General features: G+C 43.9%; 6 protein-coding genes and 1 long non-coding RNA gene across 35 annotated transcripts; 3 read left to right on the forward strand and 4 right to left on the reverse strand.

The window, feature by feature from the left end:
• The first annotated feature begins 17121 nt into the window (after positions 1-17121).
• HMGCS1 (3-hydroxy-3-methylglutaryl-CoA synthase 1) lies at positions 17122-43648 on the forward strand. 9 transcript variants are annotated; one of them, XM_083703575.1, is made up of 12 exons: positions 17528-17644; positions 20935-21055; positions 30642-31099; positions 32011-32136; positions 32825-32989; positions 34445-34613; positions 36285-36455; positions 37374-37480; positions 38844-38969; positions 39716-39879; positions 40568-40607; positions 41703-43648. In XM_083703575.1, the coding sequence occupies exons 3-11, from the start codon at positions 30652-30654 to the stop codon at positions 40583-40585; spliced, it is 1494 nt and encodes a 497-aa protein (XP_083559701.1). In that variant the 5' UTR covers positions 17528-17644; positions 20935-21055; positions 30642-30651; the 3' UTR covers positions 40586-40607; positions 41703-43648. The 9 variants fall into 9 exon arrangements, with proteins under 9 accessions (XP_083559696.1, XP_083559700.1, XP_083559697.1 ...); XM_083703574.1 differs by lacking the exon at positions 20935-21055 and having other exon boundaries at positions 17448-17644; XM_083703571.1 differs by lacking the exon at positions 40568-40607 and having other exon boundaries at positions 17523-17644.
• On the forward strand, positions 40614-41640 carry LOC310827568. Its single transcript, XR_014556421.1, has 2 exons — positions 40614-41356; positions 41390-41640. It is a non-coding gene; the product is annotated as an uncharacterized lncRNA (long non-coding RNA).
• Positions 43649-44513: 865 nt separating the features above from the next.
• On the reverse strand, positions 44514-79077 carry NIM1K (NIM1 serine/threonine protein kinase). 7 transcript variants are annotated; one of them, XM_083703626.1, is made up of 4 exons: positions 79054-79077; positions 52677-53780; positions 46199-46467; positions 44514-45406 (listed from the first exon to the last, which is right to left on the reverse strand). In XM_083703626.1, exons 2-4 carry the CDS (start codon positions 52963-52965, stop codon positions 44657-44659), a joined length of 1308 nt encoding a protein of 435 aa, XP_083559752.1. In that variant the 5' UTR covers positions 52966-53780; positions 79054-79077; the 3' UTR covers positions 44514-44656. The 7 variants fall into 7 exon arrangements, with proteins under 7 accessions (XP_083559752.1, XP_083559751.1, XP_083559750.1 ...); XM_083703625.1 differs by lacking the exon at positions 79054-79077 and adding an exon at positions 74253-74385; XM_083703624.1 differs by lacking the exon at positions 79054-79077 and adding an exon at positions 74103-74233.
• A 1521-nt stretch (positions 79078-80598) lies between these two features.
• Positions 80599-95457, reverse strand: ZNF131 (zinc finger protein 131). 2 transcript variants are annotated; one of them, XM_083703563.1, is made up of 7 exons: positions 95297-95457; positions 92636-92883; positions 90702-90803; positions 90070-90214; positions 88833-89521; positions 84931-85061; positions 80599-82573 (listed from the first exon to the last, which is right to left on the reverse strand). In XM_083703563.1, exons 2-7 carry the CDS (start codon positions 92757-92759, stop codon positions 81914-81916), a joined length of 1851 nt encoding a protein of 616 aa, XP_083559689.1. In that variant the 5' UTR covers positions 92760-92883; positions 95297-95457; the 3' UTR covers positions 80599-81913. The 2 variants fall into 2 exon arrangements, with proteins under 2 accessions (XP_083559689.1, XP_083559690.1); XM_083703564.1 differs by having other exon boundaries at positions 92636-92774; positions 95297-95440.
• Positions 95458-108519: 13062 nt separating this feature from the next.
• CCDC152 (coiled-coil domain containing 152) lies at positions 108520-137437 on the reverse strand. 11 transcript variants are annotated; one of them, XR_014556381.1, is made up of 12 exons: positions 136779-136939; positions 134309-134404; positions 133247-133352; positions 128542-128610; positions 127686-127750; positions 125770-125872; positions 125242-125369; positions 118194-118280; positions 117374-117461; positions 110017-110111; positions 108873-108958; positions 108520-108832 (listed from the first exon to the last, which is right to left on the reverse strand). XR_014556381.1 is itself a non-coding variant. In XM_083703697.1 (10 exons), the coding sequence occupies exons 2-10, from the start codon at positions 134369-134371 to the stop codon at positions 109993-109995; spliced, it is 828 nt and encodes a 275-aa protein (XP_083559823.1). In that variant the 5' UTR covers positions 134372-134397; positions 136779-136940; the 3' UTR covers positions 109938-109992. The 11 variants fall into 11 exon arrangements, 10 of the variants coding, with proteins under 10 accessions (XP_083559815.1, XP_083559823.1, XP_083559822.1 ...); XM_083703697.1 differs by lacking the exons at positions 108520-108832; positions 108873-108958 and having other exon boundaries at positions 109938-110111; positions 134309-134397; positions 136779-136940; XM_083703696.1 differs by lacking the exons at positions 108520-108832; positions 108873-108958; positions 136779-136939 and adding an exon at positions 137358-137437 and having other exon boundaries at positions 109939-110111.
• Positions 110450-117277, forward strand: SELENOP (selenoprotein P). Its single transcript, XM_083703735.1, has 5 exons — positions 110450-111088; positions 112005-112214; positions 113515-113727; positions 114482-114599; positions 115417-117277. The coding sequence occupies exons 2-5, from the start codon at positions 112192-112194 to the stop codon at positions 115678-115680; spliced, it is 618 nt and encodes a 205-aa protein (XP_083559861.1). The 5' UTR covers positions 110450-111088; positions 112005-112191; the 3' UTR covers positions 115681-117277.
• A 3320-nt stretch (positions 137438-140757) lies between the features above and the next one.
• Positions 140758-242625, reverse strand: GHR (growth hormone receptor). Of its 4 annotated transcripts, none has more exons than XM_083703560.1 (10): positions 242157-242625; positions 194284-194370; positions 155714-155855; positions 155034-155191; positions 153142-153320; positions 151171-151336; positions 150394-150484; positions 146458-146527; positions 142512-145617; positions 140758-142097 (listed from the first exon to the last, which is right to left on the reverse strand). In XM_083703560.1, the coding sequence occupies exons 2-9, from the start codon at positions 194351-194353 to the stop codon at positions 144643-144645; spliced, it is 1851 nt and encodes a 616-aa protein (XP_083559686.1). In that variant the 5' UTR covers positions 194354-194370; positions 242157-242625; the 3' UTR covers positions 140758-142097; positions 142512-144642. The 4 variants fall into 4 exon arrangements, with proteins under 4 accessions (XP_083559686.1, XP_083559684.1, XP_083559687.1 ...); XM_083703558.1 differs by having other exon boundaries at positions 242153-242570; XM_083703561.1 differs by having other exon boundaries at positions 241893-242165.
• Between the last annotated feature and the right edge of the window lie 33855 nt (positions 242626-276480).

Below are 276480 nucleotides of genomic sequence, written 5' to 3' on the forward strand. Positions count from 1 at the left end.
GGACAAGTGAGGGGGGGGCGAGTGATTGGAGCATTACTACATCAGGGATGATGGGAATTGTAGTCTCAAAACATCTGGAGGGGCGAGTTTGAGGAAGCCTGCTCTAAGGGGAGGGGAAAGGAACAATATAGATGTAAGCAATGTGCAGAAACACAAGATGAGGAGAGCCCATCAAACACAGCACTATGGGATTGCCTAGCTACTTTTCTTCCAGTTACAGAATTAGAAGTGCTTGTCCCCTCTCAAGTTTGGCCACCTTATAACAGGGTAGGTGTATCTGTGGACTCAGCTACATGAGTAAAGAAACAGCATTTTGAATGTGCTCTAAACATGAAGCGCCAGACAGCACAATTTTTAATACACGTTTTTCCATAGGGTTTTTTAAATATTTTGTTAAAACGATATAATTTCTGACTTATTTATAGCGTATTTTCCCCTGTGTGTAGATCCACCCTGTGTCTACCAAAACTGTCCCAAGGCATGATCAATCCTCTGTTGCCTAATTAAAACTGCTATACTGAATATGTATATATGTTCATAGAATCATAGAATCATAGAGTTGGAAGAGACCACAAGGGCCATCGAGTCCAACCCCCTGCCAAGCAGGAAACACCATCAGAGCACTCCTGACATATGGTTGTCAAGCCTCTGCTTAAAGACCTCCAAAGAAGGAGACTCCACCACACTCCTTGGCAGCAAATTCCACTGTCTCTTACTGTCAGGAAGTTCTTCCTAATGTTTAGGTGGAATCTTCTTTCTTGTAGTTTGGAACCATTGCTCCGTGTCCGCTTCTCTGGAGCAGCAGAAAACAACCTTTCTCCCTCCTCTATGTGACATCCTTTTATATATTTGAACATGGCTATCATATCACCCCTTAACCTCCTCTTCTCCAGGGTAAACATGCCCAGCTCCCTTAGCCGTTCCTCATAAGGCATCGTTTCCAGGCCTTTGACCATTTTGGTTGCCCTCCTCTGGACACGTTCCAGTTTGTCAGTGTCCTTCTTGAACTGTGGTGCCCAGAACTGGAAACAGTACTCCAGGTGAGGTCTGACCAGAGCAGAATACAGTGGCACTATTACTTCCCTTGATCTAGATGCTATACTCCTATTGATGCAGCCCAGAATTGCATTGGCTTTTTTAGCTGCCGCGTCACACTGTTGGCTCATGTCAAGTTTGTGTCAACCAAGACTCCTAGATCCTTTTCACATGTACTGCTCTCAAGCCAGGTGTCACCCATCTTGTATTTGTGCCTCTCATTTTTTTTTTGCCCAAGTGCAATACTTTACACTTCTCCCTGTTAAAATTCATCTTGTTTGTTTTGGCCCAGTTCTCTAATCTGTCAAGGTCGTTTTGAAGTTTGATCCTGTCCTCTGGGGTGTTAGCCACCCCTCCCAGTTTGGTGTCATCAGCAAATTTGATCAGGATGCCCTTGAGTCCATCACCCAAGTCGTTGATAAAGATGTTGAATAAGACCGGGCCCAAGACAGAACCCTGTGGCACCCCACTAGTCACTCTTCTCCAGGATGAAGAGGAACCATTGATGAACACCCTTTGGGTTCGGTCAGTCAGCCAGTTACAAATCCACTGAGTGGTAGCATAGTCAAGACCGCATTTTACCAGCTTCTTTACAAGAATATCATGGGGCACCTTGTCAAATGCCTTGCTGAGATCAAGGTAGGCTACATCCACTGCGTTCCCTTCATCTACCAGGCTTGTAATACTGTCAAAAAACGAGATCAGGTTAGTCTGACATGACTTATTTTTCTGAAATCCATGCTGACTATTGGTGATCACAGCATTCCTTTCTAGGTGCTCACAGACTGTTTGCTTAATGATCTGCTCCAGAGTCTTCCCTGGTATTGATGTCAGACTGACTGGGCGGTAATTATTTGGGTCCTCTCTTTCCCCCCTTTTGAAAATAGGGACAACATTTGCCCTCCTCCAGTCTGCCGGGACTTCGCCTGTTCTCCAGGAATTCTCAAAGATGACTGCCAGTGGTTCTGAGATCACATCTGCCAGTTCTTTTAATACTCTTGGATGCAGTTCATCTGGCCCTGGAGACTTGAATACATCTAAACTAGCCACGTATTCTTGTACTATCTCCTTAGTTATTCTGGGCTGTGTTTCCTCTGCTGAATCATTAGCTCCAAATTCTTAAACTACCAAGATAGAGCAAAAGAAATAAGCAACTAGACTAAAGGAGCTCTATGAAAAGTATTTGCAATCCATTAGTTACAAGTTTAAAGCCACAGGAACATGTAACGATCCATTTATTGAGAATAACTGCTTCATTATAAAAGCATTTATAACTTGGCGAATTTCCAGCAGGAGTAGTTAAGAAAAAAACAACAACAATGCGAAGATTCTTAAGAGTTTAATTTTATTCGAAGCCTGGGAAAAAGCATGGTGTCTCTTAAGGCAGAATGTGACCAGAAATAGCCACAAATGAGGACTTTTTATGTATCACTTTGCATTATAGAATCATAACAAGGGTTGGTTTCCTCATCTCTGAATTTTGGATGTTTTATTTTTAAGCTTACACAGGTCTGTCTTCTCCTTTAGGTGAAAAACACTGGTTCCTTGATGGGTATAAAATGGGGGGGAGAGAGAGAGATAAATTATATAGCCTCGCCAAAGCAAATGTTTTCTGGTTGACTTACAGATATATAGATATGTGTATATATTTTACAATACAGCAAAAAAAATTAAAAGCCACAAGCAATTAATTTGTTAAAAGCTGAAACACAGTGTAAAATCCAACCTAGGGCAAACAGCTCAATACATGAGAATATGGGAACAAATTCACATTTGTACAAATATGTTACAGAGCTCTGCTGGATCAAATCAATAACTTTATCAATTATTTTAGTATTTATTATAATATAATAATGTTACCAAATACACTATTAAAATATTGTAATAAATATTACAATAAATATTACTGGGTTTAAAAAAATATTTCTCCCCTGACTTTCACCATGAGGTGAGTTAGAACAATTTACCCATAAAACATTCAAATCGGTTAAAACAAGCCATAGTGAAGAGGTGGGTCCTAAAATACAATATATCTCTCAGTTGTCAGAGGCCATGATAAAGAGGTACAGTATGTCTTCATAAAACTACATAATGGAGGGACCAGTTGCACCTCTGTGGGGATAGAATTCTACAACTTGCAGACAACTACAGAGAATGTCTTCTACTAAGCCACCACACCCTGAACCTCTGAGGATGGGGGAACTACCAAAGTCCTAACACCCAAGAGGGTCTGTAGGGAAGGCGGCAAGTCATCTGAATATTTGAGGCCTTAGACTTGCCAATCAGAAGGTTGGCGGTTCGAATCCCCGCGACAGGGTGAGCTCCCGTTGCTCGGTCCCTGCTCCTGCCAACCTAGCACTTAGAAAGCATGCCATTGCACGTAGATAAGTAGGTACCGCTGCGACAGGAAGGTAAACAGCGTTTCCGTGCGCTGCTCTGGTTTGCCAGAACCGCGGCTTAGTCATGCTGGCCACATGACCCGGAAGCTGTACGCCGGCTCCCTCGGCCAATAAAGTGAGATGAGCGCCACAACTCCAGAGTCGGCCACGACTGGACCTAATGGTCAGGGATCCCTTTACCTTTAAAAACATTTGGAGGGGCACGGGTTTCCCATCTCAGATCTAGAGCTTTCCACAAAGAATCACTTCTGATGAACTGATGGGCGTTTTGTGTGCTTTGAGGTCCCTTGAAGTCAATTAAGTTTGCTTTTCCATCAGTGTATTTAGGACACCAGCCAAAGTCTGTCCAAATCCCAGCTGTTCCCTCTCCACCCTCAATATCTAATGACTTTTCCCTTTGAAATCACTGGCTCGGAATTGGATTTTGACATAATACATACAGAAACAACAGCATGCAACTTCTTGACGTAAATTCCTAGAAGAAGTAAGCACACGGGGAACTCTCTGTGATGAACTACGTTAACCTTGGGCAATCCAACCTGACTAAACCATCAGTTAATCAGTTTTCCAGAGCAAAGAGCAGGTTTCCCTTTTCTCCCCAAATGCATTGCACAAAGTGACTAAGTATTAGAGCGGTTATATTCATCCCTTTTTCACCCACTGTCTTTGGGTTGTATCAATGCTCCATGAATGGAACTCTGCTCACACAACAGAACTTCCCCTTCCTCTCCTCCCCCATTCCTGTGCGCCCCATAATCTGATCTGGAAGATCCCACCAAAGAGAACAGGGGAATATATATATAATTTTCCATTTAGTAATATGCAATCATTTATTAACCACTTTACCTCTCTGGCTCTTCCCACCCACCTCATGGCTTTCAAAATTAACCTTTATATCATTGCATTTTCTGCATTTTCCAATTCTAATTACATTCCTTACAAAACACCTTAAAATTTAAATAAATATAGAAAGGGAGAAAAATTATCATTACAAGTCTTCAGACAACCCTGCTAGAGATGTTAATTGCTTACAGTAATCTTTCAAATATCGTATAAATTTACTCCAGTCCTTTTAGAATACTTGATCTCGCTGGCTTCGGATTTTTCCTGTCAGCTTCACCAATTCCGCAGAGTCCATCATTTTCATCTGCCACTCTTTTTTCATTGGTACTTCTTGTTGTTTCCATTTTTGGGGAAGTTCCAGTTTAGCAAGGAGATGTTTCTTCAGCTAGTGGAACGAGAATGTCAGCTACTGCTCCCTTGAGTCAACTAAATTGGTCATTCAATTATCTCTCTACTGTAGTCACATATTCCTCTTTCGAGGATCTGGAGAGGCATTTCTCAGTCCGGATTTGCATGAATCCAGGGTAGGGTAGGGAAGCAAAAGAGATGGCAGCTTGCACAACAGCGGTGGCCATGGCATGGGAGTGAGAACGGAATGGCAAAACAATGGCAGAAGTTTGAGTAAAGAAAGGATGGAGGAAACTGAGAGGGAAATGGCTGCTTCCAAGAGCAGCAATGGAAGGACACTGAAAGGTTGTTTTTAAAACAAACAAACCTAGATACCTCACATTGCTGGTGGGGCTGTGCATCTCCTTTCCTACCCCCTATCCCACTGTAATTAAATTCAAGAATCAATCTGCTAAGTGGCAAAGTTATAAATCATTTAAAAATGTAGAGCTTAGAAGAAACAGAGGGAGAGTGCTATGCCAGTGTTATCATAAACTCTGCAATTTTCTTCTCCCTTGCTGGGAAGTAAGCCCCCACTGAACTCCCTGGAAGTTAAGTAAAGGTAAAGGTACCCCTGACCATTAGGTCCAGTCATGGATGACTCTGGGGTTGCGGCGCTCATTTTGTTTGTCCACAGACAGCTTCCGGATCATGTGGCCAGCATGAGTAAGCCGCTTCTGGCTAACCAGAGCAGCGCACGGAAACGCCGTTTACCTTCCCGCCGGAGCAGTACCTATTTATCTACTTGCACTTTGATGTGCTTTTGAACTGCTAGGTTGGCAGGAGCAGGGACTGAGCAACGGGAGCTCACCCCGTCATAGCAGAGCAACGCACGGAAACGCTGTTTACCTCCCCGCCGGAGAGGTACCTATTTATCTACTTGCACTTTAATGTGCTTTTGAACTGCTAGGTTGGCACGAGCAGGAACTGAGCAACGGGAGCTGGGGATTTGAACCGCCTACCTTCTGATCGGCAAGCCCTAGGCTTAGTGGTTTAGATCATAGTGCCACCCGTATCCCTAAGGATATTTAAGTATCCTTGTCCTAATCCATAGGAATTTATACTGGGTCAGACTACTGGCCCATCTGACTCAATGTTGTCTATGGTGACTGGCATTGACACTCAAGGATTTCAGACAGTGGTCTCCCTCAGTCCTACCAGCAGATGCCCTGGCCTTCTGCATGCAGGGCAGATTCGTGGTCCTCCTCCAAAGTAAGAGCCAATGTTGCTGAATGGGTTTTCAGAGCCAGGGCCAATTCAACGTTTGAGGGACACAGCGTACTCTGGCAGTGCCCCCTTCTGTCAATGGGCCCTGGTGGGCTTAGTTGGTGGCACTGCACTGCTGTGGGCAGCAGCATCCAATATTCTAAGCATTGTCAGATGACCAGATCTAGTTTTAATTTCCCACAATGCTCTGGGAAAGAATACTATGTTGAGGGCATTTCATGGAAAAATTTAAAATGGGTAGGGAAACTAAGGCCCGGGGGCTGGATCCGGCCCAATCGCCTTCTAAATCTGGCCCATGGACAGTCCGGGAATCAGCGTGTTTTTACATGAGTAGAATGTGTGATTTTATTTAAAATGCATCTCTGGGTTGTTTGTGGGGCATAGGAATTCGTTGGTTTTCCTCCCAAAAAACCATAGTCCGGCCCCCCACAAGGTCTGAGGGACAGTGGACTGGCCCCCTGCTGAAAAGGTTTGCTGACCCCTGGGCTAAACCCATCTTAAAGCACTGGGGCAGGGGTTTATTTTAATTTATTAAGGGAGCGCTTGTCTTGCCCCCCCCCCCACATTAAAGACACAGAACTTTGACTTGGCTTCAGTATTCTCGAAGTCAGCACATGATTTAAACATGGATCGAGATACAGGTTACAAAGTCAACATTTCAGAAGCAGGACTGACATGCCCTGACAGAAATGCCTGACATGGCCCCTTGGATCTCCTGTTGAAGAGCAGGTCGAGCACAATCGTTTGCACAGTTCTCATCAAATGCAATGGGATGGAGTAAGCAAATGGCAGAGGAGGATTTAGGTAAGGCAGCATAATTGGTTCCACTGGACACAGAGCCCTGGGGGCACTGCAGGGCATCACAACTATGACATAGCGAATTGAGCAGAACAGAAGGCGGGGGGAGGGTCACCAAATTTTGCCCTTGCATAGGGTTCTGCTGAAATTTGATGGACTAATGTCCATCCCTGCAAGTGGATGCTCCTGTCCATCACTGTTCTGCTGTTCTTCCTTCTGACTCACCCTTTATCTGCCCCTCTGCTCCCTCATGTTGCAGCATAGCTGTGCGCACCCTTCTTTTCTGTTGCTCTTTCTCGGGGGGGGGGGGTTCCTGTGGTCCACTGTGTCCCTGCACACATGCACACAATATTGGTGTGCAACAGTGCATTATCTGTGCAAGCTCGCAAGAGAGGCATGCCAACCAGTGGGGCCTGACTTATTATTGGTGGGGATTCCTGCAAGGACTTATGGAGGTCTACCAGCCTGCTTCTTGGGAGAAAAGCAATGGCAAACCTAGACAGCATCTTAAAAAGCAGAGACATCACCTTGCCAACAAAGGCCCATATAGTCAAAGCTATGGTTTTCCCAGTAGTGATGTATGGAAGTGAGAGCTGGACCATAAAGAAGGCTGATCGCCGATGAATTGATGCTTTTCAATTATGGTGCTGGAAGAGACTCTTGAGAGTCCCATGGACTGCAAGAAGATCAAACCTATCCATTCTGAAGGAAATCAGCCCTGAGTGCTCACTGGAAGGACAGATCCTGAAGCTGAGGCTCCAAAACTTTGGCCACCTCATGAGAAGAGAAGACTCCCTGGAAAAGACCCTGATGTTGAGAAAGATGGAGGGCACAAGGAGAAGGGGACGATAGAGGACGAGATGGTTGGACAGTGTTCTCGAAGCTGCCAGTATGAGTTTGACCAAACTGCGGGAGGCAGTGGAAGACAGGAGTGCCTGGCGTGCTCTGGTCCATGGGGTCACGAAGAGTCAGACACGATTAAACGACTAAACAACAACAACCACCACCTCTGATTCTTCCTGCCAGAAGGATATAAGTTTGATAAATAAATGGAAAAGGGGCTCTACACACGAGCATTTCTCTCCCTCCAGAAACAGCAGGTGCATGATGGAGAAGAAGAGGGTCACGCTCACAGCTTCTCCCTTTGATACTGGCCTTGGTGTGTCAGCATCAAAAAATGTGCAACCCCTGAGGTCATAAGACCTGAACAACTATATGCATGGAGGGTGTAAATGCAGCCATAGGGGGCCCTGAGTCAGATCAGGATCATGGCGCTGGGGGAGGAATTTTAACATTTCCTATCGTTCCCCCCCCCCCCCCGCAATCCAAATCTCCACCACCACCTCTTACACATCACCCTTTCCCGAAGTTCTCAGGACAGCAGTGGGGGCTGGAGAACCTCTCAGTGGATCAGAATGCAAACTGCAGGAGGAGGCAGAAAGCAAATGGAGAGGGAATGGAGGATGCAATGGCTCATCCTGAAAGAGGAATGTTGCTGGTTGGCTGGAATCCTGAACAGGAGAACTCCATGCTGCAGCACTGTACTTTCCTTAAGTTTTTGTAATCCGTTCAGTTTGTGACTGGCACCTGCAGCATTTTCTCCATATTCAACATGTGCCTCCTTATCCAACCACTTAAGTTCTAACCAACATCTAGCAGCAAATCATATAAATAAGCATGCCAGCGAAGGAAACCAACACAGTGATGCAACAATCAGACTAATAACACAGAGTGTACCCTGTCATTAGACAAATTGGCCTCCAATCTTTCATTAGATTTGTGCCCACAGATACATTGCACCACCAGTATTGGATGAGGACTTTTATAACCCCTTTGTGGGAGGCAAATTTATAGTGTCTCAACTGCGGAGCACATTTCTAATGGGAAGAAGAGAACACCCAGGGAGGTTTTATGGATGATTTATCACTATCAAATCTACGAAATAAAGCAGAGACTGCACAGAAAGGCAGAATCCAGCTCTGCAGCCATCTAGGATTCGGAGATTCTGACCTTTATTTCTGAAACTGGCCAGTTGGTACTAGGAATTCTCTTGTCTTCATGGGGAATGCTAGAGCAGCTATTTTGTTTACCCTTAAAAGTCCAGCTGTGGAATATGATGTGAGGAGCGGAGAGGTAACCGCCACAGCTTCAGTGACTTGCCAGTTAGAGACAACTACATATTGTGGAGAAGCATTTATATTGGGACCAGTGCTATCGAACTTGTTCATAATTTATCAGTATTTGAGGAGAGCAGCGAAAGAGTTAAGTTTGCAGATGATCAGGATGGTAAACCCCCAAACAGACTGCAAAGAGCTCCAAAGAAGACCTCTTCAAATTTGGTGAATGGGCAACAAAACGGAAAAATGAGATTAATTGTTCTTAATTTTTATTATTATTTATTAAATTTATATACTGCCCTTCATCTGAATATCTTAGGGCAGTTCACAGTATAAAAATACAGGATGAAAGCGCAAAATAAAAAAACAATTAAACAAAAACCAAACAAACACATATAAAATGCCATAGATATTATTATTATTATTATTATTATTAAAATTTATTGTAACTAAGCGAAAAACTGATGCACAGTGGGGCAAAAAATGTAAATAAATAAAAGAGCATATGCACTGATATGGTCTAAGTTTACAGAGACTTATCCAGAAAGAGGGACACAGGTGGCGCTGTGGGTTAAAGCCTCAGCACCTAGGACTTGCCGATCGAAAGGTCGGCGGTTCGAATCCCTGCGGCGGGGTGCGCTCCCGCTGCTCGGTCCCAGCGCCTGCCAACCTAGCAGTTCGAAAGCACCTCCAGGTGCAAGTAGATAAATAGGGACCGCTTACCAGCGGGAAGGTAAACGGCGTTTCCGTGTGCGGCTCTGGCTCGCCAGATGCAGCTTTGTCACGCTGGCCATGTTACCCGGAAGTGTCTCCGGACAGCGCTGGCCCCTGGCCTCTTAAGTGAGATGGGCGCACAACCCCAGAGTCTGTCAAGACTGGCCCGTACGGGCAGGGGTACCTTTACCTTTACCTTATCCAGAAAGAGATCATGGGGTGGGGTGAATAGCTCAAAGCAAATGCTAAAACAAGAATGAGCCAGCTATGAAAAGGAGCCGCTTGTTCTTTATAGGTTCATGCACCTCTTGCAATAGCATCACCAAAACCACCAGCTGAAGCAATTAACTCCAACTGCAACTTTGCCAAATGGCACAGTAGTAACAAATACAAATTAGACACCTACTCCACAAATGCTTTCATCCTGCAGCTTGTAAAATTACCAGGCTTACTGGTCTTTTATCATACTGGAAAGGGCCTAGCCCAGCAATGTTCAGTGTTGATCACAGGCAAGTCCTGTATAAATTAGTCCTAATTGTAACAGAAATTCCTACCCCAGGTCTGCAAAGACTATGGGCTGTTACACACTTCTGTTTCCCCCATCACTTTCCCCTGGGGAAGCCTGGTCTTTGCTTCTGATTTGTAAAAAAGAGCAACTGGGTTTTCCACATATTGCTGTTGGTTCCAATTGAGTGGTAAAGAGCAGGTTTTCCTGGGGGCAAACGAGAAACTGCTCAGACCCGTGCTTTCTAGGCGCAGCACAAGTAGAATTGTGGATTAGCCCTATTTGTGAGTGTGTGAAAGGACCTAAAACAGGCTTCTTTTTTTGTCTGCTTCAAAGCAGAAATTTTTAGATGAGTCTTGGTTATGTTTTTAGGCTGCTGCAGTTCATACGGTTTTTTTTTATGATACTGCTTTACAGGTGAGCTAATTAAGTCAACTTTAAATACATGCATATGTAATCTCCTTCTTTGCAGGTGAATAATAATAATAATAATAATAATATAATAACAATAATTTATTATTTATACCCCGCCCATCAGGCTGGGCTTCCCTAGCCACTCTGGGCGGCTTCCAAAAAAATATTAAAATACTGTAATACATCAAACATTAAAAGCTTCCGTAAACAGGGCTGCCTTCAGATGTCTTCTAAAAGTCTGGTAGTTGTTGTTCTCTTTGACATCTGGTGGGAGGGCGTTCCACAGGGAGGGCGCCACTACCGAGAAGGCCCTCTGCCTGGTTCCCTGTAACTTGGCTTCTTGCAGTGAGGGAACCGCCAGAAGGCCCTTGGCGCTGGACCTCAGTGTCCGGGCAGAACAATGGAGGTGGAGACGCTCCTTCAGGTATACTAGACCGAGGCCATTTAGGGCTTTAAAGGTCAGCACCAACACTTTGAATGTGCTCGGAAACGTACTGGGAGCCAATGTAGATCAGCCTGCACCCCACGAATGGCCACACACAGAAGGCACAGAAGAGGGAGGATGACAGCAAAGGCAGGGGAGATGGAGGACGTTGGCAGTGAGGGCAAGGAAGTGGCTCACTCGGGGGAAAGTGACAGCGAGGGTGAAGAGTGTCCTAAACTGAGTTGTCAGGATGACCCAGAAGAGAGCAGGGACAGGGAAGGGAGCATGGAACAAGTGGAAGAATTGCTAGTGGGGCCTGCTCAAAGCAAGAAGGGAGCCCAAGCACCCCGCTTCCCACTGCCCCGTCACCTTGAAGCCCGTAGGCAGGCAAGGAGAGAAGAACAACATTGTTTGCCCAGCAGTGCACATTGTCATGGACCTGGAGGGAATGACAGCTACGCTCACAGCTGTGCCTCACTAGGCTAAGATGGGGCTGGGAGCACAGAGCATATGATCCCTGCACCTGTAGCTGACTCAGATTGGAACCAGCCCTAATTAAGGAAAGAAGAGTCAAGCTGCAAGCATTGGCACAACTACCCAAGGCAGGGGTGAGGAGGAGGAGAAGTATTGTGAAGACCAAGAGGGTGATGTTGGAGTGCAGAGGGTAGAATGATATTTTCTGGACAAAGGTACAGCAGAGACAGCAGGAGCAAGGTGTGCTGAGGGGCCATCGCACACTAAGAGGAAGCAAAGGCAAAGAGGAAGAAAGTACCGCTAAGAGCAGCCAGATTCGGGACAGGCTGGAACTTTATTGGACTTGGCGCTAGACCACTGCCATCTCAACTCTGCACCAAACGCGACAGGGAAGATATTGATGACTGTTTTTTTGATGTGCCCCACTCCAGTGATATGACTCATAGAAAGGCAAGGAATGAACGCCATAAAATAAAGAAGTTAACTAATACAGCATGCTACAACATAAAAAGAGAAAGGAAACAAACAGAGGAGGACAGAGGTAAATAATAGTTGCTGTTGTTGTTGTTTAGTCGTTTAGTTGTGTCCGACTCTTCATGACCCCATGGACCAGAGCACGCCAGGCACTCCTGTCTTCCACTGCCTCCCGCAATTTGGTCAAACTCATGTTTGTAGCTTCAAGAACACTGTCCAACCATCTCCTCCTTTGTCGTCCCCTTCTCCTTGTGCCCTCCATCTTTCCAAACATCAGCGTCTTTTCCAGGGAGTCTTTGCTTCTCATGAGGTGGCCAAAGTATTGGAGCCTCAGCTTCAGGATCTGTCCTTCCAGTGAGCACTCAGGGCTGATTTCCTTCAGAATGGATAGGTTTGATCTTCTTGCAGTCCATGGGACTCTCAAGAGTCTCCTCCAGCACCATAATTGAAAAGCATCAATTCTTCGGTGATCAGCCTTCTTTATGGTCCAGCTCTCACTTCCATACATCACAACTGGGAAAGTCATAGCTTTAACTATACGGACCTTTGTTGGCAAAGTGATGTCTCTGCTTTTTAAGATGCTGTCTAGGTTTGTCATTGCTTTTCTCCCAAGAAAGTGGCGTCTTTTAATTTCGTGACTGCTGTCACCATCTGCAGTGATCATGGAGCCCAAGAAAGTAAAATTTCTCACTGCCTCCATTTCTTCCCCTTCAATTTGCCAGGAGGTGATGGGCCCAGTGGCCATGATCTTCGTTTTTTTGATCTTGAGCTTCAGACCATAATAATAATAATAATAATAATAATAATAATAATAATAATAATAATAATTTTATTATTTATACCCCGCCCATCTGGCTGGGCCGCCCCAGTCACCCTGGGCGGCTTCCAGAAAAATATTAAAATACTATAATACATCGAACATTAAAAGCTTCCCTAAACAGGGCTGCCTTCAGATGTCTTCCATATTTTGCGCTCTCCTCTTTCACCCTCATTAAAAGGTTCTTTAATTCCTCCTCACTTTCTGCCATCAAGGTTGTGTCACCAGCATATCTGAGGCTGTTGATATTTCTTCCGGCAATCTTGATTCTGGCTTGGGATTCATCCAGCCCAGCCTTTCGCATAATGAATTCTGCATATAAGTTAAATAAGCAGGGAGACAATATATAGCCTTGTCGTACGCCTTTCCCAATTAGTGTATGGCAATTAATGTATGGCAATTAGTGTATGGTAATAATTAGTGTATGGCAAAAAAATGCACCATTTCTAAAATATCTTACATATCCATAAAAAGGCACTAACTGAGAAAAAACAGAGGTAAGCAAAGGTCTCAATGTATGTAATCACTTGACTTCATCTTACATATATTATGGATTCTTGTATTGACCAGTCTGAAAGTTCTTTTGTCTACTTCTATCCCATCTCTTGACCGCTAAGGTAGGTTTAGTCTTTATGGTGCCACAAGGCTGTTTTCTTCTCCTACATGAACATTTAATCTCCAGTTTCTTGGTAGATGGATGGTAGCACTGTCATCCTCTACACTGACTGAACACTGCTCATTTATCTTCTTGGATAGAATAATAATAATAATTTATTATTTGTACCCCACCCATCTGGCTGGGTCTCCCAGCCACCCTGGGCGGCCTCCAACAAAGATTAAAAATACATTAAAATGTCACACATTAAAAACTTCCCTGAACAGGACTGCCTTCAGATGTCTTCTAAATGTCAGGTAGTTGTTTATCTCTTTGACATCTGATGGCAGGAGGTTCCACAGGGCAGGCACCACTACTGAGAAGGCAGGAATGAGCATGAATATGGTTACCCACTCTTGCAATGCCCCGCATAACTACCTACTAGTAAAAGAAACAGGTCAGAGTTGTTTGTTCCTAGAACTATTGGATAATCTGGTGGCAGGCAGCCTCTTGAACCCAATAGGCCTTGTTGTGGAACTCAACAAAAGTCTCTGGCTGAAAGCTGCAGCACTCATGCCACATATTCCAGGGGCCAGAATGAGCACCATAGTTTGGGGCAGTTATGACTACTTTCCTAACCAGTCACACACACTGTCTACCTGATATTGGGGTCTCACATTCACATGTATCTGCAATGTGCTTCCTGGTGCTTTTTTGATGTCACACAGGCACAACACCTTAATATGTATGGCATTGACAAAGCTGTGCCTATGTCATTCTGTGTCGACAAACTTCAATTGACAACTTAATTAAGAGTCTCATGCTCTACTGACTGAGCTAGATGTTGTTGGATTCAATTCCCAGAAGCCATGGCCAATATAAGGGTGGCGGGGGGGGGGGGGAATCATAGTCTAGCAATGTCTGAAGGGCACCATGTTGGCTATCCGTAGACTAGACTATAAAATGAACTAATATGTTCATTACTGAGGCGGAAAGAAAAGGACACATTTTCACAATGTCAAGGAAAATGTGACATTACTTGTTGACAAGATTGATTACTGAAAAGCGAGTTTAAGTCATGTATGAGGAACTAGATTTAAATACCACCTGCATCCTGCTGTTCTTGTTCTGGAGTGTCAGTTTTCATCATTGGTGTGACTGAATATTGATTAAGAAACACAACATTTTCAAATGACAACATACAAACTCTGCAAGCACTGAGCTGCTAAATAAAAGTGGAACTTTCACCTTCTCTATAGGTTAAGGTAAATGAGAGAAGGTTTGCCAGGGCTGAACTGCCAGGTCAAATTGCAGATCCCCTTTAGGAAGTTGGGTCTTTTGCTTTCAGATAACGCAAAGCCTCCAGTAAGTTGAGGTTTGAATTTAAAAAGCAGAAGAGAATTAAGAAAAATAGCAGCAGCAACAAAAGACTCTTAAAACTTATTTACTGTATTTTTCTGTCTAGAAGATGCCCCCATGTCTAACACGCCCCCTATTTTGGGGGACTCCGATTTAAGAAAATGTGGAGGGGGAGATCTATCTGTGTATAAGACACCCCCAAATTTTGGACATCATTTTTTAGGAAAAAAACCTAGTCTTATATATGGGAAAATATGGTATTTATTTATTAAATTTATATACCACTCATCATCAAAAGATCTCAGGCAGTTTGCAGAATAAAATACAAGAAAACCTACACTTCAAGACAAATGCAGCTTTGTGAATAAGTTCATAAAAGGACTGGCAAATGTCTGGCTCTGTAGCACATAAATGGCCTGGTGCACAAAGGGCTCATCTACACTTATGTTTGCTCCACGCTTTCTAGGCACAGGTCTGAGCTTTCCAGGTCTGTATCTGAGCGGTTTTTTTTTGGGGGGGGGTTGTCCCAGAGCTTTCCCTGGGAAAACTCATGTTTTTCTGCTGAATCGGAGCAAACAGTGATCCACAGAAAACCCAATTGCCATTTGCTCTGATTCAGTGACAATACAACTTTTCAGGGAAAGCGCTGGGACAAAAAACAAACAAAAAAAAAACCCACTTGGATGTGGACCCGGGAAGCCTTAACCTGTGCCAAGAAACGCAGCACAAAAGGAAGTGTAGATGAGTCCAAATTGAAACAATTTTCTTCCAGTTAAAAGTACTTCTTTGCCCGGTCTCCTTACCAGTGCCTTTTTTTAGGGGTTCTCAATAGTACAAAGTCAAAAAAGAGGTGGCACCTCTTTTTTGACGTTAAAAAGTGTGGCACTTACTGTAACAACTTCCTGGTGAGTACTGACACCCAACTATTTATCTAGGAAAAAAGCACTTATTATTACTCATCTCTGGCGGACACACAAGCAAATACTATTAAATAAGGGGATAGTAACACTGATCTACTTTACAAGGCTATTGGCATAATTACTGAGAACAGGTATGCAAAGGATTTTGATCACTCTAAACCTCACTATGTAGATGCTAATTATTGTTACTTCCTGGCTGGAAACTTAGGTTAAAAATGTATAGGAGACCAACTTAATCTAACCAAGGATCATCTAGTCTAGGTGAGTGGAGGGCATTTTTGTTGTTGTTGCTGCTGCTGGCATTGATGGCTCAACCAGACTTCCGTTTGTACTTTTGCTTTCCCCAATGGAAAACCCGATCTTTACTGTTGAATTGGAGCAAATTGTCAAGTGGATTTTCTGCCAATTGCTCTGATTAGCGCTGTTGTAGAAAAATTGGGGGTTGGCTTTTGCTGCCCAACTCCCCAAGGGACTCTGAGTCCCCTAAGTCCATGACTGGTCAAAGAAGAATGGATGGAGGCAGGATCCAGTGAAAGAAAGGCAGATTTTTATTTTTCTGTTGCAACAGAGCCCCACCCCCATCTCAAGGAAGTGAGACCAAAAGCACAAAGTGTGCAGGAACCTTTGAAGACTTTTGACATTGCCCAACCCCTTAGCCAAAGACCACCCTAAAATCATAATACATACATCACAGAGGTGGTCTCCCAAATAAATTTGAGTGTGTGGCTTATCTCCTGTCTGCCAGGATATCTGATGTTTTACTGGTTGCATTACCTGGGCAGTGTAGTCATTCTTTTGAGATGGTAAATACTTTAGTTCTTGAATCCAGGTCACAGGCCCACCCTATCCACACACAAAATATGACCTTAAGACAGGATTTGTAAGTGAAAAGAACTACGGTACTGGGAAAGGTTTCTCCAAGATATCTCCTTCTGTAGAGGAAATATTTTGAGTAATTAGGAGAGCCAAGATGGCTTTTGGGGGCATTGTTATGTGTGCTAAAATAATATGGAATTTTCTCAGGGAATAGTTCATAAATTTTGTAGGATGGAGGATTGGTTTTCTGTGGAGTGTGTGTCTGCTACGTGTGTGTACCCTAATATTTTATAATATTTTATAACAGCCCTAAAGAGCAGCTTTTCCAGGGGAAAGCGGTAGGGCAGATGGGGAAGAGCATTCCACAAGCAGAAAGCCACTGCAGAAAAAGTCTTTTCTCATGTTACCGCCCTCCAGACCTCTCACGGAAGGGGCCCCAAGAAGAAGGGCCTCAAATGATGATCACAGGTTTATGAAGAAAAAGAAAGACATAAAGAAAAACGTTAAAAGAAACTTGTACAAAACAGGCAAAATTAGCAGCATTACAAGCCATAAAGGCATATCAGAAGCCTCATTTAACCAATGAAAGCACCATACAACATTGGATTTGGATAGCATTTGTAATCCGTGTGTGTTGTTAAATAAAGTATGAAAAACCACCACTCTTTCCCTGAGAACCTGGAGCTGGTGGGCCATTTTCCTTGATGTGGCTATCAATAAGGCTTTAAAAAACCCAAACAGTTCATAATATAATATGCAAGAGCCTCCTTCCACCCTATATGAAGTTCGTATATAGTTTGCAGCCAGCGCAGACACCAGGGCTCTCCTTAGCTCCCTTCTTCGGGTAACACGATGCTGCCTCGCTGAGATGCGCGCCTTCCTCCCGTTGCTAAGCGACCATCTCCTCTTTCTCACCAGAGGACCTGCAGCAGCGACTGCCCTCACCGCGCAGTCGGCAGCGGGGCTCCCATTGGCCGCCGGGCACTCGCGTCACGCGCTTCATTCGCCGGTCCGGGCCTCAGCGGCGCGCCCATTGGGCGCCCTCCCTCTGGCCACGCGGCGTCATTTTCTCACACCACTCCTCTCGCCCTCCCCTCGCCTCCTTTCCCCGCCTCGCCTCGTTCATTGGCCAGGAATGGGAAGAGGGGCAGGCTCTGGCGCGCCGGCCTCCGATTGGGCAGCGAGAGCTGCCGCTCACCGGTTTCAAGCGGTAGCTTGGGCGGCGGGGCTGGTTTAAAGGCGCATCTCCAGCCGCGGCTGCGTCCCATTCAAGAGCTGAGAGACAGCGCGTGGACCCTGCAGAGAACGAGCCATCGCCGCACACAGGTGGGTGGGATCTTATTTCCGTCCGGTGCATAGGGAGCACCTGCCTGGTTTTGGTGTTAAATTGAAGCTCTCCCGCCCCGCCTCCTCTAGGACCAGGTGTGCTAACCCAGAAATCGCACCCGTGTCTACTCAGAAGTAAGCCCCGCAGAAGTCACCAGGTAAATTGTGCTTAGGGTTGCAGGCGAAGGCTGAAATCCTGCACGAGCTTAGCTTGGGTGTAAGCCCCATCGCATTCAGAGGATCTTACTTCTGAGTAGACCTGAATAGGATTGCCACCTAAACTAGGTCCTTGATTTTTCCAAAGACCATTAGGTTTTTTTAAGGTGGTCAGATCAAAGTTTTGGGGTACTTGCAATTCTAGAGCTGACTCTTTTCTGTGATGGTGGTGGTAGTAATATGTGGCCCCCTGGTTACATTTAAAAGGAATATAATTGTTTTGGGGCAAGGGTGGGGAACGTTTAGCTTTCCAGATATTCGTGAACAGCCCTAGCAGCTGTGGCAGCTGGGCAGGGATGATGGGAGTAGCAGATCAGCAACACCTGGTGGGCCAAAGGTCCCCCACACCTGTTTTCTAGTACTAAATAGGACCCAGGATGTCATCATGCCCAGTGCTTCTGCTAAAGAGAATAATTTTCTACTCAGCAGGCTTGTTTGGGCAGGGAGGCTGGGCAACATGTCTCTGGTGGAACCTCCTTATCATGCCACTGTTCCTCAAGAGAAAGAGCAGTTAAGTTGCCAGGGGTGGCGGTGGTGGTAGAATTGAGCAAGTGGTGATTGCAAGGAGCAGCTACCTCTGATTCCTCACCTCCCCATTCCCTTAAGGAGGCTCTTCTATCAGGTAAGAGACTACTTACCTGGATTTAATCCAGCAAGCTTGCCCAGAGAGAGGCAGTAAGCAAGAGAGAGCAGCTCTGCCAGTTTGAACGCCTTATCGTCACTTTAGGTGGGGCAGGGGCTGCCCTGCTGGGAGCAGCTGCTTCTGGCTTGCTTGCTCACCCACTCTCTCTGGGTGGCCTCTCTCTACTGAACCCTGTCCACCCTGCCTAATGGGAGAGCATAGGTGTGGAAGCCTCTTGCTAGGGTTCTTTGGGGCTGTCCCTCAGATCTCTCTCTCTGTGTTTATGGGGTGGGGCTGAGCCATTTTTTTCCACTGCTCCACCCAGAGAGAAAGGGGGTGAGCAAAAGGGAACAGGAGTCTCTCCCTCCCTCACTTGCATCCTTCCTCTGAAGAAGTACAGATATGGCACCTTATGGCACCTAGATAGGGAGGCTGAACTAACGGAAAAAACTGATTGAATGTGTTTATTGCCCTTAACTCTCCCTCTCCCCTACTGTGTTGCCCAGAGAGGGAGGTAAGGTGGCAGAGGCAGAATAATCTACTCACTGCTCTTCCCCTGGATGTTATGACAAATCCAAGCCCTGATCCAAAGGGAGGGGGCAGGCAGGTACCCCTCAAAACCTGTTGTTCAGTTTGCCCATTTTTGCAGACAAACCAGTGGCAGCTGTTCTCTGGGCAGGAAAGATGGGGCATTGGTGTTGCATGTGGCACAGAGCAAGGAGGCAAGTCTCTACTGAAAATGGTGGCTGTTGCACTTCAACAGCTTTGGGGGTGGGGGTCTGTACTAATGTGAGAGCGAGGCTTGGGCCAGTTCCCCCCCCCCCATACTAGCCCAAAGTGATCCAGTACAACAGCACACCCCCCCCCCCAAAGTACAGAAGTCAGTAAGACATGGCAAGTCAAAGAATTGCTTGCTGTTGAACAGTGCAGCCCTATGGAATATATTTACTCAGTTATTATTTTTATTTCCACTAAGTTCAGTGGGGTTTGCCTCTCCAAAAGTGAGTATCTGGGAATGGCAGCTGCAGTTAACTTCTGCAAGGAAGCCATGGGAAACAAAAAATTGCGAGGAAATCCTTTTCCCGATCATCCAGATAGGCTGCCTTGTTAGATCTGGAGATCTTCTGAGAAGGGTTTTTTTTTTGTTTGTTTTTTTTTTTGCTATTAACTGAACACCAGTTCATCTCGCAGCCCTCCACCCACCAATGTCTTTGTTGGGTGGTGGGGAACTTGTGTCTCACTAGAGTTTGTGAGCTCTGGAATAAAAACTAGAGCCTCTCAGCTTTTTAAAATCCGTGTTTGGAAGCTTATAATGTCCCACCCAACCAGAATTATTTCTACTTTAGGAACCCTGCTTTCTTTCATTACAAGCCAGCTGCTGCCTCTGGTCAACCAGACATTTAAATCCAGAGTAATTTTAATTGTAAAATATAAATCTGCCCAGCTGACTTGCTAATTACTGTAGAGTACATCTATCAAGTGAGATTTAGTGATTGGCTTTCATTCTAGGATAGACAGGAGAACTCTAAAGCTGATAGATCTTGCTGTCTTAAGAAGTACGGTAAATGGTTTCTGTGAACCTAGTGGGCATTTCTTGCTTCTGGTCAGACATATAACCCTAGAGCAATTAAGGGCTCATCCACACTTAATTTTTGACTCACATTTTCTGGGCACAGGTTTCTGGTTCCCTGGTTTGTGCTAAATCGTTTTCTTTTTTGCCCAAAGCTTTCTCCAAGAAAACCCAGTCTTTACCGCTGAATTGGAGCAAGATTCCTATTTGCTCTGATTCAGTAGTAAAGCACAGGTTTCTGTGGGGAAAGGGGGAGGGGGCAAAAAAACAACAAACAAACCCCACTTGAACCAGACCTGGAAAGCCCAGACCTTTACATAGAAATGTGGAGCAAAGGTGGATGAGCTCTCTGTTGCTAGAGCTTTGTGGTGACTGTCGTTGAAATCTACCTTGGCAACCCTACTCTGGGGGTGTAGCCTCGGGACTAGCAGTTCCATAGGGAAGTCCCTGAACTCTAGCAGAGAGAGAAGTTCAGTTTTAGTGGCTGGATCACGTCCTTCTACAGTACTGGTCATAAACATTGTACTTTCCACACGTTTTGGACTCCAACTCCAGCTGAGTCATCATGACATCATCATCAGGGATGATGGGAATTGTAGTTCATAGGATCTGGCAGGTGCCACACTGAATGCCTCTCTTTTAGAGCATTAAAAACGGCCATGTGTGCTTTCATCAATGTGCATATTGACCAAGGACCAGAACTGGATTAGGAGTTGGCAGGTATGCCTGCTGGTGTTAAATTGCCCACTTCTGTCTGCAGTTATCTTCCCTAGGATTTTTTTTTTTAATCCCTGCATATGGTGTGGGGAGGAATTGATCTTGGGGAAAATACTTCTAGCAGAGAGTCCTCTTTCAGACATGTCAGGGGTTTTTTGCTTCTAGGCATTTTCCATCTCACAAGTCCCCTGCAAGTCTAAAGTGGTATAGTCAAACACAGAATACCCCCTCTACTGTTTGTAAGGACTAAGTATAAGGCTAAAATCCTCTACACACAACCCAAAAAGTAAGTCCCATTGAACTTGCTGAGCTTTAAACTAAAAGAGCTTGCTTAAGGATTCCACGGTCCATCTTAACAGATCTTTCCGAGGGATCTCCATGGAGACTGGTGCGCAAGGATATGCAAATTTGTGAAGTGTTCCACTTTTGTGTTGGATTGTGACCTCCTGTTTCCACAGACTGCCATAGGGAGGCCAACATGATGCCTGCTGTTAAATTTCTAGGATCACTACTATGCTGAGTTTTAAAATAAGGGCAGAGTATTTATCAAGTGCGGCTTGTCTGTTTTTTTAAAAAAAAGATTGATTGGCTTCATCTAGTTACAGCAAAGTCTCTGATCACAGTGGAAAGAGTTCTATCGCTACCAATTAAATCCGTGGGACTGCGTAGTTGTGGTTGCGTCGTGCACCCTGTTGCTCTTCTTCTGTGGACCCTGATCTTTATTAGACAGAGTAGGTGATATCATTGTCATTTCTTTAATGGATTTAGTGCTTAGTGTACCTCCAATTTTCAGGAGGTACCTGCCCATTTAATCTTTCTGTACCATGCAGTCTGTTTTTCAACTGATCATATAGCATGCCTTAGTATTTCATCATGATTTCATTGCATTGTTTGGTTATGAAAGGCCGAGGCATTCTTGTATCAGCCTCTGAAGTACATTGGTACAGCAAGTGCCTCTTGAGATTTCCCCCCTGAGGGTAGCCTGTCAGTAGGACAAGAAGGAAAATGGATGCTGTGTTGTGCCTAGTAGATTTATTCTGGCATAAACCTGAAACTTCAAGAGGCTTTCTAGATTTAAGGATGATGCTTTTTTTCTTTGTCTTTCCATGTAATTTTTTTCTTTCCATGTAATTTTTTTCTTTCTGAGCTGCAGCTGGCAGCTCAGAAATTGAAAGCTTCTCTTCTGAAAACTCTTATTTTATATTAATCTTAATGTGTCCTCATTCTCTTCTTCTCCCCCCCCCCCCTTTCCCTGAGATGACTAGAGAAATTGGACTGCATACAGTTCTTCCTTGTTTGGCTCAGAAGTATTCTGCTGCTGCCTAAAAACGTGATCTGCAAGTAGATGAAAATGCCTCTCTGAATTGTTTCAGGTCTGGCAGCAGGGAGGTTTTGTAAGAGCCTCACTTTCATAGGGTTGGATTTCCCGGTGTGGGCTCCTGACGCCTCTGGGTGAAGAAATGGGGGAAACCAGTAAAAAATAAGCTGCAGGACATGTCCACTCGCCTGAGGCTGCCATTGCTGCGGTAAGCCAGGCCCAAACTATGAGCAATGTAGTCTGACAACATAGCAATGCAGGTTGTGGACAGTGAGTACCCCAGGCTGGGGTGGAGCGTTCCCGACTCTCATGAAGAAAAGGAAATGAAGGCTGCTTAGGCTTTCAGATTCTACATCTGGTGGAGAGAAGGTCTTGCCAGGTTTGCTCATAGATATATAGTGACCCTTGTAGTTGTGAGACAGTGACGCCTTGTGGCTGTTTTTAGTGCTAGATTTTGAGATGTACAAAATCTTTGAACACCAAGTACTTCTGGAGCAGCAGAACTTACAGTAAGTTAGCAAATGATGACTAATGGCCCCTCGCAGTTGTTATGATTTTTATGGTTATGTGAACAGAAGTGGACTTGTCTGCTGTCCCTTGTCCAGGCCTTTAGCATACTTGAAAGATGCATGTGAGCATTTTCTGGACACTTGGTAGCTACGTCAACAGCTTGTGCATACTGTTTACCAACTTGTGGCAATCTCAAGTCATGTGCTGGTTTCGCTTTGGGCACACTATTCTATTTCCATTCCTTTTATTTATTTTAAACATTTCCTTTCTTAACTATGTTCCCTGGTGTAACTGATGCTTGAAGTGGCTCTACAATGCATTCTGAGCATTTATGGGATAAGTAGAAAAGCAAAATGCCGCATGCGACGGTGGAGGGACAGGGCTTTCCCATATGTCTGATGGGTATATGAATTGGATATCATTAGAACAAGCCTGTAGAAGAAACTCCTGGCGGATGAGGGGCGGGGGAAGAGATGCAAGCTGGGAGTTGGAGACAAAAGAAATATTCACAGCCCAAAGCTCAACCTGCCCCTGTTGTGTTGCCTGGGATTGTTGGGTTGTAGTCCAAAGCATATATGGAACGCACCAGGCTGGGGGAGGATAAACTTTAGCCACTCGCTAAAAGCTCTTCCATAGTATCTTGGTGAGGATGTCGCTAGAGCACTGCTTCCTATCGCAGTGGATTCACTGCCTGAGCCACACTCAACCTTTTTTTTAAAAAAAATTTTTATTAGGGTTTCAACAGATTTTATCATAACAAACAAAACAAAACAGCACAATAACAGACAATAAACAATGTAACACATAAAAAGCAAACAAAAATATATAAGTTCGGTTCTTAATTTCATATACCTTACTTTCCCAATTTCCTCACACCTCCCTTTTCTGTATTCCAATTTCCAAATTAGTTTCAGCAAACTCTTCCATTATTTTGACTGATTTTAATGTTACTTAATTTCTTTTAAATTAACCATTGCCGCTACTAACCACTTATCTTCTAATCCCCCATCATTGATTAATTTTGCTATGTTTCTTTACTTGTTACTTATAAAACATCTTTGCACATTCCTTTCAACTTTGTCACTAATGCCGCACTATCTCTATATCCTGCATCATTTTAACATTCAAATAGTTTACAATGTTTTTGCAGATAATCTTTAAATTTCTTCCAATCTTCTTCTGTTTGTTCTTCTCCCATGTCTCGGATTCTGCCAGTCATTTCTGCCAGTTCCATGTAGTCTATCAGTTGCATCTGCCATTCTTCCAAGGTGGGCAAATCTTGTGTCTTCCAGTACTTTGCGATGAGTATTCTTGCTGCTGTTGTTGCATACATGAAAAAGGTTCTATCCTTCTTTAACACCATCTGGCCAACAATGCCCAAAAGAAAGGCCTCTGGTTTCTTAAGAAAGGTATACTTAAATACCTTTTTCAGTTCATTATAGATCATTTCCCAGAAAGCCTTAACCTTTGGGCACGTCCACCAGAGGTAAAAGAATGTTCCCTCAGTTTCCTTACATTTCCAACACTTAGTGTCAGGCACATGATATATCTTTGCAAGCTTGACTGGTGTCATGTACCACCTCAACTTTTAATATAAGTTGCTGTGATTGGAAGTCAAAGTGAATACAAGGTTGGTGGCCCATAGCCCCAAACCTTTTTGTGGAAAAGACAATTTTCCATACAGGTGTTTTAAAATTGCTGTAACATGCCCTGAGACCATATGATTAAAGGCAAGTAATAATAAAATTTATCAATTAAATTATTAACAGGATTACTGTGCTTACTGAATCATCAAAAACCTCTAGGCTATTTACATGAAACAGTGCATTAAGCTTCTACAATGATGTTTGGTTCTTGCCAAAGATGGGAAGGGGAAAATGTATAATTCTTTTACACATACATATCCCTTTCCTTAAAACCCCAACCACAGAATATGTACTAGATGTACTGATTGGCATAGTATAAGTAGATTAAGTCAATTGCTTAATGATTTCCTGGAAAGGAAATTTGCAGAATTCAGGCTGTTGCTCATATATCAGTTTTAATCTTCTAATTGCTCATGGTAATACATTTTTTAAAAGGTGTTCTAAAGTGACCCTTCTACAAATAGGATCTTTCACAGTCATCTCATCTTATTACTGCAAAGCAGCAAGCTTACAATACAAAGCTCTGCACATCAGTAACCTCTATTGAAATACATCCCTCTTTAGCCAACTACTGGTATGTAGCTTGAAAGAATCCCCATTTATTTCATAAAGTGACCTCTCAGGAATCAGAATTTTAGCCACAGCTCAAGTAATAAACCTGTAGGGCTGCGAAACGGAAATGAGATTTTAAAAAATATTTTAATATTTCTCATATAAATTTACAGGGAGAAACCTGTGCCCCTAGTTGTGGGACTTTCAGCTCCCAACATCCAGGGCTCATGGATGATGGAAGCGGCAATAGTCCTCTTGCAATCCTCCCTAGGGCCTTTTGATGAAAGGCCAATAAGACATATTCTAGATAAATAGTGGAGTCGCAGGTTCCCCATCCCTGCTCTGATGCCATGCTCCTACTTAATACTGAGGTCAGGAAACTTGAGCAGCAGCGGCAGAGGTGTGTTTGTGATGCGTCTAATATGGCAAACATAGTGGCAGGGGGTTGTGTGCTTGCTTGTTTGTTTTAATACACAGGAGGAGTTCTAGCTCAGCTCAAGGCAAAGAAACTAAAGGCGACACCATTTCTTTATGTACGGTACACGCGGAGGAGGCGTTGCCTACATTTTGAGGTGCCGATCCGGGTTTGCCCTGCGTCACGTGTGAAAGGTCCCCGTGCGTGACCTCGGAGGCAGGGACTTCCCCTCCCTCCTTTCCACGCGTTCCCTGTGTGCTAGTTTCGCATCGTCCTCGGCAGCAGCCGCCGCCCGCCTACACATCCGTGCGCCGCTTCTCAGAAGCGAACGCGTAGTAGTAGCCCCAGGAAAAGGCGGCGGCGGCTCGGGCTCCTCCGTTGCCTTCGCGCGGCGGAGTGAGGGGGCGCGCGAGCGCAGAACGCCCTCGAGCCAGGGAGGGGCGTGGCTTGCCCTGCCGCGTCAGAATGAAGGGGGAAGTGGGCGCGGCCGAGGGAGGCAGCGAGCGGGCGGCCGCGCGCCGCGTTTTCAAGGTGACGGCGGCGGGCTGGAGCCAGAGGGCCCGCCATGAGGAGCGCATGCGCGCTGGGCCGACCCGGTGCCGTCCGGAGCCGGTGATGGGGTTTCACTGCGTGTGAGTGAAGCGCGGCTGGGGGTGGGCAGGGGCGGGGGCAACCGCGCTGGCCTTGACCTCGGTGAGGACGCGGAAGCTTCTGCCCCGGTGTTTCCTGAGGGATGTAGCGGTGGTGGGGACTTTCATCTGACGTGGGGCCGCCCTGCCTGACAGGGAAACTGAGGCAAAGGCCTCAGTTGCGAATGGAAGCCATTTTCTGGCTACTTGAGGCCTAGGGGTGAGGTGGAGTGGGGGTCATAAGGAAAATGGGACCTGCCACCGCCCTTTCAATTATATGGGTGGGAGGGTGCTCTGACTGCCTGACAGGGAAACTAGGCAAAGGGTCTCTTACCACGGAAGTGAAGTTGCAGAGCTCTCTGGGATAATTCAGGGTGGGTGTGGAGAGGCTTCTTTCCTTCGCAATTCCCCTTTCTCTTCTACTTTCCCTCACAAGAGCAAAGGGAGCTGCCTTGTCTAGTTGGGCCATTAATCCTTCCAGTTCAGTGTTTTCTTGCACCGACTGGCAACAGCGCTCTAGGGGTTCAGCTGGGTGCAGCGGGTTGGACTAGATGCTCCTTGCGGTCCCTTGCAACTCTGCACTGGGGACCTTAAGCATGTGACATGCTGCCAAGCTATTTGCTCCCCATCCCGCCCCCCACAAAAAAAGCCTCACGGCGTGCTTGTGTGTGTGTGTGTTTACTTTGAAGCAGTCCCCACTGTGTTCATGTTTTCTTTGTGCCTATTACCTGCTCTTCTCTGGTTTTAGCAGCCAACTGACATTTGACTGGAGGAGATTTCCTTAGCAGTGGAAGAAGGGTTCACCGGTTGTATTTCTGTCATGTATGCACTGGTATCCTTCCAATAACATAACATACGTGGCAAATGACTGCCACACTTCTGTGCTTTCGGCCAGAATTGAGTTGCCAGGGCTTGTTATATCTGGATATGAAACTTGATGATCCAGGCAGGCTTCTGGTATTTAGGGCTATGATTGGTGTATAGAACATTAGTCCAGTTGTGGATAGTTGAATGATCTGCTGCTTGTGTGGGCTTTACATTTTATTTTTATATTTGTTTGTTTCGTAACAAAATGTTTTCTGAAGTGACTCAGGATAGCAGAGATAATTGATATAAACAGTTGTTTTCCAATTCGATTTTCAGTTTGTGAAGGGATTTGTTTCATCATTTGCCAACATAGTCGTTTGCCCCCTAAGAAACCCAAACCATTGATAAAGGGATTCTTGTGTATACATATTGAAGCAGGCAGTGAGTGCAACTCACTGTTTTTTTCCTGAAGAACACACCAGTGAAGCAGATTTGCTGTGACACTAACAGGCTGAAACTCAGACACACTTTTTCAGTGACCATATAGCACTGAGGAACATGTAGTGTTAACTTTGGCAGTGTGATATTTGGCAGTTGCCCATTGTCAATCCTCATTCCTGGAGAGGCTGTCAAACTGTTGTTTTGGGTCCTTAGTCAGCAAAGCATTGTATAAACTTTCTAAGAGTGAGTAGATAAATTGTTTTGTCTGATAGTTGCTATTTTCTCTGGGTTGGAGGTAAGCAGCACAAAAAGAATGGAGAGCTGGTAAGATTAAGGCCATGTCAAACCAGGACAAGCACAAATCAGGTAAATTTAAGTAGGCATCATTCTGCCTTTTGCCCAATGGAGACTCGCTTGGGAGGAGCATACACCTCCCTAGCAAGGGCTGTATTTAAAAGCCATCACCAATTTTCTCAGAGATTGGTGCCAGTGGAGGGCTGTAGCAAAGGGCTGTCTTGGAGTACTGATGGTTGTAGGTGAGCAACTGATTGGATGGCTGAGATGGTTTCTGTGTTGTGTTTTTGTTCTGCAGGATGTTGGGCATTCTCAAATTACTAGTTTTTAGTTAAAGAATGCATGAGTCAGGAAGGGTTTCAATCTTCTTTTCAGATGGAGAAAGAAACCAGGTCTTACTGCATTATTGGGCATTTTTATTACCGGTGGTGTGATTTGATGACATTAATTTCAACCATTCTACAATGGTACATTTTCATAATGGATATGAGGAATGGTTTGGCGAACTACTGGCCAAGAAGAAGCTGATACTGCAGGCAAATGACTGCTGTCTTTATGGATGTTCAGAGTCATGACTCCATATTACTTTGTTTTCTTCTTAAGTTGTCATTGATTATGAAGGTTGTTTTTTCAACAACTCCGTTTTCCACAACTAGGGCTTGACTTAACTCAGCTGGTTAGAGTGTGGTGCTGACGTGTAGGTAGCAGGCCCTGCCCTGCTCTTGTTTCCCAGCAATTAATTTTCAGAGAGATACTGCCTTTGAATCTGGAGGTTCCACTTAGCTTTGTCAGTTGATCTGTTAAACTCATTTTCTAAAAACTATTAAACACAAAAATTCAAACAGCTAGGCTGAGCTTCATTGTAGGATAAGTGGTCCCCAGCACACGGGACCCAGTGCAAGAAAATTTTGTATAAACTATTGGGCTGTGAAAGCAAACATAGAAACCTTGTATGTTTATCCCCATGATCCATCAGCAAGTAACAAGCTGTTTGGGCCAATAATTATTGATTAGACTGACCTCTGTAAAATTTGTCTAATCTCTGAATTTAAACCATAGAATTGTAGAGTTGGAAGGGATCCTGGGAATCATCTAGTCCAGCCCCCTGCAATGCAGGAATATGCAGGTGGCCTGTATGGGGATTGAACCTGCAACCTTGGCATTATCAGCACCATGCTCTAACCATGATTCTTTTTTAGAAGACTCATGGCCATTTCTTGTTGCAGCAAATTCTGTAAGTTATGTACAGTGTGGATCAGTTCTTCCTTCTGCCAGTCTTGAATTAACAGTAGGAATTTACAGTTATTAAGTTCCAGATAGTATTTAAAAAGTTGTAATGACAAAAAAGTTATTACCCTAATATTCAGTATTTTAAAAAAACATACTTAAAAATGTGAAAACTAGTCAAAACAACAATATAATACAAGACTATTAAATCTGAAAGAATTAATTCAATAACACAGATTTTTCCATCTGGCCTTCCTATTCCCAAGTCTCCATACTTCATTTGCACAGTGGTGAGAGCTGTGTGTGGTGGTCCCATACAACTAAGGAGCGCATCTGAATGTTCCAAGCACGCGCTACAAATTTCTGCCCCATTGTATGCATGTTGAATGAGGCCGATGGGCACTAGGACAGAGTTGGTGTTCCTCTTGTGGGTTCCAGTCTGCAGAACGATCAATGTCCACAGAAGGGGAGCCCCAGAAGTCATGCAGAGTAAAGAGTTCTACCCATCACTTTCAGCTGCCTACCTGCCTCTTTGCTTTATCTTGATTAGGATTTCTATTGCCCTAAGGAATTTACATGATCTATCCACTTGAAATAAAGTTCTCTTCATTCCAATACCACATTGGATGAAATGCCTTTTATTTCCTATCCATTTGGCAGTTCTTTGAAGTTTGCATTTCAGAAGAATGTTCCATGTTCGTAGATAAAGATCATGTCTGGATTTGCCATTCAAAATAATTATGCAAGATTGCTGGTACATGTTGCTTTACTCCTTCAGAATCTCTTTGGTGTCCAGTAAAAAGAGCTGCACATGCTGAATGTCCCCAATTCACCCCCAGTCTGTGAATGAATGACTTTCTTCAGTGGTTGGACAGGGGGGTGGGGGTAGGGAAAGCCTGTTTGAGACCTTGGAAAGCCTCTGTCAGTTGGAGTGGCCCAGGGATAGGGAAGCTCTGGTTCACTAACTGAAGTTGGATTACAACTCCCATGGATGGTCATGGGTTCCCTATTCCTGGAGTATACTTTTCTAGGTTAATGGAACAGTGGTCTCACTCAGTTTAGGGCAACTTCATATGGCATATTCTTGGCATTTTTCCTCTGCCTCCAAGCTTCGCAGTTGGGAAAGAACGAAATACATGCTCATGCAGATACCATATGATTTTCAGTTGCTCTTCACATCTGAAAGGCTGCTCCACAGTTCATTACAAAGGGATGGCTTTATATTACTTTTAGGGAGCAGCTGCAAGCCTTTATTCCCCTCCCCTTTCTGCAACAGTTAGATTGTTGTTTTTTCTTCATTTGGGGGGTTAACTGCCAGTAGATGGTATAATGAGGTTAACCAAGATTCTATTCTATGTAACACAGAGACAAGAGGACCCTGGTAGTGCAGTGTTTTTAAAACGCTGACTAGAAAGGCACGGCCTCTTTGCTGCAGGTTGGAATGTCTGTGGTTACTTGTCTAAATTGGTTTGGGAGTGTCTGACGTAAGAGATCTTCTCAATCTGAATAGTACAGTTGCAAGTACAGACTTGTAGTGTGAGCTAATAATGGCCTATATATCAGCTGGACAGCAGAGGTTGGGATAAAATAGCTCTGCTCCAGTTCTACATACATGGCAATTTGTTAAAATGTGCTTGGGATAGCAGCTGTAGCCCTGGTCTCTTTAAAATCAGTGATTAGTGTGGGCAGAATTACAGCTGTGCAGACTATAGTGTAACTGTCAGATTCCTCTCCTGCTCCCAAGTAGCTTTTCCTACTTTGAACGCTGCCAGGTGTCTTTCCTGCTTTGAGGGGTTGGACTAAATGACCTTTGGATTCACTTCTGTTATTCTGCGTACCTGGTTTTATGATCATTGCCCTATTAGTTGGACTGCTTGTGAGTCAAAATATTTTATCAAAACTTTTAATCTCCAGCCCTTGTGCTTTCAGTAAGCCTCACTGAATGCATTGGTACTTGAATCTAAGTAAGCATGCACAGGATCAAGCTTTGCTCACTCTATTCAAATAAGCACTATTAACTTCTCTTCTTTCAGCTGCACCACCATGCCTGGATCTCTTCCTGTGAATGCTGAAGCCTGCTGGCCAAAAGATGTGGGAATAGTTGCTTTGGAGATCTACTTCCCTTCCCAATATGTTGACCAGGCAGAGTTAGAGAAGTTTGATGGCGTGGATGCAGGGAAATACACCATTGGCTTGGGTCAGTCCAAGATGGGCTTCTGCTCGGATAGGGAGGATATCAATTCGCTTTGCCTCACTGCAGTCCAGAAGCTTATGGAAAGGAACAGTCTCTCCTACAACTGCATTGGGAGACTTGAAGTTGGAACGGAGACGATCATCGACAAGTCCAAATCGGTAAAGACTGTCCTGATGCAGCTTTTTGAAGAATCTGGCAACACAGACGTGGAAGGCATTGACACAACCAATGCATGCTATGGTGGCACTGCTGCACTCTTCAATGCTATCAACTGGGTTGAATCCAGTTCCTGGGATGGTAAGTTTGACATCTCAAGCAAGCAGTATTTCTTAGAATTTTACAAAAAAAGAAAAGGAAAGAAAGAAAGACAAGGCATGCAGAGATAAGGAATTTAAATGTTATTAAATGTAATCCTGTAAATAATAGTCACTTCAGGACTATGAAGTCCTGGCTGTCACGTTCTTGTGATTTCAGGAAGGCTTGATAAAAGCTAATTCCTAGTTCACTATGCTCATTCATGCTTAGTGGATATTACAAGAGGAAACCATATTAGTGTTCAGAAGTTAAAAAAAGGGGGGGGGGGCAGAGGGCAGCGATCCTTTGCAAATACCAAGCAGGGAAGTAAGATTTTGCAGGAATACAATTGGCTTTTGAAAATGAGCTTATATCCCACTAAACCTGTTAATAGTTTCTTGTACTGAGCCAGCACTTCACTTATCTGTACTGATCATACTATTGGTTGCAATGCAAACTAGCTGGTGGAATCAGGTTGGATAACATATTTTGAATCAGCGACTGTAGCATTCAATGCTTATGCTAATTGGAACCTTCCCCCCCCCCCTTTCCACACTTTCTGGTGACTCCTAAGCTGCCCATCTGCAATTGCCCTCAATTTTGTTCCTTGCTCAAAAATGATCTTAACAGGATGTTTGTATAGAATTGTGTGAGAAGAACTTAGTACGCATTAAATATTGTGCATGTTAATTGGTGGCTGTGGGAGTTTAAGATTAACTTCTTGTAATATTTTCCCCAGTGACCACGCAGCCCAGTTATTTGCATATTTACTTAGAATTCTGTAGGGCTTACTGTTAAAGGATTTGCTTCCAAGTACATGTGTATATAGTATTGCAGTCAATGTGGCCAGCAGTTGCCTCAACTAAAAATGACTTTTATGCAGCTTTTTTACAGCATTTGTTTGTGTTTTTCAGGGCGTTATGCACTTGTTGTTGCTGGAGACATAGCAGTGTATGCCACTGGAAATGCTAGGCCAACTGGAGGAGCCGGTGCTGTTGCTATGCTTGTGGGACCAAATGCACCTCTTATTTTTGAGAGAGGTTAGTTTTCTCTGGCAGGCTAAATATTATTCATAGAGCAGATTCCAGCAGTATTTTAGTTCAAATGAACAGCTTGTGCAAGCATTCTTCACTTGTGAAATGCCACAAGAGCAAGCTAGTGCTAGATTGCCTTTTCCTAGATTGCAAACTATGCTGGTTTGCCCTTATGAGGAAAATTAAGCAATTTTCCAGTTCACAGAATGAAAGCCATAAACCTGCATGTGTTCACTCCTCTGCAGCTCATATGAGTAGACTGCTTATGTGAGCAGTAATCTCTGCAAGTGAGCTGCCTGGAACATCAGCCTGTTAAAATGTTAACAACTAGCTATCTGTACTGCTCGGCATTTAGTATTCTAGTATTCTTTTTCCTGATCACATTGGGAAGTGGTGTAACTTTTCTGTTCACCACCACCTCCCACATCCACCAGATTAATCTTTGGTTGTACAATGTATCTTATTTTTATTATTATTATGATTTATTGAATTTATATACTGCCCTATGCCTGGAGGTCTCAGGGTGGTTCACAGAATAAAATAATAATAATAATAAACCCAATATACCCTCCCCCCCAAAAAACCCCACATTTTAAAAGGGAATAGGATGTCAGTCATGTTTTGAGGTAAGAAGAGTACCTTATTAATGGACTTCACTGCGGCATTTCTTTCAAGTCTGGCTTCTTTTCCCTAGGATTGCGAGGGACCCACATGCAGCATGCCTATGATTTCTATAAGCCTGATATGGTATCTGAGTATCCTGTGGTTGATGGGAAACTGTCCATACAATGCTACCTCAGTGCATTAGATCGCTGCTACACTGTCTATCGCAAGAAAATCCATGCTCAGTGGCAGAAAGGTATGTCTTGCTAGAAAGTACCATTGCAGAATCAAGGTGTTTCTTTTTTCCCCATCTTCTCGGATCCTGTCCTCTTCCACAGAATTTGGAAAACTGTCACAGACTTAAAACCATTCTGCCAGTTATGGCAAACGACTGCACAGAATTCTGCTGCTGGTTCAGGAGAGCAGAGTATCTTGTGTTTGAATGCCTACCACAAGCACACTTTAGACTGTTGTTCACACAGCTGCCCCTGCAGCGTGGAGTTACTGCTGAACATGCCCTATATTAGATTTCATTTTGAAAAGTATTTTTACCCTGTTCTTCAGCTGCAAAAGGCTTCCGGGGTGGCCTGTGATGATCAGTAATAAGAAGGTCCCTGCTCTAGGCTTACAATCTAAAATAGAGAAGACAAAAGGAAAAGAGACTGGCTTTAAGGAGGAGGAAAAACGGAAACCTAGGCAGGCATTCATTGCTATAATATTTCTAGCAGGGAAGCTCCTTGTTTGGTTGAGCCACAGTGGTCTCTTGCCCTTTGTCATGATATTCTTAAGGTAGTCAAACAGCCTTTTCTGGCTGGGGTGGATTTTTAAAGGAATTGACAATGAGTGGTGAGAATGGGATAGATGAGTAGTGCAGTAGTGGAGCAATCGATAAGAAACAGCTAGGTTGATTAGGAGGAAATCTTTTTGTTTCAAGAGGGGGGTGTGGGCAGGAAGATCTAGGCTCGGGCTATCCATGGTTACTAGCCACACTGACATCCGTTCTGCCTTTACTGTTGGAGGCACCATGCTGCTTAGTGGTAGTTGCTGGGACTCACAAATGGGGACAGTACTTGGGTTGTGCTTGCAAGCTTCCCACAGGCATCTAGTGGGCCTCTGTGAGAGCACAGGATGCTAGGCTTGGTGGGTTGTAGTCTGATACACCAGGGCTCTTCTGAGGCCAGGTTGACAGACACAAGAGTTGGTTGCAAGCATATCCAACAGCATGGGAGTAGGAGGTAGACAAGGATGCCATAAGCAAACGAGTTGTGTCACACAGTAGAAATGCAAAGGTGATTAAGATGTGAGAAGTTGTTGGAGCAGAGGATTAAAATGTACTTAATCTCCAATACCAGAATGGGAAACCTGTGACCTGTTCAACTGCAACTCACATCAGCCCCACCCAGCATAGCTTCTGGTCAGGAATGATGGAACGTGTAGTCCAAGTTTTGGAGAGCCATAAATTCCCCATCCCTGCTCTAAGCAAAGATCTGAGCCGATCCCAATTTTAGTTGGGATTTTAAATAAAAGGTAGTATAAAACGAATTTCATATTGCAGAAGTAAGAATACACAAATGTTAAAACTTGTAGCCTGATCTTTTGCTTGTTTACTTGGAAATAAGCTTTGCTGCGTTCAGTAGTTCTTTCTCCCAAGTAAGTGTACATAAGACTTAGGCAGAATAGCATCCATGTCCTGTTTCTTTTTTTATTTCAGAGGGAGTTGACAAAGACTTCACCCTGAATGACTTTGGTTTCATGATCTTTCACTCTCCATACTGCAAACTTGTACAGAAATCTGTAGCTCGTCTGTTGCTGAATGACTTTCTGAATGATCAGACACCCACAAAAGAAAATGGCATCTATAGTGGCCTGGAAGCTTTTAGGTAAATAAGAAAATTCTTCAGTACAAGAGACATTACGAAGCATCAGGAAGTAGTTCTATAACTGACATTGATCTATTTTATGTATGATCTTTTTTATACAGCTCTTAAAATTTAAGGGAGTGGATCTGGAATGCCCTTTCATAGCTGCCTAAAACTTTGTCTTGATAAGGTTCATCTTATGCAAAGATTTCTTGGAAAAAAATAGGTGGAAAAGAACGTATCACTAGGTTGATTTTTTAACAATAGTCGACAAACTGGGAGTTTGATTAAAATCAAGTTAGCTTGATTTTAATATGTGAAGATAGCCTGGGGAACCCAAAGAGGAAAAGGTTATTCTCCGGTGTAGCTTAATCCTAATCACCATTACTTGGAAGTAAGTCCATGTGTGGAATTTACTTTTTAGTGACTTTCTTTTGCTATCTTATTCTCTTGCAGCAAATGCACCAACAAGGCTAACACATTTCTTGGCCTTGTTTGGATGATTGTATAATAAGCTGATAGGCGAACGAGGCTTTCATTTACACACACAACTATTTCTCTCTCCCCTTCTCCATATGACTGAATGCATTGTGGAAAGTCTGCAAAACCAGTGTTTCCATTTTGGACCAAACATGGGGAATCCCTGGATACTGGCTTCAAGACAAGCTAGCATTTTAAAAACCTGGTTTAAAGTTTAAGATCCCAGCTTCTTCTCAAAGGATATTGAAGAGCTAGAAAAGGTGTTAGAAAGGGTCAACCAAACTGAACAAGGGACTGAAACATTTCTTCTATGAAGAAAAGATGCAACCTTTGAAGCTTCTTAGTTTAGGGAAAAGGTCAGTAAGGGTGGGGCAAACATGAAAGAGGTGTGTAGAGTTATGTATGGTATGGAGAAAGCAAATACTGCTTTCATAACACACAGTGATCCTGAAGTTTGTAAGATACAAGGCAAGCAGAAGGAAGAACTCTTCACATAGCACATAGTTAAATTATAGAAGATTTAGTGATGGCTCCCAACTTGGAAGTCTTTAAAGGGGATTAGACAAACTGATGATAGGACAAGGCTGTCAGCGACTACGTTACCTTCAGGATCTGAAGCGATATGCCTCTGAACACCAATTGCTGGGGATTGTGAACAGAAGAGGGCTATTGCACTCATGCCCTGTTTTGTAGGCTTCCCAAAGGTATCTGGCAAGGCCATTTGAGAACAGAATACGGGATCAGATGGGCCATCAGCCTGATCCAGTAGGTGTCTCTTAATGTTCAAAGGTTGTAACCAAAGTTTCTGGTTTAGAAAAAAAATTGGAAACAATGGTTTTATAGACTTTTACATTGCATTGAGGCACATTGAGAACAGAAGGAGAGAAGCAGCTTCTTCACTATTGCCTGAACACGGCCAATGTGAAAGTGAGTATTGGAACTAAATATTGCAGTGCGTGACTTCAAGTTAAAATTGTGCATGTTCTTCAGTATAATAAATTGGCTATATCAAATTGAAATAGGCATGACTGAAGGAAAAGTGATCTCTTGTGTAGCACAATCTGGGTGCCTTAAAAAAAAAAACCCAACCTGGGATAACTTTAGAAATCAAAGAGAGCAGATGAGGCATGTTTATAGGTTTCATAGCCTTCTGCTCTAGTAGTCTTTCAAGTTCTTAGTTTTTCTTCTAAATGCTCCCCTTGCTATCTTCAGAGATGTAAAACTGGAAGACACCTACTTTGACCGTGATGTGGAAAAAGCTTTTATGAAGGCCAGTGCTGAGATTTTCAATCAGAAAACCAAAGCTTCCTTGCTTGTATCAAATCAGAATGGAAATATGTACACGCCTTCTGTCTATGGCTGCCTTGCTTCTATCCTAGCACAGTAAGTATGAATGAAGGATCTGAAGCTGGGTTTGAGGTGTTTGTATAATGATCTGACTGACGTTGGGTATCAGATTCCTAAAGGACAGGCTTGCTTTAGGCAATGGCTCAGCCCCACATTCTTCTTGTGAATTAGTGAAAAGCAGAGTGCCTTTGAGCATGCACAGGGTGCCTTCCTTTCTTCACTGAGTGACCAGCTTTAACACCACACTTCAGAAGGAAATAATTCCCAGATATGAGTGCAACTACCAAGCAGTGCTGAACCTTGCTGCTTCTTGCCTTTTGAAACTAATTAAACGCTATCTAAAGGTGATGTACAAAGTTGTTGAAAAGTCTGTGACAATTGGAACCATATATTTGAGCTGAATGACAAAATTTAAAGCACGAAGGTGACTTAATTGTAGATTAAAACTTCAACAATATAGGTGGCAACTACCTATATTGGGCGGACAGCAGTAGGAACTGTGGCTACTAAGCTGCTCCATGAACAATCTTAAGTTCGCAGAATATCTGTGTGCTTTTGATAAGACACACTCCACGCTGCTGTTGCTGCTTCAAACAAAGACTAGCACACCTGTTTTATCAACATCTGTGTATCTTTGTAGCCAGATTCTGCATTTCCTTAGTATTCACATGTCCCAGAAGTTATTTGGCATAACTTACTTGTGCAAGTCCAGACTTGGCAGCTGAAGAAAGAGGGAAGAGTCTGAACACTGGTAATCTTTGACTTGAGGCAGAACCAAGAGCCTTCAGCTAAACTCCTACATGTTTGAAGATAATTACATGGCCAGTGGTTTCGCTTTAGCAGAAAGAGAGGAAATGATTTGAAGGCAGTACAGGATGGAGACAGCTTATTAATATTTGTGTATTAATCTTCTCTAATGTGCTTTTCACTAACACCTTGTTCTCTGGCGTGCAGGTATTCTCCTCAGCAATTGGCAGGACAGAGGATTGGAGTCTTCTCTTATGGCTCTGGGTTTGCTGCTACCCTCTACTCCATCAAAGTTAGCCAAGATGCAACCCCTGGTGAGTAAAATCACCAAGGTTTCCTATACCCAACCACTTCTAAAGTTAGTGTGTCACTGACAGTATCCAGCCAGTATTTTAATTCTTGTAGGGAGTTCATACAAGCAACATGCTGAAGAACCCATTAGCAGTAATTTATGACAAGAATGGCTTGTTGTGCACAATTATGAGTGTGCAACAAAAAGCACTGAGTCTATATAGCTTTGGGTTATAGCACAGTGGGGATGATTTATATGCTCAGTGATGATTGCAGAAATACTGTTATAAGGGAATGCTATAATACATATTATTTTATACTTCTTGAATAATCTCTGGTATTAATCTACATAGACAGATGATCCAGTTTAGGAAATGCTAGCTTTAACAGGTTTTTTTGGTACGATTTTGTGTTTTTATTCTTATAAACCACTTCTGGATACAGCAGTATATAAATATTTTTTTAAATAAATAAATATCTATCCATTTCTGGGCAATTTTTAAGAATAGAGGAAGTTGCCACTAAAACCTAAATAGCTGGGTTAAGAAAGGTGCCTTGCTATGTAACATCTTGCATAAATTTGAATGCATTGCTTATGGTAATACAGTCACACCTCTTGTTACGTTCAGTTCAGGTTACGTCTTTTCAGGTTGCATCCCGCGGCGACCCGGAAGTAACGGAATGGGTTACTTCCGGGTTTTGCTGCTTGCGCATGCGCAGACGCTCAGAATGATGTCACACGCATGCACAGAAGCAGCGAATCATGACCCGCAGATGCGGGTTGCGTTCTGCTCATGATGCGAACGGGGCTCCGGAACGGATCCCGATTGCAACCAGATGTACCACTGTAATGGTGAATCTAATTGCAGTGTTAAAGTGTAGCATTGTTTAGTGTGATGTTGGCAGGCTGGTTTTGGGCAGGCTGTAGCTTGTGAGCCATTTTGGCAGGAACCTAACTCCTGCTTCTGAACAGAGTCTAGCCCAGGGTTGTGGAACCTGTAGCCTGTTCCAGCAGGCTCTTCTTAAGTTCTTATCCCTCCACAGGTTATTGGGTGCCAGTGGTTAAGGATTTGATGCCCAGGTGTTGCTGGGCTACAACAGATCTGGCCTCATCTCTGGCCTCTTATGAGGTTTTGAGAACTTAGGAAAGGGTGTGCTATGTTTTGATATAACAATCAATGAACTTTTACTACGGTACTACTACAGCTAGCTATATTACAAGAGGGTTATGTTGGAAAAATAGCCCCCGCTTTTTCACAGTATAGTAAGAAATCAAGATGCTGCTGTTTCTGACTTGTATTCTTCATTGTCAGATCATGGAATTGTCGAGTTGGAAGGGACTAATAATTCTTTTTAGAAAACGTAAGTTACTGCTTTCTACTGCAGGCTCTTCTCTGGATAAAATAACAGCAAGCCTCTCTGATCTGAAGGCAAGGCTCGATTCAAGGAAATGCATCTCGCCAGAGGTGTTTGCAGAAAACATGATGCTTAGACAAGATACTCATCACTTAGGTAAGTGATGGTGGGATTAAGTTCAGCAAATGTCTGCCATAAATCCAGTGATGGCCTCTATTAGGCAACCATTGATGATAAAGCACACCCCAAAAGCTTATTTCCTTTTTTAAAATAATGAGGTTGGCTTCCAAGCCTTCTGGTTGTTGTAAGAGATGTTAACGAACTTGATGGTTACAGCTTTGACTTGAAATATTTGGGTAATTCTGTCCATATTGAACTGGCAAAAGGCTTTTCTTTTCATGCCAAACATGGGCTTAAAAATTTACCATGAATTAAAACTGCAATCAAGAGGACAGCAGGACCTGGTTCTCAGCTTCTCAGGTCTTCAGATTAACAACTTCATGGTGGATCTGAAAATCTAATTGTGCTGTAAGCGCTGAAGTAATTGAGAAAAGTGTCTTGTGTGCCCCATTTCCACAGCTCCACCAGAGTGTGATAATGGAGGGGTGGAGGCATTTCATATTCTTCTTTGGGAGCGTTGCAAGCCTCCTGTGTATCTTCTTACAGAGAAGCGCTTGCCTTCCCAATACCCTTGAATCATCTGAAGATGAAGCACAGCTTGCTTCAGTTCTCTGCACTTCCATGTGATGTAGCACTAATCCCTTCATGGTGTGTCTCTCTCACACAAGATAAGAGAAATCAGAACTTTTCCAGCATGACTCTGTATGTAGTGAGGTCAAAGATTAAGCTAACACCAGGAGCAAACTGTCTATTTAGAGATTCTGCGTTCTGTCTTTTTATAGCCAACTATATTCCACAATGCTCAGTGGATGATCTGTATGAGGGAACATGGTATTTGGTGCGAGTGGATGAAAAACACAGAAGAACCTATGCTCGTCGCCCCGTGCTGGGTGATGGGCCCTTGGAAGCAGGAGTGGAAGTTGTTCATATGGGCCTTGCTCATGAGGTAAGTGTAAAAAGTCTCTTTAATTCATCCTTTTAACATCCAAGGGCTAGTACACTCCTAATGGTGTTGATCCCTTTTTGTGGGTTAAAGACATCAGGAGCAGACCGCAGAATTGAACACTACCCCCACCCCAATCTGCTTTTAATGTGATTCATAGATATTTTGGCACTGATATGAACAGTTGTTTAGGCTTACCAGTTAACTTGCTTGAGCGGAATAATATGGGCAGCTTCCAACAGATATAAAAGTATAATAAAACATCAAGCTTTAAAAACTTGCCCATGCAGGCCTGCCTTCAGAGGTCTTCTAAAAGTTGTATAGTTATATATCACATTGACATCTGATGGGAAGGCGTTCCACAGGGCGGATACCACTACCTGGAATGCCCTCTGCCTGTTTCCCTGCCTGCCCTCTTCAGTTTCTGGTTAAGCAGGGAAACCAGTAACCCTTAACTATTGTTTGAAGTTGGTGCTGGCATACCTATGGACTGAAGCTAAGGTGCACATGGGCCTGGGAAGGAGGAGGGGAACATGCTTTCCAGGAGGGAATGTTCAAAGATGTGGTCTGCTTCCAATCTCTTTAAAAATGATTGCCTGTTCCATTATGGGTGGAGCAGCCACAGCAAAGGGTGGCTCTTTGCTAACCTTTCCTTTTTTTATTTCTTTTTGTTACCAAAACTAAATTACAGACTATTAAGCACATGTAGCGGATGTGTAACTGCTCTTCCAGTAAGTTACAATCTTCAGTAATTTATAAACCCTGTCCGATCACACATCCCCTCCCTTTCCCTGCTCTTACATTATATGGTGGTTCTCCCACTTACCTCCGCAGTCTGTCAGTCTCTTTCTTTCTCTCCCCCTACCCCTTGTGCAGTCTGCCCAACTTCCATTGTCGGGCATACAAATATTTTGCTGTCATTGATAAAATAACAGGTATTTCCCTTACACTAACATATTTTATCAGTTCCAGCAAGGTATTTTTTTAATCCTTTCTTAAGCCTGTAATATGAAATTTCACAAGTAACCTCAGCAGTCCTGTCCCAATATCTAGAAACTTTAGGGAAACCACACCAAAAATGTAAAAAGAAAAATACTTGGCACTAAGCAAGACACAATTCCTCTGCTTATAGTATTTACTTTGTAAATTCTGCCTTAGTTTTTGTAGCCTCATATTCCATCTCTCTTCGTAGATTGGGTTTTCATTACATTTAGACATGGATAATGGCAGAATTTTACCCTGTTCTAAAACATGCCCAACTATTTCATGATACTGCTGTTGAAAGTTACCAAAATCATTGCAATTGATGGATACGCTATAAATCTGGGATATGATATTCTTTGGATTTTCTTCTGTCAGTGATTCCTCCATTTCAGATACTTGTCCATTTTATTGTAATCAACCCCATTACAGAATACCAAATTTGATAATATTGACACAAATCTTCAACCCAGCGTTCTCCAGCTCATGCCTTCCAGGTGTTTGGAACTACAATTTCCAATAGCCCTGACAGGTTGGAGAAGGCTGCTGTGTAACCTGACATTCTTTGAACAACTTCTAAGACGGGAATTCTGCTGTTCTCAAATTGGATCTAGAAATCTAAATATAACCTATGTTGTGTCCAACTCTGAAAACTTCTTATTGTGCAGGATAGATTCCAATGGAGAATTGTCTGGACAAAGTATTTGGAACTAAGTTACTGTTGCCTAATACCTGGGCTTTCTCAATGAGTCTTGAAACAAAATTAAAGTAAGATAATTGGCAGCTGTGCTTTTTAATAATGTGTTCTAATCTGTGGCTTTTCTCCCCCTCCCCACCCCTTGCAGCATATCCCTAGCCCTGCCAAGAAAGTACCAAGAATTCCTGCAAAAACAGACTCAGAAGCCGTTGCTGTTTCCCTTTCCAATGGGGAGCATTAAGAGACCTCTGTGAGGTGGGAGTTGGAAAAGTTGGGGAGGGCAGGGGATGTACACGGGAGTAACTGTTAATACCCATGTTTTGCTGTACAGTACTGCTTAGTTGGGAGCATGAAAAACTGTTAATCTTGAGGCTCTGTCTTTTGATGCAGTTTGTTGATACGTAGTTAAATAACACTAAAAAAAGTTTGCTAGCTTCTTGGAACAGAAATGACCAAGGGCTCTTTCTAAGAAACAACTGTTTTAAAACAACAGCAAATGGTTCAAGAATAGGTACTTAAATTTACAGAGGGGTAGCCATGTTAGTTTGTTGCAGCAAAAAAGACAGCAGAGCCTTTTGGCATCTTAAGTTTAGGTCTACAGTTGCTTATTCTGTAAAAATATGTCACTTAATCTTTAAGGTGCCACAAGAATCTTTGTGTTTAGTTTAAGCTTGGGAAGACTTCAGTTGTGTTTGCCCTACTCTATTTTAATGAATTAATATCCAGAGTGGAGGTGAGACTTTTTAAAGCCATTATGGAGAAAAATTAATGTGACCTAAAGCTATTTGTGAGTCATTTTATCTTAAATGTTAGGGTCCTATGTGCCTTAACAGTATAAGCACCCGGTCTTTTAAATACAAGCCTTGTTCCATCCCCTCAAAACATGCTATGCATTTGAAAGGGGATAATTGGCTTGTTTTTCAAGGTGCTATTAATTGGTTCAAACCCATCTTGAAAGTTGGAGGTCTGTGACATGGTTTCCAGTTGTATGCTTATAATATTAAAAGCTCCTCTCACCTCCCAGAAATCATTTTGCAAAGCTAAGAAGTGCATGCATTTGGGGAGAGAACACTCTCTTGCCCCAAAGTGCTCTTGGTGGCTACTTAGAAATAGTTGGAAAGTTAATTCCTTTTGAACCTCTTGTATGTAATCTTTTATAAAGGTTGCTTAAGAGCAGGCTTTGCCATACTCTGCTTCTACAAAAATGCAAAAGCTCAGCCCAAGAGCCGTGATTTGATCCTGAACTTTTTGCTCCTCACGATTGTTTTAGCTGTGTGGTGTGGGGTTCTGCAAGCTGTAGCTCTGAGGTCATGTATAAATAGCTTCATATCTCAAACATATTTAAAACTCCATTTCACTTCTGCAAGGAGTACTCAAAAGGCTGCAATCCTCAAAGCACTTACCTTAGAATAGGCATGAACAACTTGTGACCCATTGAGTTGAACACTGCTCACCAGCTATGTGTGATGGCTTGTCGGGTGCTTGCTAAAATTGACCTGTGTTGGCCGCCTGCCAGAGACTTGGCAAAAAAATGGTATGTGTTGAGAACCTGGCTGGGCATATACAGGGCTTTGTGAGGGGTGCCTTTGGCCTGCAAGTTGTTCTGCTCTAGAACGGTCCTGTTTATTATCATACACTTGCTGAAGTGTAAGTGCTTTGGCCATTGCAAGTATATTGGGTGGGCCTGGATGAACTGGAAGCAAAGGGAAAGACAGCTCCTGGCTTGTAAAATACATTGTGTTTACACTAAACTTACACAATTTGTCCTGTTTTTATTTTGCTTTGAAATACTTCTTAACTAATGCATACTGTGCTAAGTTACAAGATGCGGTGTTTGGGGCTCTGTAGTTTGTTTTTTGAAGCAAATTACTTAGGTTTGATTTACACCACTTTTTTGTCCATTTGTGCCAAGTGCTGTGGCTATATAAAACAAAGGGATCCCAAGCTTGGTTTTGTTCACAGGGTGGCGATGTATAAAGTCCATTGCAGGCAATGGACAGGCTAAAAACAGCAGCACCAAATCTAAGATTTATAAACCTCAAAAGCAATGAAACAGATGCCTTGCAAAATAAACACTGAGCTATCTGAACTGCCCATGTTGGTGTAGTTATGCTTTGTATCCAAACCAAGGAGGATGAATTGTGGCTGCCTAGAGGGCAGATCTGATCAAGCAGATGAGTTGTCAGTGGCCTCCACGTTCAAGACTTACCCTGCTGGAATTAGAAGGGAACAGGGTGAACCTCAATATTTCCTGCATTGCAGGGGGGGGGGAGGGTTGGCCTTAGATGACAGTCCCTTCGCTGAACCTTAAAAAAAGCAAAATCACAGATCATAATGTTACAGGCATGGGAGGAGGAGAAAAACAGTGGGTAAAATATTATTTATGGGTGTTATTCAGTAGGTGCCTGCAGATGTGTATTTTCAAGACCTGCCTTCTTCCTGTGACAGAAAATTCCTTTAACTGTTTTTAATGCTGAAATTTAAATAGTTGTAACTTATCCTGGGACCTACTAGTGAAGGGCAGGTAATAAATTTAATAATAGTGTTAACTATTATCATTACTTATAATGCAAACATAACCAGGAAGACCTTCTAAAGGATTCCCACACTACTCAATGCATGTGAGGCAAGAGTTCACCTATATTAACAGACCTTAACATGCTGTCTAAACTAACCCAAGTGAAATGCACTGTGTTAGTTCCAGACAGCAGCCTGAGCCAAAATTCTAAGCATGTTTACTCTGAAGTCCCACTGGGACTTGCTGCATGATAACTATACTTAAAATTGTTCATCTACTTGAGAGTGGGACTAAACCCCAACTAAACACAGTATGACTTTAAACATATAATGGAATTGCACTGCACATTTATCGTTTATCCTGATTTTACAGACCAATTCCTTGCAGCAGAACTTAAAAACTCAACAGCCCTCAAATGATACACTTTACTAGTCTACTCTAGAATGTGCATCTTACATGAGGAATTTTAAGGCATCTTTTTTTTATTTAATTCAAAATTACAAAAATGCTAAGAACAAGAGCTGACTGGTAGCAGACAAAGAGGTCTTGGCAAAGTTTGCCCAACACCAAGACAGCTGCATTTTTTATAAAATCAAACAGAGCTTAGATGAGTGTTTGAGGCCGCGATAGGTAGACTGCTCTTTCTTTGACTCTTGCTCCCTGAATTCCAGTTGGCTGATTATATGAACCGCTTCCACGGCCCTTTTCTTTTGCACCCTGTGCAAAATAATTCGGTAGATCCCAGTTACTGAGCTGTGGGAAGCTCTCCCGCGGTTGTTCTGAATGTGCTCCTCCGTGATCCCCAAACTGTTCAAGATTTTTTTCACTTCGGCGTCTTCCTCTCCGAGTGTTCCACTCCCCGACAAGTACTTTGGATCCAGTTTGAAAGGTTCCAGGGGCTTCGGATACTCCACTCCTTTCATCCATTCGCTGTTCATAATGTACTCAATGGAATAGCGTTCCGACGGTACTGGCTGCAGGATTCCCCGAATCAGCTTCTGGCAAGGTTCCGAGAGGAACGGCGGCAGGACATACATGCCCTCGAGGATAGTCTTCTTCAGTTTGCCCACTGTGTCCGCTCGAAAAGGCATCATCCCCGTCGTCATAAAATACAGAAGAATTCCGAGTGCCCAGATATCCACATATGCCCCAACGTAGCTTTCGTCCCTGAAGAGCTCTGGGGCAGCATAAGGAGGGGATCCGCAAAAAGTGTTCAGTGTTTCCTCTTTCTTACTTATCGTGCTGAATCCAAAATCCCCCACTTTCACACAGGTGTTACTGGTGTAAAATACGTTTTCAGCTTTTAGGTCCCGGTGAATTATGTTGCTCTCATGCTGCAGAACAAAGAATAAAAATTTATGTTTAGCTTTCATAAATGTTTTCCACTGTGCTGCAAATGGAAACGTGGAAGTCTTTTAAAATAAGAACGGTTAGTCTTTTAAAAGCAAAGTATATTTTAGCTAGTCTTTTGTACAAAACCACCAGCAGGGCTGTAGCCGCAGATGAGGAGAAGGAAGGTATGGACCACTGAAAGCTATTCCAAGCCTCTACCTTGAATGTTTAGCTTTCATTTAACCCTTCTTCCCCTGCCTCCCACATCCCAATAATTTTATAGCCATTTTGTTTGTGGAGACATGCAGAAAAGGACAAAGGCAGCATTATGCCCAGTTGCCCTCTAAATATTAATACAATTAAGCGGTTATGAGCTCTTTATCAAGCTACTTGTATGTTCTTCCTATTCTGTAATGAATCCCCACCCACATAGGATCCTCATCACATCATTTCTGGCTATAGGCCTGAAAAATCAGAGCAGTTAAATAGCCCCTGAACACATTACAGCAGAGCTTACACAGACACACAAACTGCTTGCACTCCCATGGTGGTCACGTGTTTCCAGCAAAAGATATTCCACACAAAACATACCTCAAGCTGCAGAAAAGCACCCTAAGCAAATGTTTGTTCATACGCAGGCACACTAAGCTGGAGCCACTTGCCATGTGGACATAATACTCTTTTATGGCTCCTAACAGACTGGTGGATATCTCAAACTAATCCTGCTTCTCTTTAAAGCGGGACACACACAGGGAAATGCAGAGCTGCTGAAGGGACCAAAATAATGAACTTACCATGTGCTTAAGAGCAGACACAATCTGGGAGAAGATGTGCTTACTCTCCACTTCCAATAATTTCCCCTCTGTCGTGATTTTCGCAAATAGCTCCCCTCCACTGGCATATTCCATCACCAGGTGCAGCTTGGAGTGTGTCTCCATGACCTCATAAAGCCTGATGATGTTTGGGTGGTGCAGCTTCTCCATGCTGGAAATCTCACGGGAGAGTAATCTCTGCGTCTTCTGGTCTAATTTCGTCTTGTCCAAAATCTTAATGGCTACCTTTTCTGGAATGACAGTGGTTTGATTTCATAGGGTTAGCAAGGGCAGCTGATAACATGCTTAAGAAAGGAAGTCATATGAACAGCCTTGATCCAGCAAGCTCAAGACGATCAGTTGCAACTTGCAGGAGATCGTCAGAGCCTCAGGCAGATGGCCTTCCCATCGAGCTACCTAAGATCCTTTTAACTGGAAATCGCACCAGCTAAATCTGGGACTGGTTCTGCTCTGCCACTGAGCTATGTCCCCTCCTTCTGCTCCATCTTGTATAATTACATCTTAAAACAAAATTCCCATAACAGTTGGCATCGATGTAACGTACTCACCTATTAAAAGAGAAGGAACATAGGCAGCTGTTTTGTTATTGCACAGCACCCTGGGTTCTGTTTGGATGAAGAGTGCTTTAGAAATGTTGATAATAAATAGAAGTATACTCGGTCAGCACAGTTGTTCATCTAGACCCGTAAATTAACTGGCAGAACGTCTTCAATGCCCAAGGGGATGTTCACATTACCACATTACAATGCAGTGAATTGGTTTGTGCTGGCAGATACAGTGGTACCTCAGGTTACATACGCTTCAGGTTACAGACTCCGCTAACCCAGAAATATTACCTCGGGTTAAGAACTTTGCTTCAGGATGAGAACAGAAATCGTGCGGCACCAGCGCAAGATCCCATTAGCTGAAGTGGTGCTTCAGGTTAAGAACAGTTTCAGGTTAAGAACGGACCTCCGGAACGAATTACCGTATTTTTCGCCCTATAGGACGCACCGTCCCATAAGGCGCACCTAGTTTTTTGGGGGGGAAATAAAGGGGAAAAAAATTTTTCCCCCCCAGGCACGGGGTTGGGGCGGGGGAGGCCCGAGCTTCCCCCGACCCCAGCCCCCAAACAGGCAGCTCTCTGCAAGCCATGGGAGCCCAGCGCTGGCTCCTGCTGCTTGCTGAGAGGTCCGTGAAGCCTGGACGCGCTGAGCTCAGCGCGTGCAGGCTTCTGCATGCAGGCGACTCTCCGCAAGCAGCGGGAGTGCTCCCGCTGCTTGCGGAGAGGTCCACGAAGCCTGGAGAGCGAGAGGGGTCGGTGCTACCATTCCTATCTGTGCAATTATGCTGGCTGCAGCTGAAGGCTGTTACAGCCCCAAATATCTGGAGGGCGCTAGGTTGGCGAAGGCTGTATTCAACTCTACTGTTGCTGCAACCCAACACACACTTACTGGCGAGCAGGACCCACTGAGCACAGTGGTGCTCACTTTCAAGTAAATATGTATAGGATTGCATTGCGAACCAGGTTTCCACTGCAACAAACATGATCACTGTTGCAAATGAAACAGACTACAGCCCGTTTCCGAGAGACCGTATCTTCACCCCACAAGAGAGACTGAGCTACACTCACACCTTTCCCAAGAAGCTCAGGATAGCACATATGGGCATTATTCCCCCTCCAATAAACAATAAAACAGCAACACAAAATTATTAAATATTCCCCAAGTGCAACTGCTGTTAAGAAAGCTTCAAAGGCACTGCAAGATGTTTCTTGTGTTTTGTAAATTTAAAACACTATTGCGTGGCGAGTTCCCGCCCCCCACCAGGATAAATAAAGACACGAGACACCATAATTTAAGGTTAATTGGGCGAATTAGGCCACAACTTTATTGAATTCAGGAATGAGAGGCATTGGCTTAGGCATTGGTCCTAACGACTATCCGGCTCCAGCCCATTTGCTGGAGACACGGGGAAGGGTTAACACTTTATCGGGGGAGTCTCCTGCCAAGGCACGTCGACTAGGAGCTCCCCTGGGTCACTGCTCTGGGGCGTGCCTTTGGCCCACACCTCCATAGGCTTCGGACAGGGCCACGCCCCCCGGAGTCCTTTAACGGACCACCCTTCGCTCGCTGGGGGGAGGTGATGGCGTTCCTCCCCCCCCACACATCCTCTTAACCCCTTCTTACCAATGCCTACCGCCAATGCCGAGAAGTTGTGACGAGTTGCTACGAGGTAGGCGAAAAACCAAAAGGCCAAAAATTGCCAATTGGGAAAAATTCCTACCATGCCCCTTGCGGCGACAGACCGAAGTCCATAGCAAAGTGAAAGACCTACCTAAGCCTACTTAAAGGGAGGGAGGGTGGGAAAACGTTAGGGTGAGCCGGCGAAAAGAGGGCGAGCCCCCTCCGCGCCGGCCCTAAATAGGGCAGTCCACGCCCCCCCAGCCAGCCAGCTGATTGGCTGGCTGGGGGGGCAGACCCTGCCGGGATTCCCCTGCTCTCGCGGGGGCTGGGACCAGCCCCTGCTCACGTGGGGTGGGCGTGAAGCCCGCAACCCCACCTGGGCAGGCCGGAAGTGGCTTTCTCACCACAAACTACAGAAGAGAAAGAACAAAGGCCAAGCAACACAGTGGGAAACAAAAGGCCTTTTCTCATTCAGGGTTCTTTTCAAGCACAATATTTACAGAAAAAAGAGGGTAGAAGGAAAAAAGGTTCCAAGGCTAGGCAAGACCAAAAGAAGTAACAAATCAGATTTTGCACTTCATCCATGGCCCAGATTTCACCTCGCCACATTTTGCTTCTGCAGCCTTGGTTCTGCACTTTGTTTTAAGAAGTTTAGGAAGGAGAGATCAGGTCGTCCTGAGAATCCAGCTAGCCAGACACTTTTAGAAGGAAAGGTTGCTATAACCTTGTCTGTGCCATCAGTGACAAGAGTCTCTCTAATCCTAGCTGCTGATGCAACCGTTTGAAACACAGCTTGTAATTGGCACGCCAGGTATCATCTGGAAAAGGAGACAAATACTAGGATGTTCTTTTGTTGCACATGCAGGAACACAGAATTCAGGCACGCGCATGGGTGGAGCTTCAGCTATTGATACGTCTTTTTTAGCAGAGAGATACAGGATTCCCTCTTATTACTATTATTTGTTAAATTAGCATGCCACTTTTCATCCAAAGATCACAGGGCAGTTTACTACATAAAAATACAAACGAGAACAAAAGCAAACCAATAACTCCTTCCCTCCCACAAACATTTAAAAAGCCATAGAGTGTTAATCAGCCAAAGCCTTAGTTACAGAGAAACGTTTTTGCCTGGCGCCTAAAGATATGTAACAAAAAGCGTCAGGCAAGCCTCCCCGGGGAGAGCATTCCACAAATGGGGAGCCACTGCAGAAAAGGCCTGTTCTCATGTTGCCACCCTCCAAAACACACATGGAGGAGGCACACAAAGAAGGGCCTCAGGTGATAATTGCAGGTTCTGGGTCAGTTCATATGGGGAGAGGTGGTCTTTGAGGTACAGTGGTACCTCGAATGAAGTACTTAATTCGTTCCGAAGGTCTGTTCTTAACCTGAAGCACCACTTTAGCTAATGGGGCCTCCCACTGCCACTGCGCCGTTGCCGTGTGATTTCTGTTCTCATCCTAAAGCAAAGTTCTTAACCTGAGGTACTATTTCTGGGTTAGCAGAGTGTGTAACCTGAAGTGTGTGTAACCGGAAGTGTATGTAACCCGAGGTACCACTGTACTGCAGTCCCGAGATTTATAGATCAAAACCAGCACTTTGAACTGGGCCCAGAAACTTATTGGCAGCCAGTGTAATACCCTCAAACCAACCACACCAGCTGAAGTTTCCAAACTATCTTCAGAAGCAGCCCTACATATAACACATTGCGGTAATCTCACACAGAGGTTACTAGAGCACAGACAAGGTAGGTTAGTCTATCCCTGTCCAGACAGGGGCACAGCTGGGCCACCAGCCGAAACTGATGGAAGGCACTCCTTGCCACTGAGGCCACCCGACCCTCAAGCAACAGCAAAAGATTCAGAAGTACCCCCAAGCTGCATACCCCCTCCTTCAGAAGGAGTGTAACCCCAACCAGATCAGGCAACCTCCCATCCATATGGGTCTAGGGAACCATTCACTAACAGTGTCTCAGTCTAATCTGGATTGAGCTTCAGTTTGTTGGCTCTCAGTCCATTACCAAGGCAAGACAGCGGTCCAGCACATCCACTGCTACACCTTCAGATGTAAAGAAGAAGCAGAGCTGTGTGTCATCAGCATATTACTCCAAATCTCTGGATGACCCCACTTGGTGGTTTCATGCACCATATTTATCTTGGAAGGATAACGAGTCATGTGAAACCCCAAGAAACCAGATCTGAAAGACACACTCTCTGGAGTAGCCCGTTGGAAGTCATTAACTGCATTACTTACAGGACTGAAGTCTATACAGTCATACCTTGGATCTTGAATGCCCTGGAACGCGGACGTTTTGGCTCCCAAACTCCACAAACTCAGAAGTGATTGTTCCAGTTTGCAAGCGTTCTTTTGGAACCAGAACATCCGATGGGGCTTCTGCGGCTTCTGATCGGCTGCAGGAGCTTCCTGCAGCCGATCAGAAGCCGTGATTTGGTTTTCGAACGTTTTGGAAGTCGAACGGACTTCCGGAATGGATTCCGTTTGACTTCCAAAGCACGGCTGTACCAGCAAATAATTTATCATATTTCCAGCAGGACAACAGGCTGCAAACCTCAGTGTTCCTTTCACCAGGTAGATTTCCTCTGTATATCCTACTGTTGTAACTGCTAACACTGCAAAGTTAGTACACACACACGCCCCGCTCTGCTCCTAAGAAATAACACTGCAATAATTACAAGTTCATTTAATTATAATTAAGCAATTGAGCTGGAATTTCCATCGCTACATTCTTCTGCAGGCAACACCTCGGCTTCCGTTTTGAAATGCTCAAGTGCTCTCTTTAATCCTTGCTGTATAAAGCACACCCGCACTCTTCCTTCTGTTGCCATTGCCCCATGAATCCGGCCCCCAGGAGGTGAACGTCTGGGTTCACAGGATGGGATGGGGGAGGGGGGTTTCAATTAATCTGATGTGAGCAAGGAGAGACTTTCTACAGGCACACAAACATGGTATCAGCAGGAATTGCAAATACAGAGAAAGTGACACACACACATGGGCAAAAATATAAACACTAAAGCGCTTCAGTGTGATTTAAACTCAGCAAGGGAGATAACAAATACAGCAGAGTCAGAAGACCCCCCCCCCACCCGGCACGTTTTGGATAAAGAACAACTGATAATAGTGCTCGCATCCAAATTCTGGGAGCAGGAAGGCACTTATGAAGATAAAAACCGTATAAATCACAGAGATGGAAGGGACATGTGGCCTTCCTGACGCTGTTGTTGGACTCTGGCTTCCATCATCCCCAATCACCATGGCCGGTGGTCAGGGAATGATGGGAGTTGTAGTCCAACAACAGCATCAGAAAGGCCACAGGTTTCCCACCCAGATTTATAGTACCATCAGCAGATAGTACTCATTTCTATAATGCTTGGCCTGTGATCTAGAAACGGAAAGAAAGGTTAGTAGGAGCAGTGGGGATGGGATTTGTGTATGCAGGAGAGAATGAATGCATGATGAAGGGGAAGGAGAGGGGGACAGGAGGGCTGTTCTGACCCACTTCTGGCTTCAGCCCGGCTCACTTTGGGCTCTGCCCTTGTCCACCACCAGCTTAAAGCTCCTAATTTCTCCCACCCACCCACCTAGGGGAAATTGGCATAAACTTCTAAAGGGGCTGCCCAGTCCTCTTCTAAAATAACCAACGCTCCTTGGTATCATCATGAATACTGAATGGAATAGTCATTCCTGACAAAAACAACATGTCCTGGAAAACAGGTAGAGGAGGAGGGGAAGTCTCCTATCTTAGCTGTTCTCTGTCCCAAGAGGGTGTTCAGAAGTACGCTCAAAAGCGCAGCGAACTCACTTTTAACTCTCTGGTCTTGGCATGCGAGGCAGATGGTACAGGAGCCTGAACAAGGAGAGACCAGCTCAGAACATTGCCTTCAATGCTAATGCAAGGGATGGCGTATTACATTGTGCATCCACCCACTGCCCCACTTAGTTATCTGTTCTATGGGTGCTTCCAGACAGGAGCTGAATTTGCAAACCAATCATTGAGATGTTGCAAACAGGTTGCTTTTTAAAAAAAAAACAACTTGCTGGATTTTCCTCAGGAAAGGATAAATCTGGATGAAATTGGAAGGGAGGGGAAGATATATAGCCTGGCATTTGGATGCCAATGACACGTGGATGCTGTAGGAACAAAAAACCTTACATGTGTCTGATACACCAATCCCACAAACACCCATCTGGAAACACCTTGTATATATATCTCTACACAACCCCACACAACCGCTTGTTCCACACACCGCAGAGCCTACCTTTGGTCAGAGCATGGATTCCAAGCTTCACTTGGGAGAAGTTCCCACTCCCTATTTCCCCTCTGATGCGGTAAAACCCAATCCTCTTCCCCAGAGTTAACTCTTTAACCACCTTTTCATCCTGGGACATATCCAGAGTCAGTTTCTCCAAAGGCGTCAACCGGCGCTGCCTGCCCTGCTCATCCTCTGCGTAGACCTCGCTCTTTGTATAGTCCTCTGCACTGTCTTCCCGGTTCCATCTAACATACCGGTGGCTCCCTAGACCGCCATTCGCATATCCTGTGGTCATAGTCCAGGGGGCGATCACGTATCCATCGGCTTTAGCAAGCTGCTCTGCGGGAAGACCTCGGTGACACGGATGCAGACATGACAAAGCCCGTGACCATTTAAAACAGAAAGCTCCAAAACATCGGGCTTGGCACTAAGTCTTATTCGCGGCGTTATCTTCCAGCAAATGCATCACTCTGTCTCCTCCAAATAAAACTTAGGAAGCGAAGACCCAACTTGTATCCACATTTAAGCAGCCACTTCAACAAGGGTCACGATCTGCAGGCTTAATGGAAGATTTGCAATTAAAGGTGTAAACTCTACATCACAAAAGCAAGGAGGGCTGTGCAAAATACAAGGGCATCCTTTCCTCACACTCTCTCTCCAGGCATACAAACAAAGTGCTTGACTCAGCGTCTGCTGCTGCTGCTGCTTTGAATATGTCCAGGTCCCTTTGAACAGCTGACCTCATCAGGCAGGAGATGATCAGATCCTCCCTCCTTGATTCAGGTCCCAGTTCAAGAGCCGAAAGCTGCGATTCTTTCATCGCTATGTTCTTTAGCCGGCAACACTTCTGCTCCGGCTTTGAAGTGTCGGGGTGCTTCCTCGGATCCCTGCTGCAAATAACACACCTGTGCTCTTTGGCACTGCCATTGTTGGTAGAAGGCTGGCACTGGAGGGTGAAGGCAAAGGCTGTATGCTGACAGAAGAGGAAGACGGGCGATGAAAACACCACCCTTTCTTCAGTAGCACGGAAGTCACAGCGAAGGATTAACTGCAGTTACTTCACCCCTCCTTCTTTGAAGGCTTGAGCCTTCTCATAGATGTAATGTGTTCCTAAGAGGAGAAATAAAAATCAGTTAAAGCCTTTGCTTTAAGCGTTCCCACTGCACAGTCGCTTTTTCTCCCTCTGCTGTTTTAGAAATCATCACCAGTTGCATCCTGCACTTTAACACTACTCCAAGTAATCAGGGAACTTGCTCACTCTCTCCTGTTTCCTCCTCTTAACCAGGCATCAAGAGGTTGCAAGGATATCTGTGGATCACCAGCATCCCTCAGCCCATATCAGCAAGCCTCTGCTGGAGGAAAAGAGCTGCTGTGCTCTCTTCCCTTTCACAAGGGCAGCAGGGAGATAGCTTTACATAACCCATTAAATAATCCTTTCAGCAGCTCAGTCACTTCTTCGTGAGATCCAGAGGTGTACAGAGCCTGGCCCTGGAAATCTTTCAGCTGTGCTTGCTTAACTTCTTAACTACAGTGGTACCCCGCAAGACGAACGCCTCGGAAGACGAAAAACTTGCTAGACGAAGGAGTTTTTCGTTTTCTTAGCCGCTTCGCAAGACGCATTTCCTATGGGCTTGCTTCGCAAAATAAAGCTTGCCCCGCAAGCTCCGGGGATAGCGGGGAAGCGCAGCGCGTCTTCCCCGCTGTCCCCGGACCTCTTTTGAAGCAATCTCCGGGGCAGGCAACGGGGAGAAGCAATCTTCTCCCCGCTGCCCCTTACTTTAAAACAGGTCCGGGGACAGAGGGGAAGGCGCACGGCGCTTCCCCTCTGTCCCCGGACGGTCTCCATAGGAACGCATTGATTGATTTTCAATGCATTCCTATGGGAAACCGTGCTTCGCAAGACGAAAAACTTGCAAGAAAAAACTTGCGGAACGAATTAATTTCGTCTTGCGAGGCACCACTGTATCTTAGTATTCCTATTTCCCCGACACTTACCTACCGAGTTACAATCTCTGTGGCCTTGCGCCATGGCATCTTTCAAGCCTCGTTTCCAAAATAGGCTCCTATTCCAGGGGTGGCTATAATCTGTGTCCCTCCAGTTGTTGTAGACCACAACACCCACCAGCCACAGGCAGCATGGCCATGGATGATTAGAGTTGTAGTCCAGGAACATCTAGGGACGTGGGTGGCGCTGTGGGTTAAACCACAGAGCCTAGGACTTGCCAATCAGAAGGTTGGTGGTTCAAATCCCCGCCACGGGGTGAGCTCCTGTTGCTCGGTCCCTGCTCCTGCCAACCTAGCATTTTGAAAGCACGTCAAGGTGCAAGTAGATAAATAGGTACCACTCCAGTGGGAAGGTAAACGGCGTTTCCGTGTGCTGCTCTGGTTCGCCAGATACGGCTTAGTCATGCTGGCCACATGACCTGGAAGCTGTACGCTGAATCCCTCGGCCAGTAAAGCGAGATGAGCGCCGCAACACCAGAGTCGGTCATGACTGGACCTAAAGGTCAGGGGTCCCTTTACCTTTACCAGCAACATCCGGAGGACCACAGATCATAACCAGTTCCTGCACTAGACCCAGGGTGAGGAATCTTTGGCCTGCCAGATGTTCCTGAACATCAACTCCCAGCAGCCCCAGGAAGTAATGGCCAATGGCTAAGGGGGATGGGAGTTGGGAGTTCAGCAACATCTGGATGGCCACAGGTCCCGTCTCCCCACTCTTGAGCATGACCTTCGCTCTTCCAGAACTGCTCATTTTTACTTGTTTGTTTTGTCTGTGAATGAGCACCAAACCCTCTGCTTACTTGAAGAACTTCAACCACTCTCTCTGCCGACTCTCAGGTCTAGAATGTGTTCCCAGAACACTTATGGGGTGCCACCCATCTCTTTCCCTCTTTCTCTTCTTTCCAGCCTCTCCCTTTTTAGTGCGGTTTTAGTTTGGGGTTTATTTGTAAAAATGTGTCACCCTTAGGCATGGGCAGACCTTGGCAGTTTAACCCTTAGCCATGGATGCTAACGTAGCTTGCTTAGCTCATTTGGTGGGTTTTTCTGAGCAAAGCTAATATATATTTGACTATAGTAAATAGCACACCAAGAGACAATGATATGAGCCCAGATCAATCCTACACTTACAGTTAGCAAAGGTAACAGCAATGCAAAGATCTAAACAAAGCATCTTAAAGATTCCACTTCAAAGACCAAGTAGCTCATCTAATGTTTACCAAGAAGCTCAGATGCAGAGCGTCTTGCTTTTGCATGCACAAGGCCCCAGGATCAATCCCTGGCATCTCCAGGCAAAACTGGGCAGCTCCCCTACCTGAAACCCTGGAGAGCAGCTGCCAGTCAGTGTGGATAATGCTGAACCAAACAGCGCCAACTTCATATAAGGCAGCTTCCACATTTCTCAAGGTTAATGAAATATTTATGTTGGCTTTGTTCTGAGCAATGAGAGTGGTTCCACTGCAAGGAATCAGGAGAAAGTCACAGTGGGTGAAACGAAGCATCTCTCCAACAGTGGAAACTCCTGTGATTCTTGTTAAATATCCTCTCCACAGTAGCTGTTTTACTGGGAATTGTCCTGCTGCTCAAGAACCGATTAACAGAATAAACCTTTGGATTACCCTAAGTGCAAAGAGCTAAATTAACTCCATAGAACCCTTACCCTACCAAATGCAAGTAGAGGTCCTTAGTTAAATCTGGGAGAGTAACAAATGAGGCATTTTCTAGAAAGTTTCTCCCACTGATAACTGGAATACCTCCACTGTGGCGGTTGCCCTAGGATGTGTCAAGGAAAGGGTTAAAATGGGTGTGAGGTGATTGGCCAGTGAGAATGCGAGGGGGGAGTAAAAGATAGAGTGGGAGGTTTTGAAAAGTCAGTTGAGGTTTGGGAGTTGGGAGTTGAGGTTTGTCAGTTGGGAGTGGAGGCTTGGGTGTTGGAGAAGGAAGAGGGTGGAATAGGCAGTGGGTTGCTTGAGTTGTATTGTGAAAGAGTGAGAGGAATTGTTAGGGAGTTAGATAGATAGTTGGGAATAATTCAGTTTGAAATTGTAGGAACTAAGATTTAAGAAACGGACAAGAGAGAAATAAACCGAAACCATACGCTTATTCCTGCACTTAAAAATAAACTTGATATTTGTTTATGTTAACAACTGTCTGGACTCCGTGTGTCCCCGTGAGAAGCGGGGTGGTGGCAGCGAAGAAAGCAACCGCAGTGGTGGCACAGGGTCAATAGACCGTGAAAGGTCCGGGGGTCCTGTGTGATCACCACATCCACCTTGCTTCACAAGACACCTCAGCCACCAGCCTGAGAGTTTGGATTGGAAGACCCCTCCCAACCCCCCTGTTACTCTTTGGTGTATCCAACACTTCTACTGTGACATGGGTCTCCAGACAACCTGTTTATTCACCATTCATCCTGAATTGTTCACACAAAGCTTACACAGTGGTTCAAATAGATCCAGTCTTCACTGAGCATTCGTTCTTAATTGTGTACAGGGCAGTCATATGACCAATGAGCAGACGTCCTCATTTGCTTTCGGGTGCTTGCATGCCTTCTGGTTAATATTTTTACCTACCCCCACTTTTCAGTGCATCTCCTTGTCACTTTCCTAACCACAAAAGGTCTGGGGTTTTTTTTAAAGAGGATTTGTTGCACTAGGGCAACAGAGCGCTTTAATCCACTTTCATCGTGCATAGATCTCTCCCGCAAAAATAATGGCAAGTCTGGAAGGCTCCTCGACTCCTTCATAGGAAGCAATACTTCTTCTGTGAACACACATGGAAGGTTCATGTATATAGCTGTGTACAGATCATAGGAGCCAATTCCTAGGGCTGAGGCCCTCCCATAAAATATTTGGGCACTGCCATTCAAATGGTAGGGGGTGAGCCCCATCATGTGATTGATTATGTGGGACAGGGCTTACCTGCCCTCCCCAATATTTTATTCACGAACAGATGCACAAACAGATCTGGAAACACTAGCAGATTTACCCTTGTGGAGTTTTGCACAGAGACACACACTCTCTCTTCAAATTGGGGACCATTTTCAGAACAGCAGCATTCAGACAGAAAATCCCCTGACTCAATCTCAACAGAATAGCCACTGCATGCAGACAAATACAATCAGTCTAAGTAAGGGCTTTATCAGCGATCTGCTTCTCCCCCCCCCCCCCATCCCTGCTCCACCCCCAGGCTATGTAAGGCCTGCTATGACGGCATCATGTGTCCTGCCAATCCTACTATTGCTGCCTTTTATTTATGAAATTTGCCACATCACTGTTAAGACTCAGAAACGCTCGGGACTCTAAGGTTTCTGACAAAGCAAAACCAGACACTCAGTGCCGGCTTTTCTATATATGTGGCGAAGGGGACAGAAATAGCAGAACCAGCTTAGAGGCAGTGCAGCTTAGGACAAGAGTGGCAGATGGATATAGCAGAGGAGGAGACGGTTCTGTCCTCCGGCACATTCATTATTCAGATTCTATTTTTGTGTTTCTGCTTCACCACTGATGTTAATCCCGCTGCACACGCCATGTACAATTGTGAAAAGGGCGCATCATGGGCAGGGCAGCATTCGTTCTCACCGTTACGTAACCCAAACACACGCCTGAGCTCCTAACAAAAGATGGTGCAGCAGTTTATTTGACAATGGCAACTTCTAAAACTGCAGGCCGTGCTGTGCGACTAAGATGTCAGACACAGCTCGCCTCCTAGGGCTTTGTCTGCTGCATTGGTTTAAGATCTGAAGCAGGGAGACATGGGAAGCAGCCTCATATACAGCTCAGGATGAGGGCCTTGCCCAGCTGTGCCTGGAAGGGATTGAGCCCGATATGTTTTGCAAAAGCTATGCCACTGAGCTACAAGTAAATCCCTTAGCTGACTGCACCACAAGCTTGGCACATTATTCATGCCCTTTGACTTGTAGGGCTCCTGTTGTAGGTTGCTGCTACTGTGCTGCCAAACTTATAGGCACAGAAGTTGTGGGGTAAAAAAAAGGTAAAGGTAAAGGACCCCTGGACGGTTAAGTCCAGTCAAAGGCAACTATGGGCTTGTGGCGCTCATCTCACTTTCAGGCCGAGGGAGCCGGCGTTTGTCCACAGGCAGCTTTCCGGGTCATGTGGCCAGCATGACTAAACCGATTCTGGCACAACGGAACACCGTGACGGAAAGCAGAGCGCACTGAAACGCTGTTTACCTTCCCGCTGCAGCAGTACCTATTTATCTACTTGCACTGGCGTCCTTTCGAACTGCCAGGTTGGCAGGAGCTGGGACAGAGCAACGGGAGCTCACCCCATCGCGGGGATTCGAACCGCTGATCGGCAAGCCCAAGAGATCCAGTGGTTTAGACCACAGCGCGTGTCCCTTCTTCATGCAGCACAAAGCTAAACTATGGAAGTCATGCCCCGCAGGAGGCAGTGATGACTACCAACTTGGATGATTCTGAAACAGATTAGAGAATTTCATAGAGGATAAAGGCATCAATCAGGCCTGTGCAGACCTTGTCTGATGAATGGGGTGGGAGTGTTGTCCATGAGATGCACCACCTAATCCAGGGGTCAGCAAACTTTTTCAGCAGGGGGCCAGTCCACTGTCACTCAGACCTTGTGGGCGCCTGGACTATATTTTGGAAAAAAAATTGAACAAATTCCTATGCCCCACAAATAACCTAGAGATGCATTTTAAATAAAAGGGCACATTCTACTCATGTAAAAACATGCTGATTCCCAGACCACCCACGGGCTGGATTTAGAGGGCGATTGGGCTGAATCCAGGCCTTAGTTTGCCTACCCATGACCTAATCTGACCTGACGCGACACACTAGTAAGCAGTAACGCAGGTCCAGATTTTACTGTCGCAGCCTTGCTGTGCATATGGACAACATGGCAGTTTCACTCATTACGTGCCCAGTCAACTGAGAGGTGCAGGGTATTCTTGACATGGTACTACATCCAGCAAGCCCCTGCCAGCTCCCCCAGCCTGTTTAGCCCGCTACGGCCTGGGGCAAGTTTACCAAGCTGCCCCTACCTCTGCATGGGCCTCCCATCAATGGCTGCATGCTAGACATAATGGTTCTGTCAAAGGCAGTAATTCTTCTAAATGCCCATTGTTGGAAATTGCAGGAGGGCAGAGCGCACCTGAGTTCAGGTTCCTCACAGGCATCTGGTTGGCCACTGTGAGAACAGGATGCTCGACAAGATGGGCCTTTGGCCTGATCCAGCAGGCTTGTCTTAGCGCTCTTTTTACATCCCCTAAATAGGCTACAACAAAACTTGTTTCATTTAAGCCAATTTCTCTGGGTAACTCCAAAGTTCCACCATTATGAGGAAAAAAACCACCCTCCTCTTCACGCCATGCGCAAAACTCTTTCCTGTCCCCCCTTTTCATAACTGTTCTAATAAACCAAACAGTCACAAATGTTTTAGCCTCTCTCTGTCATAAGGAAGTTGCTCTTGCCCTTGTTCATTTTTGTTTGATATTTACAGAGTTCTCTTTTCTAGAAGCGAGTGATATTTTAGTTCGGAATATGAACCTCCACAACTTTTAATGCTCTCCTTCAGTCCAAAGAGAGTATTGACGCTCTACAATATCTTCTCCAGCTTGAAATGCAATCTTCCCCACCTGCTTCCTTCCCAGCTTCTAACCCATGGGCCCGAGGGCCGAATCCAGCCCAATCACCTTCTAAATCCAGCCTGAAGATGGTCCGGGAATCAGCGTGTTTTTACATGAGTAGAATGTGTCTTTTTATTTAAAATGCATCTCTGGGTTATTTGTGGGGCCTGCCTGGTGTTTTTACATGAGTAGAATGTGTCTTTTTATTTAAAATGCATCTCTGGGTTATTTGTGGGGAATAGGAATTCATTCATCTTTTTTTCAAAATAGTCTGGCCTCCCACAAGGTCTGAGGGACAGTGGAATGGCCCCCTGCTGAAAATGTTTGCTGATCCCTGTTCTAACCGTTCTCACTAGAAGCATCTCTCCCTCCTGGTGACTGCTGCAATTTAGTGTGCCAGGGAGCCTGGGTATGTGATTTTCTTAGGGTGCCCAAGTCCCCAATAGGAGCATTGGGCATCATGGAAATCACATTTCCCAGGCTCCCTGGCACACTAAGGCAGTGGTTGTAGCAATGTTCCAGCAGTTAGCAGGCTGGCTTCCAACAACTTCTCTGCCACTGATTCCGGGCCAGATAGGGGAAAGATGTCAAACAGGCCAGAGGGTCTCTTGGGTGCAGACTAGGGAAGTTTTCAGAACCCATCACACTTCTGGAAGCATTGGGATCCCAATGAGGTTTGATTTGGGCTCACAATAATTTTCCCTGTTTATTTCCATACAGTGGTACTTCAGGTTACATACGCTTCAGGTTACAGACTCTGCTAATCCAGAAATAGTGCTTCAGGTTAAGAACTGTCCTTCAGGATGAGAACAGAAATTGTGCTCTGGTGGCGCGGCGGCAGCAGGAGGCCCCATTAGCTAAAGTGGTGCTTTAGGTTAAGAACAGTTTCAGGTTAAGAACGGACCTCCGGAACGAATTAAGGACTTAACCCAAGATACCACTGTATTTAGAAAACAGCTTAAATTGAGCTGGTTTTCTAAATGAATAAATATACACGGAAAATTATTCGGAGCCCAGAATTGGTCCATCACTGCATACAGATAATGCAGACTACCTCAAGAAAACTGAGCTTGCCTCTCATTCATTTTTAAACTCACCCAACGATAAAAACACCGCCAAAGAAAAATAGTCAGCAGTGGGGCAATCCGCACACCAATTACCAAAGCACCAGCGACAACCCTTTGACAGGCTCTTAAATCTCTGAATGCCGTTGGCAAGACTGGCTTTTAAACAGCCTGCTACAGTAATCCCAGCTTTCACTGCTTTCAACTCAAGAAGATGCAACTGTGTGTGTTTTAACACAAAGTGAAACTGCAATTACCAGGAGTGTTTTTCTTCCTCTGCTGAAGAGGTATAAAGTTCAGAGCAGCCTTTGAAGTAGCCTTCCATGCAGTCAGCGATGGTTGCAGTCCAAAATGTGGAAGAGAGTGGGGCACCAGGTTGGGGGAGACAGGTTTGGAGGACCAGTAGCTCTGTTTGGAAGAGAACTCAGCCAAGTTGGATCCCCAAAGCAACCCTGCTTCCCCAGCTTTTTGATGTCAGGGATGATGGGAGACGTTCCAAGAGCATTTGGAGGTCACTCCATTGGCTATCCCTGCTCAAACCATACCAGCTCTAATCTACCCTAGGCTAACCTTACCCTAACTTGCAGTGTGGTGCTAAATCACTGATCCAAGCAAAATTTCCATTCATACAAAGTCCACAAAGAATATAGTTTTTTTGTTTTTTTAAAAAAGGTTAAATCCTAAGCTAGCTTTAAAAAAAGGGGGATAATTTTATTTGATTTTCAAAGCCTACAACCCAGAAAGTCTGCAAAACTATGACCTCCTTTCGTCTAAATATTTTAGCTACTCTACATGATAAAATACAACCAGGTGCGACCTACCTAGCATTTGAGCCTCTCATGACTGTATCTCATTACTTTTCCAGATTTTTGGTTTATCAAAGCCTTTGATGATATTTCTTCGATTCCTTTGAAATGCAGAGTTCACGCCCACATCAGTGTGGGTTCTAATAAAACAGAATACATCTTAACATTGCCTCCCTTCAGATCGCCTTTAGTCTTTTGAAATTACTTTTGCTAATCATCCTCATGAAATATTGCAAATGTAATTTTTCGCTCCCTCTGCTTGCCAGCCTTCCTCAGTAGTGAGAAAGCCCAGCTCTGTACAGTGGACCCTCTGGATATGAATTAAATTCATTTCGGGGGTCCGTACTTAACCTGAAAAGTCCGTAACTGGAGGTGCTGCTTCTGTGCATGCACGTGGCACAATAGAGTGCTTCTGTGCATGAGTGCGGTGCGCAGAGCGCTTCTGTGCATGGCAAAACCCAAAAGTATACACTTCCGGGTTTGCCATGTTCGCAACGCAACTCCAGAGCAGTATGTAACTCGAGGGTCCACTGTATTTACAAGGTTCATTTAGCAGAGGGAGTACTGGAGGGTTTGGCCCCATCTGCACTATGCATTTAAAGCAGCATTGCACCACTTTAGACAGTCATGGCTTCCCCCAAATTATCCTGGGAACTGTAGCTTGTTAAGAATGCTGAGAGTTGTTGTTGGAACACTCCCCCACCCCTCTTTGGAGAGCTACTCTCAAAGTGATACGTAAACTTCTCTGCCAAGCAAGTAGTATGATGAACCATTAATATATTTATGTTATTTTCACTTGCATTTCCATGGTTATGTCTTCTTATAAACTATGGCTGAAACGAATGAAAACACGTCCCTCTTCTGCAGAATTATTTAGGTTTGAAACCTAGTTGAGACATAGGTTGCATGAGACTGAGCTAACATGCAGGAAAGAAGCTCTCCATATCTGCTTTGTTCCTCCCTGGTCCTTCTCTTGCAGTGCTCTGCTGAGCTAAGCTAAGCCAAGCCTTGGCTTAGCATGTTATCTGAACTGGGTCTCACAGTTAAGCTCTTGCTGTGCTAACCACAAGATGCAGCCAACAGCCTATGTGCTTGTGCCATCTCGGTAAGCCATAGTTTGGCTTACCACATTGCTTGAATAATTGAGCTGTAGAGTTGGAAGCTGTAGAGTTGGGACGCGGGTGGCGCTGTGGGTTAAACCACAGAGCCTAGGACTTGCCGATCAGAAGGTTGGATGTTCGAATCCCCGCCACGGGGTGAGCTCCCATTGCTCGGTCCCTGCTCCTGCCAACCTAGCATTTCGAAAGCACGTCAAAGTGCAAGTAGATTAATAGGTACCGCTCCTGTGGGAAGGTAAACAGCATTTCCGTGTGCTGCTCTGTTCGCCAGAAGCGACTTAGTCATGCTGGCCACATGACCCGGAAGATGTACGCTGGCTCCCTCGGCCAATAAAGCGAGATGAGCGCCGCAACCCCAGAGTCGGCCACGACTGGACCTAATGGTCAGGGGTCCCCTTTACCTAGAGTTGGAAGGGACCACAAGGGTGATCTAGTCCAACCCCCTGCAATGTAGGAGTCTTGTGCCCAACATGGGGCTCAAACCCATGATCCTGAGATTAAGAGTCTCATGCTCTACCGACTGAGCTAGTGTTTAACAATAACACTCTCTGAAGTAGTTCGCTACCTTCCTTCTTTGCTCGTGCTCTTGCAAATGCAACCATTAAACCTATCAAAATGCTTTTTCAGAGATTTCAGCTCTGCTGGGGCCTATTGTCTGTTGATGTGTCACTGTCACTCTATGTGGCTCCCATCGACTCAACTGCTCTGATGTCACACCAATGTCATAATAGGGAGCCTAATAAGCCCTGGACAACCCATATGATGATGATGATTTACACCCAGCCATTCTGGGTGGCTGGAGATAGCTGGAAGCGGGGCATTGGGAAACCTCAGCACTCCAAAGTCTATGGGATGTTTAGTTCAGCCAAAGATCACAGGAGAAAACAGCTGGGCAAAACAAAGAAGCTCCCAACAGGTCAGAAGAAACTTTCCTGGCTGCTTACTGGTGGAAGAAATGAAAAGGAAACGGCAGCCTTTTTGATCAGCAATTCCCTCCATGGCCAGGGACGAGACAAATATGACCTCCTCCCCTTACAATCTGCTGGGTTATTTGCCATATGTAGAGGGGCATCTTTCTTCTCCACTTACCATAATATAAAAAAATATACCCCAGGTGATTTAACGGGCAAGACGATACCTTTTCTATGAGCCAAGTAAAAAGATGAAAGCTTGCAAATTGCACAGAACTTTTCATACAGTTGGGTGTTAAAGCCAAAAGAGGGATGGAAAAGAGGGGAAAAAATAGCTGACTGAGCTAATGCATGGCATTACGTTGATCTTACCCAAGGTCAGAAGGCTCTCCAGCACCACCACTTGGTCCTTATATGGGAGTGAGATGTCAACCATAGTATTTGTTTAGTATCCTATAGTCTTCCGTCTCAAATGGGATCATCTGGGTGGCTAACAAATCAAAATAAAACCAACCCAGCACTACAGCAAGTGTGTGTGTGTGGGGGCCCTCGTTTAATTTCACTACACACAGGTCGTGTAATGACAATAAAGGTTTATTACTTATTATTATTATTATTAAGATAAGATCCAAAGAAAAACCTGAGAAAATAGCCAGCAGCAGCAACAAAAACGAAGAGCAATTAAGAGACCAAATCCAAGAGCAAGCAGATCCACAAGCCTCCCATAAAAAGACTGGTGAACCATGATCTTCTGAACCTGGTGCCTAAATACGCTCAATGGGATAATGAACAAAGGTAAAAAGATCCCGTCTCCCAGTCCCACACTGTTCCACATGATGCAATGGGTGGGCCTTCTCCCCCAAAATGCAACACGTGGGCATTTGAAACATAGCCTAAAATAAGCTACTATTGCGCTACATTGGCAAATTTGGACCTCCGAGCCTTAAAAAAGGGTGGGTTGGATCTCTTCCTGGGTGTCCAATTGCAATCTCAAATGCAAGAAAGAGATAAAAGCCACTGAGGTCCATTTCTCCTGTGAAATTTTGCAGGTTTTTTATCCAATGCAAACAGTGCTTCCAGATTGTCACTATTTTGCTGGAGACATTAAAGTGCATATCAGAACTTTAGGTTTGTACATCCTAATGCAACAAAGCCACTTATTAAAAAGCAGAGCTTTTGCGGTTCGGAATGTGGTGATGAAATGTACCAAAAACTGTGGGATGGATGAATGATTAATGGGAAGCAGGCAAATTGGGATGAATGCTCATTGTTGCATAACCACTCTGAAAACAAATCTGAATGCATGCTCACTAAAAACCAGATATAATTTAACCTCCATGTGAGTTTTGCAAAAGCAAACCAGGATGAGTGCTCAAGAAACAGGTTATCCTGAGCAGACCCTAACCCTATCATGATTTAATAACAGCATTTTAAAATGTCAACATTCATTATTTAGCGTCTGAGAAACACACCACTTTTCTTTCTGCTTCTGTTCCATTGCATCCACTGCACACACAGAAATTAAAGAGATAAAAACCTCTGAAGTTAATTGCATCTGTGAAATTAAACAAGCTTTTGATATAACATAATTAAACGTACTTGTTAATGGCACTAAAACATTCACTATTAAGGTATGAGAAATTAATAGCTTCTCTGTTCATCGAATCCACTGAACACACAGGAACATACCCAAACTCTGCCCTAATCCACACCAGCTACAGCTCACTATTCCCATTCCATTTACCTGTCAATGTCCGCCAATCTGCATCCTGAGTGAAGCACTCACTATATTTCTCTGTACCCAGAAACAGATTTGATCCAAAATGAAAAATGTTTGGAGCCTCTGTAAAAAGCAAGTCAGAATCCTTTGCCCTCCCAGAGTTCCAAATTATCAGAGTGACAGGCAGCCTCTAACGTGGAACGGAGCCTGCAAGCTAATACAGAGCAACCGAAGCTCTGAAATAGCCAAAGCTATTTTTACATCCATGTTAATACAGTACTTCTGGCATTTCATTCACTGACTAATCCACCCTGGATTTGCTTAATGCTGTTCCCATATCAGCCTGCCACAAGTAATGACACCTGTTTGGTAGCCTCCAAATATTATAGGGAAGCAGCAGGAGGGCTGGATATACCAGGAGGCAGGCTAAGCAGCTGTCTAGTGGCCTCGGATATTTAGGGACCTCAAAACCTCAGAGGGGAAAACCTTGTGCGAAAACTCAGCGAAGACAATCCCGTTTAGTAAACACATTTATTCAGGTCTAATAATAAATTGCTTCCTCACTCAGTGCCTCCGAAAACATAGACACGAACCACCCCTAGCTGATTGCTGCATTACAGGAGTTTGAAGAACCTTAGGGTTCCTACCATCTCCACAATTCTGTTTCCGTGATTTTGTGGGAAAACATTAAAAACATTGCAGCGCACTTTAAATATAAGTTGAGCAGCGGGTACCACCCCTTCCTTCCCTTACAGAATGCCCAAACTGCAACCCTCCTCCCCTTACAGATATCCCAAACCATGGCATAGGTGAGCTCCAGAAGAACATGAAGAACAGAGTAGGGCAGCTCCCCAGCAGCCTTCCTGCTTTGCTGTGGCTTCCTTCCTTGGCCTCCAACACTGCTGAGGCCAAAACAGCAGCGTTGATGTGAGGCAGGCAGTGGTAGTAGAGTAGGACCATTGCTGGGGAGCTGGCCCAGCCTGCCCTGCCTATTCCTCTGCAGCTCACCTGGACCATGCTGTGCCCGCTCCCTTGCTCTGCCTGCTTGCCTGCCCAGGCTGCCTATCAGCAGCAAGACAAATTGCAGCGTGACCACGTCCTTACAATTTGTTTATATAGCTTTTTAAAAACTCAGCAGAACATCTCGAATAACAACAGCCGACAAAAAACAATTCATGAATGGAAATGTAGCTTATATTTATCATACAGTACAAGAGAGCCCTTGCTGACAGGTACATTTCATTGCTTTTAATAAAGACAACCTTATACTACCCTGGAAGGTACTTTCCACCTCTTTAAGGAAGGTGAAGGAAAACTGAGTGTGAGATAGAATGGGAATCAGTATGAAGGATGAAGAAAAATATACAAGTTGGAAAGGAGCTCCAAACAAAAACAAAATCCTGGATATCTGCTACTGGCTCCCTGCTTCCTCTTCTTTAACCAGTTACTAATCTGCCTACTCCTTGACTGCTAAATTTACTCAGGCCTGGGTTAAAACAATGGAAGGCCCTCGACTAGGAGACCTTGGGAGGTCCAAATTTAATAGCATTTGATCATGAAAACAAAACCTCGTACTTCTTTACTGTTACTAAGCAACTGGGCCCAGACAGTAAAATCTGCTTGTATTTAAAAATAAAAATTAAAAAAATGGCAGGAGGCCAAGGACTCCCTAGACTAGGAGGCCATGGGGTGCAACCCACTCAGCCTATATGTAAATCCAGCCCTGACTGGACCATTCCTACGCATGTGCTTATCAACACACCCCAAGAACAGTTAAGGTTGAGGAGGCAGGACTTTCTTTTGCAAAAGGCACGCTGATTCCTCTGCAGCAAGGCTTGTTCTTCAGTGTGCTTCATTTAGTGTTGCGTTTAATAAATGATCCCACCAATTCACCCAGAACAGATGTTTAATAAACTGGCTTGTGTTTTCCTGGATCCTCCCTGCAATACTTTTTTAAAAAAAATAAAGTTTATACACATAATGCTGTTAATTACCTTTAAAGCCCTAAACAGCTTGGGGCCAAGATACTGAAGAACCATCTTCCCCCATGTGAACCCGCCTATCTTTCAATATCAGCTTTTTAAGGTGTGTTTGCAACATGCAAAGAGTGCCTTTTATTGAACAAAGCCTCCTATTACATTCATGGAACTTATTTGCCCCCGAGAGATTAGATTATCTCCCTCTCTTTGCTTGTGTTCTGGCAGCATTGAAAAACCATGCTTTCTCATTAAGCCCTTTGAGATCTTACTGCTGTTCAAGTTACATTGTTCTGGCTCTTGTTATTTTTTAATGCTATCTTTAGAGTCAAGATGTACTGTATTGCTATTCCATCTTATCCATTTTTAAAATCATCACGTAGTATTCATACTCCAAAGGTCAACGTTTGTTAAGATTTGTAAATGCGGGATTCAGAATTGGGGCCATTTTCTTCTTCTTCACCTGCAGGCAGACATAATCAAGCCTTCTAACTTCTGGCACAGCCTTTAAAGCACATGGCTTATCATCAAGCCATAGGAACATTTAGAGAACCAATATTTTCCCACTTGGGCAGTATGCCAGAACATCTATCTGGTTACCTCTGCTGTCAAAGCCATGATGTCTTTTGTCCCAAAGCCCCACAATGTTCTACAAGACAAGAAACCCAAACAACAAGTTTTAAAGTTAAGAGCTGTAGCAGTGAGCTGGTGCAGGTGTCCTCTGTTCCACCTTAGAAACCATGAACCTGAGCGATAGCAACTTCGTGGGAGTTATAGTCCAAAACACCTGGAGCACAAAAACCACTGAAGACGGCTGCTGTGCAGAACTATTACTACAAAGACGCAATCCTTTTGGATACTTATTCTTTAAAAAACAACCAGCTTAACTTCTTCTAGTGATACTGCACTGTATTTGCGAAGTTGACAGTTCTGCATGTCGCTCCATCCTCCACTGGCTTGGATTTTAAATCCATGCACTTTCCATATCAGGCAAGCCATATTTCAGAGGGTATTAATTACTCTTACAAAGGGCATTAATTAATTAGAGGGATGCGGGTGGCGCTGCGGTCTAAACCACTGAGCCTCTTGGGCTTGCCGATCGGAATGTTGGCAGTTTGAATTCATGTGATGGGGTGAGCTCCCCATCGCTTTGTCCCAGCTCCTGCAAACCTAGCAGTTTGAAAAGCACACCAATGCTAGTAGATAAATAGGTACCACTGTGGCAGGAAGGTAAACGGCATTTTCATGCACTCTGGCTTCCGTCGTGGTATTCTTTTGCACCAGAAGCAGTTTAGTAATGCTGGCCACATGACCCAGAAAGCTGTCTGTGGACAAACACCGGCTCTCTTGGCCTGAAAGCGAGATGAGTGCCACAACCCCATAGCCGGTATAGCGCAGTGTGCAGGGGACTCACTGAGCTGGCAGCTTGGTTTGGGGGGCGGCTCGTGGGCCAGTAAAACTGTCTTCGTGGGCTGATCTAAAACATAGCAGAGGGGAAATTTGAAAAGTGGCAAATGGGGACTGCTAGGCCCATTGTGCCACACACCAGTCTTACCTGAAGACGAGGAGAATTCTTTCATCACCCAATATTTCAAAAAGTCTCAGGAACCTGAATAAAGCTTGCAGATGGCATGATCAATCAAGCCATATTTGGGCATGGTAAAAATTCGGGAGCTTCACGCAGAAAAGGAGGGGTTGCTGTGAGGCTGAGTGTGCTAAATCCAGCCCCCTTCCTCCTCCACCCCCTCCTCCTCAAGTTGGAGGGCCACTGCCTGAAGCAGAGACCCTCCTGAACGCATGGTGGTTGCACATGCAAGATAGAAGCCGTGAAAAATTAGGGTCCCTATATCATGCAAGGAGCCCAAGCAAGAAGAAGTTGGCTGCCCAGTTCACATGCTCACTACTCTTCAACCCAAGGCTAGCACACTTTCCCCATAAACTATTCCTCCTCTGCCTCCTTGTGAATGGAATTTCCCCGTTTCTATAACCCTTGAATACGGCTCCAGAACTGAGGCTAGATACAGAGGAGGGAACTGGATAAGAGAAGCCCAGGCGCTCCCACAGGACATGTTTAACATGTCACTTGGCAGCAGCTGCACCATCAGGTGCAGCGGAGGGAGTGATGGGAAGCAGGGGTGGCCTAAAATAGGGTGAATTTTATCAAACTGCGCCAGCTGCCTTGTGGCCGCAAAACAAAGCACGCCAGCTGCGTATGTTCAAACTACCCCCTTGGAATCGCACCCTGCTTTGTGACATTTCTGAAGCAAAGCAGGATTGGGTGCAGCAGCGCCGGTTCCTGAAACGAAAGGGTGCTTGGCAACCTCCAGTACGGTGTCCTGAGTTCCAGAGAGAGAAGGAGCAAGAAACGGAGGAGGAGGAGGTGGAGAAGCAGTCATTTGTAAGCTGCTGCTGAATCCACACTGTGTGTGAGAGAGAAAAGAAGCTGGGCTCTCACTGGCCTTATAGCCCCTTATTAGATTCTGCCCCATTGATCTGGAGTGCGTTGCGGGGTGGCCGTGCAGGAGAAGGAGAAAACAACTTCAAGTATAATACTACAGGCATGCACCGAGCCCATTAAGATGCAAATTGCCTAGCCCTCAGTTACGAGGTTTGGGCTCCTCCGTGAGATTACAAGCAAAGGGTCCTCGGTTTGAAAGAGCTGCTTTAGAAAGTTCCCATAACCCTTAGAGAATTCCCACAACCCGGCGCTGTTTTTTCACATGTGCGCCCAGCAGCAAAAGGCGAGCTGGAAGGCACAGTTCTGAGAGCAATTACTTAATGCTCCAGAGATTAGCTGTCTGCCTCATCCTGAGTCCATATTATTCAAGAGAGAACAAAGGGGAACGAGACACATTAATCCATCAGCCCTATAGAGCCAACTTTCCCCGTCATAGGCATTTAGGAGCCTATACAACTCCATGTTCCTCCTAGGGGCAGGGGGGATTATATCCGTAGTCTGCTGAAGTAAAGACTATGCAACGAAAGAAGTTGCCTTGCTGCCCCAAACTGGGAGGCTGCTTCAGATGCAGCAAAGTCACAAGCAGGGTCTTCATGTGCAACTGCAGGTAAGATCTGCATCCTGCACTCAGCAAAAGGGACAAAGCTAAGAACGTAAGAATATTCTACTGAATCAGGCTGAAGGCCCATCTAGCCCAGCATTCTGTTCTCACAGTGGTCAACCAGATCCTCTTGGGACGCTTGCAAGCAAAACCTGAGCACAACAGTGCCCCCTACAGCATATACACATAGTTGTGATTCCCAGCAAGCAGTTCCCAGAGGCATATTGCTTCTGATAGGAGAAGTTGACTGTCCAAAGCTACCCAACTCTGCTGTGCTTGACAGGCAAAGAAACCTCTGGTTTCTGCTGCCGTTCCCACAAACTGAGAAATTTTAGGTAGTTACAGAATGAGATTCCTTGTGTTTGGTGTGTGTGCATGTGCTCACACACACATACACAGGGAGGGCAGACTGAAGGTGCAAATATGTGAATAAATCATATTTCTTAAAGCTATGACGGTCCCTGCCGCGTCTTCAATTTATTATCATTATTATTATTAAATAATTTTTATTGATTTTACAATTTAAACTTCACCAAGTATTCTCCATAGAGATAATACAATTTTTTTTGGGGGGGGGGATAAAAGGGAAATAAAGCAAAAAATAAAACAGAGAATATAAATAAACCTTAGTCATGACACATTTTCAGTATATATAAACATACTTTGGAGGTTCTCTTTAACTTCCTGACTTCCCTCCTTCTCCTTTTCTGGTTCATTTTTCTTAATAAGTATGGTTTCTTTTTCTTATTTTTCTTATATTATCAACGTTTAACAAACTACCACCATACATTAATATTTCAAATTGCCTATGTTAAGACTCATTATTTAACACTTGCAACTGTTTAATCAAAGCCTGCCAATGTTTCTATTTGTATGCCATATTTTTGTACATATACAATAAATGTTTCCCAATCTTTTTTCAATTTCTCACTGTCATTGTCTCTGAGCTTCTCTGTAAGCTTTGCCACCTTGTCTTCAATTCTCCAAAGGAGCAGAGCCCCATGGCGGGTGCCTGGAGTCTCGGCAGAGTGTGGGGGGGGGGGTGACACCCAATTTTTGTAACATTATGTTTTTTATCCTATTTTAATGTTTCATTGTGTAGGCTGCTCTGGGATTATGGTGATTTAAAAAAGTGGTGTATCAAACAAAGAAAGTACACAAATACTGACCCTCCACCCCCTGATAAGCTTGAAAGGAATCCTATTAATACCCAAAACACAGTTTGAGGACACTGAAAGTCCATTGCTAATACTTCCCTGGATTACAGAGTGTAATAGCCCTATATGAGCGTGTTACTCCTTTTAATTAATCCCATGGCATCGATCCCAGATGTTTTCCCCACTGCGGCTTGATACTGATGAGCTAATCCTGAAATTAGATTAACCTGCGTGGATGAACAAATGGGGATGTGGAGTCATGGTTGTCAGGACAACAAATAGAAATTGCATCCTATTAATCCTCTCAGCACAGCAACAACACCCAGGACATGTTTCCAGCAAAGTCAATCCAATGAAATTTATTATTGTTCGTTTGTTGCTTTCATTGGGTACATATGTAACAAAGGGAGCCCAGGTTCATTGAGCTGTAAAAACACATGCTGTAAAATTGTAGCCATTAAAAATAATAACAACGAGAAGTTTTTTCCATGATGTTAAATTCTAGATGGGAGAGAGAGACAGGTTTGAATAAGAACTTAAGAAGAACCTACAGGATCAGGTCCAGTGGCCCATCTAGTGTGAACTCTATTCTCACAGAGGCCAACAGGATGACTATTGAAGTCCTAGAGGAGCAGGTCTGCCAGTCAAATCATAAGCAGTAGAGGAGTACAAAAAATAATAATACCATAGGTGCATCCTCCATAAAAGGGTTGTGGGTCTCTTCATCCAATGGGTTCTAATGTGTTTTTTAAACAACAACAACAACATACTGTATCCCTAAAAATATAATGTGTTGATGTGTTTTCTTTGAGGTGTTTGAAAGTAAAACAAATACACCACACAGATACAGTCCTCAATTCTATGCACAACAGGTTTCCCGCATGCACAACAGTATTGTCCAAAACAATATTGTGCTGAAGGGATGGCATAGATACCCACTCATGTATAAGTAGTGATAGTGAGCTAACCTGATTGAGCCAGGGTCCCAGGATGCATGTCCATAGCCAACCCTTAGCTGGTTCGTAACAACTACTACCCGAAGCAGATCACATTTGCCACATTAAGATGCAGAACTAACAAAAGAGATGACATATGCACCAAGGCAAAACTGAGTTTCTGTCCAGTATTAAAATTGGGATTTGGAAAACCATTATAAGGATATGCAATGAAATTCAACTAAGGGGAAACGAGGAAGTCATTTTACAAAGTAAATAACTTATTTTCAATAAGGTTATGATTTATGTTTGTTATGTTTTGTTTGTTTTATGTTTTTGTTTGTCGTTGATATTGTAAAAACTAATAAATTTTTTGCAAAAAACAAAACAACTGAGTTTCTGTCTGGGTGACATGGTCCCAGGAGCACGGCTGCATATCCACCACATATTAAAACTATGTCCCCCCTCCATCCACCTTTAACCACCAGGAGAGAGAAAGAACAGTGAGGAGTTCCTGTAGCATCCCTAGAGGTGGATTACAGCAAAGCTTTTGCAGACTAGAATCCACTTCAGTCGGCAAGTATAGATGTGCACACACACACACAAACACCCAGTTCACCACCTGTTCTTGATCCCAATGATTGCTTCCACAGTTAATTTGCGAGATGCACCACAGCTGCCCAAAGCAACTTAAATAGAACGCATTGGAGGCAGACCACAAAGTCCATTATTTCAAGTGTGCATACAATACCTCGGGGTTCCTAATTTTGGAGCCCTTCATCCCAAATATTTGCAGGTGTGTAGGACAGAGAGAGGAAGCTGCCTTATGTGCCCATTCAGTATTGCATCACAGTGTTATATCCTGCCTTTTACGTCTCCTCCAAGGAGCTCAAGGTGGCGTTTATGGTCCCCCCCTCCTCCCCTTGCTCTCCTCCCAACAGCTCTGTGAGGTAGGCGGGACTGAGGTCACCCACGGGCTTCATGGTGGCTGAGTGGGGATTTGAACCCAGGACTCAGTGCAGCTGCTCTCCATCCACAGTTGCAGGCAGGGGACACCCCCACCGCCCCCAAGTCCTACCTGGAGACGCCGGGGGTTGAACCCGGGACCTTCCACCCACGGTCCTTCCCGCTCCACTCCATCCCTCAGCATGCCGCCGGCGTCCCCTTCCTTGCAGGTAAGCCCTGCTGAGCTCTGGAGGTTTCGCGCAGAGCCCTTCCCGCCTCTTACCTGCCGGGCAGGTGGAGCCAGGAGGAGCAGGCGGGCAGCCGCGCGCCGCAGGGTGTTCATTGCAGCCGCCACTCGGGAGCCAATGAAAGGCTCTTGCTCCGCCGCCAGGAAAGCCACAGAGAGAAGTCGCGTGCGCGCATGGCCGGGAGGCGCAGGCACGAGGGGAAAGGCGGGGCGGCGGCGTGGGAGAGCGTGCAGAACGGAGGGAGCCCCAGGAAGGGGGAGGGAGAACCGCCGCGAGAACCAATCAGCGCGCAGGGAGGGCGTGGCCGGCCGCGCGCCTTGGGCTGGTTTCTATGGCAGCGCGTGCGCAATAGCGTGGCTGCGAAAAGGATTCACCTGTTGGGTTTCTGCCTGCCTCGTTATTCATCGTTATTGATATTATTGCTAACAACAACAACAACAACAACAACAATACTTTAGTTTAATTACCACGCCTGTTCACCTCTGAAGGGGCTGGAGGCAGCTTACATATAAAAACAATAAACGCCACATTGGGGGCGGGGGGAACCATTCATTTTAAAAGCAATAAGAAGTACATGAAATCTAATAATAATAATAATAATAATAATAATAATAATAATACTAGTATTGTTAAGCTGGGTGGAGGGAGAGAAGAGGCAAGCTGGAAAACTGGGAGCAGCAATGCTCTCGCCCCCCTCCCCCGCTCAAGGTGGGGCAATACAATATATATATATTATATAAGACTGGCTGAGTTAATTTGTCACCAGAGGCAGAAAATCCTAGAAATGCCTCTCCCTTGGCAGTAGTAATTCAGCAAACATATTAAATAACCACCCTTTACAATGTGGCAGCCGACAAGAACTGCCACCCTCTGCCTAATGGTAGGATAGGGCCAGGTTGGGCAACCCTAGAAATTATAAGGGTGGTTGCTTTTGATATTGGTGGTAAATCAGGCATGTCCAAACTTGGCCCTCCAGATGTTTTTGGGACTACAACTCCCATCATCCCTAGCTAACAGGACCAGTGGTCAGGGATGATGGGAATTGTAGTCCCAAAAGAGCTGGAGGGCCAAGTTTGGCCATGCCTGGTGGTAGATGCTGTGGCCAATGATGTAGTTAATAATAATAATAATAATGATAATGATAATAATAATAATACTAGCAGCAGCAAATCACTAGACCACACTGGTTATTGTTTGTTGCACTGTCTTAGAAGGGCTCTAGCTATGGGAGTTGTTATGAAGTGCGCCTACAGTTCAGAATCTACCGCTATGCCATTGGCTGTGACGAAAACATATTTCGAAGCCCAGATCCCAGATGCTTTGTATATGAGGTAGGTGAGGCTTACATAGTGGGGAAGGTTGACTTCAAGTTTTCCTGCAAGTTGCATCTCTAGTGCTGTTTTAAAAACAAAAACAAAAAACAGAGTCATTAGGTACAGACATACAATTCTAAGGGAAATGTGCTCTGCATGTACTCAGAGACTCTGGTATTATTTCATGCAAGCTTGGAACATAGGAAACTGGCTTATACCAAGTGAGACCATTGCTGCCTCTAGCATTGTCTACACTGACTGGCAGCAGATCTCCAGAGTTTCGGAGTCTCTCCCAGTCCTAGCTGGAGATGCCAGGGACATCCTGCATGATAGCAGATGCTGTACTAGTGAGCTATGACCCTTTTTTTTTTAAATAACAATTTTATTGGGTTTTTACATTTTATAAAGACACACACACACACAAAAAGACAAAGACAACACATATACAATTTCATACCCTTACTTTCTTTACCCTCTTTCCTTGACTTCCCCCCACCCCCTCTTCATACATCCCAATTCCAATAATTATTTCAGCAAGTTCTTGTCTATCATCTTAAACATATTGTTATTATTTTTAAAACTTAACTCTTTTTACTTATAAACATTTAACTTTTCCATTTCCAAATCTCTTATAAACATTAAATCCTTTTTCTAAGGTCGACCTAACTTCCCTTCCACGAATTTCTCCCTTTATTATATTAATTATAGGTCACATTGGCCAAATACAAAAGTCATAAAATTTTAAAATTCTATTCTCCCCTCCCTCCCTACCCCGATTTCCATCCCTTCCCAAGCAAATGTCCAAAAACAGTTCCTAGCCCGGATTCCTCACATCCGAGGCCTTCAATTCTCTGTCAGTCTCTCTCTGCCAATTTTGTTTGTAGTCCTTTTTGTTGGTCCTCAGGTCTCGAAGAAGTTCTGTCACAGTCAAATCAAATTTTCTTCCATCCAAAATGTTTAAAAGCAATTGCTGCAAAAGATCAACTGCTCTCCCATACTCAAAAAGGAAGTCTCGATCATATTTCTTTATTCTTTTGAATTCCAGTATTCCAAGTACTCCAGGGACTTCCTTCTTCATCTTTCTCATCTTTCGCAGATTTGTAATCCAAAGAGCTTCTTCCTTATTTTCTGACAATATAGGCTTTTGGTTGGTATTTATTTGGTTGGTATTTTCCACCTGAACTATCTCCACTCCTTCTTTCCTCTCCATCCATTCCAAAAATATCTCTTCTGGTTCAGCTGCAGATTTTTTGTCAATCGAATCCTTTGTGCACTCAGCAGAGTTGTTTGTTTTAGAGTTCAAGGTCATAAGTTCTTTGTTCATAGCCGTACTCTGCTCTTGCAGAATTCCCACGAGAAAGAACATTTTTTCTATTTCTGCCAGTAATTTTCCCTCTGCAGCCATTGTAATGTCTCTAGTTCCCCCTAGGGGGATTCCAATTGCTTAATAGTCCTTTTCCAACAATCCGTTACTTTATTATTTATTACTACTTTGTTTCCAACCACCTCAAATCAAATGTATCACCTTTAGTTCAGAGAGTTATTAAATAGCAAAATTCTTAACTTTAACCGCCCGTTTGACAGCTCCTTTGACAGCTGTCAAACTCCTTATTCTTTTTCCTCCAGCACCCGCACAGGACGCTCCCGGGTTCGGGGGGGGGGGGGATTTACACATAAAGTTCCAAAATTCCTCCCTTTCTCTCCAGCACAAAGACTTCTCCTGTCAAATTCATGGAAAGATCTTTTATCTGACAGAACAACAATCTCTCCACCTTAGTTCTCCGATCCTTGCTTTATATCGTTTGTAGATAGGGGGGGTGCGGACTTCCCTTTAGCACATCCCCCGGTCGTGCCGAATTCAAAGGTAAAAATTTTACAGTCCAAATTCCATTCTACTCACGGGTTGTTTATTTTCCAGTCCAAATTTTGGGAAGAAAGTCAGCGCTCTCCGGCCATGGCTCGCGGCTTCACTCCACTGAAGTAGCGGTCTACTCACAGCACCACGCCACTCTCCGTACCCTCTCCGTAACCTTTAAAAAGGCTCTTCGTGGGTCGGGGAGGGCGCTTAAGGTGCCCACCGAGTCACCAAGTCTGCAGGCTTCCACGCCTGCGGTTTCTAAGGGTCCCCGCGTCGCCGGCGCGGCAGGACCCGTCCTCAGCAGAGCCGATTCCCTCCGAAGCTCGGAGGGAATCCGCCATTCACCGATCGCGCTAACCCGGAAGTCACGAGCTATGACCCTTCCTGTTCTGCAAAACCCTTGCAATATTCTCTCTTCCACACAAACAGAGAATGAGAGGGGCAGGCTGAAAGCAAAGTGTTAAACCCAGGTTTCCCAAATCCACAAATGTGGCATTTTATTTCTAGGTATATTTTAGGCAGAGATGTCACTGCCTAAAAATATACAGTCCCTGGGTAGGTTCAAAACCAAGGTGGATGCAGAAGTGTCGACTCTGCTCACTCTTCAAGGAATCACTGTTCCTAGAAACCATGGACAGCTCCACACACAATATTCTTTCCTAAGAAAGAATTGCTGTACAGATGCAATACTAAACTATCAGGTAGTACAAAGTTCCTTGCACAAATCGGATGAAGATGAAGTTTTAAAAACTGAGGGTGGCTTGAAAGAGGGATCACCACTCATGTTATGTGCAGTCATTCCCGCTTCTGCCGCTGCTAAGCATGCATTGTTTCTAAACATATCTGAATGCAGGAAACAGCAGGGGGCAAAAGAATGCAACTCACATCATAGCAAGTAAACCCAGTCACTAAAAGAAAAATGCCAACAACATTTTGTACGTCGTTTCCTTGTGCTTATAGCTTGTACTCTTCTTCCCAATGAGAGCACTGAGCAGTAGCTGCCAGTACATTATCACACACAATGCACACACAATGGCATATCATTAAAACATTGTTAACTCATCCCAGGTATGGAAGAAAACTGTTGTCCTTGAATGAAGATGTGTAAACAGGCAGGAATCAGCAGCCAAGATGTACTGCAAAGCACTCCCACACACACAAAAAAAAATCTAGCCCAAATGGTAGTATGTTGGATTTGTACAACAGACAGCTACTTCTTTGCTTACATGTTGCTCCTGATCCTCCTTGAAAACACGCAGTGCTGCCCTCTAGCCTACTTAAGCGTAAACACCACCTTTCCTTATGCTGTAGATCCAACGCTTGATACAGCCTGTCATTAATTTTGCACACAGTTTGCAATGCCACCAAGTCATTGGAACTCCCCCAAGCTCACATATTTTTTAAATAGAGAATTCAGATATCATTGCCTCCCTGGTCCATTCTGGTGTCTTCGGCGTTACCCTCCCATCTTTTTCCAGAGCAGATTTCTGGTTACCTACCTCCAGCTTTGAGTATTTAGTTCTAGACATACAGCTACCACTGCAGTGATGGCATCAGGGGGGGAAATGTATTGGGAAGACTATTATGGGGACAAGGTCCCCCCCCCCCATTTTTTTAAGACTTGTTAAAATGTATTTTGCAGTAACAGCCCTATCCTTAACTTACCTGCTCTGAAGTCAGTCCTATGGAGTGTGAGAAGAGTTAAGTTCCAACCAGGAATACTTAGGACAGAAGCCTTACATGATGGAACGCTCTGTCACAAGAGACTAGGATTCTGCGGGACTTGACATTTTTCCGCAGGGCCTGCAAGACAGAGCTGTTCCGCCTGGCCTTTGGTTTGGACTCAGTCTGACCCTTATGTTTCCCTCCCTTTAGGGTTTTGATCTATGGGCTACTTTTAAAATGAGGCTCCATTTTAACCTGTATTTTAAATTGGTTCCCCCCCCATTATGTTTTTACTGTAATTTTACTGGTGTTAGCCGTGCTGAGCCCGGCTCTGGCCGGGGAGGGCAGGGTATAAATAAAATTTATTGTTATTATTACTACATTGAAACTCCCAGCAGCATATACTTCAATTTACAATTTGTATGTGAAAAGTGCCTTCCTTATAAGCACCCTCAGCAATGAGCGGCGGGTGGGGTACACTTTTACATCACCCGTGGCTCAGTGTAGGAGATAAAAGCTTTAGAAGATGGTGCGAGCAGTTTGTGGAGAAAGCACAAGCACATCTCCAATCACTCTGAACTCCAGGATGGTAGTGTCTTGACGCTGGCCACAGAAGAAAGTCAAGAACTGGAGTCTTCTTTTCCCCATTCCATTTGAATGCAGCCACTCTAACCCAAAATCTCTATGATGCCATTAGTTTATTTGCATTGCTTTTCCTGAGCATTCTGCTCGCCAGGCAACGGCTCACATTTTCAACACAATCACTGTTTGAGCCTCTCCACAGGCCTAGGCTTCCCAAGAGACATGGGTGTAGGGTAGTGTAGTGGTTGGTGTGTAATGACTAGGAATTAGGAGACCCGGGTTCAATTCCCCACTCAGGTCAGGAGACCCATTGTGTAACCTCATACCAATTAACATCTGTCACCTTAACTTGCCTGCGAGGGCAAAAACATGGATGCTTGCTTGAGCTGCTTAGAGGAAAAACAGGATAAAACTGCAGTAAAACATCTCCAAGGGGGTCAAAACCTTCACTTAAAGAAGCCCAATCCAACCCAATTGCAAGGCTTTCCCACGTGCTAAATACTTCTGGTAAGATCTAATGTGAAAAAACAACAAACAGGGCCAGCTCTGCCATGCAAACAGGTGCTTCAGGTGATAAGGGGATGGGGCACTTAGATCAGGGATGGGCCATCTGTGGTCCTTTAGATGCTGTTGGATGACAGAATCCCATGACACCCAACTACTGCTTATGCTGGGAGCTGGAGTTCAACAGCATCAGGAGGGACCCATCTGATGAAGGCAGGCATTGGTGTCTCAATGGTGAAGCAAGACTTTTTAAAGTGTTGGCCCAATGAAGGAGGGGAGGGTGGCATTTCAGGCAGCAAAGTGTCTAGTGCTGGTACTGGGAACAAGCTGAATGCACATATTGTAAGGACAGGATTGGCCACAGCTCCCTGAAAAGCTTACACTCCTGGACCAGCCCAACTTTTTTGTATAACATCCAAAACGGCCCTAAGAAGGAACAAATACTACATTAACTGAGAATTTTGTGGTTGGTACTGTTTTATTGTCCAATAATACTGTTTAAATATTTACACTCCTACTCTTATAAATCCACAGTTAAAACACTCATACCTATGGCTTTTAATCCCCCCCCAATCTTTTAAGCACAAGATCTTTCTGTAAAGGTTCAAAAAAGTTTAAATAATAAAACAGTAGCCTGATGCATTGAGCAGACACATTTACTTTGTATTTTTTTTAAACGCATTTTCTTTAAATATAAAATGTACCTTTTTTCTAAAAATAAAAATCTGGTGATAAGATGCCAGTGCAACCTTTCAGCCAACTCATTCCTTGCTACAGATGCAGCCAATTTTTTCCTATTATAATTGGCCCTTTAAATCAAAACAAAACTGCCCGTGTTGAACTAATCCCCCCCCCATCTTAAGTTTATTGTAATGCAAAAAACCCTGGTAGCTGACAATTGTAAACAAAATTACAAAGCACTGTACAGCAATATCTACACTGTCTCTTCTGCATTAGCTTTGTAAATGTCCTAAAAGCTTTGTGGAAGTTTAATTCCTTAGTTGTGAGAAGGCACAAGGGTTCTTTTTTTTTTTTAACAAAAAGAAAACCTGTAACACACACTGCTTCCATACCAATCCACTTCCAGGCTTAAAGACAAGGAGTGTATTCACATGTCACAGTAAACCATAGTTAACCAGTTCAGACATAGCATTTAACCAGGGACTGTGGTTTTTTGCTCTTGCTGGAAGCGTGAAGCAGGAGAGACTGCTGCATTTGCTGTGATGCGTGAATTGGATCTGTGGCTAACCTGAAGAAGATAAATAAAGCAAAGACTGCAGCTACTGCAAAAATTAATATTAGAGGGGGAAAGGGGATAAATTGTCTGCAGTCCTTATATAATCCATCTGAATGTTGGAACCTTGCTGTTTTAACACTAAACTCATACTCGGAAAAGAAAACAGAACTTGCTCCGGAAGTCTCTCCCAATGACAACAGTATGACCTAAATGGTACAATCTAGCAAAACTCTACTATTAAACTTCACACAAAGCTTGTTCATCTCTAGAATAGGCTTTGTTCCGTGGTTTTTTTGTTTTTTGTTTGTTTGTTAGGAAAGGGGGATTCTCCCCCATCCCCCCCCAAAAAAAAACTCAAGAAGGGCAGTTTAATCAAATATCCTAACTTTGGTCCACCTGTCCACTTCCCCAACAGCATCGATACAAGAGAGCCATCCATTGGTGGTGCAAACGTCATACAAGTAAATTAACAAAAATAGTTTGGTATTACATTTCCCACCCCACCCCCCAAATCACAGGTACTGCAGTCAACATTTCCTAGGTCTCCACCTTTTCCTCTTGCATATCCACTATTGGCTGAGTTTTTAAATCATCAGATTCTTCATGATCTGCTGTGTGTGCTTCCACCTCCTCTGCCTGAACAGGCGGGTTTGCTTCCAGCTCTCCTTGATCCACATGTCCCGATTCTACCTGCTCTATATCAGTTTCCTCTATAAGCTGCGCCTGAACCTCTTCCATTTGTAACTGGTTCACATGCTCCACGTCTAGCTCCTCCATGTGCACTTCAGCACTTTGCTCAGTCTGAATGTGCTCCACTTCTAAGTAGCTTATCTCCACCTGCTCTTGTAGCTCCGCTATTTGTTCACCTTTCACTTGATTATTCTGTATCAAATCCGGATGCACCTGCTCTACAGTCACTTGTGCTGGATCCACCTGGACCTGGATTACGGGCAGGACATGGACTTGTTCCACTTGCTCTATGATAGTCATGGAAGCCACTGGGTCGCTGTCCACTGGAAGAATGTCCTCGGTCACAAGCCGTTCTGTGATGTTATGCATTTCTTGCAGGTGCCTCCGCAGTTCACTGCCTTGCATAAACCACACGTCACATAAGGTACAGTGGTTGGGCTTGTCACCTGTGTGTATTACCAAGTGATCCTTGAATTGATCCCAGCTGTTAAATATACTGTTGCAGACCTGAAAGAACAAAACACAACAGCTGTAGGAATGCTAACCAAAGTTCATTGTATGTCTTCGGATCATTCTTTTCAATTCAGCTTATTTCTTTAAAACCCCAGGTGGCAACAAAACAATTCCACTGCTTAGGACCTAACTTTCCCTGCGTCAGCCAATTGGGCTAACTATAAATCAGTTCACAGTTACAAGCAACCCACTAACTAACTAAATAATAGTTAAGGGAACCTCCAAAGGCATTATGCAGAACTGCACAGCGGATCCTTACACTGGATTAGCTCCATAGAATGAAACAACCAATGACTGTATGCATGTGCATCTAGTCTTTTGGAAAGCTATTGCAATAAGACTTATTTAGCACCTTAAACATTTTTATCATTAGTAAAATCATTACACTTCTCTCTTCTAAAAAATGTTATAGTAATGCACCTTGCATTGAAGCACTCGCCTGGCAGCTATAGGTAACAAGGAATTGGAAGCAAGCGACTGGATGGACAAGCAGAGGAGAGAAAAACTGAATCCCTCCTCTATGGCCAGCACAGAATCTAAGTGGGCTGTCCTAGAAGGGAAGCCTTCTTCTCCACGCCCATCACAGAAATGCAGCAAGTTACTGCAGGAGGGATGGGACTCTCATCCCTTCTGGGATAGCTCCCAGCAGGCTAGCAAAAATACTGCATGCTTGTAACTTTTGTGGGCTTTTTGCAAGGCTGTTTAATAGGTTCTTCTGTCCATCTTCAAATGCGCTATCACTAAGCAACTCAGCTTCTTTTAGTCTGACAGCCATTCACTCAAAGTTTGGTTTTTTGGCCTTCCTCCGTGGCATTCCCTCCCCAAGAAGGTTTTGCCTGGTTCCAACTGTTTCTTTCAGGTGCTGTACCAGACAAAGCCCTTTCTCCCAGTATTCAAGGCATTTAATACATTGCCAGCTCCCTGTGCTTATATCTTTAATATTTGGTTTTATTGCTTTTTAAAGTTGCAAATCACTCTGAAACAAAATCTAGTATATAAATATTTTAAAGAAAATAAATATAAACTCAACATGGAAAATTGTTTATATAGAGTTTACTATAGAGATCAATGCTTAAAAACATTACATCTCTGTGGTGCAATCTGCCTGTGGTCTGAGGTGCTCCCCATGCTCAGTGAGTAGTAAAGTGGTGAACTGCAGAGTAACGACATTTTTCTAATCATGACCAGACAAACATTTTGCAAGAATCTTGCTGCAGGTGTGCTACACAAAAGGCAGGACATCCTAACAGCCATCCCCTAAGGGTGCTGTCACTGGAGCACATGCCAGAAAGAGAGGAAGCAGGATCTCTTGCCAAGCAAGTGAGGGAAAGCCAGAAGAATAACGTTGATTAGTCTTCTGCAATAGCAATAAAATAAAGGGGGGGAACTGCTTCTGTGCCCATCTTTAACAACAACAACAACAACAACAACAACAAAAATGAACATAGTGCTAAAGACAAAGTATCAGTGGGGAAAATTAAACTTAGTCTTTTCTGGAACAATCTACACTTTGAAAATAGCAGTGTTACCAAAAATCAATTTCCCATTTCAAACTCACATATCTGAATTTGCAAAATCGCAAGATATTCTACTCAAATTTATTTGTTGTAATAAAAAAAACTCCAAGAATTAAAGCAAATATACAATTCTACATGAGAAAACAAGAGGGTTTTTTCATACCAAATTTGAAAGTATACTATACAATAAGCTGTAAAGATTCTCTGGATTCTCTGTATATTAGAATCCAACTTTAATCTCACAATTTGAAGAGACGTTACTAACATCATCACTCCATAAATCATCATTGCATAAAATACTGTGGGGAGATAGAACTTAATAAAGCTACAGCAGCTAAGAATAATTTCTTACTATCTACCAAATTCTAGATATGGTATAAAAACAAGCAGATACTAGGTCCAAAAACATCCCCATTGCAATTAGTCCAAGTGGATCTTCACTCACACCCCAGCATTAAATTTTAGAGAAACAACAAACTATTATATTAAAGCACTGAGAAGAAACAATACTATTTCAGTTAAAACCAATTCAGCTATCAGCATGGGCTTTAAACAAACAACTTTAAGATAAACTCTGAAAACAGAGATAATGGCTTTGACACTTCTCTCTTCTCTTCTGACACTTTAAGGGCTCCAGGCTTCTAACTATTACTACAGGGTCCTGTGTAGCTTAGCACCACATATTGCTGCAACAACCCAGTCCTAAGTGTTCTGCAGCAAAGCCAAACTGGAGATCAGCTCCCACAACCCCGCCCCGGCCACCTTGTCGACAACACAGGCGGTCTACATGGTCAAATTCGCTAGACCAGAATCACGATGGGCAAAATTACATACCTGACATTCATAAAGTTTCTTCCGTCCCTTTTTAGCACCAGCGCTGGACTGGCATGCTGTCAGGTGGCATTTGAGTGTGCTGTTTCGAGCAAAACGTTCACGGCAGTTTGGACACTCAAATGGTTTTTCACCTATCAAGGCAAATATCAAGGCATGACCAAAAAATGAAAAGCAGGTTGCCTCAGGTTCAGCTTTTTCACTGTTACAAACTCACCTCCCCACCCCCGTAATTAGGTGGGATTTTGCCAGTTTCCCATTCCCGAACGTCAGCTATCCAAGAGGAGTAGAAGTACAAGAATAAAGAGTATAGGGACTACTAAGTAGGGTTAGATCAGTGATATTAGACTACTAAGCAGTGCCATCTTTCTATCTTGTGATATTAGCCGTCTAGGTTGCTGTGTTCATAAACGGAGCAACATCCCTGATTATCCGTCCATCTCTGAAAACAGATGATCTGCTACGGCTATTAGCCAAGAACATACCTATCCCCTCATAGATTCATCTATTCCCTTTTATAGCCCACCCTTAAGAGCACAGCAAATAAGATGGCACAGGAAACAAGCACTGACATGCCCAATGTGGCTCATTCACAGGTAAAAGCAGGTAAGGCTATAACCTGAGGGTGGAACTACATGCTACCTTGGCAAGCAGTTTTCCCCAAATACTGTTTGCGAAAGTAATACAAGTGTGGCATTTGGGAGAGGGATGTTGAATGTCTCCAATCTTCCCTAGCAAATGCTGACACGGACACACACCCCAGGCCACTCCCCACACAGTCAGGTTTATGTCAAGCTTGAGAGCCCACCAGAGATGCATTTGCAGCAGAGAACTGGCACAAGAGAGGAACAGGCTCATTCAGTGCACATCTGCATTTGGCGAATCTCTCCTGCATAATTTTCCCATTCACACTATTCACCTTATAGGGAAATCACTATTTGATAACTGTGTGCTGCTTCATGACATGCAATTCTGCCCTGATAGTCATGGATTAGTTATGCATCATTTAAATTTTTTATTGTGTGTGCAGCATGCTTGTCTCCCACTGGAGCCATTGGAGGGCTCAACATTCCTGGATATAGAAGCTGAACGCTTTCCCTTTCTAAGTGACACTGAGCAGGATTTATAACTTACATCTTACTGAAGTGTTTAATAATAATAATGATAATACCCCTTGCAAATTGTGAAGGGTTTCCCATTCATCTATTGCATTATCTCCTAAACCATTCAGCAGTGCTGTGGAGAAACAACTCACACTAATACCTAGTCTAAGGTTAAACACCAAATGAAATATAATGCACACTGCAGTCAATGAACATTGTAGATCTTGATACACAAAAAGAACAGATAGGTTAAAGCTATTTATGTAACTTTCTTAGGGGCAAAGCATACTTTCCTTAACGCAGTAAGCAGAGCATTGCACAACGTCTGACTGCTGGTAAAGAAGATTGTTAACTTCAGATTGATCTCAGCTATCATTTTTATGGAGGAAGCAAAGTTCACGTTTTCGTGGTATAGAGAGAAACCTATGCAGGCACTAAAGATCTGCAAATCAAAACGTCTCTTGAATATATAATCCAGCCATTCCCGGCAATAAGGGCACTGCAAATTGAATTACAGGCAACCCTCCATTTACACACATTCAATATGTTTGTGACCACGGGCCTGCATATCACACCGAACCCGGAAGTGACCCAAAAGTGTCACAAAAAGGGGCAGAACAGGACGGGCTGTTTGCAGGCTTTTCCAGTGGTGTTTCAAATGCACACAATTTCACTGATGTGCACAGTGCCTTGGAATGTAACTCTCACGTAAATGGGGGCTGCCTGTACTGTATTGAACAATCTACCACCTAAGCTTCTGTATTTTCCCCAATTGTGGCTCTGCGTACCGGGATGCAAGAGCAACACGCAACATGAATGGAGCTGTTTTACAAACACAGGTGGTGTTTCGAAAGCCAGTGAAAGCCTTGCTGTGCAGAGCATTGCTGTCAAAGGTGGGGGGTTGAGTTCTGCAGGCACAACCACATTCATTTATGTCAGCAAGCTCTGCTCACGTTATAAAGCATAACTGGGTGGTGATACATCTAGGGCTAGGAGCATTGACCAAGCCTGGGCAATTGGTTTTATTGCACTCCTGTTCCTCTCCGATCGGTTGCTCATGCAACTTTAACACTATATACGTAATCTTTTCAAGTGCAGCCTGAGATTATCCATCTGTAAAATGCATTTAAGAAGCACTTCACAAATAATTCCTAATATATTCTTTGCCCATTCTAACTCACTAACTAGCATTAAAGCCAAAGGAAAACCCACATTATCCTCCTAACTCTTCTTCCCAATTCAGTACACTCAAAATATCCACCTGTTCATCCTTCTCCATCTCTTCTGTCACAACAAATTCTCCCCTCTCCGCACAATCCAAGGCTATCCAACTAGTTTCCCCTTCTTTAACAAATGCTATGCTTGTGTGACTCCTGCCAACCTAGCAGTTTGAAAGCATGTCAAAGTGCAAGTAGATAAATAGGTACCGCTCCGGCGGGAAGGTAAACGGCGTTTCCGTGCGCTGCTCTGGCTCGCCAGAAGTGGCTTAGTCATTCTGGCCACATGACCCGGAAGCTGTACGCCGGCTTCCTTGGCCAATAAAGCGAGATGAGGGCTGCAACCCCAGAGTTGGTCACGACTGGACCTAATGGTCAGGGGTCCCTTTACCTTTACTACACTTGTGTGATGAATTTGTGGATACACACAGTGCTATAAAGGGGGCATTTCAATGAAAAATTAGAACTGAGTTAGCCTTCTCCAACCTAGAGCCCTCCAGAGGCTTTGGATTACAAACTCCTATCAGCCTCAACCAACATGTCTATTAGTCAAGGATAATGGAAGCTGTAGTCCAAATCTCTCTGGAGGGGGCACCAAGTTGAGGATGGCTAAACACAAACTAGTAACTAAGCCAGATATAGGCCTGGGGGAGGCAGCTCAAACTTGACAGGGCCAGAGTTTTTCCAGATCAATGTCCATTATGTGTTCCCAAATCCATAGAGACCAAGTCTGATGTCATCATGCAGTATATTGTCTATCAAAGTAGAACATTATTCTGCAAAACTGTATGACTGACCAATAAACAAATAAATTTGACAATGGGTTGAAAAAGCCACATCCCCAGTACTTCCAACACTGAAGACACAAAAAGGCACATTTCCCTTCCACCATTTTCACTTTGCCAATGTGTACTGTACCTATTGAAATTGGTTGTGGGACAGGGAGACCCTTCCAAGAGACAGTGTCATTTTGATGAAGGAGCAGTATGCAAGAGATGATTGATTCCCATCCTCTAACAACCACAGACACACAACAAAACTTAGGGTGCTATCCTGCTGCTTTCTGATTGGGAGAAACATGCTAAAATCCCAGTATCAAAAAGCACAGCTAAGTAACTAATAGTGTCCTCTAAGGCCTCGGAGCAGTCCCTGATACATGCAGCGGTTTGAGTAAAAAAAAGAAGCTAGGCTATTTTTATCCTTATCCAGATCTCTGTGCAAGCAAGGCAAGCCTCAGCCTATCTTGAAAAGTTCTCTGTGCTTGTCAGAGGCCTTGGAACAGAGACTGGGTTTCCTCTACAAAGAACTTTTAATAATAATAATAATAATAATAATAATAATAATAATAATAATAGAATCAACTGACATTTGGGTGGGTGGCAAGTTATGCAGGCCAGCCTTAAATGGTTCCTAGGTTACAATCCATTTATAAAGGCTTCAATCAACATTTACACCATTCTTATTCCACTACCAATGAAGGCTGTACAAAATGTTACGGTGAGAATCACTGTGGGGAGGCGAGAACCACAAAAAGTGGTGTGAATTGTCTGCAACTTGAAGGGGGAAGGGAACTGCAGTTACTTACCTGTGTGCTTCCGAAGGTGCTCTTTGAAATGTCCAAAGTGGTCAAACTGCTTATCGCAATACTGACAGACATGTATTTTTTTGCCAGGTCTCTGCTTCTTGTTAGCACCACCTTCATCAAGGTGGTAACAGGTAAGGTGCTGCTTCAATGCACTCTCACGCAGGTACCTTTTGTTGCATAGGTCACACTTGTAAGTTTCTGTGGAGTGCGTTTTCATGTGCTCCTTAAAGTGGTAAAACAACTTAAATGTACGGTTGCACTTTTCACAGTGGAAAAGATTGTTGACGTGCGATAACTGAAGTTCCATTATCTCAATGCCTTCCACCTGCTTGCCCGTTGGATCAGATCCGTCGTCACACTCTTCCTGAATTTCACTTTTCCTCTCCCCATGGCGGAACTTGCTGGTAATATCTGCCAGGAGAGCCAAAGCAGACTCATCTGATGTACCCGTGGTTTGTATGTACTTTATCGACTGTTCAGCAGAAGCGACCTCCTCAAGTGCTTCAACGTTATTTTCTTCCATGTCGATAGCCCCTTCTGTAATCTCCACCTCAATTTCAACAGGCTCAGATTCTGCGCAGGGCAGTGTTTCAGTAATAACATTGGAGGTCTCTGCTATCTTCCTCTTTTTGGCTATACTCTTATCTTCTGCCTGATCCGATTCGGGCGGCAATGAATTTTCTTTGTTCCTAGAAAAATTATACACAACACAGTGCATAACATCAAAAGGGCAGTTCTATTGCACTTAAGGCTAACCAGGCTTCTCATTTTAACTCAGAATCCGTAGCCAGCTTTAAATGAGAAAACTGGCTATTCCAAATACAGTTCACTGTTGCTGAAGATGTAAGTTAGACCTAGTGGCAGGAATTTATGCTCCTAAAGGGAAGGAGAGCATGATCCTGTGCCCTGGGACATAGCGGGTAAGGCGGTACTTAAATCATCCTGGGCCTAAGTTGTTCAGCATTTTGTACCCTAGTAAAAGAACCTTGAACCAGATCTTTTAACAGCAGCAACTTTTGCTTGCAGCAGTTTCTATCATGAGTCTGGCTGTAGCATTCTGCAGTGGCTGAAGCTTCCAGAACAGACCCACTTATTTATCATGAAGACCACAGGATGGTGCAGTGGTCATGATCATGGAAAGCCAACAAGAAGAGAACCTGGCCAGTGCATCGAAGATGGGTAAAGATAGTTCTAACATGCCTTCCCAAGGCACAGTCCTCTGAGAAACCACACTCACCTGATTTCGAGTGCTTTAATGGCTTCCAGCATCTGAAGATACTCCGCTGCTTTCCAGACATCACTTGCTTCCTCTTCCCCTTGCACCATCAGCTTGGCGGTGTACGTGAACTCAATTAAGTGACGAAATGCCATGTTACTTACACCTAATGATAGCAAAGAACAAAATGAAACCTAGGCTTTGCAAAGAGGCTTTGCTAGTAAATACCTAAACAACTGCCTTATTATTATTATTAATTAAATTTGTATACTGCCCTTCATCCAAAGATCTCAGGGCGGTTCACAGCATTAAAAGCATTGAAGCATCATTTTCAACTCCGTTCAATTCATACTAGGAACAATAACTAGCCGGGCTATGTTTTATGGCCACTTCCTGCTGTCTGCTTTCAGCATTTAATAATTGAACATAATGTGTACATGTATTAACCCCATTCCACTTTGTTATATGATCTAGACCTAAGAACTGGTGGGATATGACTAGAATGAAACACTTCCCAGGAAAATATCTCTTAGTCCTAAACTGAAAGTATGCCTATGAGAATGGGAAGACTAGTGAAAGAGACATAGCAGGGTTTTTGTTTTCCTAGTTCTTTTCACGCAAGAGTTCTGGATCTAACAGAATCAGCAAGTTACCTTCTATCTCTACTAGAGGTTCCTGAGTGAAGTCTTGGAAGAATTTGTAGAAAAACTGGCTACAGGCAGCAAGAACAGCTTTATGGGCTTTAAAATGGTGACCTAGGAGGAGAGAAAGAACTGGATATAAATATATGTTAGATGGTCATAGTGGAGAGGAAAGCATTGTAATATACAGCCTTCTATAGTAACAAGACCAAGAACACTGCAGTATCAAGTCTTCCCACAGAGTACGTCAAACAGTAGATCTAAACACACTAGGTATTTAGACCTCTTTAGTGGAGGTCTCATTTGGACATGGTGATTGAACAATACAGGCCCAGTCAGTAGAGGACAGGGTTGCAACTAACAGATAGCTAGGGAAAATGCACTTTGTGGTTTCCTATTAAACAGCTAAGCCTCTCCCCTTCCTTCTGCTCTCTTTCGCTCTGTCTCTCCCCTGCACTAGGCTGCCAGTCATGAAACCTCCACTCACAATTTAGACATAGAATCCCAAGCCATTCTTGTGAATATGGAGGGCATGATCTGTTATTTCAAATCACCCTTATTCAACTAAGAGGTTGCCCAGTGCTAGAGAAGGAAGAACTTTGAGATCAGGCAGCTTTCAGCTGGCCCAATATGTGTCTTCATACCTCTCAGAGAATCCAAGGTGGATGCTTTTCAGCAAAGTAACATATCCAGGAGCTGGGCCAAAGTTTCTCCATCTCTGTGCTTAAGCGACACACTTCCTTGATTCAGACTGTTTTATGCACGTCTGACTAGTGTGTGATTGTGGAGGCACACACAGTGCTGAACCTAGAAGTGACCCTAAAAGGTTGGAATGGGGGCAGGGTGCAACACTTTACGTGGGCCCACAGAAATGCGTGGGGCCCCAGAACCTAACTCCTGTGCAAAATGAGGATTGCACGTACAGTAGTACCTCTGGATGCGAAGGGGATCCGTTCCAGAGCCCCATTCACATCCTGAAGCGAACACAACCCGCATCTGCAAGTCACGATTCGCTGCTTCCACACGTGCATGACGTCATTTTGAGCGCCTGCACATGCGCGAGCGGCGAAACCCAGAAGTAACGGGCTCGGTTACTTCCGGGTCACCGCGAAAATGCTCAACCCGAAGCTACTTCAACCCGAGGTACGACTGTACTGAATGTTATGAAAAAGCACATCAGGATGGGATGTGGATGGTGGCTTAGGAAGGGGGGTGCAGTAGGCTGCTCCGGGTGTCATCACTGAGGGGGGTGACTGCGGAGCTTGGCCTCCAGTGAGCCCCAGCCACATGTCTCTCTTGGGGAGTGACATGGTGGCTCAGGCAGCTGCAGGCTCCGCGCTGCCCGAAACAGCAATGGGGGGCTTGTGGACTACATGGAGGTTCCGTGCAGCATGCTCTGCCCCACCCCCGGGTGCAGGGCATTTGTGCCGCCCCGGGTGCCCAAGCAGCTAGCTACGCCACTGGATGTGGACTCTGGATGGGTGAGAGGGAAGAGAATGCAGCATCCAGTTTCTTCACAAACTAATACAGTGCACAAATCTATTTTATCAAATGATTTAGGGAAGAATTCAGCATTTCAGTTTGCTGCATACTCTTGCAAAATAGATTCAATTATCAGAAAAATCATTTTAAATTGTGAAAGGTGATGGTAATACAAATAATAAAACAAGCAGAAAAATGTTTTGCCTTCTACAATATTTGTGGAGCCTGATCTTATGCCAGTCAATTGGGAATTTTAAGTCCTGAGTTGAATGGGACTGCAACCTAGGCAGGTGTATATGTAAATGGCCTAAAGCTGTAAACGAAACAAGCCATGGTATTCGAATTTCAGTTGACCGTCACTCAGCTTCAATGAAACTGAACTGCCTTAAGTCCAGATGCCTTGTGCCTTAATTCAAATTATGGACGATATGTTTGTGAGAGACCCAGTTTGCGTCACGACATACCATCCACAATCAAAGTGATGTCTGTGAACTGATCCTGCTCCCGCTGTTCATTCAGTCTGTCCAACATTACTTTGTAATGTTCTGGAAATTCCTGAATGCATTCCATCGTCTCTTCAGCTTCCATGGCTAATAGATTTGTCTAGGAAAGATCATCAGTCGTAATGAGAACTCCACAGTCCATAGCCATAAATGGTTACAGTAAGCAAGGATATTCATCAGCAATAGGTATCCAGACTCAGAAGCGGGTCCTATAAAACGATGAGTAAAGTTAGAAGCACACAGTATTACACCTACCACATCTGGAGAAGCTATAGCAAATACAAGACTCAGTATATAAAAACACAGTGCATAGATAGCTGAACGACATTATGAGGCCCATGGTACAAGGGGAGATGAAGAACCCCAGTCACAATAGAACCAAGGAGGCCAACAGCAGCAGAGAAACACTATCAGTTGAGGGGAAAGGAAGTGATGGCAGTAAGAAAAGGTGTGGATTATTGGAGAGAAAAACACTGTTGTATGGCGGGAGATTTTGGTTTCTAGCCATAGGAACCTGAAGCACCTGCATTTCTTAACTTTTAAGGTTTTCTTTTTAAAAACTGAACAGGCTAGGTTTTCATTACCTCCTTTAACTAAGTGTTTCATTCATCAGAATCATGGGCAACATGCATTTATATTGCCAATGCTACAGACAAGAGAGCAGAGGCATAGAAAGAAAATAAATTATGCATCTGGAGCTTGTGTGGCCACAGGAGCCCAGAGAGTAGCTAAACAGGTTTTGGGGTTGCAAGCTGTACATAATCCATTAAGACGATGGATTACTGGAAGTTAAAACTAAAATGGGATCAGATTCTGTACAAGCACACACAGTACATAGACAGTATGTACATACATACAGATAAACTATACACCCACATACAGTGGTATCTTGGGTTACATACGCTTCAGGTTACACACTCCGCTAACCCAGAAATAGTGCTTCAGGCTAAGAACTTTGCTTCAGGATAAGAACAGAAATCGGGCTCCGGCGGCGCGGCGACAGCAGGAGACCCCATTAGCTAAAGTGGTGCTTCAGGTTAAGAACAGTTTCAGGTTAAGAACGCACTGCCGGAACGAATTAAGGTACCACTGTGCATGGTGGTACGATTGCCACTTTTCTATGGCTCAATTCCATACAGCTAGGAAGTATTTAGGAATGTTCATTATGTTTATATCCCCCTGTTCCTCAGTCATGGAATTCAAGGTGCCGTATGTATACTAAGTTCTCAGTGCCATCCAGGCACGGACTCAACCCAGGTCTCTTGCTTCAGCAGGGCCTGGGATCATCCAAATGAGAGATTATTTCAAATTTGTAATAGCCAGGATAACAAACACCAATTTGAAGATCCTGAGGTAAAAATAGTATTCCAGTGCTGTTGGTGCTCAAGAGATGTTGAGCTCAAAGGAGGTATGGGGCATATCAGGGCATGTTGGGGGAATTTGATGCAGTCTCCTTTATTGACCACCCCCTGCCCCCTGCCAGCAAACGGGGGAAACAGAAGTACACCAACTCCAGGAACCAATGGAACAGAAAATGAAAAATAAGAGTGGGGAGAGGGGGCCACAGTACAGGGCAGGACTTTGGATGTGTCAGGCTTCTGCCCCATTAGGATTGCTGTGTTTTTTAAAAAATCAGAATACAGGTTTCCTGTATTTCATCACCCAGGGAATCCAACTGCCTCATGCATCATTGCGTACATTTGATTTTGCATTGAAATGTCACTGCTGGGCTGCACTTCACAGCTGTTTACCATGGATTCTCTCTGTAGTCATGTGTGTGCTGAGGTTTGCAACCACGTGCCACAGGCTTATTTCTCTCTGTCAAAAAAGTATCACATGCTACATCCACTGGACTCTAATGCAAAGTTTCTCAAACTGCACTCTGCAAGCTCCATTCAGGGGGTCGATGGGAAGGCTTTGAAAGAGCTGCGAGTTGAGATTCTCTGTTCTCAGTCCTGTTTTGAAGACAAAACTGCTTTTTGACAAGGGCCAGGTTCCTTTTTTAAAAAAGGTCATTTTGAATTTTAACCACTACTAAATTATGGTTTGATGCTGCTGTCAGCTACCTTGAGTTTCTTAAATGAAAAGGCAGCTCTTATTTCCGGCAAGAAATCATAACACCTCTTAAGCTGCAATAAAAGCCCTGCTGCTTTCCTAGCTTAGAAGCCAGGAGACCCCAGGAGCAGAACGTGCCCCTCAAACAGGCTCAGAAGCATCTCTCCTTAGGAGAGCCACACGGCACTGGAGTCCACTGGGGGCACGCACGTCAATCATCGGCTAGCCAGCCAATCGCAGCACTGGAAGGTAGAGAAGCGGGCCAATAAGCTGCTAAAGCGGGCTAAGCGGAAGGCCTAACCGTCGAGGGGCGACGAGAAGCGAAAGGGCCTCCCTGAAGGGGAAAAAAGAGAACGGAGCGGGAGGTCCCCGCACTGGTCGGCGCGGGCGGAAAGACGCCATAAGGCAGCCGGCGCACAGACCGGCGCAACCCCGGCGGCGGCCCTGTCTCCAGAGCCGTTATTACGTCATCAAATCGCGCATTAAATCGATCCCTTCTCGACGCCAGCCTCGGCCAGAGGCGAGCGCCGACCTCGAGAAAATCGGAAGGGTCCGAGAAACACTCACCTGGAGGAGCCTCCCGCCCCGCCGAGCCTCCTCAGCCGCCGCTATCGCTTCCTGCTTGCCGAAAAGCGGGGCAAGCGCCGGCCAATAGCGCTACTCGCATTCCCGTCCTGCACCGCGCGCCGGAAATGGCGAGCTCGTTGACCTCCTTTACCTGCCGGGGCGCTCTAGGGAAATTGGCGGGCCCAAGTGCATGATGGGAGTTTTGAGGTGCCTGCTTTGAGCGGCTGCCCGAGTCCCATTCGCTGTGCCGCGAGATGCATGCCGGTAGTCGTAGTAGGCGCCGCGCTGCTGTTTCTGCTGCTGCCTCTGTTGCAGGTGGCAACTTGCTTGCTTGCTTTCTGTTAGTAAAAGCACTCTGCTTAATATTTGGCATCATTTTGCTATTTATGAATACGTATTGTCTAATTCTAATGGATGCAAAACAACACCTGGACATACTGGGAGAGTTATTGGAAGAAGAAATCACATTTATTATAAAACGTTCTCTCTTCAACAGAAAATTCGACAAAGAGACGTGTCCTGTTTGCCAAACATGTCTTTACCACAATTTTATTCGGTGTGCCGCCTTTCCGTAGTTAAAACCATGCTCAAGATGGCTTACAGTATGAAAAGATTTACATAATTACAAACAACAAAAGCCATAAAACAATAAAAACACTTCAAAAAGTACACAACCAAGCATGTGCTCAAGATCTCCTTTTAATCAAGCTCCAATGTTTTTGTGATGAATATTGCTAGTTCCTAATCTCAAAAGGTTTTCTTTTCAGTAATAATAATAATAATAATAATAATTTATTTATACCCCACACATCTGGCTGGGTTTCCAAATCACTCTGGGCGGCTCCCAACAGAATATTAAACAGAATAAAACATCAAACATTAAAAACCCCTAAACAAGGCTGCTTTCAGAGGTCTTCTAAAAGTCAGATAGTTGCTTATTTCCTTGACATCTGATGGAAGGGTGTTCCACAGGGCGGGTGCCACCACCAAGAAGACCCTCTGCCTGGTTCCTTGTAACCTCACTTATCGCAGGGAGGGAACCACCAGAAGGCCTTCAGTGCTGGACTTCAGTGTCCAGGTTGAACGATGGGGGTGGAGACGCTCCTTCAGGTATACTGGGCTAAGGCCGTTTAGGGCTATTTTATGCAAGCTTTACATAATAAAGTCACAGAACGTATTTATAAGCATGTTCAATGTCTTTTTTAACTTGTCACTTTAAAAAATCATTTCTTAAAATGTCAAGAACCTTTCAACATGTCTGAAGATTACCTCTTCATGTTTTACTTTTGCCCTGATAGTGCAATCCTCAGAAAGTATTGGATATATAACCATGTTCTAAGTACAGTGGTACCTCAGGTTAAGTACTTAATTCGTTCTGGAGGTCTGTACTTAACCTGAAACTGTACTTAACCTGAAGCACCACTTTACCTAATGGGGCCTCCTACTGCTGCCGCGCCGCCGGAGCATGATTTCTGTTCTTATCCTGAAGCAAAGTTCTTAACCTGAAGTACTATTTCTGGGTTAGCGGAGTCTGTAACCTGAAGCGTATGTAACCCGAGGTACCACTGTAACCTGTTCCAAGCATAGTTTTTTGAGGGGGGTGGCTTACATTGTATGATGTGTGAGTCCCTTCTAATTCCTGGATCCGGCAAGAGTTAAAATCTAATGGAGGAGCCCATTGTTGAATTAGCCAGGCAAGGGCAATAATGGCCCCTAAGTATGGGTCAATTAGCATAAGCAAGGAAGTTGCTCTGTGACCCTCCCTCACCTGTAGTAATGAAAGTTCGGGTTTGTGGGTAGGGAGATGAATCCTTATGTACCTTCCTGTAGGTGCCAACCATCCTTACTGTCACATTTTGGGAACAAGCCACAGCACAGTGGCAGAACACCTGCTTTTCAATCCCTGGCATCTCCAGGTAGAGCAAGGACTGAAACCTTCCTGAACCTGGGAGAGACACTGTGAGTTAAGTGTGGACAGTACTGAGCTAGGTGAAGCAATGATTTAACTTATATATAACACAGCTTCCTCTGTTAATGTGTCTTATGAAGGAAGGACAGAGTTAGGTGTTTCTGCATTATTGGTGTATATTGTGGACAGTTAAACTATGGAACTCCCTGCCTCAAGAATTGATGGTTACCAAGGTAGAAAGCTTTGAAAGGGGATTGTTAGAGAAATTCATAGGGGATAAGAGTAAACAGTGGGTATTAAAAAAGGAAAAGGACCCCTGACAATTAAGTCCAGTCGCAGACGACTCTGGGGTTGCGGCGCTCATCTCACTTTACAGTCTGAGGAAGCTGGCGTTTGTCGCAGACAGTTTTTCCAGGTTGTGTGACCAGCACGACTAAGCCGCTTCTGGTGCAACGGAACACTGAAACCAGAGCAGCGCACGGAAACGCCGTTTACCTTCCCGCCGGAGTGGTACCTATTTATCTACTTGCACTGGCATGCTTTCAAACCAATTTCTGGGGAACAATAGCCATAGAGGACTGTTGTCCTCATGTCTTGTTCATAGGGTTCCCAAAGACATTTTGTGTTTGGCTCCTTTGGGAAACAGAATGCTGAGCTAGACAGGCCTTTGATCTGATCCCGCAGATCTACTCTTACGTTTCTCCCATACTGTGAAAAGGATCCCTAAGATGTAAGTCTTTCAGTTACCAAACTGTGGAATGGGAAATCTCCTTCATTACTACTTATTAACATATATCCCCCACACCCACCAAATATTCATTATGCAGCAGATAGTCTGGAAAATAGGGTTCCTCTGAAAATATTAAATCTGAGTATATTCAAAAGTGTTTTTTTTTCTATCAGCTTTTCAACCTAGGAAATATGCCAAATGATTGCAAAACTGTTTACAGGAACAAATGTATCTCCAGGCTAGGAAATAATTTGTATCTCTTTGGCTAAAACAGTTTGTCTTTTCAGTGTGCTTGGATTCATGTACTCACTTACATCTCCTTTTCCAACCACTGGGCGAGCCTCCCTGTTCTAGGTCAAGGTCCTTTGGCACTGAACAACTTATGCGAAACAGGAACACTCTTTAACTTGGTTTTGTAGTTTTGATGAAATGTGTACTTCAGCAAAATGAGTGCCTGGAATATTTTACTGTGGCTCAAGCTTTTCTCTTGGAAAGTGCTTTGGTATGCATTTCTTTTTTAAATACCTCTCAAGAGCGTACAACTTGATTTCATTCATCCCAATATATTTTGATAGCCCCTTTTTGCCATTTTAAACATAAAACAGGTAAATGGGGTTACCAGGAACGTTGGCTGTGGTTGATGGGAGTTTTAATACAGAAGCATTTGGGAAGGTTCCTCACTCCTGATTTACTCTGTATACTTAAGAAAGAAGAGCACATTTATTTAGATTTTCTCCATTTAGAACAGGTTTTCCCATAGTGATTGATATTGACCCCTTTAGGTCTATAAGACTGCAAGGGGTGAATAAAGACCTATGAGTTGAAATGAGGTTTAAATGAGCCTAGGGGCAGAAAATAAGTTTGTAGATAGAGGATATAGTGCAAAACATTTAATTAGGAACTATAAGCCTCATAAATAAATGGCTTGGGCATATACAGAGTGCACCTCCCTTGTCAGTGGGGAACCTCTGTATTTAATAAGAAGATTCCACAATACAATAATAGTATTCCTTATTTTTTACATTTGATGATTCCTAGGATGATTCCTTTATCTGCTCTGCTGCAACATAACATGTCTCTCTCGTATTCAGCCACAGCAGGCGCTGTGAGCTTCCAATGGTTTGACTTCACTCCTGAAAGTGTACTCTTCCATTGTCTCCCGAGACAGATGGATGCCAACCAAGTAATGGTGATGGATGATTAATAAACGTTGATTATGTATTGATATCGCTTGACTTTATTTCATTTGCATTCCCAAGAATTGGGGTTGGGCTCCATGACAATTTTAAAAGCTCATCAAGGGGCCAATGAACTCAGAAGTCTGGAAAAACCTGGTTTACAAGGTTCAACGGTTAGCAAGAACTGATTCCAGCCTTGTTTATGAAGCCCCGATCCAGAAATAGTCTAACTGCCCACAGTGATCCGAGAGTCCTTGTTTACTCTTTTACCACAGTGGATTTCCTAGCACAGCAAAAAAAATTTTTTATTTCTTCTAATTTACTTGACTTCCTTTTATCCTAGGAAGCATATGACAGATTAATTCCACTACTGAAGAGTCTAATTATTTTAATGAGAGTGTAGGCATTCCACTCTCTGTCCAGGCAAAGAACTGTCCAGAAGCATGCAGATCTTCTTCTTAATACATTCTGATGGTTGTATCATTATGTTAATCTCCCATGGGCAGCCAAGGTTGTTTTCAGACCATCCTGACCCTCACTGACCTGAAACCAAAGCCTTTTGGAAAACATTCACAGGCAAACTGGGCTCAATAGCCACTACTGGTTTGAAACACTCATTGTACTCTAAATATAGGTGCTTCATCAGTATGCCACAGCCTGCTTGAAGAAACATGCCAATCCCCGCTCTGGTCTTGGCACCCACAAATTGTTGGTAGACTAGTTTCTCACAGTACTAAGGTTTATTTTAACGATTTTACAAAATTTCTATACTTGCACAAATTTACGATTGCCTGTATGTGATTGAATCCATCCCACAAAAAAGTGACAGTCTGGAGGTGATCAGGCATCGCATGATTCTGCACAATGCCACAAAGCAGAGAAGAGCAAGGCTGGATCTACACTGATCTTATAGAACATTGTATTTAATAGCGTTTCAAACACTTAATGGCAGTTTTTTCCATTGCCAGTGGCTCCCTGCTCTACAGCAGCCACTGGAGTCAAATTTTAATAATGCATTTTTAACGTTATAAATTATTAGTGTAGATATGCTCCGATAATGCACTGCAATTAAAAGGGGTGTATGTAGCTCAGTGATGGAGCGTGTGCTTTCCTTGCATAAAGTCTCATGCTCTATCTCCACCTAGGGCTAGGAATGGTTTGTCAGGAGCTGGTGTCAGGCGCAGGTCAGCAATAAAATAATAAAGCACCCGATGTCAGTGAACTCTTTATCAAAGAAACAAAACAGTTCAGTCCTAGTTGATTGCAGCAACCCTTCCCAGTAGGTCTTGCCCCAGTGAGCCAGTTGCAAGGACTGAAGGTCCCTGCCTTCCTACCACTCTCTAAGGCGCTTTCCCCGGTTTCTTCCCCAGCAGCCTAAGGCTCCATTGTCTTGCCTCTCTTTGCTCCTCCTTCATTTCTCTGCATGTTCTGGGAGACCAGGGGGAGGTGAGCAGGTTGCAGCAGGAGGGGGAGACTCCCTGGATTCTTCAGCAACCTGCCTCATCTCTGTATCCTGGCCCCACTCCTCTCCTGCCTCCACGTCTGCACTGTGCTCTGCCCCAGCCTCTTCCTGCTCTCTAAACCTGGTTGCCTCTTCAGCTTCCAACACCACCTCTTCCCACTCTGCTCCCTCTTTTCCTTCTGACCACTCATCTTCAACCCACCACCAACCCCTGGCTCAGAGTCTTCTTCCCTTGGGAGTTCCCCAGCTGGTGCCTCCCACCACTCCCATGTCATGATTCTAGTCTGAAATCCAGGAGAGCTGCTGCCAGCCAGTGCCAACAACACTGAGCTAGCTAACTAATAGTCTGGCTTGATAGGACAGAGACTCATCTACAGAGCTATCAAAAGAACAGAGTCTCCTTTTATATCAGATTTATTAAAGGAAAGGACAGAGTGCCTTGTAGCGCTTCAAAGACTAACAGCACAACCCCCTGCATGCCTGCTCAGGGGGGAAATCCCACAATAAATGTGTAGAGATTGCAGTCTAATACAAGGAGAGTAAGATTTCCTGAAAGTTTGTGCCAGAATATACTTGTTCACTATTTTATCATTTAAAGCAGAGGCGTATTGTTCTCCATTGTGACCCTGGTTCAAGTCAATATGTGCTCTCCTATCCTCCACATAATGGCTGCACCACAAGGGCTCTTTGAACTGAAAAGCAACTCACTGTGATGGAGGACTTGATCTCCGGACTTGCTCCACAAACACAGCTTTATTTCCCTCCCCTACCTACCAAGTTCCAGAAATCTAAAGCAAATTTTTGGACACCCGTAGAGGAGTCCACCTAATAGAGGTAAAAATAGACCAAGCAAATAGGAGCTGTTTTTCACCTATGGAGTCCCCCCCCCCCCAATCAACTCAGTATCCTTACAATCATATTGAGATCATATTATAAAGCTGGCTTGCTGATCTGTGAAAGTTTGGTCCCAATAGATATATTGTGTGACTGGGGATTTCTGAACTTCTCTTACGGAACAAGAGAGCTTCCTTTCCTTTTGGTGTCAGGTTTAAATGTTATCTGCCTTGGACACACAGCCGATGACCCTTCTGCCCCCGACCATCCTTGCTTCTCAAGAAAACAAAGTGAAATAATGAAAAAAAATCTCAGATACATTTTGCTTCATTCTTCTATGCGCTCAGAGGAAGTTTGGCAGTGGTTCTGGGCTGCAGTGTCAGCAGAAACCTTATCCTGTTTTTCTGCTTCCAACTGGCAAAAGTTCAGAGAAGTGCAACTTTAAACTAGCTCAAAAAGCACACAGTTATGTTCTTTGGGCATTTCTTGTCAAAACCTTTAGCAACCACGCAATTAGCATTATTTAAAGACAGCTGTTTTGCTTTGTGACATGCTGGGGGGTTGCATTGTTTTGATCACATCGGGTGAGGAACACCGGATAGGATTAAAAAAATGGGCCCGATCCAAAGGGTTGCCTTCTGCACATGCATTCCCATCACTAGAACTCATACCTCCCAAGTGCCCTGCTTTAACCAGGACAGCCACACTTTCCTTGAAGGCACCCCGGGCTCTGCCTTCGTTCCAAGGTGCCCCAATTTCACACCAGCTGTGGATGAGGCTCACAGAAGCAGCTCTTGTAGCAGCAGCAGCAGCATTGTGAAGGAGCAGTTGCCGGCCTTTGTGAAGGAGGCACAAGACTGTGATGGGCTCCTGGAGCCCTCCTGCCTCCTTCCCAAAGCCAGCAAGCACTTAAGGGGCTTGGGGAAGGAGTTTGGGGTCTCTTGCGCCCTAGCAGAGCACCTGCCTCTTTCCCTATGCTGGACAGAAGCTTCCTAGACTTTGGGAAGGAGGCGTCAAGACCTCTGGTAGGATCCTGGAGCCCTCCTGCCTTCTTCCCAACATCAGGCAGAAGTTTACAGGGCTTTGGGAAAGAGGCATGAGGCCCCTGTCCTGATTTTTATAGGCAGAATGTAGAATGTTTGGAGTGTATGAGAACTTGGTTGGGACCATCCAACCCATGGTGGCTGGGGACCATTGAGACTGGCAGGGCAGAAGGTTGGGAGACCAACAAGAGTCAGAGCCAATTACAGGCACACCTAACCAATTCTAGCTTTCACTTCCTCTTCCTTTTCCCTGTTGAGTTCAATAAGGGCAACCTTATCAAGGAGGAGGAAGCTGACCCCTCCACGACTGGTTGTAATTAATAAGACAGGCAGGTGAGCAGACTGAAGTTGGTGGTGGGGCATTGTCCCATTTGCCCAAGCAGAGCAGCCTCCACTGCTTCCAATGTAAAGGCAGATTAGAAGATTCAGGACTGGCAAAAGTACTCCAAGTACATAGCATGTGGAATCCCCCCCCCCCACAAGATGCAGTGATGGCCATCAGGTTGGATGGCTTTAGAAGAGGATTAGACACATTTATGGGGGATAAGTCCATCTATTGTATCTAGCCATGATGGGGATGTTCTCCTTACAACATTGGAGGCCATATGCTTCTTAAGGAATGCTAGTTTCTGGGAGTCGCAAGTAGGTCAGGTCCTGTTTGTGGACTTCCCATAGGCATCTGGTCAATGCAACGCTTGACTAGATGGGCCTTTGACTTCATCCAGCAGGGTCCTTCTCACGTTTGTCTATTCTTGCCCAACCCACCACCAGGTTTGGTGTGCTGGGCGAGGTGCTTGGTCTCCTCCCAGTGTTGTGTGTTTGTGTGACATCACAGGTGCTGAGATCCCCCATGTTGGGTCCAAGCTGCACCTCTGTCTCAAAGTATTTCTTTTCTTTTTAAAATCAGGACTGCCCAATTTTTTAAAATTATTATTATTAGGTAATTTTCTCTAACACAGTGAAGGCACGTGAAGGAATGTTAATTGTGTGCTTCATAACTAAAGTACATAGCTATCTAAAGCTCTCCACCCTCCTGCCGTGCCCCCACCCCAAGATCCACCAACTAAAATTACCTTATGAAAACAAAAAAACAATAATTCAAAAATAACATAAAATCACCTTGTTGCAATACTGGAATCATGCTTTTGTTGTTGTTGTGGGAAGTGCAGTGTGTGTGTGTGGGGGTGCTTCTTACAGCCAATTTTCCTCTGCAAATGCCTTTGGAGGCAAAGAAATCAGCTTCATCCCTCACCATCTTTAATGTATATTTTGTCCTTTCTGTCCTTGTGGCTGATCTGAAAATATAACATCTAAATTGTAACGTTTTAAAAGTCTCAATGAAATTCAATTGCATACTCCTGAGGGATGAAGTGTGGGTGTCCAGTCAGTTAAGCAGTTATCCTTCCTAGCAGTTATCCTTCCTAACATTTAACATACACCTGCCTCCTTTCGTTGGGTATTAGTAGGCAATTGCTTACACTGAATATTAATTGTGCAAACATGTAATGTGTCTCACAGGTAAGATTCTTCATGTCCATCAAATGAACAAATAATGAGTGATGCAATAAAATGTACTCAGTACTGTCTACATCATGGTGGCCAATCTGATACCTGTGGGAAGCCTGAAAGCAGACTTACACTGCATCCAACAGTGAAGATGGAACATAGCCATTGTGGTTAATAACCACCGACAGCCTTATCCTCCATGAATTTGTGGACCTTCAGATAATGCTGGCCTTCATTATCCATCAGCCCCAGTCAGTGAGGGATGATGGAAGCTGTAGCCCAACATATTTGGAGGGCCACAGGTTGTTGACATGCAGAGGGCCTGGAGGCCAGCTGGCTAGCCCCAGCCAGGCTGTCTCCTTCCAGCAGTCCCACTGCGTAGCCCAACAGCCTCTGCCCTGACGTAACCCGGGCTTCAAAGCCAGGGCACACTATCAACAGAATAGGCGTGAGGCTTGTGGAAGCATACTACAACTACAGATTTATTAATCATAAATCAGGACAAAGAAACATGTCGTCTCTCTCTCTCGTCTTCTCAGAGATAACAGGAAAAGCAAAAGCTATACACAATGGAAGTACCCAGCAAGCTGTACTAGAATGTAAACAGACATGTGACACGCAACAGTTCCACATGTCTGCTCCTTAAGGTGGAATGGAAATCTCAACACAGGTTCCTCATCACTGGCCTACATTTATGAGCTGCAGCTCTCCGGTTTTTCCAAGCCTTACCTGCAGATGCCAGGGATTGAACCTCGAACTTTCCGCATGCAAAACTTGTGCTCTGTGACTTATAAATGTGAGCATCTACCTGCACTTTGCTCAGGTGTTTTGGTAGCTTATCTGTAATGGTGAGGATGGGGAAAGAGGGAGAATGCATACCTGCACCATTTCTCTCTGTGCTTCCTTTTCACATTCTTTGGTTGTGGATCCAGGCACGCTATCCCTTGGAAATCAATTATTAACAAGGTCTTGGTCTGGCAAATGCCATTTTAGGTCACCTGCTCCTTTACCTCTCAGAGGAAAAAAATGACCTGTTATATTTTTCCCATGCTCAGTGATCTGTAAAGGAATCGGTCTTCTACTAGATCAGACTCACTCTGGCAGGTGATATTGGGGGCTACGAATTTTCCTTTATTACCTTTCCTGTTGTATGTTGCTTTCTTCAGTAGGACTTGTTTCCAAATGTGTGCAAAGGATTGCAGCATTTACTGCCCGATTCATTTGTTTATTTGAAGCATTTTTACACACACACACACACACACACTTGAGTTGGCTTAGAACCATCAAGAAGACTGACCCTGCCCTCAGGCTTACCATCTAGAAGACAATGATGCTGGTCACTATTTTCAGGTGACTATTTTCAATCACATCCTGGCAAATTCAGGTTGTGTAATTCAAGTCAATTTGGAGCTGTTGTGTGTCAAACTTATTCCTATCCATCCCATATGCCAAAACAGTTTTTTTGTGTTAAGGGAAGTGGAATGCCCTCCCATCAGCTATTAAGGGAATAAGTAACTATACAACCTTTGGAAGATATCTGAAGGCAGCCCTCTATAGGGAAGGTTTTTTTAATGTTTCATGCCTTTGTATACAAACAACAACAACAACAACAACAACAACAACAAGTAAACCTCTATTGCCACATTTCCAAATTAAGGCCTTGTTTGGAAGTACCCACAAAAGGAGAAGAGAGTGGGTAAGATAGTTTCAGACACTGAAAGCATAAGACAGAACTTTGCTTGGGGCAAAGTCTGTGAGATCCAGAATATCATCTGATATTCCTCAGAGCCAGACTTCTCAGAATCTCAAGTCAGCAAAGGAAGCTAGTAAATTCAGATATGGACTTGGAACTGTTCCTGAAAACAACTTGTGGCCCACCAAACCAACCGTAACCCTTCAACCATTCTAGGAGGTGCTTGACAATCAGTGTTTTTTCCCCTCAAGTGGGGGTGGTGGGGAAAGGTTTATTGGGCTGCTGTACATGACTGATAGGCTAAACTCATCTTGGTGAGTCAGCTGTTAACTAGCCAGTTTTAACCTCTGTATTTCATGAAGAGTTACTCATTGCACATCCTCCAGAATGATAAGAAATTAAGATTAATACTTGCCCTGATGAATTGTCTGAACATTGTCCTATTTTATGTCTAGCAAATGCAGCTATCAAAGAGGACCATCTGGGATTATCCACCTTATCTATATCACACTGGCATAAATCTTTATTGGCTCAAGGGCTTATCTGGGGAAACCTTTGCAATGTTAAGAAATGTATCTTTCTTCCAATCTTCTATTTTGAGACTCCATTTTAAAAAGCACCTTTGTGCTTTTCGTTGTACCATAAGGCACATTTGAAAATTATTCCAAAATTCCACATTCACAGGCCACATGTGAATGCACATGCACTTTGCCCCCCCACAACTCTGGGTACTGCAGTGCTTCCAGGATCTAGGCCATGGTCTCGTTATGTCTGATCCTGGGTTCATGGTTTGTCTTCCCCAAAGAGATCTCAAGCATTAAGCCAAGAACAAACCGTGGACACAGCTCATAGTTCATTTGGAAGGAAACAAACCACAAGGCTACATTCAGAAACAACACTATTCCAAACCATGGCGTAGCAGGGAGGAGTGAAGCTATTGCAATTTCAGCAGCATGTCGTACAGTCACCTATAAAACATAATTTAAGAAGGATATTGACAAGCTGGAATGTGTGCAGAGGAGGGAAACCAAGATGATCAAGGGTCCACACCTGGAGTACTATGTCCTGTTCTGGATGCCACAGTTTAAGAAGGATATTAACAATCTGAAACATGCGCAGAGGAGGGAAACCAAGCCTTAGGAGGGACAGTTGAGGGAATTGGGTATGTTTAGCCTGGGTAAAAGAAGACTGAGAGGAGATATGATAGCCATCTTCAAATATCTTAAGGGCTGTCACATGGGAGATGGAGCAAGCTCGTTTTCTCTTTCTCCAGAGTGTAGGACCCGAATCAATGGCTTCAAGTTACAAGAAAGGAGATTTTGACTAAATATCAAGAAGAATTTTCTGACAGTAAGAGCTATTTGACAGTGGAACAGTCTCCTTCGGAAGGTGGTGCACTTTCTTTCATTGGAGGTTTTTAGGCAGAGGTTGAATGGCCAGCTGTCATGGATGCTCTAGTTGAGATTCCTGCATTGCAGGGGGTTGGACTAGAAGACAATCCAGGTCCCTTCCAACTCTACAATTCTATGATTCTATGGTTTTACCCCCAAGGAAAGATGGTTCATTCTGCCTCAATGATGGGCCTGCCCTGCCTTTTTCCCACACCCCGGCTACATGGCAAACTGTTGGGCTACCCTGGGAATCTGCTCTGTAAGTGCCACAGCTTCCTAACTGCCCCACTGGAACACAACTGGGCACACAAGGACTTGCAGCATACTTGAACTTGCTCTTTGGGTCCCAGCCATACTCTCAAGGCAGCGTAGGGATCACAGGCAGAGAAGCACGAAACAGCTGGAATAGGTTCCTGCAATTTAACAGTCTACTGATTCAGTTAAGCTTTTGTCCCCTAAACAGAGAGATGTAAAGGAGCAATTGTTGCCAATTTAATCTGAGTTCCAGCTTTTAATTTTCTCAAGGCTGTCAAGCCATTATGCTAAGCACAGCTAAGCCGAACAGCCCTGAGCCAAATCACAGCCTACGTTGTTAACATTCAGGGAGGAAAAGAGAAATAAACGATACAGGTTGGAGGCTGTTTGCTCACTTTTTGTTCATTTACCAGGAACACAAGCAGTGCCTGATTCTACAATGTGACCTTTGGGTTTTATTCCTCCCAGCAAATCACCTGTGCAAGAGAGAGAGGGGAGGATGGGAAATATTGAGCTCACCCTTGACCCTCTAGGATGAGCTGGTGGTCATAGGCTGTGTACACATTGCTGTTTACTCAGGTTCCATTGCGCTCCCACTGCTGGTGTTTGAAGCTGTGTACATGTGGTGTATGCCACAAGCCATATATGTGCTGTAGTTTCTTGAGAAACACTGTTGTTTGGTGTGCTCCCTCTCAAATCATCTTCCATCTGATTTGCAAACATAAGCCACATTCATTTCGCAGTTAAGCTGAGGTGTGTGTACTTGAGATCACCTTTGTGAATGCAGTTTCATGAATAGGAGTTGCAGGAGTGTACGCATGGGGAAACCAAACCGGCAATGTGCATTGGGTGAAGACTTCCCCACCTCTACTTTGGTGTGCACAGCAATATAAGAATGTGACTTGAAACACAGCCTTGCTGCATTTTAAGCTGCTAGTGTGTACATTGCCTTAGAACAGAAAAAGGAGTTAGGGTTTAAGATTGGAGGCATTTCCAGCCTATGTTTGTGTGGTATTAAATCACTTATTGGCAAATCCAGGCTGTGCAATTGGGAGGTCTTGTGCAACAAACCTGCTTTGCCCCCAAATATCAGACTTTGTGGTAAAAAAAGTGATGGGAAAATGCAGTGGGAAGTGCGGGATAACACTCATTTTGACTGACCTGCAATGCTCATTAAATAGCCTGCATCTAATATCCCTGCAGACAGAATCAGGATGAGTGCACAATAAACAGGATGTCTGGACGTGCCCTTGGAGAAAAGTAATGGCTTATAGTCTTTGAAACAAAAATGCACATTTTTGTCCAGGCAAATTCACCATGAGTTTACTTTCCTCTTAATTTTGGCACAAGGATGTGACGTTCCTAGAATCCCTTTAAAGAGTCAAGTTGCAACAGGACATTGTGCTCCCAACTGTGTGACCTCACAGTGTGTTGGAGCACCCAGAGAGAGGGTCACTTCCAGATGATAGACAACCAATGGAAAACGTACGTAATGAGAAATGGCTGTGAATATCGAACATCAGTGGCATTAGTTGTCTGAAGTGCTCTCTCTCTCTCTCTCTCTCTCTCTCTCTCTCTCTCTCTGAGATTTCATTTGCTTTCATTTGATGATTGTCTCTGAAAGCAAATCATGGAAGGAAGAGGATACTTTCAGTTCACATCTGACACACACACACAGATATATATATATATATATATATTAAAGCATGTTTAAACCAGCCATTTCAGTGCTCCCAGTACAGATGAGGGGCACATTCCAGATCAGGGACCTGTGGGCGCTTTGCCTTTAGACTAAAAATTGCTCATTTAAGAATCATTTTTCTCTCTCTTTCCCCTAATTATAACAATAGTTTGGCAATTTTTTTTCTGTCTGCCTGTCTATTTTATCTATAGTGGCTAAAATGTGCATTTGCTTTTAAGCTACTTTCTGGCCCATAAAAAAGGGTAGAGGGACCCCTGACCATTAGGTCCAGTCATGGCCAACTCGGGTTGCAGCGCTCATCTCGCTTTATTGGCCGAGGGAGCCGGTGTACAGCTTCTGGGTCATGTGGCCAGCATGACTAAGCTTCTTCTGGTGAACCAGAGCAGCACACAGAAACGCCGTTCACCTTCCTGCCAGAGCGGTACCTATTTATCTACTTGCACTTTGACATGCTTTTGAACTGCTAGGTTGGCAGGAGCAGGGACCGAGCAACGGGAGCTCACCCCATCGTGGGGATTCGAACCGTCGACCTTCTAGTCCTAAGCTCTGTGGTTTAACCCACAGCGCCACCCGCGTCCCCCACTTTCTGCCCCACATGCACACAAATAGCACAAGAGAGGCCCAGAGAGCCTGATTGTCATGTATGAAAAACAGTGGTGTAGTGGTACATTCAGAAGGGTAGGCACTCATCATGGCAATCGCCAGAACTATGCCCTTTCCAATACAAAAATGCACCTCTGATCAATGCAGACATTATGTCATCAGTATCAAGATGGCCTTTTTTTCTCGCCATCCCTCCTATTTCATTTAACATCCAGCCTGAAGCAGTGTTCTGGTGGACTCAAAAGCTTGCTCGCTATTTTGGGACTTTTTTTTTTTTGGTCATGAAAAAAGAAGCTTCAAAAATTTTCAGATTAAAAACTGGCCATTTGGACTGTTAGCCAGGTGTGCTAATGTACCTACCTCTTCCTCAACTTACCTTATTTGGTGGGTTTATCTGAGAAAAATGTTAGCTACCTGGAACGCAGGGGATGGCAAATTGTGCCCAGGAGATGACATCATCACTTTCTGTGAAATAAGTTGTGGTGCTTTGTCACTGCCCGCCCTTGTTCCTGATGGGAAAAAAATAAATCCCAATGCTATTATTATGAGTATTAGGACCGGCTCAATACATTTCAGCACCTGAAATAACCTTGTTTTAATGGATATGCTTGCTATGCATTTTTCTTTCTTTTTTGCATTTCAATTTCTTTGCAGTGAGTTTCCTTGGTTGTGAAAAGCAATATAATAATCAATAATAAAAACCCAGCTAACTCATTCTGTGAGTGCCTATCCTTAGGACTGAAGATGGTCAGTGCACATGAAACAGTCTCTGGGCTAGGAGAACACAAAGGTGTATCCTGGAGAAGGGATGGCAATTTCATACTGCAATATTTTGTTGCAGCTCAAACTTCAACAACAACAACGCAGCCAGTGGAGACCTCCCTAGGGAGTGTTTGGGTCTCCCTCGCCTGCACCCAAGGCTTTGTGAACCTTTGGATCAGTATTGCAAATAGATTTCAAAGTAGGCTGATACAAACAAAAGCCAGCTGTTGGGCAGGGAAATTTGCTCAGGCTCCCATGTCAGGAAAGGGTGAAGGCAAGGACACAACGAAACTTGCGGGCTCAGCAGATACTCCTTTCCTTAAAAACAAGTAATAAGTTTTTTGGAATTAATGTCCTCCCCACACACGTTTTGACTCTACCACTAGCTCGGAGTTACTGGGGGGAGTTTAGACATTGCACCACCCAAAAAAGCCACTTTTCCTGCACATAGCTTTTCCCCAGGACGGCAGGAAAAGCTCTTGTTACTTCCAGTTAGTTAACGAAAACAAACGTTTGGCTAGGTTTCGCCCCAGGGAGCTTGCAAGGACATTGCAAAAGAGTCCCCTGAACTTTGAACCACGCCTGCAAGTGATAAACAGGCGGAGTATAAATATCAGAGAACTGCAGCTGCTAACTAGATAGCTAGATTTGTTTTCTTTGCATGGTGTAGCTGGAGAGAACACAAGCGAAGTCGAGGAGCAGCCAAGCGAAGGGTGGGGCACGGGTAAGTCTGTTGTTTCCTTGTCAAATTCGCTTTTCCGATTTCTGCAAAAGTCATTTTTTGTCTTTTTGTGTGTCGAATCGGGAATCGGTTTTATATATATTGTGCGCGCGCAAAGCGATACTTTAGTCTACAAAGTGTGATTCCCCAAGTTTGCCTCTTCAGAGGCTGAGTTGTCAGGCTTTAGTTATTTGTTTCCATAAAGGGGTTTCTGGAAAAGAATACAGTATATATATATTCTTCCAGAATGTATCTGGTTCAGAGCTGCCGGAACAGAGGGGGAAAGGGGGGAAATCAGTTAAAGCCTGACATTAACAGTGCAATTCTATGCATGGTTACTCAGAAGTAAGCACAGCCGAGTCCACTTTGCTCCCACGAAAGTGCCTACAGGATTGCAGTTTAAGAAGTCTATGAAATGGGCATCCCCTCTCGTGCAGCCTTACTCACAAGTAAATATGCATAGGATCAGGCTGTTGTGTGAGTCCTATGGTTTCCAAACACTGTAGTTTTAGTGGTACTTGACATCAACTGGCTTTAAAACTAATGGTGACAGCTAACTTAGACCAGACCCACTGGAATTAATAGACCAGAGTAAAAGTTAGTTGAACACAACCTTGTACCTTTGAAATAAATACAAATGGGGAATGATTGCACGCTTTGAATTTTGACATTTGCCTCAATTAAACTGAATACAGCAAACTTAAACAGATGTTTGCTATAACTGCAGTGGTCCCCAAAGAAAGGGAAAGGCGAGGGGTGGGGTGGGGTTGGAGTCCTTTGAAAACAAGAAGTGGGACAGATTTATTGGGAGTCTGTTTATTCTGCTGCTCTGGAGGAGCTAGGGGCAGGAGGCATGTTCTGTGATCGGTGGGGTTGTGGGTGAAGCGTTCAACTTGTTTTCTTTTCTTTTCTGCCAAAGCCCTGCCATGTGGGTTGGCCTGGGACTTGCCCTGGCTCTCTGTCTCCTCCCAGGAGGAGGGACGGAGAGCCAGGGTACCAGCAGCCGTTGCAGAGAGGCTCCAGAATGGCGAATCGGGGAAGAAGATCCTATGCTGGATTCCAGGGGTACCGTCACAGTGGTAGCCCTTCTTCAAGCCAGCTGATTCATGTGCCTGTTGCAGGCTTCTAGGTAAGGACACCCCGTGTTTGCATCCGCATTTTGGTGGAGGAGATCGGATCTTGTAAAAAATAAGAGGCATGTTTATACAGGACAGGGGTGGGATTTTCTCCTTATTTTCTTTCAGATTTATGGTGTCTCTACTTTTCCATGACTCCCAAAAGTGTTTCTGTTATAAAAGTTATTTTTGGCTCGCAAACTGAAATTTCTGGCTTCACTGCTTGGATTCTGTACTGCTGTTTGTAATAACAAAACTCCTCCTATAAGCTTCATTCTTCGTTTTTGGATTTCATCCAGAGCTTGTCTCTTGCACACTGTCCCATTATAAACTTCCTTGGCTAGCTTCAGGGGGACAGCGATCCATTCCACTTCTCATACGTATTGTTTCTTTAGTAAATAAAATACAGCTGTTCAGATATTAGGAGTGTGAAAGTCCACAGTGCCCTGCATTCTTCAGATTGGGGTGAATGACCTCCAAAGCCTTATATGAGGGGGCGGTGGGAGACAGAACTGCTGATGCCTTGCAAAAGAGACCCAGATTGTTCAGGCTGCAGTGAGCAAGGAAAACCTGAGTTGCCAAATTAACTTCTGCTTTTCCAGTTTCTTGTCCTCCAAGGGCATACAATTTGCAGCTTCTGTGACAGTTACAGAAAGGAGGAGGGAAATGACTGATCCATTTGCACATTATCTCCACTTTTAAAAAAGCAGCATATTGCTACTAATTTTCAAGCATTAGTACAGTGCTTTTTGAGTAGGGGATGGATCAAAGGCTTTTTTGGCAGACATATGAAAAAGCCTTTAGAATGGCAATTGCTTTTTTTAAACTTTTAACACAACCAGTTAAACAGTTAAACAAAGCGATTTGTCAAGGATATATTTTAAAATCTTAAATTCTTTGAATAGGCAAGAACTACGTTTGTCCCACATGGCATTAAAATCTTCACATGCAATAATATTAATACCACTTGGCCAAATGTTGTTTTCTAATCACAACAAGCAAGCAAACTCCATTGCAAATATCTCCAGAGCCACATACAGTATGTGGTAATTTGAACTATCCATAAAAGGTCAGTGTCACTCATTTCTGACAACAAGATAGCATACACAACTAATATTTTACAGTTATGTTGTTGTATGCTGATCGCTTGTTTTAAATTCTAAGTTGTCCAGAAACAAATAAATCCAGTAATAACAGTGGGAGTTTATAGATTCTGAGAAGCCACCATTACATCTTAACAAACAATATAAACTGTCCTGAAGGAGGATAGTGCACTTAAAATATTGATTTCTCTCTCTGTGTGTCTCCTATTAGATTGGAAGATCTGCAACTGAAGCTTGAAAGTGATGGCTTGGTAAATGTTTCATTTATTGTGATCAATCACCAAGGACACCATTCCCAACTGAAGTATAACCATCTAAGAGAGAAGGTTTCGGAGCACATTCCTGTATACCAGCAGGATACAAAACAACCTGATGTCTGGACTACACTAAGTGGAAAGAAGGATGACTTCCTCATCTATGACAGGTCTGTATATAAAGGAAAAGCTAGGAGATCTAAATGAACCTCATGGGGCAAGGTTTTCCATAGCACTGAGGAGAATAGGGCTGAGAAAGCCCTGCTTCCCATCCATATCAACCTTATTTCCACCATAAATAGGATACTAGGTTGTAGCCAACAGGCACATAGATAGCTGTATGTTAGGGAGAAGAGTTCTAGTAGCTTAGCTGTCCCTTGCACATGCTACTTTTTAATATATAGGTATGTGTATTGATTTTGAAAATAAGGAAGCACATTCATTTATGTGAGTCCCCATCTGCAACCCAGACATGGGTTTATTGCCTCGGGACAAACTTTGCTGCTCTTGAAGGTTTTTCTTGGCAGAGAGCTCCCTGTACTCTTAAAAGAGGCTTGAGAAGTGAGAGGGTGCCTGGATTTCCAACAGAAACATGCTCACAGGGAGAAAAAGTGTCATGATTTGCTGTTGTAAGAGCCCGTGCAAATGGCATTTCCACCCCTGCAACCTAGCTATATAGGACTGAGGCAGCTGTGAAATGCTTGCAGTAGATTTTTTATGGATTATAACAGAACACAGGACATCTAGCACAACCGAAATTCATTTCTCATTTCCAAAAAGCTCCACGTAATGGGTGATAATAAACTTAAGTTTTATTCCAAGTAGATGCATTGAAATTAATGAATATGACTAATAGTTGAATACAGTACCACCCCATGAATTTATTTCACATTGATATTAAAACCCAGGTAACTTTCTTTCTAGGTGTGGCCGTCTAGTGTATCATCTTGGTTTGCCTTACTCTTTTCTGAGTTTTCCGTATGTGGAAGAAGCCATTCAGATCACATACTGTGAATCCAAGTGTGGAAACTGCTCTTATCTGGTACTTTTTTTTTTTTTTTAACAATATTCTTTTCCCATTGTGTGTGCATTTAATTGAATAAACAGAAACCTAATCAAGCATGTTTTAGCTTGTATTCTGAACGTGATTTTTGAAAATTTTGAAAGGTCCTTGGCTGCTATGGGCTTAATTTGTGGTGGAAACCTGCTATAATGCATACAGCTGAAGTACTCCCACACCACTGGATTCTAACTTACATATTCCCTACTGCTGAACCATTGTGCAGGCACGTCTTGACAAATTTTGTACCAGAAAGCACTTTGTGGCTCCTTCTCTGGAGCTAAGTATGGGAGCCCTCCTGAAACCCATTTGGAAGCTCATTGGAAAGCCAGGATAACTGAATAAATAAATAAAATGAGTGGGTTGTAGCCAATGAAATCCTACTCACAGTAGACTCACTTAAATTCATGAACCTAATTTAGTCCTGTCCATTGACTTCAGTTTGTCTACTCATACTAGGGCTAGCATGGGGTACAACCCTTTGGCTCTACAGCCATCATGCAAATAGAAAGTCTCATCTTCTTAATGCCTCCCGCATGATACCAAAGAGCTGAAACCTGCATTTTCTTAATGAGTTTCATGTTGATCGTAGTATTGTGAAATTTTACAAGTTGCTATGGAGAGAGAAAATTGTTAAATGCTTTACCACCATTCAATATAAGTGCATTAATTTGAAGGTTGTAATTTTACACAGCAGGTATGTAAGAATGGGTTAATATTTTGCATATGTTTTTAAAGAGCCACATACCTGTCTACCGAAACAGGGTGCATTTATGTTGTCTTCACTTTTTCCTTCCAGACACCAGAGATTGAAGAAATATGCAGGAACATTTCAAAAAAGCCAGATGAAAAGCCAGAAGAGGCAGAACCACCTCCCTCTCAGCACGACCAGTCACCTCCCCTTGGCCATCAAGGCCAGAAACCCCATCACCGTAGACATGGCCATCGGCATAACAACCGGCGCCATCAAAATAGAGGCGGGCAGGCAGGTAGTGAGGATGTTGTAGAAGCTGCCTCACAGCAACCAGCTGTGGAGGATTCCCCCCAGGGAAAGAGGCTTTGACGAAAGGGGAATGCTATTTGCCAGAGGCAGTTGAGCTGAAACTGGCAGGAGCTGACAAGGCCCACTACAGGTAACTGATGTTGACATTGTCGGCACTTGCTGTTTGAAGATCTAAATAGCATAGCCTCCTGACACTGTCGTGGTGAGCTCCCATCTTCCTGCAGGTGACGTGGGCAGCTGTTGGCAGAGAATGTCATTGAGTCTTGCCAGTGACGACTGCCAACGGCTGCTTGACAGCCAGCGGCAGCAGGTGAGCTTGCAACTTCAGATGCCTGACAGTGAGTAGAAAGGGCAGAAAACTGAGCCTGAAAAACAAACTAAGCATCTTAAGACACTAAGGAAGAGTCCTCAATGTAGAATGCATTCATTCATAATGCAGGCATCAGATTTTTCCAAGTTGATTGGAAGCACTTATTGGCAAGAGCCAAAGAGAGTTAAAATACATTGAGTGACTATTACATCAGTGAGCTTCCCATCTGGTACCGTTATGTGAATGTCTGAAAGAAGGCAACTTACGCAGCTTAGTCCATGAACCAATTAAGCCGGAGTGCTTGAGTTTCATGTTTTGCAACTGTAGTTGAGTGCTATTGCTTAATTGGCTTTGTACTGAGTTGTTTGGGTAAGCTGATTTGCCTTTAAAAAAACAACATAATGGTATAGATTTTTGTTTTTCAGTGCCCATTTAAAGTGTTTGCTACATTTAGTTACCTCATCTTTCTGGTTTCCTCTTCTACCATTCTGTTTGCATTTGTGAAGACAGAAGCATAAACTATAACCTAGGGGCTTCTGTTTGATGTATAGCAACCAAGAACAGGGGAGGAGAATAAAGATGTGTTAACTACTTAAAAACAACTCTGGGGTTTTTTTTTAAAAAAACCAAGTAAATATATAAAAATGTGAATTTCCCCCCACTAAAACTTTAGAGCCACTTAATGATCAAACTGTATTGTAGAAGTTGATGTAATTTTAAAGTTTGTGTGTGATGGCTGATATTCCAAACAAAGGGATTTGACAGAATTTCTAACACCTAAGTAATAGATTTTGGACAGGCACATTTAAGATCCTGTGGCAAGAAGATTAGAATAGACCATGAATCTTTTTGTGAAAATCTCACCAAAGCTAAGTATCACAGCTGTTTGGGGTGCAAGGTGAAGCTGTGATAGAATGAAACATGGAACAGGGTCAAAAACATCTGTTGATCGGATTTAAGTCTTGAAACAATCTATCTCATAGTTCCTGTTGGTTTGTCATTCTTGTACTGGTTTTGGTTACTTTTATAACAGATTAATGAAGCTTGTATGTTTCTCTAGCTAAATAGTATGTCTCATTGTTAACACCTTGTCTTTCTGAAATGAATTTTTGAGTGTTTGTGTGTGGAGGATTTAGGCATGAAAGAAAATGTTCAACACAGAAACTGCTTAGATGGTGCTTGCTGTAGTTCATGATGGTTTCATAGGGAAAGTCACTGCCCTACAAACTTGAATATTTTTTATGGTGAACACTTGTTAAGCATGAAAGTAGTTAAGAATATAACTGGAAAGCATGTTTTGTTGATGATGGATAAGAGAACTTTTAATAAACCAAAACAAGCAATTAACCTCTTGTGATACTTGTCAGTTACACTTCCTAAACAGACAACTTGTGTTTTCATGTAATTTTCAAAACTGTCAACATTTGAAATGGACACCTTCACCTTTGCCAAGCCTCTGCTCCAAGTTTCTGATGGTATTACGGAGAACTTCAATTTCCTTATTCTTCTCTTCTTGAAGATGCTGAAGCTTCTGCAAAGATTAAAGCAAATGCTTTATTTCCCATTAGAACTTGGTTCCAAGATAGTGTATATAAACAAAAGTGTCATTGCTTTTCAAAAAATCTTCAAATACTTTTCAAAAGTTTGTATGTATTATATGACATCCAGGCACTGAGTCAGCTTGGTGGTCCCACTGGAAGTTAGAGCACTTAATTAACTAACTCCATAGTTTTTGCCTAAAACATAGCACAATCAATGAGGACGAGACCTATGATAAGCACCTCCTGATGCTCAAAAGTTGCTACATTTCTTTCTGTACCTATCTTGCCACTTCTACTCTACAGCCAAAGGAATTTTAAAAGCTTCATTTAATAATTCTGCAAAGCCTGAAATTTAAAATACCACAACCCCAGGGTACATTAATTATTGCATATTTTTCAGTGTTACAGAAATGGATGGGAGTTGCAGACAATGTCTGCATGTGTACACAGTGCTTACATGTCATTAAAAATGAGGGAGTGCATATAGATCAGGTCAGTCTTAAAAATGAACAGAGAAGCCATTTTAGGTAGGGGATTTTCCCAATGGTTGGCACTCCTCAGAGGAATAGGAGAACTGGGCCAATGTGTTAACACTTTCAGGGATATTAATATATAGTGATGAGGGCAAGACACAACATTTAAAGTCAAATCTCATTGTCAGAAATACTGTGCGCCATCCAAGTATTTAATGAAACCCAGATAGAAAGTGCTGGAAAACATACCCTTCTGTAAATGTTTTGAGGCAGCGAAGTGGGATTTGGATAGGACTTGGGCATTTTGGTCTGAAGCTTTACCAATTCAGCGTTGAACTGAAATAAAAACACATGTAAGTATGTTGATAATGGAGGACGAGGAAAAACCTATACAAATATTTCTACTTTAACTATTATTGAGCCATCCCACTTAGCCATGAAGCTCAGTGGGTTACCTTGGGCCAAGCACCCCCTTGTTCCTAATCTACCTAAGAGGGTTGTTTGGAAAACTCTACAGTTTTGTTCACCATAATGCAAGGAGGATATTGCAGCTACAAAAGGGTGACCAAAATGGAGAAACTTGCATGAGAAAAGGCTACTTGGAGCTATTGGACTGGGGGGGGTGGGCTTCCAAAGGTATAAGAGTGTCAGGGAACTGCCATCGGAGGGACAGGTGGTGGACAGGCTCCAGGAGAATAGGAGAGAATCTGCAGCAGAGGAAGGAACCAGCAGGGGGAGTGCAGGAGTCACAGCGGAGGGGAGGCTCTGGGATACTTCTAGTGAGAATAGCGAAGAGGTAACAAGACCCCCGTTAGGAACTCCCACCCTTCGCCGGAAACTGTCACGCAGAGAGTCACGAAGGCGCATGTCCGTCAAACAGCTTTTATGTTGGCGTAAATTCCGTAGACGCCCACTGTCAGATTCTACCAGCGACTGACGGAGTCATGCTTTGGGGGCTCCGTTAGTGCCTCGGTTTGGATGACCAGCCAAACCCCAGAGGGATCAAGCTTTTACGCACAAGCAGCTCACTATCCCATCACAGCAATCTGACAGTCTTTGAAAGCAGCTTGTGCAAGCAGAGGGCATCATGAGCGAACCAGCCGGAACCGGAGGAGCAGGAGCTGGAGCGGGAGCAGGTCCAAGCCTGGAAGAAAGGTACAGGGCGTTGGAGGTCCAGCTGGCGCTGCAAACGGCGAGGCTCGAGGAGAGGAGGGCTCAAGATGCGGATAAAGGGAAAACCACCCCACTTGCCAGACGGGTGCCTGGATTGGTGCAGAAATTTGGGGGGGATCCCAGGAACTATCAAGCCTTTAGGACAGAGATGCAATATGCTCTCAATCTACTGTTTGATGACTTCCCCGATGAGAACTCTAGAGTGGCGTACGTGATTGGCCATCTAGAGGGAGGGGCGAAGGACTGGGTTCGGCCCCTGATGGCAGCCAATAATGAAATCTTAAAGGACACTATGAAGTTTTTTCGCGCCATGGACTTGATGTTTTCCAGCGAGATCGAGCAGGGGGTGGTGCGCAGACAGTTAATGGCGTGTAAACAGGGGAGCCGATCTGTACGTGAGTACTGGACTGAGTTCACCATGCTGATTCATAGACTAGGGTGGGACCTTGCTAGTGAACCTATTCAAATGCTGTTTGAAGAAGGTCTCTCTCCGGCAGTGAAAGATGAACTTTCCCGGGCGCCTAGGGCGGAGTCTATGGATCAGCTGACTAAATCAGCGCTGTCCATAGGAGCACGCCAGGAGGCTAGAGCTATGGAAAAGCGGGAAGGAAAGGGGGAACGTTGGAAGGACTTCCGCATTCCAGAGATTCCGGAGCAGCCTTTCCCGCCAGCAGAGCCGATGGAACTTGGAACAGCGCGCGCGCGCGCAGTTTCAAACACCAGTGAAGGGCGGAAGAAGGAGGGAAAGAGCGGCAAGAGATGCTATCTCTGCCAACAGCCAGGTCACTTTGCCAGAGTCTGTCCGCAAAGGAAGGAATGGCAAGGGATGGCGGGAACTGTTGGGGGGAAGGAGGAAGAAGAAATCACGGAGCAAGTAAAAGCCAACGCCTGGTTGCCAACATCAGGGCACAGCAGCCAGGCCAGGGAGTAGTGAATGTGCCCACGCCGGAACCTCCAAGACCAGCGCTTGTGATAGAGGTGTTGCTGGAACTGGCAAACGGACACCCACTGAAGATAAAAGCGCTATTGGATTCAGGTAGCTCATGTAATTTCATGAGTAAGGAGTTTGCAGCTGAACACCAGATACAGACTATCCCATTAAGTAAGCCTTTGCAGGTTACCACGATTGATGGGAGGGAGCTGTTGGGAGGAGAAGTGAACCAACAAACTGTACCAATGATAATGAGGGTGGCAAGACACACAGAACTGATAGCGTTTAACGTAGCCACTTTGGGAGGAGCTCCTATTATCTTGGGAATGAGCTGGCTGGCACTACACGATCCGCTAGTAGGCTGGCATCAGAGAGTGGTTTCCTTTGGATCAGCACATTGCCTAGAACACTGCAAGGAGGGAGAGGCTCAGGCAGGGGCCAGGGCCACTCTAGCAGGGATGGAAGTGATGGACAAGGGGAGGGTGCCACCACAATACGCTGACTTGATTGACGTATTCAGCGAAAAAGAAGCAGATAAACTGCCCCCGCACAGACCCTTTGACTGTCAAATTAACTTACTCCCAGGAGCACAATTGCCAGTGGGCAAGCTGTATGCAATGTCAGACAGTGAGATGCAGGAGTTAAGGGAGTTCATTGACAAGAACCTCAAGCGAGGTTTCATCAGAGAGTCACGAGCGGTGGGGGGCAGCCCAGTGTTCTTTGTGGACAAAAAAAACACGGGCAAGCCCAGGCTTGTATGTGATTTCAGGGCCCTAAATGCAGTGTCAGAACCAGTGACTTTCCCTATGCCTAGAATTGATGACATTCTAACACGGGTGAGAAAAGGGAAAATTTTTACCAAGCTGGACCTTAGGGGGGCATATAACTTGATACGTGTGAGAAAGGGGGATGAGTGGAAGACCACTATGTTCACCCCCTTGGGGGCTTTTGAGTACCGGGTTATGCCTTTCGGATTACAAGCGGGCTCCGCCTGCTTTCAATCATTCATGAATCACGTCCTGGGGCCACTGCTCTACAAGAACTGCGTAGCGTTCTTAGATGACGTCCTGGTGTACTCAGAGAATGAGGAGCAGCATGTGCGAGATGTAAGAGAGGTACTGAGCAAGCTGCGAGAAAACCGGCTGTGGGTGAAACTGGAGAAGTGTCAGTTTCATACCAGGGAGGTGGAATTCCTGGGGTACCGGTTGTCTGACAAGGGATTGGCCATGGATCCCAGCAAGGTTCAAGCGGTACTGGAATGGAAAACACCAAAGACCAAGAAGGACGTGCAAAGGTTCCTGGGCTTCGGAAACTTCTATAGGAAGTTCATCAAAAACTTTGCCCATTTAACAGCGCCCATCACGGATTGTCTTAGTAGCAAAAAGAAATTTGTTTGGACGGAAGAAGCGCAGCGGGCGTTCGAACGTTTAAAGCAGGCGTTTGCGTCGGAAGAGCAACTTTTGCACGTGGATCTACAACAACCAATGAGAGTGGAGACTGACGCGTCAGACCGAGCGGTGGGGGCCGTTCTTCTCCAGCCGGGAAAAGATACGTCTGAATGGAGACCGTGTGCATTCTTCTCGCGGAAGCTGAACAAATCCGAGAGGAACTACACAGTATACGACCGAGAACTGCTCGCCATTCATGAAGCATTCCGGAAATGGCGGCACTTGCTGATTGGGGCGCAGCACAAGGTTCAAGTCCGAACTGACCACAAAAATCTAGAATACTGGAGAACAGCCCGAGTGCTGAACCAGAGACAAGTGCGATGGGCCCAGGAGTTCTCCAAATTCCACTTTGAGATTCGTTACGTGCCCGGCTCCGAGAACGTGAGGGCGGACGCTCTTTCCAGGAAACCTGAGTACTTAGAGGGGGAGGGAGCGCCGGAGGCAAGGCATGTAATCCCTGAAGACCGCTGGGTGTGTGGGGCGGCATTGGTGGGGCAGAGGGAACTGATAGAGGGTACTGAGAACGATGAATACGCCCAAGAGAAACTCAGAGAGCTCAGGAGGACAGAGGAGAACACAGGGGGGTTTGAAGAAAAGAACGGGGCATTGTATTACAAAGGGGCACTGTACATACCCGATGGGGAACTGAGGGGCAGAGTACTCAAGCAGTTGCATGACAGCCCCACAGCGGGACATTTTGGACAGCACAAAACCATGTGGTTGGTTACCAGGGAGTTTTGGTGGCCCAAGGTGAGGGAGGACGTACGGGAATATGTCAGGGGTTGCGACAGGTGCCAGCGAGCGAAAGGAGAGAGGGTGGCGCCAGCGGGGCTATTACAACCCTTACCCACGCCAGAAAGGCCATGGGAGGCAGTATCCATAGATTTTATGACGGACCTGCCAAAATCCAAAGGCAAAACAGCTGTCATGGTGGTGGTAGATCTATTAACCAAGATGTGTCATTTTATAGCTTGTTCACATGCGGTCACAGCGGAGGAAACCGCCAAGTTGTTTGTAGAACATATTTTTAGGTTGCATGGCGCCCCCTTGAGGGTTTTGAGCGACAGAGGGAAACAATTTACTTCCAGGTTCTGGAGGAAACTTATGAGCTTACTGCACGTAGAACTCAATTTCTCAACTGCCCGGCACCCAGAAACAAATGGGCAAGCGGAAAGGGCAAACGGGATTTTACAACAATACCTGAGGTGTTATGTAAAAGACAGAGAAAATGATTGGGTGGATAAGTTACCTCTAGCAGAATTTGCCTACAACAACGCGGAGAACGTGTCCACAGGGATGAGTCCCTTTCTGGCTAATTATGGGTGTCACCCCCGGGCATTCCCAGGAGAGGGAGGGGAGAGGTGGAGCGTGCCGGCGGCGGAATATTTTTTTGAAGAGATGGAAGCGATCCACCGTCAGCTTCAACTTAACTTAGAGAAAGCCAAGGAAGAATATAAGAAGCAAGCAGACAGAAATAGGAGGGAAGGTGAAACTATAAGGGTGGGAGACCGGGTGTGGTTATCCACCCAAGGACTACCGTTCAAGGGCGGGAGTAAGAAATTGAGACCCAAAAGATTGGGACCCTTTGAGGTCATACAGCAGGTCAACCCAGTAGCATTCAAACTCAGGCTGCCCAGTCACATGAAATTACACCCAGTATTTCACAGGTCATTACTGTCGCCGTACCGAGAGGGACGTGAGTGGGGGGAGCGTGAGAGAGAGGCCACCCAAACGCCCGTGATAGAAGAGAGAGAGCGCGACATGAACGTGGCAGGAATCATTGATTCCAGGTGGAAGGGGAATCAGGTGGAATATCTGGTAGAATGGGAGGGGGAAGTAGAGTCGGAAAACACTTGGGTACCAGCAGAGGTAGTCAATGACGAGGTCTTAATAGAAACATTTCATCAGCGTTTCCCAAGAAAACCGCAACCCGTGGCACGATTTAGAAGGGAACACTTTGGGACCACCGATGAGGAAGGAGAGTTTGAAGGGTTCCCAGAGTCAGGGGTGGGTGAGGAAGCCGACTCCGACGAAGAAGAGGAAGACGGGGAGAGAGACGGTACGCCGTGGCTAGAAGTGTTTGAATCCTCGGACGACGAGGAGAGTTCCTTCAGGGGCTTTCCGCCCTCACCGCCAGTGGGAGAGGAGGCGGGAGGGGGTGAAGGGGGCCCTGGGGGGGAGGTGGATGTCAGGGAACTGCCATCGGAGGGACAGGTGGTGGACAGGCTCCAGGAGAATAGGAGAGAATCTGCAGCAGAGGAAGGAACCAGCAGGGGGAGTGCAGGAGTCACAGCGGAGGGGAGGCTCTGGGATACTTCTAGTGAGAATAGCGAAGAGGTAACAAGACCCCCGTTAGGAACTCCCACCCTTCGCCGGAAACTGTCACGCAGAGAGTCACGAAGGCGCATGTCCGTCAAACAGCTTTTATGTTGGCGTAAATTCCGTAGACGCCCACTGTCAGATTCTACCAGCGACTGACGGAGTCATGCTTTGGGGGCTCCGTTAGTGCCTCGGTTTGGATGACCAGCCAAACCCCAGAGGGATCAAGCTTTTACGCACAAGCAGCTCACTATCCCATCACAAAGAGAGAGGTGCAAAAATTATGCATGGTGTTGAGAAGATTATTACACAGTGCATAGTTAAATTCTGGACGTTGTTACCATGAGAGATAGTAAAGGCTACCAACTTGGATGGCTTTAAAGGGAATTAAACTCATGGAGGATAAAGCCAGTAATGGATACTAACCATGATGGCTGTACTACCTACGTATCAGAGATGGTGCATCTCAGCACCCCAGTTGCTAGGGGACAGGAGTGGGACAGCATTGCTATACTCCAATCCCGCTTGTGGACATCCCATAGGCATGTGGTTGACCCCTGTAGGATCAGAATGCTGGACTAGATCAGGGGTCTGCAACCTTTAAGACAAAAAGAGCCACTTGGACCCGTTTCCGAAGAAAAAAAAACTGGAAGCCGCAAAACCGGGAAGGTGACGTCGGGACGGTGCGTGACTAACGCACGCACCGCCCCCATGCGACATCACAGCCAGTACAGCGCCCGCCACAGTGGGAAGTGTCGGGGCGCACAATGCGCCTCCTCCCCTCGCTAGTATCCACCCCGGAGCCGCAGCAAAGGTGTAAAAGAGCCACATGCGGCTCCGGAGCCGCGGGTTGCAGACCCCTGGACTAGATAGACTTTTGGTCTAATTCAGCCGGGTACTTCTTATGTTGTTAAATGTAATATAAATTTATTGGCTGGGTCATGTGTGTTTTGAAGTTTATAATTAAATTCATAGGCAGCAGTGGGGAAATCTGCAACCATGTGACAAAAGAGGGTAAGGTAGATATTAAAACATTCAAAGTATGAGTACATTTTCAGTGCTGCTAGGAGAAAAACAAAAACAAACAAACCACCTCGAAATCTTTTTCTTGCTCCCTCTGCTTTTTCAGAAGTATAACAAGGAAACAAAAATTATAAGCAACATAATTCTAATAGCTCAATCTGAAACTCATTTATTTAGATTACATCTAATTAATTTCAGTGGAAATTATTCTCGGTTATGGCAGAATAACAGCCTGCTATAAGGCTCTTATCATTTATCCAGTAAAACAACAAGCTAGGCTCTTCCTAAAAAGTTATACTTCCTATTCACAAGTTACGACTTGTATTTACATATACTTCTTTATAAAACAGACCCAATCTTTTATCTTCTGGCTTCTATCTTGAGTTTCTAGTGCATACTGTACCTCTATTTGCAATTTGATTATCTCATCCTGTTTTTCTTTTTCTTGTGCTCTGAGTTGTTTAGTTAATTCTAAAATCTCCATATCTTTTTTCTCTATTAGTAGCTTGTGCTCTTTCTCCATGGCTTCAACTTGAACAAAATTAAAATAATGTAATTAAAATAATTCATTACATTTAATCAAATGGCTTTAAGGTGATGAGAAGCTGTACGTTTGAAAATGTTACTCAAAACATTTGCAAGGAAAGCTGGGATAATAAATAAGAAACTTTTTAATTTTAGATACAAAAATAATCAATATGTAAACATTATTTACATACACCTTGGAGGAGAAGATTCATCAAAGATGATGCTGGTTAATACACAACAATTTTAGGGGATCCAGATAAGCTGGAATTTATCCACCATAGTTAATTCCGAGACTACTGTTCATTAGTGAAAAAGAACTACCGTATGTAGTACCAAATATTTTTCTTTAAAGTATGAGAAATCTCAGCATCACTCACATATAGTGTACACAATTTATGCTTACATTTTTTATTCATGTCATAGTGCAGCTTCCATTGTTCAAGCTTGTGTTCCTCCTCCTTCTTTTCCATTTCTCTCATGAGTCTATCAACCATATTTTTATGTTCCTATAAATTGATTTAAGCAATCTTTTAAAACAAAACACCCAACAGCCAAATTCTCTAGGTAGTTGAAAATAACAATACTATTAAAATCACGAGACTATATAATGTAGCATAAAGCTTTCCAGCAGCAGAGATTATAAAAGAATAAGCAACTGATCTGTCTAAACAGATTTCAGTTGCCACAAAATTCACTGAATCCTCTTTTTGTCATGTATTTGAACTACCAACACTCCTTTCAAAATTAACTTTGGAAGTAATGGATTCATTCAGAGGCCAAAGAATCCAAGGTTTCAATTTATAGAACAGGAATAATGCAGCCGCTCCCATCACCTAGTTTACAGTGACAATCCTTTAAAAAAAAAACAGTCATTTTTAGCTCAATAAGTCTTACTTTAGGAGCACATAAGATCACAACTTTAGCTGCAACAACTGGATTTAACTTAATTTAACCCCCAGATTATGGGGCCAATTCACACACGACAAAGCTTGTTTGCTTTCCCATTCCTTCCGTAAAAATAACTATAGTTGCCCAACTATCTGTGGGATTGCAGAACAGGAGGAAGGCACACTATGGTCTCATTCACTATGGCTAATCCATCCATTGGCTAGAGGGCTGCTGGGAGATTGTTGGTTGGACTTGTACCTCCCAGGAACATCATGCCAAGGTGAAGACCAGCCTGGACCTATCCACTGGCCAGAGAGGAGTAGCCAAACAGGAGTTTACTCTGGGCTCTCAGCTGAAAAAAAACTTGATTCTAACTACCAGTTGCCTTCAGATTGCAGAAGTGAAGGAATCATAACAGCCTGAGGAAATGAGGCTGCTGAATCAGTTGCAGCACCTCTATCCAAGCAAGATCACCAGCAAGGGAAGATCTATGGGATAACGAGCCTCTCATAACCAGTATTCCTAAGTATAATTAATGCACAATGGTGTTAATACCATAGAGTAAGTTGTCCCACCAGGCTTAGCTATGTCACTTCCTCTTGGGAAGAATATAGGCAACCAAACCTTTGTTACCACCCAGTCTACCTGTGAACTTGATGTGTGAGGAAGTCTGAGGTGGTTGCTCCAATTCAGCTGCATGGCTTTCACAAGCCTCTCTTGTGTTCCTTTACCAACCGTTTGGGAACTTCTACCATTTTGTAACTAAGCCATGTTTTACTGCCTCTGCAACTTTTCTGACTGATTGCAGCCTTACTCCAGTTGTCAGTGGAACAAATTTACTTTGGCTGAACTTGTTCGCAGCTTACAACTTTAAATGAAACTTGAAAAAAGACTTAGAAAATGTAAAACTACTATATGCCACATCAGACTACTAGACAAACTTCTTGGTCAGGTGTCTTTCCAAGCCCTTTTAATAGGGGATGAACCTGGGTTTGCATTCAAAGCATACCATGTGACTGTGGTCCTTCCTTTCCAAAATGAAGGAGATTACACACTTGCAATTTATTGTTGCTATGCAGGATTATACGTATTGAAACTGTTGTGACTTCCACCATGATTGTATAATGCCACACGGAATGAAGCAGTTAATATATCACCCTGCTCTTTTGGATAGATACATGGGAACAAATGTTTGTGATGTCAGAAGATGAGCCAGAAACAGATTAAGACCAAGTATTTGAAACCAACACTCTAATCTGATTATTGTTAAGTAGCTCATAACAATGAAGATGACAATGCCGATATAAGAAAGAAAGAAAAATCAATATGAGAAATTGTCAAAAGACAACTCCTCTCTCTAGAAAGTAGGTTGATTCTCTATACAGTCTTCCATAGAAAGAAACCTAAGGTTTTGAAGATAGATGCTGTCACCTGTTCATGGGATTTTAGTTTCTCTTCTAAATTATATGCTGTGTTCTTCAGTCTCTCACTTTCATCTGTGTAAGGGAATTGTTGACAGTCAGACTGGAAGAGAAATTTTGTACAGATTCTGTAGAAAGAAAGAAAGAAAGAAAGAAAGAAAGAAAGAAAGAGAAAGAGGGAGGTGTATATGGACCAAATAACAGCCTTTGACATCTTGAATGCTTTCTAGAACATATATGCATGGGGCTTTAAAAAAGTTAAGATAACTTCCCCTCCTTATTCTATTGTTGGATGATCATTTTAGGAATTCTGTATGGTATATATTTTTTATTTGGCTTTTTATTGATTTTACCAGTTTGCATTTTATCTTGTTAAGTTGCTTTGAAACTTTCTTTGATATAAAGCAACTAACAGATTGAATAACTAAATAAATGTCTATGCAAGTAAGCAAAAGAGGTAAGAAGTGGGAGAGTCAGGAACTTTATAAACTCCTTGTCATTTTCCAGACCTATGCACTCACCAGCATTGTGCTGGATTATCTCCCCAACCACCCAGGTGACTATGCCAGCAAAAAAATGGATAAAGACATGGAAATAACCTTGTGCAACATCTGCCAATGACACACAAGCAGAGGTTTTCAACCAAAGCAGCATCCTATGCCAGACACACAAGACTGAGCTGTATGCAACTTGCATTGAAGAAGTTTAATAGAGATGCCTAAATACAACTACTTTTGCTGATGCATATCTATATGTAGTCAACCCTTATTGGAAGCACTATTCCAAATACTGTGTTCTAGTCCACACAAGAGCAGCCTCTAAACACATTAAGAACAACATCAACACTGCAGCTAGCTTTTTTTTACCTCTCAAATTATACTGGTTTTCTATAGTTTGTTGGAGACCTTTAATCACATTTTGGAGTGTAGCACATTCTTTTAAAAAGAAAAAGAGAGAAATTGGTACACTTGAATTACTGCAATAATTTAATAATTATTAAACTGCATCATAACATTCAAAGTTATCTTAAGGTAAAGGTAAAGGTACCCCTGACCATTAGGTCCAGTCACGGACAACTCTGGGGTTGCGGCGCTCATCTTGGTACCTATTTATCTACTTGCATTGGTGTGCTTTTGAATTGCTAGGTGGGCAGGAGGTGGGACTGAACAACAGGAGCTCACCCCGTTGTGGGGATTCAAACCGCCGACCTTCCTATCAGCAAGCCCTAGGCTCAGTGGTTTAGACCACAGCACCACCTGCATCCCACAAAGTTATCTTAGTCATCAGCAATAAATACTTCCTTGTTCTGGTGTAATGAAGAAGTATTATACAGGATGCTGTCTTTCTAAATTATGCATCTTCTTTGTAGACATCATTGAAAATTTACAAGTTTGCCCACTAGTTAAGAATCAGCAAAATAATTGCATTTAAAGAGGTGTTCTCAAGTTTCATAGGGCTTCATGCAGTTTCAAGAAGTGAACACAAGATGGACCTCTGACATCCCCATATTGTTCATGCCTTCTATAGTCTACTTATAAAAATACAAAGCATTGCTTTATATTGAGATGCATGTACAGAGGAACATCTCCACGTAGCATTATAGAGTCATTCTCTTTCCTTTCCCCTTACTTGCCACATAACAACGTATGCGACAACTCATATTAAAGTGATATCTTTTCTGTACCTCATAGGAAAAGCTCCAGATGCCCTGCTCTTCCTAATCCCACCCCCTGCAAAATTGTTTAGATGAGAACAGCCAATGCCTTTGCACCTGTTCTAGTTTCCAAACCATCTCCCAGATGGAACATATTGGAAAAACGCATCTTGGAGATTATTAACTGATTTTGATTCCTTGTTTTGACTTTTTTATTTTAAAAAAGAGCAGCCCATTGCAGGGGTGCCAACTTGCCCTCAGGATTGTGATGTCACATGCACTATGTGCAGACATGTGCATGTGACATTACCTGTCCGCATTGCAGTGGCTGATGGCAGCGGCTCCTCTTCCTCCTCCTCTCTACAGCCAGCAAGGCACTCTTTTCCAGGAGGAGGGACTCAGACACAGAGACAGAGACAGAGAGACACTGCCTCAGCATCCCAGAACCCCTCCACCTGCTAGCTTTTCTCATTGACTTTGTGGGTGCCTGGCCCCCACAATTATATTATTGTGGGCGCCCAAGCACCCATGGCCCCCTGGAGTTGGCTCCTCCTATGCCCCATTGTTTACAATTTGCCCAAAGGAAATAGAATCCTAACATTCAAAAGGTGACAGTGCGCTGTTAATAAAGGCTGCTTATACGTGTAATTATGCTGTATAATATCAAGCAGGGGTAAGGCTTCTAAGCAGGCAGATTGGACAAATAAACTGAGCAGCTAAAAGACAGTAGTATGTGGGTTTTAAGGTATTTTTAATGCATGCACTTCCAAAAAATGCAGGTAGCAGAAATTATTTTTATATGGTATTGATGTAGTGCACACATGCATTACATTAAAACCATTCTGCCTTCATTGCTATTGTTTTATTAACACAGAGACTTAATGGATAAGAAATTTTAGTTGATTTTTGAAAAGATCAATTAATCATGTGATAGCATTACTTTAGGAAGACTATCCAGCACTTTTCACCATCAAAGTCATCTTGTTAATATCTGCTCGGTCCTAGCTCCTGCCAACCTAGCAGTTCGAAAGCACGTCAAAGTGCAAGTAGATAAATAGGTACTGCTCCGGTGGGAAGGTAAACAACATTTCTATGCACTGCTCTGGTTTCGCCAGAAGCAGCTTAATCATGCTGGCCACATGACCCGGAAAAATGTTGGCTCCCACAGCCAGTAAAGTGAGATGAGCGCCACAACCCCAGAGTTGTTCGCAGCTGGACTTAACTGCCAGGTGTCCTTTACCTTTACTGCTTTTTTATTTTTTCCATAACAATACAAGTAGCAAAAACAATAAAGTCAAAGGAAAACATGTCAGCATGGCATGCCAATTCACAATACCATTTTGCAAAATAAGTCACATATTTTGGTCTTAAATCTGGAATGCATCAAATGTAGTGCAACCAAGTCAGAAAGCACTGTTCTATAATCAGATACTTATCTTATGTTAACATCCTATTGCAAACCTTTAATATTTTTTAAAATTCTAGCTAGCCCTGGAACAAGGGCAGGCAAAGCCAAGACAGAATTCGGAGGCTCATGGGCAAAGCTGGAGGATCAAGTGTATAATGGGCAGAGCTTTTTGAACTATGGAGCTTATTGCCTAGGGACCCCTCAGACCTGCAGCAGCCCTAATTTATGGAGAAGATTGCATTAATATCTGCATTGATTGCTTCCATCACATTATTTATTGGAGGACTCCAGTGACTTGCTAGTCCCTGTCTAAACCAGGAATGTAAAAAACCAGGCCTTAATAAGTCAAAAGCTGTCATTGTGTTTTTATATCATTCCCTTTCTTTGCAAGAAAAGCCTTTGTATTAGCAGAAGTTGGAATGGCTGGTCAAATATATCATTTGCCCTGTCAAAATATCTATGATTAAAGGCAGTTTTCCCCCAGTCTGCTGTAGCATTTGAAGCATACTTCATAGGCCGTAAATTGTTCCATGCCCAACCCCCCATTACAGTCCTTCTAAGCTCATCTGCAGATTTGCAGATCACTGAGATCAGACACACTAAAAGAACATTTATTTTACAAAAGATATAATCCAGACATAGCCCTTCACAGAAAAATATAATCAATTTTAAGCATTCATCCTAAAATGCTTCACACTTTTAGTACTTTTTACATTGTGAAATGAATTCTTGCAGTAAAGACAGGCGACCCATTATTCTTGTGATATATTACACAAGACCTGCTATTCTATGCACACTTAACTAGGAGGCACAAGTCCTATTTACCAGTAACTCACTGGGCTTACTTACAAGAAAACCTGCAAATGATTGGACTGAAGAGCAGAACAAGAAATAAAAGCTCCTCACAGGTTATCTACTTATCTACACCATCATGAATGCATATGTTTGAGGTCATAAACTGCTTTTCAATAGAAAGGGGGCTTTATTCTTAGAAGAAACTGTTAAGCTGTGGGTGAACATATCAGACTACACAGCGATTCTTCAAACAGCTCTTGTTTATTCACAGGCCAGAACAGAACTGAACTGAAGGGTTCAGCCAGCCTGCTTATATAGAGCTCCACTAGAACGCAACAGTAACCATTTTCTGTAACTATCCAATCACTGAACGTCACTTTTGATCCCTTATTTGCATATGTGGACCTGAACTATCTACAGTATCCCCCTGCTGGCCCAGGGTGAGAACTTCAGTACATAACAGATACATCTCCACAACTGCTAAGTTACAGTTTGACTTCTGTGGACTTTTTTTTTTTTTACCTACCATAGTATATAAATTAATTTTCACCTTTATTAATATTAAAACTTCCTAGTGTTTCACCTAAGGATGCTAGTAGACCTGGACAGCACTCAGTTTTCATATATCCAGATATGTGGAATCTATTTTTCTTCCTAGCAGACAACATGATACCTGCACAACACTTTGCAGAGTCTCATTTGAATGTCAGCTGCCTCAGACCCTCCAGGTGTTCGCATTTTCCAGGGACCTCCTTGATTTAGATATGCCATCCCGTTTTCTGATTTGATCCCGGAATGTCCCACTTTTCCTTAAGGTAAAGGGACCCCTGACCATTAGGTCCAGTCGTGGCCAACTCTGGGGTTTCGGCGCTCATCTCGCTTTATTGGCCGAGGGAGCCAGCATACAGCTTCCGGGTCATGTGGCCAGCATGACTAAGCCGCTTCTGGTGAACCAGAGCAGTGCACGGAAACGCCGTTTACCTTCCCGCCGGAGCAGTACCTATTTATCTACTTGCACTTTGACGTGCTTTTGAACTGCTAGGTTGGCAGGAGCAGGGATCGAGCAACGGGAGCCCACCCCATCGCGGGGATTCGAACTGCTGACCTTCTGATCAGCAAGTCCTAGGCTCTGTAGTTTAACCCACAGCGCCACCCCACTTTTCCTTAGGATGTCCCTATTTTCATTGGAGATATATTGGAGGGTATAGAGTTATCCAACCCCTGAGCAATCTTGTATAGGGAAGGTTTTTTTTTAAATGTTTAATGTTTTATTATGTTTTTATGTATGTTGGAAGCTGCCCAGAGTGTCTGGGGCAATCAAGTAAGATGTGTGGGGTATAAATAGTAGAATTAGCATTATGGAATGGGACGTCCTAATTTTCATCGGATAAATGTTGGAGGTTATACTGCGTTCTCCCACATTCTGTTTTAATACTTTGACCAGATGCAGACTCACAGCATTATCATCAGCCACATCCTCTGCCCACCCCTTTCTTTACTGTCTAACCTGATGAAGTGTTCTAGAGAGCCTGGTTATCTTAATACACCTAATAAACTTTGAGAGAGTTAACCAGGTTAGTCTGCGGCAGCAAACTCAACATAAAGCCATGTAGCACCGTGGAGGCTAACAAATTTATTATGGAATAAACTTTAATGGGCACAAGTCCACCTCATCAAATCTGTGGTTATAAAAACAATGCCAAGGAATGCTTACCTTCTTTAGCTGACTCTTCCTTCATTTGGCTTGCTGTCAGTAACTTGTTTGTTTCATCTAACTGAAGACTAAGAATATTATTTTTTCCATGAAGCCCTGAAATTTTCTGTAAGAAAAGTTGAGAATTCAAAATTTAACAAGTTGTCTAACATTACCCTCCCATCTTCACAGTTGCTCTAGGGGCTAGGCAATAAAGTCTAGCCATGTGCTGTTTAGGCAACAATTAATTAGAGACTTGAGAGCATTAACCACAAAAAGTTACCGGTACCTCAGACCAATTATGGAAAGGTTTCATAGAGAACATACAGCTGTGTTTTGGGTGATGTCTGAATTCATCTGCTGACTTTGTACTTTACTTTTTTTTTAAGCTGGCTTTCATTTTGCAATTATTTCTCGTATTATTTATTTATTTCATTTATAAATCACTTCCCATGAGGCATCCTAAAGCGATTCACAATACATATACATTATATGTATATGTATATGTATATGTATATGTGTGGTGTGTGTTAAATAGTGCGTAGACATAGCAGACGACGCAGTGATTTCTCCAAAGCAGCTCTTTATTTGTGAGTTGGAACACAACTGAACAGCAAACAGTTCACCCGGCCTGCTTTTATAGGCAGCCGCCTGTCAACATTGTAGCAACAACAACCCAGGGTTTCCTGCCTAAAGTAACTGACGTGGACCTGAGTGAAAACTATATACACAATACTCCTGGTGGCCAGGGTGAGGACTTCAATACATAACACCGTGTGTGTTTGTGTTTGTTTGTGTGTGTGTGTAACAACTGCATATATAAAACAATTAAACACACACACACATATACAGTGCTTTTTTTTCTAAAAAATGTTTAGGGGTACTCTCATTTTGACTCAAGAAAACCACCAGTTTATAGTTCAAATCAGGAAAAATAAATACAGTAAATGGACAAAAGTACAAAGATTCACAAAATGTTTAGGGGTATGCGTACCCCTGCGTTCCCCCAGAAAAAAAACACTCTCTCTCTCTCTGTGTGTATACACATTGGCATAACGCTTACAGGATCTATACTCTTCTTACCTTTTCTATATTTGAAAAGCCCTCTAAAAGTGCATCAAGATTCACCACACTGATTTTCTTCATGACTGCTTAGCTGCACAATTGCCCAGCTATCTCCTGTGTAATGTACAGTGTATTTAAAGAGAAGAAAACAACAACGGATAGCAAAAACTTCTGAGCAAACATTTACTGGATTGCATTTGCTGCATTGTAAGCCCTTCCCAGCTCTGAACTCACTGGATGGCACAAGAACATAGGAAGCTGTCTTAGATCAAGTCAGACCATTGGTCCACCTATCTCAGTAATGTTTACTGACTAGTTTACTGACTAGGGAGGGACATTGACAGCTCTGCCTGGAGAGGTCTGGGAAATTGAATTTATATTAAATGTTCTGCCCTCTTAACCAGCTCATGACTGACATGTGGCCCTCTGAAGATTGCCTAGATGTGAGTTCAGCCTCCACAGTGAAGAAGATTCTCCACTCCATTAATACAACAATAACGATGTGCCCTAGCTAAAAAATAGGTGATTGCTTCATGATGATTTGAGAGAAACAGTGGCGTAGCGTGGGTTGTCAGCACCCGGGGCAAGGCAAGTAATTTGCGCCCCCTAACGCATGGATTTGCGCCCCCTAACCCCCAGATGTTGCGCCCGGTGCGGCCGGCCCCCCCTGCACACCCCACGCTACGCCACTGGAGAGAAGATATGATAGCCTTCTTCCAATATCTAAAGAACTGTCACATGGAAGATAGAGCAAGCTTGTTTTCTCCTACTCTGGAGGGTAGGACGCAAACCAGTGACTTCAAGTTACAAGAAAGGAGATTCTGGCTAAACTATCTGACGATAAGAATGGAGGGAAGGGAACAAACAGCTCCTCAAGTTTGCTTTCTGCGAGGTCCGTCTCTGAGTGAGGTTGTTAGGATGCCGCAGAAGTTGATTCCCTAAATCCGGGAAATGCGTTTACTTATTAACATTTTCCTGCACCTTATAAATTATGCTCAGAGAGGCCAGAAGTACTTAACAGCCCCTTTATAACATGGTGACCCTGTAAAATGGTGGGAGCTGCCTTCTGGGGTCCCTAAACTCCGCTAAGCTCAGTGTGATTCAGAGCGCCCCCCCCAATGACCATTGATTCCCAGTTCAACCATAGGGTAAGGTTGATTTGATTCCCTGCCCCTTTTCTGGATGCAGATCTCCACTCCCTGCTTCTTGCCTGGCGGGGTGTGTGTGCCATTTTGTAGTTCACCTCAGGTGCCAAAATGTCTTGGGCCAGCCCTGACAGCAGGGTTTTCTGGAGTATGAAAAGTATAAAGTGCTATAATCTATAGTAGCAAAAACAAGGCAGAGCCCTGTGATTTGTTATTTATTGTGGTATCCAGCTTTCATGGCCAAAACTAATCTTGATACACCGCAACAAGTGTATTAGTCTTTACGGGAACCAGAGAACTGTGATTCTTTTGCAGAATCTTGTTATTCGCTATTATATTTTTCTACATGGCATTGCAGTTTACAAAACACCCTGTAATTCCCGTCTCACTTAAATGCCTTGTTATCTTCATGGCGGCAGCAAACACTTCAATACCAGCCAAAGCTGCCCCAAGGGAAGCCAGAGATATTCCCTGCCAGGCTGATCACTAGCATTTGTAGATTTTCTTCTTGAAATTTTTGTCTAGATGCATAAGGCATTTCTTTCTGGAACGAACTATCCATCCAGAGCAACAGCAAGGTTACTGGACCAGTTTTATATACTCAAAGTCCTAAATAGGAACAGAACAAATAAGCGAAACATTCCTCACTGGTCAATCACTAGGAATGCCTGTTCATCCTCCCACTAAAAGCATGGCTCAGTTTAACCAAGGAACAATAAGATGGATGCTTTATTTTTATGAGAAAGGACCATCATGCATTGTGAGTGAGGCTGACAAATTTTGAACTGGTTCTTTTAGAAACAGGTTGTTTGGACTTGCTTGTGTCAATGAGCTGGTGGTCATGTTTAGCCATAGTCAGCCAGAAAGTTCAGTGGGTGACCTTAGCCTAATCTCTATTTTCTTAACCTACCTCACAAAGTTGTGAGGTAAGAACCATGTAAGAACTTGAGTTGTGTTTTTTTTTTGGGGGGGGGTGTTGAGGAAAGGTGGTAGCTACATAAAAAAGAGAGGAAGAAATGGATGCTTTACCACCACCTTATTTCTATATATCGAAAGTATCTTAAAAGGCAGAAGAGTATGCTGGCCTGGTGTTTTCCTGCTCAGCTGGCAATATTCAAAAGGATATACTTGTTCAGAATATATTTCAGAGTCAGTGAATGTGTTAGTATTGAGTGACAAATTTTATAGGGAACAGGGAGGGTACGCATTGACTGAGAACTCAGAGACACAAGTTTGAGGGGAGGTTGGTGTTTGGGCCATGAGGAACTTCAGCATCCTGAAGTGACTTGTCAGAAATAGGAATCAGAGTTGGCTTGAAAACTAGGGCAAAACTAAGCCGCTACCTATAATTTTTATTTTTATTTTTTCTGAGACAGGTTCCCTTTTACAAAGAGAATTCCCACGAAAATGCTTCTGAGAATGTTTCCCTCAGAGTGACAGTTGCTTCCCTCTCAACAGAAAACCCACATATCTTGCTGCCCAGAAAAGGCGGGAAAGGTCTCTGCCTCAGGAACCAACGGATGGAGCATACCACTCATGGCTTAAATGGAACGAGAGGGGTGTTTCCCCTGTGCTAGCCTGATAATAGGTTCATCCACACATTCCAAGTGGTTAGGGAATGAATATGGACACCCCCTGCCTGGGTTTTGAGCTGCGCCCGAAAGAAACTTACCTGCACTTTTCTAGAAGAGAGCTGAGTGCACACCATACATTTAAAGCACATGCTGTTACTAAGAATTCTGGAAACTGTAGTTTGTCCCTCATAGAGCTATAGTTCCCAGCACCCAGTTCCCATGATAGATTTTTGTTGTTGTTCAGAACCCATTTCTTTGCATAGATCTTGCTTTTAAGACAGTACTGGTTCGGATAAAATTAATAACGTTGTTAATTTTCATACATATTTCTAGAACGGAACGCAGTACTTTGCACACATGTTTGGAAGCTAGCACTTCTCCTTGGAGAAAGCAATTTATCAAAGTTGCATTTGAAAGGAAACCCTTAAAGTAAGGTTTTGAAAAGGTCGAGGGGTGCACTGGCACTGCAAAGGATTGGATCCTCTCTCTGAACAGCTGTTAAGCAAGAGAATCTAATCTTGCGTGGCACCACTTGCTGTTCCTTTGCAAGTGGCTTCCTTACTGGCAATGGAAGCCTTGTTTTCTAAAACTGTCAATAATGTCATTTTATAATTGAGTCTGTATATGCATGTTCACAAGCGGCAAACTCCACAACCCCAACAGTTTGTTTTCTAAGCTGAGGGAACACTAATTATGCTCATTAGAACACCTGCTTGCAAGCTTAAGCAAGTGACTGCATATTTTAATGTTTGCAAATGCTAAATGGCACCTTTCAAGGTTGCTTAATTGAACAAATTGCAGGGAACCAGCTTAATTGTTGCTAGCCAGAGATTCTTGGGACAAAAAATAAGCAAACACATTTGTTATTCTGCTTGTGTTGTGGACATAACTTTATTTTGGCCTTTGTTGTCAGAAACTGTCAGCCAATGACCCTGTAAAATGGCAGGCCAAGTAATTGGGAGTTAAGTCCAGCAGTGGGAAGGCTTCCAGGATGCTGTTTAGAGCACACCATCAAACTAGTATATCACATATAAAATTAAAGGAACTTTTAACCACCCTCTTCTCACACAAAAGATCACTGACCATAGGGAGGCTCAAATGATCCTCATAGATGGGTAAGCCTGTGTGATAAGTCTTCTAGATTTAGGGTGGCCAGTTAGTCATTGTCCCCAAAGAAACTTTGCATCACCCCCTGAAATGCCATCCAATTTGTATATGGTGATTTACATGGAAAGAGACAAATCTATAGGGACGCAGGTGGCGCTGTGGGTTAAAGCCTCAGCGCCTAGGACTTGCCGATCGAAAGGTCGGCGGTTCGAATCCCTGCGGCGGGGTGCGCTCCCGCTGCTCGGTCCCAGCGCCTGCCAACCTAGCAGTTCGAAAGCACATCCCGGTGCAAGTAGATAAATAGGGACCGCTTACTAGCGGGAAGGTAAACGGCGTTTCCGTGTGCGGCTCTGGCTCGCCAGAGCAGCGATGTCACGCTGGCCACGTGACCCGGAAGTGTCTCCGGACAGCGCTGGCCCCTGGCCTCTTAAGTGAGATGGGCGCACAACCCCAGAGTCTGTCAAGACTGGCCCGTACGGGCAGGGGTACCTTTACCTTTACCTTTACCACAACTTGTGTCTTAGCTCAGTCTGCTAGCCAGGTGCCACTCAGTGCTGATGGGCATCTTGAAGACCCCTCCTGCTCATTCTTTTTACAGTTCCTTATCTTTAAACCAAGGACCCCTTCACTGACAGCCCTTCAGTATGGAATACTGTTCTCTGTAAAGCAAGGCTGTGTAATATACACATTTTATTGTAGAATCAATGTAGCCTGATTGGCTCCCTGCCCTGTACAGTCCATACACAGTCTAATTCTATTGCATATTTTTCGCTCCTTCTGGAGAAACTGGTTTCATTCCCAAAAACAACAGTTCATTGCAGATTGATTCTGCATTACTTGCAATGTGTCCATCTGAAAACAGATGCAGGCCTGTCCAATGATGTTGTGAGTGGGCATATACTTCCTTCTTCACTCAGCGTGGGCATGTGCAAGAAACGATGTGATTGATAATCTAATCAAGGCGGGGAGTTTCAAATGGTATCAAGTAACCACATCCACTCTTGTGGACGGCAGGATCTAGAACAAATCTAGATCAAAAGCTGCGTGTTGAGGACGAATGATCATGGATTGAGAAAAACTACAGTTGTGTACATTAGTCTGTACACAGCCTGAGACCCATGACCACCCTATTCAGATGACAGAAAGCACCCATATGCTTCGGGCAGGCTTCCCTGTTTGCAAACATCGCTCCAGCATGTGGGCAGCTGAGGGGCAGAGACACTGCAGATGTGACACGACCCTGCTCTATATCCCCCCCCCATATGATTGTTTATCTCCATACGATCATTTAGCGGGGATGCTTGAAGGGTTCTCTTGACTTTTAGAACAGTAAAAGTCAATGAATACCATGTACACCAGAAAGGATAGAGCCTACAACAATGTGTTACCCAGGGGTACCTGAGGGGTTTTTTTTCAGGTGACCCCTCCCCATGGGTTAAAATATTGCACTAGGAGGGTTGTGAGCCCTGTGCACTGCAGTAGCCAGTATATGAAGGTTTAAATATATGCTGGTGCATGCATGTTGACCTGTTCCATGCAAGAGGGGGAGCCGATTGTGGCAGGATTCACCACCTCCTTGCATGTAGTAGCTCTATACCCTTACATCAACACCTCTGTCTTCACACACACTGGCCAAATGTATGTCTTATGATGGTGGTGGTGCATGGCTGTTGTGCATGTTGGCAGGAGAGGCAGGAAGAGTCTGCAGAGTCCTGTGAACCCCTCACATGTTTGCTTATTGTGCGTGCTAGCGTGTGTGCTTCACCACTGTGACTCAAGGGAGATGATGTGCTCCTCAGAGGGTGGCCAGTAAGTACACTGTTGCAGTAAAAATGAAGCTTTGAGAAATGCAAGAACAAAGTGTGCTTTCAGTGTCAAGTCAGGAGGGGGAAAAACCCTCGTCCTTCTGTGCAACATTAGGAAATGTTGGCATTGCGTAGGCTGTGTCCTCCTGAACTCTACTATGTTTTTTAAGCAAAATCCTTGTTACTTGTAGACGTGTAGGCAAAGGAGCACCCAACACAGTAAGAGTGCATTGAAAGTTTCAGCTGCCTTGGGATCGCAGTGGTAAAAGGAAGCTTAACTCGTTCTCTCACTGCCAGAGTCCCAACAAAAACAAAAATCCTCCCCAAAGCTGCTATTTGCATATCAAGGGCAGCTCTCATAGGCACCAATGGAGGCTTCCCATTAAATACATGTAGCAGTTTAGGAGGGGCAATTTTTCTTGGGACGGTGGCAGAGTAAAATCCTTGCTTAGGTTTTCCCAAGACGATTTAAGTTGTTTTAAAAGTGCATACTCATTGTATCAACACAATTGGCTTGCAACTAGTTTGGCCCTGAAATGTCTCCAATGAAGTTTCACTGGCTGAGGCTGCAGTTTCCACGGGGATGAGAGTGGAGGGCTGGAGTGGGGCAGGGTTCATCTCTTCACAACTTTTCAAAGTAGGCGGAAGAGCTTGTGCCACTTGAATTTTCTCAGATCGTGGCTGTCAGTCATGCCCTCTCTAAGCCCCACTTACATATGTGAGGATTACAGGACAGGAATGACACCCGTGGCATTTTGATGGTCAAAGAATAAAATATTAAATGTGTTTTCACCCTCTGTAAAGTTTGTGCAATAAAATATGCAATGATGTCATAATGGATTGAAGAAAATAAATTTATTGAAATAAGGAACACTGACAGAAGGCAAGTTAAATATAAACAGAAGGACACAAATCTTTATACTGGGGTATAATGGCTTGTGTAACCAGCAAAGTACCAAAATGACATTCTGAGATTGATTGAGGTATTTAACTAGTTTTTGGTGATAGAAACACTCTTGTCAATAAGACTTGCTTGTCCCCAAGAGAGACTCACATAGCTTCAATGGCAACAGGGCCTAGAACTAAAGAAGGCAGCTGTTAGAAAAATTTAACAGCAAATTAGCAGAGTATCTAATAAACATCAGCTTAAAAGTACGAGCCAAATGCAGAATTTCCCAGTTTCAAACATTTGGAAGGCAACACACCCTTGCTCTTATTTGTGCCTTAAAATATTTATATTTGTTAAAATAGCAAGTACATAAAAAACTACGTTGACTTCTGAAGCAAATCATGATTTGTTTCTGAGCTACATTTTTTTCTCTCTTTAGAAATGCTTATGGCAGAGTCTTCCCCTCTAATTTGCTTTGCTTCTCAAAGCTTGCTTACATGATCCAAGATGCGTAGATTTTAAAATTCACAACTGTGGTCTATAATAAAACTCAGTATTTTGTTTTCATTTACACGTGGTTTCAGGCCACATACTGCAGCTTGCTGTGATCTGCTTTCACAGAGCTCTACTCACCTGAGACAAAGGCTGTTACTGCTGACACAGTCCTTTAGATAATGTAATGTATAATCACAGCCTAGAAGGCAACCAGATGATGTGAGAAAGGGATACTTCTGGTTTACCCCTTATGCTATCTCCAGCTAATCTCCCCTCCTCTTCCCCACCCCAACTGCTAAAGGAGACTAGTAAGAAAGCTACCAGGGATGCGGGCGGCACTGTGGGTTAAACCACAGAGTTTAGGGCTTGCCGATCAGAAGGTCGGTGGTTCGAATCCCCGCGACAGGGTGAGCTCCCGTTGCTCGGTCCCTGCTCCTGCCAACCTAGCAGTTCGAAAGCACATCAAAGTGCAAGTAGATAAATGGCTACCATTCCGGCGGGAAGGTAAATGGTGTTTCCGTGCGCTGCTCTGGATCGCCAGAAGCGGCTTAGTCATGCTGGCCACATGATCCAGAAGTTGTCTGTGGACAAACGCCGGCTCCCTCGGCCAATAAAGCGAGATGAGCACTGCAACCCCAGAGTCGTCCGCGACTGGACCTAATGGTCAGGGGTCCCTTTACCTTTACCTTTAAGAAAGCTACCAGTAACATAAGGTCCAGCAGCATCTCCTTTTTCCTGCTCAGGATGACTTCATGGCTTTCCTTGACAACTTGGGACAGAGCTTTTGATACCCTAAATCAGGGGTGTCTAACTCAAATTCATCGGGGGCCACATCAGCAGTTTGGTCACCCTCAAAGGGCCGGTTGTATCTGTAGGACTTACAGTACAGGAGAGAAGGGTTCAGACAGCCGTTGGATCTGTCACATCACCGCATGGCATGTGCTCAATATAAAAACAAGTGGAGGTTTCCTGAATGCATGTAAAGTGGAGGCTTCCTGTGTAGAACAGCTGGCGCCGCTAGAGGGCAGACATTCTCTGGCTTGTAGGCTGCCGCGCATGCGCTGAAGAGGCAGCTTTCTTGTGTCAAAAAAAAAAAAAAGCGAGAATAAAAGGTGAAGGCTGGCGGCCGGCGGCGGCTACACGGGCCACATGACGAGGTCTGGCGGGCCAGATTCGGCCCGCGGGCCTTGTATTTGACACCCGTGCCCTAAATCATCAAGGAGCCACAAATAACCATGATGTTGCTGCTTCAGTGTGATCCTAAGCAAGTTTATTCACAAGCAAGTCCCACAGAGTTCTGTGGGGCCAGTGTTGAAATCATGAAATACATTTTAACACATCAAACACAGTGGGCCATGATTCACCTATTAAGTCCTGCTTATTTCCTCCACTCGGCTGCGCATTAGTGTGGAGATAGCAATGCAACAGCCAGCAACCGTTTTATCGGTTGAATGTGCGACCTGTGGTCAAGGAACAGCAGTAGCAGGCTCTTGAGTTCTGCCTAGTTCACAGCAATGTTTCGGTATGGTACGGATTTGTACCCACAGCTCAGTGGCAGAAGGCTCCAGGTTTGATCTCTCTCATCTCCACTTTTTGAAAGAAACAATTAGGTAGTAGGTTATGCTAAAGTTCTTTGCGCAAACTCCCGGAGAGCTGCTGCTACTCAAGAGTAGGCAATATTGAACTAGATGCATCCAGGATGTGGGCTCAGTTAAGGCAGATTTGTATGATTCCCCCGGCTTGAAGTGGGCCCTGCGTCCTGCGCCCCACAGCTCAGAACACTGGACTCCAGAAATTCTGAGCTGGAGACGCTTTGGGTCTAAAAACAGCTGCATATAAGGGCAGCATGGAGAAAGTAAGCGGGGGGTGGGGGGCGTGTTTGCAGGGTCTTTGAATTTAGCCCCTGATTATGTAAACAAAATTTGAGATTGAAGTATGTTAAGGCGTACCTTGAGAGAGAAAAACACAGGTAAATTGTAAATGAGGCATAAGCAACGCGACTTCTTTAAAGCCTCTGAACAACTGACGTGCAGAATATGCCAAACACAAACACACAAACAAGCTACTCTGTTAACAATACTGTACTGAGTTCTGTAGCTTCATTTGATTTGGAGTCTGAGCTTTACAAACAGCCTGGAGCCCCCTGCTCGGCTTCCACTGAGAATATTAGCGCTGAGAGGTCCTCAACAGTTTTTTGAGGAAAGGACTTCAGGATATATTGTGAAGCATAGTGTTGTCAAGTCACTGGGCTTATTTGCCAGTGTGTATTTCTAAACGCCCCATAAAAGTGGATACTGTTCTTGAAAGGCCCTGAAAAATCCAAACCCATTGTAGTTTTTACTGCTATACAAACTGTGTTATGTCTTGTTACAACAACAGACTCTTGTGACAGATCTTGTATGGTTTGTACATGTTCTGATTTGCTACATGTAAAATACAGAAGCATGAATAGCACTTTTAAGAAACGAATAGGCCTCAACAAACTAGTGTAGCAACTAGTTCTCTATAGCTTTTGTGGAGGTATAAAAACTTTCTGTAAAAAATAATATTCTCCTTATATTCTTTTCTTCTTTTAAAGTTGCTACAATGATTGCAGCAGATACATTCCATAGACGGATCATTATAATTAAACTACAGTGTGCAGTGTAAATATAAAATATCCATGCCTGCTTGTCTAAAGTATTAAAATATGTATATTTATATAAATCAAAATAAATGTATTATTTAGCCCAACAATTCCCCCCTGTCCTTCCCAGTATTTCATTCTTCAATTCCCAGTATCAACATCTCTGCATATGGTAGAATTTTAACATGAACTTGCTCAAACTGCAGAAAACACCTGACATTAGCTTTTTGAATAAAGATGATTTACGTAACGTTACAATGCCGTCCAATGCATTAAGAATGACCCCAAATCAACACCTACAAATAACAAAAGACACTCACTGCTACTGGACCAACCCCACTGACGTTTCATAAGACAATATTTACAAGACACGACAGCAATACTGTGATTGATTCAACATCTCAGGTAAACGGAGAAGGGACTGCACTAGCCGACACCCCTCTGAAAATACTGAACGCGTTTGTTTTGGTTGAAGCATACACACTCCCCAAGCCAACTCCATGCCATTGAAATATATACACTCCCCAATTCAAAGGCTCTAGGTGAGCATGGACGGCCTCCAATGTGAACACGGAGCTCCACACCAAAGTGAGCATTGAAACCTCTGCTCACAGGGAGCTCTGCATGTTTTTTCAGAGCCTCACAGAGGCATGGACTGAGGAGTGGGGAAGGAGGGGGGATGGTGCCACTTCCTACTCAGTCCAAGGAAAACTAGGGCAGCATTTTGTTTAGTTGGTCTGTGCTCACGTAACCACAGGACGCAATGAATTCCTTGTCTGGCACTGGGAGAGCGGTGGCGTTGAGCACAAGGCCTTGCGGAGATTGCACTACATGGATGGAGGTATAGTCTGCCACAAGCACCTCGGCACTTCCTGGCTCTTCCTGAACTGCTGCCCTTGCAGGATTCACAGCTGTAGGGGTAAGGCTCTCGGCGGTGAAGTAAGCGTTTTCAGGAAAGCTCTGGTCTTGAACTTCTGGCTCGGCCTCTTTGTGAAGCGTGGCGGGGACACATTTTTTCACATCCAGCTCACAGAAATAGGCACTGTCCATGTCGAAGCTGGGTTGGCACTGGGCAACTGGTTCTTTCGGAGTCTCACTCGGATCTCTCCCCATCTTAACCTTTTGCCCTGGGGAAAGAACAACCCTCCCTCCCGGTGTAATGTCGCTGACCAGCGTGTAAAAGTCAATGTTGGCCATTGAATTCTGGTTGCTCAGCTGGGTCTTGAGAGGCGGGCTGGTCGTCTCGATAGTGTCAGCAACAGAGACATGGGCTTTGGGCTGCTCATCTTCTCCTGGGCGATCAGGCACACCCTCAAGACCTGACGCTGGCTTCTCGTTGTCTTTCTGGTCAAGGCCCAAGAGATCCTCCTCTTTGTGGTTTGCCTTCTTGGACTGGTCGATGTCTGAGGTTCCGTCGCAGGTGTCGCTAGCGCTGAAGTCGGTCTCTGGGATATCCGGCTCACAGCAGCTGGCTCTCCCAGAATCGTCATCCCTTATGCCAAGGCAGCCTTGAGACTTCAAGCGGTCGTCACTGAGGAGCCTGTCAGTATCCAATCCTTCGTTCCTCTCTTCTGCCTCGTCTATATCCAGCTCAATGAATTCCACCCAAGAGTCGTCTCCATACAGTGGTGGCATGCAGCTCCCATGACTGGCTAAGATGGAGTTGACTTCATCAAGTTTTCCTTTCTAAGGAGCCAATTAAAAAAAATAAATATGACAAATTGCAAGAGAGGAGCAACAGTGATCTGAATGATTAAATATGCCAGTATTATATGTGTTCAATAGAAAGGCCAGCTGAAGTCCCAAACTCATAGCTGTCAAATTCTCCCTTTTCTTGCGAGGAATCGTATTCGGAATAAGGGAATTTCTCTTTAAAAAAGGGAAACATTGACAGCTATGTCCGAACTTTGTGTTAGAGCACACTAGATGGCTGGGAGAGAACTGCTAGTGTGCTGTGAAAAAGAGATCAGGTTCATAATTGAAGGCTCCTGAGTGCCATTGCCCTAGACCAGGGATAGCCAAACTTGGCCCTCCAGCTGCTTTGGGACTACAACTCCCATCATCCCTAGCTAACAGGACCAGTGGTCAGGGATGATGGGAATTGTAGTCTCAAAACAGCTGGAGGGCCAAGTTTGGCCATCACTGCCCTAGACAACTGATTCCCAAACTTTTCCTCACATCAAATTGCTTAGGGTCTTGGTGGACCATTGTTCTGCCTGTTGTAGCAATTGTAATGTGCTGTGCCATATGCTGTATGATTTGTAATTGTGACTTCATTGCTTCTTTTATTTCATATATGCTAAATTTTATTGTATTGCTATTTGATTTCCATAGTATTTATAGTATTCTCCCCACAGCACTGGTGCTTGTATCAAGAGTGGAAGACATGATCTCACAATCCTCAAGAAAGCCGTCACACAGCCAAATTTCTTAGGTAGTACACCATTTTAGACTGTTTAGTGTCACTACAGTCAGTTACTCTGATCATTCTGAACACTCTTCCATAGCTTCCCCACAACAAATTACCTTAAAGAGGTCTGGATCGATTCCTTTAATTTTGGGAACTGGAACAGGAGGAAGAATCAGTATCTTTAACCTTGAAAAGAAATAGCAACTTTTAACAGAAAGAAACCTTTTGTGGCTACAGAAGAAACACAAAAAAGTATATCATGAATAATGAAAACAAAAATGTGTGTTTTGGTAACATGTTGTTGAATACTTGGGTAGCATTTGCACAAACCAGACAACATTCCAAACTGGGGTTTGAAGGACATTTTTACTTCTTTTGTAGGAGCTTTTCTGCAAGTTATATAGAATTCTGAAGTTGCAGAATTCTGGACTGCGCCACTTCGGTCTGTTGATAGGGGGCTATATTTTTGGCCTTTCCCTTGAGTAAAAAGATCCCTGCATTTGGTGGGAGTGTCTAATAGGGAAGAATTTTGGAATATGGTTGCTGATTACTGCCAGGAATTTTTCCACATTAGACCAGAATTAAGTCTCCAGAACCATGCTTCTTTATTTTATTTCTTACATTTATATTCCACTTTTCCTCTGCCTTGAGAAAAAACAAAACCAACAACCAAAGAGTGTATACATTTTACTAAATAAGCAAGCAAACAAAATGGTACTATGGTTTCCTGTGTGGAAGCCCCTTAAATTTCTGATCAAATTCCAATCAAGTAGAGATATGTGTGCACATCTGTCTGTGTATCTAGTGAGCAAGTCGTCCCATAAGCATGGTATGCTAAGAATTGTAATCAATTCATTTATTTATTCCTTTAGTGATCTTGTTGCATTTTTGTATGTGTGTGCATGCACATGTTTTGTTGTTTGCATTCTAAACTGTATTTCAAAATAAAGCACCCTTCATGTGTAAAACTAAAATAGCAAGGAGAAAGGCTCACTGTAGTCTTCTCAGTGATATACTGTTTACTAAAGGCAAGGAGCCTTAAGTGGGAAAGCATTCAAAATTATTATGGAACCCCCCACTCCCAGTTTGAAATGATACAGCCCTTTCATTTTGCATAACTTGAATGGCTGCAAGATTCTTATCTTGAAACTGGGAGACTGAAATAATAAATGTCATAACTAGCAACGTTTTAGGAAAACAATGTGCATTTGGGTATGTGGCCAGGATGGGATTACTCAATATTGTGCAGAGTGCCTTTCTTACGAAAGTCGAAAGACATGTTGGAGAGAAATGGAAGGGAGGTCATCCAGTTCTATAAATAAAGGGTTGGTTGCTGTTGAGGATATAATTCTTCTCACTAGTGACATTGGCCTTCAGCGAAAGCCAGCAAAAAAAAAAGGCATGCACAAATCATTGGGAATTAAGTCAGCATGAATTCTGGTCTTTAGCAAAGGGTGATTTGCAGCATATGAGAATTTCAAAAGCCATCTTTAGTACTTTCTGAATCAAGTAACTGATGTCAAATACAAGGATGGGTAAATTTCCTTCTCTTGTTTTTCTTCTGTTTTGAACATCTGTTTACTATATATAACCAATGGGGATAAAATCCTCACTGGGAGGTTAAATATGGAGGCCCTTGGAAGTTCCTGTTATTTCTATCCATTCAGTCACCTGGCAACATGTATGGGTAACACAGCTATCACAGATGTAACACCACAGACAGATTTATTGCCCGATAACCCTCAGATATAAATACTCTGTCATCAAGTAACAGTTCCTTTGTACAGATGAGAAACTGAGGATGAGTTGCCAGGATGACACACTAAGTTCATGGCTAAGTAGGGATTTAAAGTCTGGTCAATGTCGTCCCTTCCAGATGTTGTTGGATCCCAATTCCCATAGATCCTAGCTGGCATGGCCAATGATCAGGGATTATGGGAGTTGTAGTTCAGCAAGATCTGTAGGGCACCATGTTGGTTGCCTCTGCTCTAGGGCAAGAACCATGCCAACCCTGCAATAAACTTGACTAAAGACCAATTCACACCATCAACTAGGCACAGTTAAGTAAGCAGGTTGGATGGAGAATGTGGGTTGCATTAAGCATAGGCAGAAACTACAAGGCAATTGCCTCTACACACTACTAGCCCTGAGTGCAACCCACCTTACAAATACTTCTGGTACTTCTGCTTTTGGCAGCTTTCCAGTAGCATGGGCAATGTGTGTTGAGTTACAAACTGTAGGGTGAAGTAATAGCACGTCATCTTTGCCACTCAACCCATGAGCTGTTCAATTTCCTCCCCCAGAATTAGCTCTGTGTGCTAGCAGATCCTGCAAACAGCTTCATATCCTGCTGTTTAGGAAGCCTGTATTAACAGTGCAGACAGAACACTGCAAGCATTGATCAATTAGATGAGTGGACCAAAGCTTTAACTGATAATTCTTTCCCAACTCTTTTAAGGGATGGGATCAAATCTAAATTTGGACAGCTCATGGGCTGAGTGGTGAAGGTGATCAGTGAGGTGGTAGGATTGTCAAAGGCTCACATTTATAATTTAAGGCTGTTTTGGTACTGGTGTGTTATTGTAATAAGGAATAAGAAAGAAAGAAATCATCAGAGAGATGGCCTTCTTTCTGACACCTCGGTGGTATCTTTTGATCATGGACTAGTGTAAAAGAGGTTATCTTCCTTCACTATTTCACAGAGGTACTGATATTTAGATATGGATGCATGCAAATGGATATGAATGCAAAGCAATAAAATAATTGGAGGAAAAACATTTAATTATTAAATTACAATTCCAAAATCAGTTGATTGGCCTTGTAAAAAAAAGGAGACCTGTGCAATGGGCACATTCACTTCTTCATATAATGCCTGTGCAGTGAAAACCCAAAGCACATGTCAATGTTAAATGCATTTAGCATGCAGTTTTTAGAAATTGCAAATACCATCTAGTGTGGTGTGTGTGTGTGTGTGTGTGTGATAATCATGCAGATCAGAGCTTAATGTGCTATACTGTGTCTTATGATTTTGGTTTTCCCCACTCAATCTCAACTGGTTATTAACTGAAATAAATAAATGGGGGAGGAGGAAGGAAGAAGGAGGAATTTAACTCTTTCTCCCCTGCAGTGATCCTGGGGAAAATCCCTCCATGGAAGTTAATATCTGTATTGGAAGGGTATCTCTTCATAGTGCCATACCACGCTTCCATGCCTGCTGCAATCCGAATAACTATCAGCCTCCCAGCTGATGATATATGCAGTTTAAAAGCCCCACCCCTTACATATGAAATTCAAAGATGCCTTTAACATCATGTGTAGTTTAAGCTATGCTCTGTACTGGGATCGCTGCATCCAGAGAATTAGGCTGCAAGCTTTTTATCCCCACTAATGCTGATTTCATTGCTGAGGTCACCTCGGAGTAAAGCCAATCTGGAAGTAACTGCTCCCATTTTTAAAAAAAACATACTAATGTGAAAAGGTTCTCGCCTTCCTCATGGCTTGAGCCTTGCTTCCTCTCACTTTTCCTGGAACCACTCCTTTTTAAACTGTTGCCTTGAGGAGTTTTGTGTACATGTGTCACGGAACGTTACAGAAACTGGGAATGGATTTTCTCACTGGTCTGTCTGTATTAACAGTTTAATACAACAGCGAGGCATTGGCCAAAGCTGATGTGAGCAGGCTGTTTGCGTGATGTCAGTCATGAATTCACATGAAATGCACGAGCTATGAACTGACTTGAGGTTGTGGCTCCAACATTATAGGATGCAACATGAACAGAATGTTCACATGAGCTTTCTGTTAGTGCAAAACGGACAACTAGCATTCTAATCCAGTGGCAGGGATCCCTAAGCCTGAGTGGCTGAATGTGGTCCACAGTAGGCTCACTGGAATGAATGGACCTATGTTACTCATGTCCACTCATTTTAATGGGTCTACTATGTTGAAGAGGACCAACATTGGATCCATTTTTACTGAAGTATGGGAGAAGGTTTAGGACAACTGGTTGTTCAAAGCGTGACACATTGTCATGTGCAATCTTGCAAATAACTTACTTCTTCTGCTTAGAAAAGAGCACCACAGTTAACATCACCATTACGCCAAGCGTACCAAAGGCAAACACCATAGGCCAAGGAAATGAGAACTCTGAAACAAGAAAGAAGCAAGAACTGTGAGTTGTTTCAGTTATTTGGGTACTCTTTAGTATTCTTTGATGATCTCATGCTGATACACACACACACACACACACACACACACACACACAGAGAGAGAGAGAGAGAGAGAGAAACCCACATATACTGTATTTTCCATGTATAAGATGCCCCCTATTTTTGGGGACTCAAATTTAAGAAAATGCGGTGGTGGTGGTGGTGGCACAGAGTTGTTGAGCTTTTTTAAAGAGGGATTGCCAAAAATCAGTCATCCGCATGCGTCACTAAATGTGCCTCTGTTCTCTCTCCGGCAGAAGCTGCCAATCGCCCACCCAATGGCCGCAGTGTCAGCCAATCAACACCAGCCATTGGCGCAGCAACCGATAACTCGCCCAATAGCTGCTGACAGCAGTGGCAGCAACCAATCAAACGTCCACCCTATGCACTATCCATGTATAACATGACCCCCACTTTTTAGCGTAATTTTTAAAGAAAAAACCCCAGTCTTATACACAGAAAAGTACAGTATTTGTTTTGGGGTGTGTGGCAGACTTTGGAGTCTGAGGGGTGCTGCAGAAGCCCACCCTGGCGTGCATATCATGTCTGCAGTGAGGCCAGGGCATAGAAGTCGGGCATGAAGTGGATATATTTCAAATAAGATCTCTTTTCCACCCCACTTACCTTCGTCATTGCATGGCACCTGGCCTGCGGAGTCAAAAGATACGTAGAGGGTGTCACTGAAGTCCCCATACATTTCAGCAACCCCTTGTGCCCGGACTCGTATCTCGTAATCGCGGCACGTCTTCAAAGAATATATAGGAAACATCGTGGCGGCCTTTGGCTCTAGCTGGAAAAATAAATGGAGCGGTTTTCTGAGCAGTCTTACGAGAAAGGCTGCTCTTTGCTCATAAGCAAAACACTTATGGGGGGAGGGGGTCTTAGAATTACAGATTCACAGAACTGTAGAGTTGGAAGGGACCCCTAGGGTCATCTAGTTCAACCCCCTGCAATGCAGGAATCTCAGGTAAAGCATCCATGACAGATGGCTATCCAACCTCTGCTTGAAGCAGAGTCCACAACCTCCTGAGGGAGTTTGGCAGTCAGGTGTAAGCAGCCCTAAATTCAGGGGAGCTCATTCCAGTAATGGCTATTATTATTATTATGGACTGGGTTTGAAAAGGCATTGAATGGTACACAACTTGAATCTGATTTAAAGAATTAATAAGGGCCATAATCTTCAGTTAATATGCTGCAATTAAAAAAGGAGACAATGGACTGAAATAAATTTACATCTCAAAACAAATCGTTAATAATTTTAAAGTCAAATGTTTTCTTGAATAATGCATTAGAAACGCATTAAAGCCCAACTGAGGTTGAAGCGGCTGCAATTAAAACCACCCACGACGGTTTAAAATAAGAGGCAACGCAGGGAGTAGATGAGCAATTATTGCAACACAAAGGAGAAAATATTAACAACAACACGGAGAATCAATAATATAGGAAAGCTGTTGGGACAAAACAATTAAGGGAAACTTACCTATTTCACTGAAAGTTCAATGTAGATAAGACGTGCCAAGATTTGCAGTGCAATCTTAATCACATCTACTCAGAAGTAAGCCCTACTGAACTCAGCGAGGCTTATTCCAAGGTGTGTTAGGCCTGGATTGCAGTTTTAGGGTTTAAATAAGCTTTCCTTAACAAGTGTTGGGTTTATTTATTCTTTATGTGTGTGCCTTTCATCCTGCTCTGACAGGCAGCACCATTGTCTGCGTCCTTTGCCATAACCAAGTAAATGAACGACGTCAAATCTGCAGAAACTAGATGCTGTCGAAAACTCCAGTTAGTGCTGTGCTGTCCTTGGATCAAGGGGTGACACTGATCCACAGCTGGCTATGGTGGTTAACCTTTTTCGGTCCAGGGGCCACACTGCAATCCAAGGGCCACATGCTGGTGGCCAAAGAAGTGTTTGTGTGGCTAAAGAAATGGCCAGACCATGCTTTTGCACATAGCCCAGGGCACACATGTGGAATTCTGGGTAGGATCTGAACTTGTGGCTCCAGAGCCAATCTCAGGACAGCAGAAACATACATCATCTACTCCACTGTGCAGAGCCCAAATTTAGTCGGAAGGTTTGTGTTCCGTTTTTTTGCACCCCTGTTGCAACCCAATTCTCAAGCGCTCTTCAGGGGCCACAGGAAACCTCTTCAGGGGCTGGATCAGGGGTTAAAAGATAAAGGGACCCCTGACCATTAGGTCCAGTCGTGGCCGACTCTGGGGTTGCGGCGCTCATCTCGCTTTATTGGCCGAGGGAGCCGGTGTTTGTCCGCAGACAGCTTCTGGGTCATGTGGCCAGCATAACTAAGCTGCTTCTGGTAAACCAGAGCAGCGCACAGAAATGCCGTTTACCTTCCTGCCGGAGTGGTACCTATTTATCTACTTGCACTTTGACGTGCTTTCAAACTGCTAGCTTGGCAGGAGCTGGGACCGAGCAACGGGAGCTCACCCTGTCGCGGGCATTCGAACCGCCGACCTTCTGATCGGCAAGTCCTAGGCTCTGTGGTTTAACCCACAATGCCACCCACGTCCCTTGGATCAGGGGTTAGCCAACCCCAAAACTTGACATTCTCTGGGGCTTGCTCCTAGTACACATACCTTCTTCCACTCTGTCTCATTGACTTCTTTGTACTGCAGCTGGTAGTGGAGGGTGATCCATCCATTCTGAACGTCAGCGGAAGGTGGAGGCTTCCAGGTGACCTGGATATCAGTATAGATGCCTATTGGGCTGGTGTTCAGAACAGTCCAGTTGAGTTCGATGGGAGGGTCTGGTATGACTGTGAATTAAAACGTATTTTTACCCCAATGAGCAAAGATCATTTTTTTTTAAATTTCCCAATATCCAATGACAGAAAGGAGTGCTTTTTTAAAACACACACACACAAAGCATTCCCATTAGGTCCACAGAATGCATGTATTAGTGAGTAGGACCATTCCTGTGACTGCTAGCCCAATGCTCATGTGGCTGCTGGCCCTTTCCCCCCAATGGACACTTGTTCAGTGTTAGAAACTTAAGATATTTAAACTAGGCACCAAATGGCTCCTTAAACCAATGTTGCAGTCGCCAAAACAGAATGTCTAGTTGCCATTTGGGGGAAAGATGGCGCTAAAGTTTTATTTTTCAGATGATGGACTGACAGTGATTGATTCTCATGTTAAAAATCTGGCTAGTTCAGATGACAACCTAAGTTAAGAAATTTGAGAACCTAAAGAAGAAAAGCCACTTTATACAGGGACAGTCCACATATATATTGGCCTATTCCTACCTCTGTTTCTTAATGGTGACACGGACCATTCAATAATGTAGGAATATTTTTCACAACTGCGAGAGGGGCAGTGGGGTGGGGCAACTGAAGGCAAGCTACAACAATTAACTATAACGTCGTTCACTGCTTCTGCACAAAAGAAGCATTTTCTTTCCAGTTGTGCAGATAACTGATAGAATTCTACAGGAAGTGGTACCAGGGTGTGAAAACAGTCAAGATCCAATGATCCCCAGGCATGCACCTCCTGGTGCCCAGGCATCTTCACTTGGTCACAAGTGGTCAATATCCAGGTGCGTAATGCACCTGGGATCTGGCTAATTTCAAACACTGGACCCTATGTAAGTACAGATACCTCTACACAGGATCTCCTTCTTGCAAGTGGGATCTTCAAAAGAGACTGCCTATGCAGGTACATATTTATGGATGTGGCCAATGGACTAAACCATGGGTAGGCAAACTAAGGCCCGGGGGCTGGATGCGAGCTAATCGATTTCTATATTAGGCCAATGAACAGTCCAGGAATCAGCATGTTTTTACATGAGTAGAATGTGCCCTTTTGATTAAAATGCATCTCTGGGTTATTTGTGAGGCATAGGAATTCGTTCATTCCCCCCCAATATAATCCGCCTCCCACAAGGTCTGAGGGACAGTGGACCGGCCCCCTGCTGAAAAAGTTTGCTGACCCCTGGACTAAACCCTAACCCCTGTTTCCAGGTGTTCAATGAATGTGCAAAGGGATCATTTGAACTTCGTGGACCAGCCCGAGGAGCTCCTGGTCAGTAGAAAGACGTATCAGGGAAGTAGAGTTCAACTAGTCTTGAACCGGACTGTACAACCCCGAAAGACTCAGGTTTAGGATTTGAGAGAAGGCCTGAATCTGGATTCCCAGGTGTATTTTTGTTTAACTAAGGCCACTGTGGCAAACCGTGCTGGATCCGGCCATGGTGACGTACGCTGCAATTGTATCTCATCTGGAGTACTGTGACAAACTGGTGCCCTCTAGATGTTTTGGAGTATGACTCCCATCCCCAGATCCCAAAGTTCCAATAACTAAAATAACAAGAAATTCAATAAAACAGCTGCCCTTACGCGATGTTCAAAATCAGCTTCCTGAAGAAACGTGCCTACTTCTGCCTAATGGTAGGGCCAGGAGCTGCTTCAAACTAATATGCAAATTAACCTTTGGTTACAAGGCTGCAATGGAAGCATGTAGCGGAAACATACCTAGGTCCTCCACGCGGAAACATAATTCGTCATACATCTTGCTTCCATTAACCAGCCTGACACAATAAGGAACCCAAATGGAGGTGTAGGTTTTGTTGAAATAACAGCTGTTTTCACCGGCGGTTACATAATCAGGACATTCTTTCCATTCGCCCAGCCTAGAAGGATAGGAAGAAAGAACTGTGAAAAAATAAGGATATTATGAGCATCCTCTCCTCCCACCCCTTTTAGGGAAAAGAGTGGCTACATAGGGTTTGGAGCAGACTGATTGATTGATAAAAGGTTATAAAGCAGAAGACCACCTGTTTGCAAAAATAACAACCACAAAAAACCCAGCAACAACCCCAAACCCTTGAAACCTTATTAACACATGCAGTGGATGTATTGATAATTCAGTGTTTTCACATTACAGCTATGTGTATTAATTTGCTTACTGATGACAGGGTCCCTGTTATCAACGTGCCTGTTTTTTGTGAATGGTCACTGTTAATACTGTAATTATTGTCCTCTGTACTTTTCCATACTGACCTCATGAGATTCAGGGTCTTGGAGATCCATGAATGGCATAGGTTATGGTGTGAGGAACTGCCCCCCCCCCCCAGTTTCATAACCTTCATCCAGATACTCATTTCTGGTGCTATGACACGGAACACACATTTTAGACAGCAATTCCTCCGTACTTTTTTACGTTGCTTTTTGCATACACCAATTTCACGGCTCCAGCAGCTGTTAAATGGGAAAAGTTGCCATTCTTCCAGTAACATGAAAAGGTTTCCAGTTCAGGTGACCGGCACTTAATAAACTGTGGTTTTCCTGGCGAAGCTGTATGTAAAAAGTGGAGAGGGAGAAAGAAAAGGAAAGAGTGAGTATGTTTTCAAACAGATCAAATACAGCAATCGAGGGATTAAAATAGCAACAGAGACTCCAAACTAAAATTAATGTCCCCGTGCCATGTCATTCCCCTCACATAATGGCACCACAAACAGGCATAGCCACAAATATTCCTGCTTTGTAGCATATTGACTGTGACAATTTCAGATGCTCAAAACTAGAGTTTGGCAACCTAAGGCCCATGAGCTGGTTCCGGCCCATGAGCTTCCTGGAACCAGCCCATGGCCGTTCTGTGGATCGGTGTGGGGATTCTGTGCTTTTTTTCGCGGCATCATTTTTATTCTTGCTGCGGGGACCGACTTCCGGGTCGGAAGAGCGCTGGAAATAGCATGTGCGCATGCACACAGGCACTCCTCACCCTAGTTCCTGCGCACTTCCGGGTTGGAGGAGCGCCCGTGTGCACACACTATTTCCGGTGCTCTTCCGACCCGGAAGAGCACTGGAAATAGCTTGAGCGCACACACGGGCTTGCGTGCTCTGGCCCACCGAGAGGTCTGCCAGGGAGTGGACCAGCTGAGCCTCAAAAAACGTTGCCGACCCTTGCTCAAAACATTCCACCTCTCATACCAGCTGCCCCCATGAGGTTTCCTCCATATGCTTTGACTGTAGTTTCCATCATGCCTGACCATTGGCCATATTGGCTGAGGCTGTCGGGAGATACAGTCCAACAATATCTGGAGGCAACCAGGTTGTGGGATGATGTTCTATACAACGCCGCCCTGTGTTCCTGAGTTTCAATATTTCTAGGCTGGCTTTCAGGACAAAGCCCTCACCAGACAGCTCACATGGGAAGAACTGTAACATACAATGCTATATTTAAATAAACCAGCACCCTAAAAAAAATCACAGCCTAGTATTTGCAGTGAAGAGTTTCTCAACCTTTTATTGCCTTTCCCCATTCAGGGCTTTCTTGTCAGACCCACCCTCCAGACTTATTTTTTATTTTAGGTTTATTCTGTACTTAACACAACGATAGTACATTAGTGGTAGATTCATTATGTGATGCTTCCACAAATGCCACCACTTTATTACTGTCTGAAGGGGCTACAGCACAACAAAAGTGGGGCAACCTCCTATCCCAAAACATTTGTGGCATGAAAAGTTACAGGATTTCAGCAGAAAGTTACAGGATATGCAACAACATGTCCCCCTGGAAGCTTCTGCAGGCACAAAACAGTATTGAAAGCGGGATCATATATGCCTACTCCAGTAGCAGCATGAGCACAAATCATTGGGTGGTGACATGAGACAGGGCATCCTCACTGGTGTCACCTCACCTATGAAGCTCCCTCTCAAGTAATATTCAGTCTGCCTCTACTGTAGAGGAAGTTTAGGACTCCTGCTGTCAACTTCTGTACTGTAGAGTTGCGTTTGGCTTCCCAAGTTTCATGCTGTGCTGGCCTGGCTTCACAGAGCTGCAGTGTCACGGTTTTATAGTGTTATATTAGGGTTGGCTATGCCATAATTGCCAAGGAGTGGAAAAGAACACAGTGATGATCCCAAGATAACCTTCAGAGAGAAGGTGACACACTTGCTTTCTGAATTATGTTGGCTAAATGCACAATTATTCGGTGCTACTGAACTGGCACCAGCTGCTTTGCAGCTTGTCTAGAGTGCAGGCCGCAGCTAAAACCCATGGCCATAATAAAACAAGAACAACAACAAAGAATCAGGCTCTGATGTTTTTTGCTGGGATTCTGTCCTTGGGATCACAATGGCTACATAAGCTGCTAATCCCCCGGGGACATTCTGAGCAGCCTTAATTTGTAAGTGGCAGCACACCAGAGAGGTCCTGGAAAAAGCTGTCCTTTTGCTTTGCTTTTCCCAGACTATTTTTATTTATTCATTTACATCTTTTTAACCCTTCCCAACTGGAGTGCTGTTGCACTCTGTATGTCCTGTGATATGGTGGTGCCATTAGATGGCACTTTGCAAATACAGTAGTACCCCTGGTTACGAACACTTCTGGTTACGCACGCTTCAGGTAATGAGCTCCGCTAACCCGGAATTAGCTGCTTCTGGTTGTGAACTTTGCCCTGGGATGTGAGCGGAAATCGTATGGAGGAGGCGCACGCACAGCAGGAGGCCCCATTAGCGAAAGCGCGCCTCAGGATAAAAACGGTTTCAGCTTAAGAACGGACCTCCGGACCAAATAAGTTCATAACCAGAGGTACCACTGTAAAGCCTTATTCTACTTTTGATTTCCAATGCAGGTTGCCTCTTAAGTCTTCACATAGTGCAGTCGACCAATTAACCCTCCTGTTACCTCTAGAGCAGGTATCGTCAACTTCTCAGACCCAAACATGCATTTGGTGACGTATTTCTTAACTCTTTACCGTACATTTGCCTCATGGAAGTGCTCCTGTTGCAACCTTCCTTGGTTCAGGGGGATCCACCAGTTGAAGGCCAGTGCTCTAGGCCATTGGCAGTTAATCTGCGGACGGCCAGAATATTTGCTGGAACACAACTTCTGCCATCCCTGACCATTGCTTTTGTTGGCTGCAGGGAGATGTAAACCACTCACATCTGGAGGGCAAATGGTCCTCCGCCATTTTGTGAAAGACAGAAGAGAAATGGCAGGAAAATGGTAAAAAGAAAAGAATATGGATAGAAAAACACAGCTGTTTCCTGTAGCCCTGTTTTCCAAAGCCTTTCTTTCTGCCTCAGTTTATGCAACTGTGAATCATGGACCTCCATTAAAAAAACCACAGATGTAGTTGCTAATTATGTATTAATAATATTGTGAATAGTAGTTATAGTGTAGTTTGACCCAAAGAGGGGTAGAGAATTGGTCTGCATACTACCCTGGTCAACTCTTAATACGAGCGTTCAGCCTCCTGCTCACGAGGAAACTCTCTGGAGCCCAAAGAGGACGTTTTCTTTGGGCTCTGGGGAAGGCCTCACAAGTTGGAGGTGCAGAGGGACCCTCACCATTTAAGCACATTTCACTTATGTACGCAGGGCTCCACACAACCCCTGCGTAAATGGGGAGTCTCCTGTACTTTTGATATTCTATTGTTATTCTACTGGAGTTTAGCATGCACTAAGATGTGTGTGTGTGAATTTATCAAGGAAATTTTAATTCACTGAGGGCAGTAAAAATACCAACCAAATAACCAACCTTGGAGCGGTAGCAGGCAGGTTTGAAACTGAGGGGCCACTGCTCAGTGGTAGAGAATTTGCAATGCGTGCCAAGGGTCCCAGGTTTAGTCCGTATAGTTAAAGCTATGGTTTTACCAGTAGTGATGTATGAAAGTTAGAGCTGGACCATAAAGAAGGCTGATCGCCAAAGAATTGATGCTTTTGAATTATGGTGCTGGAGGAGACTCTTGAGAGTCCCACGGACTGCAAGAAGATCAAACCTCTCCATTCTTAAGGAAATCAGCCCTGAGTGCTTACTGGAAGGAAGGACAGATCGTGAAGCTGAGGCTCCAAGACTTTGGCAACCTCATGAGAAGAGAAGACTCCCTGGAAAAGACCCTGATGTTAGGAAAGATAGAGGGCACAAGGAGAAGGGGACAACAGAGGACGAGATGGTTGGACAGTGTTCTCGAAGCTACCAGCACGAGTTTGACCAAACTGCAGGAAGCAGTGGAAGACAGGAGTGCCTGGCGTGCTCTGGCCCAAGGGGTCACGAAGAGTCGGACACGACTAAACGACTAAACAACAACCTGCAGGTAAGGTTGGGAGAGAATTCTGCCTGAAGGAGAGCCACTGCTCTCACAGAGCCACTGTGAACTAGATGGAGAAATGCCCTGATTTTTTGGTATCAGGCAGCTTCTTATGTCCCTATGCATGTTAATAGATGCTACGGTATTATACCCAGCTACACTAGATGGCAGCAAATATTTGCAGTGGTTGCCATAAAATGGGGCAGGGGACACAAATATACTTTGTGGTGAGAGAGATGACAAGCAGAAGCAGAGGCATGCATCAGGGGATTAATAATTGTTTAGCACAGGTATGGTATGTTCACCAAACCAAGTGGCTCTTTCGTGATGCAACTGGTTTTCATCACAGTCTTTCGTAACTTCAAACCAGGCAACTGAACATTCTAGGTCAGTCAGCCAATCGGTGTCAGTGGCCTTCCTGCCACAAGGGCAGCCTTGTATAGATTAAATCACTTGCTGTGGTATGTTAGCTGGGCCATTCGCCCAAGGGCGGCTAATATATTTTGGCCTCATTTTGTCAAGGCGGATCAGGAAGTCATGGGCCAAACCCCACGGTTTTGAGCTTTGGCAAACATCTGAAATTTTTAACACGAACTCTCTCTCTCTCTCTCTCTCTCTCTCTCTCTCTCTCACACACACACACACACACACATTTAGAGACTTGGAAAATGCTTCAATGGTAATATGATGATACCAAATCTGCTTAGACTTCCTCCCCAGATCTTTGATTGCACAACTTTTCCCAACAAAGCAGTTCCAAATTTATTCTGTTTTCCCCAGCGCTCATGAAGCTAAATATTTAGGCTCACTAATTTCCAAGGTCATCACCAAAGTAGTTTCTGTGCCAAAACTGGGCCTGAACCCCAACGAAATGGATCTAGAAAATAAGTTACCTTCAAGAGTGCCTAGATCTAGTTCGTGACTACCCATTCAAGAACCTTGCCCAAGAAGGAGAGATTGGCAACTGGCTGGTAGTTACTTAGTTCCAATTTGTTCTATTTTGCCTTGCAAGATTTCAGCGTATCAACAAAACTAGTGCAGCAACTACCAACAAAACTCCTGCCTCATGTTTTGGGGACCCAGATGACAACAAATCTCACAAGTGCACGCATGAAAGAGAAACTTTAAGTCTCCCTCCCAGCCTCAAAAAGATTTAATCTAAGGTAAATATTTGTTAATGCAACTGGCTTTCTTACTGTGATTATATAGATGTATCAAGCAAACAGTCCAAAGTGACATTGTGAATTGGTTTATTTGGTTGTAATAAAATCACAAAGTGATTTGCAAAAAGATAAAACTTTAAAAGCACTTTACAAAGAGAAGGGAACCCTAAACTGCAAGCAATTTGAAACAGTGAGTAAAATGAACATTCGAGCTGGTGAGCAAAAAGGCACAAGAAACCCAGCCGTTAAAAATACAAGCAGCTATGGAGGCTACAGAAAACCCTCTGCCTTATTCCCAATGATGGGTGTGGTTATGGTAAACCAGATCTGATGTAAGTTCAAGATTTCTTGAGCCAGAACCTAGGCAGGATTGAGCTGATAAGCCAGATAAGCAGGTACCACATGATACCAGAGTTGCTGTTGTCAGGATTTCTTAAAAGATATTGACCCTAGACAAGAGACTGAGGCTGTGGTTCATTTGTTGAGGTCTGCCAGGGTTTAAATAGCACAAGGCTCAAAGGGTTTGGAAACCCCAACTTTTACATCATGGGGAAATGAAACCTCGGTGCAGAAGACAGCTTGAATCTCCAATTAAATAACTGTAGGTAGCTGGATTGGGAAGGACCTTGGAAAGCTGTCAGCAGTTTGAGAAGTTGGTATAGGTATGGATAAATCGATGACCTGACTTCGAATAAGGCAGCTTCCTCTGTTCCGTGCTGTATATGGTGTAACCAGGGTAAGGGGGAAACTGCGGACACAAACCACTTAACTTCAAGATTTCTGTGAACCAAACCTACTCATGATATTTCCAGTTATTATGAGCACATAGATATATTATTTCTTTGGCATGGATCCCCTTGTTTCTTTGTCCCTGGCACGAACTAGTTATGTGAAAGGGAAGACTGAAAACCGAAGATAAGTTTTATACACAGGAAAAGGCTGGGATTGGAATCTGTTATCACAGTCATTTAAGGGGGAGAAATCCATATATGTAATTAACTGGGTCATGCTGACCTCTTCTAGCATGATTTTGTTTATAACAATCAGAAGGATGATCAACGTTCTCAGATAATGGGACCTTTGGACAACAATGTCAGAGACAAGAGTGGAAGCCAACAGCCAAAGAACAGGCTGGCTAACTCAAACGAGTATGCAGAATTCAGGCCAGCCTCACTTCCAGCTGTTTTCCTTGAGCTTTGTTGCTCCCCTTGAGGGTCACAGTATTACAATGACTGCTGAAGCCACACAGCTGGCAGAATTTCCTTGTTTGGTTTCAGACTCGGGTTAGCAACCTTTTTGGAGCAGCAAGCACATTTCGAATGGTAAGAAAGTGCTGCAGGCACCAGTCACAAAATGGCTGCTATGGCAGTGTGGCATCACATGACATAACTGCTGGGGGGTGGGGGCATGCCATAACCCAGAATTAGAGAGAAAGAGAGAGTCATTGCTGCCTCTCCCCACCTCTCAACCAACAACCTGATGCTTACAGTGATTATTCAGGACCATGCTGGTCCTGATTATGAAGATCACCCAATAGTGATTCCTCTCTGTCTCTGTTTCTCTCTCACACACACAACAATGCAGTTACTGTCTAGTAGTGACACTGGAAAAAAGGCACAAGGTGGCCACACCATACTTATTTTCCCTTGCACACACAGCATGCTCATGTATGCCCTGCACATATATGAGACATGCATTTCTCTCTCATACATGCTCATACACTGCACTTACAGACAGCCACACATCTGTCCCCTCTCTCTCTCTGAACATGTGCATTGCTCCCTCTTTCTCACAGTCCACTTACAGAGACCACCCACCCACAAATATACTTCCTTCTCTTTTATCTTTCTCACATATATCACTGTCCTTTGCCCAAACGCATCTCCCCCTCTCTCACACAGACCACACATGCATCTCTCCCTTTCTTTCTGTCCAAGTGCATCTCTCTCCACCACACACACAGAGCGTACTTGAGCACCCCTCACAACCCCACACCAGGAGCGTATTGACCAGACCAGGAGCTGCTTATGATCCTCTCGTCAGTATCAACGCTCCGTTAACTGGTGTACGGTGAAGGCAGATATGCACGATTTGTGACTCCCCAAGCTGAATGCCGTCCACCAGCCATGCATTGTGGCTCACCAAATGATTGCCTCATACAGGGAATAAAATTAGGAGGCTTATTTGTGGCTCAAAATGTCACCTTGCACGGCTGATGGGCTTTGTTTGTCTCGATGTCTCACACAACCTGTGCAGGCCTAGGGCTGCAATTTGAAAAGGTTTGATCTCATTCAACAAATCTCTCCCCGCAGCCACCTCCGATTATTTGCACAGCTATCAATCTACCATTGCTAGATGAGATTTTAGTGGCATGAATGGAGCTTCAAAGGGGGAAATTGCTTCCAGTTCAATCAGCTTCAATCAATCAATCTCCTTTATTGGCACAGAAAAAGTGCATCATATACATGGATCAGAACACGACACGGTTAACAAAACATAGTAGGAGACACTTTAGGATAAAACTGTCCAGAAATCGTGAGGTATGAAAATGGCTCTTAGGATCTATGGGGATGTAATTTCATAGCATCGCTCAAAAATCTTGCCACATTTTCCACAATGTCATTACTACAATTGTTCAGCAGATAAGACACCCTGGAATAGTCAGTGCAATAAATCCCCTCCTTCAAGAAGGGGGCCAAATACTTATCATATATTTTTACATAAAATGGGCAATAAATTAAAATGTGTGTGATGGATTCGACCTGTTTTGTGCCACAAGGGCAGTATCTTTCAGAGTATGGGATTTCCAAGAATCAAAAACTCTTGCAAAACTGCAGACGGTAAGATGGTAAATCTTGCGTGGGAAAGAGCTCTGCGTAGTTGGCGATCATAAAGCTGGTGTAAATATGGAGTGTCCTGGCCAAACAAGGGTGGAATTCCCAATTCCAATGGGGAATAGGTTTTATTGGCTGCACTGCAAAGGGCTTGGAATTCAATCTCAAGGATTCTGCACTTGATTGTCGGGAATGCTTCCAATTCTGGGAGCATAAGCAGCGACTCGAGTGATAGGCCACAGGTTCTGATTTTGCTCTTAATGCAAGCTAGCCATTTGGAGTGGTGCGATTCTGCCAGCACGTGGAAAGTTAAAGAAGACCTATCGGACATTAAATGTAGGTGGAACCAGAATTTTACAGTGGTGAGCCACGCTTTGGTTTCCAGCAGCCCTTGACCAGTTTCCAGACACATGGCTGCATATGGCACACAATCTGGCAGCCTCAGGATTTTGCACAGAAATTTGGATTGGATGCGTTCCGACGATAGGTTAACTGCACCAATCCATAATGGGGTGTGATACAGGAGTTTTGGGGCTACTTTGGCATTAAAGACCGTTAGCGCAGCTGGGACAAACGGCTTCCCTCTGTTAAAGAAGAAATGGGTGATAGCCAGAGCTAGAGTATCCGCTCCGTTAAGTGCAAGCTTACAATGATATTTTCAAGAAGTGTTATATTGGAAATGGATGCCTAGGTATTTGAAGTTTTTAACCTGTTCCAACATGTTTCCACTGATCTCCCACCTATGAGGATTCCAAGATCTTGAGAAAACAAGCACTTTAGAGTTTGCGAAGTTCAGTTCCAGTCTGTTGGCTTCCAATTCTTTTTGGATGGCTGTCTGTACCGGGCCTTTGTCGGGATGTGTGTGTGTGCTCTTAGAACGTACTGTCAAAAGGGCAACTTCATGCCCAACAATTCCCAGGAAACAAAAAATGTCCATGGCATAATGAGCTGCATTCACTTTGTTAACCTTCCTTTGGTAAGCACCTTCAAGAGGGTATTTTGTGCTAAGGTTTGGGCTTTTTCAAACAAGGTGCCAGATGCAATCCACTTTGCACCGTTTTGCAGCCAGAAACAAATTTGTGGGAGCAGAAATGAGCTGCAATTGTAGCCTATCCTATATTGATCTTTCTAACTGCGTTGTTCTCTCCCCTGACGCACACTTCCTTGCTTTCTCTTTGCATTTTAGTTTTAAGGAACTTTTCTTGCTGCTTCTCTTGTTGGCTTGGATTCATTCTATCACTTTTTGGCCTTGAAAGACAGCCTTGAGAAGAAAACATATGATAGAGCAGCAAACCTGTTGCTCTGGAGCACAACTCCCTTCAGCCCAAGCTGTAGTCCAAAACACCCAGAGAATGCAAGGCTGGCCAAGGCTGCCCTCCTGTATGGCACCCGCCCGATGTTGCAAGTAGCATCAACAGAGAAGCGATGGTCTTATTAGCACAAAAGATTACAAAGTTTTCAGATTAAGCAGAGCATCACATTAGCCAGTGATTTAATTAACCGGAAGGAACAGCACGTACAATGTGGGATAATGAATGCTGTGAGTTAAGCCTTCATCCTGATTTGTAAACCAAGGAGTAAACAAGTGATTTATTGGTGGGAAAGGTCCATATGCAGCTCAGCAGAAGAGATCTGGCTTTGCATGCCCCAGGTTAAACCCATGGCACCTCCAGCTAGAGTTGAAAGAGTCCTCTTTTCTGAAACCCTGGAGAACCTCTGCCAGTCAGTGTAGACCATACTGACATACCTACTGTAGGCCAATGGTTTGAGTCAGGATAAGGCAGCTTCCTATGTTCTTACTGCTGGTTTTGCCTGTCTCCTACAATCTATTCCCAAACTTGAGTCTCCTGCTTTTCTGGGACTACAGTTCCCATCATCCCTGACCACTGGTCCTGCTAGCTAGGGGTGATGGGAGTTGTAGTCCAACAATAGCTGGAGACCCTAGTTTGGGAAACCCTGATCTATACAGTGCTAGGGAAACCCTGGTTTAAGAAATACCAGCCCATCAGTAATACGGGATGGTCTTTGCATATACGACCACCAGCAATACTCATTTACACTTCCACTTACTGTTCCTCTTCAATTAAGAAAGGAAAAGGCACTTGTGGATGTGAGATGCACACATTTCTTCAACATCCGAAGCTCTCACAGGCTTTTTTTATGTTGCAGTGCAGAGTTCACATGTGCAACCTCTGCCCTGCTTTGTCACGAAGTGCGTGAGGGGGTTGGACATATTCAGTTTCTCAAAAATGCATTTTCATGATGCTACTGATCAATTGCATGAATGGTTGGAGGATTGATGAATGGCTATAATACCATTCAAACAGGGACAGTTGAAAACTGTTTCCTGCCACACATACAATGCTCACCTCAAATACAAGGTGGCACGTGTATTCTTCTGCAGCTTGGATTTTAGGAACCTGGGAAGCTGTCATACTGATTCAGACAATTGGGGCCATCTGTCTCAGTATTGTCTACTCTTACAGGCAGCTGCTCTCCAAGATTCCAGACTGAGGACTGCCAAGTTTTACCGAGAGATGCTGAGGGTTGAACCTAGAACCTCCAGCATTCAAAGCAGATGTTCTACCACTGAGCTATGGGCCTTCTAATCTCAGCTGGCACACAATTCTGCACTAAACCCCTTCCCTCCTACCCATGAGCCTTCAATCTCCTCCTCTGTCGCTGACAGCGGAAGCCAGATGCTTCTCTTTCGCTTTCCTCAGGGCCTGGCACTTGGCACTTGGCACTTGGCACTTCTATGGCAGTAAGCCAGATGCCAGCATGAGACAGTATCTAAACCCAACTTGAAATTACCACATCTCGCATAGCTCTGAATCAGCTCAGGAACATTAGGCCACAATTCTAAGCAATCTGTCAAAGGAGTGAACATTATCAGTGCCTAACAGGGAACAATGGCACTACAAAAATGGCTGAAAATGGTTTAGAAATCATCTAAACAATTTTGCAGCACTTACTGCAATTGTGTTTTTCTGTGAAACTTCGCTTCCAGATATTACAAATTGCTTTTGAGTTATTTTAGATTACAAAGATGTTCAGCATTTATTTTGCTCTGGCATTTATTTCCACACGTTCTGGGATAAAGACGCCTCCTCCAACTCTATGATTCTATGAATTCTATGAATGTGTGAAGGCTGGCAAGCATGAGTAGAACACACAGGGACAAAGACATAGTGGGCAGAGAGATACAAATAATATAGTATTTTGCAGAAACCGAATTGCAGCGGAAGAGAAACGCCGCTGATTGCGTCAAACACAGGTCGGAATCAAAATTGCTGCTTTCTTACATTCCCTATGTATGGTTCAACATCTTTCTACCTTTATGGTGTAATTGTCACATGTGCTGCAGTCTGCATCTTTCTTTCTCAGAGTTTGAACTATTAAGGCTAGAAAGAGATTTTCCTCTGATGCAAAAAAATAAAATAAAAAAATCACTTCCAAAATTTTTGTCACCATACAGTTTTTATTCCTAGTGTTTATACACAGAGGGGCCGGGGTGTGGAATCACCCTTGTGACATTATTTCTATTATTACAACAGCTTATATAATGATGCTCTAGGTTACTGTAGGTCCTAGGATATTGGCAAGGCCCACACTTTGTTATATGAGCTAGGAAACCGAACCGGGGAGTAAACCTGGATGAAGTCCCAGCAGCACAGGCCGAAGGGCACACGATGTAACATTCTTAGAACAGCAGGGAAATGCTGACAGATTGATCTTCACCTGGCTGCAGAAAGCAGCCACAAGGTGTGCGCCCGATCCCAGTGCCCCGTCTTCTTTTAGATATTGCTGAGCAAGCAATTTCCAAGCACTGTCCGTATGCAAAGCATCTCCCTCCCTCCCTGACGAAGCTCAGCAAAACTCTTTAGCACTATGACCGGAATAGAAGAGGTGGCAGATGTATCTTCCACGCTGAGGCTGCAGCAAGATGCAAACGGCGCCAGTTCCACCACGTTTAAACACAGAGCTGCCCAAATCTTGGACAATGTCTGCCAACCTAAGGGCCGCATTTCTTTGTGGGGCATTTTCTGGGGGCCACATGCCAATGGCCGGTGTGGCAAGAGATGAAAAGCAGGTGGAGCAACAGATTTGATCTCCCCAACTTAAATCAGCGATTGGCTTGGGACATATGTCATGGTTTCCCTCAAATAATTTATGGAATTGTGGTTTGGTGATGGTGTTGGGAATTCTCTGCCAGAGATACACACACACACACACACACACACACACACACACAGAGAGAGAGAGAGAGAGAGAGAGAGCGAGAGCAGTGAACTATAGTTCCCAGGGGTTCCTGGTGAAAGCAAATAAAATCTGGAGAGTAAATATACTCTTAGTCACCATCTGGATACCTATACTTATAGTCCAGGTATGGCAAACAACTCCCATCGGTCCCAGACATTGGGATCAATAATCGGGGGTGATGGGAGCTGTGGTTCAACAACATCTGGAGGGTCACAGGTTGTCCAACCGTGGTCTAGTCACTCAACCTGTAAACTACCTCCAAAGCACTTGACACTCTCCTTACAATGTGCAAAGGGAACTAGTATAAAAACAAAACAGGGATGATCTTAATGTCAGGAATCTCAGTTATACCATTTTGATTTTTTTTACAACCACCTCCTTTTGGCCTGTAGCTTGTGGGGATTTTATTATATATACAATGACTATATAATAGTTCTTTAAAAAACAAAACAGAATCATAGAATTGTAGAGTTGGAAGGGACCCTGAGGATAAGTTAGTTCAACCTCCTGCAATGCAGGAATCTCAACTAGAACATCCATGGCAGATGGCCATCCAACTTCTACTTTAAAACCACCAAGGAAAGAGAGTCCACAACCGCTCGTGGGAGTTTGTCCACTGTCAAACAGCTCCTACTGTCGGTAAGTTCTTCCTGATGTTTAGTCAGAATCTCCTTTTTTCTGTTGCTTCAGGTCCTACCCTCCAGAGCAGGGGAGAAAAAAAAGCTTGCTGCATCTTCCATGGGACAGCCCTATAGATATTTGAAGAGGGATATGCTGAACTGGACGTTCTATTTTTATTTCTAATTCTAATTCTATTTTTTTTTTAAATGAGTTTATAGAAAACACCAGTTACCATGCAAAGGATTTTAAGCTGATTCCCAGGCTGTTTTCACAAGGCTGCCTCCAAACAGTACTGCTTAGTCACACAACGTAAAGGCACCAGAATCCTGTGTTATGCTTATACTTCATAAACAACGAGATATGCATGTTGGAAGCGAAACCGTGAGGATTTATGAAAGAAATTCTCTCCAGCTGGCCTGTTTCCTCTTCCTATCCCTTGCCAGTTTCAAAGCATCTAGCTTTCAGCTCATAAAACTGTAATTGGCAAAACCCCACTTGAGGGAAGGAAGGGAACAAACAGGGCCTCACATTCGCTTTCTGCAAGGTCCGTCTCCGAGTGAGGTTGTTAGGATGCCGCAGAAGTTGATTCCCCAAACCCAGGAAATGCGTTTACTTATTAACATTTCCCTGCACCTTATAAATTAAGCTCAGAGAGGCCAGAAGTAGTTAACAGCCCCTTCATAACACGGCGCCCCTGTAAAATGGAAACACGGCCAAAGTATGACCAGTCTGTTTCCTCAGTCATAGGAACACAGGAAGTTGCCGTCTACCAAGTCAGCTCAGTGCTGTCTACACGGACTGGCAGCAGCTCTCCAGGGTTTCAGACTATGCACATGCCTACCCCTTAGGATGGAGATGACAAGGCTTGAACCCGGAACCTTCTGCATACAAAGCAGATGCTCTGTTGCTCAGCTTTTCTCACTGAAAGCTCGCTTAAAGGAAAAGAAGTCTTACGTGACTTCTGGAAAAAGCCATCCTAAACATGAGGAAGGCTTTCTGCCAAGTCTACGTGAATGCAGTCCAGGGGAACACAGCCAGAAAGTATTTTGAACAGCCTTCACAACACACTGAAGCTTATACTTTTGCCTCCTTGAAAAAGAAGTCAGAAAAAGAAGCGAAGTCATTAGGGTTATTTGTCTACCCCCCTTTTTTGCACATACCGCACTCAAAGCGATTTGCAAATATGGTAGTGACGACATCACTACTATCAACATTCAACAGCAATCAAGTCAATTGCAACATACTAATAACTCAGGCTGAGCAATATATCAATATACATTGGTACCTCGGGTTACATACGCTTCAGGTTACATACGCTTCAGGTTACAGACTCTGCTAACCCAGAAATAGTACCTCGGGTTAAGAACTTTGCTTCAGGATGAGAACAGAAATCGCGCTCCAGCGGTGTGGCAGCAGCAGGAGGCCCCATTAGCTAAAGTGGTTCTTCAGGTTAAGAACAGTTTCAGGTTAAGAACGGACCTCCGGAACGAATAAAGTACTTAACCCGAGGTACCACTGTATTGTCCAAAACTGGGTTGAAGTCCATCTCGTGATATTGGTTTCATAATTTTTGACCTGGAAATATATTGTGAATCATGATGTGTGTGTGTGCGTGCGCTAAGCAAGAATAACCATGTGGGGGAAACCGTGAAACCATCCAATGCTTCTCTCGGTTCCTGCAGCCCCTGTTAACTCTGCCTGCACAGCTTTCTCCGCTGCCTCTCACAGGGGGGCAGTGAATCACAAGAGCAGACACCGGCAGAAATCACGATGCAGGGAAAACTATGAAGCCAATGTGTCAACATAGCTCAATCCTTATTTCAGACACTGTGATATATCAATTTATTGTGATATTTAGCTGGTGATATATTGCGATGTTGAAAACCAGACATTGGCCAGCCCTACTAATAACTAATCAAAGGTAGCAAAAAACCACAAACTGGCCAATTTCAGTAACAACAACAACAACAACAGGTAATAGCCAGTTTCTACCTATTCATTTTACTGAAAAAGGCAACAATATTGATAACAATATCATTAAATGACAAATCAACAGTCATTTATCCAAGCTATCAAAAAGAAGATGATGCAGTAACAGAAAACATCCCTAAAGATCCATTTTAAGAATTATATTTTGCAAGCTGTTCATGAAACAGTGGCTAAATGCATTGTCTGGTTTTTTTTAAGGTACAGTGGGACCTCTGGTTACGTACTTAATTCGTTCTGGAGGTCCGTTCTTAACCTAAAACTGTTCTTAACCTGAAGAACCACTTTAGCTAATGGGGCCTCCCGCTGCTGCCGCATGATTTCTGTTCTCATCCTGAAGCAAAGTTCTTAACCCGAGGTACTATTTCTGGGTTAGCGGAGTCTGTAACCTAAAGCGTATGTAACCTGAAGCGTATGTAACCCAAGGTACCACTGTATTACTGATGCTTCAGTGGCCAACATTCAGATACATTCCTCGGAGTTATCCATGACATGTTGACTGTTGCAAAAGGGTTCATTAAATTGTGTTTTCGTCTGGAAAACAGCCAGCAAAGTCACTGGACCCATACTTGGAGGAGTAGAATCAACTTATTGTAGTTTAAACAGCTGGGTGGTCTCAAAACTTGGCAATATAACCTGCGTAAAAAAAAACATGAGAACAGAAGATGGTATGGACTGTGAAATGCTATTCTTGAACAGTATGCATTTAAAAAAAATAAAAATATTTAACCCTGCCCTTCCACCAAATATTATTCAGGGTGGATTACAAGACTCATAAAAACAGAGTAATAAAACCAACAGCAGAAACTCTGCCAGTAACTTAATCAGGAGATAAAAGCCATTAGAACCACCAATTTTAATTATACAGAGCAGTCAGATAAGAAAAATTATGGCCCAGGTGTACAATAGTCAATCAACAAAACACAACAAGAAGTGAGCATCACTGCTGCTGACCCTTCAAAGCCTGTGAGAAAAACGCAAAAAGAGATGGTGCCTGATGAGCAGACATTCTTAGGGGGAGAGATCCATAATCAGGCCACAACCACAGGGAATTCATAAAGCCCTAAACAACTTGAGCCCTTAAGGATTGCCTGGTTTCTTACACTCCACCTCAATCACTGGGATCTTCTGATGGGGCATTTGTGGTGGTTCCTCCTCACACTCCTGAGGTTCGGTCAGCCTTTGCTTGGCTCATATGCTAAGTGTGTTTGGGGCGATGGGGAAGTGGGGAACATCAGAGCAAAAGAAGTGGCAAACGGTGGTGAAAAATATTAAAGAGCTTTAATGAACTAGTAAATTGCTCAGTGTGTTTTAGTAGAGACCTTTCCTGGGGCACCCAGAAACCAAATCACTGTGCCCCTAAATGAGGTTCCCACCAAAATGGGTTGGGTAATTTACTACTTCATTAATGATTGCTATTTTCCAAACCAAATTGTCTCTTTTGCTCCAGTGTAGAAGTGAAATAGTGGCTGCAGCCAGTTTTGCTGGACTTTCTGTACTTGCTCAATGCAACATATGGTCCCAGTTCAAAACTATTTGGAAAGCCAGGCAAGTCTTTAAAAAGGTAAAGGTAAAGGGACCCCTGACCATTAGGTCCAGTCGTGACCGACTCTGGGGTTGCGGTGCTCATCTTGCTTTATTGGCCGAGGGAGCCGGCGTACAGCTTCCGGGTCATGTGGCCAGCATGACCAAGCTGCTTCTGGAAACCAGAGCAGTGCATGGAAACGCCGTTTACTTTCCCGCCGGAGCGGTACCTATTTATCTACTTGCACTTTGACGTGCTTTTGAACTGCTAGGTTGGCAGGAGCTGGGACCGAGCAACGGGAGCTCACCCCATCACAGGGATTCGAATTCCTTATTGGGTGAGCAATGCAGCCAAGCAACACAGTTGGAGCCTCCCTCCTCCTTGACTGGCAGGGAGGGAGGGAGAGGAGCTGCTTCCTTTGAAACCCGGGAAATTTAAGGGATATCATCAATAAGGGACAGCAGCGGGACACGGCGCTGGGATAAGGGACTTTCCCACCAAATAAGGGACAGTTGACAGCTATGAGAGGTGGATGCAGAGCAAAGCGGTGGGAAAGTGCCACCTTCGCTCTTGCTGTTTGCATGAGGGGCCACATCAGGTCTGATGCAGGGAATGTTTTTTGTTTCAGTTCAACCATTCGTTTACACTGGTCAGTGCATGGTTATGTAGTTTAATTTGCTATTGATATCCAGCGACTGAAATCGGTTCAGATAAGAGCAACATGCCACCTGGGGCCATTTTGCAAAGAAGCAATTTGTCATCAGGAGAGAAATTCCTCAACGCTAGCATTATTTCATTTCACTTTTTAAATGAACATCTTCCTTAGGACTGGGGCAGCGGGAACACTCTATGAATATACAAAATTGATTATTTTTCAGGCTCGGAAAATCTTTGTCATTTATCCCCTTTATAAACATCTCTGTAACAGCACCTGAATAACTGACCACATGTTCCACTCTTCAGGATCTATACAAAACAGGCAACTGAACAGCTTGTAATTAAACTAAACATAAATGAAGCAGGTGGGCAAGGTCCATGAAAAATCATGGATTATTATGCGGTTTCCAGAGCAACGAGTCTCTTTCCCGCTCAAGAGTACGCTATTTATGAATGAACTTGAAATCCTGGCTGTGAAGACACTATGAAGACGCTACCTGAATATAACTATGAAGCGCTGAGGAATAGCATTTTGAAGGAGAGATAACTGGATATTCTGACAGGGGCTGATGGGAGTTGTAGTCCAAAACATCTGGAGAGCACCAGGTTGGGGAAGGCTGTTTTAGGGCATTGCTCTTCAGCGGGTGGCTTGACATTTGATTAGAGAAGGGCTGTAGCTCAGAGGCAGAGAACATGCTTTGCATGCAAAAGGTAACATGTTTGCCTCAGGTTTAGGCTGTTTCCTATGCACACCTCAGTTAAAGGACTGCAGTATCACCACTTCTTCCTTTTGTTATTTAGGGCTGTTTCTAATGAAGGAAAAAGAAGAAGAGGGAGAAAGTTACACGCAACGCCCTGTGGCGATCACACAGGGTCCCCAGACGCTTGACGGTCTATTGATCCCTGTGCCACCACTGTGATCGCTTCCCTGCTGCCACCGACCTATTTCTCTTGGGTACACACAGAGTCCAGACAGTTGTTAAAATTAAATCAAATAAACAAGTTTATTTTATAAGCATTAACAAGCTGATGGTTTCAGATAATTTTTCATGTCAATTTCTTATCCTTAGTTTCTTTACCGGCATATACCTTCCTAATACCTTCTAACTGATTATCCCAACTGTTTAACTGACTCCTCTTAACAGATTCTCTCACATCAAACTAGCCCAACCCACAGATTTATCCTCCCTCTCCCTTCTCTAACTCCAGACTGACTTTTTAACCACTCTAACTCTAGCTCCTCCCCTTGGGTTCCTATTGGTTAATCATTTTACACTTAGTTAACCCTTTCCTTATGACCCAATATGATGTCACACTGCTAGGGGGCAAACGCCACATCCCCGTTTTAGGGGCAACCAATATGTGCGCAATTGCGCACCTGCGCATAACGCTGAACCCAGAAGTGATCTGGAAGCGTCATAAAAGACGTCACTCAAACGGTGGAACAGGGGTGGGCAGGGCAGGGAGGTTTTGATTCCATGCAATTTCGCGCAAGAGCTCAACCCCAGTGCAAATAAGGGGTTGTCTGTATGCAGAGATGGAAAAGAAAAGAAAGAGAAGTTGTTTAAAAAGAAACAAACAAACAAAAAAGTTGCAGGTTGTGCCTAGATTCTAAATTCTGGGTCTAAAAAAAAAAGCATTGAGGATCACTCTAGTACAGTTGATACTAATTCCCCACTTGCAAATAACCTATGCTGAATGTTCAGATGTTTTGGACTACAATTCCCATCAGCCCCAGCTTGGAACAGCTATGCTGGCTGAGGCTGCTGGGAACTGCAGTCCAAAAAATAGAGAGAGGCTCATATTGGGGAATGTTGAATGGTCCCTCGCCTCTGTGGAGGTGGTGGAGAAGAAATAAAAACCAGTTTGGAGAGCCCCATGGTTTAAAAGCAAACACCGTGAAGCGAAAACCAGCAGAGTCATTCCTTCACATGGAAAAGTCTGGTCTGCAGGGCCACTTAACCACTCCTCTTTAAAATGTCTCCTCTTCACTCTCTCCCCCCTGCCTGCCTGGCATCATGTGCTCCCCCTCCAGTCTGGCACGGATCTTTCTGGTATGTTCTCTTAAATGCTTTGACACATCCTGCGGCATGTAGAGGGCATCATGTTACCAATTAATGGCAGCTACTGTCTCTTGCTTTTTCCAAATTCTGGGCTTCAGCTAATAAAACTGAAGGGGCATTTGAAGTTCTTCCTTCCTTTCTTTTATGTGTTCACGAGCAAGAGGCAAGCAGATGGGAAGCATGTAATTTCTGGCCAGGACACCAGAACACACATCTGTGCAACTCTTCCATTTCTCTTGCCAGAAGAATAAAAGCACATTCAGTCGGTGTTCTTGGAGCTGAGGCTTAGCCAAGAAAAGGCCCTTTTGTTTATTTTGGTTTGATTTGTGCACCTGTCCAGCTTATTATTTATTATTTATACCCCACCCATCTGGCTGGGTTTCCCCAGCCACTCTGGGCGGCTTCCAACAAAGTATTAAAATACAGTGGTCTGTTCAACATTAAAAGCTTCCCTAAACAGGGTCGCCTTCCGATGTCTTCTAAAAGTCTGGTAGTTGTTCTTCTCTTTGACATCTGGTGGGAGGGTGTTCCACAGGGCGGGTGCCACTACCGAGAAGGCCCTCTGACTGGTTCCCTGTAACTTGGCTTCTCGCAGTGAGGGAAACACCAGAAGGCCCTCAGCGCTGGACCTCAGTGTCTGGGCAGAACGATGGAGGTGAAGACGCTCCTTGAGGTATACTAGACCAAGGCCGGTCTTTTTTTCTATCTGCAGCATTCATTGATCTGTCAAATCTTTTTTATCTGCTGCTGCACCACCAAAAGATGAAGCATAGGAGTGTGCATGAGGACTTGGCACACCACTTAGTTTATGACGCTACGATTTATGCTCAAGGTCTCTTGGTGAAACTGACCTTTGTGCTTAGACAAATAAATTGAACTAAATTAAAACGCATAAATAAAAAAATCGCTCAAGTAAAGAGTAGGTGTTAACCTGAAAAGAAATACCAGCAAAAGAAAACAGAGAAGCAAACAAAAGACCACATGACATCGAGCTTAAAAGAAAAGAGTAGCTGCACATTTCAAAATATTTGTTCAGCCATCAGAAATATTTATGGAGGTGGGATGGGAGGGAAATGAATGTTCATAAGGAGTAGAGCTTGGTTAAGCACCAGAAAATAAGCACCCTTCATTTAGGATAGTGCTCAGTTGAATTCACCCCCCCCAACCCACCCACAATTTTGTCACCATGTTTGCAAGTGGTAAAGTTGGTAGGCTTTTTGAGAATGGAGAATGAACAGGGCTGAAGTGTGGAGCCCAAGAAAGTAAAATCTCTCACTGGCTCCATTTCTTCCCCTTCTATTTGCCAGGAGGTTATGAGACCAGTGGCCATGATCTTTTTTTTTTTGATGTTGAGCTTCAAACCATATTTTGCACTCTCCTCTTTCACTCTCATTAACAGGTTCTTTAATTCCTCCTCACTTTCTGCCATCAAGGTTGTGTCATCTGAGGTTGTTGATATTTATTCCAGCAATCTTAATTCCGGCTAGGGATTCATCCAGCCCAGCCTTTCGCATGATGAATTCTGCATATAAGTTAAATAAGCAGGGAGACAATATCCTGAAGCTGAGGCTCCAATACTTTGGCCACCTCATAAGAAGAGAAGACTCCCTGGAAAAGACCCTGATGTTGGGAAAGATGGAGGGCACAAGGAAAAGGGGACGACAGAGGACGAGATGGTTGGATACTGTTCCCAAAGCTACCAGCATGAGTTTGACCAAACTGCGGGAGGCAGTGGAAGACAGGAGGGCCTGGCGTGCTCTGGTCCATGGGGTCACGAAGAGTCAGACACGACTAAACAACAACAAGTCCGATGACTAAGCCAATCAAGAAAGCGCCAAGGCCGCTGGACCACAGCCAATTCTGAATGAGCACCTTGCTCCAACAAAGGCTGGGGGCAGACCGAAGCCTCCATCTTAAGAACTACCTCCTCCAGACTCCACTGCTCTGTAGAGAACTACAGAGCCTCCAAGGACCAGCCCTCTGAGCCAAAGGCATCCTCCTGGATCTTATAGCTTCCATTCTGGTGTGCTCCATGTGCCACCAGACTGGTGCTGTGTGGTGGGATACATCTGGTTCTTCAGAGTCAGGGGAAATAGAGGGTCCAGACTCTGACCCTATAAGTCCTGGTGGTCTGGGAGTTTCCTTTGGGAGCTCCTGTCCAACAGCCTCAGGCACAATGGTCTCCCTATGTCCAGCAGTCAGCTCTGACCACTGAACCAGACTTGGCTCCCCACTGGGTGCCTCTGCAGCCTCCAGCTCCATGTCCAGATCGATGCAAGAGATGGGAGTCATGACATGGAGGACAAAATGGTATTCATAGCAGTCCCAGGAGTGCAATTATTTCTACTGCTGCCACAATAATAAAAGAGGTAATAATGGCAAAGAAATACCAATGAAAGGACTTCCGGGTTAGCGCGATCGACTAATGGCGGATTCCCTCTGAGCTCCGGAGGGAATCGGCTCTGCAGGATCAGGTCTTGCCGCTGCGGCGACGCGGGGACCCTCAAAAATCACAGGCGGTGAAGCCTGTGAGCGTGGTGACTCGGTGGGCACCATTTGCGCCCCCCGAGCTGCGAAGGAGCCTCCTTAAAGGCTTCGGAACGGGGACGGGGTGAGCGGCGAGGTGCTGAGAATCGACTGCTTCTCCTGCGGAGTGAAGCCGCACTGCCGTTGTCGGAGAGCGCAGACTTCTTCTTGTGAGCAATTGGACTTTAAAGTAACAACCCGTGAGTAGTACGGAAATTGGAATTTTAAAGAAAATTTCTATGAATTAGGCACGATCGGGGAAGGCGTAAACAGGAAGTCCGTCTCCCCTCCTTGTAAATAATTTAAAGCAAAGGAACTGCTAACTAAGGTTGAGAGAACACCCCCTTTTTCCCCCTTTTTGGTAAAGGACTTTAATTTCACGGTTTGGCAGTATAAGAAATCTTACTGGAGGATAAAGAGCTAATTTTGGGAGCTGAAGTGCCACCCCCCCCGGAGCCGGGAGTGCTCCGCGAGAGAGCCTGTTGATGAGATACTGAAGAGTTTGACAGCAGTCAAATTAGCTGTCAAGATGGAAAAAGAGAACTTTGTTTCTGTTGCTTCTGCTGGTTATATTTGTTATAATTCTGTTACAATTTGTTGAAAACAAGGAAGAGCTGATACAAACTAACTTGATTTTTGGATTTGAACTGGAAGGAATTTCAAGGACCAAAATCCCTCTAGAGGGGGTTCTGGGACATTACAAGAATGGCTGGAGGAGGGAAAATTCAGGCTGAATTGGACAGAGTATTTGTTCTCTTGGGAAAGTTACAAGGCCAAATTGATGTTTTGGCTACAAATGTTACAACTCTGGACTTAACAGTAAACAACATCATTGAATTTGATAAGGATTTGAACCAGGAAGTCTATTCAAATGGACAAAAAGAGAAACTTGAGAGCTTTGAGAATATGGAGAAGGAGACATATGTTGTCCCTGAAGAAAAGGAAAGAGGAGCTGTAATTTTGCAGATGATAAAGGAGAGCTTGAGGCCTGACATGATGGCAACAAAGGAAAATAAAAACTTGATGTGGAAAATCCAGCCTGAACTGGAGATTGAAAAATGGAGAGATCTCATTATGTGGAGATCTGAAGACCTAAGGATTACAAATTTGCTTAAGGTGAAAGTTGGAGCTTTGGGAACATTTGGACTTGAAAGGAGTAAGAAACAAGATTCGGAATACCCCATAGGCTCCATTTTTAAGTATGGAGGCCTGGCTGGAAGAAACATGGATCCCATTGGGTCGGAGCTTTTCCGAGATTTGGTGTTCAATATTAAGGACTATCAAAAAAACTGGCAGAGAGGAACTGAGAGAGAATTAAGAGCCTCGGATGTGAGATCTCCAGGCTGATAGTAGATTAAGACTGATGGACATTTGTTGGGGACTGAAACCGGGAAAGGGAGGGGTGGAGTTTGGGAGTCCAAAGGGTATATAATTATAATTTGTTCTGTTTTTATTTTGTTTTGTTATTTGTATGAAAATTGGGAAATTCATGGAAGGGAATTTTGGTCGATCTTAGAAAAAATGTTTTAAGAATGAGTATTGATGTATAAGTATTGATGTTTAAGTTTGGATAAGGCAAAATTGGTTTTTTAAAATGAACTAAATTAAATGAAAATAAGGTTAGTAAAAATAAATTGAGGAAATGGATGAAAGAGAAAAAGCAAAATAATAATATGTTAAAATAAATTATTAAGTTAAAGTTGAGAAATAAGTAATAAGGATTTGCTGAGCTAATAATTTGAATTGGAATACAAGAAGGGAAGGTGCGAGGAGGTCTGAGAAATAAGTTAAAAGAAAATAAGCAATTGAAATTTTATGTGTTTTTAATTGTTTTTAAGTTTTGTATTTTTGTATGTTTGTTATTTTTTTGTTTACTTTTGTTTTTGTTTTATTATAGAAAATGCTAATAAATATTCATTAAAAAAGAGAAAGAAATACCAATGAAAGAACAATGGCAAGGGAAACTGATGGAACATGCAGAACTGGCAAAACTAACAGAAAAACTACATGAAAAGGACAACAAAGACTTTAAAAGAGAATGGGAACCATTTACAACATATATGAAGCAGCAACATAAAGAAATGGACTCATTGGCAGGGTATACAACAAAAAATAAGACTACATGTATTCAGAAAATTTTGGGGAAACGATACGCAGAGTGAACAATATGGAAATAAAACAAAACAGGAGTATGGGGGAAATCCAGGGGAGGAGGGTCAAAATATGAAAAATTGTTAAAGACATATTGTTAGAAGAAGTATACATGGAAAAAATCAATAAAAATTAATTTGTTTTTAAAAAGAGGTAGTAATGGTGGCAAGCAAAAATAAAACGCCGAAAGTCTTTGTGAAATTTCCCAAGTCCCCTTCTATCCTGATAAAGTTGGACACAGTGAGGCAAAGCAACAAAGCTCTGGGAGGGTTTGTGAAATTATCATCCTGTATCAAACCCTTTGCTCATGCAACACTGTATACAACTAACTCAAATTCTTCTTCTTCTTCTTCTTCTTCTTCTTCTTCTTCTTCTTCTTCTTCTTCTTCTTCTTCTTCGAAAACAAGCACTTTGAAAGGAGGACTGTAACAACCACTTCAAATCATTCAAGCGGAATGAACGTGGCTTCAGAGCGAGGGCAGAACTTAATATTTTTACAGCCACTGCATAAGGCACAGGAGAATATTCTTTAACTACTGTGGAACTGGTCCTGAACAGTTTCCTCAGCCCGTCATCCTAATGTGTTGACAAGATTGCAGAGCCTTTTAAAATTAATCTCCTTTTTGAAGCGGCTGCCACACATCTTCTGCACATGTTTGTTGACAATTTGATAAGTGCTTTTTTTGTATGGGGGCAAGTTATAATCTTTGTCTATGTTGGGCATCAAGAGACCATTTCTTCATTTAGGCCCCTGGCTTTGCTTTCTCTGGCAAAAGGCAGATTTTTGAAAGAACATAGGTGTACAACTTTTTCTGCCAGGAACATGTTTGGTCAGCTTAGCAAAGGGGCCAATGTTTCCCTCCTTTGGTTAAAGGATCTCTGTAATGGCCGGGTGACTGTCAATCCCCTTTATTTCCACACTTTATCCAAAATGCCAACCAGCTAACCTCTCTTTCCCAAATAATCTAAGCATTAAAACTGCAGCATTAATCCCAAAACAGCTTCAGGACTGATGAATGATGAATTGATGATCTCTGTTTGCTTCAGCAGGATCTTCAAGGAGGATCGCTACCCACAGAGCATTATGGTGTGGGCAACTGTCTGGGGGCCACGTGCTAGGGGCAGGTGGTGCCAGAGGCCCCTAACAGATACAAATAGATACAAATTACAGATAACTGAGCATTCAATTTTGGGTGCTGAGAGGTTATGGTAAAAGAGCAAAATATAGCCATACCTTGGATCTTAAACACCTTGGCTCCCGAACAAATTGGCTCCCGAACAATCGAAAACCAGAAGTGAGAGTTCCAGTTTCCGAATGATTTTCAAAAGCCAAATGTCCGGCGCAACTTTTGATTGGCTGCAATCAGAAGCCATGCTTTGTTTTCTGAACGTTTTTGAAGTCTAATGGACTTCCAGAATGGATTCCATTCAAGTTCCAAAGTACGACTGCGTGTCATTCATAGCTTTGGTATGGTAATAGTAAAGGTAAAGGGACCCCTGTTTATCTACTTGCACTTTTGATATGCTTTTGAACTGCTAGGTTGGCAGGAGCAGAGACCGAGCATCAGGAGCTCACCCCGTCGCGGGGATTCGAACCACCAACCTTCTGATTGGCAAGTCCTAGGCTCTGTGGTTTAACCCACAGTGCCACCCGCATCCCTTTTGGTATGGTAGGCTACGCAAAAGTCAAACAGTGGATTATCAAAGTTCAAGAAAACATTCTAGCCAAGCAAAAGCTTGCAAGGAAGGCATGACGCAAGGCCAGTGAAGGTTCTGGCTCGGAGAGGAGGTGTAGCCATTGAGAAACTGCAGTCATTTCAACCAATGCCTGTCTGACTGCTGCGTGGCCACTCACACATAAGTGATTCCCCCCACAAAAAAGAAGAAGAAATACATAATCAAAAAGGGGGACAAGAGAGGACACCAATTTTCATACTTTGTGCATACAGCAATTTATATGTATAGATGCAATTTTAGAAATAATCTGGCCATTGAAAGTTAGCACTGTTTCAGAGAGCAGGGATTTATACAGCTTGTGGGCAGGGGCACAGAAAAGGACTGACTCCGTGTCCCCACTGAACAAGATTGTCCCCACTGAAGAACATTCAAGAGAGCCTCCCCAGACAATCTCAAGCACACATAGCCTCATTTGCAAATGTTTTAATCCATACACATACAGCAACAGCAGTTGCAAATGTCTCATCCAACCAGACATCTTAAATAAAGTTTTGAGACTAAGCTAAAAAGTCTCATGGACAGAATGCAAGAGTGCATTCCAATCCGTCGACCCACCTGAGAAGTCGAATGCCCCCCCCCCAAGAGAGCTCTGTCATTATGATTTTCAAAGGCATCTCTTTATCTGGTCTAAGATGAGCACTCTAACTAGACACTGCTTGTGACACTCTTGAAATCTGGGTTATACTATTCTGACTTCAAGATAAATGTCACGATGTTCTCCATAGCCATAGCAACATCAGACATTGCCTGATGTCTTGGATCAAATTAAAGAGGTTTTCTTGAAGCTTCCAAGTATCAAACAGAGCTAAGATTGTCCACTGTTTAACAGGCATCCCTTCTAGAACTTTCTTCCCTTACACAGCCTCATACTGCCCCCCTAAAGTTAGTGTGTTCCATCATCAGGATGGAGGTGTGAGGGCTCTGACAGGGTCCTAGAGTCCTCCTTCTGGTGCTTACCAGGGCTTTGGGAAGGAGGTGTCAAATTTTGGCTTCACACAAGTTGCCACACCACCAAGGTCCGCCCCTGCTTGGGCTGAAAGGCATTGCCCAACTCTAGGCTACTGAATGCTATTCCAGTCCCTCCAGTTAACTGTACAAAAACCTAACCGCATAGGATTTTTCAGTGGATTTGTAGCCCAGGGATTTGCAGAGTTTCTTTGCTCCTCAAGCTCCACCACGTTAGCTGTTCTTATGCCCGGGAGTACTTCCTTTAACACCTATAGTACGCCATTCCCCCTTCATTTGAAACCATTCTCATAACCCTCCTTTCCCCTGTGAGTCTCTTACTTTCCACACCCCACTATCTACAAGTATCTGAAACAAATACATATACTTTCCTGTCTCCCTTCTCCTTCCTCTGTTGCCTCCCCCCCCCCCCCCCGGTAGCACACTGTAAGCTCCATGGGGCAGGGAATCAGTCCTCTTTAAGGATGGAAAAAACGTCAACTTCAGTTTCTCGTTTTTCCTACATTAGGTTTAGTTCTCTCCATTGGTTTGTGATTTATTCAGGAAGTTCTCATGAAAATTCATAAGCATATTTGCGCAAATTTCTCCCACGATACACATCTCTGCAAGGCAATTCCCCCAATGTAATGCATTTTTACTGTTAATTTACATACACACTACTCATCTATCTATCTAAACACACACACATTACATGGCTAGACAACTGCATTGAAAAATTCACCGAAGTGAGAATTTGCAAGGATAGCCGTGTTTCGGTTTGCATATTGTTTGGGAAACTGCAAATTATGTAAGCTCACCTTTGAATGTGAGCCAAATCAAATATCTCCTGGAGCCACCCCATGTCCTCTTGTAAAACACAAAACACCACGTACAAAGAACTTCTTATGTAAATACTTCATTTTGTACCCAGATCCCAAATTACCACTGATGCAAAGTGATATTGGTAAAATCCCCACCAGCAGCCTCAGCTGCCACTGCCAACAAATCTGGTAGCATTGGACTTCACCAGCTCCTGATAGCAGAAAGGCTTCACATTTTCTCTCTCCATGCCTAACAACTAATTGGGAAGCTTTTTCCTTGAAACAACAAACCTCTTCCTAATGACTAAGTGCTATGCATCTCTCTAGCAAGTTGTTTCATTCTGCATTCTGACCATATATTCTATGTGCTCAAACACTGCCATTATTTGTGCACTAGCTACAAAGGAATAATACTAACATGCATACTGACTGGACCAATTTGAAACCACCCATTATATTTCAAAAACAAATTAGAATGTCTAGACATGTTTTTGCCTGGCAGTTTTATTTTTCTGCATTAGACAAAAATAGTAATATTAAGGATGTAGATGTACAGCAGGGGAGGTGAATCAAAAGACCTTGCCTCATGTTTAATTATGGATGGAAGGAATCTGAGCCAGTGAATGAATTAATACAGGCAGCAGGTTGGGGAAAAAATTAGCCTCCTTATATTCAGCGTAAGTGAAAATTCAGCAAGAGGGACTGCTGTCTTAGCTTGTCTTTGGTAAATAAAGTAAATGAATTTAGAGCCACCAACAGGTGTTTCTTAAAAATCTATGCTTAAAACACCTTCTATACACAACATAAAAAGATCGGTTGAAAATATCCAACAGTCTACCCCTGTAAGCCACTAAGTGGAAAATCCAGGAGGTCATCATAGCAGCCTTTTGCCAAGTGATTTTGCATGCTCGAAGTTAGATGATGGAAGAGGTAGGATTCAAGAGGATTTCCTGATTCATTGCTCAGCCTCTTTCTATCATGGGATTTTGAAACAATGTCAAAAACACAAGCAACAAAAGAACAAAAGACTTTTTAATTTAAGCGAGTGAGAGGTAACAGAATTTTATAAAATCATTTATGGCATGGAAAAAGTGGACATAGTACTAGAATTTGTGGACCTTCGTTGAAACTGAATGTTGGAGGATACTCCCATACATTCTTATATAAACTGATATAGTGTTACTATCCTAATAATCCTAATGTCAATTGCCTACTACATTCTGTATAAACTCACTCCAAATGCTATCAGACAAAGTCTGTGCATAAGCAGTCCATTCATAAGTTGCAAGTGATGTCATATTGTCAATCCGCTGATTATAGGGTATCATATCTCTGTTCTTCCAGTTCATCAATATCAATCTCTTGGCCACCATTAGGGCGCATAGAAAAAACTGTAGCTAGCCTTAATTATGTTTCAGGTAGACAAACCAACTTCAAACTTTGATGATGACTCTGCCTTGTTTGTCTATAGACATAGTTAAGACTAGCCACAGTTTGGTATTTGAATGTAACAATAAACCATGGTTAACACTGACTGGAAATTGACAGGCAAGACTTCCATGAATTTGTCTCAATACCTTTTAAAGCAGGAATAGGCAAACTTGGCCCTACAGATATTTTGGGGCTACAACTCCCATCATCCCTGACCACTGGTCCTGTTAGCTAGGGATGATGGGAGTTGTAGTCACAAAACATCTGGAGGGCTGAGTTTGCCTATGCCTGCTTTAAAGCCATCTTAACCCGTGGTCGTAGTCATGCCATGGTAGCAAAATTCCAAACAATATTTTCTCCAACTATTATTGTTTTCTTCAAGAATGAACAACAAATAAAGGCTTTTAAAAAAGATTTCATGTTACTTTATTTTTTAAAAAATAATATTTATTGAAGTTTCAATTGAAAACATATAAAAACAAAACAACAACAATAAAAACAAACATAAGCAAAAACAACAAGTATAATTTCAAACCTTATTTTCTCAACCTACTTTCCCGACTCCCTCATACCTCCCCGTTCTGTATTCTATTTTCATTATCCAGTCAGTAAATCCATTCCCTTATTTACCAAAGTTTTTTTGACAATTCCATTCCTTTTCTTATTTAGCATCTCTGAACACCGTATTATTTTCCAACCCATGTCTTTCTAACCTTCATTAATTTTATAATACTTATCAAGATACTCTTTAAATTTCTTCCAATCTTCTTCCACTGTCTCTTTCTCCTGGTCTCGGATTCTGCCCAATTTCATGTTACTTTAAATCGTGATAGCTAACTTGACCTTTAAAAACACACACAAGAAACCCCCACTATAAAATATTATAGAAATCACTGTTGCAATGTTTGTTCCAGCATTTTGTTTGTGAAGCTCAATAAATAATACCCAGCTTCTGCCACAGAGTTTCACAATGTGCTGCAGGGCTTTCACTGTTTTGCACAAGTCCTACCTAACCCCACTAAAAGCGGAGCACCACCAGGAGGCAACGTGAATAGAACAAAGGCCTGGTTAAACATAAAAGCCATGGCCTGACAATTAAAAACTAAAAGGTTATGCCAGGCACATCTCTCTGGGAAAAGCATCGTATACTCAACATGTAACTGTTGGGAGGTGCCCAGAGTGGCTGGGGAAAACCAGCAGATGGGCGGGGTATAAATACATTACTACTACTACTACTACTACTACTACTACTACTACTATTACTGTTTACCTTAGCTTGTGACACCTGTATACACACACAGACACACATATAGGACCCACCCTACTCTTCTGATTGCAAATTGTTTTAACAGATTTTAATGTTGCATTTTTTTAAATATTGTTGTAACTTGCCCTGGACTCTATGGTGATTAATGGGTAAGTAATCTAATACATCATGGTGATGATGATGATAATCATTATCATCAATTCATCCATTCATTCATCCCCCACTTTTACCCTGATGGAACTCAAGGCAGTTTACAGTTAAAAATGAGTGCCGCAAAAAAAGAACAGAAAAAACCCCAATAATTAAAAACAATTAAAGATTGCTAGAAGTAAAACCATACACCTACATAAATCTATTAAAACAATATGGTTAGAGCATGGTGCTGATAATGCCAAGGTTGCAGATTCAATCTCCATATGGGAAAGTTGCATATTTGTGCATTGCTGGGGGTTGGACTTAGACCATCCTCAGGGTCCCTTACAACTCTACAATTCTATGAATTACAATAAAAACGGCACAATAAAAACGGCACAGCACCAGCCCTCTCATTAAAAGCAGTTGGTTCCTAAAAAGCCTGTTGCAACAAAAAAGTCTTCACCTGCCAGTGGAAGGACAGCAAGGAGGGAGCCAGTCTAAATTCTCTATGGAGGGAGTTCCAAAGTCTGGGAGAAGCCATCGAGAGGCCTTCTCCTGTGTCCCCGCCAAGAGTTCCTTTGAGGGCGGTGGGACTGAGAGAAGGGTGTCCCCAAAGATATCAAAACCCAGGCAGGATTGTATGAGGAAATACGGCCTTTCAGATAGCTTGGACGTAAGCCGTTATGTCTACATAAGGTCAAGCTGCAGGCTCAGTCAGCTCACAAGCATTTCAAAACACAGCTATTGCAAAGTCTGCTAGGATTGAGACCTAGGAACGAGCCCTGGCAACAGCCCATCTCCCTATCAGAGAGTTGTATAATAATTTATGTGCCACAAACTATTCTGTAGCTCTAGCATGGGGAGTAAAGTCAAATGTCATTGGTTGCCATGGGTGGTAAAAGCAGTTGACTCCGAGCAAGCATAACCTTGTAAATAGCAGGAGTGCTGGCCGCAGTGGGAGCACATTTACAGGGTATATTTGCATATAATGGATCCATCTCTGCAGAAGAGATTAGATGCTTTCAAAAATGCTCTTCAGCTGCCTTTTTTACTTCATCACCACAGCCATATGTATTAAATGCCTGGCAATTGCTAGCAAATTTTGCTAAAAAAAAAAAGGAGAGAGAGAGAGAAACATAAAAATCTGATTGCTATTTAAAATATGACGTTGGGGGAAATGGCCATGGCGTAGTTAGTTGGAAAGCTGACCTCTATGAAGACTTGTCACACTACGAGAGCCCAAGCCTAACCTGAGTGGAGGAAGTTTGTTGGTCAAGTCTGACAGACTTCAGGTCTTGAGTACTATTCCATGGAGTGGTTGGCAGCATCAGTGAGACATGTAACAGTTTAGGGTGCTGACCACAGCAGAAGCAATCGGAAGTTTGCCATAACATTGGCATCTTTTCCAATGAGTGCATGGTCACTTCTTTTCTCCAGCTATTGTCTGCGATCAACAAAGTCTTAGGATTATTATACTGGAGGAAAAAACCTGGACAAGACTGTTTATCTACTAATTATCCACCTCGTAAGTATATACGCCACCCTTCAAATGTAAGACTCCAAGGGCACCCTGTGTAATAAACAGTGTATGCACATCATACACAAGAATTTCTTATTGTCTTCAGCCATCTCATCAGGGACTATGATCTCTCTACCCAGTCTACTGAGGTACTGGGGGTGAGAATTGGCTTGGAACCCTTTTCACAAGCTCCTGTTCTTTCCCATCATCTCATCCAAGTGTGAACCTTCTCAACTGACCAAGATTTCTACCCTTGTCAAAAGAGCAGTAAGTGGTCGAAAGTGATCAACAAAAGAGGTTTAAAGACTTTCTCAAGGCAAATCTTAAAAATTGTAGTATAAATACCAACAATTGGGAAACACTCACCTGTGAGTGCTCCAATTGGAGAACAGCCTTTACCAAAGGTGTCATGGGCTTTGAAGACACTCAAACTCAGGACACAAGGGAGAAACGTGCTAAGAGGAAGGCACGCTTGGCAAATCCACACCATGATCAACTCCCGCCCAGAAACCAATGTCCCCACTGTGGAAGGACGTGTGGATCCAGAACTGGCCTCCACAGTCACTTATGGACTCACTGTTAAAACCATGTTTATGGAAGACAATCTTACTTGGCTATGGGTGATCACCAAACAAGAAGACGACCTTCTTACCACCGCAGCCCAGACCCCTGCAACTGAGATCAGGGAACACGCAACAGGTGTGCACTTAGGCGTGGATCAATGGCCCTAGATCGACTCCAATAGGTCTAACTAACCCCTCACTTCCAAGCCCTAGCAGCCCACTACTGTATGTTTGCAATCTTAGTTTCCCAACTGCCGAATAGGAGTCACAGATCGAAAGCCATTCCATGCTTATTGAAAAGACACCTGCAGTAAGAATCTGAAAGCCCTTAACTTTGCTAAAGTCTGCTAAAATGAATCAGCAATGGGGGTTTAATAATGGTGGCCTGCCTTCTGATCTAAGCGATGCAACAAAATTGACCAAGGTGCAATTAAATCCTTTCTACCTTTGTAATGAATCGGGGGTGGGTGGGTGGGGTTATAATGGCTTACAGGAGAAACCCTGAGCAAAAGGGATTTTCACACTTGTAATCCTGCAGGATCACATCAACTTCCTCTACTCTCAACCTCTGCAGAAGGTGTTAAAGGGGCTTCTATGTGCATAGAGCTGCTGGGTTCTTTCAAGTGATAGGGGAAACCCCCGTGTGAAAAGCCTGGGTGTCTACAACTGTGCATTCATAAAAGCCTCTTCACATCTTCCGCTGAGTGCACAGAAGTGTGGCATGAGACCAACAGGTGTGATCCTGTTCTGACCCTTGGTGCATTCAGTGAAGGTGTGGAAAAGGAATGCAGATGACTTTTTTTTAAAAAAGGACTATTTTCCCAGTAGTGATCTATGGAAGTGAGAGCTGGACCATAAAGAAGGCTGATTGCCGAAGTATTGATGCTTTTGAATTATGGTGCTGGAGAAGACTCTTGAGAGTCCCACGGACTGCAAGAAGATCAAACCTATTCATTCTGAAGGAAATCAGCCCTGAGTGCGCACTGGAAGGACAGATCCTGAAGCTGAGGCTCCAATACTTTGGCCCCCTCATGAGAAGAGAAGACTCCCTGGAAAAGACCCTGATGTTGGGAAAGATGGAGGGCACAAGGAGAAGGGGACAACAGAGGACGAGATGGTTGGACAGTGTTCTCGAGGCTACCAGCATGAGTTTGACCAAACTGCGGGAGGCAGTGGAAGACAGGAGTGCCTGGTGTGCTCTGGTCCATGGGGTCATGAAGAGTTGGACACGACTAAACGACTAAACAACAACAACATACACAGGGGAGAGAGGACAAACTGCCTCAGTGAGGAGCCCGTGTGGAAACCAGTACTCTTCCAACAAACAAGCCAGTGGTTATTTGCCAAAAGAGCCACTGGGACATTCCCTCAGAGAACTCACAAGAAGTGGTTGCTGATGAGTGTGGGCTATAGTCAGTGGTCTGAGCTGAGCTGGGAATCAGTATGCATTGGATGAATGGAGTAGCCAGGACTGAAAAGCAACCAGGACATAGGACAGAAGAGAAAGCCAGAACTCGCAACAAAAGGATAAGTCAGGATTGAAGAGCTAACCAGCACAACAAATCAAGGAATAAGTCAAGAACCAGGATCAAAGTGTAAGTACTGTTACATTTTATTTTCTTATTTATCTAAATATATATTTTTATCCTAATATACGGTCAAAAACTCCTCACAGAGAAGCTTACGGATAATTTAAAAGGCTTAAAAAAGAAAGACATCATACGAAAGAAAAATGGATTGGGAGGGAAGAGAAGAAGAAGTTCTAATGAGAATTTTTGAGTGACCCTCAGAATATCTTCCATCTTGCAGGGGAAGGAACGGCAGCAACCAACTTAGTGGAGGAAAATTATTTCTCTTGCCTTTTTCTTCAGCCGACACCAGTAACATCTACCCAACATAAATTACAAGAATCCTAGCCGCCTTCCAATAAGTTCCACATAAAACTTAGAAGATGTCAGCCAATAAGGCTAACAAAACTAAACGGAACAGAAAACAGAAGAGATGCTATCGAATGCCGAACATTCCACTGGCTTCTCTCCCGAAGGAACAAGATAAGATAGATGCTGGTGGATAAGCAATTCTAGGGGATTTGGGCTACAGCAAGGAAGGTCCTAATGTGAGCCCTCAGCAGCCCAGCCTCATGGATGGAATGCTAAGCAAGTAATCTCTATTAGACCTTGAAGAAACAGTCATAGAGGAGCACTAGGAGGAGAAGAAGGAAGCCACTAGAACCTAAGAGCCAGATGGATCAAGACAGTGGCCCCTCTAGGCCAGCATTCTGTGCTCACTGTGCCCAACTAGAAACCTGTGGGAAGCCTGCAAGCTGGACTCAGTCAGAAGAACACTTATCCCCTCCTGTGGTTTCCAACAACTGGCATTCAGCAACATGACTGCCTCCAATTGTGGAGGCACAGCATGGCTAGTTGTCAAGTCCTGACTTGTCTTCGAACAGCTAGCGCTGAGAAACACAACAGCAAAGAGAAGCTGTCTTGCACCAAGTCAGAACACTGGCCTACCAAGCTCAGTATTGTTTCCACTGACTAGACAGCAGCTCTCCAGGCTTTCAGACAAGACCTTTTGCCAATGCTACCTGGAGACGCCAATGATTGAACTTGTGGAGTCTATAGCCTGCAAATCACCTGCTCTACCACTGAGCCTTTAAGGCAGCTGCATCGTTTCATCACAAATCTAAGAGATAGATTGTTATGGCAGCAAAGTCAGGTTTGCAGTAGGAGGGGAGGAAACCTACAGCAGATAATGATTTGTGGAGATGTAGCACACCAAGAGCTCTTCTTTTGCAAGGATCATCTTGTCCAAATGCTGCTTTGTTTTTCTTTATCATGTGCTCTTCCCTTTATCATGCGCTCTTGCAAAACATTTCTCCTCCAGAGTGATGAATTATTACTCTCCTAAGGGCAGCACAACAGGGGTTTTAAATGGACCAAAGTTTATTACAGAAGCAAAACAAAAGAGGATGTGTCCAGCTTCTTCCCCTGGCAAGAGATCATGTTTCAAAAGGGCCTATCCTTGCTTGCACATAGTTCCATGAGCTGGGACTCATTCCCAAGCTCTTATTTCCCCTGCCTTAAATGCAGGGACAGAAAACCTTATTTTGTCGAGAGCAGGGTTACTGCCTCTCATTTTTCTCTCCATTTTGTCACCACTTTTTCTTTCGATCTATCTCTTCGCCTCTGCCCAACTGGCCACCTTGACAGTTCACTCTTGACAGATGTTTGACCTGCTCCCTTATAGAAGCCTACCTCTGACTCTTTCAATTTTGTTTGTTTCTCTCTCTCTCTCTCTCTCTCTCTCTCTCTCTCTCTCTCTCTCACTCTCTCCACCCCCCCCCCCCACTTTCCCTCTGGGATTCCCCCTCTGAAACCTACATGAAATTACCCTGTAGGCTTCTAACCCTGAGCTGATACCAAAGTACGGTAGTTTCTTATACAAACCAGATACAGTGGTACCTCAGGTTAAGTACTTAATTCGTTCTGGAGGTCCGTACTTAACCTGAAACTGTTCTTAACCTGAAGCACCACTTTAGCTAATGGAGCTTCCTGCTGCTGCCACGCCACTGGAGCACAATTTCTGTTCTCATCCTAAAGCAAAGTTCTTAACCCGAGGTATTATTTCTGGGTTAGCAGAGTCTGTAACCTGAAGCATATGTAACCCGAGGTACCACTGTAAACTGATGAAGTTCAGGCAAAATCCCTTTCCAGATGTTCTGAGTCTTACCATCATGTGAAGGAGGAAAACAGGGCTCATGAGATTTCAGCGAGATCATGCCAGAAGTCGCCACCACACAACGTAGGTACATGATGCTTTAGCAGGGACAGGGGGGAGGTGGTGGCATGGTGGCACATCCCATTTCACCTCAAGCAACAAAATGGGAAGATGCTGGGGAATGAACTTGAGACCTCCGACATGCAAAGTGGCCCCTCTACCTCTGTACTTTCCCATTGGCTCTCTTAGAATAATAGAATTGCTAAGTTGGAAGAGACCCTGAGGGTCATCCAATCCAACTGTCCTGAAATGCAGGAATCTCAGATAAAGCATCCATGACAGATGGCCATCCAATTTCTGCTTAAAAACCTCCTATGAAGGAGAGCACAACCTCCCAAGGGAGTCCGTTCCACTGTCGATCAGCTCTTACTGTCAGAAAGTTCCTTCTGACGTTTAGTTGGAATCCCCTTTCTTGTAACTTGAAGCCATTGGTTCGAGTCCTACCCTCCAAAGCAGAAGAAAACAACCTTATTCCATCCTCCACGTGACAGCCCTTAAGTTTTGAAGATGGCTATCATATCTCTTCTCAAGTCTCCTCTTTCCCAGGCTACACTTAACCCAGCTCCTTCAATTGTTCCTCATAGGGCTTATTTTCCAGATCCTTGATCATCTTGGTTGCCCTGCTTTGCCCTCAAGCTTGTCAATATCCTTCTTAAATTATGGCACCCAGAACTGGACACAGTATTCCAGGTTTTGCTTTTGTCTTGGCAGCCCACTGCCTGTGCTTCTTGTAGCACTTTGGCTTCAGGCTGGCCTCTTATCTATTGCATAAATGTGACACAGAGTTGAGAATGGTTCAGATAAATATCTCAGTAGAGTTCAGGTTTGTTCCCACCCCTAGCACCCCGAGGCCACAGAATATGGCCCTGAATCTGGAGCAAACGTGTGGAGCATTCCAGGCCTTTCTTTCCTTGCAAACAACTCAAATTTTACTACTAGCAACAGAAGGAGGGAAACGAAAAGGTGCAATGCCTATTTCTTTATAGTGCCCATTAAAAACCGCAGCTATGCTAACAACAGTAGCAAAAGATTCCCTACAGCTCCTTGGCTTGGGCAAATTCCTGTGAAGGTTGATAAAAGGAATCCCCCCCCCCAGCCTTTTTAGCCCCTAAAGAGCATTAAGTGATCTGAAAAGTACTGTTCATCCATTCTTAAAACACATGTGAACAATGTTAAGAATAGTTTAAAAAACGTCCACGCAAGACAGGCCGGAAAATATCTTCCTTTCAGTGCAGCATACTGGAACAAATAGACTGCGCTCCTTTGCTTGGTTCCACATCTAAGAGGCCTCTCTACAGTTTTGGCAGTCGAGAGGCATTCCAGCTGCCTGGCAAACACAGCCCCCACGTTAAAAAACAAAAATTAGCATGCAGCTTTATAAATCAGACAAGACACAAGTACTCTTTTGGGCAACTCGATATGTGGAAACCCATTCTAGTTAGTCGTACGCAAATAAATTGCACCTAATACTCCCCTCTCCAGACCTCTCAGCATCAAGCACTTTCAGGATTGTACCTCCCTTGGAGAGAAACTATTTATCTGTTTTTCCTAATCCCCCAAGCCTCTTAGGCTCTTGAGGATCTTGAATGGACTGTGAGTGCCCTAGGCCGCTCTACAGATGGGGGGAGGCAGGGGCCATCTTGTCACCCCCCCCAGAGTAGCACCCAGGGAGACCCGCCCCCTCCGCCACTCCCAATGAATTTCTGGGTGTTACAGTTTGTTAAGGGTGCTGAGAATTGTAGCTGGAACTTACTTATGATAGCACTACAATATGGCTAGCCCTCTGGAAATAGCCCTCAGGATATCACGGCCCCAATTTTGCCCCAAAACCCTGAATCTAGGAACTGTAAGGAAGATAGAAGCTACCTATTCCACAAATATATTCCATTTTAGTCAACCAAAGTCCCAACTAAATGTCACAGGCAGATAGATGCATTTAACTCATATCCACAGCTACTGTTTGTAAAATGTATACTCAAATTGTACCACTCTGTGGAGGGTAGCAATAGAGTCTGCAGGGAAGCACTTTTCACAATGCTATCACTTATTACATCACCATGACTTGAATTTTTGAACTGCCCATTTCCCCCCTATAACTCCCCCTTTTTGTGGTCTGGCTACCCATTAAAAGAAGAAATAATTCCTGTGCTGAAAAGAAGCTTTTGGTTAGGGAAAAGTTGGATTAGAGGATAAGGCAGTCCCCTCACAATATATCAGAACTTGATATATACAAGCAACAATGTTATCATTACCAGAAACATCACCTTAGCTCTCAAAATGAAAAGCACAAAAATGAAAACAAAACAACTAGTAGGTCTTAATGCCACAAGGCTTTACCGATAAGTGAGCTTTACAAAATCACTTAAAAGACAGGCAGCGAAGTACACAATCTTTAAGGTCAGTCCGTAACCCTGGAGTCACAACTGAAAAGGCCTAATCCTCGGTTGCAGATGGTTTCCTATTCCTGTCCTCTAGGGTACACTGGCCGTGTCCCTTGATGATGACCTCAACCAATAAGTTCAGGTTCATATGAGGAGAAGTGCTCTCTGAAGTACGGTTCAGCGCTAAATCATTGAACCAAGCAAGGTAAAAACAGCAGCCCTAGCATGAAAACTATGGTGAGCAAGTATCTAGTGTCAAGTACATTACATGGAGCTCAGCAACAGTGCATCAAAAGCTTTTCTTCACCAACACTCACCCTTGTCCGTGGAGGAAGAATCGCTCGCAGACACCAGTGCCAGAATAAACAGCAAGAGACGAAGCTCCATGCCTCTGGATTCCACAACTGTGAAAAGAGACAATAATGTCAAGCTCATTACATTAACCACTTGTAAGATGTAAAATTCTGTTTCACCCGTCTCCTAGTTTATTGGGTGGCTGGATGGAGTTGAGGAGGAGATTATAATAAACGTTATTGCCTTGTAAAATATTACTGCCTATTATACACTGTACACGACAGTAAATCCCACTCTTGGAGGGAGGCTACTGGGCCAGGAATTACTGCAGGCAATGAACAATTTCCATGAGCTATATTGGTTTAATAAGGGTATAACCATCAACAAAGAAGTCCGGGGGTTGTAGCTGGGTGAAGATGGACCCAATTCCATTAGCGATCCATCTGACCTACCCATATAACTATTGTTTCCTGGCAAGGGGTGGGAGGGGAGTATTAAACCAGTACAGATATATGGCATCAGTCTAGCCAATTTCAGAGAACAAGAATAGAGTGGATATGATCCAGCAAAAATTAAGCACTTTTATGCCCTGCTGATTTCAGAGAGAACACCCAGCATGTGCCTAAATCTTTCCCGGTGAAATCAATGGACTTTAGCAATGTTTTAATTCTTCTTACAATTTATTTATTTATAAGCATTTATAAACCACCTGATACTTTATTTTTTAAAAAATCACTTAGTGTACAACATAGTAATAATAAACAACAAAATGGAATATAATGCCCGTGAAAAAAGGTCAACAAAGAACCATATAAAAACAAGGTGAATGCAACCGTTACAGTCCCTTTGCGGAGCTTTCCACAGATGGGGTGACACTGCAGAGAAGGCTCTGTCCCTCTTTGCCATGGAAGAAACACCTCATGGCAATGAGACTTGGAGAAAAACCTTCCCTGAAGCTCTTAAGACACAGGCAAATTAGAATAGGGAAAGGCAGTCCTTCAGGTATTTTGGTCCCAACCCATTTAAGTTCCACCACCTTGAATTGGGATTGGAAACTGAATGGGCAGTCAAGCTAGATCTTTCAGAATCAGTATTATGTGATCCCATCTGGCTTTACTGTTCTAGCAACTATGGTCTGCATTAGCTGAAGCGTCCAAATTGCCTTCAAGGGCAGTCACATGGACAATGCATGGCACCCGTCGATCCAGAAAGTTTCCAGAATGTACAACTGTAGGTACAGTGAAATTGACAATTTGTATGAGAATGAGTGTAAAGTCATAAGCTAGTCCAAATAAAGTCATGAATAATGTTTGTGGGTATCCACTATTATATAGTGTAAAAGAAGGGCTAAGAACTTACCCCATTTTGCACTTTTTTCCATAGGGAAAAGACTTTTGTGCTGTCCTTTGCAAATATATTTATGCATTCTCCCCAAACAACTCATGGCAAGACTTGCAACAGCAAAAAAGAAAATAGAAGAAAGCACGTCTCAGTTCTTGCCCTTGAAATATGAAATGCACACAGATTTCCACATAATGGGACCGATTTTGAAGGCTTTCCCTTGCCCAATGGAAACGAGACAGAACTCTTCGCCAGCTGGAAGGAATTAAATCCCTCCACAAACTTCCACAGTTGCAAAAGCCCTCAGGCCTCACAGCTATTCCTCTCCCACAGCTGACAGCAGAGGCCAATGGTAAGTGGCTAAATGCCAGCAATGTCAGAATTCTCCTCATTAGATCAAGCTCAGCTATGCTTAAAACAGATGCACAAAACTTTTTTCCTGTTCTTTTTTTGCATTCAAAATCAAAGTGTTCTGGACCTCACTATATATACTGAATTCCTGGCTAGCCTTTAGACGGCGATTATGGTCACATAATGGATAACTTCTAAAACGAGGAGTACATACTGACCCAATTTAGCCTTCCCTACCCTGGTGGCTTCCAGATGTGCCTGAACTACAAGTCCCGTCATCCCTTGAGCATTGACTAGGCTGGCTGCAGCTGATGGGAAGTTGTGGTCCATAATATCTGGAGGGCACCAGGTTAGGAAAAGCTGGTCCATTTCAATAGCATAGCCAAAGCATGGCTTGGCCATTAGGAATCTGCTGCAGATTCCTAATCTGGAGGAATCTTTCCTCCTCAAACATACAAACATTCCTTTTAAAAAAGCAAATGCAGTTTGTCAAGAATCTCATCATAGAGACACATTTCTACATAGCCTTTATACATGCATATGTTTTGAGAGCAAAGCAACAATGAGACAAAGGAACACAAAGGGAGGTTTATAGTTACCGATGGATTAAGGAATCTGCTTCATGGCGCATTAAAACAGAACAAATGGATGATAAATGGACCCCTCCAAACCAGTGGCTTGTGGTATGTTCTGCAAGATGTCTTTGACACAGTAATAAAAGGTAAAGGGACCCCTGACCATTAGGTCCAGTCGTGGCCGACTCTGGGGTTGTGGTGCTCATCTTGCTTTATTGGCCGAGGGAGCCGGCGTACAGCTTCCGGGTCATGTGGCCAGCATGACCAAGCCGCTTCTGGCGAACCAGAGCAGCACACGGAAACGCCGTTTACCTTCCCACAGGAAAGGTACTTATTTATCTACTTGCACTTTGACATGCTTCCGAACTGCTAGGTTGGCAGGAGCAGGGACCGAGCAATGGGAGCTCACCCCGTCGTGGGGATTCGAACCACCAACCTTGTGATCGGCAAGTCCTAGACTCTGTGGTTTAACCCACAGCGCCACCCGCGTCCCTCTGACACAGTAATAGTGCAGTAGTAATGGATTGATACCAGACCATCAGCACGTCATCCACACATCTATGAGTTGTTCTGCAATGCTTTCCCCAACTTTAAGCATTATAGCCATCTGGAGGCGGTGTTCTTGCTTTATTGTGCAACTAACACAGGACCAAAAACCCACACACTCAAATATTTGTGATATGCAAAGTTCCAGGATTAGCAACAAAGCAGCATGTCTGCCCCCAAACCTTTGCAGGCACAAGCAGTATCAAAAATGGGATTGTGTATAACTGCCTCAATACCATAATGCACGCACAATATAAACGGTGCCCTGAGGAGACTCAGAACTGGAGTCTCATGTGCACATTTAGAGACACACAACTCTTCAACAAGAAAGGGTGTTGGCAGTAGAAAACAGAGCAATGCAAGTAAGAAGAGGTAGGAAGAATGCAGATGGTGATCGGATCAGGCCCGTTGTAGCTACACAATGCTGTGGAAATGCTACTTACTCATCAGATTCAAGGCATGCAAAATAATAATAATAATAATAATAATAATAATAATAATGAAATAACTGGTATAAACTATTTTAATGAACTTTTTTATAGGAAAGACAGAATATCATGTGATGAAACAGGACATTTCTGGGTGGAAATTTCTGTGTCCCTCCACCTCTTTTGTCCTATGCCTTTGTAGGGTGGTATACTTGCCACACAAGCTACACCTGCTGAAATTACCTATTCTGCACAACTACCCAAGGTGCAGTTTCCCCCAGTGGCACAACGGGTCAGTGTACCTGGCTGTTAACCAGAAGGTTGGTGGTTCGAGCCCATCCAGGACAGCTGTGGGCAGGTTCCCACACTAGATGACCCTCAAGATCCCTTCTAACTCTACAATTCTATGTTTTTATTAAGGTGCCCAGTCCTATTTTGCCCTGGCCACCCCCGCTGCAGCATGAGGACAAACCCCCCCCCCCCCAATTCTGATCCAGGCTCTCCCTAGGTTGATCATGTAAAAAGAAGGTCAAGGCTCATGCATCTTTAAAAGCTATGTAAAAAAAAAAAAAAAAAAAAAAAGGAAATTTCAACAGGTATAGTTTGCAGTGCTGGAACAGTGTACTTTAAGGGTGCTTCCAGATCATCAGTATTTAGTGGGAGAGATTCAAGCACATCCCAGGAAAGTTAAGTTTGCACAGTTGAAGCAGATTAAAGGGCTCTGTTGCCCTAATGCAACAAATCCACTTAAAAAGAAAGAAATTGACTTTTTCCAGTTAGGAGAGCGATGGGGAAATGCACTGAAAGTGCGGGATGAGCCGATGAACACTCCACAAGCAAATCAGGAGGAATGCCTATTGCGGTATGACCTCCCCGCAAACAAATTGGAACAAATAATCAGCGAAGACCAAATATAACCCAACCTCTGCATAAATTCTGTGCAAGCAGAGGAATGCGCAATAAGCAGGCTGTTTGGAGGAGATGCGAATCTTAATGCAACGGGTGACTTTTATGGTGTTCCCTACAAACTATCCATAATAGCTTCTGAATTCTCAAATGGGTTCTGCTGAACATAACTTTAGGAAAAATAAAAATAAGTTAAGGCTGCAATTCTATTGGGAGTAATCCCAACAGAACTCAGTAGAACTTACTTCTGAGTCAGTCCACATGCTCAGGAATGTAGTGCAAGATATCTCCTGAGTTTCAGCGGTTGCGATGGCAGCCAAAGTGCTCTTTTTATTCGGTGAACCCAGTGCAGACGCAGAAAGGGGGCAAATTTGAGATTACTCGAGTGGCAAAGATCAGTGCATTAGCGAGCCAATCACACTGTTATTTTTAGAGAATCTATGGGATGCCTCTCATGATACCGTTTCAAAGAACAGTGGCACCAACCTCGCTGCATTATAAATAGGATGACCCCTTTTTTGAGCAGACTGAAAGACGGCCAGCCAGATGCTTAGGTCACCTAACATCATGATCCTGCCCCCCCCCCCCAATCTGCAGAAATCTCACAGTGCAGCACTACCAAGCTGGACTCTAATTCCAGAGGTAAGTCTGGCCAGGGCGATGAACAGCCTTTGGAGGAATTTTTAGAATCAGCAGGCGTTAAGCACTCATTCCATCCTGCTCACAAACTTTCTTCTACAATGGCCCCCTACCGACAGCCGCACATTCGTGATCTCAGCAGACCTGAGTCTGCCAAGACAACATGAAGTTCCATTCTAGGGTGCTTCTAGATCGTTGCCATTTTTGGACGGGACTCAATCGCCTACAAGCAAATTCGGGTGGTGCAATTACAGCTGGTTTAGTGTTCTTGTGCAACAAAGCCACTCTCTCTCCTCACCTTCACCCCCAAAACTGGACTTTCTACACTAAGAAAAGTGAGGAAGAAATGCACTGGAAAGTATTGATTAACATTTGCTTGGTACGACACTGTCAAACCACAGTAACTTGTAGCTGGGCTTTTAAAGTGTGGCTTTCCCTGTACTGTGGAACAACATTCCTGTCGAGATACGACAGGCTCTCAAACAAACAATTGAGGACATTTTTTTTGACCCGACTTCCCAGCTGGACGCAGGGGTCTCTGCCAGGGGTGTCTACTTTGTACAGTTTTAAAATTTATCTGTTGCTATTTTCCGTGCTGTTTTTATTGCATTACGTACATCGCCTTGAGACATGTGTGTCTCAAGGCATGTGATTAATTGATTGACCTCTCTGCAAACAAATCAGGATAAATGCTCAATAAACAGGTTGTCTGGAAGCAACTTGAGGCACTGTGCTACACTTCTCGAAAGCTTAACAGTTCCTTGTACCTCACTAGGGAATTGGTAGAATCCTTGGAAGACGCCACACAAGTTATTGTTCTGATTTTAAAACAACACTTCTTTTCTTTGCCTGACCCACCTCATACTTTTTCTGGTTTGCAATTCTGTTTAAAGGTGTAGGAACCCTGGTCCTCTTTTGGCCAGCGCACTGTATTTTATGCTACCTCCCTTTTAGGAAAGGCTCATTTTTAAAGGGGAAAATTGGCCTGCATGTTAAAAGGATCTACATAATAAAACAAGGAATGGGCTCCAGAATATTATTATTTTTTTCCGGGAGAGGCTGCAGAGATCCTTGGGCCTGTCAGGGAAAGGGTTTATTTACACCCTAGGCGTGTCTGAGTACTGGCTGGGCCAAAGCAGCTCAGCTGTGCCTGGGACTGGCGCCGTGCCTGGGCTGGACTCCAGCCAGGGGCACAGCTAAAACCCGAAGAAGCAAAGCTTGAAGTCTCACTTAAGACGCACAATCTCGGTGCAAGGCTGCCAACCCCCGAAATAAAGAAATGAAAATGCCAGTGCCCAGGCAAAAGCTGGAGTGGAGCCTACTGGAAATGCTTTGTCCATATGAGGCAAGGATGAGGATAATCATCACCATCACCATCACCATCATCACCACCACTATCACCACCACCATCATCATCACCATCATCCCAGAGAGCCACCTTCCTTTATGGAGAAGGCTTCCAGATGCCATTTGTGGTGGGCAGGACCAGAGACAAAAGTGGGTGGAGCAATGGATGAGACTTGTATCTTTAAAGACACATTCCAGCCAGGCAAATGCCCCCCATGATGGTCCTAGCGCTGTTTTGAGAGAGAAGGAAAAGAGGGCCTGCAACAAAGAGGAACCAGGAGCCAAACCTATTAGCTGGCTTTGGTCAGCTGTGGCACTAACTCTGTACCATAGCTGTCAACTTTTCCCTTTTCTTGCGAGGAATCCTATTTGGAATAAGGGAATTTCCCTTTTAAAAAAGGGAAACGTTGACAGCTATGGTACAGAGTTAGTGCCACAGCTGACCAAAGCCAGCTAATAGGTTTGGCTCCTGGTTCCTCTTTGCTGCAGGCCCTCTTTTCCTTCTCTCTCAAAACAGCGCTAGGACCATCTTGGGAGACAGAGCTGCCCACCCAAGAATGATCCTGCCAGGCTCCTCCTAGTTTCTGCCATTGCTTGCCAATCAATCAACTCCCCCCCTCTTTTGACAGGGTCCTGTTTGGCCTTGAGCAAAGTCTAAAGGCTCAGCAACCTTGGTTTTGCACACTGACTCACTCCTGCACCAGTTAAAGCCCAGGGTTAGCTCTCTTCAAGACCTTTCCTCCCGCAATATGAACCATAACTAGAGGTCCACCAGAATTTCTTCCTTGCCTGCCTTTTGGTTGTCTCTTGGCTCTCACACAGGAGGCAGAGCAGCAGAGCTGCAGGAGGAGGGGAGAATTTTCTCTGGCAGGGAACATCAATGGCTGTTCCTACTGGGGCATTTCTAAAGAACCTCTTTGCCTCTTGTGGGAGCGCATGGGTCCTTCACATCAGATGCTATGGTGACCAATTGCCCATCCCTAGTGAAGGCTGATGAGTGAGTAGTTCTGTCTTCAGGCAGAGATAAGAATGAGGCCTTTGGTTCCTTACAATTAAATAACTCTACATCATCATAAACTTTTACTGCAGTAGCCTAAAACATCTAATACATTCAACAGTCACTAAATATACAGTAAAACCACATCCAGATCTACTAATATTCTTCATTGCATAGAATAAAAGGCAGATCTCATATAAAATGTACAAATTAAATCCACGAATCCCCTTTGCACTTTACCACCAGTTCTTTTGCCCTAATTTCCTAGCTGCCAAGGCATGGAGAGCTATTTTCTAAGTTACAAAGTCATCGGCATCGCTCAGCAGCCATTTCAACCTCTCCCAGCTTTGGTTAAATTGATTTCCTTCACGAACAGAGGTTTTATAAATTGATTTCTTCCTTCTGCATGTAGTGGACACTGCATGTGTCTTCTACATAGGGTTGCTCATACCTCATAGGGTATTTTAAACGCTACAACAGCAAACTCCATTGGTTAGTGCGGACAGGACTGTAAACAAAACAGGATACAAAAAGGGGGCATCATCAGGCTTGAGGTTTGCCCAAACACCAGCTCAGGTGGGAACAGGGTCTTCTCATGCCCAGTGACACTTCTATTCCACAAGCCAGAACAGCTCCTACTAGTAAGTGGTTCACATCGATTTCCCCCTCCTGACAAAGCATTCAGTCGTTCACACAATGCAATTTCAGATGAAAGACTGGGCATGGAGAAAGAGAAGACTTTCATTAGTTCTGGATGAGAGCTAAGTGTTCTGTTGCTTTTTCCTTCTATTTATAGATTCTATTCATAGATTTTGGGAGCTGGCCAAACCCCATACGCCTAGTGTTGATACTGAGATATACGACAACTCTTCCCCCATCTATATCACTCTTAATCACTGGATTACTTACTAATTACCCTTGATAGTCAACTGCAGTCCCATTTCTCTCTCTCTCTCTCTTTCACACGAGTGATCTTGTGCACTACAGCTGATGACCAAGCAAGTCAGGTGGTGTTTAACCAATCAGGAATCATTTGCCCACATTGGGCAGACGATTCCTGCATTGCAGGGGGTTGGACTAGATGACCCTTGGGATCCCTTCCAACTCTATGACACGTCTATGTCTTATTTCTGCACACAAGTATCTTAAGGAATCCCCAAAGAGCCTTTTAAAGCCCTTTGATGGGTTGTTGGAATAGCTCAGTCAGTAGAGCACGAGACTCTTAATCTCAGGCCTGTGGGTTCGAGCCCCATTTTGGAAGCGGCACTAAACAACCCTACAGGGTCCCTTCTAGTTCTACAATTCTATGGTTCTATTCTATGATGATCAGGGACATGGATGGCGCTGTGGGTTAAACCACAGAGCCTAGGAGTTGCTGATCAGAAGGTTGGCGGTTCGAATCCCCGTGATGGGGTGAGCTCTCATTGTTCGGTCCCTGCTCCTGCTCACCTAGCAGTTCGAAAGCACGTCAAAGTGCAAGTAGATAAATAGGTACCGCTCCAGCGGGAAGGTAACCGGTGTTTCCGTGCGCTGCTCTGGTTCGCCAGAAGCGGCTTAGTCATGCTGGCCCCATGACCCGGAAGCTGTACGCCGGCTCCCTCGGCCAATAAAGCGAGATGAGCGCCACAACCCCAGAGTCGGTCACAACTGGACCTAATGGTCAGGGGTCCCTTTACCCTTTACTTATTCTACGATGGCTTTGAAAAAAGGATTCAATGAATTCAAAGGGGGGGGGTGGATCTCTTAGAGGCTCTTTGGTATGATAGATAAATGAACCTCCATAGTCAGAAGCGGTTTACCTCTTGAGTACTAGATACTGGAGACAAACACCAGGCAGCTCTCACCTTAATGTCCAGCTTGCAAACGTGCCCAGAATCATCAGCTTGGCTGCTTCAAAAAACCAAAACAAAACCCAAGCCTGGAATTCTGGATGTGACGGAACTTTGCTCCAAGCCAGCAAGGGAATTCTTGTTTTCTTTTGCACTCTGTGTTGTTCTCCAGCGAGCCTCAAGCGGGACGGGGAGCCGCCTCCAATACAAATAAGGACCATAAGGAATCCTTGCCACCTACGGGAGGGCCACTGAAATGGGCGCACGCAACAGCGACAGTTTCTGTGAAGCAAGAAATTCTCACCCTGCCACTTGAATGACCTTTCAAGTACGTAGTTTATTGAACACAGCCTGCAATCAGAGCCTTGCTTTCCAGGAAGAACCAGGCACTGCAGATGTCAGCTTCAATAACAGCCCCAGCTGAACCTCACATGATCTGATAACATTCTGTCACTACCAGAAGCTGCTGCGATGGAGCTAGGTAGCTTTTGCGAAACCCGATAAGGAAACACACCACGGAGGAGCTATCAAATACTTCTTCGGAGGATGAGATGATACGGGCAACAAGGAGACCATTTCTCCTTTCAGCTGAGCCACACACACAAAGGCCTCAAGTGAAAAGCCGTAGTTCTTTGTGTACAGGTTGCCTTTTCTATATCTGTTCCGGCCCCCCAATTATATACTATTAAACTCCTCAGTGCCCTCTTCCTCAGACTCACAGGGACCTCCTGCTTTACATATTGTGTGTTGTCAGCAGCCACTCGAGGGAATCACATTTTGAGTGGGTGAAGAAGAGGTGCAGAGCATGATCTGAAGTAGCTGAAAGTGTTAAAGGCGCCCAGACCCGTTTAGCTGGAATGCCTTAGAGCCAAGCCAGGCTTGCATGCACTGAACAATTAAAAGTGTACAGTAGACCCACCACTTTTGCAAGGGTTCGGTTCTGGGGGTCCACACACAAAGGTGAAAATTGTGCAAAGTCAGGAGCCCCCTGAATTGCCATCCTGCGAGGCGGAGGGCTTGCTTACCGGGGTCTGGGAAAACTACAGTGGTGCCTCAGGTTAAGTACTTAATTCGTTCCGGAGGTCCGTTCTTAATCTGAAACTGTTCTTAACCTGAAGCACCACTTTAGCTAATGGGGCCTCCTGCTGCCACCATGCCGCCGGAGCCCGATTTCTGTTCTTATCCTGAAGCAAAGTTCTTAACCTGAAGCAATATTTCTGGGTTAGCGGAGTCTGTAACCTGAAGCGTATTTAACCTGAAACGTATGTAACCCGAGGTACCACTGTACAAAGATGCCATAGAAATACTGCTAGTAAACAAATGAAAACTCTGCCAAAAAACGGAGCAGCTTTTTCAGCATAATTGCCAACACTAGATTTATAACAATCCCGTTTTAAGAGCTTCCCAGTTCCTGTGTTTTGCTTTACTAATAAATACACATTGCTGTAGAAAAGAGCAGCGAAAATGATCAACAGTAAGGAGCGACTCCCCTTTGAGGAAAGTTTGCACTACTTGGGACTTTTAGTTTGGAGAAAATGAAAGTACCATGCATGGGAGGAACAAAATGGACAGGGAAAACTTATTCTCCCTCACTTATAATGCTAGAATTTGTGTACTTTACATCCAATGAAATCTGAATGTTGGAAGATTTGGGATGAATAAAAAAAAGTGCCCAGCACATAATTAAGCTATGGAACTCCCCACCACCTGATCCAGCAGGCTCTTCTTATACTCTTACATTTCTTATTTTGTTTTAAAGAATGGTCTTTGACTATTTCATAACCCCCAAATTAGTGCATCCTTTCGATTTCCATGTAAACAGAAAGAGCTACTATGTTCTGTGTAGAACAGGATGCATCTTTGCCGGGCAATTAAATGCAGCTTAATGAATGCTCTGATTAACAGGCCCCTGGATGTCTGCAAACCAGCGAGCCAGCAGAGTCTGGTGAATAGATTGCGTTGAACAAATCCTGGCTCGGCTGCAGACGGAGGCCGTAAGAGCATGAGAACTACCGCGCTGGATCAGATCGCGGAATAAGGATTTCTGACTCATTTTGCCACCGCCGGTTTTGCACACTGTGGAACCTGCATGCCACTTGCAGTCATAAAAAACGTAAGCAGAGCCTGCCGGACCAGCACCTTGTTCTCACAGTGACCACCCAGATGGGAAACACTGAAGCAGAATACCTCTTGTGCTTCCGAGCAACTGGTATTCAGAAGCATTTACTGCCTCCAATCATGAAGACAGAGCATAACAATCATGGCTAGTGGCAATTGGTAGCTTTATCCTCCATGAATTTGTCCAATCCTATTTTAAGGCCATTCAGGTTGGTGGCCCCATCACTGCGTCCTGCAGGAGGGAGTTCCATAGTTTAACCATGAGCTGTGTGAAGAAGTACTTTATTTTAATCTGTCCAGAATCTTCAAACATTCAGCAACAGTCAAAAGGTGGAGCAAAAGGCAGGGCGGGGGAAACTCTGCCAAAATAGTGGGCCAGCAACTCAGTTTGGTAGTGCATGAGATGCTAAATCTCAGGGTCGTGGGTTTGAGCCTCACGCTGGGCAAAAAAGATTCCTGTATTGCAGGGGGTTAGACTAGATCAGGGGTCAGGAAACTTTTTCAGTAGGGGGCCGGTCCACTGACCCTCAGACCTTGGGGGGGGGCGGAGTATACTTTTTTTGGGGGGGGAAGATGAACGAATTCCTATGCCCCACAAATAACCCAGAGATGCATTTTAAACAAAAGCACACATTCTACTCATGTAAAAACACCAGGCAGGCCCCACAAATAAGCCAGAGATGCATTTTAAATACAGTGGTACCTCGGGTTAAGTACTTAATTCGTTCCGGAGGTCCATTCTTAACCTGAAACTGTTCTTAACCTGAAGCACCACTTTAGCTAATGGAGCCTCCCACTGCTGTTGCATGATTTCTGTTCTCATCCTGAAGCAAAATTCTTCACCCAAGGTACTATTTCTGGGTTAGTGGAGTCTGTAACCTGAAGAGTATGTAACCCAAGGTACCACTGTATAATGGCACATTCTACACATGTAAAAACACACCAATTCCCGGACCATCTGTGGGCTGGATTTAGAAGGAGATTGGGCCGGATCCGGCCCCTGGGCCTTAGTTTGCCTACCCATGGACTAGAATGGTCCTTGTCGTCCCTTCCAACTCTACAATTCTGTGATTCTGTAACATACAACCAGCCATGTGTATCTTAAGCTAGAAGGCAGATTAATGATCTAGCATAACCAGTTACTGCCAGAATCTGATTAAGAGTCACAGCTCACTGCTTGGTGTCTTCTGCCCTCATCTAAAGTATGCAGCAGTAGAGCCTGAAGCTGGGTAGACACTTGGTCCTCTCTCTCGCTACTGCCAGCATTCCTGACCATCTGCCACACTGTCAGGGACAATGTAAGTCAAACAACATGTAGAGAGTAACCCCCCTTAAGGCTGCTCCTGGGCTGAATGATGGGAAGTGGCAGTTACAAACTTGGCAGATGTGCAGATCGATTTTGGAGGAATATGCTTTGCATTCAAAAGGTCCATGTTCCATCTCCTGTGTCTCCAGATAGACTATTAGAAACCGTTGTCTGAAAGCACAGACTGCCAATGCCCATCACTGTTGGCAATACAGAGTGAGATGGACCAATGTGCTAAATCACTCAGTATAAGATGTTCCTTTTGGTTGGGGGGGGGGGGAGTTGAGTCCCGATGAACTCAAGGGATCTTACCTTGGAGTAAACGTAATTAAGATACACTAAGTCAAATAAAGGAAAGGCTGCAGATGACATAATAAAACTACTTTGCATATTATACTTTAAAAAAAAACAAGAACAAAAAGAGTTCATTTCATTCTACAGTGGTCAATTGATTTTTTATAAATGTTTCACAGCCAGGAAACTTGCAGGCATGTGATGATCTCATTTATTGCCCGAGGAGTTAATTTCTGCAACCGTAAACCGATTAGGGATGGTGAGGTGTCTTGGCACAATTGATTTTCTTAATAAATTCAACAGCAGCATGAACCTTGGAGAGCCAACCTTGGAACCAACCAGTAAAATACAAACATATCTCCCTCTCTTTCTCTTAAAACCCTGTTACTTTGGTTTAATGAAGGGATGGTAAGCTTAAATGCTGACAGGCAAACTTTTATTCAGCATTTATTCTGATTTGTTTGCACAAAGCTCATTTAGAGGTTAGATTATGTATGGTCTTTACTGAGCATTCTCCTGATTTGCTTAGAGGAAGGTTCGTTCACAACAACCATCCATCCAGAATTGTTTACAGGTCTTCCCTCTAATCATTTGCTCATCTCACAGTTTTCGATGCGTTTCCCCCCCTTGCAAAAGTCTGGGTTTTTGTCGTGCTGGAGCAAGGCAAGAGCTTTAATTCACTTAAAATGCACAAACTTAAAAATCTGGTATGAGCTTCAATCCCTGCAGCAAAATGCTGATCATCTGGAGACACCCTTAAGAAGGGGTTTCAAGAGATTTATTCACAAATTCTATTTTAGATCCCACTCTGCTTTTAACAAGCACTGGGCAGGAACCGCTGCTCCTTGAAAAACTCAAGTCTTGCGTTGGCTCAAGCCCATGTCAGGTTCTGAGGGATCAAGTAATATCCAAAGCAACACGTTGACCAAGTTCAACAATGCAATGTCAATATAAACTCTTTATATGATCTATACAGAACATTGAACAGTATGAAATATATTATATGCACTTTCTGCAAAACCAAATCAACAGAAATCTTATAAATTTCTGAAAGTCACAAAATATGCACTCTTGATGGATTCTCTTGAAAACATAGAACCAAATGAAAGTCTGATAAGTCTCTGAAAGTCTTTGTAGACTACGCAAGTCTCTGAAAGAAGCAATGGGTCAGATTCCTATCTGGTGAAAACAAGCCATAAAGCTTTGTTTTATGACGTCCAACGCTGCCGAAGTAGTCCACAAACAGACGTAGTGAACAGTGATTCTGGATATACCCACTGTTTCTTGGAATTCTTCTTCAGCACAGCAGAAGGATACAGGAATGCTTCATAAACCCATCTATATGGTGAATGGAATTGTATAACAACAATTGCTATGGAGTAGTGGTCATAAGTGGGGACGCAGGTGGCGCTGTGGGTTAAAGCCTCAGCGCCTAGGACTTGCCGATCAGAAGGTCGGCGGTTCGAATCCCTGCGGCGGGGTGCGCTCCCGTCGTTCGGTCCCAGCGCCTGCCAACCTAGCAGTTCGAAAGCACCCCCGGGTGCAAGTAGATAAATAGGGACCGCTTACCAGCGGGAAGGTAAACGGCGTTTCTGTGTGCAGCTCTGGCGCGCCAGAGCAGCGATGTCACGCTGGCCACGTGACCCGGAAGTGTCTCCGGACAGCGCTGGCCCCTGGCCTCTTAAGTGAGATGGGCGCACAACCCCAGAGTCTGTCAAGACTGGCCCGTACGGGCAGGGCTACCTTTACCTTTACCTTTAGTGGTCATAAAGTTATCTGAAGCATGTCAGGTGGACAGTCAAGTGGTCTGCCACTCTGCTGCACTGGCCAAAGGAAAGGACATACAGAGCCTTCCATCTAGACTTGTCTTCACAACCTGGTGCACTCCAGAGGTTTTGGACTACAATTCCCATCAGCCTCAACCTGCTGCCTTATTCTCCTTTGGCTCATCTAGTTCAGTACTAACCCCATTGACTATCAATGGTTCTCAAAGGTTTCGGGCAGGGATCATTCCTGGTCCAGCCTGAAGATGCTAGGGATTTATAACAAGGGACACTGAGCCCGGAATAGTCTACTACTGGGCTCTTTCTCTAACATATGAATTGGTCCAAAACAGGCCTATTTGGGGTTTTCAAAATGGAGATGTGAAGGCCTGGGGGGGGGGGAATCTGTTTGCCCCCCAGTTTTTGGTTCCCCCCTCCAAAAAAAAGCCTTCACATCTCTAGAAGAATATCTAGATTTGCTGGGTTTCATTTATTGGAGAGAAAGGAATGTCTGGTAAAACAAAACAAAGCCAAAAACCAAAACCACCAGTCTAGGAACTCCTGCTTGGGGCCAATGGCACATCAAAGAAACCAGAGTCCATCACTGTGCTTCTCAAATTACCCTTTCAGGAAAAGGAAATGCAGTTGATTCTTTGCCAATCAGGCAAATCTGCTTTGTGCCTGCAGGGTTATTGTTTCATGCTGTCCCATGAAAATCTTATTTATAGAAAGAAGGCTTTGAATGGTCACAGATGGTTTACACTCACTGATCTTAAGGTTCATTTGTACTACAGAAAAAGACAGTCGTGCTTGGCAGAGGCTATTGTCGCTGATTGGGTTGATAGGGCAAATATTCAATTTGCTTCCCGCCGCAGAAACTTTATTAAATTGGCTCTGCCTTTTCTCCCCACTCCCTGCTGCATGAAATACACACAGATGATTATATAATCACTTTGGTATGCTTAATGCCTTGCAATGCTCAAGACAGTTGCTATGTCTGCTATAGTTTCATACTAGGACAACCCATGGCTTTGAGTAAGGCATTTGGATTGATCTTTTGTGTGTCAGGGGCCTCTCTAGACCAGTATTTATTGTGGGTGCATTCTGTAAGTGTTCTTGACTTGACAATAGAGCCAGTGTGGTGTAGTGATTAAGAGCGGTAGACTCATAATCTGGGGAACCGGGTTTGCTTCTCTGCTCCTCCACATGCAGCTGCTGGGTGACCTTGGGCTGAAGTCTCTTAGCCCCATTAACCTCACAGAGTGTTTGTTGTGGGGGAGGAAGGGAAAGGAGAATGTTAGCCGCTTTGAGACTCCTTCAGGTAGTGATAAAGCGGGATATCAAATCCAAACTCTTCTTCTTCTTCTTCTTCTTCTTCTTCTTCTTCTTCTTCTTCTTCTTCTTCTTCTTCAGTGGACCTCACACAGAGGAGGCACATGAAGAAGGGCCTCAGAGGATGATCCCAGGGTCCGAGTAGGTTCATATGGGGAAAGGTGGTTCTTGAGGTATTGTGGTCCTGAGCTGCTTAAGGCTTTAGAGGTCAAAACCAGCACTTTGAATTGGGCCCGGAAACTAATTGGCAGCCAATGCAGCCAGCCTAGGATCGGTATAATATGCTCAAGCCATCATGTCCCAGTGTACTAGCTGAGGTTTCCAAACCATCTTCAGAGGCAGCTCTACGTGTTGCAGTTATCTAACCTAGAGGTTACCAGAGCACAGACAATAGTAGTTAGGCTGTCTCTGTCCAAGTAAGGGCGCAGCTGGGGCACCAGCTGAAGCTGATGGAAGACACTCAATCTGTGCCACCGAGGCCACCTGAGTTGTCTCATTAACCTCAGAGAGCGGTTTGAGGATGAAGCGCTAAGCATTTTTTTCTGAATAATTCTTCCAGAGCCTGCTTCAGTCTCCATAAACATCACCATCTGTTTCAGGGCAACGTGGTTGGGCCACGGAAAATGCAGCTTTTCATTACGCTGGCATGCAAGACAGTCAGTGCTTTTGAGCGAGTCTCCCCCCGCTTCTCTCCCTCCTAGAGCCGACTTTAAATACTTGGTCTCAGTATTTCTTAAGCATACACTTTTTCTGTATCTCACAAGGTAAACACAGAATAAGCATTAATTTAAAGGCTGAGCGATGCTCATCTACAGCCCATTAGATCTCTGCCAATGTAGACTTATTTGCTCTCCTCATCTGTTTAAATTATGAAATTAAAGTAACAGCATTCTAAATGAACTCAAGAAAGCACCTTTCCTCAGGCAGGGTGAGTTAATCTGCTATATCTTTTTTACAACCAGATTTTGACTGTTTAAAGAACATTATACATACACACTTCATTCCTTTTTTTATTTTTATAGTAATAACAGTTTTACAGTGCTGCAGATAATTTATAGTGGTATGCAAAATGTTCAGTAAGTAATACCAAAGAGATTTAACACTTAAAGTAGCCTCGTTTATGCAAAAGTTTGGACGCTAAACCAAGTAAATGAAAATGCTCAGTATCCTTGCATTTAGGCAGGAGGACCAGAGGTTTTGAATTATTTTCCCTAGAATGTTATAAATTCTTTATTTGGTTGCAAACTAGTAGCAACCAGTATGCTTTTTCAAGATATACATGGATTTCAAAATAGAAAGCTGTAATTAAATCAATCCAAAATTTGAGGTATATAAAAAAAACTCAGAACAAAATGCTCAGCTTGAATTTTGACATTGCAAACAAGTAAAATATTATCAAGTTTAGTGTATGTGTGTTTCAGCAGGGGGGTTATTGACAAATCAAGCAACAGTTACAGGGGAAAAACCCAATAACAACAACAACAACCCCTTTACATAGATCATTTAGCATTTAACAATTCCAAGATCTGCCATTACACAATATGCCAAATAAGATAATTGCTAACAATTTTCTTTTCTAAAAATAATGTTTTGTTTATGACTTCAAATTCTCCTTGTTATTCAAGCACAAACATCAAAATATACGCAAGACAAAGTGGGAATTTATAACAAGCACCAAAAACGAAAATCTGTACTGTTAGCTAACACATGTGCAGCCATTACAGCTGCAATCCTATGCACATTTGCCTGGGTGTAAGTCACACTGACTTCAGCCAGGAGTACTTCTGAGCAGACAAGCATCAGACTGCATTGTTAATCAGCAGCAAAGTTTCAGCAGACAACACAGTAGAGGGCAGGGCTTCTTCACCATTGATAGTGCAGAGGAGAGAATTCCTGCAGGTATAAGATTGCATGGCAATAGCTTGTGTAATAGGTAACCATGCAGAAAAGGGTTTTACAAGACCATGCATAAATAATACCTAGCATTTATGTTTGCATTTTAGAGGAAGGGCCATAGCTTTGCGTGCAGAAGGTCGCAGGTTCCATATTCAGCTTCTCCAAGGAGGCTTGGGAGAAAACCCAACAAAACAACACTACAAACTGGCTTATAAGTATAAAACCAAATTTACTAGAATAGAGATAGACTTGTAACCATTCAAGCAACAAACATACTAAGGTGCCATGTGCAAAACAAAGCCTGGAGATACTGCAAACATGGAGTGGATAAATGTACAACTGTATCTTAACAATTACACGTGCAATAAATGTTAAACAGACTGGAATAAATGAACCGTTCAACAAGTAGCGCAAGTCCAATCACAGAACGGCAACCCCGTGCCGCCACAATGGCCATGTCACTTGTTAAGATACAGTTGTACATTTATCCACTCCATGTTTACAGTATCTCTAGGCTTTGTTTTGCACATGGCACCTTAGTATGTTTGTTGCTTGAATGGTTACAAGTCTATCTCTATTCTAGTAAATTTGGTTTTATACTTATAAGCCAGTTTGTGGTGTTGTTGTTTTGTTGCATTATTATTACTGTCACCACATTTGATACTTTGTGTATATACTTGGGAGAAAACCCAGCCTGAAAACCCAGAGAGCTACTGGCAGCCAGTGTAGACCAGTGTTAGGAACTCAGACATATAAGCCAGTCAGGGCCCCTTAAACCTAGGTTACGGTTGCCACAACAGAATGTCTAGCTGCCATTTCCCCCCAATGAAATTTGTAGTAGTACAGTGGTACCTCGGTTTACAAACTTGGAAATCCGTTCTTAAACCAAACCGTTCTTAAACAGAGGTGCACTTTCCCTAATAAGGCCTCCTGCTGCCGGTGCCCTTCCACCGTTCGACTTCCGCTCTTAGTCTGAGGTAAAGTTCGCAAACTGGGACACTACTTCTGGTTTTGTGGAGATCGAAAACCGAATCGTTCATAAACAGGGCTGTTCTTAAACCGAGGTACCACTGTAGTAGCAGTTGTCGTTATTCATTTTGTTTCTATAACGTTACATATTTTAAAGGGGGGGGGGGAATCTTAGCGGTTTACAACACATGAAAACATCAAATACAACAATCCAGAATAAAACAAATTCAAGCTTCAAGAAAAACAGGTCAGATCCTCCTCTAAGTGACATTTTGCTTTTCCCATATTTATCTACCTACTTAATTTATAGAGCTGCCCCATAGCAGAAGTACTCTGTGAGGCCAGTGTGGTCAAGAGTGTCAGCCAGGACCTGGGCAATCAGGGTTTAAATCCCCACTCAGTCATGAAGCTCACTGGGTGACCTTGGGCAGTCACAGCCTCTTAACCCACCTCACAGGGTCGTTGTCAGGATTAACTGAGGAGGAAAGTGAACCATGTATTCCTTGCAGGAAAAGGGTAGGACAGAAATGCAATAAATAAGCTCTTCTGCTGGCTTGCTTAAGAAAGCTGAAGGGGCCAGCCAGATGGAGATGTCTGTCACCAACCTAGCATCCAGAAATCTCCACGTGGTCGCAATTGGACCCTTACCAGTTGCAAAATGCGCCTGGCAAATTTCTAACATTGCTGTAGACCATACTGAGCTAGACGGACAATTGGTCTGACATGGTAAAAAACAGTTTCTTCTTATGTTTCTATATATAGTGCTTTCAAGTGCTGCAGCAACTTCTTATCAGTAATTCTTACAACAGCCCTATAAGGTGAATATCATAACTTAAACACACGCACACACACACACACACACACACAGTGGGTCTTCCTTCTCAGTAAGCGTGAACAGGGCTGTGTTGCAAATGTTCAAAACACAGAACTGGTTGAAGGTATACAGCCAAGACAACAACAAACGAAAAACGGTGCAGTGAGATGAGCTGGCCTCCTATGGAGAGAGTTAAAAGCTGACCTTTAAAAGCTCAATCATAAATGACCGAAAGCCATGTGTGTTTTTCCCCCCCTTGTAGAAAATAAGCTGCAGCAACATCTCATTTCTTTCCCTACTATATTGCTGACAAATCCAATTAACTCCCACAGGCAATAGCTTGAAACACATTATAAAGCTGTTAGATGGAGCAAAAACACCATTGATTCAAGAGAAAGTGTAGGAGTCAATGGAAAGCGTCATTAAGAATCCCAATCACCGTCTTCAAGATCAAACAACTAAAGTGCATCTTTAAGGAGGAAGATGCGCAAGCCGGGTATGTATTGTTCTGACTGTGAATGAGCCTAGAGATTGGCGTCTTCTGATTGGCACCATAGTATGAGAAAGGCAGCTTGAGCGTCTACCCACACAAGATTTTTTCATTTTGATTTTTTGCACTTAAAGGGCTTTTGTAGCAAAGCCAGGGACTTATTGAAGAAATTTATCCTCTCCCCTACAAGTGCTTTAACACTACTCAGAGTAGGCTACCACAATTAAAAGACAGCATTCCCACAAGAAAGCAACAATACAAAAGAATCCAATATTTTAAAAAATGAACTGGACACCACTGATAAAAGCCCCCGGCCAAAGGATTTGCAATATATAACTTCATATCCGCAGGAACAGCAGAAAGCAGCGTGGGAGGCTGTGCTGTGCTGTGGAAAACTTTCCAAGATGATTTCTCCAGTGCTTTAAACTTTTCCAATGCTTTTGTTTTCTGTCTATTTCATAAATGCATTGCTGACAATGAAAAGATACCAATTGCAGATACAATATTAGGCAGGCCTGGCAGTTTCAAAGTTCTGAGCTTTGTTTACCAAAGGTCACCTCCAGACTCTCTGCATTTTGCAGAAGGGATGAATGTCTGTACTGGGATATTTAGGTTTACACAATTAAAGTGGATTAAAGCACACCTTAGCACACCATCACACCCACTTTAAAGAAAGAAATGGATTTTTTTCAGTTAGGAAAGTGATGGGGAAACACATCGAGAAGTGTGAGGTGAACCAATTACTAACAGAAAGACGTGCAAACTACCCACAAGCGAATCTGGATGAATGTTCCTCGTTTACATAACCTTCCCACAAACAAATCAGAATGAATGCTCAATAAGGACTTAATAAAATCTAGCCTTAGGATAAGCTTTGTACGAGCAAATCTATCTCAATAAGCAAATCATCTGGAACCTCCCAAAATTCAACTAAAATATCAGTGGCATAGCGTGGGTTGTCAGCACCCGGGGCAAGGCAAGTAATTTGCGCCCCCTAACCCATGGATTTGCGCCCCCTAACCCATGGATTTGCGCCACCTAACCCTACCCCCCAGATGTTGCGCCCGGTGCGGCCGGCCCCCCCTGCACCCCCCACGCTACGCCACTGTAAAATATGCATGCTAAATTGGATAATTCTCTGCCAGTTGTGTAACAGGAAGTATCAGAGCTACAGCAATCTGATGCGCAATCAGCCATGGGAGCCATGCTGCTTTCCTGCGCTTCCTCTTGCACAAACAACTAGTACACTACTAAGTGTACTGTATCTGGTTACAGATAGAGGCTCTCCCTGGAGACTTTGGCCTTCATTGTCCACCATGGTTCCTTAATAGCCCAGGGACTGACATCAAATTCATCACTTATCCCTCTTTCAACAGATCCCAGGATTATAGGAAGTTGAGGTGTTTCTCCGATTATAGCCCAGGAAGGTGCTTAATCTGATCCTGGAAACTGGGCAGGAAGAGGCTTGCCTACAAAAAAACCCCACAACAATAATGCCTGGTAATTAATAGGCTCTGTGGCTGTTTAAGCCCCTCTTCCAACAGAAGTCTCATTACTGCAATTCTGTGCTGCAATTTGTCACGTAATGGGTAGTGTAAGCCAGTACTGTACTTGTCCTCCCAAGATCAATTAAGCCAATTGGTCACTTGAAAACACAAAAGATATCTCTTCTTGAAATATACTCAGAGTCGAGCGTGGATTTCATGCTCTTTATTCAGCTCATAGTGGTGAGGAGGAATGGAAGTTCCCCCAGAATGTCTGCTTTATATGCATTATTTACACAATGGGCCCCACGTGATTGGCTAATTCCGGGATTCTCCTGTAGGCCAATCAGGTTGTGGATTCACTTCCACCTGGAGCTGGATTGGGTGGCTCCTGTGGACCAATCAGACTGCTGCATTCTGGATCCTATTGTTCTAGGGCCAATCAGACTGCTGCATTCTGGATCCTATTGTTCTAGGACCAATCAGACTGCTGCATTCTGGATCCTATTCAACTCAGTACATAACACTTTTCCTTGCCTCCATCCCACTTCCTCTCTCTTAGCATCAACTGAGCTTGGTGCTCTGACTGTATCTTTCTCAAAAGTGTTTCCAGCTCTACAATAAACCAGAACTGTGCACAGTACCCAAAGTGCAGTAGAACCATGCATTCGTAAAAGGGCATTAGGATACTGGCAGTTTCATTTTCAATCCCTCACCTAATGATCTCTATGATAGAATTAACCCGCTACAATGCCAAGGTCTCATTCCTGGTCAATACTGCCAGTTCAGGTCCTATGATCATATATGTAAAAATAAGGGGTGAGGGTGTTCAGAACACTTTACATGTGCTTACATGTATGGTGCATACACCATACATTTAAAGCATATTCCCTCCTCCCCAAAGAATCATGGGAACAGAAGTTTAAGGGTGTTGGGAATTGCAGCTCTGGGAGGTATAAACTACAGTTCCTTTTTATTTTTTGAGGGGTGGAATGTGCATGATATATCTGCATCCTAACTTAATTTGCCATTTTACTGCCCATTCCCTTAGTTTGCAAAGATCCTTTCCAAGATCCTCAGAATCTTGTTTTAATCATCTTGAAAATTTGGATACCATTTGATAATTCATAAATGCAGCAGAGGTGTTGCATGCTGGTAGAAATAAACTCCACTCCATTAATGAGCTGTTGCATTCTGTAACAGTGGCAGCTTTTGGACCAGCTATAAGGGCAGGCCCCACATAAAGCGCACTGCAGTAATCCAATACGCAACATTGGATTGTGCAATAACCTTCCCCCTGGAACACCATCAAGGTCACAGGCCTGGCTCACCCAGGCAGGAAAATGAGGTGACAAGAGTGACTTGTGCTATTTGAGAATGCCAATGAGGGGGGCAGAGTTAGAGCCATTTTTGAATGGGCCTCAACGTACCCACGGAGTACCTGCTTTTGCTATATGCCCAGAAGAATAACGTCAACAGTGCAAAATCTACTTCCAAGGCTAAGCAGGTCTGCCCCTGAGAGTTACCTCAATGAGATACTGCCTGTGAACTATATGTTAAACTGCTGTGAAGTCTTTGGAGAAAGAGTAGGAGGATAAGCATGGTAAATTCGGGTAAATAATAGGGGCTGAGAGCTGCCAGCCTTTCAGCCTGCCCCTGTGACTACATATCTAACAGCAGCATGGTACACCATATTAGCAGGCAATAATGCTGTGAAAAGCATACCCTGCTAATCTGTGCCAGTCATGTCCCAGGGCATGGTGCAAAGATACAGGAGATCACCACCTTGTTGGAGCTAAGCAAGCCTTGCAGACCCTCCCAGTGTCCCTATTTTCCAGGGACAGTCTCAGATTTACAGTGTCTGATTTACAGTGCCGTCCCAGTGTCTGATTTGATCCTAGAAAGTCCCACTTTCCCTTAAAGTAAAGGTAAAGGGACCCCTGACCATCAGGTCCCATCATGACCGACTCTGGGGTTGCAGCGCTCATCTTGCTTTATTGGCCGAGGGAGCCGGCATACAGCTTCCGAGTCATGTGGCCAGAATGACTAAGCCACTTCTGGCGAACCAGAGCAGAGCACGGAAATGCTGTTTACCTTCCCACCAGAGCGGTACCTATTTATCTACTTGCACTTTGACGTGCTTCTGAACTGCTAGGTTGGCAGGAGCAGGGACCGAGCAACGGGAGCTCACCCCGTCACAGGGATTCAAACTGCCGACCTTCTGATCAGCAAGTCCTAGGCTCTGTGGTTTAACCCACAGCTCCACCCATGTCCCCACTTTTCCTTAGGACATCCCTATTTTCATTGGAGAAATGTTGGACGGTTTGGCCTGGATGTCTGGTCAGTGCCAAGTTGAGTGAACACCTATGGGTTCCATGATGGAAGAAAGATAGATGTAAGGGGGGAAAGATATAAGATGTTGCTTTTAAAGGCATAACAGCTGGTCAGCCCAGTCTTTGTCAACTGGCAACCAAAGCACAAGGGAAGCTTTTGAATCGCAGGGCAATTCGGCTCTGAACATTTCTTGCAGGGAAGTTCAAACAGAACATAAAAACTCCTTTCCTCATTTCCCCACCTCCCAACATACACCCCTATCTACGAATGACTGCCTTTTACTGAGATAATTTTCTTATTAAGTGGCTCACGCTGCTGTGCCTTTAGCAAGCGACTTCCCCATCTGGGCAACAGCTGCAGCACAGCGCACGATAATCAGACTGTTTGAGGAATAATTAACACATGCTTCAAGGCTATTTCCACAACCAAAAGAGAAGGAACTGACAGAGGAGAGCAGAAGGTACAGAAAAACACCACGGGGGGCAAGCGAGGGAAGGGAAGGAAGGTCATAAATAAGGAGTAAATAAAGATTGCAAAGAGAGAGACGAAAATCAGGTTGGGAGGCAAAAGGTGAAGGCACTTTCTGTTCCAAATACAGAGAAGAAACCGCTGGCATGGTTAGATGTGAGGTTTATTCTATGGGCTGTTTGCATTTGGTGTTTTAAGAAATGTTCTAGCTACAATGGCTTTGCTCTATCTACAGAAGAACAGCTGCTTGGAATCATGAGTGAGGAAAGGGCTGTTGCATCCCGGTTATGGCAGTGCTCGAAACTCCCATTGTTCTAGGCACATTTTGCAATAAGGAATTCCATTAGTGCAAGCAGTTTCTGAGTTCTGAGCGCAGTACTGCACCTAAGATTTCAGATTAAAACTGCAGGGTGGAAGGAAAGGAGGACCTTTTTCTGCCTCTCGACTTCCAGCCACCCTCTGAAGACTGGAGAAGAGACCCTCTTAAGAATATTAGGGGGTGGGCAGGTGAAGCGTGGCTTTGTTTTTTGTTGTCTTCAGATGAGGACTAGAACTTGTGAAAAATGAATGTGAGATTTTCGCTGCAGTTCACTCATTTTCAACTTTGTATTCTTGTTATAAAAAAGTGTGCCTAGACACTCCATTCTTGTGCCCATAATCTAAGTTTAAGGTGCCATTTAGCTCCTAGCTTCCATATCTCAGTTTCTAACACTAGGTCCTGCTTGTGAGGTTCCCAGAGGCAAGAGAACAAGATCGTGGTTTCCCAAACTTGGGTCCCGATGTGTTGTTGGACTACAACTCCCATCATCCCTAACCACAGGTCTTGCTAGCTAGGGATGATGGGAGTTGTAGTCGTACAACAGCTGAAGACCCAAGTTTGGGAAACATAGCAGGCCTCTTCTTGTGCTCCAATTCCATGCTTTTTTAAAAGTGAATTTGCACGGAGCCATGGTCGGTTTCACACAAATAACTCCCCAAGTCCCAGCTCATTGCAAACATTATCTATTGCACTTGGCACTTTATGTTACCGAATGTCATCCTCCTTGCATACCGTTTAGTAGTATATTGTGACTAGTTATGGCGACAGCGTGTAACTGGATTCTCTGGTATCCTTGTATTTATAGTGTGGACAGGCCATTACTTGCAGAGCATCAACAACCTTGCTATTTCTGTATGGTATGTTCCCTTCTGCCACACAGACCAACAACCCCCCCCCCTCAAATGGGCCCCCACCTCCAGCTCTTAAGAATTCCCTTAAAACGGTGTACGCACAGGAACAAGGCGACGTCAAACCACCATACTAACGCAATAATGCCATCCTTCTGGAAAGGACATTGGAGCTGTTCTGCCTGGCAGAAAGCTGATGAGAGCACAATATGAACATTGACACGTTTACTGCCAGGGCCGGCCCCAGACATTTTGACACCTGAGGCAAACACAAAATGGCATGTTCAGTCTCTCCAAGCAGGGGGGAGTAAAGATCTACATTGGGAACAAGGGTGGGAGAAGACAAGTAGCTCCCTCGACTTGCCAAGAGGACATTGTAGAGGCAGCATGTGGGCAGGCCGCGGCTGCCGAGGAGGCAGAAGATCCAGCTTCCAAGGAGTGCGCCGCAGCTGCAGCTGCCACTGTGTTAGAGGCAGCGGTGGCAGCAGGTGATGCATTCTACTGCCCCTGTGGATCCTGCTTCCTGGGTAGGCTGGATTTGCTTGCTGCTGTGGAAGCAACGTGGCAGGATATTTATGAACGGATGTATCTTAGCGGTGATCCAGACTTTAAGCAAGACACAGGATTCATCAACAGCAAGCACTTTCTTTTTGCACCAACACAATCTGATGCAAACATTTTTTGTGGGGAGGGAAGGTAGAGACAAAAGGTAGGTAAAGGTAAAGGACCCCAGTTAAGTCCAGTTAAAGGCGACTATGGGGTTGCGGCCCTCATCTTGCTTCCAGGCCGAGGGAGCCGGCCTTTGTCCACAGACAACTTTCCAGGTCATGTGGCCAACAGGACTAAACCACTTCTGGCACAACGGAACACCGGGATAGAAACCAGAGCGCACAGAAATGCCATTTATCTTCCCACCACAGTGGTACCTATTTATCTACTTGACTGGCAGGCTTTCGAACTGCTAGGTAGGCAGGAGCTGGGACAGAGCAACAGGAGCTCACCTCGTTGTGCGGATTCAAACTGCCAACCTTCTGATCAGAAAGCCCAAGAGGCTCAGTGGTTTAGACCACAGCGCCACCCGCAACCCTAGACAAAAGGTAGGATCATTCAACTAATGAGTCCCACTAGTGGGAAGTTCTGTGCAAGGACTTCCACTTGCTCAGCAAAGTTGTCAAGAGACCCTTATTTCCGTCACAAAGCTGCAATTCCCCAAAATCTCTGGGGAAAGGGTTTGGCTGTGAAATCACACTGGGAACTGTAACTTTGTGAGAGGAGCAGGGGTCTCTTAGCAACTCTCAGAACCCTTAAATACAGTCCCCAATATTCTTTTTTGGGGGAGAAACATGACTGTTAAAAGTGCCTTTAAACGGATGTGGCCTTAAACCCACAATGACATGGAAAGATGTTTAGGTCCACCATGCAGTTTCACTCTGCAGCTCAATCCCCGGAACAAAACAAAAACCACACGGAAGCCAGTCCACCTGCACCTCCATCGTGGAGATTGACACAAGAGACAGGCATCTAATAACTCCAAAGTGCCATTGACACAGATCTCAGAACCCATGAGGTCACAAAACAACATCTGAAATGTCTTTTAGTAGAACACTGTCACACTGATTTGTAGCAGTCTGTTCATTAGTCAAAGCCTGATGCACTCTCTTGTCTCTAACACCAGCTTGTCTAATAGCCTGTCAATCCAAACACCCGGAACAATTTGGGACACCTATTAGCCACTCAATGTTTCGTAATTGGAAACTGCATCCCGTGTACCAGTGCAATGATCTGACAGGGAACAGGAGAAGATGATGAAAGACTAACAATGCTGTCCTTCTCTGCTGCTATCGTTCCCTTTATTTGCGATGCTCAGGCTGCAAGCGCCATTGCTTATTTATCCTTCATGACACCACTCCCACACAAAAAGTACTGCTTTCTTTCCCATCAACGAACCTCCGAGCTTTCACTAAAGTGTAACAAATCTGGGGCGCAGAAAGCTTAAAACGGCTGGGTGGGTGAGAACCCAAAAATAGCCCAATGGTGACTGAGCATGTTCAGTATCCGTGGAATGCTAACTGCTTGCTGGAAGGCAAGGGGAAGAGGAAAACTGAGAGAAAGGTGGAAGGAATGGAGTAGCCAGGTTCCTTACCAGAGAGCACTCTGGTGCAACACACTTTTAAAGGTCACATCTGCCCCCAACAAATCCTGGGGACTGTAAGGTACAATTCCCAGGACCCTTAAGCTTCAGATTCCGGGATTCTTTAGTGGAAGCCATGTGTGTTAAATGTGTGGTGCAGACGTGGGGCTTGCCCAGTTCGGGTTGGGCACTGGGGTGGGCACACTGCGAGTTCAGTCCGCAAGTGACTCGACTTCCCACCGTCACCCTTCTGCATTGTTTCCTGTGGTACCTCCATCTTCTCAAAAGTTTCTGTGAAAGCATTACTTTCTCCAGAAGAACGGAAGGGTAGCACAATCTCTACAAGCGTAGGATGTCTTTAGTGTCTTTTAGGAGGGTCGTGAGAAAAAGTTCCATTGCAGAAGCCGAAGTGCTTGAGCTGAGTTTGTCGAGCACTGCCCAGACTTCTTAGCATGCTGCTCCAACATTGTAGGCTAGTAACTGTTATGGGCTTATTTATGAGGCAGGCTGATTTTATAAGGAGATTCGGAAGAATATATATCCTTGTTCATGTGCAAATCACGTCAGCCACCAAAACCATAATAACAGCAGCAATGTACTTTGGGGTAGCTTTTCCAGCCTGCAAATGCCTTGGAATCCAAAGTATGAGGGGATTCATGTATTGCGCATGGCCCCAAATCCTGTGCTGTTAAGGCAGAGGAGATGCATGGCTATGCTTGAGTTCAACAGGAGGGATTAATTACACGCTCCATTTAAGCATTTCAGAACGGTTTAATACCTACAAGACATCAGCAGAAATGTAATATACTCAAGTTTTTCATTTGTTTTTTTTTTTAAATAACCACACACATGCCCACACCTCTGGAAAATGAGAAAAACCATTAACGTGCCAGAATGCCATGGTGTTGTGCTAAAATCTCCCACACTTATATGGATCTGATCATTAAAAGTATTATTATTTTTTAAATCCCTTCTGCTGGGAATGATTCTTTCCAGTTACTTTCCAGACTTTGAAAAGGCATGATCCAAATGGGTTGTAGAGATTTCCTTTCTCAACGGATAAATAAGTAGAGATACAGATCTATCCCTCCAGGAGTTGCTAACATGTCTGCCACAGATTAATAAAGGCAGGGCAATTCCTGCTTCCTGCTTCAAGGCCCCAGACTTCCTGGTCCTGTAATAGCATAGCCAGGTGCTTGCAAGTGCTGCACCCTCTGAAGGGATGGAAGCAACCGTTCATCAGCGATGCTGTAGCTGCATCCTGCACTGATCAATTCAAAATTCAGACTTCAGGCGGAGTTGGACTAGACAATTTCTACGGCCTCTTCCCACTCTACGTGTCTATGATTCGGACTTGGAGCACATTCCCAGCTAGAATTCCGCAGCCACCCTTTCTCCAAAATAGAAAAAAAGCCAATTTAAGCACATCACGGACATCATATGAGTACTTTGCCCTGCCACGGGTAGCAAACACAGTAGTTGGGAGACTTCACCTTTCATCAGCCCCAGCCAGCAGTGCCAAAGGTCAGAGGTGATGGGAGGTGTTGTCTTACCAACATCTGGCTGGCACAACATTGGTGACCCCTTGTATAACCTACGTTCCTTCCTAATATTTTATTGCCCAGCAATAATTCCCAATGGATTTTGAACATGCAGCGGCTTGGAAGATGCTTCTTCCAAGTGGTTCTTGGTGTGTTTTTTTCCTTTTGCATTTTGGAAACAGAAGAGGATTTCAGCAGAGGCGGACCCATTCAAGCAAATGGGGCATTGCCCCACCAACCTCAGTCTTTCTTCAGTCTGCCAGCCTTCTTGCTTACAACCAGTCGAGAGGGTGGCACTGCCCGTCGAGCTTCTTCCCCCTTAAGCTCAGCATTGCCCTTGCAGAACATAGCAGGGAGGTGGGTGTGAGCCAAGGGAGTAATACAGTGGTACCTCGGGTTAAGAACTTAATTCGTTCTGGAGGTCTGTTCTTAACCTGAAACTGTTCTTAACCTGAAGCACCACTTTAGCTAATGGGGCCTCCCGCTGCCGCCGTGCCGCTGCTGCACGATTTCTGTTCTCATCCTGAAGCAAGGTTCTTAACCCAAGGTACTATTTCTGGGTTAGTGGAGTCTGTAACCTGAAGCGTATGAAACCGAGGTACCACTGTAATGGGCTCTGCCTGCCGTTGGTTCTGGCTCCATTTATTGTTGGGTTTATTTCAGGAGTAGATCAAGGGTCACATCTCCACTTAGGCAATACAGTGGTACCTTGCTCCTCAAACACCTTGGTACTCAAACAACTTGGAACACAAACACTGCAAACCCGGAAGTAAGTGCTCTGGTTTGCAAACTTTATTCGGAAGCCAAACATGCTCCGTTTTGAGTGTTACGCTTCCGTTTTGAGTGTTACGATGAGGTCTGTCTGTTTTTGCTATTTATTTTGCGTTTTTGTTTTTGTGGCTCTTTTTGTTTTGTTTTTGTGACTGTGTGTAACCCAGTTCAGCTACTGATTGATTGACTGTGTGACTGCAGTACATTGTTTATTGCTTTCATTTTATGGATCAATGGTCTCATTAGATACTAAAATTGATGTTAAATTGCTGTTTTAGGGATTGATTTTAAAAGTCTAGAATAGATTAATTCATTTTGCATTACTTTCTATGGGAAAGTGTGCCTCAGTTTTGGAACGCTTTGGTTTTGGAAGGGACTTTCAGAATGGATTAAGTTTGAGAACCAAGGTACCACTGTAAATAAATACATCCATGCTGCTCTGAGGTCCTTGGAGGAAAACTAGGATAGAAAAGTGATGCGTGTCCCTCTCTTTCTGTAATGGATCCAACGTTCTTCTCGACAGCTTTTGCTGCTCCAAGATCACTACAATTAAGAGTCTGAAAAGGGAAAGAACCCAGGGCGAGCAAGGCTCCATCCATCAAGCAAGCTGACAGCAGAATAAATTCACAGAGATGCCAGCTTCCGAAAGTTTATTGACTACAAGAGGGTTGGGAAGAGCATTCGCATAGCCCATTCCCAGAACAGAGGAGGTGACTAGGTAAGAATTCACTAGCAACTCATTATTTGATGTTTGCACAAGGCTCTGGAGATATAAAAATGCTTAGCATTGCAATTCTGGTTAGGAAATGCTTTTTCTCCTCAGCAACCACGTATCAATCGTGCCAGAGCCGGGACGCCAGGCTTGAAGAGCAAACCTGATCCTTTAAAGCAGCCTTTGCCAAACAGGTGCCCTCAAGATGTTGTTGGACTACAGCCCCCACCAGCCCCAGCTGGAAGAGTTGTGGGTGGTGAAGGAAACTGCTGCCACACAACATCTTGAGGGCATCTGCTTGGCAAAGGCATCTCTCAGGCTTTCTTTGATCTGTAGGACTGGACCCTGTTTTATTCCTCTGAATTTCTGTTTTATTTGCTGTTTAATTTCCCCCTGACCTCACTGCTTAGAATTCCTGCCCCCACACCAGAAAACAACACACACACACACACTTGCCAGATTCTGCACAGCAACGCTCAAAATTCGTCAGATGATGACCTGTGCCACAAACTAGATTTAATGAACATTCACATCACAGTGCTCTCTAAATTGATAGTTATAGTCTTTTATATACACTATGATGCTCTTCCACATCCGTTTAATGCTCCTAACCCTTTATATTCTTATGCAGTAGTCCTTTAGATATACCTTCTGTTTTAATACCTTTTTAGCTTTCCAAAACATTTTACAGATTCTAAATTATTGTAGCCCACTTGTGCTGGTCTATGACCGTAATAAAGATCTGATGATGAATCTTTAAGGCAGGGGTCAGCAAACTTTTTCAGCAGGGGGCCGGTCCACTGTCCCTCATACCTTGTGGGGGGCCAGACTATATGGGGGGGGAATGAACGAGTTCCTATGCCCCACAAATAACCCAGAGATGCATTTTAAATAAAAGGACACATTCTACTCATGTAAAAACACACTGATTCCCGGACCATCTGCGGACCGGATTTAGAAGGTGATTGGGCTAGATCCAGCCCCCAGGCCTTAGTTAGCCTACCCATGCTTTAAGGTGACCCAAGATTCAACTGCAACCCATAGTTAAACTGTGGAGAGAGAGAGAGACAGTGATGTCCACCAACCTGGATGGCTTTAAAAGAGGATTAGACAAATTCACAGAAGACAAGTCTATTGATGGCTAATAGCCATCCATGATGGAGATGATGCTCTGGAAACTGTAGGAGGGGAGAGTGCTCTTCTGCTTGGCTCCTGCTTGTGGATTTCCCACAGGGCCACTGGGATGCTGAGCTGGATGGGCCACTGGCCTCTTAATAATAATAATAATAATAATAATAATAATAATAATAATAATTAATAATAATAATAATTTATTAGTTATACCCCGCCCATCTGGCTGAGTTTCCCCAGCCACTCTGGGCGGCTTCCAATCAAGTGTTAAAAACAATACAGCATTAAATATTAAAAACTTCCTGAAACAGGGCTGCCTTCAGATGTCTTTCCTTCTTGTTTCTGATAAAATGTTCCTTCTTGTTTCTGATAAAAATGGTAACGGACCCCTGACAGTTACGGTAAGTCCAGTTGCGAACAACTCTTGGGTATGGCGCTCATCTTGCTTTACTGGCCGAGGGAGCCGACGTTTGTCCGCAGACAGATTTTCCGGGTCATGTGGCCAGCATGACTAAGGCACTTCTGGTGAACCATAGCAGCGCACGGAAACACCGTTTACCTTCCCGCCGGAGTGGTACCTATTTATCTACTTGCGCTTGACGTGCTTTTGAACTGTCAGGTGGGCAGGAGCTGGGACCTAGCAACGGGAGCTCACCCCATCACAGGGATTCGAACCACCGACCTTCCGATCGGCAAGCCCTAGGCACAGTGGTTTAGACGACAGCACCACCCACGTCCCAACTTAACACAATGCCTATTGACTAGACCTCTTTTTAAAGTTCCTTTGAAACATGGTTATTGATTGCCGCAGTCAGTTTAGCATAAACAAACATTAGCTTGGCCTTCACCTTACATGGTGTCCTGTTTTCTGGATCCCAGCTCTTTTCTGGACGTACATGCCTGGGGATTCTTGGTTCTCAACTGATTTCGAACACTAGCAACACATCTTGTAGAATTCCATCTGTTATAATTTATCTGCATAATTAGAATGAATTTCAGGAACCAAGAAGTCCTATTGAAAAATACGACTGTTGAGCTTGCCTGGCCCAAAAATGACAACCAAGGATTCTGTTTTGGCACTGTTTAAGAAGCCATTTGGCACCTAGCTTATATATACACACGTTTCTAACACTGCTGTACACACCTTGATAATTATGCCATGAACCATGGTTATTCACAAAAACAGCTGTTGTTAAACTCAAGACCTCCAGGCAATGGTAAGCCAGTAAACACTATATATAATATGCTAAAAAAAACTTTTCTCTCTGCTCTGTCTGCAAGGGATGGCATCAAACCTTTTTGATGTATTGCAATGAAATGGAACCACCCTGTTTTTTGCTGCAGGAGACTAATAATAATAATAATAATAATAATAATAATAATAATAATAATAATATATTATTTATACAATGCCCATCTGGCTGGGTTTCCCCAGCCACTCTGGGTGGCTTCCAACAAAATATTAAAATACAATAGGCCGTCAAACATTAAAAGCTTTCCTAAACAGGGCTGCCTTCAGTTATCTTCTAAAAGCCTGGTTGTTGCTTTTCTCTTTGACATCTGGTGGGAGGGCGTTCCACAGGGCGGGTGCCACTACCAAGAAGGCCCTCTGCCGGGTTCCCTCTAACTTGGCTTCTTGCAGCGAGGGAACCGCCAGAAGATATAGTATAGTTACCCATCGGAAAAAATATTAAGCAGGATTCACTGGAACCCATGTTGTAGGCTGAAAAATGCTCAAGAGAGAAGACAGCTGTGTTGTTAAGAAGTGTGCTTATCACATCCCTGGCAAATCCCTTAGAACACCGAAGACATTCGGGAGCAGAGAGTGACACGGCTGCTGGGCACAATGGCTATGTTCTACTTCCACCATCGAAGGCAGTATGCCTCTGAACGCCAGGTGCCAGGAATCCCAAGGAGTGCTGGCCACTCAAGTCCTGCTTCTGGACTTCCCGTGGGCATCTGGTTGGCCCCTGTGAGTGCAGAAGGGCCCAGATTCAATCCCCAGCTTTCCCCAGGCTGAGAACCTGGTAAGAGCTGTCAATCACTGTAGGTGATCCTGAGCTAGATAAAGGAACGGTCTGACTTAGTGTAAAGAAGATTCCTATGTATTAAGGAGTGGGATATTTGCGGGAACAATACCAATTACTTTATGGGAAGGCATTTTTAAAAATTTGCCTGCTATGAATAATGGATGGTTGCTAGACTGCAGATTTGGGCAAATATTATCTGTCTCAATTGATTTTTTGCTTTTTTTCGGTGCATTAGGAGAGAAACGATGTCTCACTTCAAGCCAAAAGTCAGGACTTTGTTGACTCTGGTTAGGATTTTACCCAAGATGCTTTAGGATATAAAGTAGAGCTGCCGCCGATGCTCCCCAATGCCATAGCACTGTTTATTTCTTATTTATCGTACAAGTAGTACCTGCAACAAAGGGCCGGATTACATTTCACAATAAACACACTTTTGTTTTAAAGTGGGCTTAAAAATGGCCACTTCTACTTTGAAGACAAAGCGGCTGTGGGGCCCTGATCCAGAACATGCTGCCAGCTCACATGCTTGATGCCACCCTCAGTAGCCCTATCTTGGCTCCAATACTGTCACCGCTCACTACTTGAGTTTTCTATTAGAGGGATATGATTTTGTATACCTTTCATCTTCCAGCCAGATCTGAGTGGCTTTTCATGCAAGTGCATTTCGAGCGGGTGTAGCAGCTGTACGTCTTCAGAACCTTCAGGTACCCTCTTAGTGCTTTTGAAACTCGCTCAAGCACTTCTTTGCCTTTCTGTTCTCATCGGTCTTGCTGGTTTTGTTTTCTGACCACTTTGGCCTGATATTTAATTTGGCCATTTGTTTATAGGTTCATAAACAGTCATAAACTCTCTCTCTCTCTCTCTCTCTCTCTCTCTCTCTCTCTCACACACACACACACACACACACACTCTTCCTGTAAGGTTTGTCTGGTAAAATTCCATTAAGAAATGACCTTTATGTCCACCACAGGCATTGGATGAGGTGATTGATCATCGAAAACAGAATCCTGCTAAGGGAAGGCAACAACAATATTTTCTTCTTTTCATCTCTTCCACACTAGGAAATAGCAGCACTCACGAAAATAATCTTCAGACTCTACATGACTGCTAACTGAATACAGCTATTAAAAGTTGACAGCAACGCATGATAATGAGTAGGCTGCAGCCTTACACATTCAGAAACCCAGAGATGTCCATTTTGGCCCTTAGTTTCTCCAGGGGCCATGCAACGCTGCCATTCTAGCAGTCAAGCAAATCAAAATGCAACAAAACCCAATGTTAAATGGAATGTTAATTGTTGGGTCTGGCATTCAATATAGTTACATTATGGTCATTGTTATATTATTCTCTTTAGGCTATATTCTGCATGCCACTTTGAGCACAAATGTATTGGTGTAAAATGCCACCAGTGTGTAAACAGGTTAACCACAACTCTGATCACAAAGAGTGATATGGGATAGAAATGGCTGCAGTACTGGGGAGTTTTTTTGTGCGGGGAAATTCAGTCACCAACTTTCATTAGTAGCGATAAATGGATGTCAATTGAACATATTAGTTAAGCTTGACAGCTCCAAAGCTTTTAGCTTTGTTTACTAAAAAATAAGTCAAGCAAACATGCTAAATTAGGGCACCAAGACATTTTCAGATACAAACTTGACCTTTCCCTATGCAAATCAAGCCAATCCCAAATTTTCCTGGAAAATCCTTGTCAACAAAGAAGAACTTTTCTGGCAGCAGTTTCAGCTTCTCCAGCTCTAGCATCTCATAGGAGAAACCTGGGGTTGGAGTCAAATGCTTGAGAACGACCATAGGCCAATGGTATAGCACATGCCCTGGAAACAGAAGAGCCTCGGTTCAATGCATATCCAGAAAGACCAGATAGAAGGTGATGGGAAATACAGTATCTCTGCCTGAGACTCTGGAAAGCAGCTCTGTCATTCAGGCCACACTGTCAAATTGATTTGAACAGTCATGGTGTCACTCCCAAAGAATGCTGGGAACTGTAGTTTGTTAAGAGTGCTGAGAGATGTTAGAAGAGCCTATTCCCCTCACAGAGATACAATTCACAGTGTGGGTTAACAATTGTTCCCTTCCCCAGGGAACGCTTGAAAACTGTAGCTTTGTGAGGGGAATAAAGGTCTCCTAACAACTCTCAGTACTCTTAACAAACCAGGATTCTCTGGGGGAAGCCATGATTGTTTGAAGTGATGTCAATGTATGGTGAAGGTGGGGCCTTACAGCAGACAATACTGGCCCATGGTCTAACTTGGCACAATACAGCACAATGTCCAAGCCCGGATCTGGCCACAGCTCCCAACCTGTTCTAGAAACCACTTGCCATGCTTTTAAAAGACCTAGGCCACCCATCCTTCCCTATGCCTCCACTGCCTTCCACCCAAAGAGGCTGCTCACCCTTTTGCCCCGTTTAGATTAGAACCGCTTTTCCAGGGGGGGTGGGAAGCAAGGCAAAACCCAACAATGTCCCTCTGACAGAGAAGAGAACAAATGGCCAATGTGAAGCACAGAGGCAGCTGGGCAGTTCTGCAACATGATTGCGCTTAATGAGAACAATGACCCCATGTACCCAAATGTCAATATCCTTTTCCAAGTATTTCAGAAACTGGATTCATTATTGCTCGTATTGGCAGGGTTTGCTAATTTGACAATGTCAGAGACTGGGGAGAGAACATTCTCGTTTTGCAACAGACCACAGGGACCATCCCCACAGTTGCCCAATCAGAACTCTGGACCGGATCATATTTATCTTTGCTAAGTCTTATAAACAACAGTTAGGACTGAAGGTGGGGTGCAGTGAACAGTTTAGCCCAGACCTCACAGTTATTACCCTAATCCCCTGGTAAGCACCATGGGGATACTTTACTGACTGAGAGCCAAGCAAAGCCTTAGTTTGCAGTCTTGATGTGAATCAGCAAGACTGATTGCCACAGGCAACTCTGCAGTGCCATTCTAATCTCGCTGCTGGAACCTGCCCAGAATCCTCTGAAATATTGAGTGTTTTGTCACTTGCCTGGAGATAAAATTCAGATTTCTGTCTCTCTGGCTTTCATGCATTTCCTAAAACATTGCTGCACACCACCCCAATCTCTGAGCGGTGTGAGATTCCAGGGGTTCCAAATGCTTGCTCAGGGTTCATGTTTCCTTTCAGGAATGAGGCACAGCAGTGACTGTGGTGCTTTTATGATATATGGTTTATTTATACATATATACAATCTGAGCCTATGATGGGGGGGGGGGGACTCACAGCATCCACACCCCAAGAAAGTCCTGCTTCTCCCATAGCCACAGCCTAGTATTCCAGGAATGGCTCACCCTCTCTTCCAGTCCACCCTTCAGCTTTGGCATCCAGCTTCTAAGCTCAACTCTGGCCTTTTCTTCTACCAAACCCCACCCATTTGCCATCTCACACAGAGCACCTTTCCTTTGTTTCCCTTAATGGCCCATCCCCAGGTGATCAGGAAGCTAGCCTGGCTTATTTTTTTAAGACTTGATGGATCCAGAGTTTAGGAGGGTCTCTGCATACAGCCTACTTACCCACACCACACACAAAAAAACTTTGTAACACTGTGCTTGCTCTGGGATGATTAAAAAAAACACACACACACACACACACACACACACGAAAGATCTCTTGAAGGACAGGCACAACTATGTTTTGCTATGCTGCAGATGCACACTGTCCATCCTGCTTATAGTCCCTGCATCGTAGGCTAAAAAGCTGAATGCGGTATTCCTGCATACCAGATATAAACACTGGCTCTGGTGTAGCCATCGTGGGCAGTGAGATGCTTCTGTTTTGGCCAAGCAGGCAACATTCCTCATCCTTAGACCTCCTCTGCTAATTACACACAACTGGGGAAAGAGAGTGCTTTCCCCTCCTTATCTAAACGGTAACTGTCACACCAGGTGGAAGGATAATTCTTACTGAAATCACAGTCGGCAAGACAAAGCTTAAACTTCACCTTCCTGAGTGCTGCAGTGCAGACGATACCAAGTAACTGGTATTTCATTTTGTTAAAAGAATACGATGTGATTGCTAATCATGCAGCTAGTGCTACCTGCAGTTTCGGCCGTGGCACACCTGCACAAGTTTTTGCATACAGATTTTACAATCCATGCCAGCCAGAGGCAGGCTCAGGCTTAGGAAGCTATCCTATGCTGAATCAAAGTGTTTGTTTGTTTGTTTGTTTTATTAAAGCTGCCTTTTGGAATAACTCCTTACAAACCACTCATTAAAAACCACGACACATCTAGCTCAGTATTAGCTTCTGTCTACAGATTCTATTCCTGCCAACCTAGCAGTTCGAAAGCACGTCAAAGTGCAAGTAGATAAATAGATACCGCCCTGGCGGGAAGGTAAACGGCATTTCTGTGAGCTGCTCTGGTTCGCCAGAAGCGGCTTAGTCATACTGGCCTCATGACCACAGAGCCTAGGACTTGCTGGTCGGTGGTTTGAATCCCCGCGATGGGGTGAGCTTCCGTTGCTCAGTCCCTGCTCCTGCCCACCTAGCAGTTCAAAAGCACATCTAAGTGCAAGTAGATAAATAGGTACCGCTCCGGTGGGAAGGTAAACAACGTTTCTGTGCGCTGCTCTGGTTCGCCAGAAGCGGCTTAGTCCTGCTGGCCGCATGACCCGGAAGCTGTACGCCGGCTCCCTCAGCCAATAAAGCAAGATGAGCCCCGCAACCCCCGAGTCGGCCTTGACTGGACCTAATGGTCAGGGGTCCCTTTACCTTTACTTTACAGATTCTATGCAGACTATCTGGCAGTGGCTCACCCTGGACATACTAGGGATTGAACCCAGAACCTTCAGATGCCCTACCCCTGGCACCCTAACAAGGTCCCCCTGCTTGGGGGAAGCTTCATATTCTATGCTAAGAAGCTTCTTTCTGATGCATTCTATGATGAATCCCAAAGTATGAGCATCCACAGCTGACTCTGGTGTCCTGCAGCCTGAAGTAAGCTAACTTAGTTGGGAGTCAGCTGCACTAAAACCTCCTAGAGCTCAGACTCCTCTTGAATACAGCAAAGAAGGTGAGGCTCCCTTACTTCTCTCTCCACACCCTCCAGATCATCAAACCAATCACATTCCCAGTTCAGCTTTAAATCTTTGCTATTTTATCTTCCATGCAAAGAACGCCAGGCTTATTACTGGGTCAGAGATACATATACAGTGCACTGAGGGTGGAAACAGCTGACACTAGGTAGAGGGAGGAAGGAAGGAAGAGGAAAGCCTACGTGATGTTTGGTACCAGCAACCTCTTACTGTGCAGCTTTCCAGCTCCTAAGCAGGAGAGCCTGGTAGCCGCATGATGCAATTACTGATTAGCAGAAAGCTTTTTCCTGACATATTTTCAGACTTCTTTTTTTTAAAAAACAAAACAAAAACGTTTTGTATTGAAAGATGTTCACGGACAACAAAGATACATATGGCACCTCTGTTTTCAGTTCACATTGTCTTTTCTACAGGTCAGTTACATTTGGTGTGAGATATTGCTATTGTAGGCATTTCGAGTTGGGGGGAGAGAGGTGGGGGGGTGAGAAGGGGGTAGTGTTCTTTCCTTCTTTTGCAGAGTGTATATGTGGAGTTGTGTGTCAGCATCATGTGGATAGGTTCTTTAAAGGAAAAAAAAGCTCTGCTGATAGAGTACTATTGTTTCGTCCACCCTTCTCTTCCACCTATTTTTTCTTCCACCACAGATGCATTTTTACAGATTATGGATTCTATCTTGATAAATACTTTGGATATATAAATTGAGCGGTTCTTTTCTTTTCGTGAATGTGAAAAAGTGTTAGAAATTAATATATAAAGCTAATCGACCAATGGAACATTAAACCTAGGTTACAGTTGCCACAACAGAATGTCTAGGCACCTTTTACCATTTTTTTTTAAAAAAACTATTATTATTATTACTATTGTTATTATTTATTACTATCTATTAACTATTTACATTTTAAAGAAAAAATCTCAAAGTAGTTTACAACACATTGAAATATCAACTGTACAATCCATAATAAAACACATTCGGATCCTTCTCTTATTGACATGTTGTTTTCCCCATATTTATTTACCTACTTAATTAATATAACTGTCCTATAGCAGAAGTTCTCCAGGAAGCCAGTGTGGTGTAGTGGTTAGAGCATTGGACTAGGACCTGGGAGATCAGGGTTCAAATCCCCACTCACTGGGTGACCTTGGGCCAGTCACAGCCTCGTACCCTACTTTGCGGAGTTGTTGGGAGAGATTAATTGAGGACAGGGGTGAACAATGTACTCCTTGGAGGAAAACGTGGGGTATACATGCAATAAATAAGCTCTTCTGCTTACCTGCTGAAGAAAGCTGAAGGGACCAGCCAGGTGGAGATGTCAAGCACCAACCTGGCATCCAGAAATCCCCATGTGGTCTCAACTGAACATGCCTGGTGCCTTGAGAATTTCAAACACTGATTTGAACTTTTTGTGTATCCATCATCTGTAGTTTGCTCAAAACTTTGTACTCGTCAAAATGCCATGTATTCTTTTCCCATCAAACTCAGATTTACCGTTTCTGCAGATATCTAGTAATTCTACCAATCTAAAATCTACCAATCATGACAAAAGTAAATCCAAATTAAATTTAAAGGAGCCCATGGCAGTGACCAAAGAAGGAATGTTGAGTACCAGTAATATTCTGATGCAAAAGTTTTACTTAGAAACAAGTCCCACTGTGTTTCATGGGGCTTACCTCCAGTATTGCAACCTGACTTTCTTTGCTAAAAATAAACCACCCCCCACAGGTAATTAGATAATCACGGGGGCTGTTTGGTGGGATTGTGCATTGTCCTCCACTTTCCACAACAGTTAATTCAGCACCATCACTTAGCTGTGGGCTGGGCGAGACTTGCATCCTCTGCAATGTTGAGTGTTGCGGTGGGAAGCCTAAGAAGGAATTTAAAATTCTCAATCACCATTATCAAAATAAAGTTAAATTTTGGAATAAACTGCTCACCCATGTATTTATCCCAGCAGGTTTCCTACAAAATAGCAGTGCTAGATTCCACAAAAATCTTCTATTTTGCTGCATTTAAAGCAGTAAACTGGCATAGCCTGCAATTCTAAACACAGTTATTTGCCAGAAAGCATGAGAAAATTGAGGCCTAAACAAGATCATGTTTAAATTACCCCTTTGGGGGCTTGCCATTCAGGCAGGATGATTGTTTATCAAAAGTATCAAAAGTGGCTGCGATGAAGCAATCCAGCCAGCACCCAAACACAAATTACTATTTAAAAACCACCAACAACAACCATTTACAGTTTTTGTTATTGCAGCCTATCCTCAAGGCAACTTAAAACGACACAAAATGCATTAACGCAGTAAAACAACAAAGCACCCTAAAATGATCTAAAACAGTGGGGAATAGGGGCTTCCTAACAACTCTCAGCACCCTTAGCAAACTACAGTTCCCAGGATCCTTTGGGGGAAGCCATGGCTGTTTAAAGTGGTATGATACTGTTTTAAATGTATAGTCCGGATGGGGTCCTACTGTGTGCCATTTCAGAAGGCATTGTTTTTCATCCAAGAAATATTTACTGAAAGAAATGACAGGAGGAGGCAGAAGGCAGGCAGGCACAGGTATGTTTATATTGTATAGTAAACATAACATATCCTTGTAACATGCCTGAACAGCCTGCCAGTTCTTTGGAGCAGGATTGCAATTATTTTCCGGCACTTCCAGAAAAGTGCAAGGTGCAACTAACAGTGCAGCGAGTCATACAAAGAAAACAACACCTGTTGTGTCTTATTATTATTAGCCACTAGTTAGGGGAGGGGTAAAACCTTTGGTGGGGGCATGTCGTGCTCCTTCTGGGGTCGTTTGTCCAACTTTGGTCCACACCCTGCACTCAGCTCTCACCCGTGGCTCCTAGAAGCAGTCAGCATGCAATAGCGGCCACATTCTGGGTAAAGGTAAAGGGACCCCTGACCATTAGGTCCAGTCACGGAAGACTCTGGGGTTGTGGCGCTCATCTCCCTTTACTGATGAGGGAGCCGGCGTTTGTCCGCAGACAGCTTCCGGGTCATGTGGCCAGCATAACTAAGCCGCTTCTGGCGAACCAGAGCAGCACACGGAAACATCGTTTACCTTCCCGCCGGAGCGGTACCTATTTATCTACTTGCACTTTGACGTGCTTTCGAACTGCTAGATGGGCAGGAGCAGGGACTGAGCAACGGAAGCTCACCCCGTCGCGGGGATTCAAACCGCTGACCTTCTGATCGGCAAGCCCTAGGCTCTCTGGTTTAATCCACAGTGCCACCCATGTAACTCCACATTCTGGGAATGGCTGGCTAAACCAGGCAAGGGTAGCCGATGGGTCTCAAACCCTCGGTGAGTCAGGGACCTTCCCTGCATGTGAAGATAGGCCCCATGGATTGAGCTGATGCAACTAGGCCTGGGAAGTGATATATAAAGATTTGAAGAGAATGTTGAAAATTACTTAGAAGCTATGGTTCTGACAGGTAAGGACTTAATGGATTTACTGTGCAAAGGACTTTGTTCCAGTATCTGAGAGTGGATGCCAAGCCAAGACCAGCCCATCCCCATAGATGGAAGAAGCCACCGCCAAAGAAGATAAGGAAGATTGGCAAAACAAACTAATGAACTATGCAGGACATACTGGATAATTTGAAACCCAAGAAAGAAAGGACATTGATTTTTCTCTCTCTCCTTTTTGTTTTTTCTTTTAAAAAAGGGGGAAATGTTTAATGCAGGCTTCCTCAACCATGGCCCTCCAGATGTTTTTGGCCTACAACTCCCATGATCCCTAGCTAGCAGGACCAGTGGTCAGGGATGATGGGAATTGTAGTCTGAAAACATCTGGAGGGCCGAGGTTGAGGAAGCCTGGTTTAATGCACATCTTGCAAGCTTTGTGTATAGGTTTTACATTATCTGAATGTTTAAAGGGCACTTGTAACAACATGAATAAGGTTTTAAAAATGGACTGCTAAGAATATAAGACCTTATGGACATGCATGAATAAGTATAAAATAATGGAACCAGGAGGGGGAGTGGAGTCAATTAAGATGTATGATTTAAATTCTTGATTTACATGGTTTTTTTTTGTTATTATAAAATTAATAAATTGTATCTAAAAATGAAAGAAAGAGGTGAATGGTCCAATAGTGGGCCCAACGGTCAAGAAGGTAGTTTCTGCACATGGGATATAAATGCAGAAAATGAATAAATGAATAGATTTGGTGGAGTTTGTTTCTTTAATAATGAGGTTTAAAGAAACCCCTTTCTCCACATTTCTTTATGACATTGAGCACCAGGTGGTCAGGAGCTCTCTGGCTACATTGCCGCTCACAACTGTGGGTGTTTCATACTCCCTCCCAGGTTGAAAATGTGCTTTGTGTAGATCTCCTGGAGCAAAACGCAGCTTTGAAAGCCTAGTTGCAGCTACAAGGAATATGTTGTTTTACTCATTTCAGAGAGCCTCACATTTAGAGGAGACAAGGATGCTCAGAGCCTAAGCAAGCCCGGAGTTGGCACATATCACATTTTCAACACATCTTGGCAGTGGGGCAGCTTTTAAAATTTTAAGTTTCAACAGAAGATGCCTTCTTCTCTCTTCTTTCATGTACTAATTTACCCGAACTCTGTAAACAGAAGATTATGAAACCTGGCGTTCTGAACACGAACTGAGATCTTTGGGGAGCTTGTTACCATAGCTGTCAACGTTTCCCCCCTTTTAAAGGAAATTCCCTTATTCTGAATAGGATTCCTCGCAAGAACAGGGAAAAGTTGACAGCTATGCTTGTTACATGTGACAGGGAACCTGTGGCCATCTTGATGTTGTTGTCTACAATTTCCATCATGCCTTATGTTCCCAATCTATGCCAGTGCTCTGCAAGCGAGGACCTCCTGCTGATACCATCTTATCAGGAGGTTTCTTGTGCATAATGTAGGAATTGCCCCTTTACTGTGGTGGCACCTATCCTTGAGATTTCCCTCCCCTTGAATACTGGGCGCCATCTTTTCAGCACCTACTGAAGAAGGCCTTCTGTCAACAAGCCTTTTAACCCAAGATTTTCCCCAGTCATCGCAATTGTTTTATAGAAATTTTTATTGTTTCAGTGCTTGTTTGCCTCCTGTGGGATATAAATTTAGTAAATAAATAAATATTCGCTTTTTAAAAGGAGCATATCAAAGAAACCTCCACTTCACCACTTATTAAAAGCCAGCCTGTTTCAGCGGGCCTTTGGCCAAAGGCTGTGCCCACGCCATAATTTTAAAGTGCATTCAAAGCACATTACTTCCCTCAAAGAATTCTGAGCAGTGCATTTTAACCCTCGCGGAGTCAGAATTCACAGCAACCTTTAGTAAACTACAGTGCCCAGAATTCTTTGAGAGGGAAATGTGTTTCAAATGTGCTTAAAAGGCACAGTGTCTACACAGCCACACAGAGTGCTGTTCTGTTACCCTGATGTGCAGTTAAATTTTTCTTGCTCTGCTTTTGTTTTCCTGATCGGTCATTTACTTTTTATACACAGTGTACATCTTTCCTCCTTGATTGATTAATGAATAGGTAACATTTACCGTATTTTTCACTCTATAAGACGCACCAGACCATAAGATGCACCTAGTTTTTAGAGGAGGAAAACAAGGAAAAAAAATATTCTGAATCCCAGAAGCCAGAACAGAAAGAGGAATCGCTGCACAGCACTCCCTCTCGCTGTTCTGGCTTCTGGGATAGCTGTGCAAAGCCTCTTCAGGGCAGGGGGAGCCTTCATCCCACTGCCTTGAAGAGGCTTTGCGTGGCTATTCCAGAAGCTAGAACAGCGAGAGGGAGTGCTGCGCAGTGATCCCTCTCGCTGTTCTGGCTTCTGGGATAGCTGTGCAGCCTGCATTCGCTCCATAAGATGCACACACATTTCCCCTTACTGTACTTTTTAGGAGGGAAGAAGTGCATCTTACAGAGCGAAAAATACGGTAACTGCTTGTATACATATATTTTTCTACTTCTGGATTTTTTTATATTCTGCGGTACATTTGTAACATGCAAGTCCTTTCTGGTGGGAGGGAAGCCGTCTAGAAATATATGTATAATTCTAAACAAAGCAAGGCATTTGGTAGATTAATACAGGTGCTTCTCCAATGCGCTGTCCTACGTGCAGTGCAGCAGGTATCTCAAATGTATACACTTCCGCTGACATTTTCAAATCAGATAGAAGCTGGTTTGCAGGAAAACTCATCGAACAGCAGTATTTCTCAAGGAACAACAGGATACATATGGATTGGCATTCCATTTTAGGGGGTGAAAGTTACCGTAATGTTTGCAAAATTCTTCAGTGAGGGGGTCTTAAAAATATGTTTTTGGGTGTGAGGAATTCAAATCTGCTTCTATTTTTGTGACTGGACAACATTTAGCTTGCTAAGTCTACACCTGATGAAGAAGCAGGGAAGATGCTTTCGGAAAAACCAACACATTTTAATTTTACCGTCTGAAAATGTCATAATGCTAAATACTATAATGCTAAATAGTAAGCAGATAAATAAATAATATAGATACAGAACTGCAAGTACTTCAACAATCATTTTTAATGATTTCTATGAAATCGTACACAAGTTTTACATACAAGTAAAACTATTTTTTATTCAATTTAACCAAAACGTCTTTTGAATTCCCAACTAATGTCACAACATTTGAGCCCACCCACCCCCTCATTTTGGGAGGCTGAGAGCTGGAAAATTCAACACACCCTAATCTAACATGTGCTCTGCTTTGAACACCAGCAGTGGGAGTGCACTGGAGCCAGAGTAAACAGGAATGTGTGTACACAGATCAGAATGTTGGTGCACTCACAGAAAATCTTTTCGAATCCAGGTTCAGAAATCTGTGTAACTTAACCTTCCATTCCTTATCTCACCATAACTCTGCGCGAAGGTTCCCTTCGTGATTATTCACTACACAATTACACACTGCACAAGGGGGAAAGCCTGTTGCCCCCCCCCCCCGTCTCCCATCCTGAAACCCCTTTTGTTATTCACACAGCCCCCTGTGCTGGGGACGGAATGTCTGCAGAGGGCAGGAGTGGGGGCTGAAAAGGCTGACTTAAGAGGCTTGATCTTCCATTTTATATAAACCATCTTGAGTAGAGGGGGAAATCCACCTTCTCAGTGGTCTAAAAAGACTTCATGGGCACGATTCTACCAAAGGCAGGAACTTCAAAAACCCCACTGTTGTTGATGGACCACAAACCTATGTGTATTTGTGTGGAAGTAGTTACCACCGCATTCAGTCGAACTGCGTTCAATGTGCATAATTGTGTTCTTAATCATATGCTTAGTTCTCTCCATCCCATTGAAATCTACTAGACAACAGCACAATCGCATTTGCATTTCTTCAGAAACAAATCCCACTTGTGCTCAATGGCATTAACTCCTAGGTAAGTGTGCACAGGCTTGCAGGCTCAGCGGTGCTGAACTTTAGCCGGATTGTGACCTCCCGGCTTTATTTGTGCGAAAGCAGACAAGAGTAATTATTGTAATTGTGGGTAAAGTGCAACTGCATATCAATTACCTATCAATGCAATCTGTAAGCCCGTCAATGAAACTTAATTTGAGTTTACCTGGGGAATCTTTAATAGCGCTGAGTAAATGAATACCCTTAACGACACAATGCCTGGATAGAAAGACTGTAATTAAGCAGGCAGCTATACCATTCTAGCTAACATCAGTATTCAACATTTTATTGGTGCCGACAGGGGACATTAAAGCTGTGATTCTATGCACCTTTACTTAACCTCACTGAACACAATGGAGCAGATAGCTCAGCCTCTTACAGCATGAGACTCTTCATCTCAACGTCGTGGGTTTGAGTCCCATGCTGCGCAAAAGAGTGCTGTATTGCAGGGGCTTAGACTAGATGGCCTTCTGTGTTCCTCCCAACTCTATGATATCCAAGGAAACATGGATTGGGTTCAGCTGCAAGGATATTTGCTCCTTGGGTGCTATTCTGCAACGGTGCTGTTCTGCTAGGCTGGGCATTCTGTGTTCTTATGGAGAGCTGGGACAACACAAGAGTGTGTTAAATTTGGAGTTGATGTGAGTAGACAAGAATTCATATAAAGTTGGCGGAGGGAGGCCCGTTTCATATCAGGTGCAATAAATCCCGCCCCATCCAGAACAACAGGTGAAGTGAGCTAGTTTGTCAAAAACTGGTCTAAAAGTGAAAAAGCCCTCGTTAGCCATGCAACTTAGCATCCCCATCGAAATCTACTTTTGTTGCAATAGCCCTTCTGGTTTACAACAGCAAGCAACACCCCGAACCCTAAACAAGCAAGCAGACAAAAGTAGAAGTCAGGAGAAAAACCAAACATCCACCACGAAGAGACTTGTGGCACTTTAAGGACTACTACCGCATTTATGACGGTATAAACTTCCGTGGACTATCCAAGAGTCCTGAGACAAGCTGTAGTCCACAAAGGATTCCGCCGTCAGAAATGTGTTACGTCTTAAGAGGTGCCACGAGACCTTTGTTGTTCCTGTTGCAACAGACGTGACACGGCTTTCGGGGGGGGGGGGGTTGTTCCACCAGAAAGAAACCTCTATTTCCACCTAACAAGCGGCATCGATCTCGCTTCAAGCTGTCAAAGCTGGGAGGAAAAGAACGCCTCTTTCTTTCAGAAGGAGGGGGCGCTTGCTACAATTCTCAACTACTGAGAACAACCGCCCCCTCAAAAAACAACAACCCGTGCCTCTCCCTATAGTAGCTGGCCTTGCACACACACACACACACACACACACACACACACACACACTCCCAACTTCCCATTGCCCGAGGAAGCGAATCCTGCCCACCAGTTCCTTCGCTCTCCCCAACTTCCTCGAAGTTTGCAATCAACAGGCGTTCGTTTGCACGTTCACCTGGGACAAGGCGAAGTCGCTGCGCACTCAAGAAACTTTGCCTTCCAGCGAGCGAGCGCGATTGGAAACGCAGGGATCGTCGGAGGCGGAGAGCGCAGAGGAAAAGAGTCTCTCCAACCTCCAAGCCTCCAAGCCGGAGATCAGATTACCACTTGCCTCCCGTGGGGGCAGAGGGAGGACGGGGAAAGTCGACCCCCTACGGGGGAAGACGCGAAGGAAACCCCGGAATAAGAATGCGCCCCTCGTGCGCCCTCCTTTACCTGCCTTGCCAACGAGGCGCAGAAGTCCAGCGCGTTCCCTTGTCTTCGTGGACGCTGCGCTCTCGCCAGGGCAGACAAACAGCTACGCCCCTGGCTGCGCGTACCCCGACCCAGGCTGCCGGGATCTCACTTGTCGCCCCCAAGGCACCCTCCTCTTCTGCCGCCGCCGCCGCCCCCTCTCCTTCTTCCCATGGCCGTAGCCGCCGCTGCTGTTGGAGAGTTGGAAAGCGTCGGAGAGAGTTGCGCCTGGAGGGAGAGGCGGGCTTTATGTCCGCCGAGGGGAGCGGCTTCTTTTAAGAAGGGATCTGCTCGGCACTTTCTGCTCTGGGCGGAGGGGCGAAGCGGGGGGGGGGGGCTGCGAGGCAGGGAGGAGGCAAGCGCTGCGTTCTGGCAAGCTCGTGTTGCTGCCCAGCCCGGGAGGAGGTGCGCCTTAGCGCGCGTCTCTTTTTTGCCTGGATACCCCCCCCCCGCCCAAAATAATTTCCCCCCCTTTTCTTTTTTCGGGGCTCCACCTAGAGAGAGAACTTCGCGACTGCAGGGCTTGTATTTTCCCATTCCGAACCGAGGAAGGGTCTCCACGGTGGACATTCAAGTTTGTTTTACATTTTTGTTTTGTTTTGTTTTTTTAAGAGGGGTGGGAAAGGGGGGTGATATATATACTCGATGCCGTAGAATTGCAGAGTTGGAAGGGATGCCGAGAGTCAACTAGTCCAACCCCCTGCAATGCAGGAATCTTCGGCCCCTTGTGGGGCAGAATGAAAGCAGGACCTGCCCATCTCCGTTTCTTTACATTTCATTTGGGCCACCGATACAGCACAATTTATGCATTGCGTTGTATCTCGCAAGGAGCTCGAGGTGGTATACATAGTTTTCCCCCTCCGCATTGAATCCCCACAGCAACCCTGTGAGATAGGCACATACATACGAAGCTGCCTCCTACAGAGTCAGGCTGCTGTCCCATCTAGCGCAGACTTGTCCACACTGACTGGCAGCGGCTGCCCAGGATTTCAGGCAGGGACTCTCTCCCAGCCCTACCTGAGGGTTCCCGGGATCAAACCTGGTGCCTTCTGCATGCACAGAAAATGCTCTGCCACTGAGCTATGTCCCTTTCCGTAGGTTTCTCCCCACTATGAACCAGTGACCTTTGCATGTGAAGGAAGCATGGGAAACCACTACGATGCAGAAACTGTGCAGGTTAGGCTAAGAGGTAGCAACCAGCCCAGTCACCCAGAGTCACCGAGTGAGCTTCATGGCCAAGTGAGGATTTGAACCCGGGTCCCCCAGGTCCTGGGACGTGGGTGGCGCTGTGGGTTAAACCACAGAGCCTAGGAATTGTCGATCAGAAGGTCAGAGGTTCGAATCCCCGCGACGGGGTGAGCTCCCATTGCTCGGTCCCTGCTCCTGCCAACCTAGCAGTTCGAAAGCACGTCAAAGTGTGAGTAGATGAACAGGTACCGCTCCGGTGGGAAGGTAAACGGCGTTTCCATGTACTGCTCTGGTTTGCCAGAAGCGGCTTCGTCATGCTGGCCACATGACCCGGAAGCTGTACGCCGGCTCCCTTGGCCTATAGAAGGAGATGAGCGCCACAACCCCAGAGTCAGCCACAACTGGACCTAATGGTCCCTTTACCTTTACCCCCAGGTCCTGCACCATAACCATTCACCATTGCTCTGATTGCTAGGTATAAAGATCAGGGAGGGGAAAACCTGTGGCCCTCCAGGACATTTCTGTACTCATGCCATTCTTGGCTTTTGTTAGTTTTGGAAAACACAGGTGTCTATTCTGACTTCAGTACTGCAGGAACCAGATATTCCTCAGAAACACCTTTATCTGTGACCAGCTTCACTGCTACCACATCCTCAGTGCGAAGAGTTGTAAGAAATACAGTCCTTTTGTTGTATTCCTTTTGCACCAACAACTTTACAAAAGAGGGGAGATCTCTGCACCACTGAGCGACTTGCAATCTATACCGAGGCACGGGGAAAATAGCAGGGGAAGGAGAGGCAGGAATAAACAGAGAAGCAGTGTGGGGTTAGCTGGCGCAGTCTGTCATTAGCTCTGGCTCCACCTACTGTTGGCCTTCCATCCCAAAGAACACCAGGCACCACCACAAGTAGTCGTAAATGAGGTTATTAAATTATACAAATGGACATAGGGCTATGTACCAGGGAGAGTGTTCTTGCACTCAGATTCTGCTTTGGGACTAAGTAAAGATAGCAAGGGACGTGGGTGGCGCTGTGGGTTAAACCACAGAGCCTAGGACTTGCCGATCAGAAGGTCAGAGGTTCGAATCCCCGTGACGGGTGAGCTCCCTTTCCTCGGTCCCTGCTCCTGCCAACCCAGCAGTTCGAAAGCATGTCAAAGTTCAAGTAGATAAATAGGTACCACTCCGGCGGGAAGGTAAACGGCGTTTCCGTGCGCTGCTCTGGTTCACCAGAAGCAGCTTAGTCATGTTGGCCACATGACCCGGAAGCTGTACGCCGGCTCCCTTGGCCAATAAAGCGAGATGAGCGCCACAACCCCAGAGTCGGTCACAACTGGACCTAATGGTTAGGGGTCCCTTTACCTTTACCTTTAAAGATAGAAAACTGACTCTCTGATAGCAGGTCCTTATGCAGCCATCCAGGCACAACAGCTGGCTTAGGAAAACCCAGATGTTTGCTCTTCCACTCCTCTCACAATGCATTTAATAATGCAGCTAAATAAAATACGTTGCATCCCAGAGCGAGCAACCTGCGGCCTGTAAAAGTTGTTGGGACTCTTAGCAGCCTCAGCCAGCATAGTCAATGGTTAGGGATAATGGAAGCTGTAGTCCCAACAACATCTGCCGGGCCGCAGCTTCTCCATCCCTTGTGTACTGCACATGAGCAACCCTTTTAAAAACAGTGTTAGAAAAAAAAGTAATCTGCTGTGAGGTTTCCAAAGGGTTAATTGACCCAATAAAGCTTTGCAGTAAAATTCTCTTATCCATTGCAAGGTGAAGATAGAAAAACAGAAACATTCCTTCGTCTCAGTTCTGCCGCACATTGATTAGGGACCGAAATGCCCTTGGAATTATCTTGCTTTGGCACTCTCTAGATTCACGTATAAGATGCACATCCTGACCACATTTTGACTAGTAGTACGTGCTGGAGGATGTACATTACGCATGTAAAACGGTGCTTTGTTTTTAAAGGAAGGAAGAAAAACATGATTATTGTGGGAATGTACAGAAACTGTTAAGAGGTATGAGGTGTCTGAAAAAAGTGTCCTTCAAAACTGGAACACTGTAGATTAAAAAGAAAGAAAGAAAAAGACACAGACAAAGCAAGTACTTTAAAAAAGCGTATTCCTGAAAGCCACCACATTATTTTGCAATGGTCAGGGACAGAGAAGCGAAAACAATGCTTACAAGGACATAATTTTCTTTCAGTGTCATTAATACAGAAGTAATACCACCCCCAGCTTTGCTTGTTGCAATCCTGCATGGATTAAAATAATCATTTCAAGGGGCATGCTTTAGAATATACTCTCTCTCTCTCTTTAATATATAGTTTTATTGATTTTCCTTCACAAAAGAGAGAAAAGGATACAAAACTGAAATCCCAATTCGCCCCCCACTTTCCGCTCCAGAACAGATCAATCTAGTTAAGTTTGCTAAAGTCTAGTCTGTGATTTCAGTAGTTGCCATTCTTCAGGATTATCAGTAAACTATTTTATAAAAGGATGCCAAATTTCAACAAAATTGTCTACATCATTTCTTTTATTCAGTGCATGTAATATTTCTGTTAATTTTTCTGATACAGGAATAGGCCATACATTCTGTGTCCAATGAGAGATACACCAATGTACAGTGGTACTTCGGGTTCCATACGCTTCAGGTTACATACGCTTCAGGTTACAGACTAAGCTAACCCAGAAATAGTACCTCGGGTTAAGAACTTGGCTTCAGGATGAGAACAGAAATCGTGCAGCGGCAGCAGGAGGCCCCATTAGCTAAAGTGGTGCTTCAGGTTAAGAACCGTTTCAGGTTAAGAACGGACCCCCGGAACGAATTAAGTATTTAACCCGAGATACCGCTGTATTTCCTTTTCCTTTTTTTAAACTTTTATATTTTAGTAATTGCTTTCCTTTTAGCATTAGCACTACTACTAGAGGCACAGGATTGGAAAGGATTGGAACATCCATTCTTTAGATTATTGATCACTAAGGGTAGGGGAAGAGATCCAATTCAGTTTGCATTTGAAACTGAATCTGTCAAACTTGCACTTTCTGAAACAATATGAGAACCAAACCAAACCCATCCTTCAAAATTCACACTTGCAGTGTCGTTCTCCAACCAACAATGTTTACAAAAATGCATATATTCTAGAAAATGTGCCTAAAATGAATGTAGGATACTAAAATGAGTTATCATAAGGAAAATTGGTTACAAAAATGTGTACATTAATCAAAAGTGCATCTAAAAATGTGTTTATCCACACTAAAATGCTGAAGAATATTGATGAGGATTTTTTTTTATGCAAATGGCTGCAGAAATCTGGAGAGCTGAATCTAACACTGGAAGAATGAGAAATATTGGGAAATTTTTAATGTTTGATGTTTTATTATGCTTTTATATGTGCTGGAAGCCACCCAGAGTAGCTGGGGAAACCCAGCCAGATGGGCAGGGTATGAATAATACATTTTAAAAATCGTTACTATGAAACAGAGAGAAAATAAATTGACTAGCCACCCAATCCTACATTGGTTAACTCAGCAGCAAGTCCCACTAAAGCTCTCTTCCAGCATTCAAAATATTGCATGAGGGCTGAATAGAGGATGCAGTGTGACATTCTCACCCCCTACCCCTGATAGTCTCTATGGGTGCTGCCCTGTGGCATTTATTCAGACATCTCCAGGGAGATTCTAACCATGCTGCCCCTTCAGTCAGTAAACCTTATTGCACTGGGTTCCAAATTCTAACATTGTTCAACTGAAATCCCCTTCAGCGCACTGCCCAGTGTGCAAAGGTCAGGAAAGTAGCTAGAGCTCACAGGGGCAATGGGATGAGCTTCACTTTAAGCCTTTTCTTCTGAACACACAAAGACAGCTTCAGTTTAGTGAGATTCACTTCTAAATAACTTTGCATAGGATAGCAGCCATAGTTCTGTGTCTGCAAAGTTCGAATTGATCCCAGTGGCTCTTGGAAACTTATAGAAACTTTGGCCTAAGTGGGCTTAGGACCAGTTGTTCCTCCCAGAAGAGAGTCCATCTGTGGCCATTCCACCTACTCATTTATCTATGTTGTGTAAAGCCTCTGTCGCTGATTGGCTGAGTTGTTGTGACATCATGGAATATACGAATATCCTGAGCGCTCAGACAACAAATTCATGAGAATATTTGTATTCCAACTTCTTTGAGGGAAAAGGAGTGGTCAGTATATCTTGGATTAAAGTCAATTAATCTGTTAAAAACACTTTTATTCAATGAAGAATGTGCACCTGATTGATCAGGCTGCAGTGGTTTTCTATTAGAAAAAAATATTAAGGCAAGTATGAAAAACTGCCAATGGAAAGCGCCATCTTAAAGGAGAAACTGACTGTTTCCTGCCATCTAGGTAAAATGGATCCTACAATACATAGTGTATGCATCATCTTTTAAAAGATAGCATTGTTCTTCTAATACAAGATCCTCAGCAGATGTACTTTACCCCCGTTATCACACTTCCATGTTAGCAAAAGCATATTTTGTGGGAGGGTGGCAATACCCATAAAGGGAATCAGTTGTATGTTTTTATTACACATGAGTAATCTACATGCAGTTCTTAAAAATATTGCTCAGAACTGGGTTCCTCCTCTGTAAATCTTGAAAGAGCCCTGTGATGGTTTTGTGAATGAAGGAAGAAGTTTCTGCTTCTCTAGTTGAGTGCTTATTAAGTTTCTCAGCTTGCTGTTTCTAACAACTTACATTTTAGTTTCTGGAGAAGCAATTTACGAGTTCATGCCATGTCTGAGGTTCTAAAGCAGGTGTGGGATGTAATCCACTGGGAGCAGTCAAGTACAACATTCCTTGTTTTGCTAGAGTGGACATGCAAGGGAATGTTTGGTCCAGGCAGTCGAAACTTCCTGTTCCTCCTGGCCTGGAGCATCCTTCCTTGTATGTGATTAGCAGGTGGGTGTGACCTTTCCAGACCTGGTAAAAGGCCAAGTCACGCTGCTACCTTCCTCTTTTTGACCTTCCTGTTTGTCTTTGCCTGCTTCCTGCATCACCTGGACTGGACTGCTGGCTGCCACAAGCAGTTCCCCAGGTAATCTCCCATATGGGGTAAACCTGTTTGTACATGTTTGTAACTTTAAGCCTAAAGCCTGCCTTGAGGGATCGATCACACTGTGCTCTGCCTGATCGCAAGTAAAACTACTTTTTGTTACTTATGAATAAGACTGTTGTGTCTTTATTCTTTTAGGAGGGATTCCAAAGGGGTCTGACCAGGAATATTAGAACATACCTCAATCTGGACAAGCCAGATTGAATTGCTTATTGTTTTAAGAAGCTCACACGAGTTTGCAAGCAGCTTTCTGCTGCGTAAGAAGGGAAATGCACTCTGCTAAGTGAAGAAACTTGCTAGCGCAAGTTAGGAAGGATATTAATAAACAATATATCCTCTCCTGCCACCCTCAACATTCCCATAGCGGGCCCAGTGGAATGTTGTCTTTCTTGCAATTTGGGAATTGAGCAATACTACCGAGAATATGTAAAGCCAGCTAGCTAGCTGGCAGGACGTTTAATCTAATAATTTATTGTTGCATGTCAGTGCCAATTTAATTATAAAGGTTCTGAAGTGGCTTACAGCAGAGATGGGGAACCCGTTCCATTCCTATCTGGGAAACATTTGGGGGACCAATGCCAGTGATGGTTGAGGCCGGAGACAAAAGTGGGCCTATCAACAAATGTAAATATTGTCTTTGTAATATTAAAAGGATCGCCAAAGAATTGATGCTTTTGAATTATGGTGCGGGAGGAGACTCTTGTGAGTCCCATGGACTGCAAGAAGAACAAACCTATCCATTCTTAAGGAAATCAGCCCTGAGTGCTCACTGGAAGGACAGATCCTGAAGCTGAGACTCCAATAATTTGGCCACCTCATGAGAAGAGAAGACTCCCTGGAAAAGACCCTGGTGTTGGGAAAGATGGAGGGCACAAGGAGAAGGGGACGACCGAGGACAAGATGGTTGGACAGTGTTCTCGAAGCTACCAGCATGAGTTTGACCAAACTGCAGGGGGCAGTGGAAGACAGAAGTGCCTGGCGTGCTCTGGTCCATGGGGTCACAAAGAGTCGGACACGACTAAACAACAACAACAAAATATTAAGAGAGTTCAGGGACACATTCTACCCAGGCAACAGCACTCGAGGAATGCTGGTGTGGGATGTGCCCTTGGAGCATGGTTAATGAGGTTTGTGGCCCGAGGAGAGTGTATCTGAGCATATGCAGTGTGGCCTTTCCATTTTAAACGCTGACTGTGAAAGCAAGTGATGGTGGGACCGAAATGAATATAGAAGGTCTTCTCACATGATCACTGAGGATGTGGCAGCTGTAGCAAGAGCACTCAAAACGTCTGCATGAGTTGGCTCCCAGCCTGCGACTAGTTTGATTATGTGCAGGATGCGTGCGTCGGAGAGGGTGGGCAAAGGGACATTTGCAGCAGAATGTCAACAATTCACTGCACATCCTGCTCTCCACGCTCCTTCTGTAAATGCCAGCCTCCCAGGCGGCATAGCAGTACCTGAAAAACATAAGCGGAGGCAGGTGAAATCACAAGCAAATTGGGTGGTTGTGGAGGGAACACCATGAAAACATTCAAGTAGAAAGCTGTTATCTGAGTGAAAAGAATCGCTCTTTGTTACACAGGCTTCACCAATCTCCTCTCCTGTGTGTTGTGGCTCTCTCAGTCAATAAAGGTAGCTTTCTTCCTGCTGGGCAAGTCTTATCTTTCTAATTTATTACCGGAAGGCCCTATTTAATACCCTAGCAACAGTCAATGGCTGCTAGGAGTCTCCCCCACCCCTTGTCAGGGACCCAGCAGGAGACACCCAAGGCAAGATATTTCCCTCCCTCCCAAATAAAATTTTATTGTCATTTTAACAGTTGCAATAAAAAAGCATTGGTAGCAAAAACTATGTCCAGTAGGATAATCTCGTAAAGCATTCAGACAACACTTATCTGATAATATACTCCATTGTAAAGTATTATATCTTCTGCATACACCTTCCTGTGTGGAGGGTGGACAAAGGGTATTTTCCTTTTCATTTATCAAAGAGAAAGAAAGGGAATCCATTTCACCAAAACTATCCTTCTCTGAAGTACCTTTGGTTACCTTCTTATGGCAGGTGAGGTGTTCTGAAAGTGCAATATCCCTCATATATTGTTTATCAAGATTTCAACTGGGACTACAGTAGTATTTCCCCATTGCTGGGCAATTGCTGAGCAAGCCGCCATTAGCAGAAAACATCAGAAATGTCTATACAACATGATGACCATGTACATACTCAATAACCAATATCAACTAAAGATTTCATTTTGTACTTGTTATGGTTTGAAGGAATTCTATAAAGATTGTTTATTGCGTATGTGCATGGTCATCGTGTTGCCTAGACATTGCTGACATTCTCTTTGCAACACAGGGGTTTGTTTTGTTACTATTAGCAGAAAACAAACTAGGTTCTTAGATTTAAGATTAACATTTAAGGTTAGGTCTAGTGATAACAGTGCCAGGGCTCAATTGGGCATAATATTCCATAATATTGATGATTGGATGGAAGATCTTATCCCAGACTGAATAGACTATTTTACAGCCCTACCAAGCTTGAAAAAAGGAGTCCATCCCTTTACAGCCTTTCCAACATGCCGGGGAAATAGATGTGTTTATTTTTGCAAAGTGGTTTATAAATTCTTAAGCAAATAAATCCATGGTTCCCAACGTTGGGCACAGGTTACGAACGGTTTCCAGTTACGAAGGGACCTCCAGAATGGATTCCGTTCGTAACCAGAGGTACTACTGTAATAAGAATTATATGTCACAAGGGGGTGGGACATCAGGATTTTAGAGATGCTTAGGTGGGGCATGGCCAAAAAAAGGTTGGGATCCACTGAAATAAATAAATTGTCATTGCAAATTTTGAATGGCATTTTTAAAAGATCTGGATTAGTAGCTGCTGTGTTGTACTCTATCTTTATTGATAGTTGATAATGTCTTTGTATTGAGGAGCAGGACACAAAATGAGCATAAAAACAAACAAGGATTCTTTAGCTAAAACAGAGTAAGTGTGAGGACAATACTGTACTACTTTCAGAGCCTCAATTAGGGGAATCAAAATGATACCCAAATGTGGTATCAGTAGGTGAGGTTGCCTGTGACTTGACTCTACCACTTAAGACTGTAGAGCATGGATGGGCAAACTAAGGCCAGGGGGCTGGATCCGGCCCAATTGCCTCTAAATCCAGCCCGCGTACGGTCCGGGAATTAGCATGTTTTTACTTGAGGAGAATGTGTCCTTTTATTTAAAATGCATCTCTGGGTTATTTGTGGGGCATAGGAATTCGTTCATCCCCCCAAAAAATATATAGTCCGGCCCCCCACAAGGTCTGAGGGACAGTGGACCGGCCCCCTGCTGAAAAAGTTTGCTGACGCCTGCTATAGAGGGTGTGATGTTGCTCCTTACCCAAAAATGCTACACAGATACATTCCTAAGAGAATAGAGAACCTGTCAAAGAGAGGACTGGGCTAAAACTCTTCTCCCCGGACATGATAAGGTGACATTGTAATCAGTGTTGTGTAACCCACCCACAATGCTGTCTGCTTCTTTTCATATTGTTGCTGCTTTCAGAGACAAAATTGCTAATCCATTTCAAGGTCGCATACAACTGGTAGGACTTCTAGTTACTCTTTAGAAGTTAAAGAACGCAAGTAAATATTGAAAAAGGACTTTTGGATCAAAATCGTGCCACCCTGCCACACTTGCCTTTGTGTGGAAAAAGCAGCCTTAAATGGAGAGGTTGCCTCGGAGCAGAATGACCTGATTGCAAAACTCATTTTAAAGTCTGGCAGAAGTTTGCGAAGTCAACAAATAGATATCAAACAAACTGCTGCTATTTTGCAGGTGGGATTCAAGCAGATGCGGCAAATTTGGGATGTGCAATTAAAGTAGATTTGTTGCTCCTGTACATCAAGCCCTCTTTTTAAAAACCCTGTGCTTTTTGCAGCAAGGAAAGTTGGGGAAATGGACAGGAAAAGGATAACAGTTGCTGGATGTGATGTCATATAGTCGCCCAGCAAACCCCGGAATGAATGGTGAATAAGCAGTGGCAAAGCCATAACTCCCCCTGCCCCACTTGCAAATATGTGCAAAACACATCAGGATGAATGCGCAGCAGACAGGTCATCTGGAGGGGACGGTAATTGGGTTTCAGACACAGGCAACAAATATTCAGAGAAAGTTTGGTGAATATTCTCCCAACCAGACACAACAGCAAGAGAGATCTTAGGAAACATTTTAGGAGCAAATGTTTCAACCATAATTTGGGTTGTATAAGATCCTGAATTAGCCCGTGTGGAATTTGTTTGATGTTTTTCCCCTTTTGTTTCAAAATCAATTTGCCCCATGTTGTGGGAATCCGCTGTTTCATAAAAGTAGACCCTTAAGATTCATGGAATTAGTTTCCTGTTTCTTTGGATCCTGTCCTATGAACTACAAAAACTGCAAGCAATTATAGAGTAGCATCTGTTGTCATGGTGGCTGCATACCGTGGTTGGCAAAAAAAGGCTTTGATTCATCAGTGAGAGCTTTAGCTGAGTTTTCTCTGTGACAGGTTTTCTGTGCTTTAGTAAAGCATGTATAAGTGTTTAGGCTAGAAGCCTCTGAGCCAAGATGGGTGAGCTAGAGTGCTTGGTTATAGAAGACAGCATAGCTAAATGCTGCATTCATACAGTGGTTTATTCTGTTTCCCTAACTGTTAATTTCTGTATTATATCTGAGTTTTCACATAAGGTGAAAGCCAGTCATGGAAACCTAGCAGAATCTAGTGGGCATCTAGCACTCATTTCCATGAAATTGGTTCCAGGAATAATCTATTTGCGACCCCATTAATCCAGAAGACTGAAGGAATCAAGTGACAAAATCTGGTGTGGTATACCATGTGTCAAGGGCATGTTGAGTTTTTCAACTTTCAAATTCCCAAAGTGAGGGGTGCTCCAAAGTTGTAACATGACTTGCGAATTCAAAATATGTTTTTGTTAAATTAATTTTATTTAGTTTTGCTTGATAAGTAAAATGTGTGTAAAATTGAATAGAAATCATTAAAAATTATTGCCAAGTACTTGCAGTTATTATTATTATTATTATTATTATTATTATTAAGCATTGCCTGACATTTTCAGAGGGTAAAATTAAAATTATTTCATTTACTGAAAGCAGTTATGTGCTTCTTCATCAACTGTAAACTTCCAAGCTAAATGTTGTACAACCACAAAAATAATGACTGATTTGAATTCCTCACACCCAAAAACATATTTCTAAGACCCCTCACTGAAGAAATTTGCAAAAATTAAGTTTCACCCATTTAAAATGACAGCATACCATTTTGGGGGCAGCATACCATTTTTTCCTGTTGTTTTCATGGATGAATCATGGGGGAACAGAAACAGGTATGCATGTAAACAGTGGAAGGTAATCGATGTGTCCAATGATATTCATTGTGTCACACTAGTGTGAATGAAATTAAGCATGATCTGCTGGTAAATTGGTCATAAAGCTACAGTTTCACGGTGCAACAGGTACTGCAGTGTGAAATATAATGTTCAAAAATGGGCAAAAGTACTAGCATCAAAAACAGGAAAATCAATGCTTAAGATGCTAGATAGAAGCTGGGGAAGATTCTGATTTTCTTGTTGTTACACAGGGAGCTATTTTTAATCTATATGTTGCAGCTATCCTGGAGTCAATGAAGTTCAGGTCTCTGTTTGCTGTAAGTCTTCCCATAGGAAGGTTTCTGGAAATAATTTTTATATGTTTATTTTATTTCCCCGCCCCCTGCCTCCAAGCTAAAGTATTGATTGTATTCTCGGACCACATATACTGCCAGGATGTCGTTATACTGCTGTTCTCTTGGAACAGCAGAGCCTTGCGGCTATTTTATGATGGATGAGGAAAAGCATTAAAAATGGATGATGAATGTAAGGAAACTGAAGGAATGTTCTTTCACCTCTGGTGGACTTGCCCTAGGGTTAAGGCTTTCTGGGAAATGATATACAATGAGTTGAAAAAGGTATTTAAGTATACCTTCCCTAAGAAACCAGAGGCTTTTCTTTTGGGCATTGTTGGCCAGAGGGTGTTAAAGAAGGACCGAACATTCTTTATGTATGCAACAACAGCAGCAAGGATACTTATCGCTAAACATTGGAAAACCCAAGATTTGCCCACGCTGGAAGAATGGCAGACGCAACTGATAGACTATATGGAATTAGCAGAAATGACTGGCAGAATTCGAGACCTGGGAGAGGAAGCAGCAGAAGAGGATTGGAAGAAATTTAAGGACTATTTACAAAAATACTGTAAATTGTATGAGTGTTAAGAAGGATGCAGGACTGAAAACAACACGGCACCATCAAGCTAGTTGAAAGGAATATGAGAATAAGTGAAACTTGAGAAAAAGATAAATTCTGGATAAATATTATGCCTAAATTAAGTATTTAAGCTCTAGATAAAAGTATATAAAGTTAGAGACATAATATTGGAAAATTACAAAATAAGCATTGAAACAAGATGATAAATTGCTGTTTAAAGTTTTATAAATTAGGAATGCAGGAACGAGAGATGTTAGGAAGTCCAAAAAGCGAAGAAAATATGGTTATTCTGTTGTGGTATGTTTTTTGTATAATGTGTTAATTTTATTTGTTTTTTCTTACTTTTTTTTTGTCTATTGTATTTTGGTGATGGTTCTTTAAGTGTTTGGTGATTATAAAGTCTAAAATCTTTAATAAATATATTATTAAAAAAAATTTAAAAAATGGATGATGAAAAGGCGACACAAAGCTGAATGAGACTGCAAGCGCTTTAGGGGAGAAGATTTTAATTCCAAATCTAGGTACACCCCATAAAGTCAAAACCTCCTCCTACATTTCTATTAGTATTTTTCTGTTAGAGACCAAGGAAAAAAAATATAAAGGACCAAATGTGACAATCTAACAGGAAGAATAACTATCTCAGGCTGAGCCAGCACCTATTGCTTTTCCATACGTATGTTTCAAACGCAGAAGACAGTGCTCTTTGTTCTGACCCAAGAGCTATCCCAGATTGACATTCCGCTTCTGATTATTCTGCACTTGAAACAGCTAATTAAAGAAGAAATCCTCATACTGTTTCGTCTTCTGTCCAAATCCCTAACAGGTGTTTCATCAAGAGGAGGAGCCTGCAGTTTTGCTCCAAAGTTCTTACTGGGGGAAATTCAGTAGCAACTCTAAAAGGTATCAGCGACTTTCATATTTTGCAAATATGGCAGCTCAAGTCCTGCTTGCAGGTTTACTATAGGAAGGTGACCAATATGAGACCAGGAAGCTGCACTAGATGTGCCTTTGGCTCTTCTGATTTTATGAAGTTCTTAATAAGAGAATAGCTTAATGACATAGTAGTCTGGTAGCAACTTACTGTGTCCTCGTGCTTTCACGGTAAATGCCTGATTAGGGGTACAATGTTCCTAACAATCCGGAATGCTGCCCAGAACAAACAGAGAGAAATGCACTGTGCTAAGGACTTGCACATAGTGGCAGATGGCCTAAGGGACTTGAGCTACCTGGTGGAAAATCAAGTGACCCCCATGCCCACCCCCAGCCTACAATATGGCCTTCTCTAGTAAAAATGTAATCTAAGATTTCTACTGTGAGCCCAATTTGTTCTTGGCTTTGAACCGAATTCTAATCAGGAGTCACCCTGAGCATGGTCTCCTCGACCATTCTCTACTATTTACCATAGTTGTGCCAAGTGACCATGAGGGTGAATTATTATCTTGGAGATACCATAGAAAACCAGTGATGGTATCAAACCAAATGAAAGCGCTAACTCAACAAAAGCATTCGACAAGGGTTTAAGTTCAGCTAGGGCAAAACCCGAGATTAGAAGTCATCACCCCACCCTGGTGCTGGCCAATTAATTACTTCCAAAGTTTGGGCTTTAGCAACCAGCAAACGTTTACTGCAGTCTTTGAGATCAGTTCAGAGGGCGCTCTTGAATATATCTTTCCTATCTCACCCGCTTTTTACCCATAGTCCTCATACGAACATGGGTGCCATCTTAGATTTCAGTATTCAGTGGAGATGGAAGTCTATGTATTTGGCAGTGTAACAAGGTAGATTTCAGGAGTTACTTATTGGATAATCAAGGCTACATCTAAAGCAATGACAGTTGTTAGGAGGGTCCTGTTCCTTTCACAGAGCTACAGTATCTTATGAAGAGACTCTCCTAACAACTTTCATCAAGCTGCAGTTCCCAGAATTCTTTTGGAAAAGCCATGGCTGTTTAAAGTGGCATCACAGTGGTTTAAAGGTATGGTTTTAATGCGGCCTTAATCAAAACATCAACCTTGCCTCCTCATTCACGGGCTGTGAAGGAACCTCACTTCTCAACACAGGGGTGGGGCTTCAAATTTCACCCACTGCACCAGGGAAAGAAGTGAAGTCACAACACATGATACATTTAAAGGACTGTGATGCCACTTTAACAGTCATGGAGAACCCAGGGAACTGTAGTTTGTTAAGGGCAATGGCCCCACAGAGCTGCGACTACCAGCGCCCTTAGAAAACTGCAGTTCCTGGATTCTCCATGACTAGCAAAGTGGTATAATAGTGTTTTTAATGTATGGTGTGGATGAGATTGGTTCAGGGGTGGCTGAAGACATTTTGATATCTGAAGGGAAAGAACAAGATAGTTAGGCTGAAAGATGGAGACCTGCCCAAGCTCGCCAGTGAGCTGAGTGGGGATTTGAATTGATACCTCCCTGGTTCAGCACTCTAACCAATATACCAAATAACTGGGCTGTTAGCTTTATGGCCATAATCACATTCAGCACAACATTTGTAGCATTGGCTTTCTATACAACAGGGTTGGGAAATCTTTCGCCTTCCAGCTGTTCTTGGATTTTAGTTGCCATCAGACCAAGCCAGTTAAGTCAGTCCTTGCAACTGCCTCATTGGAGCAAGACCTGTGGGGAGAGTTGCTGAGATCACTAGGCCTGCACTGTTTTGGTTTCTTCTAATAAAGAGCTAACTTCACGGTCACTGTGGTGTTTTTATTGCCGACCTACGTCTGGCTCCAGCTCCTGACAGTATGCTGCAATGCCCATCATCCCAGATGATTAGCTGTGGCTGATGGAAGTTGGAGTCCAACAACATCTGGAGGGTCATCCCTGTCGAAGGGCTCCTGGTCAACCACTGCGGGAAGCAGGATGCTAGACTCGATGGTTACCTTTAAAGCACATTTGAGGCAAATTTTCCCCTCAAAGAATTCTGAGCACTGTAGTATTTTTAGAAATACTGGTTACCCTCACACTATATATATATATTTAAAAGGGATGCGGGTGGCACTGTGGGTTAGACATGCCGATCAGAAGGTCAGCAGTTTGAATCCCCGCGACAGGGTGAGCTCCCGTTGCTCAGTCCCTGCTCCTGCCAACCTAGCAGTTTGAAAGCGCGTCAAAGTGCAAGTAGATAAATAGGTACCACTCCGGCGGGAAGGTAAACGGCATTTCCGTGTGCTGCGCTGGTTCACCAGAAGTGGCTTAGTCATGCTGGCCACATGACCCGAAAGCTGTACGCTGGCTCCCTCGGCCAATAAAGCGAGATGAGCGCCGCAACTCCAGAGTCGGCCATGACAGGACCTAATGGTCAGGGGTCCCTTTACCTTTATCTATATATATATAAGGGTCTGGTGACTTCTGTTTCAGTGTATCTGAAGAAGTGTGCATGCACACGAAAGCTCATACCAATAACAAACTGAGTTGGTCTCTATGGTGCTACTGGAAGGAATTTTTTTATTTAGGAATGCTGGTAATTGTAACTCTGTGAGGGGTAAACTCCAGTGCCCAGAATTCTTTGAGGGAAGGAATGTGCTTTGAATGTGTTCTAAAGCTATAATGTGTACACAGCCCTTTGATCTAGCGGATCTCTTTTATGTTATTCTGTTACTTGTGCAGCCTCCCCCAACCTGGTTCCTTCCTGAAATTTTGGACTACCACCCCCATCAGCCCCACACAACATGGCCAATGGTATATTGAGGGTTGAAGTCCAAAACATATGGAGGGCACCAGGTTGAGGAAGACAAAAGAGATCTGTTTTTGTGTCACTGCAATCTTTGTGGATACACCGTCTTTTAGAGTTCCTTAGTGATCATGTAGCTAAAGATCCAAATGCCAATATATTTGTATTTTTCAATGGAATGCCCAGCATTTTCCTCCCAGCTCTGAAAATATTTTTCCTCTGCAGCATTGCACTTTGCAGTTAGGAACTGAATAGTCCTCATACTAACATAGATGCAGAAAGCTCACATCTGCACCAGTATCTAATGGGCAGAAATTACCATCTGCTGGATCTCGCTGTTTCAAAGCATCCTAGTTTTTCTGCAAATTAATAAATGGCTCCCATGCTTTTTGAGAAAAGAATCACACTGCTAGTGAACTCAGATATATGTTTGAGCAGTGGAAGAAAAGCCTGCTGCTGAAATAAAACTAAGTAGGAGGACAATATTTGTTTTATGATAAAGGGTAAGGTTTATGCTTTATTGAGTGCCAGGTTCTCACAGCACCTGCAAACAAAGTATGAACAACAAAATCCCCACTATATATTAGAAAATCTTCAGCAAAGGAGCTGCTCTTCTGATTTTCAGTTCCCCAGCAAAAAAAAAAAAAAAAAAAAGTAGATGGCCATGTCCTGGACAAAAAGAAAAGAAACACAGGGACACAGGGATAGCCTCTCAGACATCCATCTTTGAGGTCAACTGAATTCACATTCTTGGTTATATTGTTCTGACATCATCTGCTTGCGTGGCGAGGCCCTGTGACCACCCTGTTCCCCAAGGTGCAAATAACTAGACAACACACAGCATATTGGTTTGGGATCAAATAAGGACACAACTTTATGGGTTACAGATGTGGAGGTTTGGCCATAGGCACTGAGGTAAGCAACTGTGTATGTCACTCCTCTGTCTGTCTGCTGGGAGTGTTTCTAAGGATGAAGCCAGCTTGGGGGGGCACACTGTGTATGACCTACGTCAAATCAGGGCATCTCCTAAGTGGTCCCTGTTGGAGGAGTGGTATGGCCCTACTCCCCATCTGGGCATTGGACAGGAGCCACTCTTCCCAGATCCTTTTAACAGGATACCCTAACCCGTACAGGAGCAGGCAGAGGCTACAACATTCCCCCCAACCAAAACAAGGCTTACCCAATGCCTATACTCTTTACAAAGTTGTGACAATTGCTATGAGGTAGGCGAAAACCAACATGGCAGAGCCAGTTTGCCAGATTGGGGGGAAATTCCTGCCCGACCCCTAAATCTGGCTACCATCCACAAAAACCCTAATCTGAGGGTGGGCAGGTGGAAGAACCAGCATGGTGAGAGGCCAAAAGGCCCTGCAGGCTGGGCATTTATTCTTGCTATAGGCGAAGTGCCAAGCGCTGCTACTGGTCAGTTGGCACCGCACCCAGGAGAACGCCCCCTAAATTCCTGCCGCCATTGGCCAATTCAGTGGCAAGAGGACAATCCAGCCTGTAATAGGCGAGTTCACAAGGGTCCCCTGCAAACTGACATCTCACTTTAACAGTCATGGTGTAATGAACTGGTGAGGAAACTCTGGTCAGCAGGCCTTTTTTTAGCCAGGCAGTGCTTCTGATTTTCCATAAACCATGCCTAATAGCCCTACACCTTGTGACACCAGCTGTGAAGACACAGCAGTGAAGGAGCAAACAGGATCTTAATACCTGTTCCTTGACAGCATTCTATTCCACATTATATTTTAGCTTTTCCATGTCATAAAAGCCACTTCTGGGAAACTAATGGCATATAGTCCGTATTTAGCGCTTGCTTTTGTGTTATTTGATTCCAGAAAATTTCCATTTGCAGCCCCCAGGAACTCAGAAAAAGACAAAATTTGGGGCAGTATACCAGCATACAGTCCTTTCCTGCTGTTGTCCTGGATGATTCATGGAGGAAGAGAACCATGCATGTGCTGAAAGAAGAAGAAGAAGAAGAAGAAGAAGAAGAAGAAGAAGAAGAAGAAGAAGAAGAAGAAGAAATTTTTATTTATACCCTGCCCTCCCCAGCCAAGACCGGGCTCAGGGCGGCGGATGGGAGAGTAATGAACTTGTCCGATGATGTTCCTTGTTGTGTCATGCAACACTCACTGGAGTGAATGAAATTTAGTGTGACATGCTGGTATATCAGTTAGAAAGCCACAGTTCTATAACACAGCAGGTGTGAAAGGAACATTGGAAAACAGAAGCACTAGCATTATAGTCCAGAAAACTGATGCAATGTTCTCCCACGTCTGAATGTACCACTCGTCTCCCAGTAAACAAATCAGAAGGCATGCTCAGGAAAGAGCCAATGTGTTCTAACATCCCAGTGCACGTCATACATACAAATCAAAGGTAAGATAAAAAGGGGTCCTTTACCTTTTACATACAAATCAGGACACATGCATACAAATTAGGCTATATGGAAGCAACCTAACACTTTGGTCTTCTGCCAGTACACAACTTGGTTACCCCAAAGGCATCCGTCCCCAACAGCTACAATCTTCAAGCTGAAATGCTGGGTCCCTAGTACAGTGGTACCTACCTCTGGTTGCGAATGGGATCTCTTCCGGAGGCCCATTTGCAACATGAAAAGAGCGCAACCTGAAGTGCCGTATCTGTGCAAGTGCACGGTGCGATTTGGCACTTGTGCGCATGCACAGAGTGCAATTTAGCGCTTCTGCGCATGCACAAGCGACGAAACCTGGAAGTAACCCTTTCCAGTACTTCTGGGTTGCCGTGGGACGTAACCTGAAAGAATGTAACATGAAGCAAACGTAACATGAGGTATGATTGTAGATGAATTTTCCATCACCAAACGCAATTCTGAATTCTTCAGTTAAAGTCTAGCTAGGTTGTGTGTGTTTTTTAAAAAGCCTTTTCAATTACCTTATCTGAGAGTATTTGCAAGGCAGAAGCAAATGCTCGATTGAACGACAACACGGAACATCAGCCCCCTTTGTCTCCCTTTTGGCTCCCCAGAATGACAGGAGTTGCTAGGATGCGCTAATACCACCAGGCCAATTATATTAGCAGCATTTATGCCAGCTTCCCCCCGCCACCGCCCTTCATTCCTATCTCCCATTTTGTTTCAAATTACAGCAATTACTCCACAAAAGGTTTAATGCTAGCTAGCACTCTTTATTCCAGTTGTTCTCAGTATCTTGGTCCCAGAGAGAACCAATCAATGGGGGCTATTTCATCTCCATTCTGTGCAATCTTTGTGTGCAAATCCCCCCCCGGCCCCCATTCAGCCCAAGCTACTGAAGGACTGCATTCACTTCCAGAAGCGAAAAAAGCAATAATTTCGCGTTCCCAGGGCCAAGTATAAAAATGACATAGTAACAAAAGAATGGCCTTGTTGAATCAGACCAAGGCCTATCAAATCACGGGATTTTGTACCCAGCAGCAGGCAAGCGGATGTTTGCTGTCTGAAACAAAAGATAACTCTGGCAGTGGTACCATCTGGGAAGGAAGATGCCCAGAGTCTCATTTAGAGGAATACAGTGGTACCTCAAGTTACATACACTTCAGGTTACATACGCTTCAGGTTACAGACTCCGCTAACCCAGAAATAGGATGAGAACAGAAATCAGGCTCCGGCGGCACGGCAGCAGCAGGAGGCACCATTAGCTAAAGTGGTGCTTCAGGTTAAGAACAGTTTCAGGTTAAGAACGGACCTCCGGAACGAATTAAGTACTTAACCCGAGGTACCACTATAAGGGGGAGCAAATACAGCCAGGGTTGGTTACCACATTTTGAAATATGTGAATTAATACACATTCTTACCTGAAAAGCCCACCCCATACCCCGTAAAACTGCTAACTCCAAAGTCCGAACAGGTCTCTGGAACATCAGAAGCAGGGACATGCTAAAGATGTCAATTCCCTCTTTCCCCCCCACAGACTCATCCAGAAGATCACGTGTTTATTGGCTGCATCTTCCAGTCTCCTTGCCTTGGTCCTTTACTGAGCAGAATACAGAACCACAGGAGCAATCCTTTCTCTTACCAAATCTTTTGTTTTGTCCTGATGTGTAATGCGTATTTTGGAATAACTTTGCGTAGCCACAACATAGGAACTTATCTCTTGCAAAAAAAAGCCTAACCCCTTATTTGGAGCTTTATTTTTTTAAAAAATAAATAAATTAAGGATTAGGCACATCCATGGAGGGCACTTCCGTCAATAGCTATTAGCCACGACAAGAGAGACTTGCAACAAATATTGCAGCATGGAATGTTCCAGTTCAGGGCTCTAGCCAGGCAGCAATCCCTCCTTTCAAGAGGCTTCCATATCTTCACTTGTTTATGGTCTGTAGGCCAAATATACTGGAAGTGAACCGAGCATTCCATTCCACTTTCTGCTTTGAACTTGAAACATAGGACAGTGTCTGGAACAACTTTGAGTCCGGTATTCACAAAGACTCCATAGATACTTCAGTACTAGAGTATATTTGATCACCGTTGCACACCACCCCAATTTCAAAGCTGTACGAGATTCCAGGGGTTCCAGGCACTCGCCCAGGGTTCGTGTTTCCTTTTGGAAATGAGCCGCAGCAGAGACTGTGGTGTCTTTGGTCCTGTATACCTGAAGGAGCGTCTCCACCGCCATCATTCAGCCCAGACACTGAGATCCAGCGCCGAGGCCCTTCTGGCGGTTCCCTCATTGTGAGAAGTAAGGTTACAGGGAACCAGCAGAGGGCCTTCTTGGTAGTGGTGCCTGCCCTGTGGAACGCCCTCCCAGCAGATGTCAAGGCAATAAACAACTATTTTACTTTTAAAAGACAACTGAAGGCAGCCCTCTTTAGGGAAGTTTTTAATGTCTAATGCTGTATTGTTTGTAATATTCAGTTGGAAGCCACCCAGAGTGGCTGGGGAAACCCAGCCAGATGGGCGGGGTATAAATAATAAATTATTATTATTATTATTATTATTATTATTATTATTATTATTATTCTTCGGTGGAGGGGTTTTGTTTCTCCCACAGCTGCAGCCTTAGTTCCCACAAGAAATCAGCCATCATGTCCTGACCATTCCAGCTTGCCATCTTTACCAGCCTGCAACCTTATCCTTCTAGGTCCCATCCCAGCCAACTCTCAGACTACTTCACACTCTGCCTTTTTTCTTCTAACTAACTCTGAGTTTGCCATCTGGCACACAGCCCCCTCTCGTTGGCTTTCCTAATGGCTCATCGCCTTAATTATGTTCTCCTAATGGCCCATCACCCCAGGCGATTTCCTGAACACAGGAATTAGGAGTTTGGCATCCAGTTTAACTCTCAAAGACTTGGTTAAATGCACACAAACTACTGGACCCAGGAATTTAGGGGAGTATGACACCTACAAATTTAGAAGAATACACTTAGCTATGATGCAGTGCTATAGACTAGCTATTCTTTCTCCTCATCTTATATTTGCAGTCTTCAACGTCTCAGGAAAACAGTTAAAAAAGTATTCCAATTCTGTGTACAAGATATGGGGTAGGGAATTGTCCCCTAGGGACTTTGTGATGTAGAGTTCAAGACTCACATGCTGCTTTTATGACATGATATTAATAGCTGGCCTGTGTTGCCTGTGATGCTGCTGCTTATGGAACAACCAGTTCTTTGTGCACTTTGTTTTTTTGGTCAAAGGTGCGTAGCATTGATTTGACACCTTGGCAAATATAAAGAATTGAAGAATTATCATAATGGTAAATAAAAGGGTTGGATGGTGAGGCTAGACTCTGGCCTTTCCAAGAAAAGTCAAATATTGCTTCATTTAGGGGCCAGGTTATACAAACAAAAATGACATTTTTTTGGTGGGAAATCTGGGGTCAGCAGTAAATTTGTAATATACAAATCAAGACGACCCATCATTAAATCAAAGGCTGGTGGCACATGTCCATTCTTCCTCTATGCCACCTGTATAGCCTGGCCTTAAAGTCACATTGTGACAATGCTTAATGTGAAACCTGCTCTTCAGAGGTTATTTCTATGTGGTTATAGATATGTTATTGATAACTATTTGTTGGATTTATCAGTTAGATCAGGTGTTGGCCGTGGCCCCCAGCCTGGTGGAACGCTCTCTCACAAGAGACCAGGGCCATGCGGGATTTGACATTTTTCCACAGGGCCTGCAAGACAGAGCTGTTCCACCAGGCCTTTGGTTAGGGTTCAGTCTGATTCTTTTATTTCTGTATAAGAACAAGCATTAAAGAGGCCTCCTAGCCCACTCACAGGTCCTTAATAAGACCAGTGGTGACAGTTGGCCCTGGAGAATATTAACCACTTTCAATTTTACCCGTGGACTGCCATCTGTCCAGATTTTCATTCGCTCTGAACTAGTTTTAAGATGTATTTTAATTAACTGCCTGTTTTTATGTCCTTTGTATACTGTGTTAGTTTTTTGATGTTAGCTTCCCTGAGCCTGGCTCCGGCCGGGGACGGCGGGGTAGAAATAAAAATTTATTATTATTATTGGTGCCTTTGGGCACCAGTATATCCACTACCTCCTATGGTGCCCATGAAAGGTCCCCTCAAAAATACACAGTGCATGAGAGAATGCTTGCTCTTCCTGATCACTTTGTGTTTGCACTTATTGCAATCTTCTGCATTGAACATACACCTTTAAATATGCCGCTGGATAACAGCACTGGACACCTGCCCTCATTTCTGAAGAGAGTAGAAGTGTAAAGAGCTTCTCTCTGTAAACGAGTGTGACAATGGCTGATACAAGCGCTTTTTCCCATCAGTAGAGGGGATGCCTGCACCATTTCACAAAATCCTGTATCCTTTTTATTTTTTGCTCTTTTATATATGGCCGCCATTTTGTGTTATGCCACATACCTGTGGCAGCCATTTTTTGACTAGTGCCCACAGAACTTTTTCGAAATTCCAAATGTGCCATTGCCCCCAAAAGGTTTTGATTGCCGTGGGTTACATTAATTGATTTAAAGCCTTGTTTAAGTCAAGCCAGAAGTGAATGAAGTACAGGACTGGGAGCCATCTGTGAGTTGCCCTGAGACTGCAAAGCAGAGGGGGGGGGAACACTCCGGCCCCATCCATCGGTCAGATGACCCAAAGGTCCCTGGGAGTCTGCCTTCCTTGCTTCTCAAGAACATTGTAATGTAGCACCCTGCTTGTGGTTAACGCTTAGCTGGAATGAAATATTCAACGCAGCATTAGAGAAATTAAAATAATAATTTATTTGTCAGACAAATAAATGAGAGGCTCAGTGGTATATGGTTACCAAGCTCTGGCCTGGCCTCTTGCCATCCTGGCCAGCACTTATATTCCCTTAATCCAGCCCCCTTTGCTCCTCCTGTGGCTGCCTCTGTCCAATCAGCCTGGTTGAAATTCCTATTGGCTGTTTGGTAGAACCAATCACAAAAGATACACCCACAAAAGATACACCCACTTCCTTGCCCTTATAAGGGAGACAAAGAGCTATATATAAATGACAAATAAGTAATAATATATCTTACATGGAATCTTAATTACCAGCTCACCTCTTGCCCTCCTTGCCCTATTGCCTTCTAAAACAAATGTTTAATCTTACATTTTTATGTTCAACAGATGTCAAGGATCTTGAGTTTCACATCAATATTGAAAGATTTCCTTCATTTGAAAGTTTCTAAACAAATGCCTGACAACCATATATATCAAGAGTGCTTGGATGGCGTCTTCTGTCTAGCAGGGGGGCTAGGCTGGTGGCTGACTTAATTTCAGGATAAATACAACTCTTACAACCATATGAAATAAGAATCTAGCATTCCTTAAATCCTTTGCATAATTACATTTAAGCCAATATATTTAAGCTAATATATTTCATTCACTTATCATAGGTAGCCTTTTAAAAGAATAAAGCCTTTGTAAAGTAAAAAGGAACTCAGTAAAAAACAGCTTTTAAAAAGAAGCCTCTTCAGTTTACACCTCCCCCCTTTCCCCCTCCTTTCCCAGCCAGCTAGATGCTTCTCCCATTAGCTCTTCCCAACAGCTTTAGAAAATTTCCCAAAAATGCTCTCTTTTCTTCTAGCCAAGCCAGTTGCCTTTTTCACTGCTCTTGGCCTTTCAACCTTGGAAAGAAGATCTGGCTCATTTTACTGAGAGGCACATTGGTATTATTTTACTATTTACCCTTGCCTTTAATTGTGTTTTTTCAGCCTTGGGGCAGCATATGTAATTCTCCCTTTTTTATGACTTTGAGAATTGTTTTTCTGCTATAAATCAGTGGGGCCCCCTTGTCTTAGGAGAAAAACCTCTTGCCAAGGTTCTTTCTGCCTGGCATGAAACATTTGAAAATCTTTTTTTTTTTTAAGCTCATTTTTAAATACAAGCCTTGATTGCAATATATAAGCTTTGATAAAAAATGCAGGCTTATGATTAGATGCCTCATTCCCCCCTTTCAAGCTCAAGGACCTTCATCCCAAGTGTCCTTGATAGCTTGACCTTCATCATATTCCTGAGGTAAAGCTCTGTATAGGGCCATGATATGAGGTAGAGTTTCATTTGAAACCATCTTGCTAATTGTACTTCTAAAACATGAAATGATACATGGCATCATACACAAAACCATTACCACTACTGTCAAGAAAAACAAGCAAGACAATAGTATCCCTTTGAGTCCTGTGACATTAGGTAACCAATTGGTGAGCCATCCCATATCCCATCCTTCCCATGTTTGTACTGGGACATGTGCTATATTCTCCATCTTTGTGGCCAACACACGGATTGCCTCACCATTATCTGAAATGTTAAAGCAACAGGCATTCCCTGTCAAGTTCAAGACTCCACATAGGCCTCCCTGCCTGGCAAGTACATAATCCATTCCCATTTTCAGCTGCAAAATGGCGGCTCTACTTTCATCCAACTGTTGTGCAATAAGTCTCAAACTCTGGGCCGTTGCATTGGTTACAAGTTCCACTACTGCTTGCAATCGAATTATTCTGTTTAGATTATAAATAGGATCCCGTGCCCCTTGTATGAGCTCACCAGGATTCCAGGAGGCAGGATCATAATAGGCTATAATGCGCTCTGGCGGCCAATCATCAGTACCGCTCCAACTTTGGGTACTTCCTCCTGCTATATGAGAAATATCAGCATTCCTTCGTGTTCGCCTGGCCGAACTAGTGGGCATAATCCACATTGGTGGTAATACCCAACCCAAGAAACAAGTCCCACTCCATTTGGAAGGGAGCTTTTTGTATGCCCATTCTCCACATATCCACCACAACCATCGGGTCTGAGGTTTTTGGTACGTGGAGTACAGAAGGCGAAATACCAAAAGAGGTAGAGAGTTCACAGTGCAGTATGTTAGATTGCCTTTTTCTGTCACAGTTATGTTCCACACCACTTTCCATGCGTGAATAAAAGGAGGTGCACAGGGCAAGGTATTCCGAGTTCGATAAGTAGTACCGTGTGCCCAGGTATGACTATTCTTAATATAATCCCAAGTATAGTGACAATGAGAAGAGCCTATCATGGGAGAATCAGCTGCATCTGATGATTTATGTACACAGAATTCCCCTTGTACAGGTATAACTCGTAATGGTTTAGTTGAGTTCCATCCGGGGAAATTCTGTATTTCTGTTTGGTGTGGCATTTCGCTTACCATACCAATGGCATCTAATGGTATCGGTAATAAGGGCATACCTCCCTCTGAATCATCTGGCCCAAGAGAGCAAACAAGGCAATTGGTCCTATTTGCAACATTGGCTACCATTTCAGCTAAACCTACCCACATATTGTGGTCATGGCTGAATCCATATTTAGCCAATTTGGTCAGATTCAAGGACCCTTCCCCTTCCCAAGGGATCAGGATTAATAATAAAATCATGTTGATGTCTAGTATATGCATTCCTTCCACAAAAGATTACCTTATTGTGATAGCAAATAATTATTAGCCCCAATATAATTCCCCCAGTGACAGAAATGGGGTACCACCAAGACCAAAACATATATCCCGAGGATCCCCAATGAGTAATATCTCTGATAATTGTTCCACAAGGGGGCAGTCAATCAATTGTATTAGAGAATCTTTCCGTTCACAGTCGCTGGTTCAGACGCTCCTCAAGCTTCAGGCGTGCGCAGGTCAGCCAGCTTCCAGGTTGTGGCTGCAGCAGGCCGGTCGTCAAATGTTGCCCGTGACCTAGCCCGTTCCCGGTAGGGCTAGATACAGGGGTTTTTGGAGAGAGTTAGTTTTAAAGGATTAGAGGGGTCACCTTTGCACGTCCAACTGCCTTCGGACTTCTTCAAACGAGAGTGATGAATCCAGGGGGTCACCTCAGCTACCTTCACCGCTGTTGGAGTAGAGAGCAAGACGGTGTAAGGTCCACGCCACTTTGGTGCAAGTGGATCACTTTTCCACTCTTTCACCCATACGCTATCGCCAGCCTGGAACTGATGAATCGGCTCGGCAATGCTGCACGGCGTGCGTTCGAGGGCCCACCTGTTAAGAGAAACAAAAACACGGGAGAGAGATTGCACTTGTCCCTGTGTCACATGATCTCCTATTTGTTTAAGGTCAGCTGGAATATCCTGAACAAAGGAGGGCGGTCTCCCATACAGGAGCTCAAAAGGTGACAACTTAAGTCTTTTTGTGGGTGCACACCGAACACGAAACAGTGTTATGGGTAACACATCTACCCATCCCAATCCCGTTTCCTGGGTTAATTTTGCCAATTGGGTTTTCAGAGTCCGATTCATTCTTTCAGTTTTCCCTGAACTCTGAGGCCTATATGCTGCATGCAGTCTCCATTTTACTTGTAGGACTCGACATACTTCTTGTACTACTTGATCAATGAACGCTGGCCCATTATCACTTCCAATGCATCTAGGTAATCCAAACCTTGGGATCAATTCAGTGAGGAGTCTCTTAGTTACCTCTCGTGCCTTTTCAGTTCGGGTGGGAAAAGCTTCAACCCATCCAGTAAGAGTATCTACAAACACAAGGAGATACTTGAATCCCTTAGAAGGGACCAGCTCTGTGAAGTCCACAATTAGACTTTCCATGGGGACATATCCCACATGTTGAATTCCAGGAGGTTGTACTGGTCCCTGCCTGGGATTGTTTTTAGCACAAAGAACACATTTCTGTGAAATGCAAGTTGCTAATTGTGATAGATTAATAATATACAACTTCCGACTGAGACTCTCTCTGGTTGCAGTACCGCCAAGGTGAGTAGATTCATGATAATTTCTTACAATTGTGCCTGCTAGATGATGAGGTACATAAATCCTATTGTCCGGCAGGATCATCCAACCGTCCTTCATAACCGCTCCTTCCTGTTCAGCCCACTTCCTCTCTTCTGGGGTATAGTGAGGTTTAACTTCTTCTGGAACTACCTCTGGTATGAGGGCTGTTATAAATCCTCCCACAGGCTTTTGGGCTGCCTCTCGGGCTGCTTTGTCAGCAGCATGATTTCCTCTGGTTATTGGATCCCTTCCTCGTCCATGACCTTTGCAGTGCATTACAGCAATCTGTTCTGGAGCCCATACTGCTTCTAACAGGATTTCTACTTCAGGTCCATATTTCAAGGCCTTCCCGTGGGCTCCTATTAGACCTCTTTCTTTCCATAGAGCTCCATGTGCATGCAGGGTTAAGAAGGCATATTTAGAATCAGTATAGATGTTTGCCTTACATCCAGCTGCCAATTGCAGAGCTCTAGTTAAGCCTATAAGTTCAGCCTTTTGTGCTGATGTGCCAGCAGGCAAAGCTTCAGCTTCCACAACTTCCTCATTGGTGACCACAGCATATCCTGCTCGTCTGGCACCTTCATGCAGGTAACTGCTACCATCCGTATAATATACAACATCTGGATTTTTCAATGGTTCATCTTTCAGATCAGGTCTACTGGAATAAACTTCATCCATTATTTGGAGACAATCATGTGATTCTTCATCATCTACCTCTGGCAGAGGCAGCAGAGTCGCTGGATTGAGCATATTCACTACTCGTAGATGAATCCTGGGATTTTCACACAATAGGCCTTGGTATCTAGCCATCCTTGGGTTCGTTAGCCAATAACTACCCTTATATTCCATGAGTGTCAGAACAGCATGAGGTACATTCACATACATCGTCTGGCCGAAGGTAAATTTATCAGCTTCTTTGACAAGGCTTGCAGTGGCCGCTACTGCCCTTAGGCATGGAGGCCATCCTTTTGCTACTGAGTCCAATTGTTTAGACAAATAAGCTACTGGGCGGTTCCAACTTCCTAATCTCTGGGTTAGGACTGCCGCTGCAATCCCATTCTGTTCATGTACATACAGCTGAAAGGGTTTTTCCGAATTAGGCAATCCAAGGGCTGGGGCCTCCATAAGTCGTTGTTTGATAACTAAAAAGGCTTGTTTCTGCTCAGGTCCCCATACGAATGGGTCCTTTTCTGCACCTCGAGTGCTTTCATGTAAGGGCTTGGCCAGACTGCTGAAATCAGGTATCCATAGTCTACAAAACCCTGCTGTTCCCAGGAATCCTCTAAGTTGTTTCCTTGTGGTAGGTTCCTTGATAAGGCAAATAGCTTCTTTCCTCTCTGGTCTCAATGCTCGTTGTTGGTGTGAGATGTCAAAGCCCAAATATTTGACCTTTTCTAAACATAACTGTGCCTTTTTCTGGGAAACTCGGTAGCCAGCTTCCCAGAGCAAGTGGAGCAGTTCCTCTGTCCCTTCTTTACAGGTATTAAAATCCTTTGCCGCTAATATAAGGTCATCTACATATTGCAGAACCACCTTTTCTCCCGGTATTGAGGGGTAACTTGTTAGATCCCTCGCCAAGGCAGTGCCAAATCAAGTTGGGGAATTTTTAAATCCCTGGGGCAATCTTGTCCAGGTTAGCTGGCCTTTTGTTCCTGTCAAAGGGTCTTCCCACTGGAAGGCAAATATAGGTTGGCTCTGTGGTGCCAGCCGGCAACAGAAGAATGCATCTTTCAAGTCCAATACAGTAAAAAATGTTGCTTCTGGTGGGATCAAACTCAACAAGGTATATGGGTTTGGTACATTTGGGTGCAAGGTCTCGATAGCCTGGTTTACGAGCCTCAAGTCCTGCACTGGCCTGTATTCATCTGTCCCAGGTTTTCGAACAGGCAAAAGGGGTGTGTTCCATTCTGATTGGCAAGGCTTAAGCAGACCATATTTTAATAGGCGGTCCAAATGTTTCTGGATGCCCTCTGCTGCTCGCCGGGGTAAGGGATATTGCTTTACAGATACGGGGGTAGCCATAGGTTTTAGGGTTACTACAATTGGAGCTATATTCTTAGCCATTCCTGGTGGGCTATTTTCGGCCCATACTCCTGGTGGCACCTGTAGAGTTCGGAGGAGCTTGTTTAATTCTGTATCCAATGTGGGTTGGACTTGCAGGGCTGACATTAGGCGCCATGATTGTTCCTTAGGTACTGAGAGGGTAATTATTCCTTTTTTTTTTTAATTTTTTTTATAAAGATATTTATTAGGGTTTTTTTATAACAAATACAAAAATAATAAACAACATTCCTTTTGTCTTAACAAATTTTTAAACCTTTTTGGACTTCCTCACGTTTCCCGTTCACACTTACATTGTAAATACATTTTTCCAAGCAAATTATCATGTAATTTATAGTCGCTCTTTTAAATGATAAATAATAAATAACAATTCTTCAGCAATTTTTGTTTTCTAAAATCTCACTTATCTTCCAATTCAAATCCAAATTAGTGATGGCCAATTTTTTGTAATCAAGCACCCTTCTTAACATTCCACCAAATTACAATATTTTTGTAAATAAATCTTGAATTTCCTCCAGTCTTCTTCAATCTTTTCTTCTCCCAAGTCTCGGATTCTGCCGGTCATTTCCGCCAATTGCATATAGTCCATCAGCTGCATCTGCCATTCTTCCAGTGTGGGTAAATCTTGAGTTTTCCAGTTCTTAGCGATAAGTATCCTTGCTGCCGTTGTAGCATACATAAAGAATGTTCGGTCCTTCTTTAACACCTTCTGGCCGACTATACCCAGGAGGAAGGCCTCTGGTTTCTTAGTGAAAGTATACTTAAATACTTTTTTCAGCTCGTTATATATCATTTCCCAGAAGGCCTTCACTTTCGGGCAAGTCCACCAGAGGTGAAAGAATGTTCCTTCATTTTCCTTACATTTCCAACATTTATTTTCGGACAAGTGGTATATTTTAGCAAGTTTAACAGGGGTCATGTACCATCTATATATCATTTTCATTACATTTTCCTTCAGAGCATTACATGCAGTGAAGTTCAGCCCAGTGGTCCACAACCTTTCCCAATCTTCAAACATAATATTATACCCAATGTCCTGTGCCCATCTTATCATAGCAGATTTAACCATTTCATCTTGTGTGTTCCATTTCAACAGCAAGTTATACATTCTTGATAATATCTTACTCTTTGGTTCTAACAGTTCTGTCTCTAACTTCGATTTTTCCACCTGGAATCCTAACTTTTTATCATTTTTAAAAACTTCTTTAATCTGAGCATAATGTAACCAGTCTAGCACTTTACCCTTCATTTTCTCCAAACTCTGCAATTTCCAATTGTCACCATCTTTTTCTAATATTTCCCAATACTTTGGCCAATTGGCCTCCATATTGGGTCTCTTCCGGGCCTTAGCCTCCAGAGGTGAAAGCCACCTTGGGGTTTTGTTTTCCAACAAGTCTTTGTATTTTGTCCAGACATTAAATACAGCTTTCCTGACAATATGGTTCTTAAAGGCCTTATTGGTCTTGACTTTATCATACCATAGATATGCATGCCAACCAAATGCATTGTTAAAACCTTCCAGATCCAACACATCCGTGTTTTCAAGAAGTAGCCAGTCCTTGAGCCAGCAGAAGGCTGCTGCTTCATAGTACAGCTTTAAGTCCGGCAGGGCAAAGCCACCTCTTTCTTTCGCATCAGTTAGTATCTTAAACTTAATTCTAGGCTTTTTGCCCTGCCAGACAAATTTAGAAATATCTCTCTGCCACTTCCTGAAGCACTCCGTCTTATCCACAATTTGTAATGTTTGAAACAAAAACAACATCTTTGGCAATACATTCATCTTAATAGCGGCAATTCGGCCTAGCAAAGAAAGTTTCAATTTTGTCCAACAGTCCAAGTCTCTCTTAATTTCAGACCAGCATTTTTCATAATTATCCTTAAATAGACTCAGATTTTTTGCTGTTATATTTACCCCTAGGTACTTAACTTTTTTCACCAATGTTAGTTCTGTTTCTTTCTGAAACCGTTCTGACTCTATGTCTGTCAAGTTTTTCCCTAATACTTTAGTTTTCTGTTTATTTAATTTAAATCCCGCCACCCGACCAAAATCTTGAATCAATTCCAAAACTCTTTTTGTACTAGATTCTGGCTCCTGCAGGGTCAAAACTAGGTCATCTGCAAAAGCTTTAAGTTTATATTGTTTCGCTCCGACCTGAATCCCTTGCACCAACCGGTCCCCTCTGATAAGATTCAGGAGCACCTCCAGGACTGTAATAAACAACAGCGGGGAAATTGGGCAGCCTTGTCGTGTTCCTTTTTCAATTTTAAACCCTTCCGTAACCACATTGTTGACTATCAGTTTTGCCTTTTGTTCTGAATATATCGCATCAATCCCGTTTTCAAAACCCCTCCCCACTCCCATTTCTTTTAAATTTCCCTTCATAAACTTCCAAGAGATATTGTCGAAGGCCTTCTCCGCATCTATAAAAACTAACACTGCTTTGGTATTAATTTCTGTTTGCAACAGCTCCAAAATGTCAATAATATTCCTTGTATTGGCAAACATGTGTCTGCCTGGGAGAAAGCCTGCTTGGTCCTTGTGTATTACTTCACTTAAAACTCTTTTAAGTCTGTTTGCCAAAACTTCAGCAAATATTTTGTAATCCACATTTAGAAGGGAGATGGGACGGTAGTTCTTAAGCTGTGTCTTTTCAGTTTCTGATTTTGGTATCAATGTGATAAAGGCTTCTTTCCACGATTCCGGCGCCTTCTTCCCCTCCATAATCTCATTGCCGACCTCCATCAGTGGTTGTATCAGATAGTCATTTAATGTCTTATAATACTTGGAGGTCAAACCATCTGGCCCTGGAGATTTGCCCAGTTTCATGTTCTGAATGGCAAGTTCGATCTCTTGTCGAGTTATTTTGCTATTCAAGAGTGTTCTATTTTCCTGTGACAGTCTTTTGAGCCCATTTTTTTCCAAGAATTGTTTAATTTCCATCTCATTTTGCGGCCCTTGAGTATATAGTTTTTTGAAATATTTCTGGAAACACTTTCTAATTTCCACGGGGTTCTGGATATTTCTTCCATCAATTTCCAAATTTGTTACTGTATTCAACTTTTGCCTCTTTTTCAACTGCCAAGCCAGCAGTTTCCCACATTTGTTTGCCGATTCAAACGTTTTTTGTCTCATCAACTTAATCTTCCATTCAATTTCCTGATTTATCAATTTAGAATATTGTGCCTGGTGGAGTTTAATTTCTCTCAAGATCGGCTGCGATTTTGGATTTGCTCTTAACTTCTTCTCTAGTTCTTTAATTTTCTCCAAAATCCTGTCTTTCTTTTCATTCTGTGTCCTTTTCTTTATAGAATTCTGTTGTATCAAGAACCCTCTCATGACCGCTTTACTTGCATCCCAGATTGTTCTTTTTTCCACCGTCGTATTCAAATTTATTTCAAAGTAGTCCTTTATAACTTTTTGGGCCTTCTTAATGATCTCTTGATCTCTGAACAAATTGTCATTCATCTTCCATCTAAAGGAACCGGTTGGTACTAGTATCATGTCCATTTTCAAAGCATTATGGTCGGAGCAGGTCTTTGGGCAGATTTCCACTTTTCTCACCTTAGGTGCCAGACCTCTAGAAATCCATATTTGGTCGATTCTTGTCCATGTCAGCTGGGCTTCAGAAAAGAATGTTCCTTCTTTACCCAAGGGGTTCTTTGTTCTCCATATATCAATCCAGTCCATATTATCTGTCATTTCAAAAAAGGTCTTTGGTAGTCTGCCATCTTTGGTAACATTTTGTCTTTGTGACTTATCCATATTGGTCGATACGATCCCATTCATATCTCCCATCATAATGATGTTGTCAAAGTCCAGATATTCCAACATAATCCCTTGCAACTTCTTGTAAAATTCTGATTTCCCTTCATTTGGAGCATAGATTCCTAATATCAAAATTTTCTCTCCTTGATGCTGTATTTCAATTGCCAAAATTCTTCCATGGTCGTCTTTAAATAAAAATTTAGGTGATAGGCTCTCTTTTGCATATATCACCACTCCTCTCTTCTTAACTTTGTCCGAAGATATAAATTCCTGGCCAAGCCTTTTATTTATTAATACTTTTCTGTGGAGCCTAGTCACATGTGTTTCTTGTAAACAGATAATATCCAATTGTTCCTTCTTTAAAATGTGAAAGATTTTCCTCCTTTTTTCCGGGCTGTTGCAGCCATTAATATTCCAGCTCAAAAGTTGCAGGGACATCCTGGATAAATCTGGTTATTTTCCTTGGGATGGTGTTTGGTTCTGTGGGTCTTTAGAATCCACAGGTGTAGGTACCTCTGGTGGTTCGGGCCCAGGGAGTAGTTCAAGTCCTTTATGAAGGTCTTCTCCGTGGGCACTCAGAAATTTATCTCTATCTTCCAAAGTTTTGATTTTAATCTTCCTTCCTCTGAAGGTAAAGGACAAGCCTTGTGGAAAATCCCACCTAAAGATGATTGAGTTGCCTCTCAACAATTTTACAAGCTCCAAATATTCAGATCTAAGATCCAACAACTGTTTAGGAATGTCCTTATAAATCTCAGTTCTTCTGTCCAAAATGTCCAGAGACTTCCCGTAGTGAAGGCCTAAAATCTTGTCCCTCTCCTCCTTTGATCTCAATGTTATCAAACAGTCTCTGGGCTTCTCTTTCTTTATAAGTCTTCCAAGTCTAAAAGCTGACACAATTTTAAAGTCTTTTTCCTCTAAATTCCAAAACTTGGAAAATTCTCTAGTCAGGAACTCAGCTAGGTTGCCTTCTTCCACTTCTGGTATTGCCCTTATCCTTAAGTTGGTCTCCCTGTTCCGAAGTTCAATCATAGAGA

The sequence above is a fragment of the Podarcis gaigeae genome (genome assembly GCF_964106915.1).
Source record: "Podarcis gaigeae genome assembly, chromosome: 11".
Classification (NCBI taxonomy): Eukaryota; Metazoa; Chordata; class Lepidosauria; order Squamata; family Lacertidae; genus Podarcis; species Podarcis gaigeae.

Excerpts from the sequence above, each read along its gene's own strand:
- NIM1K (XM_083703626.1), bottom strand. The coding sequence starts at position 52,965 with ATGACCACAGGATATGCGAATGGCGGTCTAGGGAGCCACCGGTATGTT. Across the intron at positions 46,468-52,676 it reads AATCCATGCTCTGACCAAAG|AAAAGGTAGCCATTAAGATT; the intron begins GTAGGCTCTGCG and ends CTGTCATTCCAG. Across the intron at positions 45,407-46,198 it reads TGTCTGCTCTTAAGCACATG|CATGAGAGCAACATAATTCA; the intron begins GTAAGTTCATTA and ends TTTGTTCTGCAG.
- GHR (XM_083703560.1), bottom strand. The coding sequence starts at position 194,353 with ATGGAGCTTCGTCTCTTGCTGTTTATTCTGGCACTGGTGTCTGCGAGC. Across the intron at positions 155,192-155,713 it reads GCAAAAAGCAACGTAAAAAA|GCTGGGCGAATGGAAAGAAT; the intron begins GTACGGAGGAAT and ends CTATCCTTCTAG. Across the intron at positions 146,528-150,393 it reads CTCTTTTCTAAGCAGAAGAA|GTTAAAGATACTGATTCTTC; the intron begins GTAAGTTATTTG and ends TTTCTTTTCAAG.
- HMGCS1 (XM_083703568.1), top strand. The coding sequence starts at position 25,676 with ATGAAGGGGGAAGTGGGCGCGGCCGAGGGAGGCAGCGAGCGGGCGGCC. Across the intron at positions 32,137-32,824 it reads ACCTCTTATTTTTGAGAGAG|GATTGCGAGGGACCCACATG; the intron begins GTTAGTTTTCTC and ends TCTTTTCCCTAG. Across the intron at positions 37,481-38,843 it reads TAGCCAAGATGCAACCCCTG|GCTCTTCTCTGGATAAAATA; the intron begins GTGAGTAAAATC and ends TTTCTACTGCAG.
- ZNF131 (XM_083703563.1), bottom strand. The coding sequence starts at position 92,759 with ATGGAAGCTGAAGAGACGATGGAATGCATTCAGGAATTTCCAGAACAT. Across the intron at positions 89,522-90,069 it reads ATTAAAGCACTCGAAATCAG|GAACAAAGAAAATTCATTGC; the intron begins GTGAGTGTGGTT and ends TAATTTTTCTAG. Across the intron at positions 85,062-88,832 it reads GCACCTTCGGAAGCACACAG|GTGAAAAACCATTTGAGTGT; the intron begins GTAAGTAACTGC and ends TTGCCTTGATAG.
- SELENOP (XM_083703735.1), top strand. The coding sequence starts at position 112,192 with ATGTGCCTGTTGCAGGCTTCTAG. Across the intron at positions 112,215-113,514 it reads TGCCTGTTGCAGGCTTCTAG|ATTGGAAGATCTGCAACTGA; the intron begins GTAAGGACACCC and ends GTCTCCTATTAG. Across the intron at positions 114,600-115,416 it reads GTGGAAACTGCTCTTATCTG|ACACCAGAGATTGAAGAAAT; the intron begins GTACTTTTTTTT and ends TTTTCCTTCCAG.
- CCDC152 (XM_083703697.1), bottom strand. The coding sequence starts at position 134,371 with ATGAAGAAAATCAGTGTGGTGAATCTTGATGCACTTTTAGAGGGCTTT. Across the intron at positions 128,611-133,246 it reads GGAAGAGTCAGCTAAAGAAG|AATGTGCTACACTCCAAAAT; the intron begins GTAAGCATTCCT and ends TCTTTTTAAAAG. Across the intron at positions 125,873-127,685 it reads AACTAAAATCCCATGAACAG|GAACATAAAAATATGGTTGA; the intron begins GTGACAGCATCT and ends ATCAATTTATAG.